This window comes from Polistes dominula, unplaced genomic scaffold (genome assembly GCF_049000335.1).
Source record: "Polistes dominula isolate Pdom_NZ unplaced genomic scaffold, Pdom_raw_medaka contig_28, whole genome shotgun sequence".
NCBI classification, from domain to species: domain Eukaryota; kingdom Metazoa; phylum Arthropoda; class Insecta; order Hymenoptera; family Vespidae; genus Polistes; species Polistes dominula.
Window position 1 is genome coordinate 1,385,047 of NW_028300879.1, and position 243,582 is coordinate 1,628,628.

At 28.8% G+C, this 243,582-nt stretch overlaps 26 protein-coding genes, 3 long non-coding RNA genes and 2 other non-coding genes across 57 annotated transcripts; 16 read left to right on the plus strand and 15 right to left on the minus strand.

Annotated features, from left to right (window-relative positions):
* Nucleotides 1-3,633: 3,633 nt before the first annotated feature.
* LOC107065104 (uncharacterized) lies at nt 3,634-15,317 on the plus strand. 2 transcript variants are annotated; one of them, XM_089173053.1, is made up of 4 exons: nt 3,634-5,215; nt 6,787-6,894; nt 7,859-8,055; nt 8,551-15,317. In XM_089173053.1, the coding sequence occupies exons 1-4, from the start codon at nt 5,008-5,010 to the stop codon at nt 8,902-8,904; spliced, it is 867 nt and encodes a 288-aa protein (XP_089029179.1). In that variant the 5' UTR covers nt 3,634-5,007; the 3' UTR covers nt 8,905-15,317. The 2 variants fall into 2 exon arrangements, with proteins under 2 accessions (XP_089029179.1, XP_089029183.1); XM_089173057.1 differs by lacking the exon at nt 6,787-6,894 and having other exon boundaries at nt 3,635-5,215.
* An 896-nt stretch (nt 15,318-16,213) lies between these two features.
* Nucleotides 16,214-51,802, minus strand: SERCA (ATPase sarcoplasmic/endoplasmic reticulum Ca2+ transporting SERCA). Of its 4 annotated transcripts, none has more exons than XM_015318460.2 (14): nt 51,479-51,802; nt 46,525-46,715; nt 32,034-32,051; nt 29,420-29,502; nt 28,343-28,729; nt 27,760-28,247; nt 26,657-27,662; nt 26,351-26,571; nt 26,137-26,272; nt 25,894-26,046; nt 25,682-25,815; nt 25,363-25,480; nt 25,162-25,279; nt 16,214-17,786 (listed from the first exon to the last, which is right to left on the minus strand). In XM_015318460.2, exons 2-14 carry the CDS (start codon nt 46,640-46,642, stop codon nt 17,758-17,760), a joined length of 3,009 nt encoding a protein of 1,002 aa, XP_015173946.1. In that variant the 5' UTR covers nt 46,643-46,715; nt 51,479-51,802; the 3' UTR covers nt 16,214-17,757. The 4 variants fall into 4 exon arrangements, with proteins under 4 accessions (XP_015173946.1, XP_089029141.1, XP_015173944.2 ...); XM_089173015.1 differs by lacking the exon at nt 16,214-17,786 and adding an exon at nt 23,080-24,058; XM_015318458.2 differs by lacking the exons at nt 16,214-17,786; nt 51,479-51,802 and adding exons at nt 23,080-24,058; nt 49,335-49,493.
* Nucleotides 51,803-57,132: 5,330 nt separating this feature from the next.
* Nucleotides 57,133-57,393, plus strand: LOC149033613 (uncharacterized). Its single transcript, XR_016176736.1, has 2 exons — nt 57,133-57,270; nt 57,352-57,393. It is a non-coding gene; the product is annotated as an uncharacterized LOC149033613 (long non-coding RNA).
* A 6,292-nt stretch (nt 57,394-63,685) lies between these two features.
* LOC107065165 (pre-piRNA 3'-exonuclease trimmer) lies at nt 63,686-67,941 on the minus strand. Of its 4 annotated transcripts, XM_015318608.2 has the most exons (13): nt 67,079-67,941; nt 66,499-66,733; nt 66,140-66,421; nt 65,849-66,053; nt 65,662-65,754; nt 65,475-65,573; nt 65,280-65,370; nt 65,084-65,180; nt 64,883-64,969; nt 64,703-64,791; nt 64,473-64,571; nt 64,238-64,306; nt 63,686-63,985 (listed from the first exon to the last, which is right to left on the minus strand). In XM_015318608.2, exons 1-13 carry the CDS (start codon nt 67,207-67,209, stop codon nt 63,961-63,963), a joined length of 1,602 nt encoding a protein of 533 aa, XP_015174094.2. In that variant the 5' UTR covers nt 67,210-67,941; the 3' UTR covers nt 63,686-63,960. The 4 variants fall into 4 exon arrangements, 3 of the variants coding, with proteins under 3 accessions (XP_015174094.2, XP_089029194.1, XP_089029192.1); XR_016176738.1 differs by lacking the exon at nt 63,686-63,985 and having other exon boundaries at nt 64,167-64,306; nt 64,888-64,969; XM_089173068.1 differs by lacking the exons at nt 64,238-64,306; nt 64,473-64,571 and having other exon boundaries at nt 64,888-64,969.
* A 145-nt stretch (nt 67,942-68,086) lies between these two features.
* Nucleotides 68,087-71,131, minus strand: Tmem18 (transmembrane protein 18). 2 transcript variants are annotated; one of them, XM_015318605.2, is made up of 6 exons: nt 71,016-71,131; nt 70,514-70,761; nt 69,556-69,673; nt 69,202-69,256; nt 69,035-69,128; nt 68,087-68,953 (listed from the first exon to the last, which is right to left on the minus strand). In XM_015318605.2, the coding sequence occupies exons 2-6, from the start codon at nt 70,568-70,570 to the stop codon at nt 68,813-68,815; spliced, it is 465 nt and encodes a 154-aa protein (XP_015174091.1). In that variant the 5' UTR covers nt 70,571-70,761; nt 71,016-71,131; the 3' UTR covers nt 68,087-68,812. The 2 variants fall into 2 exon arrangements, with proteins under 2 accessions (XP_015174091.1, XP_089029201.1); XM_089173075.1 differs by lacking the exon at nt 71,016-71,131 and having other exon boundaries at nt 70,514-71,009.
* A 1,197-nt stretch (nt 71,132-72,328) lies between these two features.
* LOC107065085 (clavesin-2) lies at nt 72,329-75,781 on the plus strand. Its single transcript, XM_015318405.2, has 5 exons — nt 72,329-72,912; nt 74,018-74,358; nt 74,462-74,590; nt 74,742-74,976; nt 75,532-75,781. Exons 1-5 carry the CDS (start codon nt 72,789-72,791, stop codon nt 75,564-75,566), a joined length of 864 nt encoding a protein of 287 aa, XP_015173891.1. The 5' UTR covers nt 72,329-72,788; the 3' UTR covers nt 75,567-75,781.
* Nucleotides 75,782-77,583: 1,802 nt separating this feature from the next.
* LOC107065147 (alpha-tocopherol transfer protein) lies at nt 77,584-82,368 on the plus strand. Of its 2 annotated transcripts, XM_015318573.2 has the most exons (7): nt 77,592-79,269; nt 79,530-79,871; nt 80,674-80,765; nt 80,881-81,126; nt 81,211-81,405; nt 81,506-81,674; nt 81,952-82,368. In XM_015318573.2, exons 2-7 carry the CDS (start codon nt 79,565-79,567, stop codon nt 81,993-81,995), a joined length of 1,053 nt encoding a protein of 350 aa, XP_015174059.1. In that variant the 5' UTR covers nt 77,592-79,269; nt 79,530-79,564; the 3' UTR covers nt 81,996-82,368. The 2 variants fall into 2 exon arrangements, with proteins under 2 accessions (XP_015174056.1, XP_015174059.1); XM_015318570.2 differs by having other exon boundaries at nt 77,584-79,269; nt 81,506-82,368.
* A 293-nt stretch (nt 82,369-82,661) lies between these two features.
* LOC107065148 (alpha-tocopherol transfer protein-like) lies at nt 82,662-103,908 on the minus strand. Of its 4 annotated transcripts, none has more exons than XM_015318575.2 (6): nt 90,210-90,366; nt 89,414-89,537; nt 85,373-85,549; nt 84,487-85,040; nt 83,385-83,535; nt 82,662-82,729 (listed from the first exon to the last, which is right to left on the minus strand). In XM_015318575.2, exons 3-6 carry the CDS (start codon nt 85,542-85,544, stop codon nt 82,701-82,703), a joined length of 906 nt encoding a protein of 301 aa, XP_015174061.2. In that variant the 5' UTR covers nt 85,545-85,549; nt 89,414-89,537; nt 90,210-90,366; the 3' UTR covers nt 82,662-82,700. The 4 variants fall into 4 exon arrangements, with proteins under 4 accessions (XP_015174061.2, XP_089030341.1, XP_089030346.1 ...); XM_089174215.1 differs by having other exon boundaries at nt 89,282-89,537; XM_089174220.1 differs by lacking the exons at nt 89,414-89,537; nt 90,210-90,366 and adding an exon at nt 103,767-103,908.
* LOC107065180 (alpha-tocopherol transfer protein) lies at nt 95,282-101,859 on the plus strand. Of its 3 annotated transcripts, none has more exons than XM_089174206.1 (5): nt 95,282-95,469; nt 98,565-98,886; nt 99,651-99,745; nt 100,982-101,296; nt 101,365-101,859. In XM_089174206.1, exons 2-5 carry the CDS (start codon nt 98,724-98,726, stop codon nt 101,704-101,706), a joined length of 915 nt encoding a protein of 304 aa, XP_089030332.1. In that variant the 5' UTR covers nt 95,282-95,469; nt 98,565-98,723; the 3' UTR covers nt 101,707-101,859. The 3 variants fall into 3 exon arrangements, with proteins under 3 accessions (XP_089030332.1, XP_089030329.1, XP_015174112.2); XM_089174203.1 differs by lacking the exon at nt 95,282-95,469 and adding an exon at nt 97,923-97,949; XM_015318626.2 differs by lacking the exon at nt 95,282-95,469 and having other exon boundaries at nt 98,138-98,886.
* Nucleotides 103,089-111,838, plus strand: Ac3 (adenylate cyclase 3). Its single transcript, XM_015318601.2, has 9 exons — nt 103,089-104,279; nt 105,656-106,035; nt 106,470-106,754; nt 107,270-107,553; nt 107,624-107,952; nt 108,028-108,357; nt 108,748-109,053; nt 109,123-109,458; nt 109,542-111,838. The coding sequence occupies exons 1-9, from the start codon at nt 103,728-103,730 to the stop codon at nt 109,722-109,724; spliced, it is 2,985 nt and encodes a 994-aa protein (XP_015174087.1). The 5' UTR covers nt 103,089-103,727; the 3' UTR covers nt 109,725-111,838.
* On the minus strand, nt 110,689-123,940 carry LOC107065177 (uncharacterized). 3 transcript variants are annotated; one of them, XM_089174239.1, is made up of 5 exons: nt 123,381-123,940; nt 119,117-119,335; nt 117,763-118,055; nt 116,010-116,229; nt 110,689-115,066 (listed from the first exon to the last, which is right to left on the minus strand). In XM_089174239.1, exons 1-5 carry the CDS (start codon nt 123,384-123,386, stop codon nt 115,034-115,036), a joined length of 771 nt encoding a protein of 256 aa, XP_089030365.1. In that variant the 5' UTR covers nt 123,387-123,940; the 3' UTR covers nt 110,689-115,033. The 3 variants fall into 3 exon arrangements, with proteins under 3 accessions (XP_089030365.1, XP_015174107.1, XP_015174108.1); XM_015318621.2 differs by having other exon boundaries at nt 110,689-116,229; nt 123,381-123,936; XM_015318622.2 differs by having other exon boundaries at nt 110,689-116,229; nt 119,117-119,332; nt 123,381-123,935.
* A 4,784-nt stretch (nt 123,941-128,724) lies between these two features.
* On the plus strand, nt 128,725-133,516 carry serp (chitin deacetylase-like protein serp). The gene is made up of 5 exons (XM_015318615.2): nt 128,725-129,207; nt 129,965-130,363; nt 130,455-130,776; nt 130,879-131,178; nt 131,261-133,516. Exons 1-5 carry the CDS (start codon nt 129,156-129,158, stop codon nt 131,790-131,792), a joined length of 1,605 nt encoding a protein of 534 aa, XP_015174101.1. The 5' UTR covers nt 128,725-129,155; the 3' UTR covers nt 131,793-133,516.
* Nucleotides 133,517-135,290: 1,774 nt separating this feature from the next.
* On the minus strand, nt 135,291-135,385 carry TRNAY-GUA (transfer RNA tyrosine (anticodon GUA)). The gene is made up of 2 exons: nt 135,349-135,385; nt 135,291-135,326 (listed from the first exon to the last, which is right to left on the minus strand). It is a non-coding gene; the product is annotated as a tRNA-Tyr (tRNA).
* Nucleotides 135,386-135,501: 116 nt separating this feature from the next.
* On the minus strand, nt 135,502-135,597 carry TRNAY-GUA (transfer RNA tyrosine (anticodon GUA)). Its single transcript has 2 exons — nt 135,561-135,597; nt 135,502-135,537 (listed from the first exon to the last, which is right to left on the minus strand). It is a non-coding gene; the product is annotated as a tRNA-Tyr (tRNA).
* Nucleotides 135,598-145,493: 9,896 nt separating this feature from the next.
* On the plus strand, nt 145,494-153,634 carry verm (LDLa and CE4_CDA_like_1 domain-containing protein vermiform). Of its 2 annotated transcripts, none has more exons than XM_015318478.2 (6): nt 145,494-145,636; nt 146,737-146,869; nt 148,124-148,254; nt 151,668-151,817; nt 151,901-152,823; nt 152,929-153,634. In XM_015318478.2, exons 1-6 carry the CDS (start codon nt 145,588-145,590, stop codon nt 153,160-153,162), a joined length of 1,620 nt encoding a protein of 539 aa, XP_015173964.2. In that variant the 5' UTR covers nt 145,494-145,587; the 3' UTR covers nt 153,163-153,634. The 2 variants fall into 2 exon arrangements, with proteins under 2 accessions (XP_015173964.2, XP_015173965.2); XM_015318479.2 differs by lacking the exon at nt 148,124-148,254 and adding an exon at nt 148,319-148,431.
* On the minus strand, nt 148,299-156,595 carry LOC149033616 (uncharacterized). Its single transcript, XR_016176370.1, has 3 exons — nt 156,457-156,595; nt 148,652-148,763; nt 148,299-148,393 (listed from the first exon to the last, which is right to left on the minus strand). It is a non-coding gene; the product is annotated as an uncharacterized LOC149033616 (long non-coding RNA).
* On the plus strand, nt 156,115-158,012 carry LOC107065113 (U5 small nuclear ribonucleoprotein 40 kDa protein). Its single transcript, XM_015318481.2, has 6 exons — nt 156,115-156,374; nt 156,476-156,605; nt 156,814-157,127; nt 157,227-157,499; nt 157,576-157,741; nt 157,825-158,012. Exons 1-6 carry the CDS (start codon nt 156,261-156,263, stop codon nt 157,875-157,877), a joined length of 1,050 nt encoding a protein of 349 aa, XP_015173967.1. The 5' UTR covers nt 156,115-156,260; the 3' UTR covers nt 157,878-158,012.
* A 765-nt stretch (nt 158,013-158,777) lies between these two features.
* On the plus strand, nt 158,778-161,662 carry LOC107065112 (uncharacterized). The gene is made up of 3 exons (XM_015318480.2): nt 158,778-159,323; nt 159,791-160,048; nt 160,169-161,662. The coding sequence occupies exons 1-3, from the start codon at nt 159,270-159,272 to the stop codon at nt 161,057-161,059; spliced, it is 1,203 nt and encodes a 400-aa protein (XP_015173966.2). The 5' UTR covers nt 158,778-159,269; the 3' UTR covers nt 161,060-161,662.
* A 2,201-nt stretch (nt 161,663-163,863) lies between these two features.
* Mtpalpha (monolysocardiolipin acyltransferase Mtpalpha) lies at nt 163,864-167,697 on the minus strand. The gene is made up of 11 exons (XM_015318477.2): nt 167,409-167,697; nt 167,111-167,220; nt 166,693-166,965; nt 166,347-166,597; nt 165,860-166,243; nt 165,615-165,785; nt 165,329-165,551; nt 165,026-165,235; nt 164,751-164,946; nt 164,477-164,679; nt 163,864-164,400 (listed from the first exon to the last, which is right to left on the minus strand). Exons 1-11 carry the CDS (start codon nt 167,476-167,478, stop codon nt 164,200-164,202), a joined length of 2,292 nt encoding a protein of 763 aa, XP_015173963.1. The 5' UTR covers nt 167,479-167,697; the 3' UTR covers nt 163,864-164,199.
* A 297-nt stretch (nt 167,698-167,994) lies between these two features.
* PGAP5 (Per1-like protein PGAP5) lies at nt 167,995-170,695 on the plus strand. Its single transcript, XM_015318473.2, has 9 exons — nt 167,995-168,252; nt 168,338-168,483; nt 168,631-168,701; nt 169,190-169,330; nt 169,447-169,614; nt 169,706-169,794; nt 169,893-170,015; nt 170,083-170,223; nt 170,303-170,695. Exons 1-9 carry the CDS (start codon nt 168,139-168,141, stop codon nt 170,468-170,470), a joined length of 1,161 nt encoding a protein of 386 aa, XP_015173959.2. The 5' UTR covers nt 167,995-168,138; the 3' UTR covers nt 170,471-170,695.
* On the minus strand, nt 170,025-174,731 carry TM9SF4 (transmembrane 9 superfamily protein member 4). Of its 2 annotated transcripts, XR_016176371.1 has the most exons (11): nt 174,570-174,731; nt 173,890-174,140; nt 173,661-173,807; nt 173,420-173,575; nt 173,041-173,315; nt 172,739-172,957; nt 172,487-172,644; nt 172,121-172,380; nt 171,847-172,030; nt 171,451-171,759; nt 170,025-170,271 (listed from the first exon to the last, which is right to left on the minus strand). XR_016176371.1 is itself a non-coding variant. In XM_089171903.1 (10 exons), the coding sequence occupies exons 1-10, from the start codon at nt 174,570-174,572 to the stop codon at nt 171,526-171,528; spliced, it is 1,887 nt and encodes a 628-aa protein (XP_089028029.1). In that variant the 5' UTR covers nt 174,573-174,731; the 3' UTR covers nt 171,104-171,525. The 2 variants fall into 2 exon arrangements, 1 of the variants encoding a protein (XP_089028029.1); XM_089171903.1 differs by lacking the exon at nt 170,025-170,271 and having other exon boundaries at nt 171,104-171,759.
* Nucleotides 174,732-175,375: 644 nt separating this feature from the next.
* LOC107065109 (neuroguidin-A) lies at nt 175,376-182,669 on the plus strand. 3 transcript variants are annotated; one of them, XM_089174625.1, is made up of 5 exons: nt 175,376-175,533; nt 176,295-176,832; nt 176,923-177,273; nt 177,357-177,436; nt 182,557-182,669. In XM_089174625.1, exons 1-4 carry the CDS (start codon nt 175,525-175,527, stop codon nt 177,380-177,382), a joined length of 924 nt encoding a protein of 307 aa, XP_089030751.1. In that variant the 5' UTR covers nt 175,376-175,524; the 3' UTR covers nt 177,383-177,436; nt 182,557-182,669. The 3 variants fall into 3 exon arrangements, with proteins under 3 accessions (XP_089030751.1, XP_089030748.1, XP_015173962.1); XM_089174622.1 differs by lacking the exon at nt 182,557-182,669 and adding an exon at nt 180,842-181,075; XM_015318476.2 differs by lacking the exons at nt 175,376-175,533; nt 182,557-182,669 and adding exons at nt 175,564-175,972; nt 180,842-181,075.
* Nucleotides 182,557-199,247, plus strand: mxt (Eukaryotic translation initiation factor mextil). Of its 4 annotated transcripts, XR_016177304.1 has the most exons (12): nt 182,557-182,675; nt 182,992-183,132; nt 183,292-183,461; nt 183,538-183,730; nt 184,077-184,148; nt 185,416-185,476; nt 185,572-185,863; nt 185,948-186,191; nt 186,272-186,393; nt 188,204-188,304; nt 197,884-198,007; nt 198,085-199,247. XR_016177304.1 is itself a non-coding variant. In XM_089174606.1 (11 exons), exons 1-11 carry the CDS (start codon nt 182,567-182,569, stop codon nt 198,107-198,109), a joined length of 1,530 nt encoding a protein of 509 aa, XP_089030732.1. In that variant the 5' UTR covers nt 182,557-182,566; the 3' UTR covers nt 198,110-199,247. The 4 variants fall into 4 exon arrangements, 3 of the variants coding, with proteins under 3 accessions (XP_089030732.1, XP_015173957.1, XP_015173956.1); XM_089174606.1 differs by lacking the exon at nt 197,884-198,007; XM_015318471.2 differs by lacking the exons at nt 197,884-198,007; nt 198,085-199,247 and adding an exon at nt 189,371-189,802.
* On the minus strand, nt 190,568-198,241 carry Top1 (DNA topoisomerase 1). The gene is made up of 12 exons (XM_015318464.2): nt 198,107-198,241; nt 197,751-197,793; nt 196,387-196,780; nt 195,957-196,270; nt 195,727-195,866; nt 195,431-195,631; nt 195,163-195,321; nt 194,976-195,070; nt 193,627-194,600; nt 193,087-193,537; nt 192,833-192,982; nt 190,568-192,744 (listed from the first exon to the last, which is right to left on the minus strand). The coding sequence occupies exons 1-12, from the start codon at nt 198,146-198,148 to the stop codon at nt 192,642-192,644; spliced, it is 3,066 nt and encodes a 1,021-aa protein (XP_015173950.1). The 5' UTR covers nt 198,149-198,241; the 3' UTR covers nt 190,568-192,641.
* Nucleotides 198,752-201,236, minus strand: Rnmt (RNA guanine-7 methyltransferase). Its single transcript, XM_015318462.2, has 7 exons — nt 200,935-201,236; nt 200,658-200,856; nt 200,308-200,564; nt 199,974-200,155; nt 199,642-199,854; nt 199,355-199,560; nt 198,752-199,247 (listed from the first exon to the last, which is right to left on the minus strand). The coding sequence occupies exons 1-7, from the start codon at nt 201,013-201,015 to the stop codon at nt 199,204-199,206; spliced, it is 1,182 nt and encodes a 393-aa protein (XP_015173948.1). The 5' UTR covers nt 201,016-201,236; the 3' UTR covers nt 198,752-199,203.
* A 307-nt stretch (nt 201,237-201,543) lies between these two features.
* Nucleotides 201,544-208,175, plus strand: LOC107065081 (uncharacterized). Its single transcript, XM_089173638.1, is given in 6 exon segments — nt 201,544-201,874; nt 201,877-201,906; nt 202,273-202,456; nt 202,676-202,869; nt 205,019-205,228; nt 205,329-208,175. Coding segments are annotated over 6 exon segments (3,498 nt in total). The 5' UTR covers nt 201,544-201,726; the 3' UTR covers nt 208,061-208,175.
* On the minus strand, nt 202,913-204,498 carry LOC149033617 (carbohydrate sulfotransferase 11). The gene is made up of 4 exons (XM_089173683.1): nt 204,265-204,498; nt 203,810-204,126; nt 203,534-203,720; nt 202,913-203,459 (listed from the first exon to the last, which is right to left on the minus strand). Exons 1-4 carry the CDS (start codon nt 204,352-204,354, stop codon nt 202,941-202,943), a joined length of 1,113 nt encoding a protein of 370 aa, XP_089029809.1. The 5' UTR covers nt 204,355-204,498; the 3' UTR covers nt 202,913-202,940.
* Nucleotides 208,176-208,226: 51 nt separating the features above from the next.
* On the minus strand, nt 208,227-211,676 carry LOC107065116 (solute carrier family 2, facilitated glucose transporter member 10). 4 transcript variants are annotated; one of them, XM_089173670.1, is made up of 6 exons: nt 211,536-211,676; nt 210,699-211,059; nt 210,065-210,619; nt 209,645-209,985; nt 209,293-209,521; nt 208,227-209,203 (listed from the first exon to the last, which is right to left on the minus strand). In XM_089173670.1, the coding sequence occupies exons 2-6, from the start codon at nt 211,051-211,053 to the stop codon at nt 208,956-208,958; spliced, it is 1,728 nt and encodes a 575-aa protein (XP_089029796.1). In that variant the 5' UTR covers nt 211,054-211,059; nt 211,536-211,676; the 3' UTR covers nt 208,227-208,955. The 4 variants fall into 4 exon arrangements, with proteins under 4 accessions (XP_089029796.1, XP_015173976.2, XP_089029783.1 ...); XM_015318490.2 differs by lacking the exon at nt 211,536-211,676 and adding an exon at nt 211,235-211,520; XM_089173657.1 differs by lacking the exon at nt 211,536-211,676 and adding an exon at nt 211,231-211,520.
* On the plus strand, nt 211,594-242,822 carry LOC107065114 (Chondrocyte-derived ezrin-like domain containing protein). Its single transcript, XM_015318484.2, is given in 22 exon segments — nt 211,594-212,057; nt 212,854-213,129; nt 214,092-214,196; nt 214,279-214,501; nt 214,585-214,708; nt 214,815-214,902; nt 214,974-215,129; nt 215,248-215,408; nt 215,542-215,616; nt 217,321-217,367; nt 217,370-217,462; nt 218,323-218,547; nt 238,444-238,649; nt 238,879-238,968; nt 239,055-239,430; nt 239,582-239,691; nt 239,789-239,929; nt 240,016-240,170; nt 240,367-240,488; nt 240,583-240,740; nt 240,837-241,096; nt 241,177-242,822. Coding segments are annotated over 21 exon segments (3,141 nt in total). The 5' UTR covers nt 211,594-212,057; nt 212,854-212,943; the 3' UTR covers nt 241,217-242,822.
* Nucleotides 217,472-218,377, minus strand: LOC107065117 (uncharacterized). Its single transcript, XR_016176959.1, has 3 exons — nt 218,238-218,377; nt 217,881-218,005; nt 217,472-217,642 (listed from the first exon to the last, which is right to left on the minus strand). It is a non-coding gene; the product is annotated as an uncharacterized LOC107065117 (long non-coding RNA).
* On the plus strand, nt 218,553-236,741 carry LOC149033618 (uncharacterized; the record flags this gene model as incomplete). The annotated part of the gene is made up of 1 exon (XM_089173529.1): nt 218,553-236,741. A coding segment is annotated over one exon (8,439 nt), but the record flags the coding sequence as incomplete, so codon positions are not given.
* Nucleotides 242,823-243,582: the final 760 nt, after the last annotated feature.

Genomic DNA, 243,582 nt, shown 5'->3' on the forward strand with positions numbered 1-243,582 from the left:
AATAATTGTGACAGTTTTCAATAAATTGACATATTTTCGTATTTTTTTTTTATTTTTTTTTTTTTACATTCTTTCAATGTAAAATAATATTACAAAAATATGTTTCTCAATAATTATATTCAAACTCAAACTATTCGTGAACTTTTTTAAAAGCTTTTATCGAATTATCTACGGTCGCTTGCAAATGACTATAAAACTTTAAAACCCATTTTCCCTCCCGAAACATTTTTCCAACTGGTTAGACATATATTAATAAATTCGTTTCATTTATTTAAAATGTTTCAAGCAATTAATAATATTCTCTTTTCATTTTGGTTTTTTTTTTTCTTTCCAATATTATCTTTACAAACGTTATACATATAGTTGTTACGTTTGAAAAAAAAAAAAAAGAAAAAAAGAAAAAAAATATGAACGAACCATTTTTCGAAAAAAAAAAAAACCTTTTAGTAGTATTTAAAAATAATCTTTTTAAAAAAAAAGAAAAAGAAAAATACCTTTTTTATATTTACTATATTTATAATATTATTTATTATAAGTATTAATTGATAGTTTAGTATATATTTATAGTATTTAATTTAAAAATATATATGTGTGTATTGAAAAACTAACAGAGATAATCATGACTCTTTGTTAATAAACAAATTATTCGTGATTAATAAAATAATATTGCGATTATAAATTGAGATGTAAACTATTCTATCTTTCAAGTTGGATGAAATTGCACAAAGTGTGCAAAATTTTATTAAAATCTATATAAATCTATAATCTATCTAATAAAATATATATAAATTAAGATTATATATAATATATTTTATATTATTTATATATATATATATATATATATATATATATATATATATATATATATTATATTATTTATTATATTTATATTATTTAATATAGTAATATATTATATATATTATATTATATAATAATATTTAAATTTTAATTTTATTTATTTATTTTTTAAATATTTCTAGTATTTTATATTATATTTTGTATATATATTTAAATTTAGTATTTTTAGTATTTCAACATTTACATAATATATATATAATATATTAAATAATATGTATATTAAATAGTGTATATAGTATATATATATATATATATATATATTAGTAAATGTTAAAATACAATTTGTGTTTAAGTGTAAAAACAAAGTGTATCAAAGTTGTATAATAATTTAAAGTATTTCATAAAGGAAACGATACGAAAACTATCCTTACATGAATATCTACATAAATAGCTTTCATGAAATAAGATAGAAACACTCTTCACATAGTTCGTTCTCGAGTTTTAGTTGAAGATGGCTTTTCTACTCGACAAGGAGACTTGCTTCTTCCGGTACAAAGTTATATTCCAGAAGCAGCAAGTAATTTGGGTTATCGCACAGTCGATAAACGATGAGGACAGTCTCGAAAGTTGGCGTAGCTGCTTAGCGCTATTACGTACTGTCGTGTATCCCCCTTGAAAGCTAACAGTTGAAGATGAAACGATTTAAAGCTCGTCCGAAATCCAACCTTTAGATTTCTAGATTTTATGCTTATAGCTAGAAACTGACTGACTGTCGTCTGGGATACAAATTTCTACGATTTCTAGTTTTATACATCTTCCTCATATGCAATTACATTTCTCTTACCTACTAACCTTTTACATAATACTACAATCTAAGAAATTAATACAAATATGATTATAATTACAGCAAATATAAGTTGTGTTATTTAATGAATTTTAATTTATACAGATTTTATAAAGAAAAATTTAATCATTTATAATTTGATGATAAGATGTGTTTGTTTGTTGTGTTTGGTATTAATTTGTAACTTTGTAATTAGAATAAGATTGGTCAAATTACTGCTTAGGAAAATTATTTTGGATAACTTTATACACACTGTCATTTTTCTAAGATTTTTATTTTAATAGTATAATATGTACCAATATTACAATATTTTATTATTCACCTAATATATATTTGCAAAAATCCATATATACACTATACATTCAAACTTTTGTTTAAGGTAACTATTTTGCGTGCTATACACACTATCATTTTTTCCAAATTTTTATTTTAATAGTACAATATGTACCAGTATTACAATATTTGATTATTCACCTAATATATATTTGCAAAAATCCATATATACACTAACTATACATCCCAACTTTTATTTAAGATAACTCTACTTTTACATTCACTTATTACATATCTTTACATAACTATTTATTTAAAACTTTTATTTCAATAATTTATAATAATACACAATGTAGATCAATATTACAATACTTAAACATGATATTTCCCAAGAATTATACAGGTGTCAGAAGTTGTTATCAAATTACTTAGCTCAACTGTATACATCATTAACGTACTTAATACGAAAACTATTTAAACTATTCAAACTAGTTCTGTAGTAATTAGAAAGCAATAGGAATCTCCCAACAGAGAAACAACACGTTCATGTGAATACCATAAGCAATTACACGATATAATCAAATGAAAACATCAATTAGAAACTAAACATCAATCACGACACACTTGTAGTAGATATTCGAAATTGAATTTCCCTGGAGTCGATTAAACGTTTCCCCATAGTTTTCGTAGAATTCGGAAACGATATTCCCTGATACGTATAGCTGGACAATTCGCATTATGCAAATGGAGTAACGATCGGCAGTTGGCACGACGCATTGTCTGAAAATCGCTGATTTTCATCGGATCGATGGAATAGTAGAAGGAAGAGCACCGATATCGAGGAAGAAGAAAAGGAAGAAGAAGAAGAAGACGAAAAAAAAAACATGAAGAAAAGTATATATATATATATATAGTTTGAAGTTAGTTACGTTATGAATATTCTGAATTTTGTCAAAGTTGAGATAGGAGTTTGACAGTTTAGGAAACACGATTGCTAATCGCAATGGCAAAGTTAAATAGGTCGCTAGTGATGTCGATTATCAATGACGTTAGAGAGGTAAACCACGTGACTGAGGAGATACGTTCGTGTTGTCTAAAAGATTCCATCGAACATCATTCATGGAAATTTCCAACGAAACTCGCAAAAAATGTACATTTTATGGAAATTTTAGAAAAACACGAAGGCACCGCTAGGGAATTGTACATTCTTCTCTTGGAACTGGCTTACGACAGGTCCGCTTGTATTTTTTGACTTTTACAAATTCTATCGCCCTTCTTATTCTTCGACTATCATCATCTGACGTCTTCCATTTTCACAAGTTTATGTCAAAAACAGATACGCTTCGTTCGACCCCCGTTAGATCCTTTCTTTGGCACTTTTACGACTCTTGTATTATGCACGTATCAACGCATATATCTATAACATATATTTATTAATATATAATTAATATATTATATTATACAATATAATATTATTATATTAATGTAAATATTATATATATTATATTAATATAATAACTTTTATTATAATTATAATAATTTATATATAATATAATTTAATTAATAATATAATATTATTATAATAAATAATTAATATAATTTAATTAATAATATAATATTACATTAATGTATAATATTATTATATATATATATAAATATTTTTAAAAATTTTTTATTATATAATTTTTTTCTTTTATTTAAATTTTAAATATTTAAAATCTATTTATTTGAGTATTTTTAAAAGCTCATAACGATAGGAAATTCTCATCATATAATATACAATATATAAATCAAGATAAATATTTCAAATTATACAATCTTTCTCTTTCTCTCCTATCTCTTCAATTAAATTTTAATTTTATTTTAAAAGACAAACAAATTATTTTTCAAAATGTGTGTGTATGTGTGTGTGTGTCAAATGTTTCATTTAAAATCCTAAATTAATAATATTATTTCAAACGATAAATTCCAATCGTTCGTTTCATTATTCAGATAATTAATTTTAAATGATTACGGAAATACGTGCATTGCAAATATTTTCTTATAAAAGCTTTTCCTCTTCTTTGTTCGCTAACTGCAACAGGATAGAACGCTTGCCGATATTCGATAACCGATACTCAATATATATTCTGCGATGTGTTTATATGTGCATGTGTGTATGTATACACTCACGTATACATATATGTGTAACCTAAACCGTACTACTTTACTCTACTTATCGTATACTAGACTACACCAAACCGTATATATTAAAAAGTTAGGGGTCCAGACTGTTTGCTATTGACGGAATAACTTTACCAACAGCAAATGGTAAAACGATATTAAATTGTAGTATTTAAATAAAAAAGGTATTTTCTTGTAATATATTAACTTAGAGAAATGTCATTATGTTTACAATGAAAAATATAAAAACATCATGTTATTGAAAGTTTCACAAGATCGATGTATAAAAAAAAAAAAAGCATACGCACGTTCTAAGTTCTCTTTTATTTCACAGCAGGATCCACTTCGTTCTACGTCTTATCTTGGATTTCATAGATGAGTATCCTCTTATAGAAGAAAAAGAAGAAGAAAAAGAAGAGATCTCGGAAGAATCGACGAACGTGAAAAGACCGAATTACGTGTCACTAGCACGCATCGTGCATCTTCTATGGAATCGTTTGAAAATCATACCGGAATATTTTTCAAAAAGGGACTTGGTAAAAAAAAAAAACAAAAAACAAACCTCGACCATACTTGGTCCATTCTAAGGTTAAACTAAGTTAAGATATATAATCGTTAGAAATGATTGTAGGATCAACAAAATAGGACAGAGGTCATCGTGGGTTGGCACGAAAAGGAGTTCGTTTCGAAAGGGGTTCAAGCAAGTTGTGAGCTTAATCATTGCGAAAGTTGTAGTATTGCGAGTGAGATTATTTTACGAATGATAAATGCGATCATGAGTGCCTTCCATGAGAATAAATTAATTTCTGCCGTGGCTAAAGAAAGGTATTACTTCCGGCAAGTAGTTAGAACGGATGCGTCGTTGACGATCCTTTTCACACAGGGACCTCTTAAAAGAAGATATTTACGAGAAGACTCAATGGGCCGTGATGAGGAGACTCGCGGCAGCCATTGAGATGGACATTAAGACGACTTTCGAGATGATGCAGGTGAATGATATGAAAAGGGAAACGATAAAGAGGAATTACGAGGAAGAGAAGAAGTTGAACTACCTTCAAGCCGAATTGTCACGTAAAGGAACGGACTTGGATCTTTTGCGAGCTGAACATTTTCAACTCGAAGAGAGGATCCAAAATAGTACGGTTCTCTCTTCTTCTTCTTCTTATTTACCTAGTTACTTACTTCGTCTCGTTACTCCCTTCTTCTTCATTCTTCTTCTTCTTCTTCTTCTTTCGAAGTAGTCAGGCTATTCATTCTTTACAAACTTTTTCCCTGGATAATATATATATATATAAATAGCCTGAGAGAAAGTAGGAAAAGCAGAACCGAAGAACCGAGTTATCGAATTATTGAGTAGTCGAGCTACTCGATCGATCGATCATAGTTGAACAAGCGAGTGACCGTGATCGTTGATCGCCTTCAGTCTCAACAGACCTTATTTTTTGGAAACTTGTCGATGTAGAAGAAAAAGATAAAGAAGAAGAAGAAGAAGAAGAAAAATACAAGGACGAAGTAAAAGTAGAAGTAGTAGCGAAGGGAAACAAGAAAATTTTATTACTTGCTACGCGTCTGCCCGGGGTCTTGTAAGCGAAAAGAAAACTCGTTCCTACGCGATGAATAAAACATTCTTTCTACTTATATTTCGTCTTCGCACGTGCACCACCACTCTAGTCGTAAGAAAAATAATTTAACTGAACTTTAACGGAACTTGTGTCCTCTAACCGTATAGATAATATATTTACTGATATATTTCAAATATATTACAAACGATACTACAAATTATTACTATCATTTCTTATACGTTGTAATAAGGTCTGTTGAAAGCAAAGAATTGTCAAACCAATCGGTATACATATATACAGAATGTCTGAATATTTATTCGTACAAATGTTGTGTCAGCTTATTTCACTCTCGAAAAAAAAAAAAAAATAATGTTATATAAAAAGTTAAATCGAAAAATTACAAAACTATCTTAATCTTTGCTGCACACCCTTTCTGGAGTAACACGCTTACCACACCCGGGTCCTTTAGACCCGGACGAAAAACATTGTTATAAAAAAGAAACTATTGCGTAGATTTACTTCAACATTTTTTTCGAGACTTCTTTAATATTTACTTCAAAAGACTATATAGGTTTTATAGCTTTAAATTAAATTTAAATATGTTTAAAAAATGATCGAAGTTGAACAATTGAGAAAAATCGATGTGAAATTCGTCACATGACAGAAACATGCCATATGCTACAGTAGTGTCAAACTGTATTGTATTTGTATAGGTGACCAACATTTTCAACGAAGTTTATAAATAAAATTTTATGTGACCTATATTTATGTAACATTTTTGTTTTGTTTATTTTTGAGCGTAGAATATACTCGTAACGTTTGTACGAAAAAAAAAAAGAAAGGAAACAACAACAACAACAACAACAGACAACCTACCTGTATAATTGTTATCGGTATATATTGTGAGATCGAATACTTCTATTCTAAATAAAATAGGCATTCGTGTGGAAGTTTACCGAATGGTGGTTCTGGATAGTTCAATGGTTAGAGCATTCGTTTGGAAATCGGAAAATTTCGATTCTAAGTCCTTGATCCTGTCAGTCCAATGATCACATTATTTTTTTTTCTTTTTCATTAATACTTGCAACGTACGAACAATTATCAAATGATTTGATTATATCATTCTTGATACATTGTGTTGAATAGTTACACGGGATTTTGATCAATTGAAAGAAAAGTATATTCAAATGGAAGAGATGAAAGAAAAACTAATCGACGAATTGGCAAATACTCGCATGAAAATGGAACGTACAGGTAATCAAATCAATTTCATTCACAATTGTTACAATATTATATTATAATCTTTAATGATCTATTCACGTTTCATTTGTAAACAATTTGATCACGAGCATGGTCAAACATTTGGGAATAGGGAACCACTAGAAAATATTCAAATACTCGAGTGCAACTCGAATAGTTCAAAAGTGGTTTTGTCATTTTCAGGCCTTACTCGAAATAATTCGAGTTTGTCAATTTTCGTTAAAAGTTTAATCCAACGTTTACGAATCATTGCGATAGTCACGTGTTGACAACGTTGTTTCTATCGAAAGTTGTATTTTCAAATTTATCACTAATATTTCATTGTTTTTTTGGTTGACTATTTTTTTTTTTTTTTTAAATAATGTTACTTTTTAAACAATTTTTCAATAAAATATGTCAATTCTAAACGCAAAGCTGTCAAAAGAGGTACCATTTCAATCGTAATAGAAATAAGTGTTAATAACATAAAGCATCGAAAAAAACAAAAAAATCAAAATTCAATCAAATCGACAGAGATCGGTAATATTGACGTAATTACTGAAAATATGATCGTGACGTGTTTCACTTTCTTGATGAAAAAGGTAATACGAGTAAGTGGGGAGGGGGCTGATTGTGAGAGAGCGAACGTTTCGGAAGATAAATTGAAATCTTACGAATGAGAAGGAGGAGGAGGAGGAGTGAGTGAGGCAAGCTAGACAAGGAAGAAAAATCGATAAAGAGAGAAAGAAAAAGAAAAAAAAAGGAAAATAAAAGAATGAGAAAAAGGACGGGGGGGGGAAAAAAAAGTGAAAAAGTGAAAAAGTGAGAAGCTGTTCGATGAAATTTCTCTTCTTGAATACGACGATGATCGCGATCCCTTCAATAAGCAAATTCTCTTTTATTTTTTATTTTATTTTTATTTTTTTTTTTTTTTTTACTTCTATATCTCATCACTACTCAGGGGTTTTTCTTATCGCAGAGGAGTCATGGGACATTTTGCAAAGTCAGACCTTGAGCCTGGCTGAGAATAAATTGGAACTGGAAAACAGCGTGAGAAGACTAGTCGAAGAGAAGAAGAAGAAGAAAAAGAAGATGGTCGGTAATCGCGATGCGTGTCCCGAGACAGAAAGAGCTCTTAGGATCCTGCTGACCGAATTGGAGAGAGAAAATCATTCGGTAAGTCAATTGTATGGCTGAGTGGTGGAAAGAGAGGAGTATTGAAGGGAGAAGGGAAGAGAAAAAGGGTTGAACAAGGTTCCTATGAGAACAGTGCTCCCTGACGGGAGATCATCTCTATTGCTCGTGACATTTTGACATGAGAACGTGGTCGAAATTCGTAATATCGATTCAACATATATATATATATATATATAATATATGTGTGTGTATATGTGTTATATGTGTACTTATATATGTATATAACAAGTACTGCACGTAGAAATATATATACGTTTTCTGTAAAAATACAATTTAATATGTATATATATATTTAATATATAATATATTACATTATATATATAGTAATATAATAATATGAATAAATATAATTATATAAATTAAAATAAATAAATAAATAAATGAATATATAATAATATAAATTAAATTATAATTTGAAAAATATATCATTGAAATTTTGTAAATACGTTTATCGATAAACGTTCTACTTTTTAGATAAAAATGGAGTATCGTGTTAAAGTGGAAGAATTGGAAAGGAAGTTGGAAGAAATGAAAAATCGTGAAATCGTAAAGATATACGATACGGAAAGAAATGAAGGAGAATTATACGAGGAAACGATATTAATGCCAGGAGATGATCCTGAATTAGATATGACGCGACAACTTATCTCAAATCGTCAAAAAATCGAACTCCTTCAACGACAAAATGAACGCCTGTCGAAGACGTTGAATCGTTTGAAAGAGTATCGTTTAACGACAATAACGACTACCACCACCACCACCACAAATACAACTACGATGACGATGATGAAGATGAAGACAACCAACGCGAAAAGTCTTTTCAAATGATCTCCTAGAGTTTTCTTTTTTTTTTTCATACGTTCACGGATTTGCATCGTTCCCTTTTTAAAAGATCCTGATAAATCGTTCGAGATATCAAAGGCACGCGAGATAATGTTGCAATGAGGCGCAAGTAATTCGTTCCAAAAGCTTTCTTCGATAACTATCTTCCCTATTCTAGTTCCATTCTTCTTTATTTTTCCTTATGTTCAAACGGGTTACAATAATTCATCCTCAAAAATGCCAGATGAAAAATTAAAAAAAAAAAACATGTGTGCATATCACACAAGTTAGAAGTGAAACCTTCAAATAAACAAGTTTCGAGGATAATTTATTATATAATATTATTATAATATTATTTGTACTTTTAATTTGTAATTATTCATTTAATTATTAATTTAATAATATAAAAATGCGCGCCTGTGCGTATGCAACCCTTCAGACACACTTTGAAAATGTTGCTTGCAAGTGCCATCTATTGGGACGGAATTTTTTTTTCCAGTCAAAACTGTTTATACACGTATGTATGACCAGGTTGCCTATCTTTCGGGCAGAAAAAATTCCGTCCCGACAGATGACGCTCGCAAGCAACACTTACAAAGTGTGTCTGAGGGGTTGCATTCATACAGGCGCACATTTTTTTAAATAATTACAAAGAAAGTAAATGATAAAACACTTTAAAAAAAATGTTAGCAAATGAAATATTTTTTTCTAAATAATGATATAAATTGAACTCTAATATTGTAATTAAAAAATCATGTGTGTACAGATCACATAGGTTAAAAGTGAAACCTTAAAAAAAAAAAACTAAGTTTCGAGAGAATGAGACGAATGCAGAGAGTATCAAGAGTAAGATAATGATCCGTTTGATTTTTTTTACAAATCACACCCATTCTAAAGAAGTTTTCACTTGAAAAATAAAAATGAAAGGAAGAAAGAAAAAAAGAATATTGTCAAAGAATGGGAAAAAGCGAGTAGAACGAGTAGTAGACCCCGAAACGAATCTCGATGTACCAAAAAGTTTTAATCATCTCGGGTAATTACGAACTATCAAGGTAGTCCTAACTTTTATGCTTGTTCCTCTCTCTCTCTCTCTGTCTCTCTCTTTCTCTCTTTGTCGATGATGGTACTAATAAATTATACCGTCAGACTTTGCTCGTAATCCAAAGTTCTTCGAAGCACGTTCGACTTCCGGCATCTGGTTCGTCCCTTAGTTGCCATAGTCCGATCGAGATCAAACTGGAACATTGATTTCACGGCTCGAGAATACTCCAAGAAACTTCGTTTCTCTCGAGTTTAGATTTTCAACGCTTTTCTCGCATCTTTTCGTATACGTATATACTTACCTACCTATGTAATAATGTACATATATATATGTATGTATGTACCAACTCGTTTCGATTGAGTTCAAGAAATTCGGCTGTATAAACCTCATTCAAGCACGGATGGTATAAAACTACTTGTTGATTTGGCACCGTTCATAAGTTTCCCTTGAATAGCTATGTATATATGTATGTATGTATGTACACGTAAGTACTCAATCTTACCTACAAATGTATACCCCAACAAAAAATTTCCTCGAATTGAAGATAAATGGAAAAAAGAGGAAATTGACTTTTACAGAAAGGAAAAAGAAAAGTTAATGCGTTTGTTCCCAAACCTTTTTATTATTCGTACGTTGTTCTCACTCGTACATAATAAATAAAAGGAAGGTTTCTCGGTGTTTTAGAAGAAAATAATTAAATTTGTTCTTAACAATATGTATGTATGTATGTATGTATATATGTATGTATATATGTATGTATGTATGTATGTATGTATGTAGGTATGCATGTATTTATGTATGTATGTATATACTCCAAAACGTAAACGTATCGAGCGAGAACGATTGGAGAGTAAATTCTTGAACGTGCGAGCGCGTGCCTATTATATACATGTTATATAATATATTAATAATAAATATATATATATATAATTAAATATATATTCTTCTTATTATTTTTTTCTTTCTTTCTATATATATATATATATATATATTTATAAATGTATACGCACACACGCGCACACGTATAATATATGTAACTTCATATTGAAATATATTCATTTTTAAGTACGAATAATTACACTCCACGACATAGCAAGTATTGTAAATATATTACAAATGTGACCCTTTTATTTTTCTTGCTTTTTTTTATTTTTTATTTGTTTTTCATTTTTGTAATGTTTTTTTTTCTTCTTCTTTCTTTGCGTTCTTTTTTACTTCTCATGATTTTTATAATTACAATATATGAAGAGCGATTGACGACCCATCGTGATCTCTCGAATCATAATGAAACAGGTGGAGAAAAAAAAAATAAAGAAAAAAAAGAAAAAGTTAAACGATCGAACGCGAAATTGATATACAATATAAATAAACCCTTTCGTTACTACGGGCCATTATAGTGGTCCTCAATACGATGCCACTGAGATATTATTACGGGCCTTCTATAAAATACCGTATATTTTACATACGAACGAACATATGCAATTCACATCAAATATCTATCTCACTTTGAGAACGTATAATTTGAACGTTTTTAATATTTTCTTATTTCAATATAATAGTTAAAATCATAGTTAATAATAAAATAGTTCAAAATAATAGTTAATATCAAGAACAACAAAATTATTCAAAAAATAAAGTGCAGTATCGATGTTGCATATATATTAGCAGCTTATCATACAAGTCCGCGAAAAAGAAACACGCCCGTAGCGAAAAGGGTTTTAAATAAACGCGAAAATATTTGATAATAGGACGAAGGAGCAGCTGAAGAGTCCGGCTCTTAATTTTCGTCCTTAACACGTTCAGGACAAACGGGAAAATCTTACGAAGAATATTCTTACGGAAATCCTCGTCACAGGCCACGTGCGACAAAACGAAAGTTGAATCTCTCTCTCTCTCTCTCTCTCGACGATTCAAAATCTTTCTCATTGGAAAACTGTTTTGTTTATATTTTTTTGTTTTTTGTTTTTTGTTTTTTTTTTCGAATTATCCATCGAAAACCTTATCACTGTAATTAACATTATTATCATTAATTTATATTATCAATATATAATAATAATAATAACAATAATAATAATAATAATAATAATAATAATAATAATAATAATAATAATAATAATAATATAAATAAGGATCACCAAGATGCAATAATGTTGCATCAACTAAGATGCATTTTGAGTAACCATAAAATAAAACGCCATTTCTATACTCGTTAGCTTTCTTTCTTTGTAATATTATATCTAATAATAATAATTATTATTATAATAATAATGATAGTATTAATTGTCAAAATAATAATAATAATAATAATAATTAGCTTCGTTTGATTTCCCATTGGGAGCATACGAAGAAACCATGTACCATGTACCATGTACCATGTATTTACATCGATTTTCTATCGAGTTTAGTCGACGAAACTTTTTCCCTATGGAATAATAGTCTCGACGTAACATTTCTCGTTATTGTTTAAACGAAGAAAAGGAAATTAAATAAAAGAAGACAAAAAGAAATATAATAGAAATAAAAGAAAAAGAAAAAGAAAAAGAAAAAGAAAACAAAATGAAAATGAAAAGAAATTAATAAACGAAAGTGAACTTACTGCACTTTCTCTCGATTGAAATGAAAATTTGAAAAAAAAGAAATAAAAAATAAAAAAGAAGTTACAAATATAATTAATATTTATATAATAATTATATTAATAAAAAAAAATAAAAAACAAAACAAAGGCGTTGTAATCGTAGAACCGACTCTATTTCTTTCTTTCTTATTTTCTATCTCTATTTTATTTATCTTTCATCGAGAGACGAAAGAAAAATCAAAAAGAAGATAAAAAACGACGTATAAAAAAAGTTCTGTCCATAATCCTTTATTATGTTGGAAAAATAAAAGAGATAACGAAATAAGTAAGGGGATGATAAAAAGGGCAGAAAAATAAAAACGGGGGGAGGGGAAAAAAGAATGAGAGATAATAAAATACAAGAAAAAAAAAAAAAAAAAGAAAAAAAGATACAAAAGAAATAAAAGAAGAATAAAAACAAATAGTTCAATTAATATTCCTATTTAATATCCCTTGAGTACTGAATTTTATCTCTGAAAATGTTTATATTCAATTTCTTACTATATGAATTAATATAAATAAAAATTAATACATTTTTTTATTTGAAATATATTTATATTGATGACATATAAATATATATATATATATATATATATATAATTTGCAAAAAACAACATTTCAATTAAAAGATATCAATTAACACTAGATTTTCCGAATTGAGCCAATTTGACTCATTGAACATATTTGATTATTATATATTTATAACATTTAAATACTATTTTTTAAAAACTTATATTATTATTGGTTTTTAGTTTACGTAATGAAATATACGTAAATATTAGTTGTTCCATTCCTTTACTTCCTTCCTACTCTTCCATTCAAACAATCATTTTTTTAAATCATTCCAAAAAATTATGAACAAAAAACATCCGTAAATCTAGTGTTAAATATATATAAATATATATATAAAAAAAAAAAAACAAACAAAAACAAAAACAAAATAGAAATATTTATATATTTATTATATAGATGACGAGTCAAACTCGTCTACAGTAACTTTGCCCAAGGTAAGCAGATGACGAGTCTCACTCGTCAAATGTACCCAAAGGGTTAAAGAGGATTTCCTTTCTCGAAACAACAAGGAACAACACAACCTTAGCAAAAAATTCAAATACGATTGGAGGATGACAAAGGACACCTTCATCCTCATCCTCATCCTCATCCTCATCCCTCTACATCTTTATCTTCGTTTTTGTCTCTTCGTATTTCTTCATCGTCATCGTCATCGTCATCATCATCATCATCATCATCATCGTCTTTTCTTTCCAACCTTTATGCCTCGCTTCGTTTCCTCCGAAGAACCGGAAACAACTATCACGTGATTCTAACATAAGTTATAAATTGTAGCTTGAAGGATTTAGAATGCAGGAAAATGGAAGAAGAAGAAGAAGAAGTTGAAGAGGAAGGGGGGAGGTGGTAGGGGGAGATGGGAGGGGAAGGGGTAGGGGAGGGGGAGAGAAAAGATGTTGACAAAGACCAGCTTCGTTAACGATGCTTCTGCTTCTGCTGCTGCTGCTACTGCTGCCAGGACGACCGAGAGAAAGAGAGAGAGAGAGAGAGAGAGAGCTTTGTATACAAAAGGAAATAAAGAGAAAGCGAGAAAAAGAGAATGAGAAAGAGAAAAAGAAAAAGAATGAGAAAAATAGATTGTAAAGAATGTAAAGAGAGAAAGAGAAAGAGAAAGAGAGAGAGAGAGAGAGAGAGGAGAGACGAACAAACGAGTGTAAACGAAGTACGTTAGAATACGAGAAGAAAAAGTAATAGAATCGATATTATCGACTCGGAAGTGGATACTCTATCTATCTCACTCACACTCCCATTGTATTCTCGAAAAAAAAAGACATGCTCTCTCTTTCTTTCTCTCTTTCTCTCTTCTCTCTCTCTCTCTTTCTATCTATATATCTATCTTTTTTTTTTGATTCCCTTACTTTTACGGAACATCAAACCGAAAGAGATTCTCTCTCCCGAAGGATGAAAACTCCTTTGGGGTGAATGTCGATTATGCGACAACGTCCTTGTTGAATCGATTTTAAGGGGGGTGGGGGTGGAGGGTCGAACTAGGGATGATGGTAGTGGTGGTAGTGCTGGTGGTTCTCTGAATAAACCAGAAAGGGTTGTAAAATGAAGAATTGAGGTATGGGAGTGGGGGGTGGTATAAGGAGTAAACGAGTAGCATGATCACCGAGTTCTGACTCCTCCCCCCAACTGGGGAGAGAGATTTCAAGATCCGAACAACGTGCATTTTACTTTATAAGAATCCTTTTTTTTTTCTTCTTTTCTTTTCTTTTCTATTTTTTTTTCTCTTCTCTTCTCTTCTCGTTCGATTAAGGACAGACGTAATATTTTTCTTTGCCTCTTTCTTTTTTTTTGGTTTTTTTGTTCTCTATCGTCCTCACGTGTTGGAAATAAAGATAAAAGAAAATAGGATCGAACAATTTTCTAGATTATTTTTGTTGTTTTCTTTTTTTTTCTTTTTATTTCTATCTTTTGTTTCTTTTTTTATCGCAATCTTGATAACAAAAGCAAAAGAAGAAGAAGAGAAAAAAAATGATCATCGATCGATCGATCGTCGTGTTGCTTCGCAATGTCTTTACACGTGTAATCAATCATTCATCGGAATTCAGCGGAAATTTGCTAATCAGACACGTTTTAATTGGGCCCCTCCCTCCTCCTCAGCCGTACTTTAATCGCAAAATTGCTATTAAAAGCGCATTCATTTTTAACCTTTCAAAATAAAAAGACCAACAAAAGAAAGACAAAACACAACAAAACAAACGAAACATCTACGTCCTATTCTTTTTCCATCTTTCTTTATTTTTCTTCCTTTTCTTCTTTTTAGCTTGTTCTCTCTCCCTCTCTCTCTCTCTCTCTTTTTAACTTCTTTTTACTTGTTTTCTAAACTTCTCTTCTTGTTTCTCTACCATCGGCAACCCCTCCTACTCCTCTCTTTGCTTTGCTACCCCCCCCACCATCATATCTTATCTTTGTTATTCCTATGTTTTTCTTTTTCTTTTTTCTTTTTAAACGGGTAACGAACAAAAGGTGTGTGTGTTGTCTTCAGAAACGATTTGCAAAATTTGTTTAAAAAAAAAAAAAAGGCTATGATCTCTGTCTCTCTATCTCTCTCTCTCTTTCTCCCTCTTCCTCTGTCTCTTTTTCTCATTGTTAATTTCCTTTCTTCTTTTGTGATTAACTTTTTCTCTTACATTCGTTTTAATTGCCAAACCCCAAAATGAGTTTCACCTAATTTCCTTAGGAATAAGCTCGAACTTATGCGCTCTAACGCGTATTATAAACTTTTTAATGCTTTAACTATTATTATTATCATTATCATTATTATAATTATAATTATTATTTTTATTAATATTATTATTGCTACTATTTATTATTACTGTTATTATTATTATTATTATTATTATTAATAATTTTATATTATTATTATTATTATTAATTTTATATTATTATTATTATATATATATGTATATATTTATATATATATACATATCACTATTTTATTAGGAGCACCGTGTTCTTGTTAGAAGCGCGACTACTCTGCAAGCTCAAAAGCTCTGCTCTTTTAAGAAGCCCCGGGCTGCGGTTGTCTTTTATGTTTTCTTTCGGCTTTAGCGCGAAGGCGGAAGTTTGTGTCGCTTGTTGGCTCTTTTCTTTTCTTTTCTTTTCTTATCTGTTTTTTTTTTCTCAGTTACTTTCCTTTCTTCCTTTGTTTCTCTACTACAAGTATTTTTATTTCTTTTCTTTATCTCTTTATTTTATATATATATATATATATATATGTATATATATATATATATATTGTTCATTCCTCCGTTCGTTTATTCCGTCGTTCTCTGTCTCTCTCTGTAGGGTGTACCTTTCAACTATTTCCTCTCTACAATATTACTTTAATTATTTTTATTTAATTTCGATTATTAAATGTTCATGGTAAAAGATCAATCAATAGCCGTCAAAGATCAGACTAAGATTGGAGCCTTAGGCCCACTTATTGACGATCAATTCACCTACTGTAACATAATATTAAACAGGTTCGTAATTAATGATGAAAAAGAAGCAATCCCTAAAAAATATCCCTAAAATCTTCGGATGATGATTACGAAAGAGAGAGAGAGATGGAAATAAGCATCAATTTGTCACGAGAACAAATGATACGTCAATGCATTCCTTTATGTATATATATATAAATATACGAACACGCTCGTATGTGTATATATATATATATATATGTAATATGTGAGTGTGTGTGTCGGTATTCCAAGGTAAAGGATCCGATCATAAAAAGAAACACGTATCTTCCTTTCGTCGTACGGCTTATATTCATACACACACAACACACATACATACATACATAACACAAACGCATACATACGTACACATACACAGCAGCACATGTGTTGACTCTTTCAGATCAACGAACAGAATAAAAAGGATACTAAAGGAAAGACAATTTCGTTTTGTTTGGTTCTATATAACGAAGAGATCTCGCGTATCTACGTTAAGAATAACGTAACACACAGGACAGACAGACAGACAGACAGACAGACAGCAGACACACACACACACACACATACACGTGTTCGATGTCCTTGGTTGCTTCCTGATGATCATAACTTTGACGGTATACTCATCATTGTCCTGTTTATACGTGAACTATGATGTCTCTTTTTGCTGCGTGTAATACACACTTATCATCCCTATTATTTCTTCTTTCTAGTTTCTCTTCAATATATTGACGGGACATATGTTCTCTTTTTAGTGTATATGTATATGGATGTACAATGGTATATGTATATCTTCTTATATGTTCCTCTCTTTCATTTTTCAGATTTTCTCATTCTCATTTTCAAACGGCTTACCCAACCACCTCATTTTCCTTCGATTTTATATTCCTTATTTTCATATATATATATATGTGTGTGTGTTATGTGCATATATATATATATATATTTTTTTTTAATATAGAGATGACGTAGTATGTATGTACGTATGTATGTATGTATATATATGTGTAAAATGTGTATGTTTGAATTGCCGTCTTTCGAAGATTTCTCTCGCTTTGTCCGCTTATTCGAGGATATACCGCTTGCCATTTGTTTTTTATTATTTTTCTTTTTATTTTTTTTGGTATGATTGTTCTTTTTTATTTTTTTACTCGTTCGCGTATCTCCCCAATGCATCATCTCGTGCTTTATTTCCGCGGCGTCACTGTAGGTGCCACTGCAAACATACGACGAATAAAAGAATTATTATTAACGAGAAAACTAAACTTTGATGAAAACAAAATTCTGATTAGTTTTGCTTTATTTGATTTTATTTTATTTTATTTTATTTTTTCGCAAGCGTGCAATATATCGAGCAAAAATTAGATATGTATATGTATGTATGTATGTGTATATGTAATTAAGAAATAGAGAAATAAAGAGAGAAAAAGAGAGAGAGAGAGAGAGATAGATAAAAAGTAAGCATAGACGAGGGTTGTTACTGGTGGTGTTGGCGGTTTAAAGTTGCCGATATTAGAGCCAGAAAAGCGTGTTAGAGAAAATTTCTTTGAAGAGAGAAAAAGAAAAAGAGAGAGAGAGAGAGAGAGAGAGAGAAAGAGAGAGAGTGTGATAGTGACAGGAAAAGAGAGAACGAGCCTTGATTAAAACTCCTGCTGGTTTACTCTTGCAACGCAATGCGAAAGTATGCCGACGTTGCTTAACGTGAAAAATATTGGCACTCGCGTTAGTCGAGAAAGCTTCTTGAAAACGAATGAAAAAGAAGACCAAAAAAAAAGAAAAAGAAAAATAAACCATGAGGAAAAAGCTGCTGGTTAAGGATATGAGCTTATTTTTTTGTTTTTTGAAGAAAAAGTAAAGCTTTTTGACAAACCATCATCGGGCTACGATAGCACACCCTTTTTCTCTCTCTCGAATCGTCTAATTGAAAGAGAGAATAAGTGGAAATGTGTTTGCTTAGAAGCCAGAGTAGTGCAACTTGATGAATGAAATGAATTCTTTTTGTTTATTTTTTATTTTTTTTTTGTTATCTCCATTTTCCTATTTCCTTTCTCTTTATGCATCGATGAACTTAGGCAAATTCGCGTATTATCATCGTGCACACGCACTCAGCTAGCAAGTTAGCTGTTTATTGCGTGTAAATATGTATATATATATATATGTAAACATATAATAAATATAAATAATTAAAATTCGCTTACCTTAGATGATGTCACTGATAAATCCTCATACTTTGATTGGATTCGCTAGGTAAACCAAGTCCAAGAAGACCTAGCGGTTTGATCTTTTCACACACCAGCAGGCAGGGATTAGCAAAAAGGTGTCGGTGGTCGTGGTGGATTATTTTGCTCGTCGAGGGAATAAATTTCCTTGGTTAGAGCATTCCAGGTTGACAAGACCGATACGGTAATTACCTATGCACTGGGATTACCGTATCGGTTTTCCAAGAGAAGTCATGCACAAAAAATCAAACAACAAATCCGGGGGGAACCAGGGTGGTGTTAACAGGCAGCGCGTGTATCATAATCCATGGAATACACCGTGGATATTGTTACACATCAATGAACAACGATGATGACGAAAACGACGATGAGAAGACGACGACGACGATGAAGTAGACGACGATGATGATGATGACGACGACGACGACGTTGATGATGTTAACGATGAAAGTAATGATGACAATGATGATGATACTTATCCATCGTTGATATTCCTGCATTCCAACTGGTAGTCTTTATTCTTGATTCATGATCTCTTACAGTATGTATATATGAGATCAGGATAAAAGGTGAAATGACAGAAATGAGAGAGGATCCAACGAGAATAGTCAAGCTACTCTCAAATCGTAAAACGGGAAATAAGCGAGCTAGCGATAAGTGATGATTATTTCAAGTTATCTCTTTGTTTTATTAGTAGGCCGATCATTGACTTGTTAACACACACGCATCATTAGTAACACATGACGTTTATTATAACAAGCAAAGATTATTATTATTCTCGATCGATCATGATAATTCGGTCAGGTTCACTTGTTATAATATCATCCTTCATTTTCAATCTTAAATACTTAACCAATCGCACAAAGCTACAATCAATTATTATTGTATGCTGTACAACCGTCCATTTTGTTTTTCACATTACGCGGGGAGACTAGTATTATTCATTTACTTGAAAGATAAAAATGAACATAACAATACGGTAAATTAATTCAACCGATTTGGAAAAAAAGACCGATTCTCGATACTTTGTGAATAAGTTCCTAATACTGTATTGTTTTTAATTAATTTTGTTTCCTTTAATATTAATCTTTTTATTATTATTATTATTATTATTATTATTATTATTATTATTGAATCGAACCTTTATTCATTTTAATTCATTGTATGGGGATTTCCCGCTACTCAGATTTTTGTAAAAATTATAAACGCAGACAATAAATTATTACTGATTCATCAAATCTATTATTATTATTATTTTATTATTATTATTTTATTATTATTATTATTACTATTATTATTATTAATATTAATTTTATTGTTAATATTATTGTTGTTGTTGTTGTCATCGATGCACGCGATAGAGATAAATAATATCATAAATAAAGAATATTTACTTAGAGACAAGATTCGCGTCGTATTTACGATTGATTTTATTCATTTTGATTATTTCATTAATAATCGGGCACGCGAAACTCTCTTTTTAAGAATGAGAAGGAGAAATGTGTGATTACAATTTGTCGTATGAGTTTTTTGTTTTTTTTTCTATTACCGCCATTGAACAACGCGATATTCGATAATTATCGGTTTATTCAAAATCTTATGTCGTAAGAACGATCCTTATCTTTTTTATTCTTTTTATTTATTTATTTATTATTATTATCATTATCATTATTATTATTATTATTGTTAAAAATAGCTACCTCCTGTTTCTCGTATCAGGGAAGAAAGCAATCGGCTGAAAATCGAATTTGATTATTCGATTCACATCGGTCCGTTCAAACTTGCATTGCATTGCATTAAACAAAATCAATGAATAAAAAAACGAGATCTTTTTTTTTTTTTTTTAATTTAAACTTTCATTTACTTGTTCAACACGTTGAACATTACGCAAATTCTTATGGAAATCTTCGTCAAGCCACATGTGGCAAAATGAAAGGTTGAACGTCAGACACCGATGCTTGACATGGCTTGAACGGAAAGTTTGGTGTCAGTCATTTATGACTGACGTGACACTCAACAAGTTCAATCCTAATGTTGTAAATTCTGCTGTTCTTCCCTCATCGATGGCACTCTAATATTTTATTTAACTAAACTCATTTTTTTTTTTTTTTTTTTATTTTAAAACACGACCGCAAAGAGTTCCTTTTCAATGTAACCAAAAAAATAAAAATAAAAATAAAAATAAAAAAATAAAATAGAAATAATTATCTTGACAACTATTTTGAAGGATATTTAAACATTCTTTGGAACCTTTACATTTTGTATCAAAATCTAATAATAAATGTATATATTATTTATTTATTTATGTATGTATGTATGTGTGTGTATCTAATTTATCGTTTTATATAAGACTGAATGGACACTTGAAATGTATATAAAACATGATATTAATTACTACTAAATTTTACAATGATTAATCAGTTCGATATGACATCTGATTATAATAAAAATAACGAAAAAGAAAAAATGGTTTTTGTTTTAAATAGTTAAAAATTGCATAGACAATTTAATGAAAAAAAAAATAGAAAAAAAAAATAAGAATAATAAATTAATAATAGCGAAAGGAAGAATGTATAAAACAATAATAATTGGCCGAATAAATTAATTTGATGAAATAAACCATCGTCGGTCGTTAATTATTTTGTGTTGTTTTTTTTTTTTTTTTTTTTTTAAACACACACAAATTTTTCTATTTTTCATTTTCTTCTATTCTATTTCTTTTTTCTTTCTTTCTTTTTTCTTTTTTTTTTTGTTACTTTTAATCAAACGAATCTAAAAAAAAAAAAAAAACACAAATAATATTTTTCAATAAATCGCAAAAGAGAAAACAATAAAACAAAACAAAACAAAAGAACATATTTAAAAAATATGGAATAGTAATTCTGTAAAATTGTTTTCTAGTAATATTAAATTAGATGAATAATTATATTCGAATAGCACGATTTTTGATTGGTTATAGAAAATCGAGCCTACGCATACCAAGAGAAAGAGAGAAAGGGGAACAAACAAACAAACAAAAAATCAATACACAAAATCCACGTAAAATGAAATGCAAAAAAGGAACAGGACGAAAAAGAAATAATGATCGGTGGCAGTTTAAAAAGATCTTAAAAAGATGTCCGATGTTCGTTTGAATAAAACGACACCGTTGATTTATCGGCCATGCTAATTAACTTGGCTGTTCGATCGCATCTCCGTAATTACATAATTATCCTACGTGTATGTGTAAAATGTAGATGAGTGTAGAGGTGATGCTGGGGTGATTCTTTTTTTTTGATGTTTTTTTGTTTCTCTTCGTCTTTCATTATCTTTTTCGTCCTCGTGTGTTCGTACGCTCGCATTTTAAACTCGCCTCCTCTTTCTCTCTTTCTCTCTTTCTCCAACCACACCTAATTAAGTTAAATTATGCCCATACCAAAGTATTACGCCTTAACCATTAACATAATTAATTAATATATATATATATATTACACTATATAAGTTGTCCACCGCGATTGATGATGGGCTTTAATTGATTCAAATCCGGGAACCATATCTAACGCAACTTTTAATGTTTTGTATATATATTATTATTATTATTATTATTATTATTATTATCGCGTTGAACGATTTAATTCCACGTTATTTTTATTTTGTCTATTTCTTTTTCATTGAATTATCTATTTTTGTGAATATTTTGTATTATTTGTACGGGCCGCACAAACGAACCACCCACTCTTTTCTCATAAAACCACATCGTCAGTCTTGTTGCGTTTGCAAATGTATATATATGGAAAAAGTGGATTCGTAGAGCATTTATTCGTGCACTTTTTTATCAGCTCTACTAATCAGCTGTGTATGATGTATTTGATGTATTTATTCATATATGTATATATATATATAAAAAAAAAACCCCGAGATTTTGTTGAGATGACTAAAGAACAGTCAGAGGCGCATTGAAAGCCCACACGAATTATTAGAAAACGGTTATCAATCAATCGTTCTCAATTTTTCATCGCGCATTTATATTGTGTATGAATATGTGGGTGTGTATATGTTTTTGTGAATTATCGTATGTGTGGTGCATGTAAAATCTGGACCGGTGTAAGCTTTAACTTCCCTCTTTTAAATGACTCTATCGATTTAAATGTTTCTAATTGAATAACTCTAGTTTTTTTTTTTTGTACATAGTAAACGTTATTATTAGGAACGATTCAAGCTAACGATCGAGTCATTTTGGATTATAAAAAAGCTCACAACCGGTCCAGCAGATTTGAGAACGATGATGAGAGAGACATGGACCACTCAAGCTGACCTCGAACAAATTAACAATGTTTATTTAATCGCTAATTTATTATGTATACACAGAGAGAGACATACGCACGTACGATGACGACGACGACGATGACGACGACGACGACGACGACGATAGACAACGACGATAATCAATGACACAACTTGATGGGGTCCACATCGCACACATAGATGATATACACACAGTTACAGCGTAACGTGTTTTCTTTTTTCTTTTCTTTTCTTTTCTTTTTTTCTTTGTTTTGTTTGTTTTTGTATTTAAAGAATTAATATATAGAAATTATGAACATAAAATAAAAAAAAGTACGTACACGTTTGTAGATATAATCGAGTTATTTAAATTAATAATTAAGTGCAAGGTGTTACGAACTATGTCCTGCTGTGCCTTGTCGCATCTTTTCGTTTTATAAAAGGGATGTTATTAATACCGTACTACACAAACATTTACTTCGTATACTTCAAAAGGTATCTACATATAATACGTATGAATCACTAGAATGGGATGCATCGATACAAACTAATATATATATATATATCTTCATTTTTGACGATCTCTTAAATCTACAGATCTATTCGAATTGGCAAGGCAATAAATTTATAAAAACGCGATTTATGGAAATAAACTAAAAACAAATGCTATATATTGTTTACATTATTACTTTGCAGATCTTATGAAATAAGGTTGCAAAATAATTAAGGTTTGATCTTGTTCTAAAACTGATAGACACAGCAGGATTATTAATATTGTTAATTTTTGATTACCAGGGATTTGTGAGATACTAATAGGATATTTTCTCTGTAAGGGTTGCATGCACTATATCCCAATAAGAAGGAAGACACGTGGCAATGTATGGGAAATATTAATAAAGGTTTTTCCATTAATCCAAACTCCATGCAAAATTACTCTCTTGACATTTCAGCAATTTATCAGACAGCTCCCGTTTTGACCTCTTCATTGAAGCAGATACTCTTGATGCTAAAGAATTCATTAAACACAGAATTTGATAATAAGCAGACAATCAAAAAAGAAAGCAGAGAATAATAATAATAATAAATAATTAGCGTGCTCGTTTAAAGTTTAAAATCAAAGGAACGTACGTGTGTGTGTGTGTGTATGTGCAAAAATTTACCATGTGCGTGCAAGTAAGGTCAACAATTTACTTGAAATTATTATTTCGCTTAATAAAATTCTTTTTTCTTTTTTCTTTTTTTTTTTTCAATCAATTTTATAGTTCCATTGATGTTCTTTAATTCGTTAGATTTAATAAGATATATATATATATATATTACTTTATTGAGAAAAGTTCATTGATGTATGAACATCGATGGAATTTCTTAGAATAAATCAGTACAAGTGCAATTAATAATGTGCCACAAATTTAAAAAGTTGAGGAGTTACCGGACGAAAAATGATACTGGAATGTGTACATATCACTAATTAAAATGCATGCGTGCAAAAAAAACAATGGGAAGGTTTCGGCTAGACCTGATAAGAAATAACACCTACGTGTATTTTCTCTCGGACAAAAACAAGTTAACATTTAAAGGCACTCGTAAAAAATAATTTAATAATAATAATAATTAATTCTTTGATTACGGCAAAGATGTGAGTCTCTTAATCACTCGAGCGGCCACTTAAAAGCCCACGTGATCATGGGACATATTCAAAAGGTACGGTCTGTGTATGTGTATATATATGTGATGCGGACTGGTGAGCCTTGGGCGACGTATCTTTTTCTGTTATTTTTTTTTTTGTTTTTTTTTGTTTCTTTTTTTTTGTTTTTTTTTTGTTTAATGGTTGTACTAACACCATGCACAACAGTCAAACTCGTTAAAATCTCACTTAAACGCACTTTGTTAATAACTTATCTTGACCTTCCCGCACCTTGGAGGGAAGAACTTTAGTTAAATGCATTTGCAAGTCCAAGAACTCAGTTATAAATGCTTTCCATAGGAAAAACATTGTTCGCTACACTAATCTTTGTTCACGGATGTTCTATATGGGACAAATATGCAATAGTCCAAAGAACACAGCCCACATTAGAACGATCCAATGCACGGTGTAAAATGGATTCTCACCATCTGTGATCTTTCTGGCAATAAACTTCAGGGTTTCGTCTAGAAGTACCACTGGAATGGAAAACTTCATAACGGTAACCCATTCTTCACCCGTTAAGGGAGTCACTTGGAATACGGACTGAAATAAGTGTAACACGTAATTAGCACGATAGATAAGTGATCGATAAATCGTTAATTATTTATATCATAAATTATTATTACCGAAAGGACGTCGACGTAAAGAATGACAAAGTGGAGTGTGAAGGAAAGAGCCATGGAGGCGATGAGCCACATGTTGGACCAAGGCGGCATCGAGATGAGTGATTGATTCTCCGATAAGCTAAGAGAGATTATCAACAAATTCGTATATCACGTAATTACTTGAAATTGATTAACACGTTAAGCGCCAGCTAACAGTAAACTGTCTATTCGGTTATCAGTAATTAACGTGACGTGAACGAAATGTTAAACAAAAGGCTAGGCGCTTAAAGTGTTAAACAAACAACAACAAAATATTATTCTAACAGAATCTCAAATTTACCTATTCATAGCGTTCAACATTTCAATAGTTACAAGTACTGAAAGAGCCATGGTCATTGGATGAGGATCAGAAAAGATTTTGCAATTAACGCCTTTGAACTCGTCTCCACCACCAATGCAAGCCAAGTGATGAGTCTAAATTTGATTGGAACAATTTTTTTTGTTAAACAACACAGATTAGAAATGTTATTTAATTTATTGATAGTTATTTACCAATTGATAATAATTCATTTGTGGTCCATTCGGACTATACAAGAACCACCACGCAGCAGATCCTACAGTAGCAGCACCTACATATCCACCAATGGCCAAGTATCGGAAAAATAGCCAACCGGAAATAAGAGATTCATCGGCTTTGCGAGGAGGCTATACGTAAACAAAATGATAATTAATTAAATGTTATACTACAGTTGTTAATATCTATGCAACTTTGTATTTCATCGTTTCTATTTTTACCTTGTCCATGATATCCAAGTCAGGTGGATTAAAACCAAGGGCAGTGGCTGGAAGACCGTCAGTGACCAAGTTAACCCAGAGAAGTTGTACTGGAATTAAAGCTTCGGGAAGACCAAGAGCGGCCGTCAAGAATATACTAGAAAATAAATATTTTCATGTTTAATGAAAAATAAGATTTTACTTTATAAAAAAAGTTCTTTTGTAATTAATTTACCTTACGACTTCACCAATATTAGATGAGATAAGATAACGAATGAATTGTTTCATGTTATTATAAATAGCACGACCTTCTTCAACAGCAGCGACAATAGAAGAGAAATTATCATCTGCCAATACCATCTCTGAGGCCGATTTTGCTACAGCCGTTCCAGAACCCATAGCAATACCAATTTCAGCTTTCTTTAAGGCAGGGGCATCATTCACACCATCACCGGTCTAGAAACGAGAATACAGAATACAATTAAAATACATATTATTATTTAGAAGACTATTTATTATATGAATCTAAATTTGATATTACCATAGCTGAGATCTCGTTCATACTTTGTAAGTACTCAACGATCTTCGATTTGTGAGCTGGTTCTACACGAGAGAACAGCCTAGCTCTCGCACAAGCTGATTTCTGTTCAGCTGGTGAGAGATCATCGAATTCACGTCCTGAGTAAGATTTTCCAGTCGTATCTTCCTCTTCAGTGAAAACACCAATTCGTCGGCAAATAGCTTCAGCGGTGGCTTTGTTATCACCAGTAATAACAATAACACGAATACCAGCAGCACGACACCTGACAATAGAATCGAAGACTTCTTTTCGTGGTGGATCCAACATACCAACGACACCAACGAACGTGAGATCTTTTTCGTAAGTATAGAATTTAGTGGAGTCACCCAAATCCATGTCATCGGGTTTCATCGGATGATCAGCGGTTGCTAAAGCAAGACAACGCAAAGTGTCTCGTCCAGTACCGTATTGTCTCGTCAAATCCAAGATACGATTTTTCAAAGTCGATGTAAGAGGAACCTTCTGGCTACCAACACGCGCATGCGTGCACCTGTCCAATACGCCTTCGGGTGCACCCTTAACGAAAAGTTTCGGTCCAGTTCCTAATTTGCTAGGTTTCAGAGGTACACAATATGAAGACATGGATTTACGATCTCGAGAGAACTCCAATGTGAATTCCTTCTTCCATTTCGTTTCAATATCTTGCCTAACAACGATAGCTGAAGTACGACGATCTAGTCCACTCTTCGTCACACCATAAGGATTCACCTTTTCAGCCAAAACGATCAGAGCCGTTTCCGTGGCTTCGCCAACCTTCTCGAAAGCTTGTTTGAACTCGTTAAAGTCAATAGCCGAATCGTTACACATAATACAGATCGTACCAATCTCGTGAAGAGTCTCATAATCCTGTCCTTTGATCTTTTGTCCTCTCAAGAAGATTTCACCGATCGGTTCGTAAGTTGATCCAGTAATTTCAAACTCGTGGAATGAGCTATCGTTACCTTCGATTTTATCAAAAATAAACATTCTGGAAAAAAAAAAAAAGAAAAAACATTGTGCCCATTAATTAATCAACCTAAATACAATGAATATTATTTAAAAACATTATGAAAAGCAAATTATACCGGCTAACAGACATCTGATTCGTAGTCAACGTTCCAGTCTTGTCAGAGCAAATAACAGAAGTACAACCAAGAGTTTCGACAGATGGCAAGGATCGTACAATAGCATTCTTCTTAGCCATACGTCTAGTACCCAAAGCTAAACAAGTCGTGATAACAGCTGGTAAACCTTCGGGAATGGCAGCGACGGCAAGAGCGACAGCAATCTTGAAGTAGTAGATAGCACCCTTGATCCAGGATCCACCGTGAGCGGGATCGTTAAAGTGACCGATGTTGATGGCCCATACAGCAACACAGATGACGGAGATAACCTTGGATAATTGTTCACCAAATTCGTCGAGTTTTTGTTGAAGGGGTGTCTTGATCTCTTCAGTCTCGGACATTTCGGTACGGATTTTACCAATAGCGGTATTTAAACCAGTTCCAATAACAACGCCACGTGCCTTACCAGCTGCTACATTGGTACCAGAGAACAAGATATTTTTCTTATCCTATACAAAAAAAAAAAAAGGGAAGGTAATAAGAAAATAGGTGAAAATAATTGTTAATCTTGCGATAGATTATATTTAAATGAAATTGTACGAACCTGATTGACGGCACGTGGATCGGGAACAGGATCCGTGTGTTTAATAACCGAAACAGATTCACCGGTAAGGATAGATTGATCGATCCTGAGAGTAGTAGAGAAGATTTTACAAAGACGAATATCGGCTGGAATCTTATCACCGACAGACACCTCAACAATATCACCGGGAACGATTTCTTTCGCTCGAATCCTTTGTACACCAGCCTTGTCACCTCGTACAACTTTACCCATTTCGGGTTCATATTCTTTCAACGCTTCGATCGCCGATTCGGCGTTACGTTCTTGCCAAACACCTACCACGGCATTGGCGATAAGGATGAGCAAAATGACGAAAGGTTCGACGAAGGCCGTGAACGCATCCTCATGCTCCTCAAATAAAGCTAATACCTGATTGAAAAGATAACGATTAACTATATACAATATAAAGGCTCCATGCTCTCGCATGAAAATAACAAAGTTTCATGGCTACGTAAAATCGATCATGTATATTTTTAATAGCACCGATATTAGATATATTTATAGCAATCTATACTACAGAGTTATACCATAGACGGGTATACTAAACGACAGTTGACTACGTTCATACATACATACATACATACATACATACATACGATGATCATCATCGTAATGCATGATTCAAATTCTATATCTTCTTCTTTCAGTTTCATATATATATACTTTAACACGTTAATCGAAGTATAAAAATAAAACATTAATAAATATTATATAACATTAACCCTTTACGAACGCGTGTCCACTTTCAGTCACCACACAATAAACCATGCTAATCTTATATATATTTTATATGTATCTTTACACATATAATATATATTTTACATAATAAATATATTATATATATATATGTAATAAAAATTATATATATATATATATAAAATAATTCCAACCACTATGATACCCATGTCCAAATTGAATACGTCCGAAAAAGGGTTAATTATAAGTAACGTTTACACCGATAATAACTACGACAAACAATTCCTTGCTATTTTTTTCCAGTAACTTTTCTAAATAACTAACTATGACTATTTCAAAACATATTATTATTATTATACGTACAAAAGAGATAATAGCGGCTAATAATAGAATCTTAACTAGGAGGTCGTCGAATTGTTCCAATACAAGTTGCCAGATGGATTTACCTGAAAATTTGAAGAAGAAAAATAATAATAATAATAATAATAATAATTAACGTGACGATTATAATTGAAGGAAGAAAAAAACGATAGTTTCGGCATTAAAAATTGACAAAATTAAGTGATTATTAAAACTCGAATCAAGTAACAGTTTTGTGCACTGTGCGTCGTAATGTCAATGTAATTATATGTGTGTGGATTTGAGTGAAATATGCCGTGTGCACTCGCATAATGTTAAACAGAGTACCTGTGCATGACGATGATATATATATATACATATCACATATATCTATAACAACAACGTGCATGCTTGCAATATGTGTGAACGTATATACATCTTCGTATGTAACAGATAAACAGACAGAGTGTGAGAGTGAAGGAGTGAGAGTGAGAGAGAGAGAGAGAAGGGAAAACACATATGGATGAACACATTCATTAGGTCGAGCATACGCATACGTCGTCAGCTCGTAATGCATTCGAAGCTTATGAACGTGCAGGAGGAGGAGGAGGAGGAGGAGGAGGAGAACCGTATATGGTTAAAGGCTGTTCCAGTTCGATAACGATGTGCTCCATCACTCACATGTTTCTCTAAATACACCCCCAACAACCCTCACCCCCCCACCTTTTTGACAAACGTTTCAAACCACGTGCTGCAATATTACGAGACGCATCAACCGTAGTAAAAAGAAAACTCCTTGATCTTTGCGAATTTGTTGACCTTGACATTTTAAAAGAACCTTGTTACCAATGTCAGATGAATTCAACTGGGTTTCATTGCATTTTTTTTTTATTTCTGTTGATAATTATAATATATATATATAATTAAATACATATATTTAATTATATTAAATTATATATATAATTAACTATATAATTATACTATATGTATTATAATTATGTATTATATAATATATAATTATATATATTAATAATTATATATAACTATACTATATAACTATATATTAACTATATTTAATAAATATAATATATATAATATATATTATAAAAAAAAAAATGTAATAATAATTTTTAAAATAGAAAAATAATAAATTAAAACTAAAACTGTTTTATTTTTTTTTTACCCGACGAGTATATTTGTAGAAGTAACAAGAATTGTTATTTCTACCAAACGAATATATTTCTTATATATATATATATAGTTTACGGATCAATAAATAACATTAGACACACAAAGTTACTAATAAAGTTTCTATGAAATTTTCCTTCTTTATTTCGAGATGTTTAGAAAAAAAGAAAAAAAAGAAAAAAAAAAGAAAGAAATCGGAAATACATACGGAATCGTTGAAGCCTCAAGAATTTCGCGCATACCGCGTAATATTGAAGAGAACCTATGACTGCCCGGATCCGGCATTACGAGTTTCCTCTTCGTGTATACTACTTACTTACTATGTGCGTCATAATTGGCCAACAGCAAAATAGGAACTTCGACGACGTCAGTAAATTGCGTCAACAAAGAAAAGGATCGACAGAGTTTCTTTTTATTTCTTTTTATTTCTATTTCTTTTCTCTCTACTCGTGCAAAATATACGCGAACGGTGATATGTATTCTACAATGACTTCTTTCTTTAAAAGAGAAACACAATCGCTCGTATCAGTTTTGCAGCGTTAGCTTTTAATAACTAGCTTGTCGTCTCCATGAGTTTTAATACTTTGATGTTTTCTCAATTGATTTTTCATTCGTAATATTATTTTATTTAAAAAAAAATTATAAATATATAATAATATATATATAAAATAATAATTATATTATAATATAATATTTTAAATATTTTAAAATTTATAAATTTATATATTTTATAATAAATAATAAACATAATAATATATAATTAATTATTAATTTTAATACATATATATATATATATATATATATATATATATATATAAAATATAAATAAATAAATAATATATATTATTAATCAATTAATATATTAAATTATTAAATGTAATTAATTATAAAATATTTTATAATTTATAAATTATAATTTATATATAATGTAAATAACATATATTATTATAATATAATATAAAATATATATAATATTAATATATTATATAAATTATAATATAATATTTTATAATAAATAATAATAAAAATAATAATATATATATATAATTAATTATTAATTTTAATATATATATACGTAAAATATAAGTAAATAAATAATATATATTATTAATTAATTTATATAATAAATTATTAAATATAATTAATTAATATATCTATATATATATATGTACTTATAAACTTAAAGGGGATGAAAAATTGAATCACATCCCACATCTTTCTTAATTCGTTCATTTGATTAACTCCTAAGTAAACATATTACTTTTTATATAACAAATGTATTAATTATAAAAAAAAAAAACAAACGAATGCATTCATTTCTAATGAATTTGTTTTTCCATGAATATTTGATTAAACCAAAAGAAATATGTAAATTTTCAAGATGCCGATTCGATATCGTTTAATTCTTACACTACCTTTCACAAATATTTGAATTTTATTGGTGACTTACCCTCCTCGGCTGGCAATTCTGAAACAGAAATATTTTTTGTTTATTAATAATAATCATTTGATTAAAAACGTAAAAAGATTTGAAGTTAAATTTGGCGAGTAACATCAGTGTTTCTATTTATGCAATCACAAACCACTAATCTTTCATTTCCACCCATTACCAGCAGCAAACAACCAACAACCCAGAGAACAGACAGTGAATCTAAAACTTCCCCTTTAAGATGGCCCACTTGCCACAGGAGATTGCCCGGGAGCCAAAGCAAAAATTCCAAATGGTGTAATCCCTGCTACTGCTGCTGCTGCTGCTGCTGTTGCAGTTGCAGTACCAACAGCAGCACGGAAATATATACGAAGAAAAGGATTGAAAAAACGTTTCGCGTATTCAACGATGTCGAGAATTCGCGAAACGAACAAGGAAAAAAAGAAAAATGAAAAGGAAGACAACAAAAAGAAACATTACTCTTTGGGTTTTTTCTTTTTTTTTTTTTTTACACTTTTTTGCACTTTTTTACAGTCTAATACAACCAACCATACCATGAATCAGGAACTAGAAAGTAGTCTGCCTTTCTTTGCAATTTGTCTTCAATGTTTATGCTTTTCTCTCCATATTGTTTTTTTTTTTTTTTTTTTTAATCAAGAATTTAAGAAACAAAAAGACAAAACAGTTTTTATTCATCAATAACGAAAGAATGAATATTATTGAGAAATTTAGTTGTATGTTCAAACACATCAAGGACAAATCGTTTATCGTTACATACCACTTCGCAGTATGATTTATTATTTTTCAAGAATATTCAAGAGTTATATTTTGCGAGATGAATTATTTTGTAAGAAACAAATTTTTCTTTTTTTTTTTTTTTATCATACAATTCATATCTTGTTGATCAAACGTTAGAATATATTTTTCAAATAAATTCTACGTATATATATATATATAGGTGTATACATGGAGTATCATTGAAGAGAAAGAGAGAGAAAAAATATAAGAAAATTTCAAATTGAACTCGAGGATCAATTTTGTAAGAAACAAATTTTTCTGTTTTTTTTTTTTTTTTTTTATCATACATACAATTCATATCTTGTTGATCAAACGTTAGAATATATTTTTCAAATAAATTCTACGTATCTATGTAGATGTATACATAAAGTATCTACGAAGAGAAATAAAAAAAAAAAAAAATAAAAGGGAAAAAAAGTAGAAAAAAATTTGCAAATTCAACTGGAGACTAAAAATATGTTAAAAATACATCTAATATTAGAAAAATTCAATCCCAAATTTTATTTGCTTAAACCTTTATAAAAGAAATAATATTTTAATTATAATAGAAACGAATTTATATATATATATATAAATAAAAATAAAAATAAAAATAAACCACAAAGAATGAAACATAATAAAAAAAAAAAATAAATTCAATAAACGTAGAGACATTTAATAAAATGCATTACGTAAGTAAAATATATGTCTAATAATAATGTATAATAGTGTGTATAAGTGTGATTAAAATCTTTTATAAATACATACTCATATATATATATACAGTAGAGATTATGTACAAAGAAAAATGTATATATAAAAAATTTCAAATTCAACTTTAAAATAAAATACGTTAAAAATACATCTAACATTAACAAAATTCAATCCCAAATTTGATTTATCTAATTTCTAGAAGAAAAATAATATTTAATTATAAAATAAACGAACTTATAAAAAGAATGAAACCATGAAAGTGCGAGAAAGAAAGAAAAAAGAAAAAAGAAAAAAAAGCACAAAGAAAGAAAGAAAGAAACATAATAATAAAAAAAAAAAAAATAAATAAATTCGATATACGTAAAGAGACATTTAATAAAATGCAGTAATCATCAATACGTAAGTAAAATATATGTTTAATAATGTATAATAGTGTGTGTGTGTGTGTGTAGAGAGAAGTGGTTAAAATCAATTATAATATACATACTTATATGTACATAGTAGAGACACATATACACAAAGAGACAAATAGAAACGTGTAGAAAGGACATAGGTTTTCCTTGAATGGTTGAAGAGTGACGTGCATGATAGACTATACCGTGTTTATAACGTGCTTATTGTTACTTTAGAAAGACTCTACCTTAAAGGAAAATATGTTGCACGCTTTTCCTTCAGCTTATTAAGCTCGAAGGATAACGAGATTATTGGAACGCGTCGGAAAAGAAAGAACAGAATCGTTTTATCGATATTTCTCTTTTTTATATATATATATATACATAATATACATAAGAAAATTATAAATGTTATTAATAAATATATTTAGTGATAATGTAAAAACATATATTTCTAACAATAAAGAACAATTCAACTTTGTTCTTACGTTCTGAAAGATAAAATAAAGTACTCATACATAAAATATATATATATACACACATAAATATATGTATATACATACGAAAATTATAATTATATTATATATTATATTATTATAATTATATTATAATTATAATTATATTATAATTATAATTATATAATGACACAATAATTAAATCACACATTTGATATTAAAATTATAATAAATAATCACACATTTAAAATTAAAATTATAGTAAATAATTACACGTAAAACAGTATATATATATAAACTTTAATATGCTAGAAGAAATTAAAAAAAAAAAAAAAATTAAAAAGAAAAGTTTTCCATTTAGAAACTAAAATTAAAATTTCAAATTGTCTACGTAATGGAGTAAAAAGTAACGAAGGTTATTAAATTATATCCCATGAATAAAACCACACTAAAAATTATAAGAAATAATAATAATAATAATAATAATAATAATAATAATAATAATAAAAATTCTATTAGAAAAAGTATAGGTAATTGAAAATTGTAACAGTACTAACACAATTTCATATAAATTAGAAAATTAGATACTTCATTTAATAGATATAGTTCAGTGATAACGCGAAAAAATTCATTTTTGTTCTTACGTTCGGAAAGATAAAATAAAATACTCACACATAGAAAAAAAAAAAAAAAAAAGGCAAAGCGATCATCCATTCGAGATACGAAGGTAATAATGACAGTATTAACCGTAGATATTTTTATCGGCTACCCTACCTACCAACCAACAGTTTCTTTACTTCTATAAAGCTTCTACTACGTGGGCAGATTATAAAAACTTCATAGCCATCGTTTACATATATATATTATGTATATATATATATGTGTATAAAACTCGAGTATGTACACATAGTATATGATATAAGTATGTGTATTTGTGTGTATATATACGTCCTTGCACGTTTAGTTACGAAAAATATTTATCATTTTTTTTAATAAAATTATATATATATATATATATATATATTAAATATAATATAAATATTATTATAATATATAATTATAATATTTTTATATTATATATAATATAAATATTATTTATATAATTTAACTAATTAATTTATGTAATTTAATTAATTTATTTATATAATATTTAATTATATTATTTATTTAATTTATATTTAATAAATATTTAATTTATATATATATATATATTTTATATTATAAAATATTAAAAAATTAAATTATAAAATTGTTATAGACTTTACCATGCTGTAAGAAATATAAAAAAAAAAATTAAAAAAAAAAAAAGAAAAAAATAGTACAAAGAAAAGTTTTCCATTTAGAAACTACAATTAAAATTTAAAATAGTCTACGTAATGGTATAAAAGTAACGAAGGTTATTAAATTATATTTCATGAATAAAATCACGCTAAAAATTATTAAAAAAAAAAAAATAATAATAATAATAAAAAAATGTAGTAGTTGAAACTTGTAAGTAAAGAGTACTAACACAACACACAATTTCATGTATAAAGTAAATTGGTTTGAACAAAAGATTAAACTAATAATTAAATTGAATTAATCTTTTTTTCTTTTCTTTCTTTCTTAATTAAGTTTGTTTTTAATTTACACAATATTCCAAGAAATTGATCATACGTGTAAATATAAAGATAGAGGTATACATATGCATATGTAAATAAGTAGAAGAATAAGAATTAATCAGGATTGTGGATTGATTCGTAATGGAAAAAATCGATCGGTTGTCGCACATACTGTGACGATACATAAAACGTTATGCTACCTATAAGAAAACAATAAATGTTTGTATATTTGTGTGGTGTGGTGTGTGTGTAATGCGTGGGTTAAAAAAAAAAGAAAAAATAAATAAATGCGAGCTTTGTCACAAATAAAATTCATGCAAGAATTTTCCCTAGTACTTCTATACATTCAGTCAGTCATCGTATGATACGATTGGTAAAAAGTTTGTTTGTTTGTTCGTGTGTTATTTTAACAACCTTCGAAGGAAAGCTCTTTTACCCTACTTCCTTTTCCATTTACATTTTACAAGAAACTTATGATGACAACTTTCTATACGTTCGATAGTACGCATCATCTTTAGGTACGTAGGTATAACTTATGTACTTTTATATATATATATAATTCTTTCAACAATTTCCGCGTTAACTCAAGCAACATCAAAAAGCTTCTTAGTACTATTCTTTTAAAGTATTAAAAAGCTTGATATTCGATCGTAAGTAAGTGTACGACGACGTGGAGAACGTTGACTTTTCTTTTTCTTTTTATAATTTTTTTTTGTAAAAAGGTTTACTTTTATGGAAGAATTATTTGTAGGAAATTTAAAGGAGATTTAATTTGGTAAAATAAAAATAAAATAAAATAAATAAAATAAATATAATATATTATAATACATAATATATAATCTATATCTAATAAAATTATTAATATATGTAATATAATTGATATCTAATTTTATTATCAAAAATATTATTAATATAATATTATATAATTAATATTTTATTAATTTTATTAATTATATAATATTATTGTGTAATTTAATATATAATATTATTTAATATATAAAATTATTTAATATTAATTAATTAATAAATTAACTATATTATATTATATATAATATTAATATAATTTAAACTATGATATTGTGGATCTGTAATAAAAATAAAAATAAAATAAATTAAATATAATCTAATCTATATCTAATAAAATTATTATTATATGCAATATAGTTGATATCTAATTTTATTATTAAAAATATTATTAATATAATATTATATAATTAATATTTTATTGATTATATAATATTATTATGTAATTTATATATATAAAATTATTTAATATATAATATAATAATATTAAAAATAATTAATAAATTAATTATATTATATATAATATTAATATAATTTAAATTACGAGATTGTGAATCCGTAATAAAAATAAAAATAAAATAAATTAAATATATATATAATCTAATCTATATCTAATAACATTATTAATATATGTAATATAATTGATATCGAATTATATTATTAAAAATATTATATTAATTTATTATATATTAACAAAAAAAATGATTAAACAAACAGCATTGCACCTTGCAATCTTAGAGTGACCTTAAATCGAGTTAACCTCGTTCAGCGCGTTAACTCTTAACGCAATTCCAGCATCAACGCGTTGCTAGGATTGATTAGTACGTAAATACATACATACATACATACACACGCAATATATATATATATATATATATATATATATATATATATACTTTTGTCATTTACTTTTACATTAGTATGTAACATGAATGTGAATTAATATAACGGAACTCATACGACTATGTATTAATAATTAGCTCATTTTGAAACACCGTTACTTTAACAAAAATAAAAATTCAGATATATTTGCGCAATATATATATATATATATATATATATATATATATATATATATTAGATGATATAAAAAAATAATAATATTATAACAAGTTATTTATTTATTGATCGTAAATCATAAAAAAAATAAAAAAAAATTGTCAATCAAACATTTTCAACGAGGATGAGAATTAAAATGATAATTTTCATTTAAATTTTCTAAAAAATAAAATGTTAATGAATTATGGAAACAGAGAATATTCATATATGGAAAATTGGTAAATTTAACACTGAATTTAATACTAAAGTCAAATTGAACTTTAAATTTACATACTATTTTCTACAAACATTGTTATCACGTTACTTTCAAAAATTTCAAAGTCATAGCATGTAAGAGAATGAGTGGTATTTTTTTCTATTTTTTTTTTTTTTTTTAAATTCTTATAATCGGTTAAAGAAAAAGATTATTTTAAATGTCGGGATGACCGACTGAAAATGGAATGAACAATTTTATTACATTGAAAGGAGACTTTGTTTTTCATTGCAAAAAAATGTAAGCAGATCATCAAATTTAGTGTCACGGTTGATTTATTCGTTGATTAAGCATTCCTTCGAAGTTCGTAAGATTCATAAATTGACCTACATTTTAAATATTTTTTATTTCTAAATAATTACATTGCAAGTAATCCAATTATATATAATATAATATATATATTATACATTCTATATATAAAATAATATTTTTTCTAATAAATATATATAATTTATATAATAAATTTTTATATTATTTTATAATATTATATAATAATTATAATATATACATATATATATATATATATATATATATATATATATATATATATATATATATATTATAATTTATATTATATTAACGTATATATATTATATTATTATATATAACGTATATATAATATATATTATAATATTATAATATTATAATAATTATATATATTTGAATTACTATTTATATATTATTATTATTATAATTATTATATTATAAATTATTATATATTATTATTATAAATATTATATTATATATTATTATATATTATTATTATAATTATATATATTACAATATTATAATAATTATATATATTATATATACGTTATATATAATATATATTATTATTATAATTATATATATTATAATATTATTATAATTATATATATTATAATATTATAATAATTATATATATTATATATACGTTATATATAATATATAATAATATAATATATATACGTTAATATAATATAAATTGTAATATATATATATATATATATATATATATATATATATAATATATATATATATATATATATATAAATTATATTATATTAATATTAATGTAAAGTAAGTAACTTATAATATTTATATTAATTAATGAAATTATATATTTAGAAAGAAAAACTTTAATTAATAAATATAATTTATTATTAAAATTTGATGAATAATAAATTATTTCGTTTCTATAAAATATTTTAGTTAAAAGTATTCAACACTCCAAAGGTTAATACACTGAAAATATATATATATATATATGTTAATAACAAATTGAAAATATTTCTATTAAAATATCGATGCATTATACAAAATGCAGTATGTAACAATGCGCATAAGTTTGTTTTAATTGTTAATATTAACAATAATTAATAATTACAATGTAATGGTTGATTTTGTTCAAGCAAAATTAAATGACCTGAATAATGACTAGTCAGGTAAAAAAAGGACTTGACACGTTACGTGTTTTAATAATTCACATAAGTTTAATGTCAACTCATTTTCGATAGATTACATTTACGAATTATAGTCATTTTCTCTATCATAAAGTTGAACAATATAAAAGACTTAAAACACGTCAAAGTATATTTCTACTTGAGTTCTTATCGATACTTATTATATATATATATATATATATATATATATATATATATATATATATCGATTGACGATTTTCAAATAAGAATCTTAAGAATCTTGAATATATTCTCAAGAGTTTTCTCAAAGAAATATCAAAGGTAAAGAGTTACTTAATTAACTTTCTCGTTTCGTTCACAACTTGTGCTACTTTAATAAGTTCGATCAATATATCGCAAATTTTAGATGATTACATTGAAACGTTCAATTTCTTTGAAAAAAAAAAAAAAAAAAAAATATTTGCTTCTTGAATGAAAAAAAAAAAAGAAAAAAAAAAACCAGATGTGTGCAGATCACACACAGGTAGAAGAAGTAAAACCTTCAAAGAAAACCAAGTTTCGCTACGAGAATATATCGAAAGTATTGAATTGTAATACAGGGCCATCTATTGAAAGAACTTTACAGAACCTAGATAATCTCTAAAAAATTGTACTATGTGCTAAGTTGGAAAAAATCACGTGAAATATAATTAAGTTCATTAAGATCAGTTGAGTAGTTTCGAAATTATTAGTGGACAAACATATTGTGACACACTGTGAATTTTTATCTTATAGAATTTTATTAATTAATTAATTATTCTTCTTCCATTTCACGATTTTCAAATCACCCTGATACTAAAGAAATTTTCACTTCAAAAACAAAACAAAAAATAATAATAATGGAAAAATGAAAGTATAGTTTTTATTGGAATATAAACGAAATCAATGTTCTCGTACAATATTTCTTTGCTATTTACTTTTGCAATGTATTTGTAAGAAGAAAAAGTACGAAAGAGAGTAGGTAGTTTTGTATCAAAGAAATATAAATTATTACATAAACTTCTTATTTTTTCTTTTTTCTTTTTTTTCTTTTTTGTTGTTGTTCTTGCTATTCATATTTGAAATGTTTTCCTTTGCTAAATGAAATGAAATACGAAAATAAAAACATTGTGTATTTAACAGCGCACAACGCTTACGTACTTAACATCGAAAGGTGTTGTTCTCTAACGTGTTTCAGGGTCAAATTTCTACATCGTTAGATCTATCGAACGTAAATAGAACTAGTAATCGCTAAAACTTTGCTCGGGTCCTATAAAACAGTTTTGATAAGAAACGATCTAAGCTTTCAAAATGAACGAACGAACAAACAGCGAACTTTTTATTTCGAATGAGAAAAGAAAAAAAATATTCCCTTTCAAAATAATAAATCATCATGAGCTAATCTTAGACGTGTGATTGAAAACGTCGAATCTTTTTTATTATTCTTCTTCTTTTTTTTTTATTTTCATTTCGTTTAAACAATAGATTCATAGCTTGTAGACATTTCATTTTGGAATAATTGTAAACTTGGCACTGTTTCAATCGAATATCATAGATCTGTAATGATTGAAGATGAATAAACTTTCTTTGTATCTCAATATTATATATATATAATATAATATAATAAAAAAAATTTAATTAGTGTATATAACATAATATAATATAGTATAGTTATAATAATGCAATATAGTATAGTTATTATTTATATTATAAATATAATATATAAATATATAATAATAATAATAATAATAATAATAATAATAATAATAAATAATTCGGAAATAATAAAAATATAAAATAATATATATATATATATATATATATATATATATTTTAATTTTAATATATTAATTTATTTTAATATAAAATTTAATTTACTATTATATATATATAATAGTATATTAATAGTATATAATTATAATATTAATTTTGATATTAAATTAATATTATTAATATTATATATAATATTATAAATTTAGAAATAATATTAAGATGTTTATACTATTTATTTCATTAATAAAAAAAAAATGACCCAAATGGAAAATAAACAATAACACAAATAAACTAATATTATAATTGTATTGTTCTTCTCGTGAAAAACACGAGACGCGAAAATTCAATCATCTCGTCACCTTCGATCATGACCATGATGATCCATCATCAACATTACTATCGCAAAGATCTAATGTGACCGGACTATTCTGAATGCGTCAATCATCGACCGCCGTTAATTACGTTCCTAACCGCGACCGCAATCATGCGATGCGGACCATCTATATTTACCTTTTCGCAAACGGATTTCATCTGACCGTAGTGCCGAACATTCGTATAAGCTTCCTATCATACATTTCATAATCCACAACAATTAATGATAAACTATCTAATATTGTGTCATTAAAGTGATTGCAACGATGAAGAAAAAAAGAATGATAGAAAAAAAAAACAAAATGGAGTAAGAAGAGTATTAACACTTTAATGGCCGCATGTACGTGTTGTATGCAGTCAAAAGTCGTCAGGGACTTGGTAATATTTTTCTAGAATTAATGTTTATACCAAATTTTATTGTCATTTATGAAAGAATTAACATAAAACAAAAAACAGTATAAATTACATTTTATATAAAATTTTAAATCTGAAAGAAATAGAATTTGAAGACCGCGAATGGAAGGATTGCGTTCAGGGACGAGAACAATGGCGGAATTTGATATTTGCGGAATGTGAACTTTCGAGTTCCTTATGCCAACTAATAATAAAATAATAAAATAATAAGAATAATAATAATATAATTTTAAATATCTATATAAAGTTATAAATAAAATAACGGCCAATATTCCAATTACCACACACGTGTTGCGTGAACGGTCATTAAAGTGTTAATTTATTATTGAAACAAACGGAAAAAAACAAAAGGTATAAATAATCATGATTATTCGTTTTGGAATGACAATATATAAACACTCGAAAGGATACCAAAAAAAAAAATAAAATAAAATAAAATAAATATAAAACAACAGGAAGAATTTCGTCAATTTATTGATAACTTATTATGATAAGTATCAAACTTCTTATGATAAAGTTTAATTAATTAATCGCTACACGCGATATATACGAATATAATGTATAGATTAATCGAGTGTATGGTTATCATGATTGATTGAAAATGATAAACAATGTGAATATGTTTTTGATAATATAATATAATAAAATAAAATAAAATAAAATAAAATAAAATAAAATAAAATAAAATAAAATAAAATAAAGTAGAGACAAGAAAAATACTAAAATTAGTCGTAGATACATATATTTACGACGATTTTGTAAATAATCGTGTAAATTAAAGTTGCAAACTAATCGCAAATAATTTATGCCTTAATTAGTCGAGAGTTAATTAATATATTTATTTTATACTACTATGTTGGAAATAATTTGTTCAAAAAAGCAAGTGTTAAAAAAAAAAAAAAAAAAAAAAATGATAAAAGAATGAAATATTATAAATGTGTTTTTTTTTCTTTGGTTTTTTCTTTTTCTTTTTTTCAAAAATAATTCCGTCCATTGCTTTATTCATTTCTTTTTTTTTTTTGATTCAAATAAGATACATATATAAATATATATATATATATATCTTATTTAAAATTGAAGTATCGTTGAAATTTATACGCATACTATGTTCTGAATTACATGCATAGAATTTAAGTAATACGATTCGATCGAATATTCATGCATGAAAAATAAGAAGGTTCGAAATTTATGAGTGGAAGCTTACCATCGCACAGATTACGCCACTTCAAATTTCAACGTATATATATTTTTATAAATATATATATATATTTTTTTTTTTTCATATCGAAGATAAAAAATCTCAAGAAAAGAAAAAAAGAAAAACATTTTTCAGATATTTTTATAAACATCCGTTAAACAAAAAGAAAAGAATTGTACGTAAGGTCTGTCTTTCATTTTGAACGAAACGATCGATTCAGTCAGAAAGAATCTTTCATCGTACGATTTAAATCTCAAATACAAGAGATACGACAGAGAGAGAGAGAGAGAGAGAGAGAGAGAGAGAGAGAAAGAGAAAGAAAGAGAAAGAAGACGAAGAAATAGAAATAGAGATCTAGAGAGAGAGAGAGAGAGAGAGAGAGAAAACCAAGAATATTCGAATTCGTATTTTCTTTTAAAACCACCACTGTATTTTTCTTTTTTAAATACCAAAGTCAAAATCGTCTATCCGAAGACAGTGAAGAATATCACTCGTTAAAACAAAACAAAACAAAAAAAAAATAGAAAAAAAGAGAGAGAAAAGAGAGAGAGAGAGAGATAGATAGAGAGAAAAAAAAAAAGATGATTTTCTCCACTCATCGAGAAAACGATTTTAAAATCAGAGTTTGTGCTTCTTCTTCTTCTTCTTCTTCTTCTTCATCTTCTTCCACCACCATGCGTCGCGACCATAAATCCTACTGATTATTTATCATAGCTTCCTGAACTAAGATCGAGAAGAACGTGCGATATTCGAAGTTGACTAAGCAGCAGTGGTTAAATGGTATTATGCAAAAATAAACCGTATGGAGAGCCACGTGCGGAAGTAGAAACCATCATCTTGAATGAATTTCGTTCCAAGTTGCGAATCTTCCTAGAACTATGTTTAAAAAAAAAAAAAAAAATATATATATATATGTAAGACCGAGAAAATATATTGGCACAGAATAGATTTTTCGTGTTGTTTTTTTTTTTGTAAATCTATAAAAAGTACGAGTAGTCTTCGTTTGAATCTTTTTGTAAAGTATTCCACTGAAGTTTCAATTTTACATGTTGTACATTTCAAACTATAGAGATTAAAAATGCAAAAGAAAAAAAAAGATAAAATAAAATAAAATAAAATATAAAAAAAAGATAATGAAAAGCGCATAAAAGTTCGTTGCACATTGAAAATGTGTATTACAATTTTTAAATGTAATTATTTGAAAAACTCAAATTATTTTAATGTATTATTTAAAGAAAAAAAAAAAAAAGAAGAGAAAAATTTTAATGTAACTATATTTAAAAAAAAAAAAAAAAAAAATTGTCAGTGTAATTTATTTTAAAACTTTTAAAATATATGTAATATATTACATGTATATAAAATAACTATATATATATATATATATATTTATACGTGTATTAAAATATTTAAAGTATATTTAAAACTTTTTAAATATATTGTGATACATGTATAATTTCGTCAAAAATTAAATTAAAAAAAAAAAAAAAAAAAAAAAAAGTCATAACTAATAGAATATTTACATAAAACAACACGTATGTAATATATAATATATAAGACTTTCATCATATTTCAATATATAACACAATACTTTTGAAAATATCGATATCAACAATCCTGCTGTGGGCTTATTTTGGTCAAAGAATCTTTCCCCTAACAATTTCTTCACCCCTCTCTTCATTTCTATCTCAATCTCTATTTCTATTTCTATCTCTCTCTCTCTCTCTCTCTATCATATTAAAACCATCGAATAAGAACTTTATACGTGAAACAGCCACGTCACTATATAGACCATTTTCAACAGACGTCTGGGAAAGCTCAGTCAGTGACATCACAAAGAAGTAAATAGTAGGGATAAACGTAAGTGCGTGATGTAAATGCTGACGTTATTTCATCGTCACATTAATGTTTCGATAAAGTAACATTTTACCGCGCTCTTCGACCCCTTTCAACCAAATACATTCGCGATATTCGATTGAGTCATAAGATTATTGCATATAAAGAGAGAAAAAGAAGTAAAAGAACGAAAGAGAAGGGAGGGAGGTGGGTGAGTGGGTGGTTTGGAGAGAATGGCATGACGACATCCGATTGAAAATTTATAAACGCATATTATCGTCGTATGAAAATATTACGACTGTAATATATGTATATATGACGAAAAATTACGACGATTATATTTTCTTTTCTTTTTTTCGCGACATTTGTTATTAAAATTGATATTCAAATGATGATTTTCTTAGAAGTTTGTGCAGTATATTGAAAAGGTTTTTAAAGTCTATAATAATATAAGTGGAAGTTTAATATAATTATAATATAATTATATTTAATTTAAATTAATTTATAATTAATATATTTAATAATAAGCGCATTAAATTTGTAAATTAATATATTTAATAATAGACACTAAAATAATATATATAAATTATAAGTATTTTAAAAGGCTATATATATATAAGTGGAATTTTAATATATTTATATAATTAAATTAATATATATAAATTATAAGTGTTTTAAAAGATTATATATATAAAAGTGGAATTGACGAGATAAAATTTATTGAAATTCGTTTAATTTACTGATGTCAATATGTCAATATATTATAAGAGTTAAAATATTTACATAAGAAACATTTTATTTCTAAAAAAAAAAATTGAGGATATTTATCTATATTTTATTTTTAATTTTTTAAACAAAATGTTGACAAATAAAAATCTTTTCGGAATATATTGTAAAAACTTTCGTTAAAATATTCGAACCGTATTTTAATGTCCACGAAACTACTACTGGATTTGACAGATTTTGAAAATGAAAACGCGATACGCCTGATTTAATCTGTCAATCATTTGGAAAAAAAAAAGGAAAATCAATTATTACGTGGGGGATTATATTTTCCTGTGAAATATATTGCACACGCCATTCGAGATTTATATCAATGTTTGACGCCTATAGAAATCCGTATTTCAAAAGAATAATATATAATCTAATTTAGGAAATAGCCATTATTAATGGTTAAAAAGAGACCAGAGATTTTACATTAAATATCAATCTAGAGAAATGAATCTAATTAATGAAGATAATTATTTCGGATTTTAATATGATTTAAAATTGAAATGAATTATATTTTGAAAAGGTTGATATTTATTTACTTGAATAAATGATTAATTTATTTTTCAAAACAAATGTTTCACTTTTCAATTGCATATAGAAAAAACTGGATGTTACTCTCTAGCATACATTTCATATAACGATATAATTCAAATTGATATCATTAAAATAACTTACCGTTGAGACCATACTTCTCCTGATTCCTCTTTACTTGGTCTAGAGACAATCCTTTTTCTGCGTCCACATTGAAATAATTTAATACCTCCTCAACGGTCTTCGCATGGCCGTCCTCCATGATTGCTTCTTTATTTTAACACTGCTTATAGTATCCTCACAATGTTTATACCGTTCATTCAAGCAAACAAATTCTGAAATTGACAAGAAAAAACAAAATATATGTAACATTAAGCGATTCATCGTTTAACTTTGTTACACAGTATAAACTTATTATTATTATTATTATTATTATTAAAACAATAATGCATTCAGCAAGTATCTATAAAAAGCGAGTAAAAAGAACAAGAGTAATTATCAATGACAAGAGATAATGTTAGAAGTTAGAAATTTAAACAAAGATTTAATTTTATAAAAATTAAAAAAAGTAAAACAAATATTAATTCAAATGCATATATATATATATATATATATATATATATATATATATATATATATATATATATATATAGTGTGTTGTTATTAAATTAGTAAGGACTTTGTAACTAATTTACATATTGCAATAACTTATAAAAGTAAAAGTGAAAAAGGATAAAAAGAGAAAGACAAGCAAGGAAGAGGGGTAAAACTTACCGAGCTATAATACATAGTGATAATGCAAAATGAGAAAGAAAAAAAAGTAACTGAAGAAAATGATAAGGTATATAAACGCGAGCACACACCTTACAAACTGTGCCTAGACGCCTTCAGTCCAGGTTAGAAAGACCTCGGGAGAAGGAAGTCTTCGATTACGAAGCAGTTTAAATGGCTTAATTTTCTCTCTTTTATTTTCTTCCCCGTTTCGAGTGGATTTTCGGTATACGAGGGAACAACAAAAAAATGATAATCACAAATTAGTTCAGGTATTCGTTGACGACGTGTCACGACGACAAAATCACGTTACGGTTTCACGAGTATTTAGGTTAGTAAAGAACAGGAGGAAAAAAAGACAGAACTTGATTACGAGAAGAAAGATAGAGAAAGAAAGGGACAGATAGAGAGAGAGAGAGAGAGAGAGAGAAAGAGGAAAAGAGGGAGCGACACAAACGATTCACAGTTCACTCGAAGGCACGAGAGAAAAATATGAAAGAATATGTTTATCTCGTTGAAAATCAAATAATACCACGAATTATGAAACTTAGTTCTTTGATTAAACCAGTCTCGTATCACGAGGCACAGCCACTAAAATCCGAAGTGCACGTCATTTTCTTCTTGACAAGTACGGACACGAATTGCTAACCAAACCTCCGCTTCCGTCTGACTAAAAGCGACGAGAACGGCGAATCATCGCGCGCGCTAATAGCGCCATCTGCCGGAATGCGTCGATTATAAATCGACGCGCGCATCTAATGTAAGGCGGATTTTACGGATGAGAGTTTCTTTATTTCAATTAAATCTTATCGATATCTTTGTCGATATCTTAAAATTTATCGAAATTCATTAAAATAAGATACAAGTGGTTTGTTAAAACCTTTGGAATACGAATTTTGTTCTGAATTAAATTAATAGGTACTCGTAATCGTGATATCGCGACGCAGGAAAACAGATACGAAATGAAAAGTAAAGAGCATGTGGAGCGACGCCATTGGCTAAAACGGCGTGATGGAGTATGACGCATTCGGCTATTTTCAGGCTTCTGCTAGGCTATTTCCTTGGCGCGTATTTTAAGACGCTCACAGGACATTGCTGTATTGTAGTTATGTAATCATTATACAGCGAGAACTTCAAATTTCTCCTTTCTTTATCAGATTGTCGTTAACATAAATTAATATAGAATATATTACAAATATTTGTTCATATTTTGGGTTAATATTTTATTATTTTTTAAAGACAAGAAAGGCACGCGTACGGTTAGTTACGATATGTAAAATAGCAAAGCATAAATATGACGCCTGCGATTATGTAACATATGATCGAGTTAAATCATTTTGCCGTTTAACCTACATCTTTAAATTATCAAGACTTTTTTCTCATGTAAATTCAAATAATTGCTAAAGTAATTAAGAATAGTTATTAATTTTATCTTTTCTTAAGTCGTAGGTATATACCTATATCAGAACTGATAAGATTTATCGAAATAGTTAGTGTGATCTAAATCTTACAATCAGTTATCACGTGAAGTAATATATTTAGTTGAAAATAATCATTTACAATTTATTGAATTTATTATTAAAACACAGAGGCCACATTCATAATCATATTTCTTTTCCTGAAGAATCTTATTGTAGAAAAAATATCGAGTTTTTTTATCGATGTTAACGAAGGTCCTAGTGTCATTAAATCGTCGCAAGTTCAAGGACGATACAGATCGAATTTAAAATTCGAATCAAGTTCAGAGGTCTCGTCTAGCGAGCCAAGGTTAGCTCTAAACTTAAGCATCAATAGGAAAGCAATGCAATGAGGTTAATCAGGGTTACGGTCATTGAATCAGTGACACAAATCTATTCGTCGTATATCTAAGCACTGCCTAATCAATCTGGAATCTCTCATTTCTCAGTTTTCATCATATCATCATTCAACATATCGAAAGTTTTTTTCAACTTTTCGTTACCATCAATTCCCGACTCTAATCAACTGTATAATTAATCAAAAATTGATACGAGATTGATTTGATGTGCTTATAATAGATTCAAATTACAATAGTTACAAATTAATGTCAAGAGAATTAAAATTCAAAATATCATTCGACAGTTTCTCAAGAAAAATGAAAAAAAGAAACAAATTAGAATATATAACAGTGAGACAAAAGAAAAAAATAAGTTCCGTGGACTGACCCTTGCAACACTATTGTTCTGGGCTATCCTGTTTAACGAGAAAAATGACGCGCAGTAGTACATATCAGGATATAAACCGGCCCAATGAACTTGCCTTCCTGAGAACTCCTATGTAAAATGCACGCTAAGGATGATCGCGAAGAGACCGTTTGCGCAAAACTGGGAGATACTTTGGAAACAGTCTGAAAAGGACCGTTTAGACAAGTGGCTCTCCCTCGTACGCCCGGGAAGCGACTAGTCGGCCAAATCGCGCGTGCCCGAGCGAACGCTTTTAGCACTCGTCTCCGACGACTTCCTAATTATTTTGGCAGAGATGCTCGTCAGTTTCTCTCTCTTACTCTTTGATACATACGCACGCACACGCACACGCACATATACGCATATTTATGATCTCTCTTCCTTTTCCTCACACACATACACCTACATTTTCTCTCACTCTCTTCTCTCTCTCTCTCTCTCTCTCTCATGAACTCATCCTCTCTTTGTTTTATCTTACAGCTGTTCAGTGATTATTAAACGCATCACAATTTCAAGATTGTTCGTCTTTGTTTTACAGGTTCCAGTCTCTTTGTGTATATATGTCTGTCTCTCTCTTTCTAAGCTTATATCATACCTCGTGATAGAACGATAGAATTAACCTAGATTAATATTAGCTTATTTTCAAAGTTCTTTGAAAATTTCACTAAACGTCTAACAGATGTGATATAATTTTGTTAGTATATAGTTATTAAAATAATGTAATATTATAATCTATTTATATATACGTAAATAGATATATATATATATGTATATACATATATTTATAAAATTATGTAGAAATATCGTTTCGATCTTTTCGAATAACCCAATAGTAATGGTTCTATTTGAAGACGAGATGCAACATGGTCGACGAGCTATAAAGATAGGAAGAACGGCGGTGTTTGTTGGCAAACAAGCAGAGGTCGTGTTTATATGTAACATGCACATAACACGCAGACGCTTCTAATGAGGTAATTCAAAGTGATCAAATCACTGATATATCGTATGGATTCTCAGAGAGAGGAAAAATCTTTCGTTTGAAGAAACAGCTATAATAATAAGAAAGGAAAAGAAAGAGAGTATGTAAAAGACAAGAGTAAAAAACCCAAATAGAAAGGCGAATGAGCAAAATCTTTCAATCTCTTAGCCCCGATTCAAGTTCCAAATATATTTAGAACCTACATATTTTATATAAAGTCCTGGTTCGAAAACTTCGAACTTAATGATGCGTGTCCGATATTTTCACTTTTCTTAATCCCGCGGATGTCCTGATAAATTTGTCGGAATTCTTGGCTCCCGTACGCTTTGCCACAGGTTATTCAACGACTCTTTCGAAAATCACTCGAATGCATTCGACCACGCAACAGAACAGGATATATCAATCATTTTTCATTATCTACAAATAAATGTCTTCTACCTAGCAAGTAAATATTATTCAATTTCGTATTTTCTTCGAATTTTTAACCGAAATGATTCCTACTGAAGCGACTAATGTCTCACACATTTTTTCGTAGCCTTGTTAAGGGAGAAACTGTTACATAATTAAAGCAGAGATAAAAAGGATAGTTGAAATTTAGACACGTGAGAATTGATTCACGAATTATTATATATATATAAAGATCGAAATCATTCAACTTTTTTTAAATACAGATCCTGTTTAAAAAGGATCAACTTTGTAATCACATCACTGCTAATCTTTTCTTGGTAAGATTGAAAGAGAATATGAAATAAACAAAGTAGCATAACTAATGAGAAAATGAATTAGTTCAAATCATTGACGATGATTCGTCGTTTATATTGGGTTTGTTGTTAATTGACATTTAGGATTCTCACGCTCTTATTTTGTAAATCCACAAAAAGCACGGTCCACGGTTGAGGCCAGTCCTGGTTTAGCTTTGTCTCTTTCATCGTCACAGCACTACTTTTCATCGATATTTTCCGACTTTTTTTTTTGTTTTTTTTTTTTTTTGTTAAATCTTTCCTTTCGTACATCTCATTCTCTCTCTCTCTCTCTCTCTCTCTCTCTCTCTCTCTCTCTTTCTCTCTCTTTCTACCTCTCTTTTGTCACTTCGCGAATAATCACAAAAGCACTGTTATACGTATGTCGTGTCACCAAATTGACTTACCAATGTTTTTTCTTTCGTTCGATCCGTTATCTTTACGACTTAATCACCAGCACAGAGCGGACTCCAGTTAATTACACACTTGTGCCCAACACCGATAATAATCTTCTTGATATTCTTCCTTCTATGTAATTTTCCAAATAAAAATCGATGAAAATGAAATAACGTTTCACGACAATCGCAAAAATATTTCAGGTACAACGTAATGACAGGAATTACTCCTCCCTGTGCATGGTTGTTTACGCGGCTTTCACTCGAAATTTTTACATTTAAGGACAACGAAGAAACATTCAAAAGGCTACGCCTGCGTTGCTAAACGAAACGAAGCGCCGAGAGTCTACGAAAATCGTTTAAATAGTCCGTCAACGTCGCTACCTGGCGGCCAGACGTGGAACAAGGAAAAGTCTGGCCGGAAGCCAGTGGTCCCGGATGTCGCAAAAGGGAGGTAGGTTCTTTCCCTCTTCCTCTCTCTCTCTCTCTCTCTTTCTTTCTACCACTACTTTGCACTTTTTCTATTTAACCTTGCAACTCGGCAAACCACCAAACTAAGTAAACATTCTTTTTCAAGACATTTCTTTACCCCTTTTAAGTTTGGTTAGCTTGAACAGACAATTAAAAAAAAAAGCCATTTTCGTCGCCATTTTTGTTCCTTCATTTCAGGTACCGGAAGTATACCTCTATCAAAGCTCTCGTATGAAATTTACAAAGTCTATCAATGATAAAACATTGCAATATAAAAATGTTACTTTTTTTTATTGCAAAAGTCTAATACAATTAGAAATAATTAAAAATTGAAAATACAATTCGGAGATTTAAAGAAAGGATAGAAAAATGTCGATTATAGTATAATGTACCTTATACATTAATACGCTTTTCTTGTACCAATGATAATACAGCGAACAATGCAAAATACCATTTAAAAAAATGTATTTTATTATAAATATTATATATATATATATATTTTTTTTTGGTCGTGTACTTTTATCGATAAAGTATTCAAATGAATGTTTACGATGTGACAGGTATCTACACATTTAACCTAGTCACGATGTATACAATTTAAGCTGACATACGCGCACATGCGAGTAAGCAGAAAGTTACGCTCGCCTACGCTCGAGGCGCCTGCTGTTCCAAGTATAAGCGTGGCAAGGTAGAGCAAAAGAAGAGACGGGAAGAGAAGGGAAGACGTAAAACGCACGCCGGTCAACGGCCTGTTCTTTGCGGGAATTCTAAATACATTTAACGTACAAGCCAATGCGTTACCGTTACGGTTGCACTGTCATTAGAAAAGTTCACTGGTCCTTTCTTTTTCTCTACTTATCTTTGATAAACTTAAATGTGCTCAACCGAATTTACATTTTTTATTTTCGGTGGTTGTTTTAAACTGTACAATTCTATTTTCTTCATAATTAAATTACGTTACAATATATGAATGATTATTAATATTTTCATAATAGCATGTATTAATGAAACTCTTGTTACGCTTTTATACATTAAAAACTGACAGCAAGGTGGTCCATTATATATCATAAAGAAATATTCTTCATTGATTGTTATATAATGTTTAATGAATAACTCTTTTCATGGTAATTTATCAAACACACAACACGCTTTTAAAAACCTTCAAACTCTTTGCAAACGTGAACTTCAGGAGTAGAAGGGAGTTAAAAATAAAATTTAGAAGCATTATAGCTTTTGCCGTGTGCTGATGTTGGCGGAAGAATATCCCATGTATTTATGGACGCGTTTTATGTTTTTATAAATGAACTGTTAAACAGCTTTGATGAGACTAACTGTCAAGCGGATTATCTTCGCCATCTTTTTTTTATAATAGATTTCTAATTCATCACTAACTGTTGTTCGTAAAAATAAATAATATTAGAATAGAAATGTGCAAACATAAAATGTATAACAAAAGTAATAATACAATTTAACTAATATTTGTATTTGAAAATAATAGAAATGTTTAATTTCATATTCTCTTTCTAAAAGAAAAATATGTAGAAGCTTCTTGTCAGTGTTGATGGACATATGACATCGATGATGGTGTCACGAATGTGGTTCGACCCAGCCACAACCCTCGAACTCACCAGAATCGAGAACATAAAATCGTTCGTATAGATCTATGTATATTTTCACCGTATATTGCACATATTTTTAGGTAAGCAGCTAAATAATACGAAATTAGAACGCTCGCGGCCTTTGTACGAGCCGACGTCGTCATTAGTCGTTTGAAGGCTCACGATGTACGGTTACGTTACGTATGTTTCAATCTACCATCGTTCTATCCCTGGGAGGCATTATTATCGCCAGTATCCAGAATAGCAATTTAAGTGTGTGTGGCCTCTTCGACTAATCTCAGCTTGCTTTCATCGGTTATTAAAATTCGAATGTTCAATGGTAACCAGATGCATTTAGTAATTAATCTAACCGATATTCGTAACGCAATTTACTTATCCTCTTATTCTTATCTTATGCTTGATATAAATATATAAGTAAATGCAGTAGAAAAAGATATTTAACAATTGTTACAAACAAATTTGTTAAGACATGTATTATTCGTAAAAACCAAATAGAAAATATTATCGAATCAAAACAGTAAGTTTACTTTTCTCTCGAAAATCCTTGGAAAGTCCTCTAAATTATTTATCAGCGAAGAGAACGTGCCGAAATATGTATCTCTCTTTCTCTCTTTCTCTCTCTCTTTCTATTCATAATATATTTTATACATTTAGAAACTGAAGGGAAAGCCGAAAGGTATTTATATTCTTCTCGTGAGACTTTGAACCGTGTGCGAAACGGGAGGAACGAAAAAATGAGGCAACGTCATAGTCATGAATAAGTGACTGTTGTGACAGAACGGAATAGGAACTTGAAATCGTCGTTCAAAGTCTTATGTTAGCTAACAAGAGATGGAGTGCACAAGTCTTGTCCTAAGCTCGTACAAACTCTTGAAGGAGTCGAACACATATGACAGCGAGTTTAGTCGTACGTTGACAGCTGTTGTATGTGCTCTTTGTGCCATCGCCAGCCGGTTGATCTCAAACGGGTTGCTGTCTCGAGACAAGGATAATATTAGATATGCGGCATGTAATTCATGTTATTCCTGTTAGAGATTTGAATTTACGATTATGATTTTTCTTTCCATCGATATTTTGTCGTTCATCGATTATCATTCGATGAACCATATCATTTACAAAGAGTCTCGTAAATGTTAGCACATACTCTACCAACGATAAACAAATTATTCATACCACTAGACTTAGATCTTTGCTTTTACGGTTTATGCCATGGTATATCGTCGTTGAACAGGAGAAGGCCACCGATGCACCTGGCTCAGTTTAAAGATCGAAATCGATTGCAATCCGGCTAAAGTGGTCTGATTTTGAATGCTTCAAAAGCCCCTACTTTACTCCTACTTTTCTTCAAAGTTAATACGAATCGGTATCTATTACTTATGTAAACTATGTATCTTACGTAGAGAATTAACACACACATACACATTTATATATATCTATATAAACATCAAGCTAATTATAAATCCAGCGAGTGGGGTTCGTACGTAGATACGTACGTTCATTACCTACGCATAAGCAGTCAAGTAATTTGCGATGCAGTTGGTCTTAGAAGACCTATGCTACGACGACCTACCTAAAAATATACTTAGGGGGTCCGATCAACGGCCAACTGGGCCAGTGAAGTAACCTTAGCTCAACGTCCCAAATATAGTCCGACATCTCTACATAGCGACTACCGATAGTTGGCATCACGCGTTTATATCCCGATCTACAGATGTAACTGTAAGAAGTATAATAACGTCTGTCAGCACAATTCTCTTTAATGATATGCCCGTTTCACGGTGAAATTTGTTCAGGCATGCCTCGATACCTGCTATTATCTTATATTCGATAGGATATACCTAACGTATGAACTATCTATTTGAAAATTTATTAACATCATTCAAATAAACTATTTGCGATGATATTTGGAACAAATGTTCATTCAAACTTAGATCTCAAGTGAATACTTCTACTGTATTTCAAAAAAAAAAAAAAACACTCTCTTCGTACCTATAATTATAACTCGAGTATAATTCTCGTAGCCCCGACAAAAAAAAAAAAAGAAAGATTTTTTTGTTGAAACATACAAAGAAGAAAGATAGAAGCTTGGTACAAATTTCTTTGGCAAAGTTTAGCAAACCACAATCCGGATAAGCCAAAGCTTGCCATCAGTTCCCACTCGGGATGATGTTCTTCGGCAAGAGAACGGCACACGACAGGTATTGTCCGCGGTCTTAAATTATTCAACGTTCTCTAACACTGGCGAGAATCTTTGGCAGGTTTCGAGCGAGTGCGACGTCGAGGAAACGCAGAAAACTCTCATCTATCATGTCGAAACGCGTTACGCGAAAATAGTCGCAAGGATATCGCGAGGTCGGGCTTGGTTTTGGCTCTCTGTGGAAGAGTAGAGAGAGAGAGAGAGAGAGAGAGAGAAAGAAAGAGAGAAATAGAGAGAAATAGAGAAAGAGAGAGAGAGAGAGCAGACTTTAAGTTTCTTGCGTACTATTCCTCACAACTTTCCAATCATTTCACGTCATCGAATCTTGTAACGTTACGAACAAATGAACACAAATTTTTCTAGAAAATATAGAAGAACAAATTGCAACCTTTTTTTGTTCATTGTTTAAACGTTCGATTATTAACGTTATTTCTTTTGTAAGTTTTTTTTTCTTTTCTTATAAAAAGTACGATTCTAAGTTAGTTATAATCAAACTCCAGAATTCGAAATAACCAAGTTCATCGAGAAGCGTTCTGTTTCCATTAGACTATAATTCACCGTGTCACACGTGTTAAAGCACGTGAGTTATGACGTAATGGCACAATGACGCGGTCATCGTAAATTCACTCGCCGAACACTCCTCGCACTCTGTACTTTATTGCTCTTGCTCTTTATAACACACTTTTTTTTTTTCGTTGAAATGTTCTCGTTTAAAGTGTAGAAAGAAGAAGAAGAAAAAAAGAAAAAAGAAAAAAGAAAAGAAAAAAGAATTTAAGTAAAAGTCGATTTACTGGTTGAATTAAAAAAAAAGATAATAATAAATTTGAATATTTATAATATTATAAAAATAATGTGTTCTTAGTAATTATCATGAATTATTATATTATTTTATTATTATCATTATTATTTTATATAATATTTAACGATACGTGTGTGTGTGTGTGTGTGTATGTGATCTAAGCAATGCCATTAGTTTCTGTTCAGCTTGGAAAAGGGTGTCCTATGAGTATGAGAGACTTACAAAGCGACTCTCACGAGTAATCTAGCGGCTACCTAACGAGATAATTTGATATTACTCGATGTTCTCTCTCGCGAATATACGAGCTGAGTGATGAGTGTTCAAGATGAAGGACCTTCTATAGGTTATTGATACTTTTAAATGGCACGTAATGATTTCAAGGCAAAATATTATCGAAGGAATATCATTGGGTCAACATAACGTTTCTAGGGATGTGATTATAATTGAATGTTGAACGATAATATAAAGAATGATGATATAACTCTTCGTTCCTCTTTATTTTCGGACTCAATTAGAAACTAGTATTTCCTTTCTTCTGGCTTTAACAGATCACCCCGGTGTCACGAGGGATCCTTGAAACAGGAGCTATTATGGCCGGTCAAGCCTACGCTCTCTAGGCCAGGGACTAGGCTAGGCTATTTCCGCTGTTTAGCTTATGGACAAAAATAGTTGTTGAGAAGCGAGTAAATTCTAAGTCAAATTTTACTGGGACTATTAAGTAAGATGACTATTTTCTCATTGATTTTTATCATTTATTGAATATCAATATTACTCTCAGTATTATTTTGTATGTTTAAAGATAATGTTTAAATAGATTTGGAGAAGAATATTATCCTTCGAACGGAATGAATTGAAGGGAATTATTTAAAACACCTAGATACCATGTTTTTATTAAAAATACCCTCAACGAGAAAGATTTTTTTACTTTTTAAACTATTCCGTTTATTTGACTAACAGTGCCTTGACCAGTCTTCGAACGTGTCTTATATATATATATACGTTGTCTATATGAACGTGACTGTAAGTAAGTTTGTTTGTATTTGTTACTGGAGCAACACAGGGAGAGTATTTTTTTGGCCAATGAATCGCGGAAGTGGCTCGTTAGATAATTTATTTGTTCGCTTCTCCATGTGGGATCGTTGTACGTGCTTGTAAATAACGTCGAATGATATTATCTCTTTTTTTCTCTATTTTTCTTCTCTTTTTATCGAGAGAGAGGGAAAGACACTAAAAAGTCACAGATTCTTAATAAAAAGTACAAAAACAAAAAAAATAATCTCACTTTAACAAAAGTACAGTTTAAAAGTAATATTTGTTTTTCAACTTGGAACGGAGGAACACATTTGGATCTTAAGACAAAATCTGGGACATTATCGTGTCACGACCTGAGATTGCCATTATTTTGATAATTGGTACAAGTAATTAATCTATTTTCACCCACGCATTCACGTTATTCTCTGTCAACCGAGTTGGTTGCAATGTACCAACACGATAGTTTGTAGAAACGCAGTTATTTCCACTGTCGCCAACGTGCGACAGGTGCTCTAACTGGTTTTACTACTGATTTCCCGCCAGAATTAATTTTCTTATTCTTTTGTTCTTTTTTTTATTTGTAATATTCATTAATTCGATTCCTAACACTACACACCATAATCTTCTTTTTTTTTTTTTTTTTACATTTACAACACATTTGTATATTTAATTGATTATCTGATAATTTTGTTTAATTGAAATGCATTATTTGTTCATGTGCGTGAACTGAAAATGAAGAAGAAGAAGAAGAAAAAAAAAGGTAAAGACAATGGTATAGAAAATCATAAAATTTGGCAAGACATCGTTAACGCAAAATTTTGCAAAGAGAATTTCGAAACAATCCGAAGCCCGAGATATTTTGAATCGTCCACTTGTTGGCAATAGTTACGTTGCCACATTGAAACCGTTCGTCTTGAGCTATCCGATGGATAGATAGATTTGCGGTATAATTTTGGCAAGCTCCTAACGGCACTTATAGCTGATTGTCCACTCAACAGAGTGACGAGTTTTTGCAATGCTAAAACGGAAAAAAGAAAGAACAAGAAAAACGTGAATAAATGTCGAGAGAATAAATGATCAAACTAATTAATTTATATAATATTATTATATCATTTTAAACGATTTTAGATAATATTAATAAAAATTAGAATATTTAGAAAATTAGAAAATTTATTTAAAAGAAGAAGAAAAAAAGTGTAATATGATATACATATGTATTTTAATAAAAGGAAGACAAAAACAAACAAAAATAAGATTTAAATACATTTGTTCGATCTTACAAATCTACGATCTATGGGAAAACATGTTCTTTGACGTTGGAAAAAAAGTGAAAGACAAAAATGAAAAAGAAGAAGAAGAAGAAGAAGAAGAAGAAGAAACAAGGAGGAGATACACCTCAAAAGCTACACTACCTGCCATCGGACACTAGTGTGACCAGGCTGACCGTCCGACAAGACGCCCACACAAATTGCTCTACCACGTTATTTCGAGTGCTTTGGCCTTGGGTGGCGGCCAGAGAAAACTTTTGAAATATCAGGGAACGCGTTGAGGTTCTTTCTCAGCTATCGGGACTCCTAGGTATCTCTTCTATCGAGTGAGAGCTTGCTAAAGTAATGCAACAATTAATAATTATTATCTAGTAATAAAAGTCTAGTGAGTAAACTATTGATCTTTCTTTCTTCCTCTTTCATTTCAAATCAATTCTAATTCTCGTGAATAATGATAATCAGTATAAACAGAATGTATATGTATATATATATATATGTGTGTGCTTCAACACATTTGACCCACATTTTTGTGCAGAGACCAATAATAGTAAATTATGTGAATAATTTATAGGTCGAAGAAACTGAACGTTCTTATATTAAAAGACGTTTATTACTTTGCACTTTTGGCATTAATCTGTTTGTTCCTAGTCGTCTATAAGTAAAACTAGCAATAAGTAGACTTTGGGTTTTCTATTTAGAGTTGAAAAATGTAGTTAATAAGATATCATCACTTGGATGTGTGTTTAACACATTACCTATCTGTCTTTTTATTTTATTATTAATTAACAGAAAAAATCGATCTATTTTGTATTCATACTATCGAATAATATAAGTATTCTTTAACGTGCCAAAATATTCAACAAAGTTATGATATATATCATTACGTGTCGACTGAATGTTAAGAATCAACACTGTTAGGGAAAAACATATTGGAAGATTATGCGCAACAGGAGGATTAGTTTGAGATGTCATCAAATAATATTTCTTGTTTTTTCTTCTTTTTTTTTTCTTTTCTTGCTTTAAGATTCACGAATAAATGTAGAACGATAAAGAGATTAATTAAAATAAAGAAAAAAATAAAGAAACCCTGAAAATGTTTCATTTTCAATGTTATTCTACGAGAGTTGATGTTAATAGTTAGAAATCTTGAGGAAAATTTCCAAAGGAATTTTCGTCTTCGACCGTGACGTCACGAACGTATTATTATTTGGCACGGTTAAAACGTGACGTCGCAGTTTGACGAAAGGCCGAATGTCTTTAGGGGGAAAAAAAAAAAAAAAAGAAAAAAGAGAAGAAAGATAGAAAAAGAAAAAAAGTATGTGATAGATGGACGTGCGTGGCGATCGACTCGTGTCAGAGTAGAAGGGATAATTGGATTTTTCAAATGAACGTCTCCTTGGCAAGCCGAGACCACTTCCTCAGCTCGGGACGAGCTTTGGCCGAGTTTGAGGAGCGTCGAGCTCGAGAACGAGTCATAATAATAACGTCTCATGCAAGGATTCTGCTGCTCGTGATCTCTATCTTAAATTTAAATAGAATAGTGCGAATATTGGAGGTAGTTCTGCTGCTGCTGCTGCTGGTTGTGTGTTGGTGGTAGTAGTAGTGGTGGTAGTAGTAGTCGTAATACATTTATTAGTAAAAGTTCTAGTAATACTACTTGCAGTAGTATTAGCAGAAATTACAGTAGACTACTAGTAGAAGTAATAGTTGTTGTTGTTATTCTACTAGAATAACTAATAATAGTAGCATTTTTAATAGTACTATTAGTAGTAATGGTAGTGGTGAGTCACCGAGCGAAAGGTTAATCGCAAAATAAGATTACAAACTTACGACTGGAGTTAAGCCGAGCATAGATACCAACATAAGTGCTCAATATCTAATTTATTTTTCTTTTTTTTTTTTTTCTTTTCTTCTTATCTTCTTTTATTACTTCAACAAAGTCCTATCTTGCTCTTAACATTTTTTTTTTTTTTTACAAAGTTCAAATATTATTACTCGACCAAATTTGTACTTTGTTAAATAATAATCCTCGATAATATTAACTTCGTAACAATTGGCAAGTTAACCAAAACACACTTTTAGACACCACCAACTAAGGAATCATTAATTTATTTGATGTTATAGAAATAGTTTATGAGATACGATCCAACTAACCACGATTCGAATTAGATTTGTTACATTTACAGATAATTTTAAGAAGTATTGTATTTAAAATGATATTATTGTATAATAAATAATTATAATAATATATAGTACTCGATATTTTTGTTTAAATTGAGTTTCTTTCCTCTCTCTCTCTCTCTCTCTCTTTCTCTCTCTCTTTTTTTTTTGTATTATTTTAATTACAAATTCAAAAAACAACGTGTATTTTAAAATAAACATCGGAAAAATGTTCTTTACGATTTCCTCGAACAAATACATATATCTATGTACTATTATATATATATACATACTTTCATTTATAACCAATTCAACATACACTCCGTTTTTTTAGATAATTCGAGATGACTTTGCAAAAGTTACAGAGATGGGAACGATACAGTGCTTGGAGTATTGCCAATAACAACGAAAATCTGACGCTTCTAACGTAGGATTTTTTTTGTTACGACGCTCGTGGCGAATGCTCGACCAATGTATGATGTTGAAATATTTAAAAAAGAATGCATTATATTCTTAAAAATAGATTAATTTTTTTTTTTCTTTTTTTTTTTACAAAAGAATAAATAATGATTGAATAATTTTCAATCTGTTATATAATGCTGTTTAAACATTTTCATAGAAAGTATTTCTCTCACTTTTTTTATTTCTTGTGTTTTACTCCGGTTAGTACAAGATTACAAAATTAATATACAATGTAATTTCTTATCTTAATGGATTTACCGAATTAACAAGAATAGAATATCGATATTGATCATTGAAGATCACTGAATCAATAAAGATCTAAACTGATCTAAAGATGTTGTGATTAGGTACATCTAGTTTGGATTTGTAAAGTATTCAAACGATATTCCGACACTATATATATATATACTAGGGGTGCCCCGGCACGCGTGGCTGTGGCTCACAATCAGTCTGATACACACGTCTTTAAGTCAACGAATTACCTTTTTCCGCCATCTGTTAGAATCTTATCGAACTAACTAACGAGATAATCATGACTCTTTGTTAATAAACAAATAATTCGCAATAAAATAATATTGCGATTATAAATTGAGATATTAACTATCCTATCTTTCAAGTTGGATGAAACTGTACACAGTGTGCAAAATTTGATTCAAATCGGTTCAGTAGTTTAAAAATCCATTGCGGACAAACAACGTGTGACACGTAATTTATATATATTATATATAATATTATATTATATTTATATATTATATTTATTACTATTATACTAATAGTATATTAATTATACTATTATATTTATATATATTATATAAATATTTTATTATATATTTATGTATAAATATTTATATAATAAAATAATAATAATAAATATAATATATATAAATACTAATATAATATATACAAATTACATTTAACTTTTTATGAGTTCCATGGCATAGGAAAAACTGTTTTAAATAATATTTGAAATATAATTTTGTTTAATAAAAATCTTAACAAAATAGATAAAAGCAAATTCTGACATTTTCTTTTTTTTTTACAGAAATAAGCACTGGGTACATTCAATCATTGTAACAGTTAAATGTACAGATAAGACTGATTTATTTATAATTAATTAATAGAAGATAATATTAAACAAATGAATATTGAAAGAATTTTGAAATGTGTGCATGTGCACATGCGTACGAACACGCATGTGTGATGATGACAAATATACAGTCAAATACACATATAAATACAGCCGAACACATTATACTTTTCTACCTTTTGCCGATGCCACTTTTACAGCTGTTTCTTTTAACTTTCTTTTATATTTATTACCGATCAAACGATAATCGTTTAATCGTAAACGAGTTTGGGGGTGTCATAAATTTCTTTTTAAATTCCAGGTCACTGTAGTTAAAATGTACAAAGAAGAAATCACGTGTTACAAAGTTAACAATTTGTAAATGCAACGACGAGTAGACATGAGTGTCCTTGGAGAGAACCCAAAATACGTCTGACACCTTGCGCTTCAGAACAGTTTCATACTAAAATATCAATTGCGTATTTAATACCTAATTATGTTTCTATTCGATCTATAAGACAGGATAAAATTCATTCGTACGTAATACGTACTACGTGATCAAATTGAAACATTTTTATGTATATATATATATATTATGTATATACACAAAAAATTTAATTATTAAAAATACATTTATAAATTTTCTTATCATTTTAATTAATCGATGATATAAATCTAATTTTTACCGAAATATTTAAACTACAATTTGAATATTTACCTAATCAATGACATAAATTTATATTTAAAATTTAAAAGATATAAAAATTATTAAAATTGTGTAGATTAAAATAAAATGTACTCCTAAAATTTGTCAAAATAATTATAATTTTAATTTTGAAGTATTAGAAATAATTTCATATTTTCAGGTTTTTTATAAACCCGCGTAATTTATTATCGATGCGTCGCCATCTAGCGGTTTAGTTTCAATACTAACTTTGTTTAAAGATCTTATACTGATGTATGATATGAAGAAATGTGAATAACATAATATAAACTTCTATTACCATTTATGGATAATTTTATTATACAAAATTATCTACATAACGTTAATTTTTTATGATTTGCCTGTGTCCTTATTTAATTTATTAATAAATTTATTATTAAATTAATTAATTGTATAATTTCATAATCAATAATAAACGATATTTTGTTCACGTTTCAATATTCATTTTAATTATGTCTATAATTTGAATAATTTTATTTAATACACACATATAATAATTTATATTTATAGCGTGTACTACGTCCATTTTGAAAACTGCAGCATACCTACAATTTCAAGACGTAAGCAAAAAACACTGCTGAATTGATCAACAAAAAATTGTCCTCCGATGTAAATCTAATTAATTGGAACGGTCAACGTGTAATCCATATTCTCTCTTGTTTAAAATAACTTTTTACATCACATTATGTATTTTCATTATTGGCAGGAAAGATTACGATCACTAAATAACAAAAAAAAAAAAAGACAAAGTAACGTATCAAAACAAAGTAGGACAAAGTAATAAAACATTGACATAACCGTAGAAATATTTTCACAAATTACGGTTGTTGACGATCGTAATATATAAATGTGTCTAATTATAAACTTAAAAATCATACGTTTGTGTCATGATTCATATTAAATATTAAATAATGAAAATAAAATTAAAAAAAAAACAAAATAAAATAAAATAAAATAAAATAGTTTATATTACGAAAGTTTTGGTGATATAGAACGACGAATTATCCAAGCCAATATTCCACTAGATACGATTACACTACCTCTGTAACAAATATTTATATATAAATATATTATACATATTACATTTTATAATATATAGAAAAAATAGATATAAATTTGTATATCTTTATAAAAAAAAAAAAAAACTATGTATATTTGAAATATTTCTCTTTATAATTAATGGCTGATATGAAAAAAAAAATACTTACAAAAGAAGATACTTCACAGATGGGGCATGTTTTATTGGATTATAACGAACGATACTTAATTCTTTGTTGTTATGAAAATGATTTAAAATATCATACGCGCTATAAAGAAAATTTTGGAAAAGAAAAAAAAAAAAGAATAATAAATAAAATTATAATATTATATTATATTATATTATATTTCATTTGATATAATAAAAGTTGAACACGTTAAATTTAATGTTACCACAAACCTCGCATGATTCGCCACAGCTACCAAAGCACGTCCACGATTGTAAGGTTTTATATCGAAAGTTCCAAATTGCGATAATTCTTTGGAAATCTACAAAATTAATATTACAAATAATTTAATAAAATTATCTTACGATAGACAATATCATCGATTATTTCATCGACAAAATAACTTGATGTACCTTACTTATATCTAAATAAGTTGATTCTCGTGTTTTTACAAACAACCATGGTGGTCTTCCCGATTTTGGATCTTTACCATCAAGTTTCTAAAAAATTTATAATATTCAATATAAATAATAATATTATTAAATATAATTTCAACAAATAAATATAATATTTTTGTTCAATTTCAATCCAAAAAAAAAAATTTGTATTCTTACCAAATAAAGTGCACTAGCATTTGATAAATTTATACAATTTGCATACTCTTCTATTAAACTCATTAATTCTTCTTGGCTTACGATGTAATTTGAAGACCTAAGAATTGTAACAAAAAAAAAAAAGTTATTAATTATAAATTACAAAATATATCAAAATCATTATATATATATATAAAAAAAAAAAAAAAACACTTACAATGGATATTTATCATTAGCAAACATATATGCCATTTTTAAAAATATGTATCCAGTACAATACGAATCCCATCCTGCATTATGAAAATTCTCTGTATGTGAAATAAATAATTAGAATGATAAATAATACATTTGGAAATAAATAAAATAGATGATGAAATATTGATTGAAACAATCTTATAACTTTATAAATTACTTGATGTGTTGTTTGTGTCATCTGCTATATGTGGAAAACTTTTTGCCAAGTTATTAAAATAACAATAAATAGAACCAAGTGAACTTAAAACCTGTATTTCTGAAAAATAACAAACATTATTATTATTATTATTATTATTATTATTATTAAAGCTAATAATTGTGTAATATAAATTTCAAATTATTACCGTATTTTTCTTTCACTTGGTGAAATATATATTTAGTATCGTAAATAATAGGAAACAAATGATTTACTTCAGTCTTGAAGTCACAATATCTTTCTAGAATATAAAATATCACACACAAAGTACTATTATATTATAAACTATAAATTTGTGAAATTATTGAAATAAAAATAAATATATATATATTTACTTGGTAAAGGTTTGTAAAATAATTTATACATAAACATTAAATCAAGTAAAATATTATGTCCAATGATAGGTTTCTTTAATTCTACCAAGAGTTTAAATACGTTTGAAAATCCTACATACGAATTTAACAAAGCATGTTCTAAACTTTGTTCTTTTTCATTTTCTAACATTTTTCTAACATCCGATGATATTTTAATTACTTGTACCTACGATGAAAAGATAAACAACAAATATGAATAATTAATACAATCATATTTATATGGAATAATAAATTACAATTGTTTAAATATACCGTTTGCTTATTACATATGGTCCAAATATTTTGAAAACGTTCTCTCAAAGTTTTCTGTAAAAAGTATTGAAATTTATGAGAAAATGCGGGAATAGTGTAAATTTCTTTTTCATTCAAATCTTTTAACCATTCAGCTATTAAAGAACAGTAAAGATTAACATCATCTTTTTCTTGATATGACATACTATCTTCAACATTTTTGTAAAACGTATCATTTTTCCACTGTTCATTTAGCATAGCTTCTTCAATTTGATTTAGGTATGAGATACCATGATTAACTACCTATTATTATTAAAAATATCATTAATAATTAATTAATAGAATATAATATGTGAGATAAGAAATCTTATATTACAAACCTTATTAAAATTAAAAGAGTGATAAGATAAAAATTCTATTACTGAAATTTGCCATGAGATTATTTTATTCTTCGTAAATACAGATGTAGGTAGAAGATAAAATTCGTAAGATTTTGAAATATATTCATTTTTATCTTGGATTCTTTTTAAAACAGTAATACCAAATTGTATAATTATAAATGGTTTAAGGGTATTTCGTAAATATTTGTATCGTTCTTCTGTAGTATCAAACAGACTGTAAAAGATAATAACAATGTATCATGTAAAATGATTTTTTTATATCAATATAATTATTGATTTAAATAGATATTAAAAAGAAAAAAACAACTAAAATAATGACAATTATTAACAATAAAATATTTCATAATAATACATAATAAATAAATGTAATAAAAATGATATGATGTAAAATGACTGTAAAGATAACCATTGACTTACAATTTGATATGAATTCATAAAATATGCAATAATAATAATAATAACAAATGTCATTAAATTCAATATATAATTAATAAATGTGCATTATTTGAATAATTATTTGAATACAATTGAATAATTTCACATGCCTGATGGGGCTAACCTTATTTTTGAAATTTCATCACAATCCAAGCCAGTAAATTCTGTATCAATGGCAATCACATCTGCATTTTCTAAATCATCTTTTAATTGTGGATATATTTCTGCGAAATTTTCTTTCGTAACTTCAATCATAATAATGATTTATTTACAATAATTATATGATCATTATATATTAAAATTAAGTTTATAAAACTAGAGTTTTTTCAAAAATGTTGTCTTTTAACACTTTGACTACGAAAGACGTCCAGAAGCGCCCTCTACATTTTTCTTTCGGTAATATCTTGACTGTATAGTAATCATTGTTGTAACCTTATAGTCTATTATTACCATCCGCGAGTAAAAAAAGATTATCATTTAATTACCAATTTTATTTGAGTAAAAAAGAAACTAGACGAGTGTCTGCCATTTATCGCGGGAATTTTAAAATGCAAGTTTATACTTTGCTGCAGTGATGTACTTTTGTTTAACGTTAGTATTGTATAAATTATTTAAGAAACAGAGAAAGACTCTAATAATCATTTCAATATATTTTCTATTAATATTACGATGAAAATAATCCTATCGATTATGGGAAATCTTAAAAATGCCACAACCCTGTTTACGAGATACACACAAAGTAAATCAAAAGAAACCGGACACCTAAATATCTGTGTGAGATTTAAAGATACAAAGTATCTAACAGAATTAGAATGGCTTCACAAATTACTTACACAATGATTATAATATTATATTTTTTGTGTTTTCAAGGTCACAAACATCTTTTTAAATGGAATTGCATATTTCTTTTCTATACATAATTACAGTCAACATTTAACAAGTTCAATAATATCAAATATTGATTTGCTTTATTTTTGTTATGCTAAATGTTCAGAATATAATTCTAATATAGAGTTTACAGTTTAGAAAATTAATATAATTTGTTAAATAAAGAAAATTATCAGTTCCATGCAACGATCATTAAATTTTCATTTGCCATTTTATATTTTACATTGAAATAAATGTTTGGACCTTTTAATTTAATAAGCATTTATTCACGCATTCATAGAACATACATACATTTTAACATGACTTTCCATACATTGATACACATAACGCACACATGCTTGATTACATGATTTATATTCATCTAATTATGCCTTTACTTCTAGACCATAGTCTTGCATTAAAAGCGATATCTATTGCAATAATAAGTACATGATTTTGCATTAAGAACACTTTTGTCTTATTATCAGTATTTTACAAGAAATTAATGAGTAAGAAAAAGGATAAAGCTGTAGGAATGTATCTTGATATAAAATAATGTTATTATTTTGGGCCAATCTATAAAAACAGACTTCAAACATTATCTAAGTTTGATGAAACATCTTGAATTTTGCTTTTAATACTTGATTTAGCTTATTTTTTACCTTTACAGTATGTTTTTTCTTAATGCAATCCAATTACATTTATACAATACTGAAAGTTTAAAAATACGTGTCATCATTATATTGACTAGGCAGTACCAATATAAGTTACAGTCCCAATTAATTAGCAATAGCTAAAAATGAATGATATTTTCGGGACACTTATTTTTTCTTTCACATTCAAGGGATTACATGGCAATGCAGACTTCCGCCTATTTTTTTTTTTTTTATAACTATCACTTATCTCTATTATTTAATCTTATAATAATGCTTAATGCGTATCCTTAAATTCATTTTTTTCCCCATGGTCTGACTAGATTTTACTAATTTTCTCATTCTTGTTTCTGTCGATTTGTAGTATTACCATTTATATTTGACAAATCACCATTCGATTGACGATTTTTTGCTTGCTGTCTCAATTGTGCTCTTTTTAGATTTGTCATCAATTGACTGGATTGATATAACCAACTGGCCTAAAACATTGAAAACAATTGATAAGAATCAACATATAAAATTGTTTTATTTAACAATTAATACAAATTAGTTATACTTACCACCATGATCATGCAATTCATCAAGATAGGTGCAGAAAAAACTATCGATATAAATAATCCTTGAGAATCGAAGTACTGTTGTCTCGAGAAAACCCTATAAGAAGAAATAGCATAAGAAATAAATAATGAAACATAGATTGAATAAACTTATGAATTCGAATGCTTACATCCAATTTGTTGCAGCAACTTCATTGATGGTTTCCGTGAAGTAAACAAGAAGTACTGAAAATACAATCAATAGTATTAACATTGATAATGATATATGAATCACTTATTTGCCAAATCAATTAACTCCATAAATCAAAAAGTAAAAGTCAAATAGATAGAAGTATAGAAGAATAGATGATAAAGTAATATACATTGTTGTAAATAATTTATTATTGCATGATTATAAAATATCAAACATTATTATGACAATAAAATTGAGTGAGTGAAATTTTTGAAAAGGAGTTAATCGTTCTGTTCATTTCATTATTATTACGTAGTATAATATTAATACTAAGATTTTACTATTTACTCACGAAGTACAAGGAATAAAATTATTTGAAAATTAGCATGATTTCGTGTCATTAGTGCTGTCATTGTAACAGCAACATGAAAAGTTAATAATAAAGCTAGCCATGGATCTCTCCAATCAATCTGTAAAAAGGAAAATTATCAATAACAAGAGAAATTGATAGGGTTAATCATTATTTATAAAGTGCATTTTGTTATTCGATAGATTTAATCAAATGAAACCCACAAAAAAAAAAAAAAAAACAAGAAACATAGAATAAGACAAAAGTTAAAGAGATCATTATTAAAAATATAATAATGAAAACATTAAAATATTATAAAATCATTGTCATATAATTGTATCATCATATTTTTCATCAATATTTCAATCTTTAATATTATCTACAAATCAAAAAGTTAATATAAATGACAAGAAACATATCAAATGAAAGTATATACTTGAAATGAAAAAATATGAAGTAACAGAGCCTGATTTTTTTTTTTTTGTAATGAATCGAGGTCTTATTATCGTCGAGACATATCTTAATGACAGTGGCATAATGATAAATCATGATGACGAGCAAATTACGACGTATCAATAATAATCAATGCATGTGCATAATGAAATTATCGTTAAGTATTATTTGAACTGCTTATGGTGATGGTACAATAACGATTAGAAAATAAAAATGTTAAATAATAATCATAATGATAAAAAACTATGATGATGATGATGATGATGATGATGATGATGAAAATAATTAAAATAATTAAATGTAAGAGTTTAAGAGATTAGAAAATAGTGAAGTAACTTTAGCACTATCACCTTTCGCTTTCGAGAATGACGAACGTGATAAAGAAAGACATAGAGAGAGAGAGAGAGAGAGAGAGAGAGAAAAAGAGAAAGAGAGGGAGAGAGTGAGAGAGAGAGAGAGAGAGGTAGAAAGAGAAATAACAAGTGAAAGTGGATACAAATAAACTTACACTCTTTAAAAATGGCCAGATGCCGTCGATCATGTCCGTGGCTATGGGATCCGACATCGTTTTTCGCGAATTATTTGGACCGCGAAGAAGAGAAAGGCGCACATTCGCAAAATTGCACGTTTATCCTCCTCTACCTCCTTCTCCTTCGCCACCACTACCACCTCCTCCTCTTCCTCTTCCTCTTCTACTGCTTCTTATATTCTCCTACTTATTTTTCTTGTTTACTCTTTAGCCTCTAAACGAATACACTACGCACGAAAAATACAAAAAATACCTGTATATGTACATATATATATATATAAAAACTAATGTATTATCTCTTAAACAAATCACAGAGATGCAGTAGATAATAAGCACGAATGATCTAAGGCAAATAAATAATAATGCATAAATATATTTTTTTAATGAACGATGGAAATAAGAACGTTTATTTCTTTTTTACATATATCGGTATAACCGGTATGAATTGCAAAGAATGAGGGTAAAATGACGTTTACATTACCGACGTTGACTATATTGACACCAGTCTATGCCGATGTTACACGATGAAAGGATTCTCCTCTTTTAACAATATGTCGGAACACTTCGGTTATCTTCGAGAAATTTCGTTGATCTTTCATGATATTCATTGAATCTCGCGCCACGATACTATTGCTCTCTTGTGGTTATTATGTGAATTTGATTTTACATTAGTCGGTATTACAGTCATCGTTGTTATCAATTGCGATTAATTACCATCAATATGTTGACGAGTAGACATGGAGTTCTAGCGCGTATCTCATTTTTCGGTGGAAAAATCAAATGAGAAAGATTTAAAAAGAATATATTTGGAAAGATATGATTTATCTTATATAAATAATGATATTTCTAATACAAGTTTTTTATTCGTATTAACACATTTCTTCGTATTTGTTCATAAATGAAATAAATAATTATAAATTAGTTTCTTTAAATGCAACAAATAAAAGTATTAATTTTTTACGAAACTACAATTTAAATGTAATTAAAAAGAAATATTACGATTTTATTTTTGAATATTAAAACTTGACTTTAACCTTTATACAATTATCTGTCATCATAAAACGATAAGAATTTATTGTTACAATTTGTTGTACTTTGTATTCATTAGTCCGTTACTTTTTGTTATCATATTACTCATTTCATTCGCATTTGATGAAACATTAATAAACAAAAATATAAAATGAATTGTAAAAAAAAGAGAAAAAGTGATCGTTAAAAACAATGTATGTAATTTATTTATGTTATAGAAATTTAAAAAAAGGCAAATATATCTAAAGAAATTCACGGCCATATTTGAAATATACTATTATTTAACTAATGCGTCTGGGTTTGTTTCAACTCGTTTCTTTATTAGTTAATTTTATGAAATAACATATGCATTCATATTTAAAAATAAATTCAACGATGGCTAAACAAACATTGCTTAGCAGTCGACATGTTATGTAGTCTCTTTCAAATATTATTTTCATTCATTCGATTACTGTATATAATAAGTTAATATAAAACATTGCTTGTGTTCTTTCATTAAAAATCCATTTATATAAAAGAAAAGTGTATTTTAATCAATTGGTTAATGAAAGCGTTTGATTATTCTTTTTACATGGAAGAATATCGACAGTTTTTAATTTTTTTTTTTTTTTTTTTTTTTACATCATATCTTCAATGTCTTACAAGAAGAAGGCTGATCGAAAAAAAAAAAAAGGAAAACAAAAAAGCGATAAAGAGAGAAGAGAATGAAACATCAAAAGAAACATGTCTACTAAGAAAGAAGCATAAAGTTCAAATCGATGAGTATTAAATATTTGTTTATCAAAAGTGTAATTACAAAGACAATACTAATAATAATAATAATAATCATAATTATAATATCATTATTTACAAGTGTTAAAAAAAGATTAAAAGAACATAATTGTTTGATTGTTGTCCAAAGAACATTTACCATAATCGCTAGAAGCAATGTTGTCATATCGAAATATTGTAACTTTGTCGTTTGGACTTTGATTGGTCAAAGATTATATTATAATGGCGGAAGCAAGAAGAAGCTTTCTCGGTTTTACAGAACGATTTGTCAACTCAGATACAGTTCGATCTTTCTTCTGTAAGGGTGTATACTTCTCATTGCTTCTTCGATTTATCATAAAGTATTAACCATAGTGAAAGTTTTAGTTGGAGAAAAGAACAAATATAAGTTTAATTGTTAATTTTTTTTTATTAAAAAAAAAAAAATATATTATTATTATTATTATTTTGAAAAATGTCTTTCGAATTGGATGAATCCCCCATCGATGAGGAGACTAAGGCTATTGCCGTCAAAGAACTCAGGGAAACTGAGGAAAATGTACAAAAGGGTATCGAGACACTGAGAAAGTACATTGAAGGTAAATAAAATATTTATTTTATAAAACAATTAAAATTAATTAATAATAATTGAATAATCAATTATTCAAATGTCAGATAATTTGATTGAAAAAGATAAAGAAGACCTGTGTTATACTTTCGAATGTTGTATGAAATTCGTTGAGATACATACAAATGTTCACTTTAACTATAATTTTAATAATCATATCATTGATTTAATTTAAAATTTTAGTAAATATCTTTTTTTTTTTTTTTATACGGTTTATATCTCAAAGATTAACACATCAACACTCAATATTTTCGGAATTTAGGGGTCACGAATATCTCAGATAAGAACGTTATTATCAAGTTTTCTTCTTTTCTCTGTAAATAACACTTGTACACTTGTAAAATTTTGTCTTTATAATAAAGAAATTATTCAATTTTTATTTTTTGTTTTAAATAAATAAATAAAATTTAGTTATTTTTATCACAAAATGAATAAAAAAAAAAAAAAAAAAATAATGACGATTGTATGTCTGTAAAAAAACATATTCTAACAACCAATACTTTGTAACATTAACAAAGTATTAATGTATTATCTTGCATTGTGATAAGACATTTGCAATTAATCTATAATTGAAGATGATCATTAAAAAAATTGATAAAGTTTAATTAGTTAACTTTGTATTAATAAACAATATAAAAGCATTCCATATATTCGATACTTAAAAGATAAAATTATTATTATCAGATAATTAAATGTAATTTATTGAAAAAGTTAGATTTAAGTTTTATTTCATTTAAATTTAAGTATTATGTAATTGAACTTCATTTTCTTCTTTTGGTTGTTTTTTTTTCTTCTTCTTCTTTTTTGTATTCATATTGCATACGAAAGAACGTATAAATATTTTTTTATTTTTTTTTTGTAAATTTCCCCTAATTTTCCTAATTAAGGATAATTTTCGAAGAAGAGTCCAGGAAACATTTTCAAACACGCAATGATTATTTTACATCCGCTTAAAATCCGAATATCATTTCTGTCGTTGTTTATTTCATTTCAATTTCATTCATTTCAATTTCATTCATTTCAATTTCAGATTAATTCAATATTTCTATTTTTATTTCTTTTCTTTTTTTTTTCAGATGATGAAACGTTACATTTCAAAACGGACGATGAATTTCTTATAATATTTCTACGAGTATGTAAATATTATCCTAAGAGTACATACGAATTGATAAAGAGAATCGCTGATTTTAAATTAAAAAATGCTTCTCTTATAAACAATTTAATGCCGGCCGATGAAAAAGTAACATTACTTGAGCACAATGTCGTAAATGTACTTAAAGGTAGAGATGATAAAAGACGAAGAGTTTTAATACTTAATGTTGGAAAATCATGGGATCCATCGAAAGTCAGTGCCGATCAAATATTTCGAGTACTTTATCTCATTCATATAGCTGCCATTTATGAACCTGAAACTCAAGTATGATTATGATCATTTATATTCTTTTTTACTATTGTTTTTTTTTTTCTTTCTTTCTTTCTTTAATTAATTTCAACTGTAAACTTTGTATTTTGTTTATTAGGTACGTGGTTCAGTTGTAATAATGGATTTTGATGGTCTCTCGATGAAACAAGTGATGGGATTGACACCGTCATTTAGCATGAGACTTTTAACTTTTATTCAAGATGCTGTACCAATGCGATTAAAAGAGGTTAGATGCATAATTCAATTGAATATATATATATATATATATATATATATATATATATATATAACAATATTATTTAATTTACTGTAAATTATGAACAAAGTTTAATAATAATAATAATAATAGTAATACATATATTATTGATGTGTCTTAGGTTCATATTGTAAAACAACCATTCATCTTCAAAATGGTCTGGAAAATGTTTAGTCCATTCGTTCGTGAAAAACTGAACAAGCGTTTGTATTTCCACGGTACGAATATGTCTGAATTGCATAAATGCATAAGTCCTAGTCATCTACCAAAAAATTATGGTGGCCTATTACCAGAAATTGATTACAAAAGCGCTGATTGGTATCCAACTATTATTAAATACGAAGATAGAATAAGAGGTAATTGTTTTCAATCAAATTCATTTCAATATATTAATAATTTATTAATATTATTTATAATAATAATAATAATAATAATATTAATATTAATATCATTATATTATTATATATAATTATTTTCTTAATATAATACAATATACTTAATATATATTATAAATAATATTATTCTATATATATAATATTAAAATAATAGTTTCAAATAAATTCATTTCAATATTAATAATTTATTAATATTATTTATAATAATAATAATAATATTAATATCATTATATTATTATATATAATTATTTTCTCAATATAATACAATATACTTAATATATATTCTAAATAATATTATTCTATATATTAATAATATTAAAATAATAGTTTCAAATAAATTAATTTCAATATTAATAATTGATTAATATTAATCATTTATTTGACTTAAATTTATAATTATATATTAATATTAATACAAATAATTTTAATACAATAATTTATTAATACAAGCTAATATTATTATCTCTTGAATTTTGTATTTTCTTTAATAATATATTTTGTGTTTTATTTTTACAGAGTGGAACACGTTTGGATATCGCAAAACTGTATAATTTCAGTCTCGTAGAATATTTTTCTTTTTTTTTTTTTCTTTTTTCGAACACATACACATACACATTCAAGACTGGAATGTTTTCTTTTTAATTGTAGTTAAATTAGAAAATTAAACGATTAAGATTATAGATCTTGTTCAAAGTTTTACTCGAATTTTATATTATGTATTATAATTCATGATATATTGTTGTTGTTTTTTTTTTTTTTTTTTTTTTTTAATAAAATTTGTCTATCATAAAAATAGTTTTGTTAAATGTCATTCACACATTCGTAAATGCAAATCTATATATCGTAGAAATATTTAATTAAATAAATAAATATAGAATTGAGAGTAATGAAACATAATTTTGTAATTGTGGTAAATTTATATGCTGAATAACATATAATGTATAATACATTATGATTAATGCAAAATACGTGTTTTTATTTGTTTAGACAATTAACAATTTTATGAGAACAAGACTGCGAATATTTATACACGATAAATTTGCAAAAGAACATATATAATATTTATATACAATAAAAATAATCAAAAGTGCATAATAATTATACACACGTATATGAGTATGTAATATTAAACATTAATAAATGATTTATAATTATTGTATTATTGTTATTAGAATTACACGATATTACAATTATTTTGTTCAAAATTGAGTAGCGTTAATTGATAACATTAATTGGTAAAAATTAATTTGTAAATCGAATATAATTACATCATATGATATTATGTTATCAGTGCATATGTGAATTTATATAAGCAATGTTTTTACAAATGAAAATTATGAGATATATATATATATATATATATTTATATAAAATTGATATTATTCAATAATATATAAGAGAACTAAAACATTATTAAATATTTAGTAAAAATTAAAAAATTATAAGTATTTTTAATTTACTAATATTCATTATTTACAATTTATTAAAAGTTACAGACTACTTTTCACTTATACTGAATATGTTTTTTTTTTCAAAATTTTATTACAATATTAACCTTTTGCACTGTCCAATGATAATCTATAACTTCATTGTCATCGTTGTAATCAAATCTTAAAAGTAACTCTTTATATTTTTATACGTTTCAAAATGAATCTATTAAAATATCAGAAAGTGATGATGAACTAGAAGTTATGTTATACGGTAATAATTTGACTGAAATTAATGATTGACAGTAACGACAACGATATAATAGTTTATCAAAGTGATGCAGATTGAATTTAACACCAGTTAGTTGACACCATAAAACTCTTCTATGAAAAAACAAAACAAAAATGATCTTCTATAAATGTACGCTAGTTAACGTAAAATTAGTATTTAGTAGATTATATTAAAAATTATTCGTAGTACGAAGGATTAATAATTATTAAAATATATATTAATATTTTATTCTTCAACGTAGCAATGAATATCAAATGAAATTTTCAGAAATGTTTTCACATTATGATTACAATTCACATTGTACAATTTTTTTTTCTTTCCTTTCTTTTCATACTTATTATTTCATTTTTATATCAATATTTTTCAATATAAATACATTAGACACACAACTGATGACGCTTATCGGCGGCTTATCGATGCTCATTTTTGAGATTGTGGGACCAAAGTATCACTGCTGCAGCACATTTATATTCTTGACAAGTTATATATCTTTTATTACTTTTATAGTTAAATAAAAAGTAGATACTACGACTACTTTTTTTATATTATAATAAAATATTGAATATATTGAAAATAACAAATATTAACTTTTAACTGGTAGTAAAAATTATTATTATTATTATTATTAGTTTGTTACATCAATTCGTGACGAATAATTGTTAAGTAACATTTAGACTATGACTTGACAGTAACGACTAAGAATTAATTAATTTACGTACATGTATGCGTAGTCTGAAAACAAAATTTAAATGGTGATTGAATTTCAAATGTTTATATTCAACTGATATATATATATATATATATATTATCTATATCTATATATGTTTCAATAATTCATCAAATCTAATGAATGTACTTTGATATACAAATATATACAGAATAATAAGACAAAAGATTCGTAATTAACAGGTCTTATATTACTCAATACAAAGATTAATAATAGCTTATTAAAATAAATTTTACAACTAATTATTACTAATTGAAATTAATTATAAAAAAAATTTTACTAATGTTTCAATTAATCACAATTTCACTTGAAATAACCTGTATACCACTCAAATCGCTGATACTATCACAAAATATCTTAGTAATCTTATCTCATCATCTAATCCATATTTACACATATACAGGGTGGGACAATATCTATGTCCAGTTTATTATTTAATTATATTTAATTACTTTAATTACTTAATTATAGAGTTAATAATTATTAGCTTTGCTAATAGTATACTTAACTTTCCAAATCGTTGACAACGGGTTCTACACAACTACTAATGATTATCCTTAAAGGACAGTAACAGGTGGAAACATGTAACATCTTTTGTATCGGTTGTGAATAAATAGTTGGCACTATTTAAGTTTAAACCTACGTATAAGGAGAATGTAACAAAATGTATTGTTCCAATATCAATTCAAATCAATTACAAAAATATAATGAAAAATGTATAAAAAAAAAGCGCAATAAAATGTGCGCATCTAATTGTTTAGAATAAAATGGAGAAACATTTCGATGACCTTCATTTAATATTAATAGTGTAAAAAAAAAAATATATATAAGGTTTCATTGAAAAAAATGCAGGTAACCTTGAAATCTTCTCAATGCCTCCATCCACGGAAAAAACGTTCAAGCCAAAAAATGCCCCTCCTCATTGTGACGTGTAACTTGCGTATATAACATTTTTCATATTGTTATAAACAACGACAATATTCTAATTGGACAGAGATATTGTGGCCCACATCATGTATATATTAAATATAAGTATACAATTTATACGATGCATTATTAAATACTAAAAGTTAATTTAACAAAGAAACGGTTCATTTTTCATTGTATGTTAATACAAGATACTTTTTGCTTTGTTCAATGAATACTAAATAAACAATTTAATTTATAAACTCTTTTTTATATATAACTCTATATGTAAGATTTAACTTACATTACATTGTACCTTTTGTTGACTCATCTAACTCATCTTAAATGTATTTTTTGCTGATATATATATATATATATATATCATCATATATATATATATTTATCGGTTATTAGAGAGCATGGCTTACATAAAGCATTAAACGTGCGCAGTATATACGACGTTTGCGAGTCGTTTTATTTTTCTATTAATAATTAGATGAATTAATTATCATACATTAAAAATTTGACATTTTGACCACAATTTAAATAATATTGCTCAATGTATCATTAAAATACGACAAAGACGCATTCTTATAAAGGAAAAGTTTTTAGTAGAACAAAAGTGGGGAATGTCTTCCAATATAAATATACCACGAGTTTGAATATTAATGATTTTAATAAACGAGTTTCCAAATAGTCTTACTTTAGTGTTGAACTCGAAGAGTTGACTTTTCCTTTCTAAAGAGCAAAGTGATTAGAAAGTCTCTGAAATATTTGTTCAATAGGAAAGCAGTTAGTCGTTTGATTTTTCTCATTTATTATTGATAAGTGTCATGTTAACTTAATTGATTTAATTATAACGTTTTTTTGAGTTAATTTACAGATTTAAAAAAGATCATCTTGTAAGTAGATATATTGAATTTACGATACGATACGATACGATACGATAAATTAATGTAATAATTGAAATCTTTAATTAAAAACGAATTGTCGAATAATAAAAGACAAAAGTTGGATAAAATATTGATTATATATATATATATATATAGAATTTTCGCGGAAATTTTCATTTGTCTATAAATCAGATATAAATTAGTATCATTTAAATGTAACAGATGTGTAAAATATAAATAAATATATGTTTATATTATTGTATCGTTAGGAAATTCGTATAGAAAAGAATAATAGAAATATAAAATGTCGTGTTCAATGGAAAAAGAAAATGATCAAAGTAAAGAGTTACGAGATGAATATCATTCGCAAACTAAAAGTGACGACGACTCGAAAGATGATTTGTCCAATAATTTAGTGAAAAATACGAAATTAGAATTAAATGCACTGATAAAAAAAGCGGAAACCTTACCAAAATTAATAGCCTATGGGGAGGAAACGCAACTGATACTTAGTTGCAATGACGAATATAAAAAAAAAGCCGAGACTGAACTTCGCGAGACACCAGAAGTAGTGGCTGAAAGTTTGAAAATTATTCGAGAATTGGTAAAAGGTAATATAACGTTTTGATGATTTATTTCTTTAGAAAGAAAGACAAACATTTTCTCTACAAAATATTATTTATAATCATTTTAAAGTGAATTAACAATAAGTCGACAAGAACAAAAACAACAAATGAACAAATTTATTTTATGAATTATCGTAACTGAGGAGTGATTAGATTGATTATCGTGAAAAAATGAACGATAATTAAAAATAAAGATTATCTTCGATTAATCGAAGATAACGAAGACACAGTAAACAATTGAATGTTAAATAAAAAAAAGATAAAAAAAATAAAAAAAGAAGATCATTGAATAATCAGTGTAAAAGTGCTTTTATACAATTTTTTATCTTCCATTAATTAAATCACATTTTTAACTGTACCATTTTATTATTATCATGTGCCATTTTCGATCTCTCTTTATTATCTTCGTTTATTACATACATAAAGTGCTTAAAATGGTAATGTATTTTTATATTTATAAAGATCTTATTTTTCGTAATACAACAAGTATAAAGTTTTTATATATATATATATTAGGGGTAGCAAAAAGTAATCAAAATTTTGTCGATGAGTACACTCACATTTAGTTTGTGTCAATGAAATAATCGAAGAACTTTGTAAAAAGGAAATAGAAAAAGCAAAAAGTGTTTCTTCATGATTAGCATGGTTAATTTGTTTTAATAAATAAATGTTTGTTCGTCAAGAAAGAAAAATTTTCATTACATTTTGATTAATCAAAATAATGAATTCAATTTAATAGAAGAAATAGTCTCATAGAAATATTTCTAATAAAATTTGATTTATCTAGGTGAGAGCGATTTGTTTGTACCAGATTTGGATGAATTTTTCGCAAGATTTTTACGACCATGCAAATGGTATCCGAAAAGTGCGTTTCGTTTGGTAAGTTAACTTTCTTTCTATAATATGTTGATCACTTTTTCTGACAATTTAAATTTCTAAATTTTTATTCCTCATTCATTTTCTTTTTTTTTTTTTTTTTTATCATTCAATATAGATGCAAAGATATTATCGGTTCCGTATAAATTATCCATACATAATGGAAAATATGGCGATAACGAGTTTAAAGAAAACTTTTGACTCGGAATTATTTATGCCTTGTCCAATACGTAGCGTCAAAGGTTGCAGAATTTTTATTATACACGCTGGATCAAAATGGAAACCAAAAGAACATTATATCTACGATATTTTTAAATGTCTTATAATACTTTTAGAAGGAGCTATTACAGAACCTCACACACAGGTAAATGGCTAATTCTAAAAGATTACAGACAGATGTTGTATAAAACATCTATCTGTAAGTTTTGAATTGCCTATTTTTCTACAGATTGCTGGAATAGAAATAATATTTGACATGAATGGATTACCATTCAGTCATGTGCCTCATATAACACCAAGATTTGCTGCTATGTTAGCGGAGTTTACTCAAAGATGTTTACCCATTCGTTTGAAGAACGTTCATATCGTCAATCAACCTTTCATATTCAATATGGTTTATGCTGTGTTTAAACCATTCCTTTCGGTAATGAAACAACAATAATATACGTGTTGAGAAAAATTCGAATATTTTCTACAATTTTCATTATTTCACGTTCGTCGATATTTTGTCTTTTTGTATTTAGGAAAAATTACGTAACAGGATTCACTTTCACGGTACCAATATGACAAAATTAATAAGTATGGTAGGTGAGAAAGCGTTACCTAAAGAATATGGTGGTTCAGATTTAGTTTTTACTCCTATAGGAGAAACTCTCTGGCAGTATTTCTATTCTTGGAATGATGAATATGAAGGTAACTTATTTGTTTTGATTATTTTTATTATAAATGATAACGATTAAATGTGTCATTTTCTTTTTAAATCGCTTGAATTATATCATATTTCAAGGTTTATTTTTGATTACATTGAAAAATAATTATGCTATTAAAATAACATATATATATATATATATATATTTTCATTCGCAATTAAATCATATGTCTGTTTCTTAAACTAGAGGTTAAGTACTAATTAGGATATTTATTATTTTCATAAAAATGACTTACTATGATTTTTTTTCTTATTTTTTAGAATTATTTCAATACGGATATCGTAAGAAAAATGAGAATAAATAATAATCGATGCAAAACTTGCTAAGGTTATATCGTTCGAATTAATTAACATTTCGATTATTTGATCATCATTATTGTTCAATATTAAACAGTTTTTTGATGATTAACGTTGATAAAAATGATTCAACATGCAATTTATTGGATTTAAAATAATACAAAAAATTGTGTTTATTATTAAAAACAAGTTTCAAATTGTTTAGGAATGATGATAAATTTGTCAGTTAAAGATAAATTAAATCTGTTATTTTAATTCTATTTTGTAATGTTCAAATTTTGTTTAGTTATCTACAATTTATCTAGATAATGCACTACGACACTACACGATACACTATTATGCTGTATATGAGATAAATATTGATACAAGTATTGAAACACAGTATATGAAACAAAATATTCCTATAAATACAAATTATCCTAGTGAGTGATCTAATAGAAATGAATAAAACGGTAATAGAGAGAATACAAAAAAATCATTAAAATTACAAATAATACATGGATTCCTTACTTTTTTTTTTTTCGCATTTTCATTTTCAGCTCCTGGCTTCAGGTGAAAATCATGATACTTCCTTTGTTTTTTGTTTTTTTTGTTGTTTTTTTTTTTTTTTTATAATTGCCATTGTTGGTGGCAAGGTATCTTTAACAACGATTTTTTTTTAAATTTAATACATATTTTTTTTTTGTTTTTTCTTTGAAATTTTATTAATAACGCTACTTCTTATATCCATATGAATTTATAGCTGCAAACATACAAAAATAGAAACATTCATTATTATTATTATTAATTTATTTTAATTTATTAATTTAATTGGTATAATTTTGTAGAATTAATAGACATACATTAGATAATTAAAAAAAAAATAATAATAAAATAAAGAAAACAGAAAAGAGAAACAACATGAAATTAGGGGTTTACGTAATAAAATTGAAATTAGATTGAAATTATATTTGTCTTGTGTAATATTCATCTTTGTTAAATTCTCCTCTTCTTTTTTTTCTTCTTTTTTAACGAATAAAATTACGTCACATTAGTTTGAACAATAGTTTTCTATTTATAAACTCATCTTGTAATAACGTAAAGTAAGTATTAGATTGTCAAGCATGAAATTTGTAATGAGTCATATTGTCAACTTTGTTTTTCTATAAATTTTCTATCTAATGACGTAATATATTTGTGATTATCGGTTTCATGAGAAACCTTTGATATTTATATATCAATTCATATGAAGCAACAATACCAAATTAATCAATTATCATCATTATTATTGAATTATTTAGTCAAATAATATTTCGTCAAACTTCAATACGAATGATTTATCTTGTTATTTAACGAAACACATTAAATTACTATTAATTTGTAATTGTAAAATAATGAAAAATCATAATTGTACTCACCTTCGAACTCTTTGTCACACATCAATAAAAGTTGTAACCATTCACTTCCCTTAACTACAGGAATCTGTAGAGTGCCACCATAACATTCAGGTAAACATTTTGGTGTTACATATTGATGTAGAGATTTACGATCACTGCCATGAAAGATTATCTAAAATACAAAAAAAAAAATAAAAAAATAAAAAATTACAAAAATAAGAACAATTTTATTAGCAATAAATTTCATTTTGACCATTGGCAAATAAATAATTGAAATAATAATAAAATATTAATGATTCAACGTAAGTTGAATAATAAAGGAAAGTGAATATTTTCAAATAATCGTTACGCCATTAATACGGTAATGAAGTTGAATATAGTATATATTACGAGTTATAATATATTTTTTGAAGTAAGTATCAAATAAATTTTATATATACGTGAATTCTTATCATTTGTCAGAGACTTCACGATTATTTTCTTTTTTTTTTTCACGTAACGTGAAATTCCTCGAACAACGTGTTAAATAATAAAATAATAATAAAATGCAAGAATTTAAGAATTCAATTTACTTTGATGGGTCATTAAATTGTTGTCTTAATTGCTATCGATTTCTTCTTTAGCAGAATTGTTTTTTTTTTTTTTTTTTTTTTTTTTCAATTTTTACGACTGTGTTATCAAGAATAATTTGTAGAAGAAAAAATTTTCTCAATATTTACAAATATTGCACATATCCTTACGATTTTTTTTATTTATTTGTAAATTATTTAGCAGAAATTACAAAAACAAAAAAAAAAAACAATAAAGACACATATTATAGGAAAAAAATCGTTGTCAGTAGATTAACACTTTAATGGCCGTTCACACAACATGTGTGTGATAGCTGGAACAACCGTTATTTACATATAACTTTTGATATATTTAAAATTAAATTTGTTGTTGTTGGTTTCTTTTGATCTATGTCAGTTTATTCGTGAATTGAATGAAGTTTTTGAAAAAAAATAAACAGATTTTTCAAAAATATTACCGGTCCTCTAGCAGCTACGTTTGACCGGGTACACGTGCGGCCATTAAAATGTTAATAACACTCCATTTTGTAACAATATATAAATATATTACTTACTCTGCTTTTTAATTTTTCTCTGAGGAAAGGCTTAAAGAGTGCAAATACCATATTGAAAATATATGGTTGATTAATAATATGCAAATTTTTAATTCTCAATGGTACAGCGTCTTGGAGTAAATCGACTAATCTTTTTGCAAATGGTGGAGTAAATTGCCACGTCTGTGGAAGTGAAAGACCGTCCATATCGAAAATAACAATTGCACCGGCAACTTGTGTTGTTGGTTCTAACATGGCCGCTTCTAAATATAGTACACAACCCTTATAGATCTCGTCGAGACTGCACTGATTGTGTTTCCATTTCTTTCCAAGTTGGATGATTAATATTCGTCTGTTGTGTTGATCTCGAGTTGGTAATACTGTCAATATGTTTTGTTGAAAAATATTCGTTTCTTTGCTGGGTTTTAAATCATCGTATATAGAACTGTGTTTTATTTTAAATTTGTAATAATTTTTCACCAGTTCAGCAGCAGATTCAGGATAATATTTACAAGGCCTAAGGAATCTAATTAACCAGGCGTCATTTTCCAAAGGACACTTTAAATCAGTTTCAGCTGGAAAAAAACAAGAAAAGATCGTAAATATATAAATTTATATTTTTATTATTTTTTATTAAGAAAACGAATGTTAAAGAACACCACTGGTATGTATGACCATCTGATAGAAAAGGTCATTTTTGCGAAGTTTTTTGTAAAGAAAACTACTTCATGAAATGTGTTAATTATTTAAACCAATTAACTGTAGAACTTCGTTTTAAAAGTGTGCATCCTTGTGCGTCGTTCAAATCGACCAATGACGATTATGTTCGTTAAACAAAGACTAAATATCGCTGGGGTGTCTTATACAAGAAAATACTTCAAACAATCATTCAAATCGATTTATATACCTTTCAATAATTCTCTTAATCGTTCCATGGATTCCTTCTGAAGTTCTGGTGTCTCTCTAAGTTCCTTTTTAGCGACTTCTTGCATTTCGGGACTTAGTGGTCCTAATTCAAATTCTAAAGTAAAATCTCCCAGTTTAATGAACGGGAGTTCCTTCACAGTTGTAAGCATCATGTCGTCTAAAAAAAAAAAAAAGAAAAAAAAAGAAATAATTCAAAATCTTAAAGAAACTTTAGTCAAGAATTATTGTACTTAAGATAAGTAACATATATTATATATATATATATTAATTTTTTTTTATTTTATAATCGGATAAACTACTTAAAAACTTAACTAACAGTATTAAGGATGCAAAAATTACAATACGAATAAATTTCATTATATTATCAAGAAATTATCCTCTGATTCATGACTCCGAGGGAAATGAAATAACAATGATAACAGGGATACTCAGAAAATGCAAAACATTTCTTTGATTATTTATATATTTATATTCTAAATATAAACATAATTCTATCTCAGGTTAAATGTCGTTACATTACCACAAATAATAAATCAAGAAAATGGAAAATTTCGTCAGATAATATAAGTGTAAATAAGTGTAAAGTTGTTGATGAATAAAAAAAAAAACAACTCTTAAAAGCAATTAAATGGAAAATATAATCGAAGTAGATGTTAAGAAAAAAAACACACAGACACACACACACACACACTATATAAGATTAACATAATAACAAATGAAATATTAGTATTGAAGAATCAAGGTTGCTAACTTTATACGACTAATAGTTACAGTAATCAAACTTTTTTTGCTTAGTCACTGTTATTTAAGACAAAAAAAAAAAAAAGAAAAAAAAAAAGTCTGGCGGAAAACGTAATATGTTAATCATTATTTTATTTCTATTGAACGAAGAAATACAATGTCAAAAGATAAGACCATTTTAATTTTAGCAAATTCTAAAAGCCTTATATAATTGAAGGCCAAAGACTAGTACTTTTTTAAAGATGTAAAATATGACAAAGTAAAGAAAGAAGAAAGACAAATTGTAGGCTTAAAAGTTGAACAAATATATATATATATTATATATACGTCATTAAATTGCAAATAAATATTTAATGAATTTAAATATAGTTGATGAATATAGTTCTTCTTCCATATATATATTATACAATTAATAATATATTATGTATTATACAATTATATATTGTTATATATTGTAATATTGTTATATTATGTATTATACAATTAATAATATATTATGTATTATACAATTAATAATATATATGTATTATACAATTAATAATATATTATATATTATAATATTATAAAATAGTATATATATTATTATATAATTAATAATATATTATATATAATATTATAAAATAGTATATATATTATTATATAATTAATAATATATTATATATTATATATTATATATTATATATTAAATATAATTTATATTTAAATTATATGTATTAACTTTACTATTAACTATTATATAATATATTAATTATATATATATATATATATAAAGAAAACCATATTTCTTATATAGTGTTTTTTTTTCAATTTAGTATTTATATATAACACTAGATTTCACAGTTAATGACATCGATAGAACAATAGGAAATAGGAAAAATGAAAAGTTTAATAACGAAATATAGGTTTATCTGAGAGAAATGAAGAAAAAATTCTAAAAAATGACTATAAATGTTGTTTCTTGTTTTGTTACAGATGAATGAATCATTAATAAAAGATCTCATTTTGTTCTATAGAAACTGTAAGTTAAATTGAGTTAAATTAAGAACAGTTTTGTCTTTATTTCGAAAGTTAACTCATTAAAGGTTCAAGAATTATTATTATTATTATTATTATTAGTTGGCGTTAGGAAATAGAAAGTTCATTGCCGCAAATACCAAATCCCGTCATTGTTTTCGTCCCAAAGCGCTATTCAAGGTTATTACGAAACTAAAAAATATTTAAATATATAGATATATACGTCAGAACGTTAATTAATCAAAGAAGATACTAAAATTTTGTATTTATTAGTTCATTAAAAAGAAAAAAAAGAAAAAAAAGAAAGCCATTACGAAAGTTAACTTTGTCATAATCAGATGAATAAGATACCGAATACATTTGAATAAATTACATCTCTTTTTTTCTTTTTTTTTCTACGCTGTATTCAAGGTTAACTTCTTTTAAGCACATTTTTGGACAAGTCTTTGCTTTCTACAGTAATGTTAAGCAAGGCCTATGAAAGTAAGCAAAACTGTGCGTGAATTGCATGAAAATATACATTTAAGTAGTGAAAGGGAAATGTCGGTCAAGAAGACATTATCATTGTTTTCTTTTGTTAACCCCTTTGACCTACGTGATATCTAAGAATTTCGTGTGCCATAAGAAAGAAGAAAATCGGTTAGGCGCCCTGTGTCATTCAAGTGTTTCTATCTGCTTGTTTAAAACACCATATCCTTTACTACGAGTCTGACTCGTGGTGTTCGCTTATTGCACAAATTTTTTACCACGAGTCAGACACGTGGTAATAGATCAAGGAGTTAACGGATATGAACGATAAAAATAAAAAAATTATGCCTGTAAAATTAATACAAAAAAAAAGAAACTTTTGGAATTACCTAATATTTATTTATATATATATAATTTAATTATATATAATTTATATATATATATATATATATATATATATATATATATATATATAATTATAATTATAATTTAAATTATATAAATTAAAAATATATATATATATAATATATTATTATAAAATATATGTATATAATATTATATATATTTTTTTTATTTAGATTTATATAATATTTTTATATTATTTAATAGATTATTATATTCAATAGATTTATATATATATTATTTATATTTATATTTATATATAAATATAAATAATTATATTTTTAATAAATAATATATATTTATATTTATATATATATTATTTTTGTTGATTTTTTCAAATTTGAATAACATTAAAAATAAATTTACTTTGAACGAAAGACTTTTATAATTGATCAATCGATTTCATAATAATAATTTATAAAATGATGTGTTGAAATTATTAAAAAAATATTACATTCAAATTTGAAATATAGAAATAAAAGAAAGAAAAAAGAGTTTAATGTAATTTTTACTTACACAAATAGTTTACATTCTGATATTAAAGAGATCAAGAGAAAATTGACTGATACCATGCTCGTGCAATTCTCACGTGGCATATAACGGTTATTGTATATGTATTGGTGTGCACAAACATTGACAGGAAAGGAAAAAGAGGAGGAGTTAAAACAACGATAATAATACTACCAAGTAAGCGTTATAACCAACCAGTTTATGTTTGTTAGTGCTCGATTATTTTAGTAGTTTCATTATATTCAATAATTCTATTCAATTGAATCTACGAAATCATGATTATTAATGTTAATGTTGCATTAAATTGACAAAAATTAATTTAAATAATATAAATATTTCAGAACACACACACACACACACACACACACACACACACAAAGGTAATATTAAATGAAAAATTTTAAAATGAAATTTTATAATATATTTCGAAATAAAAAACTATATGGAAAATAAATATGAACAAAATTTAATTGCAATATTTTTTTTTTTATCATTGTAATAAAAGTTATAATAATGTATATGTATATATTAATATTATTATATCTGAAATAAAAATTAGTTGCTTATTTGACTAAATATTATATATGTACAACAACTAACTCTTTAATTATATTATAACTTTTATTATATACATTATATATTTAATTAAAATATATATATATATATATATTAATATTATTTTATCTAAAAAATAAAAATTAGAATATAATTAAAATTAGTTGTTTATTTGACTAAATATTATATGTTTACTTACTTCCTTCTATTACAGCCATATTGTTGAATAAAACACTTGAATAATTTATAATATGAAATTCTGAATTTTTTTTTTTTTATATATATATATATAAATATTATATACAAAATTAAAATGAAACACTTAGTTTACCGACGAAGAGTTAACGTCCTTATTCTTTCAAAAAGTTAACAGAAATGAAGAGGATACTGGTTAGCAGTTCCACTCTTATATGTACGAAGATTGCCGAACATGTCCGATTCTTTTCCGACCGAACCTGTATAAGCGGACATTCCAGGAAAGTTTTCTTTTAATCATTATGATTTTGCAGACAACCAATGTGTGTATATATATATATATATATATATATATATATATATATATATATATGTGTGTGTGTCTGTGTGTGTATATATATAATAATTAAGTAAAACAAAATGTCATGATTATAAATATAACCTTTTTGACATTTGTAATTTTTTTCACCAACTAATGAACTAATAATAAAAAAGGTAACTTGAAATAGATAGAAAAAGAAAAAAAAAGAAAATAAAAAAAAACAAAGAGAAAGACAAAGTTTGAAATTAAAACATTATATTCTAAATAAACGAACAAATTTTATATTATAATGTCCTATTATAGAATAATTATACATTAAGGTATAGTTCATTAATGTAACGTAACGTTTTAATCGATCGAATGATTATATTCTGACGATTTTTGAAAGTTTTACGTAAAAGAATATCTTTATTTAGAAATATATTCTCCCTACCGTTAAATATTAACGTAATAGTACGTATACACTGTTTAAACAATTGATAAGTATAATTATCCCAGTAATATCAATTTTTTCCGAAATATTAAAACATAATTTGATGGAAACAATATTCAAATGACACTTCATTTTGATATAATTATTATTTTTTTTAAGTAATACTTTCACACTCACCGGTTGCTCAATCTTGTTCTGTTTATAATATGATAAATCAGCTAAATGTTAATTCGATGATAAACAAATTATTCAATCGAATAACATAATATCGACGATTTATGAACAATATTAAATATCACGTACTAATAAATGATTAAGAAACATTTCAATCGGTTCTTTTATATAAACTGAGATCAGTCATCGTTTTATGCTTGGACTCTGAGCTCCCAACTTTTTTTCATTCGATATAATCGTACAATAAATAATTTTTTGTTTATTTCTACCTACATATGTGAATAAGTTAATAATGTCAAGTGCATTGATAATTATATAGCTTTCATTAAAAAGAAAACAAATATATATATATATATATATATATATATTATAAAATAATAATATAAATATAATATATTATAAAATAATAATAAAAATATAATATATTATAAAATAATAATAAAAATATAATATATTATTTATTATATATATTAATATATAATATATTATTATATTAATATATTATACTTTATAATTATATATAATAATAATATATTAATATATTATAGTATATATTATAATATTATATATTATAATAATATAATAATTATATATATTATATATACGTTATATATAATATATTATATATTATAATATATATTAATATATAATATTATATATTAATATATTATAGTATATATTATAATATTATATATTATAATAATATAATAATTATATATATTATATATACGTTATATATAATATATTATATATTATAATATATATTAATATATAATATTATATATTATAATAATATAATAATATTATAATATTATAATATATATATATAATTAATATTATATTATATATTATATATTAAATATATATATATATATATTAGTATTATTATATGTATAATTATAGGTTGATTTTTTTAATTTATTTATTTTATAAACAATTAAATATATATATTATCTTTTCATTTAATTTCATTTCTTTTTTATGTTGGATTTTTTTCTCTTGTTTATTCAATTATGCAAACAAAAGTATAAATATCAAGGATATTTTAACAGATAACAAGAATTTATTTTAATATACTAGTTGACATTCTTCGAATGAATTTATTTGCTTCGAATAATCTGATGTATCGTAATAAGTTCTCAGGAAAAACCGCTTGATCGTGTCACAATCGTACAGGTAAAAATAAAAGATTTAAAAGTGTTGAAAAACGACTATGGTAGCAATCATAGCACAGGAAAAAAAGAAAAAAAACAATCAAATCCATTTGTATGTTTTGTTAGTAGCATTTAAACTAGGTACTTTAAACTTCTTACTAATTTGGCAAACAATATTGTATGAACGTGCGTTTACTTTTGATGTATCCTTAACATCAAAATTTCATATCATTTTGTACGACAATATTTTTGAACAAAAAAAAAAAATAGAAAAGAAAGAGTAGTACACGTATGAAAAAAATAATTAACATATGTTTATATAAAAAGATAATTATATCATTTTATTTTATAGTATATTTAACTAGAGGTATATTCATTTTCTGGTATTGAGAAATCTTTTGTCCTTTTTGCAAAGCTAATCAAAAATGTATTCATAAAGATACACAATATAATATTTAATAAATATAATATAAAATATATATATATATATATATATATATATATATATATATATAAAATAAATATAATATATATATATAGTATATAATAAATATAAAATAAAATATTATATAAAATAAAATATAATATAATATAATAAATATAATATAAAATAAAATATAATATAATATAATATAATATAATATAAAATATAAAATAAATATAATATATATATATAGTATATAATAAATATAAAATAAAATATTATATAAAATAAATATATAATATATGTTATATAATAAATATAATATAAAATAAAATATAATATAATATAAAATATAAAATATTATATATATGTATATAATATATAATAAATATAAAATAAATATATAATATATGTTATATAATAAATATAATATAAAATAAAATATAATATACAATAAAATATAATATAATATAAATAATATAATTTAATATAAAATATATATATATATATATATAGAAAAAATAATTGGGGTTTGAATAATGATTAGGATGAAAAGATTTTTTTTTCTTTAAATTATGTAATAGTAACAACAATTTACATTGAACGCGTTTATAGAATTTATTCACGTTGATAATTATGCTTGAATATCCAATGTATATAATTTATAAGAAGTAAGAATATATAAAAAAAAATATATATATATACGATAAAAGAATGCTTAATATTTTTAGACAAAAATAAAATTTTTTTCTTGACTAGAATATATAATTATTAGTTAGATTATATTCTTCGTTCAAAGTTATTAGATTACATTATAATTTGTACATAAAAAATATCATGATCAATAATTTGTAGTTACATGTATTATGTATACATATTTCAAATAGGATTTATTTTTTGTTGGAAATAAGAAAAAAAAATCCATGAAGAATCAAAACTTATCATTTACAAATGAATGTACATTGTATCATAAATTGACTTTGTTTTTTATTAACATAAAATAAAAAAGATTACTGACGTAAATTCAAATGCAATATTCTTTTATGGAAATAAAAAAAAAGCTTACTATAAAAAATGAACATCATTCTATCCGATAAAATTAATATTCTAATGACGACAATAATCTTCTAATCTTCTATTGGATAATCTCACAAGTTTTTTTTAATTCTTCTTCAATAAGTTTTACAGGGTAAACAATTGTTTTTTTTTTTTATATCATTTTATTGAATATAATAAATATGATTTATTCTATAGAATTATAGAATAGAATGTATAGCATATAATATAGTAAAATAATATTATAAATTATTATATATATATATATATATATATATATATATATATATATATATATATTATAGTATCTATAATTTAACATATTATAAATATAATATAATAATATATAATATACTATATATAATATATTATATAATAAATATAATATATAATATAATAAAATATACTCTATATATTATATATTATTTATAATATAATATAAATATAATATATATTTATATATAATATAATAATATATAATATACTATATATATAATATAATAATATATAATATACTATATATATAATATAATAATATATAATATATTATATATATATACATTATACTAAATATATATATTTTATATATATATATAAACATACTAATTGTAAGTAACATTAGGGACGATCTAATATACGTCAACTTTAAAAGAATACGTGATTAGAATAAACACAGCCTTTTTGATACCAACGATGATGCAAGATTGGACAATTCCATTAACGTTTGTCTTTGGTAAGAAAGTAAAAGTTGTTCTTCCTGTATTGCACTTAGAATTTGTCGTTAGTTCCTTAGTTACATGTACAAACACGAACGCACTTATTTTTTTTTTCTCCCCCTTTTTTTTCCTTTCTTTCTTTCTTCCACTAACGCAACACTTATTTACTCATTTACTTATGTGTGCATGCACGTGTCTTTATATACGGTAATAGTGTCGTGTTTATTTAAAGACCAGTCATACTTCCGAGTTTAGATAAATCGGGGCCAGGGAAGGGAGGGTGGGAGGTAGGGAGGAAGGGAGGGAGGGGATGGGGGAGAGAGTAACTCTAATATTGCTGAAAATTTCTCTTTCTATAACTTGATGATTTGTTATTTGATTTTATTTGATTTAATTTGATTTGATTTTATTTGATTTGATTTGATTTTTGTTTTCGTTTATGGCATAAACGAATTGTTTCGTTTATGGCACATTTAACGAGATTTCACTTAAAAAAAAATGCAATAACATTTTACAAAATTTTCGATTACCTTGAACCATTTATGTTTTATCTTAAGAAGAAAAAAAAAAAAGAAAAAAAAGGAAAAGAAAAAAAAAGAAAACATTTTATTTATTAGCCATGAACAAAGAAAGCAGAAAGAAATCTTCACATATACGAGAAACGAAATACATACGTATAAACGTGATCACCTTGAACTCATCGTTTTTACTATATCCTTTTATTATTCTCGTTTATTTATTTTTTTCTTTTTCGTACAAAATAATGAAAAAACACGTCCACTCAAAGACTTGATTATAATTAATCGTGAAATGATATTTGTTCTAACTGTTTTTGATGGGTTAACTTCGTTTTGACATTTTAATGAGATAATAATAAAAAAAAGTTTTTTTTTAACATGCTTATAATGCAAATGAACAAATTTGTTTTCGGCAAGAGCAATCATAGCATATATATAGTATATATATAAGTTATTATAAGTTATATATTATATATCACGTTATAATAATATATATAATATATTATTATATAATTATATATATATATATATATATATATATATATATATATATATCTTATATATATCTTATATAATTATATATATTATATAATATATATAATTATAATATATATTATAATATTATAATATAAAAATATATAATATAATATATATTAAAATATTATAATAATTATATATATTATATATACGTTATATATAATATATAATAATATAATATATATATATATATACGTTAATATAATATAAATTGTAATATAATATATATATATATATATATATATATATATATATATATATATATATATATATATATATATATATATATAAATTGTAATATATATATATGTATACGCGACGTGTTTAGAAAGTAAACTACTCGTAGAGGAAAGCTCACACATGTTATTGGCAACATAGCAACACCATAAAATTACAATCATTGATAACGAGTGAAGATTTACTTTTAGGTGTCTGGTTAACCGGTATTTATCTCTTTTCCCCTTTTTTTACTTTCTTTAACCTCCCCCCCCCCCCCCGCTCCCGCCCATTTTAATGAATTTTTTCTGTTTCACTTTCTTGATGATGGTAGAAAGCAAATTATTAGACTTAATGTTTGTAATTCTTAAAAGAAAAATATTGTCGAGTTTCCTCCTCCTATTTATGTTAGTGAACTCTCGAACTCGTGTTAGGTGAGGCAATTGTTCTAGACACACCGCATGCGGTCTTACAGCTTTCTCGTGTGCGGAATTACAAACGCGGAAGAAGGTTGAAAGTGCTGGTTACTTTAGGTACAGTGATATCAGGGATTTTATCGACAGTATTTCCAAGAACGTTGACACACGAGCTTCGAAGATTTTCTTTTCATCCAGATGAATATTTCTTGCGACATTTTAAACGGTGAGTGTATTTGTTTCATTGGAATTAAATTATTAAATCGAATAAATGCAAAATAAAATCGTCAAATCAAAACATTTTGACAAATGTAAACACGTGAAATATAATCACGATCAATCGTACTTTAATATAAATATTGAATATTATTATATTAAATAAAATTATGATTAAAATATCAATTGAAATATATCATTATATAAAATGATTTCCAATGTAATTCAATTCTTCCATTTTTTTCTCTCTACAGAGTCAATGTTAAAATAATTGAACAATATTTTATTATAAGTCATAATAAATAAGTTCTCTTTTATATATATACTGACAGAAAATATATCGAATGTTGAAATAACTCATAATTATCGATACCATCTTACTGGTTTCATCTCGAAGAATTCGATTTTGTTTACTACAAATCTTCGTAAACCGGTTGTATAAAAATAACTTCAAGTTGGGTGATAATTTTTTTTTTTTTGGCTGATGTTTCATTTTTGTAAAATCGAAAATATTATAATAGCAAATTTAATCAAAAGTTTCTTTTACTACATAAGTCCCAATATGTTTTTGATAACAACAACAACAACAAAAAAATGCGTTTTTATTTTTGTCAATTTCACCTTTACGTTAATCGTTGATTACATTTCTATATTTATTTATATAATAAATAATATAATAATATTCATTAATTAATATTTTATCAAAAAAAAATCTCTATTTTCTTTTTATCATTTGTTAATCATAATCTTTTGGTTAATTTTTTATTTCTTTTTTTAATTAATCGTTTATTAATTATTGTATCTGTTTCATCATGTAATTATATCAGATATATGCATTATGCATTATTAAAAATATGTTTATCACTAGATTTTTAATTTATATAAATAGTAAATATATTTAATATATTTATATTTAATTATATATTATAGTATATATATATATATATATATAATATAATTTTTTGTATTATATAATATAAAAACTTTTTATTTAACTTAAAAAAAAAAAGTTAAATAATTATTATATATATTTAATTTATCTAATATAATATATTATATTAATATTTTTTATTGTAATAATTTTTAATTAAAATTTTAATAATTATAATAATTAATATATAATTTTAATAATTAAATTTAAATATATATATAATATATAATTTTTTTTGATGATGTTTCATTTTTGTAAAATCGAAAATTATAATAACAAATTTAATCAGAAGTTTCTTTTACATAAGTCCCAATATGTTTTTGATAACAACAAAAATAAAACAATATAAATATATATATATATATATATATATATATATATATATATATATATATATATATATGGCATATGTATATATAATATATGATAAGTATAATATTATATTCTGTATTAATACGAATGCAATGAATCATGACCTTCGGATGACTTTATAATTATAATTATATTCACTGCTACCGAATGACTTTACAAAGAACTAACTTGGTGTTAATTGCCATAATTAAGCATAGACATGAGTTAGAAATAAATGTAATAGCCTATTTTTTATGTCTTTTGCGTAACGAATAGATTTAATATCATAGTTAACATATCAAATGAGATAAGGAAAAAAAGATGATGGTTTTTTTTATATCTACACTTCAATGCTTAAAAGAAGTAAAGGATACATATGAGTCCATAGTGCATTATTACGAATTTGATAAAAAAAACTTTAAAAAAAGAATATATATATATATATATATATACATATGAATCATACGTAAATCAGCATTAATATTTTTTCTTCGTTTATTTCTTTTTCTATCCTTGTCTGTTATTTTTTGTTTCATTAGCATTTACCATTGTCTTTCCTCGGTCTAAAGATCAATTCTTGGTTTAAATAAATCAAATGATGAAACTACTTTTTATTAAACGTCTCTTGCAATCTTATTGCATTGATTATAAATTCATAAACAACCATAAATTAGATACGTATTAATTTATTAATGCCTATTATAAATATAATTTCTTCCATTTTATTTAATGAAAGAAGAAGTAGAAGAAGAATAAGGAATATTTCGATTCTTATAAAAGTATATTTAAAAATATGAAAAAATATTTTCATCATACGTGCCATTTATAATTCTAATTAAATTCAATAAGAAATATAGTATCTTCATTTGATTACAGCGTGATGCAAGAACAGAATAGAAATAAAAAAAAAAAAGAAAAAAGGATAAAAACGTATAACACCGGAAGATGCAATTTTTTTTTTTTTCAAATGACCCACAAACGAATATAATTTCATGACTTCGCGAACAAATCTTGGCATATATCATTAACGATAATAACAGAGAGTAAAAAAGGAAAAAATAGAAGTAAAAGAAACAACAACAAAAGAATTGAGATGTGTTATCTCGAAAGTTATATTGTTCGTGATGTAATTAGAAAATTTCTAGTAACTTAGTTTTAACCGCTTTCGAAAAGAAATGTTGGGGAACGAATGCAGGATGTATTTTAAGGTAATCGAAGAAGCATGTCGGTTATATTCTGCAAGTATTACCGCACATTTTACCCACTATTACAGTTGTCAGTGAAAGCACAAAGCCATAGTAGATTCAACAGGATGACCCTGACCATATTTCGCAAGAGACACGCATAACCCCCCTCTCTTGTCTTGTCTTCTCTTTCTCTTTCTCTTTCTCTGTCTGTTCGTATTTTCCGTCAGTCAACATTACAGATCATCGTGTGTAAAGAAAATACTTATTTTCATCGTAATATTTTGTCGCCGTTGTGTTTGAATTCATATTGTTTAAATAATAAAAACAAATAGGGTGCGGTGTGAAGTTAGCTTAAACATTGCAAATATGTCGACATAGGAATAAAAGAGAAGGAGGTTAGTTGGTATCGTGCGAGAACACGATACACGAAGATAAACGTGAAACGTGAAGTATTATATCGACGGTGAATGTGTCAGCGTCACATAGTGCGGGTGCTTGCATTTAAGAATATAATATCTAACGTTTTAAACAATTATTGAATGCAAACGTTATTTTAAAAAGAAATCAATCAATCAATCAATCAATCAATTAAAAATGATGAACTCCCTTAACGATCAAAATTTCATTCCGGTACAGGATACAACTAAGAAAAATCTTAAAGAAGAAGAAAAAGAAGAAGAAGAAGAAGTTGAAGAAAATGGTGTTTATCATTTATGTAATCAACGTTTGAACGATAGGAAGGACGAAGAAAGATTGGTGTGCATTCATGAGAGAGAAGATTCTAAGGCTGCCAAAATGCCGGAACTCAAGGACGAGCTAATCGAGCTTAACGACGAGATCGTTAACCTCGATCTCGACGAACCACCCCCAGAAGTTATGGAGTATGCTAGAAGAGAAATTGGTGAAACGGATGAAGTCAAATGTCAAACATTGCAAGAATTACGCGACATGATTTATGGTAATTAATTTTCAATTTTAATATCATTTAATAATTTCATTGTTTAATCATTTTATTTGAAAGTGTATTATTTCATCATTTTTAATTCAATAAGTACATATCATTATTTTCCGTTTTCATTCGTAATATTATACATTTGAACAATCTTATGTATGATTCAACTATCATTTGAATAATATTAACAAGCAAGATACGTTTGACCTTCGTCGCACTGATAATTAATTCTCGGACGTTTTGAGATATTCATAAAAAGTGAATAAATAAAATTATTTAATGTGATATCTAAACGTGTATAATAAATGTGTATATTCTAAAACGATATTATTTATCTCTTGGTAACAATTTGACATTTGAAATTTGTATTATGACGTTTCATTCACGAAGATTACATATTTAATATTATAAATTTGAAAAGTGATGTTTAGAAGAGTTATTATAGATAACAGATATTAAATAAATGTGTCGGAAACGAATGAAACGATAATTTTATGAGAAAACTGTTGTTTAATAGCTCTTTAATGGGAATAAAGTTATTCAAATAAAATTTGAAATGAATCGAAATTACAGGCAAATTTTCTTCAAAAATTTTAATCGTTTAGTAAGAATAATAATGACAACTTTCGTTACTTGTTATCACTTTATCGATGACCGAAGATTCAATCAATTTTCATTATTCTCATTTGAATGAAATTCGAAACAGGTAAATTCTAAGATTTATTTTATTGTTTAAATTAATAAATCATTTTTCCTCGATCTTTGATTAGAACAAGGTGAATGCATACCGCTGAGAATGGATGATGAGTATCTGATAAGATTTCTTCGTGCGAGAAATTTCAACGTCAATAGTGCTCATCGACTGGTGAGTCGTTCAATATTTTTTTTTTTTTTTATATTTGTTTGGTATAATATTAATGATTTTTACTTGAATGACGAAAGACCGAATAAAGTAATTACGTCAAATTAATATTTGAATTATTTTATCTATCGATAAATCTAACATTTTATATTTCACTAATTTTCACGAATTTTTAGATAATAGATTTAAAAAAGAAATAAATTTTAATATATAAATATAAATCAATAAATAAATATTATAAATATTATATTTTTAAAATATATATAATATATATTATATAATATATAAATTATATAAAATAAATTAAAATAAATTAAATATAAATAACTGTTTTATCTATCGATAAATCTAACATTTTAATTTAATTAATTTTAATGAACTTTTAGATAATAAATATAAATAAAGAAATAAATATTATAAAAAAAAATTATATTTTTAAAATATATAAAATTATATATATATTATGTAATAAATTATATAATAAATTAAATAAATTAAATATATAATAAAATAAATTAAATATAAATAATTAAATACTAAAATAAATTAACTCTGCCCTTTTTTTTTCCATCTATCTTGTTCTTTCTCTTTCTCTTTCTCTTTCTCTTTCTCTTTCTCTTTCTCTTTCTCTTTCTCTTTCTCTTTCTCTTTCCCTTTTCTACGGAGTTTTCCAGATTAAATGTGGTAAAAGGAAACATTCACCAGTGATCGTAGTTGAGCAACGATGCCAAGGCAAACCTATTGCTAGAAAAGATCGATGGCCTAAAGTTACATGTTTTTTGTCGTTTTAATGCAAGAAAAAAAAAAAAAAAAAACCTAGTAATCTTAACGTTAGCCAAGAACGTTATAAACGAAATTTGCACTAAATCGATATTGCACGTTATTACGTGTTTATAGTTTCACAAAGAATTCTAGTTACATGTCAATCGATAACATCACGGGAAATAGAAAACGTGCATAAAAAATTAGTTAGAAAATGTTAGATTTTTGTATTAAAACAAACACGATCATCATTTTGAATACCTATAGTCTATAATATAATTATTTAGAACATTTCTAAAGATAATAACGTTTAACCTTGTTATTTGTTAATTACTGATTAAAACGTGATAAAATGCAAAATTTTTTTTTCTGTTTTACATAGGCACGAATGTGCGTAAAACTTTTTAAGGTCTTTTTCTTTGTCAATTAACACGATTTGTAATATCAAACAATTATCTCATATAATCTTTTTGATAGATAGTGAATTACTACAACTTTAAGGAAGAACATCCAGAGATACATCAGGATATTTGTCCCACCGAGATGTGCCATATCGGTGACGACGATGTAATAACTGTGCCGGCTTACAGAACTGAATGTGGTAGACGGATGCTGATTTATCGCATGGGTAATTGGGACCCTCGAAAGTACCCTGTCGAGGAGATTTTCAAGGCCACTGTTATTGTACTAGAGCTGGGCATTCTCGAGCCAAGAGCTCAGATTTTAGGTGGCATCGTAGTTTTCGATCTCAAGGGTATCACTATGTCCCACGTTTGGACAGTAACACCGCAGGTCTGACTTTTATTTCATCTCATTCATTATTTGTCGTTCTTTTTTACGTATTAAGTTGATTTTTACAGATTGCAAATATGATCATGGCTTTAATGGTAACGTCTTTTCCAATAAAAACTCATTCCATTCATATACTTCATCAATCTTGGATATTCGACGCAATATATGCAGTTTTCAAGCCACTATTGAATTCTCGCATGAAGGACAGAATTTTTTTTCACGGAGACGACATGCTAAGCTTTCATAAACACATTACACCTAATTATTTGCCCAAGATGTACGGTGGTACTCGTGAAGAATTGGCTTATTACAAATGGATTGAATCTTTGATCAAAGTACCGAAGATTGTTAAAGAGATGGAACAACTGGGATACGTAGTACCCGATGATTTTCAAATACCGAAAAGATGAAAATTTAATATTCAAATATTCTCTAACATTACTGTAGTATCATTATTCTCATTGAATTATTTTCTTTATTATCATATTATAATCATTGTACCATTATTCAATTTACGAATTAATTGTACAATAATATTTGTCATTAAAATAATTTTACATGAATTTTACACTACCATTGTGTATTCTTTTGAATATTTTTTATTTCATAATGAAAAGGTATGTGGGCCAATTCGTTGAATTATAAGTTTTATTCATATATATATATATATATATATATATTATTATGCATATCTTAATTAACGATATATCGATAAGGTTAGAAGAAAATTTGATAAATATTGTCGAACTTGTATATACCTGATTACTCAAACATACGTTCCCATTATCCATTATTTCCTTTTACCAAGGAAGAAAAGGGAATATAAAAACAAAGAATCTAGTGACCCGGTAGAAAAGAACCAAAGAAGAGAATTACACCGACTTGGAGAGAAAAAAAATATTTAGACAAAAGCGAGTATACATATGTAAGAACATAGGTATACACACGATCGAGAGAAAACGATAAGAGGATTTCGCAAGTGGAGGTAAATAGGTCATTTGGCAAGTACGCCAGATAACCGCTAAATTCGAGTTACCGATTAGCATCTAATCGCAATACACGTGTACATATATACGTGTACATATTTTTATTGTATATCAAAATTCATTCGATATATCTTGATATTCATTTATTTCTAATTCTGTTTAATAAAATGTAAATAAATAATCATCCGCTAGTTTATGACGGTTGAGTATCTCAACACTTATATCAATTATGAATCATTTGACAGCTAAGCAAAAATGACATGATTCAAATATTTGGTTTTAAGAATGCAACGAATTCATTTCTACACCTAATAATCAACACAAGTGATTTTCAAATAATCATTAACCTAGGACAATTTATTGATCTCTTTCTCTCTCTCTGTCTTTCTTTCTTTTTCTGTTTCTGATCCATAATCGGAAAAAACAAAAAAATAAAATTACAAATAAGAAAATAATTGTCGTATTATAAGATAAAAAAAAAACTAGATAATATTTTGTATAGATTTTCTGTATAAGATATAATTCAGTTGTCGTTTAAAATGTTGTTGTTTTTTTTTTTTTTTTTTTTTTCTTATAGTTAGGTTTGTAGGTAGAATAGGTAGGGCAGAAAGAGGTGCAGGTAGGACTCGACGTCGACTGCTGGGTTTTGTGGTGGTTGATATCGACCCGAATCGCGAGGGTCGGAGCTGTCAGGGGTTCGCATGGCGCACGCCTAGACTCGGTGCTTGGAAAGAGGTGGTGGTAAGAGAGGGTGCGCAGAATGATAAAGAAAGAGAAAGAGAGAGAGAGAGAGAGAGAGAGTGAGAGTGTTAGTGCGAGGGTGAGAGAAAGTTTGCACCCGTGGAGAGAAGAGAAGAGAAGAGAAGCGCCGAGGAGAAAAGACAGGAACGATAGTAGCAACCTGGACAGTCCCCCGCGCGCGCGGGTGCAGGTGCACGTCGAAAAGGAGGCCGGCCTGGTGCCGTATGTGTGTGTCTGTGGGTGCATGATAATTCAGCGTGTATGTTCCTTGATTTTTTCGTCAATCGGTGCGTGAGTAATTAATCATAAAGGATTCAAGAAAATAACTGTCAAGAAGATAGGGTTTTAAGGATTGTCAAGACAGAAAAGTTAGAAGATTCGAATCGAATGAACGAGTGAGAGAAATAGAAGGAGGAGCCAAAACCAGAAAGAGAGAGAGAGAGAGAGAGAGAGAGTAAGACTTGACCTCGCCCACCCTAAATCCAAGTGAGCTTGCGAAACGAGTTCCCAAGAAATACAGCTCGATGAGAAACAACGAGAAGAAATTTCTAACTTACAATAACAACGTATGACGATTACAGTAGTCGATGAGGTTATTTTGTTTGTGAAATTGTAAAGTAAAAAGGGTGGGAAATAAGAAAAAAAAAGAAAAAAAAAGAGAAAAAAATGCGGTGCGTGTGATAACGTATACGATTCTCGGCGCCATGTCCCAGAGATTGGAGACTACGAACGAGGAGTCTTACCTGAACTCCGGCAGGCCGTCGAATTTGTTAAGAACCAGCTTCAGTAACGTTAAACTTGAACGACTTTATCGTGCCTCTTCCCTTCAACAAAGACGCGGTGGCCTTCAGTGCTTCCTCTTATCAGCTGTCCTTTACGGGACTTATACGGTAGCCTCGCCTGAACCGGAACTACCAGCTCGAGGGCTCACCGCTGTCTTCATAGGTCTGAACCTGGGCTTATTGGCATGGGCGGAACACGGAACACGGGCCAGAGACGGCTTGTGGGCCGCCGTTCCCCACGTGGCATGGTGGCTTTCTACGGGACAGTTGCTCGCTCAGCTGTTTCTCAAATCGAGCGAGGTCACGCCCAGGGATGGACTAGGATGGCTCCTGCTCTTCCTTTATCTCCTATTCGCTACTCTACCCCTTAGATTATCCTTCTGCTTCTTATTAGCGATTGCTACGGCTGCAGCTTATATGGTCACCGTTTTTAGACTCTCCAAAGTGCCGATCCTATCGGCCATCGACGTTCTGGTAGGTCCCTTATTAATTGCACATTCAGAGATACTCAATTATTTTATTATATTTATCAACAATTCAAACGAAGATAGTGACAAAGTAAACAGAGCTATGACGTGCGTGTGTAAAACAACTGTTGCTGCTTTGACTTTGCTAATTTCTCGCCCTCCTAAACTAGATTAACGTCTTATCTTTCGATCGATCTCTTGTCCTCTTTGATAACGCCCCTTGTATGAAAATATTTGGGAAGATCACGTTTATGAGCTAGCTCGAATAAACGCTTGCTTTGTTTACGTGCTACTCTGATCGGTGCTTTTACTCGAACTAATTTATACGTGATTGTACTTCGTTCATCGATCTAATCGCGAGTAGGGAGCTACGCGTAAAGTTCGACGATGGAGAAATAAAAATGTTATTATCTTACAGAGAGTTTATTCTGTGGAAAAAAAAAAAGAAAAAAAAAAGAAAAAAAAAGAAAAAGAAAAGTTTTACAAATTATTTCAAGGACGATAATGAAACTTTAACTCACGTCGAGCAAAAGAGTTCAGTCAAAAGATAGAAAAATGATTGAGACAAAATTAGAGAACGTTCTTTTGAACGTTCTTCCAATCATATTTCATGCAACGAAATCAGATCAAGATGTAATAGCATATGATAGTCATCGCGTTCGTTTACCCTAAAAATTTGTACGTCCGACGGATGGACATAGGTGCATCAAAGAAGGATCGACTCTTAAAGTTACAAACTTGTTGTTCGTGGACACGAAAGCGAAAGCTTCGGCATATACACGTGTGCACATGTGGTGTTGTCGTTAGTGACACTCGAGTAGAGTTCGGTCAATGGTAGTTTAAAATAGAGAGATAGAGCTCGCGCGCGGGACAGAGACGGACATATACGTGACATCGTGCAACGATGCGGCACCGTCGCCTTTCCATGCACGACATCCGATCGTTTTTCAATGAGAACGACTAGTAGTCTTCATTGACGAGATTCTGGACCGTTGGAAAGAATGGAACGCTGATTAAACCAGCCCGTTAAACGTGTCAATGTTTACTAACTCTTACAAATCGTTTTTCGATCCTACACGTGAAAGCTTCTTTCTTTTTTTTTTTTTTTTTTCCCCTATGGAAAATATGTCGACACGATCTTCGATACTCTCTCGTGAGGCTAAAAAAAAAAATAAAAATATCGAGAAAAACACTTGCCTTCTCATTAACGTTATTATACATATTAACCCTTCGGTGCACGACATTTTGCGGTTCGTATCTTTCCGGATGAGAAAGCTCATCGACAAAGCGTGCATCGAAGGGTTACCCTTTTTGCTAATCGGTTAATCCCCGCGTGATTGAAAGCTTGCAATCGTAAGAATTTAGCGTGAAAACATCCTATAGATCCTGACGGTGACACTCTCGGCCGGCGTCGCTATTTTGGGTGCTTCCAGCTACTCCCTGGCGGAGTTCCAGCAACGTCGAGCCTTTCTCGAGACAAGACAAAGTCTGGAAGTGCAGTTGGTAATCGAAGAACAGAGTGCCGAACAGGAAAGGCTACTTCTCAGTGTTTTGCCTGAACATGTGGCCGTCAAAATGCGACAGGATTTGGGTGCATGCATGGACACGCAGTTCAAGAAGATCTACATGTCGAGACACGAAAATGTTTCGATACTTTACGCTGATATCGTTGGTTTCACAGCAATATCATCTACCTACAGCGCTAGCGAACTGGTTAAGATACTCAACGAGCTTTTTGCACGATTCGATCAACTCAGCGAACGGTACTTACTTATTTTTCATGACAATTTAAGTAATCTATCTAAACTAACCTAATAAACTAGAACGATACAATTGACTAATCTTTCATTAGTTTTAAATTCTTCATTAGTATTCAAGTGTATTACCTAAAAAAAAAAAAAAGGTGTTTAACTTGTCTCTCATTTGTTCTACAACGTGAAACTCATTTCCTTTTCCGAAAGGATCGATCAGGAATTCTTAATGAGTATTTTTCAATATCCGAGCAAATTAATGCCTACCTTTTTTTCTCTGTATTTTCTCGAAATATTCTTCGAGGTGACGATAACGAGGTAACGACTACGACTACGACGACGACGACGACGACGAGAACTCGTCAAACGATCGATAAATGTTTCAGGATGTTAATCAATGTTCTCGTTAAATCTTCTTTATGATTTGTCATCGTATTTATTTACAGGTACGAACAGTTACGCATCAAAATTCTTGGCGACTGTTATTATTGCATAAGTGGTGCACCTATCGAGAGACCAGATCATGCAATACTTTGCGTTCACATGGGTCTTTCGATGGTCGAGGCTATAAAATATGTTCAGCAGACAACCAATAGTCCAGTTGACATGAGAGTTGGCATACATACAGGTGCTGTCCTGGCCGGTGTTCTTGGTCAACGACAATGGCAATTCGACGTTTACAGTAAAGACGTTGAATTGGCTAATAAAATGGAAAGCAGCGGAAGAGCCGGGTAAGATTTCATTTTGTTGTTGTTGTCTATTTTGATCGATGATTATGGTAATTACGTTAAACACTTGGAGATAAAGTCTATCCACACTTATACGCGATACTGGTTTGGATCATTAAACGTGACCGGCGCAGTTAGGGTACTTGAATCTCTGCACGTACTACCTAGGGAGCTATTCGTTTGAGCTTGAGTTCCTCTTAACCTAATTTATTTAGAGGCCCTTAAGTGAGGATAAACAGACAAGAGACGCGACGAAAAAAAGGATGAAAATCGTACACGTACCTATGCCCTTACTTTTTCTTCAAATCGTCCCTTTGATTCCTAACGCTAGACAAACAACCAAAATAGTCAGATCAATTTGGGTTTTTTTTTTTTCGTGTGTGTGCGTAATTACGGAGGTCGTTGATTATTTTTCTCAGAACGGGGTCAATTATAAATAGAAACACAAGGGGGATATGTGATTGAACGTAACGAATTTGTTATAATTAGAAAGACAATATGGGTGCGTTTATTTTAAGGAGAGTACACGTTTCCAACGTAACTTTGAGCTTTCTCAATGATGAATTTGAAATTGAGCCGGCGTTTGGTGAGAAAAGAGAGGAGGCACTTAAAAAGGCTGGAATCGTCACCTATTTTATAGTAAGAGCATTAAAACCTTTCAAACCGGCGATAACGAAAAGTCTTGCATCGTTGAACGACGAAACTTCTCGAAGGACAATGGACAATAATCAAGAGAGGAGAAGTAATAAAGAAGACTCAGAAGAGTTCAGGCAAAGATTGAGAAAGGAAATGGATAGCAAAGGTAAGTTTATATTGATTAATTAAACTAATTGATGAGTTTTCGATAATCGAATGACATCATTTGAACGTAGGTGGGGGTGCCGACCTGAAGGGTCACGTATCGTGGCTAACGTTGCGTTTTAAAGATCCAATTGTGGAAAAGGCCTTTCACAGTGCCAAAGAGGCCTTCTCACCTTTGTCTTTGCTCGGTGGCCCTTTAGTGATGATGTGTGCATCACCGGTATGGAGATTGCATCCATGGGGACCTTTCACTTGGGGTGGTGCAGGCGTGCTTGTACTCTTTGGAGTGGTGCTAGCCGGTGCCACGTGTCTTGGGAGTGCAGTAAGAGCGACGTGGTTGAGAAGAACATTAGCTTTGTTGATGACCTTCTCTCTAACCGATTTCCTACTTCTCGACATGGTATTGCAATATTCTTTTCAATTTAACTTTGATAGTAAAGCAAGTTAAAAACGCTGTTGTTTTTTTTTTTGTTAGTGTAACTGTGCTATCATCGACGAAATTGAACCAAAAGGAAACATGTCGTACTGGATGCGTTGTCCTTATCCTTCTTATTATTCTTATATCGGTGTGCTTGCCCTCGTAGCAATTTCTATGCCAACTTACATCTGCTATCTTGGAAAGGCATTGCTGATGTACATTCTAGCCGGTGCACAGTGTACTATTAATATAGTATTTCTCGGAACTTCTTTGGAATTGGAAGAAATGGCTACTTTACCACCTGATCCGATCACATATTCATTAAAATATACCTTGTCGGCTTCGTTGATCACCATCGCCACTGCCTTGGTCATCGTAGCTAGATACGTAAGTAATTACCTATCTAGATTGAAATCGAACGAACTACCATCTCTCTCGGATAATCGAAAGCGTTGATTACTTAGCTCCGTTCTGTCCTCTGAGTGGCACGGGAACTTCAATCGATTTTCCAATTGCTAGAACTTCAGTGATAAATTGGATCGTAGCTAATACGACGATTGGTGAAAGCTTTTTATTCGGGATTTTAATTGACACGAAATTGTCACGTGAAATCTCTCTCTTCCTTTTTTTATTTTTTTTTTATTTTTTTTTTATTTTTCTCGTTCGACAAAAGAAAAAAAAGACAATTATCGAATAGAAATTGAATAATTGAATAAAATATTGTAATTGGAATGAGTGTGAAATAAATAAATTGAATAAATGTTTTTTTGTCATTAGGCCGAAAAAGCAAGAAGAATGCTTTATTTACGTGGCAGAGAGGTAGCAGCTCAAAGAGAAAGAGCTGCCGATATGAAACGAAGAAATGGCGCATTAATATACAATATATTACCACCACACGTAGCAATTTATTTTCTTTCAAGAGCAAGGCATCACGATGATCTTTACAGTCAAAGTTATGCCGAAGTTGGTGTATTATTTGCAAGTATGCCCAACTTTGCCGATTTTTACAGCGAGGAAAGTATTAATAATCAAGGACTCGAATGTTTAAGGTTCCTCAACGAAGTTATCTCCGATTTTGATGCTGTAAGTCAATAATATAAATCTCTTAACGATTTAACGATCATATTTTACATGTATTTTCATTTTCATTAGATATTGGATCAAAACAAGTTCAAAGACATCATTAAGATCAAAACAATAGGCTCAACTTACATGGCTGCCTCGGGTATAACTGAATCCCAAGAGTCTGAGGATAATCCAAGGTGGACTCACCTATCGACTCTCGTAGAATTTGCTTTAGAATTAAAAAAAGCTCTATCGGGAATCAACGAACAGAGTTTTAATCATTTTGTCCTAAAAATGGGTATCAATCATGGTCCAGTAACTGCTGGGGTGATTGGTGCTCGAAAACCTCATTACGATATTTGGGGTAACACCGTAAACGTTGCTTCGCGAATGGAAAGCACCGGAAAAGTTGGATGTATTCAGGTAAACATAAACATTACATATTTAATTTATTGTAAAAGAAAAAACGATTATAGGAAATGAAGTATCAATTAATGAAATTTTAGGTTACCGACGAGACTCGAATAATTTTGGAACCTTTTGGATTTGGTTTTGAACAACGTGGCCTCGTCTTTGTCAAAGGAAAGGGTCAACTACTCACGCACTATTTAGTATCTAAAGATGGAGTGTCCCTTGAACTTGACAGTGATCTTCCTGTTGAGCCGACTCATCCAATTATTTATCAGTAACAAAATTGGAGGCACTAATATCATCAGAAATTGATCATTTGTCGATCTTTCATCGATTGTTCTGAGAAGAATGAAGCTACAGAAATGATTTCACACTTGTTCCTTTCTCTTTTTCTCTTTTCTGTATTTTCCTTCTCTCTCTCTCTCTCTCTCTCTCACACACTCTCTCTCTCTTATTCTTTCTCACTCTTTTACTGTTTCTCTTTATCTTTTTAATTCATTCTAGTCTATCATTAGAATTTATTATTCGTGTTCGTGTCATATAAACAATTACTGATTAAAGTAAATATAATTAAAATAATAAACCGCGCGCGCAAAGAAAAAAAGAAAAAAAAGAAAAAGAAAAAGAAAAAAATTCAGAAATTAAATAATCTGATTATTTTTTAAAGAGAGATCGTAAACTCGAGCTTCCTCTAGCCGATGTAATTTATTTTTTTACACTTCTGAATAATCGAGTTTATCATAGCACAAAATGACACGAGTACGTGTAACGCATAGGGTATATTATATTAAGAAGAAAAAAAATGGAAACAACAAAGAGAGAGAGAGAGAGAAAAAAGAAAAAGAAAGAAAGAAAGTTAGAGAGAGAAATAAGAGAGAGAGAGAGAGAGAGAGAGAGAATAAATAGGAGGGGTTAAAGAGTGAGTAGAGAAAAAGAGTGCGCATGTAGAGGTGGGTGATTAAAAGAATAAAACCAGGTAATAAAAAGTTTTTAGAAAAAGAGGAACGATAAAGTACGGCCTAAGCGCGAATGAAGCGAATAATTACAAAAAAAAAATAAAAATAAAAATAAAAATAAAAATATAATAATAAAAAAGAAGAAGAAAAAATATAGGATGATAAAAAGGGAAAGAAAAGCATTTAAAAAAAAAAAAAAAAAAACCAAATAAAAAAAAAAATAAAAAAGATGTCGGTATCTACGGTATAGAAATATAACTCAAATTCTTCATTTGTATGAATCTACTTTGTTTTTTTGTTTTTTTTTTTCTTTTTATCTTTTCAGAATAATCGTGACTCTTTTATTGCTACTTAGATACGCTGACGATGAAAAATGATCTCTAAATAAATTATATTGTTTAAATGATTGAAACAAAAACAACAACAACAACAACAACAACAAAAACACCTGGGAAAGGAAGAAAAAAATGAAAAAAAGGAAAAAAGAAAAAATTCATGGAATTGGTCCTATTTGGAAAAAAAAAATTGATTAATTTTGACTTGAATAATTAAATGCATATATTACACTTACACATACTACTTCCACGTCCTTTCACTGATCGCTCTCTTGTAAACAGTCGATGATGACATATTTACATGCATACATACATATGTGCAAGATGATGCGCTTATATCGCGCATATACGCGTCTGTACGAAAAAGAAAAAGAAAAAGAAAAAACAAAGGAAAAAAATAAGAAAAAAAGATAATTTAAAAAAAAAAATACAAAGAAAGAAGCAAGTAAATATTACACACTACACATAACACACGACGAGTATTATACATATACGTACATACATACACACAACACACACAACATGAAAAACATATTACATATACGCGCGTGAAAGACGCTTTATGCGGGATTTCTGTAAAGTAGCAATAAATGGAATATCGTGTAAATAATCGATTTATCGATATAATAGGTACGACGATTGGAGATCGTTTATGGTCGGAATATAAAGTATAATAAAAGTAATAGATGATTTCTTTCAATTTTGAAAGGAATAGTGTAATGAGAAACTAAAAAAAAAAAACTATGAGCGAGACAAATTGTATGTATTATCGTGTACGATGATGATGATGATGATGATAATGATGATGATGATGAATAAATCACTGTAGATATCTTAGCACCTTTAGATGTGAAGGAAAGATCGATATTATTACGAAATGATTATAATTTAATATTCTAAACAATTGTCGAGATGAAAGGAGAATCTAAAAATGAGCACACATACTAAACACACATCATAAACCAACGACACAAAGATATATGTACACAGAAAATTGATTATGAAGATCAATGGCGTGAAACAACCCCGTCTCTAAATCTAATTGAAATAAAAAAGTTGTCTTAATGGCATACAATAAAAAAACAAACACTATCGATACAACCTACGAGCACGCTAATCACCTCTTTTTCTTTTTTTCTTTATTTTATTTTATTATTATTATTATTTTTTTTCTTCTTTTTTTTTTCAAAGCAATATTCTTTGATGTTCCAATTATTTCTGTTCATCTTTTAATACAATTCTTTATTCTATAATATAATATAAAAATGATATCGTTGATATATTTCAAAACATATATAAATAATATATAAATATAATATATATTATATATAATAATATTTATATTTTATTTATTATATAATTATATATATATATATATATATATATTATACGTAATATGGAATTAATAGAAAATTATCAACGCTTTTAAAAAACAATTAATCTTTGATATTTTTTGTGATGATACTTCGATTGAAAAAAGTAAAATCATCATAAAACTTACCTTACGTATAAGTTGAATCACCTGGCTCATAAAAATTTGTTCAAATCATTTGAAGTATCCAATAGAAAAGACAATTATTATTTGACAAGCCTAAAAATCATCGCAAAAAAAAAAAAAAAAAGAACAAAATTTCAAGACCTAGACTTTTTATTACATAAAGAAATAAAAATATGTTTTTTCGTTTCTCTAAAATATATGGATGGTTAGGGATAACAATTTTTGAAACAAAGTCTACTCGAGATTTGTTCATGACGTATTATTATTTTTTTATGACGTATATATATATATTGAGTCAACGTCATTGCAACAACGACGTAATTGATTATAAACCAGACAGGATATTAATGCAATGAAATTGAATTTCAATGTTTTTCAAGTTAACCTCATTCATAAGATTTTCAAATTTGAATTCATTCTTTCATTCTTTTTTCTTTTTTTTTTTTTTTTTACCAAAGAGCTTTTGCAAATAGAATTTGATAAGTTTCAAGCGAATTTTGCAAAGACGTGATAACGTATGCACCTTCCATTGAATTATTGCTTATTAAAAATATAAATCCTGTTAAAAAAAAAAAAAAAGGTACACGAAGAAAGTGAATTTTTAAATAAATACTTCACATTGTATTGAATAATACGTTAGAAATGAAAATTAACATTAAAATCATGTTTAAAAAAAAAAAAAGAGAATATTTCTATTATTATATTATATTTATCACACACGATGATAACAATGATAATAACCGACAAGATTAATCCTTTGCACTCCTTTGCAATTTTCAATATGACGTTTCGAACAACTCCAAGATCATTTTGACCATCACCACTTTTAACTTTCGTTTTTACGCGTTTTAAACTACAAACAAAATAATATGATCGAAAGAAATGCAACAAGTTATGTCACAAGATTAATTACACACACTATAAGTGTGTGCCGAAACATTTTCCTACCCGTTAAAGATACAACCCTAGTAGCACAAAATATTGAAAAACATTGAATACCATGTTTCTATTTATTTAATTTTTTATTTAACCTCTTAGGCACTACGCGCTACTATAGTGACTTTCGCAGATGCCATCTTCCAGTAGGACACGTCACTATAATGGCTTTCGCGGATGACATTTTTTAAAATATATCATACCTAATTGTATGATTAATTATTAAAGTCAATTGTTCAAGTTAAAGTATATGAAATATATTTTAAAGAAATATTATAATTTAATTATTAAATATTTGATTTTAATGTACTCGCATAGAGAACGACATTGTCTGTTGAACCCTGCCATACAGAGAAACAGCTCCGAGCAAAATTCAACCGTGCCTAAAAGGTTCATTTTAATTTAATATAAAAAAGAATTATAATGTCTTTTTAATATTAAATACACACACGCATTGAATATTTTTCAATATTTTTCTACTATTAGGTAATATTGCTTTTAGATATCGGCGTACCGTGTCGTCGCAATGCCGACAATATGGAGTGCAAAGGATTATAACAAGAAAGTGCGACGCTATCGAGAGAGAGAGAGAGAAAGAGAAGAGAGATTTTACTGACAATTTTCATTGAATTTGAAAGTTTCGTTGCTTTGTACAAAGCATTGATTGTGTGAGTATGTGTCAAGTTAAATATTTATTAATTATGACACATCTTTGTATAATAATGATATCATACTTATATGTACAAGATATAACATATGTATCGATTCTATAAGAATTGTACTCGAAATTGCAATTTCTTTTCTGATAATACCGTAATCTTTCTTCTTCGTGATTATTTGTTTTTTTGTTTTGTTTTCTTTTTGTCAAAATACATTCCAATAATCTACGATCAAATTTATTTCGAGATTTAAATACAATGCTAATTTATCACAAGCGAGAGATAAATATATATATAAGACAGAATATTATTCTTCAGAGTACATTTATCTCTTTTATTATTATTATTATTCTCTCATTTTATGAGAGTTCAATTAATGTTTTTACTTATAATCGATTGTAGAATTTCTTGTTTTTTTTTTTTTTTACACTTGTAACATGTGTAAATAATGATATATCAATGATTGATCAGATCGCTTGTTAAAACTTATCGTTACATTTTTGTCCATTGTTTTATTGTTTTTTTTTTTAAATTTTGTTTCCTCTTAAAAATACCTACATACTTTCGTATCACCCTGTACGTTCATGATAGTATATTATCATTATATGTACATATAGCATATCATCATATACCATGTCGTATCTCAATAATAAATTTGCTGCGCCGATTAAGTTTGATATTTTATAAAAGAAATTAATAATCACTTTTATATGATACATATATATATATATATTAGATTAATTTTATGATATTAATTATTATCAATGATTATCGTTGATCAATTGAATTTTTCTTCATTTCATATTACGATAATATATTTGTCATCGTTGAAAATGATTTTATAGAAAGTAAAAAGAAAATTGTATTTTATTGAAAAACGTGCAAGATCATAATCGGCCTTTTGACATTTTATCGTAAATCGACGTATAATATTTTTTTTTTTTGTTTTAGAATTTCCATGACGAAAAACGTATTTTTTTTTTTTTTTAACGCATTTCGTGCGATTGTCATCGAGAAGTAATCGTATAAACTATAAAGCACTTGAAGAATTTTTATTTTTTTTTTTTTACATTTTTTTCTTTTCTCTTCTTCTTCTTCTCCTTCTTTTTGTTATTTTGTTTCTTGTTTCTTGTTATTTTATTTCCTTTTGGAATTATATCTCATTGTGATAATAATATTAATGCTTGTTACGCGTGCATATTCTTAATCTCGATGCGAACATGCACGAACAAGGCACTGCAAATAAGCAACGAAGATTATTTAATTGTCATTTGATCGTTTTTATGTTTAAATAATCATTTTATCATTATCATCATAATCATCATAAATTCCAAATGTTAATGTTACTCAATTTGTTATATATATATATATATACAAAAAGTTCACTAACCAAGAAAGGGAAGGACTTGTAATTACCAGAACCTGGTATCGAATCGATGATAAAATCGAAAGAAAAAAAAAAAAAGAAAAGAGAAAAAAAAAACTAGAGCATACGCATCGTCCTTGACTAAGGACACGAATCATTTTCATTCAAGGATCCTGTGAAATCTTTCTTGATTATTATTTGTCATACACATTCGACACAATTCCAAGAGAATATACCCTTGAATTTTGTTCACGAATGATATTAATCCTCTAATCTTATCTATAATCGACTAGAATTTGTTATTTTGTTTTGCACGAAAGATTGATAAATCGGTCATACCGATCAATTTGATTTCCTAAAAAGGCCTTCTGGATACGATTAAATGCCTGAATTTATTATGTCAAAAGTTCGCCAATTTTGTTCTACCTCGAATCTTTATGACAAAGTAAGTTAAATTTTGTTAAAAAAAAAAAAAAACAACTCCTAGTAGAACAAAATATTGTATTTAATATTAAAAAGACATTAACAAGGACATTGAATATCTCTTTTTAAATATTAAATACACATGTATTCTCAATATCTTGTTCTACTAGGGAATATTAGTGAAACAAACGACAATTTTTGGCAGACTTTTGACATAGAAATTGATCAGGCATTACCGTCGTAAGGCTCGTTGGCACCCGGCCGATTAAAATCCTGAGTGGAACCAGGATGTCGATCGGGTACCAATAGCCATCCTCACGTTCTGGCAAATTTGTAGACAACACCGAACACCAACACGCTGACCAGCATTAGTACAAGTGCAGTAACAACCTTAGCGAAGACGTTTAGTCCACTTTCTGCATGTTGTTGAGGTCTTCTCGTGGGTACGCTTTGTTTCGAAGCTAAACCACGTGCCAAGTTAGGAAAAGCAAGACTTTGTGTGAACGTCAATTTATGAAGGGATTCTGAAAGGGAGTAGGGTCCTACTGAACCCCTAGCAGCAGCTCTCAAAAGAGCATACTCCAAATCCACAGCATCGAACATGCTATATCTGTAAATAGAAAATCAAAAGATTATTTATGAAAAATTGTTATCTAGATATACCGTAATATAAATCAAGTAAACGAGGAAGAAATGAAGAATGATGATGGTCGTGATTAGAAACATGATAAGGAAAGGTCAAATATCAAATCGATATACGTTGTTGAATTTGTAGAGAAAAGACAATATTTCGTATCTTGGAGTTTATAAAAGCAATGAATGTAATTAACGTCGAAGGCTTCATTAGTAAGCTTGGTACTATCAACATGAAGAATAAAAAAAAGAAAACTGGGTCTTTGCCAAAACACTTGGAGGCGACAACTTTGGTTAAGAACTTCTATCTAACAACCGCTACTATCACTCTTATACAATTGTCAAGTACTTTCGTTAAAAACTTCAACAGTTTTATATATTTCAGTGTATCATAATCACCAACAAATACAAGTTTTAATCTACGATACTCAGTCAGTCAATTTGTTTTATATATATATATATATATATATCTTTCTGTCTCTTTCGTCTATTGTTCAAAAAATGGCCTGAGGTATCTCATTGGGAAGTTCTATAATAAAAATCGGAAATATTTCAGGAAAGAGAGAAGATCTTTGTTGTCATAATTAAAGATGACAAAGAAATTTATCATATATATACATATATGTATGTATTTCTTGTAATGTTCTTATTCAAAGAAAAAAAATAGTATTTTTAGAATGAACGCGATACTGGACAAGAGATTACATACGTCATAATGAGAATTTTCATTGCGCGAAGCTTGCAATATACGAAGATTGATATATATATATATAGGTATATTTACATTGTGCCAGGGTCGCCCCTTGACACGGTCGTCAAGATCGAAAACGTACCACTCGTCGTCGAGATATCATTCGAAGGATTATTTCTGAGACTATGGAATATCTCAAAACTTATAATATTAGATTCCTAAGAGAGAATCAAGGTAGTATGTCGCGGGACGTTATCATCGTACTCATGCGAGATTCTTATCACATACTCGTTCCCTGTCAACGATACGAATATATATATATATATACTATAATGCCCGATTAAAAAAATTTGAATCCATATCGAACGAGTAAATCGATGCGAAATTAGAACGTGACTTTCACTTGGTAATCTAAATTACTGATAAACTTTAATTACTAACACCTTGTACTCCTTTTCTTATTTTCTTATCGAAAAATGGGGAAAAAAAAAAGAAAAAAACAAGAAAAACTGTTCCAGTTTGACCGCATGTTTTTGAATTTTTCAAATAACGTCAATTGGAAGTGGTGGTTATTTAATAACGTAATTGTTTTGGAAGATTGCATTTTCTCGAGTGTTAACATGCAAGATCTTGGTATGAGAAAGACAGAGTGAGAAAGGCAAAGAGAGGGTAGAGAGAGAGGTAGAGTGAGAGAGAGAGAGATAGAGAGAGCTAGTGCTAGCTAAGACCTGTTGATTCTCAAGAGACCTTATCACGTGAAAATGCAAGGGAGATAAGAATAATTGGTCTGATCACGTATAATTCTTGATGCAGATTTACCTGCTACTACGCCGTCTGTCTTGAGAATGCATCGATGCGATCGCTGAACTCGGCATCGATCGGAGACTACTCGTCGTCGTACTGGAAGGGCTCGGTGGTACCGAGGGTGGGTCTTCGTCGATCGAAGTTCTCTCTTGAGTCGGAGGACTCTTTGATCCTAAGTTATGGTGATTATGATGTAAATGTTGCAGGTGCAACCTCGCGTGATCTGGATGCAAGAGACTAGCACGACGAGATTGTTGTGGTGTCGTTGCTGGACTGTTGCAAGCTGCTTTACACGGTGACGGAGATGCCTTCATAAATGAATACGTTACGTTACATTAGAAAATTACATTGTTTACTTTATCAAAATATATGTGCTGATAATGATGATATTAGATTAATAAGAAATTCTTATCAACTCTCCCACTACGATTTTTATGAAACTTTATAAATTTGTAGGATTGCATATTGCACCCTAGAAGTCAATGACCCAACGCTTTCAAGAAAACTTTTACTAACATTCTTCTATATGCCATTTCGTTACAACAGTTGTTACGAATCGTCGAAAGTATAACGCGTAACGGCTCAGACTCGTTATCGTCAAATCAAATTTCTCTCGGTCGAATTTGTTTGCTTTTTGAACTGAATTGATTTGCAAACATTTTTTAAAGTGTTTTATCATTTACTTTTTTTGTAATTATTATAAAAATGTGCGCCTGTATTAATGCAACCCTCCAGACACATTTTGAAAATGTTGCTTGCGAGCGCCATCTGTCGGATCGAAATTTTTTTCTGCCCGAAAGATAGGCAACCCGTCATACATACTTGTATAAACAGTTTTGACTGCAAAAAAATTCCGTCCCAGTAGATGACGCACGCAAGCAACATTTTCAAAGTGTGTCTGGAGGGTTGCATACGAACAGGCGCGAATTTTTACAATTAAATTAATAATTAAATAAATAACTACAAATTAAAAGTCGAAATAATATTATAATAATATTATATAATAAATGATATCTTCAAAAATTATTTATTTGAAGGTTTCACTTCTAACTTGTGTAATATGTACACATGTTTTTTTTTTTTTTTTTTTATACGTACTATCTTTCTACAATATGTTATATCACTTTTATGGAAAATATAATATAATTCAAAATAAAATGCATTTGTATTATAGAACGTGTCAAGTTTCTCTTATTTACAAACGTTCTTATTTGATTGAAAAAATTTAAAATTATTCATCACGAAATTAATACAAATAATAAATTAAATTAAATACGTTAAAAACAAAAATTAATTTTACCAGCATATAAAAATAAAATGTAATAATAAAGGATTAGTTAAAAATATGTTATATTTAGTATGAATATACCTGGATGGATTCGATTCCACTATCGTTAACGTTTTCTTGAGCATCTGGGAAAACAAATGCTTGTTCCTGGCTATCCGCCTCGTATCTCGGTGAATCGCTTGGCCATACTTGTAATAGTGGAAGTCCACCTCGTGTCTCGGTGCATACTTCAGCTGTCACAACGTTACTTTGTTGTTCTGTACCAAGGCACAATCGGCCGAGTTCTCTCAGTGGCTTCTGCTAAACGATAGCAAAATAATATAAGATGTGTGATTAGAATATTTTATATTATATTATCGTATTTTTAAATTGTATTCAAATGTAATTTCATTTGTTAGTTATAAAAAGACGCTTTAAAGTGGATGCCATTATTTCCCCTTTCTGTGTAAATGTAAATGAAAATTTATAACATTTTCAATTGTCCTACTCTATTTTAAACATTATATACATTGCCCGGGCAGTAATGAGTTGACCGTAACATATACGCACGAAATAAGTGTGCACAGGTGACTATTCGGCTTAATTACATTTTTTGAAAGGAAATTTGTGTATTGTGAGTATGGTTTTCTGTTTATTCAGAGATTACGGCCGCGTGTGAGCCTCTTTGACATGTTGGTTTCCCACTTAGGCAACCATTTACTTAGCATAGCCCTAAGGTATGCCCATGATCCAAGTACAGTTCCCTTGAGGAAGGTCCAGGCGTCCTAGCTTCAATCTGTAACCAGGACTTCGAGTAGCCCTGTTCACGTTTATCTATGTGTTTTTTAGAGAGAACTCTCAAGGGTGCGAAAAGGTACTTCACGGTGTACATATTTTCGTATCTTTTTCCTCTCGTTTGTTCTATCCTCGAGTCACGGTTTAATTATACAGTTTTCTTCTGTTAAATAAAGCAATACGTTTGTCCCAACTTTTCTCATTATTTCGTGAAAGTTTTTTACGCCGATGCAAGTTGCCTTTTGTTCCGCGAGAATTAACATCAATCTTTATTTATTTATCTTATTTTTGCAATATTATTATTACAATTATTTGTTTAATCATCTAACTAGCTTTTGTTCAGTACCTGTTAGACTATCGAGATAGTAAACACTTGCACTAGTGCACTTAATAGACAGGATCAACGTAAATTAAACTGTACTCTATCCATTTTCACTTGGGCACTCCATTTCATTTTTAAAGGGCCACATTTTGAAAGCCAGAACAATGAGTAAAGTAACTTTCTACGTTTTTATTCCTAGCCTGTTAAATGTCGACCTTACAATACAGCAATACAGCTATTTTAATTAAAGTTATTATTTAAATGATATATTCACGCGTCGTCATATTATGAAATATGAAAAAGAATGAAAATATTATTTATATTTGAAATATATACAAATGAAATGCAAAAGTGTTTTATTATTATATAATATTGTGTATTATATAAATAATATTATTTGGACATGCAGTAATTTAAAAAAATGTTTTTTTTTGTTAAAAAATCAAGTATTACAAAATAATAATAATAATAATAATAATAATAATAATATATTCAAAGGTAAGAAAATATTTATGTAGATATTAATAGACATTCAATTGATAATTAATTCATCTCTCATCAATAAGAGGATTCATCAACTCCTGATCGGCTTATCTCTCATCAGCAAGAAATTTCATCATGACCTTCAATATGTACAGGTATTCTAAATTCTAATCTCCCTCTTCTATTATCTTCTTCGAACGTAAACGTACGAATAAAAGTAAAAAAAAAAGAGATTCGATAAAAATGGTAATTAAAATCTGAACATCATATAATAAATATAGAAACCATATCTATAATAATATAAAAGTTCATTCAATTCGATCAAAGAAATGTTAACTTTTCCTTCGAATTGTCAACTGATAAAAAATAACAAATGAAATAAAATTTCAAGCAAAAATTCAGTTTCCAGACTTTAATGGATATACTAATTCTGATAAGCAAAAAATTGCAATAATAATAATAAAACCAAAGAATGAACAAGTACGTACGTTATTAAGGTACAGACATTTCCTGTACATAATTTTCATATATTTTTTTAAATTCATTTATTATTAATAAAGCTTTCAAGTTAAATTCATGAAATATGTATGGTATATACTAATGTATTTATTCCAATATCGTAAATAGATAATATCAATAGTTTCCAAGCAAAAATCTAGTAAACATAAAAATGTATGATTATAAGAGAAACACACACACACACACACACACACTATATATATATATAAATGAATAAATCATTTGATTATTTTCCATATTATAATACGAGTTTCACGCGTAAAAAGTCAACGCATATATTTTATTTTGTTATATTTTGTTCTAAACTTGATTCACAAAGATAATTTGACGAACAAGCAAATAATAATAATAATAATAATAATAATATACACTATATAACCAAATAGATTAAAACTTGTGAGTATTTAATCTAAAATGATATCGTACAAAAATGATATTATCTTATTGAGTAGGTATCTCTCGAAATCTCGTTGTTAACCTTTTCTCACACGAACGTCACGATTAGACGTCACGCTTGCATTATTAATTTCATACGAGGATAATAATACATGCTAATAATAATAATAATAATAATAATAATAATAATAATAACGCACAGTATTCGATACAAGGAAAAATTAATTGCGATTTCACGGTGAAACGCGATGATAAGCAACGACGACGAGCCAACACTGAAACTTTTAATGGTTCACTGCTTTTAATGCAACGAACACGGAAAGGTCGACTCTGATCTTATACAAAAAAAAAAAAAAAAAAAAAAAAGAGGGAAGCAAAACGGATGAAATAAGAAATGGATATACCTGAAATCAATATCCACGTAGGTATTTAGTAAAGTGTGAACATAATTGTTGTTGTTGTTGTTGTTCTTGTTCGCAATAGAAAATTCCGACACTAAAGAAGACAACCTAAATTCCAAAACAATTAATAATAAATCTACTAATATATCTTAAACAAATACATATTAATGTATAATTCTCTCTTATGTCGCTAATAATCTCCGATGATTGATGTGACATTTAAATAAAGTTATATATAATAATAAAAGAAAACAAAAATTCCAAATATAAAATAATATGATAATGATAATGAAACTCGAATATTGATCAATTTTTTTTCTTCCCCCATTTTTATTTTGAATTATAACGTGAATATTTAGCAAATGTAAATTTGGATGATTATTATCCACGAAAAAAAAAAAAAAAAAATTAAAATGTGTACAATCGACATTAGCGTAACAGTAGGTCGTAGAGTTAGCAGGGTGTTCGTGACCGTGACAGAAGAATCTCACCTTCTTGCTTGGCCTTGGCACAGGCCGGTCGATGAGGGGAAGAAAAAGACGCGAATCGGTTCTCTGGCACAGTGCCTTTTTACCGTACAAATACAAATATATATATATATATATATATATATATATATATATATATATATATATATATATATATATATATATATATATATATATTATTAACAAAATGTTCCTTCTTTATTTTACTTAATTGACAAATTTGTATTCGATAAAGTTCATTTGAAAAAAAATAAAACTACTACTATCTATTCATCGTGTTATAAAATACTTAGATAACAAAATCTTATTTTACACACGTGTGTATGTGTGTGTGTGTGTGTGTTTACTTCTTACAAAGTTTATATCTAGTTTCTATAATACCATGTAATACACTATAAAAAGAACAAAAGTTTATATTTTCAAAATTGTTATTCAATAGAATGTGCACATGGATTTCTATAAATATCTTATTTCAATATTTGATGATGATGATCATCATGATCACATGTAAACAAAGTATTACTGAAATATATCATCTGTCCTTGGAACTTGGGAGAGGAATGTAAGAAAAGAAAGAACAATGCATTGCTACTTTGCCTATTGTGTTAACGGAATAAACAAACAACTTTCAAATCCGATGAGAGATCCTTCTGTTTACAAATCGAGATGACCATTATATCGGCAGAATCAATCTACATGTAAGAACTCGCAAGAATATCAATAAAGTAATGAAAGTACAATTGCGTCATTAAAATGTACAAGTTTTCATTGATGAGGAAAGATCATTGTCATTGTATTTAAATGATTGGATGAATACAAATGTACACGAAAATATCCTGAAGTGGTTTTTTTGCAAATCGATGAGAAAAAGATTACCTTTAACTCGAGCGGTAAACAAACGAGTGAATCCAGCACTTCGATGAAGATAAGAATAAGTTGGAGGAAGCAAGAAGATGACCCACCTGCATGCTTCCGCCAGTCGCATGGTAGCAGACGACATTGGCACGTTCCAGCAAGGATGCCTTTGGACGGAACCCAAACAGCAATAGTCAAATGTCAAAACTAGAGTATGTCCAGGTAAGTTAGAGCAGATATCGGCCCTGCTCACGGCTCGAAGAGCGACTGCAACCAAATCCGGTCGGTCTCGACTTGGTCGGTGGTGCTGGTAATATTAGTAGTAGTAGTAGTAGTAGTAGTAGTAGTAGTAGTAGTAGAGTAGTGGTGGTGGTAGAAGAGGATGAGTATGCAAAAAAGGAGAAGGAGGAGGAGGAAAACGCGTAGACGACGACGTGTGCGCGCGTTCGAGGCACCGGCGTGTGTCGAGGTCGAACCTGTTTTCACCCGTTTTAGTCAAAACGCCGGGGGGTGAAGAGGGAAAACTGGAGAATCCGAAAGCGGAAGGGAAGAAGGTGTGACAACGAAGCTCGAGAATAGATGAAGAAAATCGTTTTAGAGTAGAATGGCAAATCTAGTCGATGAGATTTATGAAGTTGACTATTCAAATGCTTGAGAAATACAAAACAAAAAAAAAAGAAGAAAAAGAAGAAAGAAGAGAAGAAAAAGGGAAAGAGGGGAGGAGCCGAGAGGGCGTGACGCCGGCGCGAGAGGAACTCCCTAGGTCAAGGTCGAATAGTAGAGGCAGGAGAGAAAGGGTGTAGCAGCCTGCCGATACGGCCCTGAGCCCCATTTGGCCATCAGAGCCTCGTGCAGGACGATCTTCGTTCCACCTCTCTTCCTCTTCCCTCCATTTCTCTCACTCTCGCTCTATACACACCCCAACCCCTTACTCTAATCGATATACCTCTACCCCAGACACGTTTTCCTCTCTTCCTTTCCTTGACAACTGATGGCTCGTTTAATTGTTTAATTAATAAGATACTTATAAATATAATTTTCTCAATAATTCATTTGATCCTTACCCTTAAATACTTGTCTTTAAATTATCTTTGATATATTCAATATTTTTATCTACTATTACAGCAGCCCCTAGTAGCACGAAATATTGAAAAATATCGAATACATGTGTATTTAATATTTAAAAAACATTAAATCTCTTTTTAATATTAAATACACATGTATTCAATATTTTGTACTACTAGGGATACTTTATACTATTTTATTATGAATAACATTAATGTTTTTGAATTTCATTTATTTTTCTTCTTTTTTTTTATCGTCATGCAATTTCGTTTACCGGTAAAACATCCATTTTTATTTTAACAGCCTATCCTATCTCGCTGTTGTTAATAAATAATATATCTGCGCCTTACTGCAGGCTTCACTTTTGACGTATCAACATCGTGTCAGTAGTAATAAACGTATATAGTCAGCCGAGCAACCCGGCTGGACATTATTGAAATGTATCCTTGTTCGATCTCAGCTTTACGTCAATCTGAAAATTATCCTATTCTAACCCTTCACGTCATCATATTTTTGTTACCCTCTTTCTCAATTTCCCCATTACACATTTACATTTTTAAAAGGAACACTTTTACGAAGGGTCTAACAACTAATTGAATTTTCTTCCAACTTTGTAATTGTTTTATCAAACTAACCCTTTAAGTGTCATCCATATTATTATTCATATTTATAGAAATCCAATTCACCAGGATTAGAAATAATTGCTTAGATAATCAGGAAGAATGAAAAAAAAAAAAAGAAAAAAAATGAATAAAAATTCTTTTCAGAAATTTTCAAATATTTAAAACATACAGATATTGACATGCCTTCCATCATACTACGAACCATTCATACCTACGATTAATTTTATCTTACACTGCCTTTGTTGAACATTAATAATTAAACGTACTAATAATAACGACGTACGATGATAATACGAGAAGTCTGAGTTTAGAATAGCTAATGTGATATTACTTGATTAAAATGTCGTCAATTTTTTCGAGGCCAATTTGTACTATATGTTATAAATTGAATTTCAAGGAAGGATGCGTAGATGATCCTTGAGAACAAAAATGACGAGACCAACACTACCCTTGGACACAATTTAAGAAAAATATATATATATATATATATTAAATATATTATGCAAATATATGATACATTATATTATAAACTGTTATTTTCTAATATATATTTATATATAATCTATTTATAAATGTAGTATATATATGTGTATATATATTATATTATAAATTTTATTATTTATTGTATTATAATTATATTATATAATTTTTATATTTTATATATAATATAAAATTATATATACATATAATATTTTAATATATTTTATTATTATAAATTTTAATATTATATATATATATAAAGGCATATAGAGGTATATGTAATATTGGTTGATAAAAGTTTAGTATTAGAAATAAATAATACTGGAGCTTTTATCGGTCTTTAGGACTTTAGGAAAGGGGAAAAGTAAAAATCGTGTAGATACATTTAAATTAATTGATTTGAGAATAGAGAAAGATCGTTAATGGAACGTAGATTTTCGATAAACGTTCGAAGCAATAGTCGCTATTATCATCGAGTCTGTTTTATCGTGATTTTATCAAAACTCGAGATATTTCTTCAGGCTTGTTCAATTGTATCGTAGCATTACATCGTACTTTCAACCGTTATTGGATTTTACACTTTTATCTGATAGTTACTGTTACGTTCGAGAAATAAACGTAAATTGTTACGATCGTTTAATAATTTCGTACTGGAAGATATTTGCTCATTTGAAATGGAATCGCGTACATATAAACACACATATATATATCTATATATAGATCTATGTATTGCATCGTCTTCAAGAGATATTTAATATATCTTAAAAGATTAAAAAGATTAAAAAAAAAAATAAAAAAAGAATCTATGAAGGATAATCGATGTTTTTGATATGCCTTGGATTTATAAAACATCAAATATGATGTAAGTTAAAATATCGATTTCAGACCGCGAACTTATCAAGGACAACGTGCTTGCGTCTCCGCAGATGCAACAGATGCATACTCGGAAGAAGAGCTTTCATGATGGCGTGCAACACGTGTTTAAGAATTTCCTTTTTATATCTAGCTGTTTTTAGAAGAAAATAATAATATTCACGGTCATATCAACAAACGATTAACACGGTTCTCTCGTAACTCATACCGATCCAAAAAAATCCTGCTAAGCTTTTATAATCCTCTTTGTTAGAGACAAAAAAATATCGATGGAGAATAAAAGAAATAAACTGGAGATTAATCGACGCGAGAGAAAATTAAAAAAAAAACAAACAAACAAACAAAAAGAAAAAACCTGAAAAAGAAAGCAGGATGGTGCGAAATTCGTTGATAGAGGGCAGCAGTTATGAGTAAAATAAAGGTTTGTATCGACCTAACAGGATAAAATAGTTCACAAACAAATTATTCAAAATTTCCCGCGGGAAAGATTTTATCGACGGTTATTATAACCGTCAAATTTAATTGCCCGTGAGGCATGTGAAAATGTAAGTTCATTTGTTCCGTACTAATTAATCAAAACTTAAAGCAGAACGAATTAATTTTATACGTTGGATATTTTCGATTTAAAAGAAAAAAAAAAAAAAGGAAAGAAACGATTTACACATATTTCGATCAATAATAAATTTAAATAAAAATATTTACAAATGGCGTAGCTCGTTGGAACAAAAGTTCGATTGTTTAATGATAGGATCGTGATAATTAACGTTTAATGACCACAGTGATCACTAAATCGGCAACAGATGGAGCCTAGTGTACACGATTGGTCGCGATCGATAAATTTTATTTTCTCGTGAGAGTTGTTGTTGGCCGCGGGCAGGGAAAGCTTCTCTTCTGTGAGACTTCGCACGCGCACGGCGCCATTGCCATTCCTCTTTCGTTGATATTACCGCTACTACTGCCTCTTCTTCTTTTCCTTTCACTGGCCAGGCATATGTCACTGCAGGGCCGCACAATTTCTACCAAAGATTATTATTCATTCTTATTCCTTGCTAAATATTCTCTAAAATGTTCATTTTGTTTCCTTTAATCTAATTAGAAAACAAAATTATATTTTGAATCAATTTTATTCCCTATAAATTTTGATCAATTTCTTTCAAAAACACAATAACTGCATCATTTCAATAAAAAAAAAAAAAAATAAAAAATATCGATTGCGTTATAAGGAAGTAACCCAACTCCACTGTGAAGATTCAAATTTATTACCTGTCCAACATAACAAATAAATCTTTGATCTTGATAAAAGAGAGCGACCCAATGGAATACAACTGTTGATCGTCAATGCAAAAATAACGTTTCCCTGGGTGTTCAACGGGCGTTCAATACGATTTACTAGTAGAATACATGAACTATGTATTCGGAATACACGACTAATATGTCAGACATAGTCACGAGTCATAGTCGTTGCCGATAGCTGGCAAAGGGTAAATTCCAACGGACGAGTTTCTCAATGGATTCTAGTCAAATCATCTAATCAATTTTTGAAATAAATTAAAAAACACAATCAGGGTTTGGTATTCTTTCATACAAACATGATTACAAAACTTTCGAATGATCTGAAATAATATGAAACACGAGTATTTAATAAATCTGTAATGATAGACAAAATACTTAAATAAGGTTACACCAATCCTGAGTTAATGTTGTTCTGGCAAAGTAGCTGGAAGATTCACAAGAGTCTGGCGTTCACTTCTCTTTTTCTTTTTCTCTCTTCTCTGACAAGACTCAGCGGGACATACAAGATGGTGCAATAATCGTGTTTTGCGTATGCTAACGTCGTTTACTTCGTCCGAAACTGCCAGATGGGAATAACACCTCTTCCTCTTTAACTTTGACATTTAAAAAAAAGAGAAGCTCAGCATCGAAATAAGCCTAGGTATCCTCATTACGTCAAGAAGATGTAACTCGATCAACGAACGTGCCACATCAAAATTACATAATTTATAAACGTCGTTAATCTCTTTCTCTCCCCCAGTCACATGGACTCTTTCTTGCTTGTTTCGCGGCCAGGATACTCAACGTGATCGATGAACGAGCACGCGTCAGGTGACTCGAAACCTCGAACCTTGAAGTTCAAGAGTTAACAGGCAATTCAAATAACGAGTTGATAATTCGATGCTTGATCATGCAATGTTTTAGAAATAACTTTATGGCGAAAATTCGGATAATTGATAGATTTATAATGAAAATGCAAATATTTAAGCGATAGATAGTTGTAATAACTCTTGGCCATCGTGAAGGCAGAAGGATCAACCAAGCTATTCGTACGTACCTGGATAAGAGTCGACAGGCAAGCAGAAAACGTGTGCGACGCTAGAGAAAGAGGGGACCAGAAAGGATTGTAGTGGTGGTAGCAATATAAGGCCCAACGAGTGGCGGGCCTCAGCCAGTCCGTGAACGGTACCTACACCTTCAAGGTCCGCGTCCTTGAAGGCAATCGACTCTAACCCTCGGAAATACGATCATCTTCAGCTGGTATCGTCGACCTTAGATCCTTTCGAGCGCTTGCGAGCGCCTCTAACGACAATCCTAAATATATTCCTTAAATACCCTTCCAAAATAATCGACAGAAGTGGCCATCTTCATTTCAATCGAACGAAATATTTATTTCATTTGTTGCAATCCCAATTGCTTCACTTCTGAAGTGATCGTGTCAGACAAAAAACGACAAGTAAGATTAGAAATACGGTAGAAATAAAGAATCACGTGATAAAAGCTTGTGAAACGAAAGGACAAGATTTTCCCAGGACAAAAGAAAAATTAACTGTGCTTTAAATATCGAGGATGAGGTCCTCGTTGATTCTGTTCTTCGCGGTGGGAGTCATCACTTATACCGGTGAGTTTAAATCATCGATCAATGTGATTTGTGATACCAAATAAGATAAATTTTTGAAAATAGATCAATACATTTAGAATGATGAACATCTGTTTGCTCGGTCAACGATGAAATTTGCTTTTTTAATCAACGATTAATAGTAAAGTTATGATAAATCGTAAACCCGTTTACAATTCTCATGATTACTTTGAAATACTTTCATTTTCTATGAGGTATCTCGAGAAAACATGCATGCGTTACTTATCGCGTGGATTCAAAATGGCGGAAATGGATATAAAAGTCGGTACCCTCTTTGAATTTTCCTGTTCTTTGATGGAGAGAGAGAGAGAGAGACGCGTTCAATCACTTTCCTGGCTCGGACTTCCCGGCTCCAATCGAGAACTCGAAAGCGGGAGAAAATATCTCTTTACGCGGATTCTGTTAAGTGAGAGACGATAAATTGCATAAGAGATTAGAGCGTGAAAGCCTCGGTCGGTCCCGGATGGGTGACGTCACTGCCGTGCCCTGCCGTCTGAAAAAGTAGCAGTGGGGGGCACAACTTTCCCCGTTTGTCGCTTTACCATACAAACCATACTATCGAGAGCTCGTGGAACCAAAAACGCGTAAAATACGATACCGTTCACCGTGGAAGGTCGCTTCGCTTTCGGTTACGATCTAAACATATTAACAAGAATTTTCTTCATTATGTAAATGAATTACCCTTGAAATACTTTCGAATCTTAACGATCAAACATTATCAATACCTCTATATATTTAGAGGGCTTTACCAGAGTTAAGAGACAAGAAGACAAGAAGGAAGAAAGTTTCGAGAACGAAATCTGTAAGGAGAAAGAGGCAGGAGAATGGTTCAGGTTGGTAGCCGGTGAGGGCGACAACTGTCGTGACGTTATTCAGTGCACGAGTTCCGGTCTCCAAGCTATAAGATGCCCGGCTGGACTCTACTTCGATATTGAGAAACAAACATGCGATTGGAAGGACTCGGTTAATAATTGCAAGCTTAAAAATAAGGAGAGGAAATCGAAGCCCCTTCTCTATACCGAGGAACCTCTCTGCCAAGATGGATACTTGGCTTGTGCTGATCAATCTTGTATAGAGAGAGGTCTGTTCTGTAATGGTGAAAAGGATTGTACCGATGGATCTGATGAAAATATTTGTGGTAAGTTTGAGAAGTGTATTCTTTAAACAAGTTTACTTTCTAATGGATCTAAAGATGATCCTATGTTATTAACTTTCCATTCTTATTACAGATATGGACAATGACCCAAACAGCGCCCCTCCTTGTGACCCTGCTGTTTGCGTACTTCCGGATTGCTTCTGTTCCGAAGATGGAACGAGTATACCCGGAGATCTCCCATCCAAGGACGTGCCGCAGATGATTACGATAACCTTCGACGATGCCATCAACAACAACAATATCGGCCTCTACAAAGAGATCTTCAACGGAAAACGCAAGAATCCTAATGGTTGCGACATCAAGGCCACCTTCTTCGTCTCTCATAAATACACTAATTACTCGGCCGTACAAGAGATGCACAGGAAAGGCCATGAGATTGCAGTACACTCGATCTCGTAAGCAAAAACATTTTTTTACTAGCCAACGATGATGCATATTATTGTATTACATGTAATTCAATGAGCCGATGGTTGTGAATAATTATTTGTATTTTATAGACATAATGATAACGAGCGTTTCTGGTCTAACGCCACGGTTGACGAATGGGCTAAAGAAATGGCTGGTATGAGAGTTATAGTTGAGAAGTTTGCAAACATCACTGATAACACTGTTGTTGGCGTCAGAGCACCTTACCTTCGAGTAGGTGGTAACAATCAATTCACGATGATGGAAGAACAATCCTTCTTATATGATTCAACGATTACTGCGGCATTGAACAACCCACCACTTTGGCCTTACACTATGTACTTCAGGATGCCTCATCGTTGCCATGGAAATCTTCAGCATTGTCCAACGAGGTAAGTTTTATGTTAAAAACAAAGGAATTTAAACAAATGAAAAAATAATCAAAAATATAATGAATATTACATTTGTATTCAGATCGCATGCTGTCTGGGAAATGGTGATGAACGAATTGGATCGTCGTGAAGATCCCCAGAACGATGAATATCTACCTGGTTGTGCTATGGTCGACTCTTGCAGCAACATCTTGACCGGAGATCAATTCTTGGACTTCCTTAACCACAATTTCAACCGTCACTATCAACAAAATCGCGCACCACTTGGTCTCTATTTCCATGCTGCCTGGTTAAAGAACAATCCTGAGTTCCTCGACGCTTTCCTCTATTGGATCGATGACATATTGGAAAACCAAAAAGACGTTTACTTTGTAACAATGACCCAAGTAATCCAATGGATCCAGAATCCCCGTACTATATCAGAATCGAAAAATTTCGAGTCCTGGAAAGAGAAGTGCGTCGTTGATGGACCACCAGCTTGTTGGGTTCCTCACACTTGTAAATTGACCGCAAAAGACATTCCCGGAGAAACCATAAACCTTCAAACTTGCGTACGTTGCCCTAACAACTATCCATGGATCGATGATCCTACAGGCGACGGTTTCTACTTGTAAACGAGTATTATCTCCTCGTTCCTTCTTCTCGTCTAAGTCAATTCTTCTACCCCATTTTCTTACGTTCGTCCCTACATATCCGCCGCGTCCTATAATTAGCTCGTTCCTAGTCGAACGTGTCTTGCCTTTTCCAAACTTCGTAATGGAACGTGTGACGCCCGGACGATCGCCGCCGACTGACCTGCGTTTTCTATTCCAAAATCAACGATCACGACGAAATCATATCATAATCGAGTAACGATTGTAACAGGGAATTGTTGTTTTTTTTCTTTCTTCAAAATCCCCAAAGAGAAAGAAAATGATAGTTAAAGATAGAAAGATTGATCATCTTTCGATCGGGCTACATTTTAAACGCGCGCCAGCGCCAGCGATCTGTGATAAATCCTCGAACTCGTATCCTTGAGATTTTTGGAAAGACAAAGACCAGGATAAAAAAAAAAAAAAAAAAGACGGCGACGAAGACGATGACGAGAGTATTTGCGGAATTCCAGCCACGTCGGCGACGCTAACATAATTTCTTTCCTTCCACCTATATTCTTGTTCTTTTTTTCTATCCAATACCCCAATCCCGGCGTCTTTCATAGTCTTGAAGAGAAACTGTAAACTCATTAAGACAAGCTTTACGGCAACACTCGATGTATAATAATAATAAGACGCATATCCCAACTGCCTTTTCTTAAACCACCCTTCTTACATTTCTTTTCTCGCTTCTCCCATCTTACATCTTTTGGAGAGAAGACTTACGCTCCTCTCCATTTTCTTTTTTCAATGGAACATCCTTACATTTTTCTAAGGGTCGACCAGACTATATATATATATATATATACATAAATATATATATAAATATTAAATATTATTGCGTATGTATATTTTTAAAGAAATAAGTGATAGTACCAACATCGTTTACAAAAGAATAAACCTTTAATAAAAGATCCCGATAAATTTGAACGAGTCTACTTACCACCGTCTTAAACCTTTTCCTTTAATTCTTGGACAACACGTGGGTAGTGGGTGTGGTCGTCAATCAACCTCGACCTTAATAATTTCATCCTTCTCTTTAAATAATAAATTATATTAAGATCAAGGCCGTTCACTAACTAGGGTGACTTATAAGAAATGGAAAAAAATCAAGTGCGATAACGGCTAATAAATAAAAAAAACAAATAATAAAAAGAAAAACAAATCTTTATAAACATACATCTTTTCACCATTGAAGAATAATTACGAAACGACAATTCTTTCTTTTGAATTCACCCACGATGAAATCGAATGAATAGAATCCAACATGTCGTTTCTTTGATTTAGAAATTAGATGTTTTGATCATTCAGACAAATCTTCTTTCTTTACGTAGATAACTACCTACGATATATCTTATTATATTCTAAAATAATGAAATAGCTAATTTTAATGATAATTTTGTGTTTGTTTGTTCAAATGAATAAATCGTGTTATGAAACCAAAGTCAAAGTACAACGTTCGCATGAACTCGCTTAAGATCCGGGGTACCATGAATGCTCCTTCTTGCATTATGCATTCCATAGAGATAAGCATTGGTAAGTTCCTAGCATGAAAACACTTGTCATTATAGTTTGCAAAGTACTACGATACTTGGTTTATTTTAGTCTTGAAAGTTGTCAAGTTATGGCTAATAAATGAACATCTTGGTAATCAATCAAAAAATATTAACGACATCGTCTAGTTGTCGCTGTTCAATTTCTTTATGTAGCTATTTACAGAAAGGATAATCACAGCTTCATCTCTATGGAATTCCATTACTTTTTTTTTTTTTTTATACGGAGAAAAGATGTAAAAGAGAAAGAGAGAGAGAGAGAGAGAGAGTGAGTGAGAGGGAGAGAGATGGCAGTACGGATGAAGGTGGGATGAGAAAAAAATATCAGTAACCTCGTGAAATACCAAACAGCCGACACTGCTGAAGTCTCACCAACGACGATTGCATTCCAATGCAGCCTTTCCTCTTTCAATCCTTTAAGCGCCATTTCCACATACAGAACACAAATAAGGTGTCTTTTAACGTCCAACATTTTTTTCAACTCGTCGCAAACGATCAACCTTATTTTGTATGATTCTATACGTACCTTCGTAATTCTTTTGATCACTAGAAGGGGAAAGAGAGAAAGAGAGAGAGAGAGAGAGAAAGCGAGAGAATTACCTATCTAATACCTTTCGAATATACTATATGTACAATAAACGACAAGAGATATGTAATAAACCTATATGATCATCTTCTCGATGATGATTACCATCCATACGACACTCTCGTAATAGAAAGTTTCTCTTTACGAAGGAGCGTTCTTCCGCTCGCACGCACTTACGTGACCATCGCATTTCGATCATCTTTTTACACATCCCATGCAAATGCGACATCATACCCACGATGAAATTCCTTTTCATCAACCGACATATAGATTTTGCAACTCGGTTTATCAACGGTTTGCATCTTCGTCGAGTATAACCAGTAGTCATCTTTCTTTTTCTTCGGATACTTTAAATATGGGTATATCTAATTCATTCAAAATTACAGGATGTTGTACAAGAATAATTATATTATTATAATTATATTCTTGAAATAATTTTCTTCTTGAATAAATAAAAAAAAAAAAACAAATGTATAACTCGTACACGTTACTTAGTTGTCATTCAAGTCAACTACGAGAATGAAAAATAGCGAGCTAACGAAGCACTCGTATGAAGCCAGAGCAATGGCAACGGTTGGACCTGAAAATCTCGCGCAAGCGAAAGTAGAGAAAGCTGACTATCCCTGTATAACGGCAAGGCCGTTCTCGGTTATACCTCGAAAGGCGCGCTCGAAGGCACTCAAGATGCCAAAGAGATCACGTGCGATGATCTGCTCCCATGCACCATCGTTTATTGATTCTTTTATTCTTTTATTTTATTATTATTCCTCATTCCTAACAAATTCTTTACAGTACTATTTTTAATTTTCTAAATTTGTCCAAACAATTTACGAATTTAAATAACCTAGATGATTATATATCGAGATATCGAGACAAATTATGGACAATGATTATGTATGCATCTAAGATACTATATCGATGTTCGTTGTTTTTCACTCAAAATGTATGCCGGTGAAATTGATATTCTACTAGGTCAGTGGGTGACTGAATTTAGACTTGTATAATAGCCGTTTTATATTTTTATTTTTTTTTCCTTTCTATAATTATTTTTTATCAAATTTTATTTAGTAGAAAATATTTATTTGTTAATATTTAATATTTATATTATTTGAATATTTTTCTTTAAAACATATCAAGTTATTATTAATTGTATGTTTTTATTATAATTAAGATTTATAAAGTTGAAATTATTCATCAAAATTGTAATCTTTTTACATAATTGGACTATTCATGAATATTTTTTTATATTGAAAAAGATTAAAAAATGTATATTTTTATTGTAATGAAAAAAAAATTCCCTACTAAAAAAAAAATAAAATAAGAAAGAAAAAAAAATTACCTTCCTTCGAGCCGGATTTGAACCAGCGACCTATGGATGTCCGATATCGAATTTAACCAACTACAGTCCACCGCTCTACCAACTGAGCTATCGAAGGTACATGTTTTGGCAACATAATTGATCATATATTTACTACATTAACTATGTTACAAAGAAAAAAATTTAAGATGGCATCCCTCCACTCGTATACGAGTCGAAGTAGAGAAAAAAATTTCCTTCGAGCCGGATTTGAACCAGCGACCTATGGATATCTGTTTTCCAATGTAACCCAACTACAGTCCACCGCTCTACCAACTGAGCTATCGAAGGAATTGAAAGAAGTTGGACAAAATGTATTATTTTACTTAAATATTACTGCCAATGAACATTTTTATTTTATTTATATATATTTATAATTTATTTAAATTAACATTTCTCTAAAATAAAATAAAATTAATTATATATATTTTTAATATTGAAATAAGAAAAAAAAAAGTATCCCTTCCTCTTTGGAAGTTTATACATCGTATTATTGATTTCCAACTAAACTCTACCAACGGAACAAGGTAAGGATTGAGCTGTATAAATTTATCTCAATCCTGAGTCATTATTCATTTAAAAAAATTCTTTTAATCCGGATTTGAATCAGCGTGATCTAAATTTGTCAAATTTTTCTATTCATCGAATTATTATAATTATTTAATTTAGTTCAACTCTTTACCAATTCAGCTATTAAGAGAAAATGTTTAATAACCAGGTATAAAATTAATTGCTATTTTTATTATATTTAATTTCATACTAATTTGTTTTAATTATCATTTATCTAATTATCATTAGGTTATATATCATTGTAAAGGTTAACATTGGCACTACTTGAATTTTTGTTTTTTATTATTTAGTATAGTCGAATTTAGGATCTTCAATTAATCATGAAAGAAATGTTAATTTGTATGATTTGATTGTAAAAGTTTAAATTAGGTGGTAAAGTAATAGAAACTCTACAAAATATATGCTTTGGATCGGATATACTGATCAATATTGATTTCAACAATTCCGTGATGGAAATTAAAATCTTGAACATCTTCCTCATCAGGAAGATCGCAGACATTTTTAACTATTGATAATAATGATTAAAAGGATTATTTATTATCTAATCAAAACCACTTGAATCAATTCAAGAAACTACATTCGAAACTATTGAATATTATATATATATATATATATATGTTTTAAATGTAATACTTAAAAACCGTAATTATATTTTGAAAGTGTTTAATTAACTGTAATTATTTTGAATGATCAATTAATGCACAATTTGAATATTCAACGTCTTACGTATAAAATGTATTAAATAATGATTTATTTAATGACACTAGCACGAGTAATATCTTCCCCCATTTTTTTACTTTATAAGATGTAAGATCGACAGAGTCATAATAACAATAATTCTTATCCAGCTACCGGCATTACACGATCGTTCCATCTGGCCGAACATAAGTAGAGTTCTCTTTTCACTGCACCTACTGCAGTCATAGTATTGTCGAGTCTAACTCGAGTGAAGTAATCACAAGAATAACCACCGTATCCGCTATTCGATTTAATGGTGAAATAAATTATATGAGAAAATTACAATTAGTGAAACCTATCGATAGGAAGGAAAGTTTTCAAAGTAGCGATCAATTTTAATTAATAGATATCAAATAAACATTACAATTTATTACACCAAACGTCATAGAATGTGAATTCGTTCAGGTTGGTTTGTTTAAAAAAAAATTATTCAAGGAATCTGATTCATTTCGAACCATTCATTCTTTTTTCTTTTTTTTCTTTTTTTTTTTTTTTTTGGTTTCTTGCATTCACCATAGCCTTGAAACAATTTGAGAGGCCATCGAGTCCGTCCTTCATTCTGAAAAACAAGAATCAAATTGACTCGTCGTCTACCCGTTCAAGCGTAACTACGAGTCGATTAACCTTCGATAAAAAATGAATCCTTGATGATCGAGTAACCCAATTAAGTCAAATCAAAACTTATCAGAGAGTGTACCATTTGCAGGGTCTATTACTTGTCCACATCAAAAATTGTCTACTCAAATAATTCGTTGCATTATACTTGAGGCATGCACCACACCTCTTCTTACACCCACGCACATACCACCGCCTTTCCCTTCGAGGAAGTCATCCAAAGCGAATTCTCATAACTAAAAGAGAACTCGTCCTATTATTATTATTATTATTATTGATTAAACATCGATTTTTACGAAAAAAAAAAGAAAAAGAAAAAAAAAATTAGCTATAATAATCTGAGAAGACAAATTTCTATTTCTTATTAGCGAAAGTTTCCTATTTCATCAACCGATCGCTCATCATTTTTTTTTTTAATAAACACAATATATTTCTCATATAACGGGATATTTCAGCAATATTAAGACACCATCGTATTATCTTTTAAGACGAGGTCATTCTCATGCTCACGCACCAGATATATCTTAGCATGATCGCAAATGAGAGTTCCCCTTCTCAGTAGAAAAAAAAAAAAAGAAATGATTCTGCATCCTCACTCGTAGCTGGTTTATGACATACGTTATTTGACAGTGAAAGTTATCCGTGTTAAGTCGTCGACAAAATATCATGTATGATCCATACATGTAAATGTTATATATTTACGAATTTAATCATTTATATGAGACGAATGATGAAATCATTATTCTTCGAATAAAATGCTTATTACTTTAATCATTTAGATGTTTCATTCTTTGATATGAATTATCAAATTCATTAGTTTACTATGATAGTTAGATCAAACTCAGTTTGGACAAAATAAAGATACCAGATAAGCTGAATCTATGCAAAACATGAAGATAAGTATCCAAGCGGATCCCAAGCAACCAACAGCCGACCCTGTAGACGAAGAACCGGTGAAAGTGACAACAGGCAAGGTCATCAAAAGCGAGTCGTTACAAAATCAGGAATTCCTCGAAAACAAGCGATTCTCTCGTATGATCTTCAATCGTTCGAATCCTCTCTATCCTATCTTTATATCACTGAGCATACATTGCGTAAATGTCACAAATCAAAAATTGCTCAACGATGACCATCTGTAATACTTCAAAAATGATAACTTATCTCTCTATCACTGTCTCTTTCTAAGAAAAAAAAAATCATCTTAGAATTGCAAGACGTGTATCTAACTTCAAATTGAATAATGAATTTAATGAGATAACAAAATGATAAGATTTATTTATTTGTTTATTCATTTATGGGAAGAAGAGAGCTCTTTGACAGATAAATTTGATAAATTATTGATATTAGATAAAGGGAATGAAAAATTACAAAAAAATAATTATAACAAACGTTAGAAACGGTGTTGCAGAGATTAATTTTAAAAAATATTATAGAATATGATAATATTTTGAAATAAAAATTATATATAAATTTATTATATAATATTAATTAATAATAATTAGGATAAGGAATATGTGACACTGTATGTAGCCAAGGAGGCTATGTTGAAACCCGCGAGGGTAGACATGGAATAAAGTGTATCAATAGTAGTAGTAGTAATTAATAATAATTATTATTTATATAATAAAATATTATTTTATTTAAATAATTAATTTTAAAATTATTAATTTTATTATATACAATATTATTTTATTGGTTGTCTAATATGTTTGGCAAGAAGCTTTTTTTAAAATTTGTATTAAAATATTAGGAGTATTATTTTATAATAAAGAATTTGTATTGTGTTAATTTTTGTAAAGAGATTACTCTATAAATAAATCCTAATAAACTAATCGTAAGACTACGAGAAATAATCAAATCTAAAAGAAAGATCAAAGGAAAACGTAATACTAAGTAAAAAAAAAAAAAATAACAATTTATACAATAAGTATTTTCTTTTATGTATAAAATCAAAAATATGACACACAATATGACATTTCGATAAATTAACAGATGATTTATTAATCACATATACTTCATGCAATCCATTAAGATCAATTAAATACCAATTTAAAAAAAAAAAAAAAAAAAAGATCCTTAGAAATTCTAGTAAGAACGATTCTTTAGAGAAACGAAAAGAGAAGAAGTCTCACAAGAAGATTGCCGGAAGGAACGAAAGAAAGTCCTTTCAACGACCCGAATTTTACAATCACCTTTCTAAACTGGCCTTCGAATTTTGTTTCTTGCGTTGAAAGATCAAAAACTTGCGAAATCGTCAAGTTTCCAATTTTTCATTGAAAATATTATCATGTATTATTATTGTATCCCCTTTTATCAATATTTCTAACAATAAGAATTCTTTAAAAAGGTGGCAAATTTTATCAAGAAAATGGTTTTAGATACTTCAAGGTAACCAAAAGATAAGTCATCAGTCATTTCGATGAAAAGCTTTTGTATACACGTGCTTCATTTTACTAGTACATCAATTTGAATCGATTTATAGGTATGACCGTGATGCCATTGATTACGAGGAATAACGGAAGGCTATTTCTACAAGGTGAACCACCTTTCTTCTCACTTCTAAGTACATGTCACCAAACGATGTAGCTTATTATTAAAAAAAGATATTTCTCTTATCGATACTTCTAAGAACAAGTTAATAATAATATTGTTTGAACTATATTGTACGAATGATCTTGGACTTTGTCAAAATGACTACATAAACGACTAATCGTCTATATCTAATTCAGCATCGCAGTTCTCGCTTATTGAACACATTGTCACTGTTGTGTTGCATTCTAATTCCATTTCTAATCACGTCCATAAAACGCAAACTTGGACTTCGATTGAAAACGAATGCCACGGATAAATAACGGGAAAATTAACAACGGTAAATTGTTCTTTTATAAGGAATTAACAACATCTTTATTCTTTTCTTTTTTTTTGTTTCCGTTATACTCGATAAATAAATAGTTTTTTTTTTTTTATTAAGAAATCATTTCTTTCGAAACGAGAATAATTAATAGAATTTGATATAACTTTCGTCAAATTTGTTGCAATGAATTTTATTAGATTGATGAAAGATTATACAAGATAAGCAACTCGTTTCACATTGGTTAAGAATTTCTCTTTAAATAAACGTCAAACTTTTAGCTATTAATATATACATTACATAAGTCAACTAAACAATATATAAAGGGTCTTCCAATATTATATTTATCTTTGTATTATACAAGATTGTTTTTTCAAATCGTCAAGATTGATCGTTTTTCCTCAAATTATTCTCGTACAAGTAAATTTATACAGTTTATTTAATATTAAACCTTATAATGATGAGATTATTATTGTTTTTGCTAGATTAAAAATAAACGATTATATTATAATTTTCATTAATATAAATATCGTTTATAAAAAAAAATATAAACGTATTTTCAATAAAAATAATTAATCAACAATTTTGAACGAATATTGAAGAAATTAATTTGTCAATGACATATTCTGACTTCTTATTTCTTAAATATGTTTCTTTTTGAATTTTCTTGTTTTTATTTTATTCAAACCTTACACAAAAGTACGTCTAATTGATAGGAATTTTTTTTAAATTGGTATAACATTTTGAATGGGCAATAAAAAAAAAATAATGGGGAAAAAAAAAGTATTTTTCCTTGTTGCTTTAACATCGAAACAACGGAAGGCTGATTCTGCAAGGTAAACCACCTTTCTTCTCAGCAATGATGGCATGCCGTAACACGACGGTTAACTCAACTACGGTAATTCGATACAAGACTAATCGCGAACTAGGTAAGTACAAGATAGGAGGCATTTAATTCCATCGACACGCTTTACTACTCGACGGATCTCCATACTCATCATAATTGAGTTTCTCTTTCAATTATCAGAAAATCTGCAGAGTCGAAGTAGCAACTCGCACTCTCTCAAAATGCAAAAGACTACTTTCAGACTTTTTCCAAGCTTGGAAGTCCATGCGAATCGAACAAATGCTCGAGAAAGTGGCCACAAGTAAGAATAATCGAATACTCATCGTTTCATATACAGTCTGTTGAAAATATGACAAAATATACAACTTATCAACATTTAGCAATATTTTTAAATCAATTTAAACGCAAACCCCTTTTAAATATATCAAAATAAGAATAAATGAACTTTTGCCAAGAAAAATAATTAATTATGCATACTTTTAAAAATATAAAATACAAATATATGTTCACACAATCACCTCGGAGTGATACCATAAACGCATTTTTACCTTAAACACGAATTTACGAAATTTCACAGATAAAAAAAAGATACTTAAAAAATTACACCGATTGCATTAAAACTTGTATGCATTAATTTAATACTCAAATTATAGCAATCAATGCATAATATAATTACAATAATTATATCGATACATAATTATATATTATAAATTGATTTTTTATCAGTTAAAAGTATAATAATAAAACAATAGCAACATTCCAAACTATGATTCACTGATTTCCAGTGAAAACAAATTCACGAGAGTACATTTATTTTAACGTTGTTTCGCTAAAATGAATTCTTCCGAAATCGTATACGTATCAAACTGTAAAAAAAAAAAAAAAAAGAAAAGTAAAGAAAAGAAAAGAAAAGAAAGATACAATGTTACCAAAGTTGATCGATGTTTATGTGCAGATAAAACAATGAAAATGTACGTAAGCAGCCCACGATTTTTTTCGTTACACTCTATATACAAACGTTGTGTCGGCGAGAAAGAGGTAAGTTTCGAAATACGAGATGTGCATAATTATACTCGCCTACTTACACATTAGTATTATATTATACATGCATCAAGAATGTAACGAAGTTTTATTTATTTCTGTGGCACGCCCTAAAACTACCTGCTTATTTTGTGGTCACCACTTTTCATAACTGCTTTTTCAGGTTTGGACAAATATATAGAAGATATGCCTCTAGTCTTCTTCTTTTCTATTTATTCCTTTTCTTTTTCACCGTCTTTGTTTCTCGAAATATCATTCGCGTCATCGAAGAAGCCTCGGCATTTCGATTCGTTCTCGTACGATCGAGAAAATCTCAAGAAAGGCCAGGTGGTAAACGGGTCAGATCGTTGTTAGAGTGATGAAATGAATCAATTTTATTCGAGTCACGCGACAAAAGAAGAGAACTCATTCGTTATGACCGACGTGCAATGTCATCAACATGATTTTCACCTTGACCGTGTACAGGTCATTGTCTATACTAACTTTTTGTGTTTATTCAAAATTCGAGCTAGAAACTTTTACACCAAGGCACGTTCGAAAAGACTACCCGAAATCGAGAATTATTTGAACACAGCATCGATTGTCAATTAATAAATCTGAAATATAACTTTCTCTATATTCTAAAGATTATCTGATAGATATTGTAAGAAAATCAATGAAAATAATTGAGCAAACAAAACAAAAGAAAACAAAAATGTCTAACAAATATGTTTAAAAAAAGTTTCATCTTAATAATATGGAATAAAAGGAACTTATAGTATTGAACCATGATGGCGCTTGCAAAGATGAAGTAGACACCATTTTAAAATGCCAACTGCCAATTGACATTTATCCTATACACGTAAGAGACTATCTTACACCGTCGCCGTTGTCCTAGACGAGATACCAACATATCCTCGTGATCCACAGGATTTAATCCGTATTTCGTAATGGCTCATCGGCCGTGCTCTTTAACCAAAGCTCATGAGCTCGCATCTCGTGACTTTTAAAAAAGGGAAGTACCCATAGTTACGAATACCACAAGGACCTCTCCTTTTTTGATAAAACATACAATGAAATAAAATACTATATCGATGTTCGATTGATTTTTTTAGAATACAAATATATTTTAAACATGTTCAAATGAAACTCTCTTTCTCTCTCTCTCTCTCGTGTGATACCGGTTTTATAAATATTGTGTAATATATTTGTAATAATACACTCTTTTAATTTTCGAAATTAACTTTAAAAGATTGAACAACAACAAATTCAACAGCAGATACGCAATAGTATAATAAAAAAAAAAGAAGATAAAAGAAAAAGTTGAATTCTAAGGAAATCTTCAAAGACTCTACTCTATAGGAGAGACAGAAAATAAAAATTGGTTAATAAGAATTCACTGAACGTTTTGATCAAGGTTTCACTATACTTTCTCGACTAGCGTGATTTTCGACGGTGTTTGTCCCCTTATGTCTATCTCTTTCAACATAGGTCAAAAGAAAGAGAAATGGAGACGAATCTTGGATAATGAAATGAAGATATAATAAAAGAAAAAGAAGAGCCAAATAAAAAATGATAGAAGAAAGATGCTGGCTGAGAGAAAACGAGAGAAAGACTACACACAAATCACTGACTATACTACTCGTACTCTGCGAAAACTGGTTTTCTATTTCTCTCTTGGTGTTTATTGTATGGTACACCGGTGAACGTGTGCCCCCATTGGCATCTCGACGCGTGCATCGCTCCAAGGACTCCACGACACGCGTTTAGAAATGCCTCAAAGTTGGATCCTTATGGAACCGTGTGTGCCCATTGGTACCTCCTACACTTATCCTTTTCATTTAAGTCACGTTTAACATTTATTGTGCCGATCAAATGAATTATTTAAAACGATACTATGATTTCTGACAATTCACTAGATTCATATGAATTTCCTTTCATGAATCTTCCGCGTTCTTACATTGTTTTTCTTTTAAATACTCTTGTAGAATATATTGAAAGAGAAATAAAGACAAACATGGTGTTTCTAGTCTAACAATGAACATATCGAGTTAATGAACATACGAGTATATCGTGTTACAGTACATTACCAGATGATAATTATCAGGAAATAAGTCACCGTAAACTCAACTCGATCACTATGTATACATTTTTTTCTAACACACAACTCAATTTTATAAAAATTGTCATTGCTGTTAACGTAACTCCCTGTAAACTTTATAAATAACTATTTAATTGAACAATATTCAATGACAAATTGAACATGTTTAAATGTCTTAATCACAAATTTCAATGTTGTCCAACAGAAATATGCAAAGATCATGAATTCTTTATTCGAAAATTCGATGTAAGAGAAAACAGCTGTCTCGATTAACAAACGTTGAAAATACGTTGCCTTTCGAGACATACCATTGCCGACAACGATGACCTTTATCGTGTAAACTGTAAATTTATAGACTGCTTGATCGTATGTACCTCAATAATGCGTTATATGAACGTCATTTCCTTTAACCAAGACTTCCGGAAATTTTTCATTTGGTGATATTGAATCTACGCTTTTTGATTAATCTCATAAACTTCAAAAAAGTGAACTTTTAATAAAAAAAAAGTACTTCGTTTACTTTGTTTCTTAATTTAAATTGTTTGGACTTTTTTTGTATAATTGAATAAATTTAGTGAAATTTGTCTGACGTACAATATAAAACGTTCATCCATATGGCAGCCAAAAGACACGGCCTTTGTCAATTGGATATGACCTCGATAATGAAACCGATTCCAACACATACGCTTATATTGTGGTTTCTTTTGCGAGTGGACTCTGCTGTGTATCGATAAGATCTTTCAAGTGTGAAGAAGAAACGATTATCTACCTTTCGATGAACTAAATATTGCAAATTCGATTCGATATATTTGATATTAACGATTACAATTCAATGTATCCAAAAATTCAGTAAAATAAAATCACAAATATGTTATTTTCTATTCGTACGTTTTGCTATGTTTTTACAGAACATTACAGCTAGATCGGACATTTGTAATTACATTTGTATCAAACCATTTTCTAAACCTCAAAATGAAAGGTAAATTCTTTAATATACGAAACTATTTTAAAATACATTAAAATATAGTTTATAATATTGTCGAACTATCTAGAAAATAAGTTGATGTTTAATATTAATAAGCAGAAGCCAATGATGATGACCTTGTTTTAATTTTAGACAGAAGACTCAGAATCTTTCCGAATTTTTTTGCATTCGTCGATGAACCATCATCAACACTGGACAATGTACTTTCAGATATTTTTAAATGTAAACTTCTAAAAATTATTTTCTTTATAAAATAATTATCAAAAATGTTGATTGTATGTAGGATCGGTTCATGACTTGGACATAAAATTCTTCCAAGGAAGAGTACCATACATAAAACGTAAGTCAAGTATCCTATATTTCTCGAATGCTAGAACGAAGGTGGCAGCACGATCCGGAAGGTGAAAGTTCTTACAAAGAAGAAGGAAGGAGTGGTGGTGCATATATAGAAGGGCGAGAGGGCGCGGCTTGTTCAGACACTTTCCATCCTGACGACGACTAGGACGACGACGACACGACGACTAGGACGACCACGACGACAACGACAATCAACAATGTCGCCGAGGTTGATATTCCTGTTAGGAACCCTCTGTTTATTCGCCGGTGAGTACCCCATAACGATTGTCATTATACTCTATCGATATTTTCATCCACTTCGTGTCATTCCATTGTATTTAAAAACTTCAACTTCTTTGAAAAAAAGAAAAAGAAAAAATAAAAAGAAAATAATGATTGTGAACATTTAAACCAATTTTTGAACTTTCACTATTTTGAACTTGTCATTTTCATACATTAAAAGAATTGAAATATCATCTCGAATGTATGATCGAAGAAATATGCGAGTTCTTCAGCGGAGACTTTAACGAGTGGTAAAGACACTTCGATAAATTCCTTCTTTCTTTTTAATGATCTCTTATTCATTTATTTATCGAGTCGTTATGTAATTTAATATGAAATTGTTAAAAGGGTTTAATTTGTCTTATTGCGTTTGTATTTATTTGTTATACATTTTATTTCGATTTATTATAAACTCTTGTCAAATACCATTGTTCTATCGAAAATAAAAAAAAAAAAAAGAAATAAATAAAATATACGGATAAATAAATAGAGAAAGAGAAAGGGAGGTAATAAAGGAGAAGGAGAAAAGAACATACTTCGAATAACCACCATCACTTTCCCCGTACTTGCCCTGACATTTTCAAGACTTTCTACTTTGAGAGTTCGTCGACCTATTCCATACCGTCTCCAATTTAAGAATCGCACGACACGATCGCGACATTTTCCACAACTCTCGATCGTGATGTCTTTTACATACAAATATCATGATACCGACAAATAAATCAATATTCGTAACACGTAATATGCGTATATACACGTTGGAAATAATAATAAGAATCTAAAAAAAAAAAAAAAAAAAAGACAAAAAAACAAAGGAAACATTAAATACAACTTAAATGTTAATTGTAATAAAATTACTTCTCCTGTAAATATTAAAATTATAAATGAAAATCTTATTATTACAGTTCAATCAAATTTACCTTTAATTTATAATAAAACTCGTATAATTATTATTGATTTATTTCAATCAATTTTAAAAGACCGTAATTTCGTTTTTGTGTTATTTATAAAGAAGAAAAAAAACATTACTAATTTATTTATAAAATAATAAATAATTTGTTAAAAGAGGATTTATTTACTTACAGGAGAACAAGTAAGTGCACAAGATGATGAAGGAGCCGATGAACTCGATGCAAATGCCGAAGAACTTTGCCATGATAGACCGGGTGACGAATATTTCCGGTTAAACGTTGGAGGAGATTGTCGCGATGTCGTCAGGTAGGTTGATAATTATTTTTTTTTTTTTCAATTATTTCATCTTTATGTATTAATCATTAATTTGACGAGTAATTAATTTATTTTTGTGCGTTAAACGTTTAATATTTTGTAAACATTTGAAAAATCAGATTAATTAAAATCGGATCGAGTTAAAGAAAGTTTTACGACTGACTATAACTTTCGAGAAAGTAAACACGTTTGAATATTTTCAAGTAACACATAAATCTTGGTTAAATTAATGATTCAATTATGTAACATTAACGAGTTATTTCTAATAGAAAGTATTTTAACTAAGATAATATTTTATACGTGATTATTTTACTCTTGCTAATAATATTAACTTCTGTTAAACGTGTGTGATTTATCGATCGGCATCTAAAATCGGAAGCTACAGACCAGTAGCAAACTTACGTAATACCACGACTCGTCAAAGAAACTAAAATAACAGTTTTATTCACTTTCATTTTCACTTACGTTAAACGTTTAGTATCCGGTTTAGATATTCTATTGAAAATAAAAACGTTTGACTAATTATTAGAAAATTCATATCATCTACGCAACAGTTTAATATGAAAAATGTTTTCGAGTAATTAAGAAGACAGAGAGACCGTCAGATGCTGTTTAAAATTTGCAATTATACTGCATGCAATCTCTTTGAATGAGCTTTCTAAAAATGATGTTGCATGCACCCCGGATTGCTCCATCGTATAACGAATTCTAATTATAAGAATTCACCGTAATACGGAATAAACAAAGTTTCTAAGAACGTTGTATAATTAAATGATTACATTATATAAATTATCACAATGACATAAGTCAACTAATCAAAATAATTCATTTTATAATATAAAAAACAATTGTAATATATATATATATATATATAAAATAAATCATAAAATATACATTTTATTTGTATTTTTGACTGATTGTATAATTGTATTATCATAATTACTAATATAATATATAATATACATATATAGATACATAATATAAAATAAAACATCTCTCTCGAGTTTCTAATACCGAGTGGTTTTCTTTGAGTCATTCGATCTTTAAGAGACAAGGGAGTTACATTCTCAAGGACTCTAGATCCCATTAAATGTAGAAAGGCAAGAAATAAAATATCTAATTTGAAATTGTCGAAGGAAGAAAAGTATTTTTATCAGGTTTAGATCACTGCAATTGATGATTTACATGTTACTTAAATAAAGAAGAATTAATATTAAAATAAGATATGGGTAAAAATAATCGCAGGTGCGACAAAGCCAGTGAAATCGGCGTTACCAGGTTGGCAACAGTACGATGTCCGACCGGTCTCGCTTTCGACATTGAACGACAAACCTGCGACTGGAAGACAAATGTCAAGAACTGCGAACAGCTGGAGAGTAAGCGAAATTTCATTTATTTCCCCTCTTAGACTGAAACGATTCCCTTTTCTGCGTTTACCAGGTGTACAAGGTCCGGGCTGAAGCAAATCACGTGTCCCAGTGGGTTGGCCTTTGACTTGGACAAACAGACCTGTGACTGGAAGGGCAAAGTCACCAACTGTGACAAGCTCGAGAGTAAGTCGTAGAATCGGGTGGTGAGAATCGGAGCGATTTCATTTTGTTTTATGGTTCTTCATCAACGATGCATCGTGTTCAAATGTCTTTATCTTTTATTTGACTCAAAGTAAAAAAAAAACATTAGGTTTTATTCGAAAAATTCGAAAATCTATTTAAATATTTCATGAAATAACTATTTCTAAGAAGGATAGAATTAAAATATTGTTGCAATACATACCCATGATGGAATCGTTAACCTCTCTTGCGTAAGTCAATGAAAGGAACGCAAGAGAGAATCAGAAGAACCTAGAAAGCTCCGGTCTCTTCGTAGACTCATGACGTAGCACGCACTGAAAGATTACTAGCACTAACGCACTATATAATGCTCGAATCTTTCGAGAATGATCAACGATCTTTCCATAGCTCTAAACAAATTTTCTATAATAAATCCTTTAATTTACTTACAACAAGGATAATAATAATAATAATAATAATAAATATTAATACAAAACATTCTCGTCATAATGATAAAATAGAATAATTAGAGCAAATAAAAGATCGCAGGAGATTCTCAAAAAAAAAAAATAATGAAACACAAGCAAAAAGTAAATAAATATTACATCATAAATAACATATACTCTAAATATCATAATACTATTTTTCTATATCTTTCATATCAATCTTATATACTTTTAATCATGCTTGATACGACTAATCAGTACGACAGCATATGATCATCACAAAATCATTTGTACCATAACTAACATATTAGCTTGTCGTCATAGAAAAAAAAATTAGATTTACAACAACAAAAAAAAAGAAATTACTCAACAACAACGCAATTGCGTGGCACTACTACTACTTCTACTACTACTACTACTACTACTACTACTAAAGACGGAACGAAAAGTCAAACGACGAGAATCTTTCGTCGATTATTCTCTTTGGACTTTAATCTGTACAATTTCGTCGTGATTTCACGGCGAATGATCTAAATTAGCAGAGTGGCACGCAATGATTTTCTAACGTCGAACGGCGCACACAAACGCTCCTTTCTCCTCATGATCGCTCCAGGTACGAGGTAGCACGCACTTGTTCAACGTTCTATCCAACTCTCTCACTCACTCTCTCTTTCTCTCTCTCTTTCTCTCTCTTTCTTTCTATATATTCTCTTTTTCTCACTCTCCAACACTATTTCCTGACATCCAGATCGGTTTCGCTCCGACGATTTGGCCTCCTTATAAGAGATCTCGTACTCAGACGCCTTGAATTAGCTTTTACTTCATCGAAACTCCTCTTTCGAATACATCTAATCTAATCGATCATTTTATCAACAAATAATTCTACATTTGTTTTTTAGCATTTATCTATTTCTTTGTCTTTTTTCTTCTCTTTTTTTTTTTTTTCACTCTCGCACACACGTTATTGCTTCAAATTAATTTGTCCTAATGTAACTCGAAATACAGTTATTCTTCGTTATTCGTGAATTTTATTTTTTTGTTGTTGTTTATATATATATATATATGTATATATATCCACAGTTTCAAATTTGATACGAAAATTTATCGAAAATAATTAATTGAAAATGTTCGTATTAGCGATACAATTAATTAGATCGAATTATTCTCTTATGAAAAAAAAAAAAAAAAAAAAAAACAAAACAAAAGTTGAAATTTATTAAATCTTTTATGAATAATTCGAAAAATTAGATAGAGATAAAAATACAAACAATTCTATAATACAATTTTATCATTAATTGTTCTTTCATACTATTTATCTACAGTTGTAATGATAATTATACTATTGCATTTCTTATTCAATTTGTAATATTAAAGTTTATTCATCTGTGACACGAATAAAATGTAATTATTCAATTATCGTTAATATTTACATATTTATTTATATTTATTTATATTATATATTTCATATTTTCATATCTTATATTTCCAAATAAACAAAATTTTCATCTTCTAAACCTTTTTTAACCATCCAGTCTCTTTATTTGCAATTTCATTATTCGTGCAACGTTTTAAGAATCTCAACTCAACAAATAACGAGAAATGACTGTTTTGAGTTACGTACATTTCGTCAGATTAAACATACGCAATATTATTTTTTTTTTAAATCTTTAAACAAAAGAGAAGTACTGAAAAGATAAAAAAAAAAAAAAATAAGAAGAAAGTAACGTGTATGGTTAACGAAGACTGCATATCAAACATTGCATACGAAAGCTTCTTCTTTCATTCATAAGTTGAATGCGTGAGAATACGTGATTAACACATCGTTCTCTCTCTCTCTCTCTCTCTCTCTCTCTCACACACACTATCTATCTACCTTTATTTTCTTATCCATTTACTTTATATCTTCTTTCGTTTCTTTTTCATTTTTTTTTTTTTCCACGACCTCTTTCATGGGCATGCAAAATTCAAATAATAGTCAAGAAGCTTGCGTGCGTCGTCGTGAGCCGACACAGCACTCGAGTCACGACCACCTTCCTCTCGAGTGAAAAATAAATACTTAAGACTTTTGAAAAAAAAAAAAAAAAAAAAAAAAAATACAGACTATATGACGAGAATACAAAACGAGACTGAAAGTCAAGGCTCTCCTCCTCTGTCTTTATATATATATAATTAGGATTTTATTTGAAGGACTAATGAGACTAATGAGTAAAAATAATAGAAACATGTGAAATTTGTTCAAATGAATCTCCCAAATAAGAAAAAATACCAAATCCTATGTAAATATATATAAATATATATACAAACAAGTAAAGTTAGTATTACTACTGCTGCTGCTGCTAATACTGCCATCACAACCTGCAACGTTCCCTTTAATTATAAATATAAATATATATATGTATATCGGATAATTATATATTTTGATAAAATAAATGAAAAGTGTGTTGTAGAAAGTTGTTATCGGTTATAAAAATGAAAAGCTTTGGAAATGGGTTAGAATTAATTTTAGCACGATATATTTAAGCTTCGTAAGAATGCAGATAAGAAAAAAAAATTAAAAAAAAAAAAATAAATATTTTAAGAAAAAAAGTATCCTATCGCCTATCGCCGCCGGTCAACATCGAAGCGTTGATGCGTGTAAATATAAAATTGGGAGTACGAGTAGTATTGGGCCTTGATTACACACTTCTTACAACGATTATATACACTGGTGACCTAATTCGAAAGCCTACCGCCGTAGATTGGACTATTGAGTTCCTTTTTGAAGGCATCATTAATCGAGAGTTACATTTGCAGAACCACGTAAGGTCTTACCCATCTTAAAAACCGACGAACCAGTTTGCCCCGATGGAAAGTTGTCATGCGGAAATAAAGAATGTATCGACAAGGAGCTTTTCTGTAATGGCAAGCCTGATTGTAAAGACGAATCTGATGAAAATGCATGTAGTAAGTAAAAATAATTTTACAAAATATTAATTATGAAACAAATTGTAAAAAGAAATTGATCATATTGTAATTATTCATTTCAGCCGTCGAAACAGATCCAAACCGTGCGCCAGACTGTGATCCAACACAATGCGTTTTACCAGACTGTTACTGTTCAGCTGATGGTACTCGTATTCCTGGTAACATCGAGCCTCAACAAGTTCCACAAATGATAACAATTACATTCAATGGAGCAGTAAACGTCGATAATATCGATCTTTACGAAGAAGTTTTCAATGGTCAACGACAAAATCCTAATGGTTGCCAAATACGTGGTACCTTCTTTGTTTCTCACAAGTATACAAACTACTCTGCCGTTCAAGATCTCCATCGACGTGGTCATGAGATCGCAGTTTTCTCTCTAACTCATAAAGACGATCCCCAATATTGGACCCAAGGTACCTACGACGACTGGTTGGCCGAGATGGCCGGAGCCAGACTTATCATCGAACGTTTTGCTAACATTACTGATGGGTCGATCATTGGTATGAGGGCTCCATACCTCAGAGTAGGTGGCAACACGCAATTTGACATGATGGCTGATCAATTTTTCGTTTACGATGCCTCCATCACAGCATCCCTAGGACGTGTTCCAATCTGGCCATATACTCTTTATTTCCGTATGCCTCACAAATGTAACGGAAACGGTGGAAACTGTCCGTCGAGGTCACATCCGGTCTGGGAAATGGTCATGAACGAACTCGATCGTAGAGACGATCCAACTTTCGATGAATCTCTACCTGGTTGTCATATGGTTGATTCCTGTTCCAATATTCAAACTGGTGAACAATTCGGCAGATTACTCAGGCACAACTTTAACAGACACTTTAACACCAACAGAGCACCACTCGGTTTACATTTCCATGCCTCGTGGTTAAAGAGTAAGAAGGAATACAAAGAAGAATTGATCAAATTCATCGAAGAAATGCTTGCTAGAAGTGACGTTTACTTTGTTACCATGGTTCAGGTAAGATATGAACTTCATTTACAGAAGCAAATGTATAAAATATAATGTCTTTTTAATTTATTGTTAACGAATTGTTTTTTTTTTTTTTTTTTTTTTTATATTAAGGTCATCAAATGGATGCAAACACCGACCGAACTCTCAGCATTGAGAGATTTCCAAGATTGGAAGGAGACTTGTGACGAGAAGGGTCAACCCTACTGTTCCTTGCCAAATGCTTGTCCACTAACAACCAGAGAACTTCCAGGCGAGACTCTGCGTCTTTTCACCTGCATGGAATGTCCTAACAATTATCCATGGTTACTCGATCCAACCGGTGACGGTTTTGCCGTAAAGAAATGAACATAGGACTGAAATTTGCTCGATTTTACATCGAGACGCGCGATTTTCCAACGATTGAACGCGAACATTAAATACAAGCAGGGAAAAAATGTCACCGGAAAAATCCTCGTGCATATTTGAAAGCAATTCTCCGGTTGACTCGAAATTCCCCTATAGCTAAGAAAGTTTTAAAAGAAAAACACACACACACATAAACTAAAAAGCTCTCGTATAGTATATAGTATGGGACTATACAAAAAGTTTTAACACATAACATCTAGTTAAAACCATTCCGATCTCATCGAAGTCGTGTGTTAATCTCGCTTTTAGCTTGATAACCGCCCTAGCTTCGTATTTTCGTACTTTTCTTCTTATTTACGAAATATCGTGCACAAGTGGTATCAATAAGTTAGCGAAGTGGAAAATTATTTGTTGAAAGTAATGTGTATTTATAATTGTACGTCACATCGTGAATAAAGCGTAAAATCCATTATCTGTTATTTTATAAGCAATGACTTGACGTTTTCCTTTTGTTTCATTCTCTTGCCGAAATTAACCGTATGAGTGAATTTAATGCATGTCAAATACATATATAAAGTATTATATAAGTATTTAATAATTCTATCGATGAGTTGAGAGAAACCTAAGAAATTTAACCTTTTTAATATTCGTTATTGCGCAACATAAAACTTACAAACTATAGTCAATAATAAAATATTTTATATATTCAATAAACGTACATATTTCTATGAACTACCTTCTTATGTAATCTCTATCAAAAAGAGATATTATTAATCATTAATTCTAAATTTCGAATTTATAATAATAATAATAAACCAACAGAAAATTCATTCCAAACAACTCATAAAACAAAATAATAAAGGACTTATTATAATTGGAAATATTCTCACTTATCATAAATTTTATCCATTAAAATATTTGCTAATTGATTTCTAAAGAAAATAAGATTCTACAAGAGTTTAATGTAAATTATAAAAAATAAAATTAATTTTTTAATTAAAAAATGTTAAATCTTGGATTTACAAATTTCTACTTTTGTCATTTTTTATTCAAATGAATTCTTATTTTTATTTTATTGTATAAAATATAAATATATTTACGATTACGGTGCCTATGCTAAGCACGAAAAAGTCAATTACGGTTATTAGCAATTCTCCTTGTCTGACAAGGATATATCAGGTAAGTAGTTTAACAATTAGATAACAAACAAATGTTCTACTTTGGAAATGGATGTATCAACATTTGGAAACCGATAAGATTAATGAAAATGAAAGGAAATACTTTTTTATATTCAAGCTTGAAATTGTGTAAGCATTTGCTAGATTGTTTCAAACCGACAGTATTTGTCCAATGCTTATTCCATCAGTTACAAAGTTTAAGAAATTTCTTTTGTATATAATATAAAACATTTCTAATCTTTTAAATAATTTTGTCGACTTATCGTACATTAAATCATTATTGTACAAATGCCACATTTATCACATTTGTATAAATCGGTTATTTATTTGTTATTTACGTTGAGTATTATCTAAGTATCTAAGAGTATTAACTAATCTAATTTCATACATTTACAATAATAATTATAACTTTAGTGTTATATAACAAGCATACTTTATTCTATCTCTTTGGGTTTTGAATTATTTTCGTAATATAATTGACTAAATTTATCTGAAAGAACATACTCGATTAAATTTTATTGAACTTTTGTATAAAAACGTTTGAATACACTTAATACAATCTCGATAGTGTTTTGTGATTGAAGGAATTTGTTGTTTCATTGTGCAAATGTGAATATAGTGAATAGTGTGAACTATTATTTTAACTAATTAAAATCAACTTGATCCCAATTTAGAATCAATGACCATTGGGGGAGTGTTTCTGTGCTTTTGTAATTTCCAACAATGCAGTTAGTGAAGTCAGTGCTTGTACAAATAATAAATAAATTCAAATTAATTATGAAATAAAATCATTGACACAATAATCGCGATAATTCCTGTTTTCTTTCTAAAAAGAAAATATCAACGAGCTTTCTTGCAAAACTACTACGGCTGCAATAAAGTAGGTGTGTTTTGGAGCCATCGCAGAACATCTCTAATGTAAGTAATAAATAAATTGTGTAAATCCCTTTGATCGTTCGATCATGCCGAAAACAAAAACAAAATAATTGGTTTTAATTAATATGTTAAAGAGTATTAAGCAGTAACCCGTGATTCATCTTTAAAGATTTATTTTGTATGTGTTTCCATACCAACGATATTCATCATGATACGAAATAATAATGTGATATATTTATCAACAATACAATTACCATTTAAACTATTAAATTGTGTGTATGATAAGATATTCTTTATAGGAATTGCGTCCTGTTGTATTAATATTTTCTACACTTACCATATATAACAGAAAATTTTCTGTGCTAAAGAAATGCGCCACGAGAGAAAAAGTCTTTGATAAAATTGCATTTTATTCAACTCTTCTTACTGCAACTACTTTCTACTATACAATTCCTGCTCAACTGATACTAAACTTTCTTTACATTACACTTACCTAAGGATCAAAGAATATATAATATAGTAAAATATTAGAAGTGCACTTTTCGTGTCACCAATTCATCTTAGTTACTACCGAGACCACCAGTGGGCGGGTATTGTACACAATGACAGGATCCCTACAGTATTCTACTTACTAACGCCCTCTGGTGGTTTCGGTTCTAACTAAGATGAATTGTTTACATGAAAAATGCACTTCTAAAGATCTACTATTATATTCTTTGGATTGATTGAACGAATTTGGAATATGGTAAATTACATGCAGTATGTTAACCACTGGTTCTAAAACTATATGGGTTCATGATAGACAAAAAAGTGTTAATTTCTAACAGTAGATAGCGCGACGATTGCCTATCCTAATGCCACCTATCGACATTACTATGCAAAATAATCGACTCACGATTATTGGCAGTGTTTTAGAGTTATTAACCTTAACAACACAAAAAAAAGTTAAGAAAGTATTAATTAAAGACGCTAATTGATGCTGTAACAGTGCTTTAATAAAACTAACGTAACTATTTATCAAAAGAACGCATATAAAAAATCAAAATGCCTATTTTGGATAAACGAAAAGGAGACGATATCTTAGCGTTGGTTCCTGCTTCAAAAAGAACAAAAAATGAAGTTGTCTTCAGTAGTAGAGAAAAAGCAGTTGTACAAAGTGTAAGTTTACCTTTAGTATCTATTATTCTAATGTTTTCTTAATTGATTTACTAAAACATTTATTTAATATTTGATTATATACCTTGTTATACAATTTTAAGGGTCCACCACGAACATCATCATTAATGGCTCCTATCATGCTCCTGGAAGGACATCAAGGTGATATATTTTCCCTTGAATTTCATCCAGAGGGCCAGTATCTTGCATCGACTGGATTTGATCGACAAATCTGTAAATATACCACAAATTATATTACATTAATATCAATTATAACTTTATTGTAATTTTAAGATCATATAATAACAAAAACAAATTTAAATGACACCTTTATTTCAATAAGTTTCGTATATGCACTCTATATTTCTTTTTTGTTGTTGTTGTTGTTATGTATAAATATTAGGATGTATTTATTATTACTATATTTTTCTTCATGTTACAGTTATTTGGAATGTTTATGGAGAATGTGAAAACATTTCTACAATGACTGGTCATAGTGGAGCTGTAATGGAATTGCATTTTAGTCCTGATGGAAGCAATTTGTATACAGCTAGTACCGATATGACTTTAGGTTTATGGGATATAGTGGTAGGCACAAGAATAAAAAAATTAAAGGGACACACTTCTTTTGTCAATTCTGTTGCTGGAGCTAGAAGAGGACCTACACAATTGTGCTCAGGTAGCGATGATAGCACAATACGTGTTTGGGATCCAAGAAAAAGAGGACAATGTTATACGTTAAACAATACATATCAGGTATTGTTTATTAGAACCTATTCAGTATTATTTAACACATTTAATGCCACATCAATCATCATTGACTGATACTGATTTGTAAAACTTATTTTACATTAGGTAACTTCAGTCACATTTAATGATACAGCAGAACAAGTAATAAGCGGTGGTATTGACAATGATATCAAAGTATGGGATTTGAGAAAAAATGCAATTCTTTATAAATTAAAAGGTCATTCCGAGACTATTACTGGCTTAAGTCTTAGCCCTGATGGTTCATATATTTTATCAAATGCTATGGATAATACATTAAGAATATGGGATGTAAGACCTTTTGCTCCATATGAACGTTGCGTGAAAATTCTTTCTGGTCATCAACATAATTTTGAAAAGGTATAACATTAAAAGTATAAATAGAGTGTAGTTAATAGAATAATAAAATGTGCTTAATTACAATATTGAATTACAGAATCTTCAGAGATGTGCATGGTCTCCAGATGGTAGTAAAGTATCAGCTGGTTCATCAGACAGATTTCAATACATTTGGGATACGACTAGCCGTAGAATATTATATAAATTACCTGGACATAATGGTTCTGTTAATGATGTTGATTTTCATCCAAAGGAGCCAATAGGTAATATACTGTTTGACCATAACTCTTAAATACAAGTTTAATGATAAATAGGATTATGTTAAATAAACTATTATACATTTCAGTGTGCTCTGGATCAAGTGACAAACAGATATACATAGGAGAAATCGAAACATAATCAATATAAAATAATCAATAAATTTTACCCCTGTATATACAAACAAATATTTCAAATAATCTTTTGTTGAAGAAAATAAACATAACAAAAATGATTGTTGTATATAAATATATTATAGGTTCGTCAGTCGATAAACTAGTTTTCTTATTTATCATCGACGCATAAATTTGGATCGTTCGAATGGGATTTGACGTTGCATTGGTAAATATAGTTCTTTACCATATGCTTTAAAACTGATAAAGTATTTACTCCAGTTATATCTTTATAACTCACTAATAAAATAAAAATAGTAATATTTCTAAAAATAGCTTATACGTGTTTATTATAATCTATAACTTGTATTGTCATCTATTTAGAATATATTAGTCGGGGAAAAAAACATTTCTCTGAAAAATCATTCTATGTTAATATTTATGACAAAGATAAAAGTAAATTTTAAAAATATTAATCATATATTTTCAAGAATTTATTACTTTACAGATATTATCAGATTAGACTGAAATCTCGTACAAATAAAATCATATTTGCGTGAGAGTAAAGAAACATTTGCGATATGAACGGTTCTCCTCTTATCAGAAATTGAGATCGAAACAACTACAACAATTCTATTTAACACTCTCTTATTGCACAATAAGATAAATAAAAAAGCATTCAATATATAGAATAAGATAATAAGTAAACTTATTGTTAGTTTTCAAAGCCTGAATAAAAGTATAGCTACATGTATATAAAATAAATAAATAGGATGTGAGGTAAGAATCGGTGCCATTGACAATTTGGAGGCTCGCCGTAGATCTCGTTTGCTACACAACAAGATGATCGTAAGAGAAGAAATGTAAATATAAGAAAATCGAAGCAAAAAAATGAGAGAGAGAGAGAGAGAGGGAACATGTGGGTGTGTGCAAGTGCGTGAGTGAATTTGCATGAATAAATAAGAGGGAGGAGTAGGAAGAGGGTCGAAGTTACAGGACGCTTGAAGTGTTGGACATTCGGGGCGCGTTGTGACGACATGACGTATCGAACGTGCTCGCACGCAGTGTGACGTCATGATCACGGCCTCAGTCAGGTCGCGAACACGTGAACAACACGCCTGTGATCACGCGTTGAACGGCTGATCTTGTCCTACAGGATTGGTTGAGTACGGCGAGCCCCTCCACATTATTGGCTAACAAACTACACGGCCACATGATCAGACGCAACTAACTGGGCGCACGTCGAGACTGCCGACCTGAGAAAGCTTCATTACGCTACCAGACGTCCGTTAGATCGAGTTTCTACTTCGATTTGCACGACGTAATCCCATTGCGTTTCCGTAAAAGAGAAAACATTGGTGCGTTCAAGAAGAAGCTTAACGTAAATTTTGAACTTTATTATAATTGAAACTACGAAAAAATGGACACAAATCCAACTTTATTATCTCCACCAGCTTCGCCCCAATTCAAGCACGTAAGTCTAAGCAAAATTAAATATACCGCGTATAATCTGTCGACCGACACCCGCGAAATATGAACGTGTCGTTTCTGTGATACATTTTTGGTGCTGCGTAATAATAGAAATTTTCATCACTACGATGTCGAATTGTACTAAAACTAATTTCATTTATTTATATTTATTCCTTCTCCATGATATTTTTATTAACTCCCATGTATTTCGATTGAATTTTATATTTTTATTCTACGTTTGATTATCTCTCTTTCAAACTTGAATTGTTTTGCTAATAACAATGTCGTACATGAAAAAAATATTTAAGATATCTGAATATTTCTTTCTTTTTACTATACAGAAAAAAACTGGAGTACAAAATACAAATACAAATTTTGTTTATCATTTTTCTCTTCGTCGATAAATAGAAGAATATTTTCTCGAAATAACTCATGAAAAATGATAACTGATATTCTTATTTACTCTTACAGATCGAGCCACTACAGTCATCATTCAGTGTCGCAGCTTTGTTAGGAGACAAGCTATTGCAAAAGACGACGATGACCGCAAAGGCGGAGGTGGCGAAGGCGGCAGAGCAGGCGACGACTATGGCAACCGAAGCAAATGCGACAAAGCTCAACCATGAAAACCAGCAACCAAATTTGCCGCTTACTCCCCAACCTTCCGATTCGGAGGAAGACGAGCCTCCACGGAAACGACGTTACGTTGAACAATGTGAATTGGCAAAGGTAAATAAATATAAATAAATACAACAATGTTATCTGTTGACTTTCAAGAGTTCATTTGAACTTTGAATATATACAAAGAAATGATTTTCTTTAAGATAAGCTTGTTATTCTTACTTTTAGTTACTCCTTTATGGAACACCACCGCCCAGTCCCGAGGCAACTCGAGTATCAGTCATAATGCGCGCCAATCGTGACGGAACTTGTAGTCCAGCCAGTATACCTACAAAACTGACTGATTCGTGTCCGTCCGAGTGGGTGCCGAATACAACAAGACAGCGTACTGTTGAAAGCAACAGTAAGAGCTCGGACGTGCGTTCGAGCGGTAGCTTGGAAGAGAACGTCTTGAAAAGTCTCAAATTCAAAATGAGTTTAAAAAAAGAAGAGATTATTGTGAATAGTAAAAATACAGATCGTGAAATAAGTCAAGCTAAGTTGCAACCGCTTGCACCTAAACCAGCACCGATTGTGGTAACAAGAATTTTAGGATCATCACTGGTCCTACCACAGACTCCATTATTATTGGTCACAGCGAGTACACCAGGCCGAATGAATAATGTTGGAACAAAAGGAAACGTTCAATGCAATGAGTCAGCCGCACGAAGACGTGTCTACGAATGTGAACATCCCGGATGCGGAAAAAATTATTTTAAGTCTTCTCATTTAAAAGCTCACACGCGTACGCATACCGGAGAACGACCCTTTCCCTGTCCATACGAGGACTGCAACAGACGTTTTTCGCGCAGCGATGAACTTTCCAGGCACAAAAGAACTCATACAGGAGAAAAGAAATTTGCTTGCACGATTTGTCAAAGAAGATTTATGAGGAGCGATCATTTGGCCAAACACGTGAAACGTCATACCAGAGAAAGGACTTCCTCCTCATCTTCAAATAGCAATGGTAGTAATCAAATGCAAACGGCATCTGGTGTCAGGCTTAGTATCTTGCCTGTTATCGCGCCAAGGATAACACCACCGATTCATCAAATTCTACCACCACAACTTGCAGCTTGATCGCAAGCAAGATTGATATTTTATTGAAATACTTTTTTCAAGTAAAACAATCAAGAGGGGAAAAAAGGAACACCGGAAATTCGTTTCCTTCTTGTACCCCCGGATAGAAGCTGTTTACAGGTAACGGTAACCTTTTGGATATCTTTTTAATTCTGGACGGATTAATCTTCCTGTGATGCTTCTACTAAGAATCTTTCATTTATGAAAGAATTATAATATGAGAAGATGTACTTAATGATAAAAGTCGGAAAAAGATAAAGAGAGAACGGAGGGGTGGGAAGGATTGAACCAAGTACCTAAGTGTGTCTGTGATCTGTGATCGTTCGTCTTTGACTGATCGTGAAATAAAGAGTATTTATTTAAAGGAGACAAACGATTTAAACAATTCATGTTAAGGAGCTATTCTAATATTACAACTTTGTTAACGATCCTCGAATGAGATCGTCCGTAGACATTACAGTTATACATAGATTATATATTATTGTTCAAAGAGAAGGTGAAAATATGATTTCCCTTGCAACAACATAAGACTTCTTTAATGTACAGATAAAGAATTTTTATACACAAATGTAAATGAATTAAATAACTTCTATACTTTCATAATTAATGTTGTTGACATCTTTCTTTTCACACCTCTTTATCCTATTTTTTTCCCATTCAACAGATTATTGTCTTCTTTCTTATTTTTTGTTTTGATAAATATATTATAACGATATATTTTATTTGATTAAAAATTGTTTTAAATTTTTCAGACAATCCAATATTTTTACAATTCCAGTAGCATAAAAACAACAAAAGAAAAACCCATAAAAGAGATCCCCTCACCGTACATTTACATTGCATATAATAAATATCTAATATATATTAGATGTATGTATCTTGAATAGAAAGTATGCTAAGTATATTTATGCCATTCTCTCAGTGATAATTCTTGAAAAAAATTCACTGTATAAAGATGATTTTCTTTTATTTTGTATTGATCACGAAAAGTTTCCATCACGCATTATGTGAACGATCGAAGATTTTAATGCGTGGGAATGGTTAGGTATTTTTCAAGATATCAGGTCACCCTCGATTTAATATCCATATGGTTTTAATCTAAAATGTATTCCAAAAAATGACCAAATTAAACTAGTACGAAATTATACAATCGTTCTCTTTTACAACTCGATACCTTTAAAAATGTAAATATATTACATGCACGTGAAACAAGTTTCAAATTAATTTAATATTTCAAATAGAAACTTTCTCTTTATATATATATATATATATATATATATATATACACACACACATATGTTTATACACATGTATTTATTTGTGTGTTATTATTTTATTTTATTATTAAAAATAAACTCATTATAAATATGAACAAATATAAAAGTATCTTCGTTATCATACTGTAAGCTCACGATAAGATGTTGCGTATATATTTGTGCATATTAATAAATAACGCTGATAAAATCGTTCGATAATATTACATAATACGTAATATTAGTCAAATTCAATTATGAATATTTGGAATAACAGTATAATATTATTAATAGCATTTAATCGCAAATATAAACATACGGTAGTACGAAAGTCAACATTTTTTCATTGATACGCGATCATCACAGCTATTCCCACTATAGTTCCTTAATCATTTATGACTCCAGACTTTAAACAATGTCAATAGAATGTTATCATTCGATGGTGTGATAACAAATATGAATACGTGCTAAATCTATTGATCATATCATATTTTCATAAACTTCATGTCAGATTTTTTGTACAAATTTTCTTTAATTATTTTCTTCATTTCGATGCTTTCGATACTTAGGAATATTTTCAAACGATAAATAATCATAGTACTTATATTAATGTTATTGCCTTTCAAAGTTAATTAATTGTATATACCTGTAAATTATATACTTTGTCATTGATAATTACAGATCTCTTATCTTTTTGTAAAAGCTTGGAGAGCAACATTACGATAAAAGAGAACCGATAAATTTTAGACTTCGGAATCTTTGATAGTCGTTAAATCTATATTTTATTCTTGATTTTCTTTAATTTATTAATATAGGGTGGTAATTTACCGGTCAAACGAGAGAAATCTTATCAAAGGTAGATCATGAAATCTCGTGCTTTCTTGCATCAGCCAAGGACTTGGTCTCTTTTAACGTCATATATATTATAAACAGGCACAGGAAACTTGTAGATGATGCAAAATATCTTACCGATTACCTGTACATATATTTTCTTTTTTTTTTTTTTTTTTTTTTTTAATGTTAGGATATTTCTTTTTTCTTTTTATAATTGTTAATTGTAATGAAAAATAATCTATATGTAAGTAGTAAACAACTGCTGTTCGTGGAATTAACAGATTTTTTTATATGCTGGGGGAAGCACATGCATAAGTTAACGTAATCACTTGACGAAGGTATTGAAATTGAATATCGCATTATATTCTGTAATACATATACAAATTAGCATCTAAAATTATAACATTTATTCAAGGAATGAATAACTTAAAAAAAAGAAAACAATTGGCTCTTCTATAATATAAATAAACTATCATTTTTTTTCTTTAACAATACGTACTTAATTATGCAAACAAAACATAAGTGCAATACTCTTCAGATGTTGCATCAAATTATATTTCCGTCTTTACCTATGTATATTCATATTAAACATGTAAAAAATATACACAAAACAGGTTTATTGATATTGCTATTCAGGTGATTAATAATTGAATCGCATTTGCACAAGCATAGAATATTTATAGGATACTGGTAGTGAATGCATTTAATATAATCACATTCTTAAATGGTAATAACATCTTTCATAATGTATTTATTTTCAACGTACACATATGTATATATTTTATCAAATTTCTGCAAAAATAAGCTTATTATACATTATGGTATATATATATATTTATACATATATAGATATAACACTCATAATATATAAAAATTAGAAAAGATCTTATAAACTATATAACAGTATAAATTGCATTGTTTTAAAATCAGACAGAAACTATGTTAAAAAAAATATTGAAAATCTCATAGTTTACCATAGGATAATGCTTATTTATAAAATAAATGCACATATACTTTCTTTTAAATAAATCTTTAAAGTACTGGACATTTCTGTTATTTATAAAACTTTTTCGTTGAATCAGATGCCATATCGTATAACAATTGGCACGGTTTAAAAGCAACGCCATAGTGACTTTGAAATTCTTCCATAACTTTTACCAATCTGTGCGCCCCATATGAATCTACCCATCTGAATGGTCCACCAGTAAACGGTGGAAAACCTAATCCAAATACAGCTCCAACATCACCTTCCAACTAAAAATGATTCAAATTATGTGTTACTGTATACTGTGTACTGTGTACACTCTCATACATGATTAAAATTACTTACAGGATTTGCTAAGATATTTTCTTCTAAGCAAAGTACCGCTTCGTTGACAAATCTAGACACCATTCTCATTTGACGATCCTCAGAGGAAGTACTTCCTTTAGGTTCAATTGCATATTTTTTCAAAATATTTAATGCTTCCAAATTAACGTCTTTATTCTTTGTATTCTTTTCATATATGAATATTCCTTTGCCCGATTTGCGACCTAATTATCAAAGGAATTGATAAGTTGATACATTAACAATAAGGTATCAATAAACAAATATAAATAATTACCAAGAAAACCAGCCTTGACCATATCTGACATAATATTCACGTTTCCTCCTGAAAAACGTTCACCCAAAGCTTTTCCTAAATCTACACTGATATGTGCTCCAACGTCGATACCAACTTCATCAGATAAAGTTGCTGCTCCTACAGGAAATCCAAATGATTTGGTTAATTTGTCCAAAACTGCAGGATCAACACCTTCCTATATCCAAATATTATTAATAATTAATATACATTTTAATATATTTTTAATATAATTATTAAAATAATATTTTTTTTACCTGCATTAATCTAATCGCTTCTGATATCATGGCAGAGAGTATTCTTGTTGTATAAAAACCAGGTCCATCTCCAACCGTGATAACAGTTTTGCCTTGTTTTAAACCAACTTCTACAGCTGTTTTTATAGTTTCATCTGCTGTACCCTTATGAGTAATTATTTCCAATAACTGCATCTTGTCTACTGGTGAGAAGTAATGCATACCGATCACCTACACATCATAAATGTACTAAAAAATTGTACTTAAATATTGAATAAATATAAGCATTTAAATATTTAATAATAATAATAATAATAAGTATACTTTTTCTGGACGACTACTTCCAGCAGCAATCTTTGCTATAGGAATCGCAGATGTATTTGTTGCAATAATACAATATTCTGGAGCATGGGCCTCAATTTCTTTGATGACTTTATGTTTAATAGCAATATCTTCAAATACTGCTTCAATGACTAGATCTGTATTTTTTAATAAATCATACTGTAACGTGGGCTCAAGATTAGCTAAATATTTATCTCTTTGTATTCTGAAATATATAAGTTATATTTTGAAATTCTTATTATGAAATATTATTTATGTTCATACATACTTGGAAAAACGATGTCTTTTTACAGCATTATCTAAACCTTTTTGAATTTGACCCACTCCACGGTATAATCCAGCTTCATTAGTATCTTTCAAAACAACATGATATCCTTTGTCAATACTTACTTGTGCAATACCTGCACCCATTAAACCAGCACCAATAACGGATATCTTTCTGTATATATAATAAACATTATTTTCAGAAATATAAAAAATTCATAGAGATTAATTTATAAAATAAAAACGTACTTGACAGCATTCTTTGGTACTCCAAAACGATTTCTTTTGCAAGCTGTCTGCCCAAAAAAGAGACTTGTAAGACCTTTACACTGTGGGGTAATAGCTAATTGACCAAAAGCCTTAGCTTCTGCCTCAAAACCAGCAACTGGTCCCTTATCTAAACCAGTACGAACTACTTCTAAAATTTTTAAAGGAGCAGGATAAAGTCCTCCTGTCATTTTCATAACTTGTGCTCTTGCCCTACTAAATATTTGATTTTTGACGAATTCAAAAGTTAGAGCATAATTTAGAACTTTATCTTGTATTGACTTTGCATTACGATCAACTTTCAAATTTCCATTTACTATATCTTTAGCAGTTCTTATAGCAATTTCTTCCAAATAGTGTAAAGTACTGTATTAAAAAACAAATATAGTCATTCATATTATTTTATATCATGTGTATTAAAAAATGTGTTCATATATCTTTTATGACTTTCAGGTCATTTTCGACATACTTTTCTTCTGGTGATGCTACACCTGGACCAAGACTGTTAACCAGCATGTCAACTAATCCAAGTGATTTAGCTTTCTTCGCTTTAAGAGTTTTACCAGTGAGAACCATATCAAGCACATTTGGAACTGAAATAAGTTTAGGTAACCGTTGTGTACCTCCTGCACCAGGAAGAAGGCCAACCATTACTTCTGGTAAGCCTAGACCAGTTTTAGTATCATTAACAGCAATTCGATAATGACATGCCAATGCAACCTATATATAAATAACAAATAAATTAATACAATAACAATTCAAAACAAATTAATACTTTCTTCTATTTATTAAAAAGAAAATAACTTAAAATATACCTCTAAACCACCACCAAGACAACCTCCTTGAATAGCTGCTACAACAGGCTTTTTACTTTCTGCTATAGTATTTAAAATTTGTTGGCCAGTTTTTGCAATATCATAACCATCTTTTTCACTTTGGCACTTTTGTAACATAGTCAAATCTGCACCTGCGATAAAATTACCTGGTTTTCCGCTTATTAAGACAGCAGATCTGACAGCAGCGTTATTTTCTATATCTTTCAAAACACCAACTATTTCTTCCATTACTTCTGAATTTAATGTGTTCACCTATGAAAGATTATTAAATTATTATTAAAACATTTAAAATGAAGAAATTATAATATTAATATTATTATAAAATTGATTTTTTTTAATTATACCTTTCATATTTTATATAGATATTTAAAAAATTATAAAGTATATTGTTATATACCTTAGCTCCTGGAGAATCTAAAGTAATAACCGCTACATCATCAACAACTTTACATTTGAAATGCTTTTTGCCTGACATACTTGCAAGTGTCCTCAAAGGTTGCAATATTGCTAGAAAAATATTAAAGAATATATTTAATTTATTTAAATACAGATACATATATAGAGATAAGTGGAAATGAATATAAATGAATATAAATGAATATATGTAACAATAATAATACAATTATTATTAATTTATTCATTTGTTAAGTCCAAAGTAAAAACAAAAAAAAAGAGATTACAATTTTCATAATTACCTGATTTTGTTAAATAAATGTTTTTATGTGAAAAACGCATAAGTGCTCCCATTATTCTACAATTTGCCATTTTTTGTCGAATTTTAAATACAAGGTTGAATAACTTAACTATTAATATTCACATTCATAGAAAAAAGGAAGGCACTAGCAAATAACAGTCCTGAGTACAAAGTACGAAACAATTCAAGTCTATAGAAAACTAAAAAATCTACACGTAATCTTTAAAAATGCTACACAACCGATAAAGAAATATTTGCTTTACTAAATCTGTAAAGATAACCCACCGAGAAGTAATAACATATGCTATGGGCTTTAAGATATTTCCAAATTGGCCGATAATTAAAATACCATTCTTATCTTTAGGGTCACTCGTAGCAAATAAGTTTCTTAATTTCTCCCATATAGCGCTTATATATCACATTATTTTTGTGAACAACTATTATGAGAATTTTATATAATACATGCTTTAATAATAATCAAATTTGAAAACATTCGAAAAGTAGAATTTAATCGATTTAAATAAATAAATATATATATATATATATATATATATATACAACATTAATCAACAACAAACTTTAATTTGATTAGCTACTATCTATTATCCCCTCCCTCCTTCCCCCCACCCCTTACTATCGCTCACATGTAGATTTATGAAGATTAGAATACACACAAAAAGTTAAATTATTTCTATTGAGATAAAAACTTCTTATGCATAATTTAATAAAACATGTATTTATTAAGAAAAAATTTTTATTATAATTATTTATTCATATTTGCATTAATTTCTATTTCTGTGTTGTTTTTTTGTGAATATCTCATATATTACATAGTGCTTTCACAGGTTAGTAAAACCATTTGACATGACATAGACTTTGTAATTGTTATTGCAATGAAATTAATTATTTTTTTTTTTTTTTATAAATTAGTGTAATTGGCCATCTTTAGACCCACGTAAGGCTGATTTATCTGTTGATTCATCAAAATTTAATGAAAATCCTGTACGAGCTATGTTCATTTCTGATACTCATTTACTTGGTCCTAAAAGAGGTCATTGGTTTGATAAGTTAAGAAGGTATATATAAATAAATATATATAATTTAATAAATTGTTAAGCAAAATATAAATTACTTTTTTTAATTGTCATACTAATTATTATTATTATTATTATCAAATATTAATAATTGTTATTTGATTCAATGAAAGTAAATAATATTTTCAGAGAATGGCAAATGTATAGAGCATTTCAAACAGCTGTAACTATTTATAAACCAAATATCATTTTTATTTTAGGTATGTAAAATAATGTACTAGTATCAATAATTAAGTTCTATATGAGTCGTTTACAAGCCAAAGCGATTAACTCCACTTTTATCATCTTTTTAAATTTTAGTCTCAAAGTACTTAATTAATGTTTAACTATTTATGTTTAAAAATAATTTCTTTAATAATGGAGTAATAGACCTAGTCTTATTAAATAAACTAATTTCCATGTTATCATTGTAATTAAACAATGATGGACACGATTAGTACTTGATTGGGTGAACGCTTCAGAACATTGTATGCTGTTGACTTCAGAAGGACTTCAGCAGAAAAATGGATAATACAACAATTTTTCTAATAACATCATTAAATAACCAAATTTTGTAAGACTGTTGAACGATAAAGGATGTAACAATGTACGTAATTGTATTAATTTTCTTTATTTTATTGTTGTAAGGAGTTAATCAATTTGGCAAATGTTGAATTGGACCACATGTAATTATTATTAAATATTATAGGTGATATATTTGATGAAGGTGATTGGTCTAATGATAAGGAATTTGATAATTATGTATCAAGATTTCACTCATTGTTTTCCGTACCAGATGATGTTCGTCTTTACACAATGGCTGGAAATCACGACATAGGATTTCACTATGGTATTTTTAATAATCACATTTTCAATTATCGATTTCGATTATCGATTATTTAAAATAATGATTTCTTAGATATATATTAATAGTATTTTGGCTCAAATAAACACAAATTTATTTAGCCATAACACCTTATACAAATCAAAGATTTGTAAATAAAATGAAAGCACCCAGTGTTAGAAGAATCAGTAGTAATGGAAATCATTTCATCTTGATCAATAGTATGGCATTAGAAGGAGATGGTTGTTTTCTATGCAAGTCTACAGAAATTGCGATAAATAAAATTGCTGGTAAATTGTTATTAAATATTATATATATATATATATATATATAAAATTTTGAATTATTAGTCAATTTATAAAAGATATCATTCTTTTTCAGAACAATTACAATGTGCGAAAGGAAAACATAATAATTGTACTAAAAGTAAAGATAAATTATCTATATACAGTCGTCCTATTCTTCTTCAGGTTTATATTATTTATATATGTTTGTCAACATATAAGTCGAAAATTGTAAAAAAATCTCTATATATATATATATATATATTTTATTCTGTTTATTACAGCATTATCCATTGTATCGTGTATCTGATGAAATCTGTAATGAACCTGATGAAGCACCACGTGAAATAAAAAGCTTACAATTTCGTGAACGTTGGGAGTGTTTGTCAAAGGAAGCATCTAAACAAGTAAATAAATTGTTCTAAATGTTATTAGTTTTATTTTGAAGTATATAAAATAGATAAATATTTAAAGCTTTTAGATATTTTAAATCCAAGACTGGTTATTGATGGTCACACTCACTATGGTTGCAGAAGAATACATAAAGATGATATCTTGGAATTTACAATCCCTTCTTTTAGCTGGAGAAATATCAATAACCCATCTTTCTTATTGGTAAGCTTTTTAATTTCTATTTTTTTTTTTTTTAAATGTATGATTTCTCTGCAAGAGTTTATATAAAGTTTTATTTTAGGGTATATTTACTCCAAATAATTTTTCTTTATCAAAGTGTTACATGCCGGTAGAATCTACTGTGATTTTAATATATAGCACAAATATAGCAGGTATTTTCGTATATTTAATTATAAAATATATTCCCAAAATAATATTAATTATATTTTGTAAGATAAAATCACGGTAATAATTTGATCTCATATATGATGTTTTACATACGTATAATATCATTGTTTGCAATATTTTAATGTCAAGATAATTTTATATATACATTGTTTAATAAGTTCTGAATATTATTAATAGTATTAAAAAGATATTATACACATGAACAAAAATGTCATGAGCAGATATGTTATTTACATTATTTATATCATAATACAAAATATTATTTTAGTAATAATATACTAGTATGTTTTTTTTTTTTTTTTTTTTTTTTACATATTGTTAATATCTAATATACATTATCAAATGTATTAAGTCACAATTATAAAATGTAACTATATATTATATTGTAAATAAAAATGTATATAATTGTAATAAAGAAGATCATTATAAATTACATTAATGTAAAATAATAATAATTGAAAATTGTTTGCTATGTTAATATTAAAAATATACACGAAGTTTATAAAATCACTATTAAACAAATCATATTTAACTAAATTTCTATTATAATAAATAATAAACAATTCATTTTTTGTAAATCTTCATAAGTTAAGATGGACAAATTAATAAATAATCTATCTGCTTACATTTCAAGTACTTTTATCATATTAAAAAAACAAGGACTAAAAGGTATAATAATTATCAACAATTTAGATTCAATGGAAATATAATAATTCTATAATCATTTTGTGATGCATGAAAAAATTTGTTCATTTCTACATTGAAAATAATATTATAAATTCATATACATACAATGCATGTTATTTAAACTATATTTATATTTTTGTATAATTTATTACTAATATTTTTGTATTATGTATGCAAATATATTGTGTTATATGTATGATTATGTTTGTATACATACATACATACATACATACATAATATGTATTTGTAGATTTTATTAAAACTCTTATTTTGTTTAATAATTTAACAAGTACACAACACCACACACACTGCTTTCATCTTAATCTCACAATTAAAAAATAATCTAACACTCACCGTAAACTAATAGATAAGGTTACATTCGCACATCATTCACTGACAATGAGTTCATTTATGACAATTGCGACTAGTCTATTTAACTGCTGCATATATTTTGCGAATGAAAGCATATGCAGCAAAGAAACCAATTGTACCAGTTAACAACCAAAATGTAAGCACCATTAATGCTGTATATGCAAAATACATCAGCGTTGGAACCAATTCTGTTATTTCTAATTTGGTCATAAAGTAAAAAATTGAATATGCTAACATATATACAGCTGATCCACCACTAACTATAAAACTTCTCCACCACCATCTATAATCCTGTAATTAAATAAATATTATAATTTATTATTGATTAATAAATAATAAAATATATAAATAGTAATATAAATATGTTATAATACATACTTCTGCACAAAGTTGCAAATATACCATGACTACAGATATTTGAGAGCAAGAAATGACAAGAATACAAAATACTAAAAATAAAAATCCAAAAAGATAATAAAATTGATTTTCCCATAATGCTGTCAAAATAAAAAACAATTCTATGAAGACAACACCAAATGGTAATATGCCAGCCATCAACGTACTGAAAAATTCCGAAAAATGTATGAAAATCTTTTATTATAAATCAACATTAAACATATAATTTTAATATAAAATATTTTTAAATACTTACCAAAATATTGGATTCATATACCATAATTGATCTGGAATTTGTCTGGGAATTTGATTTGTTCTAACAGGATGTGTAAACGGATGTTTACGATAACCAAAGAAATATCCGAGATATACTAAGGGAAGTGAAATGCCAAACCATAGGCAAAGTAATGCTAACATAGTTGTAAATGGAACTGCTCCTGAACTGTGTTTTCCCCATATGAAGAAGTTTAGAAAAAAACATGTAGTAAATACTATACCAGGATAAAGTGTTGCTGTCTACAAATTTCATATAGTAATTTGTCAATAAAATAAATGATATCATATTATTACTGATTATTTTAAAACTATGTTATCAAGTTTTTCAAATGCATTGTTAACTTACCAATAACGCAGCTCTTCTCCATTCTCGTCCTCGCATTGTTTTATACAGACGTGCAGAAAAATATCCAGCAATTGATCCAGAAAATACAAATAAAAATATAGCACAAGTTCCTAATGCTCCTCTACTTGCTGGTGAAAGCATTCCAAGCATGGCAAAAACTGTTAATAAATAACAATTATTAAGTTTATACATAAATTCTGTTATAAGAATATTCAAAGAGAATATCTAAAGTAAATATAACATAAATCTTACATATTGTAATAAGTGCCATAAAAAATATTTGAATGCCATTGCCTATAACAGCAGCAAACAAACGTGAATTAGGAGGTGGTCTAAAAACATCACCATGTACTAATTTCCAACCAGTTTCTTCAATACTTTCGTCTAAGCCAGCTAGACTATCATTATCACCTGCATTGTAACGAGCTATATCTCTTTTAAGAGTTCTTACCATGATCGTGATAAGAATACCTGTTGAACGAATATACCATGTTTCAAATTATAAATGATTAAATTATCAAATAAAACAATTCAACGAAATTCATTTCATTTACCATATAAGAAAAACACTACAATGAGTGAATTTATAATAGAAAACCAATGAATTTTAACATCATTCATTCCTAGATATGTGTCCCATCTGCTTGCCCAACTCACATCTGATTTTTTCCACTTCACGGAATATAAGAATAACAATCTAGTACCTTTAGGATTAATAAATTGAGGGCTTGTTTCAGCTGGTAATATACACTTGTTTCCATCATAATTCAATTTACTTATATCTACTGATCGAGCTTCCACTTCAAATTCTACTACTCTAAATTGATTTCTAAACAAAATGGATATAAAATTGATTTACAAAAATGAATGGATATAGGAGATAATAATTAAAAAAAAAAAAAAAAAAAATGAAACAATATAAAAAATACATACTCTCCATGTTCGTGATATCCTAATTTTAATGTCAAATGATTATTAATATAAACTTGATCACCTATAACACCTCCTAATCTATATCCATGATAAACTACTTCTCCATTAGTTCCTTTAACAAATTTTTTGGTAGCAGCTGGTAAATTATCTATTAATCTAAATGTTAAATGTGTGAAATATGAAACAATAGATTAGAAATGTTTAAATAAACACAATACAAACAACATTAAGTTTATCTTACAGATGTACTGAATAATCGTGTTGTATACGTTCTATTGCACATTGGGATTCTTCGTCGTTCCATGTCATTGGATTGTTTGATCCATGACATAAAAGTCTACAACTTATATCTTGTTTCATCATGACTTCATATGGTGTGTTTACAATTCTAAAATTACAAACAAAAGTCATTGTAAAATGAAAATAACATTTTGAACAAGGAAAAAAAAAATCTAATTGTTAAATCTTACCTGTCACCACGTAACACTTCTCCCAAATTTTCTGATTTATAAATAAATGTTCCATTCTTTGGTCTACAAAACTTCAGCGAATAATATTCATATGGTAATTGTGTATGAGTACTTGTCATTTTAACTGCTTTAACATCAATTTTTTGTCCTTTCTTAAATTCAACTGGTGCAACACCCGGTACATAAAAGCCATTTGTTTCGATTAAAAAAGATATTATCACAAGAATAGAAATATTTCTTTGTATGCCTCCCTGTTAAAATATAAAAAGATTGATTTATAATATCTTATTTAAATGAAAACGAAAAATTAACGAACATTTATGAATACAATTTATGTATATATGTATATATATATATATATATATATAGATAAGAAACATACAATGTCATGTAGAAAATATAATTTTTCACATGTATATATATAATTAATTTTAAATAAACATTAGTTTTTATTTTGTTTATAAATCTAATCAAATCTATATAACAATGTTTTATTGATATATAATAAACATAGAATTGGTTAAGTTCCAAATATTAAACTAAACTCGTAAATTGAAAATATTATCTTATAAGGATATATTACGTTATTCAATATAAATATTTGACAAAATGAAGATAATATAATTAGTATGATTTGATTATTTAATTTAAAGAAACAATGTACACAAAACCATTCCTACCATTCCTATAACTTTATAATTATTATCGAAGGTGCGTCACGCCGTTCAACAAACTTGGAACTTGCAGTTAACCACACTCACCCTATTCACTTTCACATCTAAAATGATATTTACTTGTACTTGAAGTTCTTCACGAAACATCTGATAAGTAAGGTAACGATGAGAAATGTTTTTATTAAAAAATCCCTAGAATTTGTTACTCTCCTAACCTTTAGTATATTACAGTGTTGCCAAGTATCAGCAAAAGTGCATTGTACCTATATACTAATATTAAAAAAAATTTATTATTTATATTAACGTAGATAAGTATTTCAGAGATCATTCCAAAATTTATTGTCAAAGTTAAACATTAACATAAAAAAAAAAATATATATATATATAACTATGAAGATAATCAAGATCAAAAAACATAATCATTTTTTATCATAGACCTTATTAAGTATTTCTATTTCTGTCAGTATTTACTTCAAAATAGCGTATTTCATTTTCCTATTCATGTTACATTTACCTCTGTTAGAATCTTCTATGTTCTTTAAAATTAAAACTGTATAAATCATATTTCAATCTATGCTTTAAGGAAGTTTGTAATAGTTATACGAAAAAAAATGATCTTAATGTATCAATTGAAATTCCCGCATTTTTTTAATACTCTCAAATAAAGGAAGTAGATTCAGAATGAAGATACTTTATTATTTAAGTAGATGATATATTTTGTTAATTTATATCTCATAAATTAATATTTCATAATAGCATTACTATGTTCAATAATTATTAATATTTGAGAAAAGAAATATTTATACAATTAAATAGACAACAGTTGGTGTTTTGACCAGGCTTTTGTAAGAGAAAAAATATACCCAGGAAAAGTAAAATAACGTCCCACGTGGGGACTCGTTTAATTACAAGTTACGTTGTTTAGATATGCATTTATTCGTTTAATTTTTATTGCAGAACAATGGTACAAGTAAGTGCAAACTTTTGAACAAATTACATTAATGAATTTTTATTTCTTATTCCTAAATGAGTGCATTTTTCTGTCAGTTCTATTGGGAATTCTTTATTATTTTTTTTTTTTCACTGTCATCCATTAGTAAATAGGAAAGATGGCAGCAGATTATTGCGCTTTTTTCTCATATATTCGGAAGGCAGACATTTTTATAAAAACCAAGTGTTTACTATAATAATTCATACCGATAGTCTTGAAACATAGTACACATCATGGTTTTCTGAATGAAATTTTGCGCGGTTTTTATTTTTTAAGTGAAATATAGTGAATATTTAAATAAACATTCAGTGAAATTAAATTTTTCAATGTTGATTAATTTCGTAACATAAAACGTGGTGTCTTATAAATGCGAAAAAGTATTTATTAAAGTGTAAACAAACATATGTGAGATATGAATGTACGTTTCTTATCATAACAAAATATGTGTGTACGAATATACATATATATATATATATATATAAATATGTATATATATATATTTATGTATGTATATATATATATATATATATCTATACATATATGTATATATACATGTATATATAATATTTTGCAGTATAAAATTCTTTTTATTACTGATATTAGAAATATTATGTAAAAAGGATTATTTTAAATTATGTTTTTTTAATGTATTCATTTATGATACTATATATTAAATATTATAATATTAATTAAATGCTAATTTATATGTAATTATTAAATCAAATTAATTGTATTTGTAGGCAATTGATGAAATGGAACAAAGGGATCTCCCACAGGCTATTCGCTTGTTGGGGGAAATGAATGCTAATGTTCTGCAAGTAAACCAACTTGTAGATAATATGTTGGTGCGTGTAAAAAATGGAGAAATCTCAACGGACAAGGGTTTTAGTTTCTTAGAGATGAAGTATCACATGTTACTTTCCTATCTTATTAATTTAACTTACGTAGTCTTAAGAAAATGTTCAGGTGAACGTATCGAAGGTGACCCCTCTATTGATCGCCTTATTGAAATCAGGACAGTCCTAGAAAAAATCCGACCAATAGATAACAAGCTTAAATATCAAATAGATAAACTTGTTAAGACTGCAGTAACTGGTACCACTAATAGTAATGATCCCACTAATTTTAAAGCAGATCCTGATGCAATAATTGCTAAGATTGATAGTTTTGATGAAGAGTCGGATAGTGATCAAGAAGGTGATGAAGATGGTTTTAAATCATCTCAAACCAGAAAATCAAATATTTATGTGCCACCAAAACTTGCTGCCGTTCACTATGGTTTGTATTAAAATCTTTTAATAATGTATCATATGTTTGCCATCACTTCTATTATACCAAATCAATCTCTTATGTATCACTGTTTTATAGATGGAGATGAAACAGCAGCAGAAAAGATGCGTAAGGCTGGTGAAAGAGCCCGCAGACGTGCAGTCTCTGGTGCAGTATTAAGGGAATTAAAAGAAGAATACCTAGATGCACCGATAGAAGATGCACAAGGGTTAATTGAAAAACAAGCCAGTCTGGGGCGTGAAAATAAGCGAAAAATTGAATATGAAGAAAATTACATGACACGTTTACCTGTTACCAAACAAGAAAAACATAGACGCCGTCAGATGACAACTCTTGGTACTCTTGGTGATGAAATTACTAGTTTCGGAGAGACTTCATCTGTACCATCTAAAACAAGAAAAACTCAGAAAAAAGGAAAAGCTAAAAAAAGTAAAACTCTCTACCTTTTTTTTTTAATTATTTTAAATATAAGTATCTTTTAACATTGAAATGATATTATTGTTTATTTATAGGTTTTAAAAAGAAACGGCACCACTAAATCAGCTTTATAGTAACTTATAGAGCAGAATTTCATACAACATTAATTATTAAGGTAACGTGCAACAAAATTTACTTAACTTCTTCTTGACAACAGCAGATGCCACTAATACTCGTTTATTAAATAATGCTATAACTCATAACATCTAGTAATGAAAGACTACCATCGATGGTGAAGTGAAATAGCACGATGGTAATTTATTACTGTATAAGACATACTAATGGTCGTGTAATTAATACTTATAGTTAATACTGATTTTAACCTTTAACTGTTGTCTCTGAAATCAATTTTTATCTATGGAGTTGAAATATTCCATCAAAAAGAAGAAATAGTATATTGGTATGAAAGGAACAATTCTCCAATAATATATGTGGGGTATATACGAGCTTAATTTAATAAAACAAAGATTCTCATCATGTATATGGTTAAGAAACTAATGGATTTCGGCTCCAAGATTTAAAATTGTAAGTTAAGCATAAAAGTTGAAAGTAGGCAATGGGTCTGCTTTATTTTGAGATATTCTCCAGCTATAAATAATGGAATCAATAACATAGCAGGAAGAATGATATTGAATTAATTGTTAAATAAGCGTAAAAATCACAAGACATTCCGTGCAAAGTTACGAAATTCGTGTTTAACATGAAAAAAAAAAAAAAAAAAAAAAAATACTGTTTAGGAAATGCAAAAATTTTGCAACTTCTACGAATAATGATTCATTGTATGATATCGCATGTCTTAGGATTTTCTCGCTGTCTAGTGTAGTAAAGTAGTTACTAGTTTAACTATTAAATGTATGTTTCGTTTGTTTTTCCCCTGGTGAACTGTTGAGGCTATTACATCTTGATGTGAATCATATTTTATGTTAAGTTTTTTTTTGTTGCAATGTATTTATACATTGTAATTGTTATTTTAACTAAGAATTGATTTCATTAAGTGGTTAAACTTATATTAAAATATAATATAAGGATAACGTAATCGTGTCAAAATTCAAAATTGATATAGTAAATTTTTGTAGTACTGTTTAAGTTTGCAGTGTTTAATTTTTAAGGAGGGGGAACATGTTACGTCGAAGTACAAACTAATAAAGGAAGACTTAGAGCGAAAATCACTTCTGCAATAGTGAATAAGACCTGTACAATCAAATCGCGGGATATATTTAGCTCTTGCGCTTGAATAGGTTCCATTTTTTAAATATTACTAAATGAGATTACAGGGTGACTTTTTCATGTTAAAGGAGTATTATCTCCTGTAAAATAAAAGAAATGCAATATTGTGTAGATTTCTAACACAGTTCACGCTTGGGTATGAGTGTTCGTTGCTCATTCCTGCAGAAGTGGTCCGCATTACCTTTGAGAGTGTTAATTCGCCATATGCTAACCAAGAGCTCAACCATCCATAGATGTTATATTTTTTACAGAAGTGTTCATAGATTGAGCTATCTTGGTAAGGCATGATGTTACATGTGCCTCCTCTTTTCTAATCTGTGAAAATGATTAAAATGTGATAAATTATTCAAGAAATAATATGTAAAAAAAAAAAAACTAACAAAATAACACAATTGTTGGGCATTATTTACAAGTGCTAGCAAGCCTAATGTCAGCAGCCTTGTCGTATTTGGTAATGAAGTTGAAATACCGAATAGCGGAAAAATTTTGAGATAATTTGTGTTATAACACTTGCGTGTGAGCATGAATGATTGCAAGTGTATGTATAATGTTGCTCTACATTTTAAGGAAACAAAAGTATAAACGCAATTAGTTTCAAGATTTGTCCGTGATTTGGATTTTTCATACTCCATGCATAGACGATAATTTTCTAAGCACCCTTACAACTAAGAGATCTATGAGCCCAGAACAAATTTATAGTTACACAAGTCTGTTTCAATCAATCAACTATTTTCATATCACCACGGATTATATATATATATATATATATATATATATAATATATATATATATATATATTTACGCCGAAAGAAATATTATTTACAATAAAAATATGAACTGGGAGATTTGTAGTATATAGTATATAAACTCAATAAATTTTTGTTAAATAATAACAATATGATCGTCAATGTTTTGGGCTTGTAGTAAGAGAGTATGGGTGTAAAAAAGATATTCATATGAGACACATATCCGCACATAACATATAGCAGCAAGATAATAGGATTATATTGAATACACTACCTCAAATCAATAGAAATATGGAGTTACAGTAATGAAACTGTAACAGTTTCGTTTGCATAACTATGTCATTTTGTATTGTTTAAATATTTACTGTACTGAGATTTTTTTTTACTAGAATTCTTTAGATTGTTGTATTATATTTACTAAAAATATATAAAGTTTATTCTATTTGAAATAGAATCGTTTTCATATGCTTTTATATCTACATAGTAGATAGATATAATATGATTGATCAATGTACAGAAAGGCATAAGGAATGTAAACGTTACTGTAAACAGTGATTTTAAAGTAGTTCTTCAAATCCAACAATGCTGCCGAATACAAAAGAAACAAGATATCTTTGCAGCAGAGTCAAGATAGGAATAATTTATTGACTACATTCATAGTCTGAGAAAATATAATATGTTTCATTTATTGGTAAATTTTCTATTATTTATGTATTATGAAAATTCAACATGTAAGAGAGTTTACCTGTATATTACAAATGGTTATTATGAATGAATTATTATTATGGATTATAATACTACCATTACTACTATTACTGCAACTACTATTACTACTATTACTACTTCTACTACTAATAATAATAATATTACTATTATTATCAAACGATAATAATAGTAATTTATCATCCTCATCAACCTCATCATCATCATCATTATCATCATTATCATCATCATTTTCACCGTCACCACCACCATTACCACCACCATCATCATCATCATCGTCGTCGTCGTCGTCGTCGTCGTCATCATCATCATCATCATCATCATCATCATTGTTATCGTCATCGTCATCGTCATCGTCGTCGTCGTCATTGTCATCATTGTCATCATCACCGCCACTACAACCACCACAACTATCATCATCATCATTATCATTACTACAAGCACCCGCCATCACCATCATCGTCATCATCATCATCATCATCATCATCATCATTATCATCATTATCATCATCATCATCATCATCATCGTCGTTATCATTATCATCCCGTTTTCGCCTTTGTCGCGATAAAATCAAATCAAGTCATAAATCATCGCCATCATCAGTGGCATCAATATCATGATTATAATTATTATTACATTTTGAACAATATCAATATCATCATTACCATCGTTTTCATTATTATTATTATTATTATTATTATTTTTCTTTTTTTTTTTATTATTACTGTTCGTATTATTACGATCATCATGTAGAATGCTTCTTACAGACTGAATAAAATGTTTTCAATGTCATTTTATATGTTATTTTTTTTGTTTTTTATAGAAACACCTTCTATTGGAAAAAAAAATATATCCCAATTCTTATTCATGTATACATTCGAAAAATATTAAAAGTATCTACAATTTAATATGACGAATAAAAACAACAACTCGCAGAAAAAAAAATTAATGTAAAATATACTAAAATATTACAAGAGATTAACATATTTATTGACATGTTAATATCAATATATTATAAAATATATAAGTTATGTATACTATAATATTAACGCTATTTATATATATATAAATCATTTTTGTTATATTTTAATTTTTTATACATTTCTTTAATGTATCGAAATTCTATGTGAAATATAAGAAATTATGAAAATAATATTTTATTCCTGTATGTATGTATGATGTATATATATATGTATTAATTCATCCGGTAAGTTTTTAGTATAATATTGGTATGCCTTCGACAGTTGGCACTAACTTTTCGGTGGATGTCGACGACACGTCTTACCGATTTCTACGAACATACGATTTGCCCGTCGTTGATCCGTGGCACGAGAGAAAAGGTGGTAGGTGATCTACGATTAAAAAGTGTGAAACGTGTGAAGTTTAACAATGCTCGTTGTATATTTAAAAAACAATTTATTCCTCGTCAAATGTTAAATGTTATTCCACTCTTTCCATTTGACACATAGATGAAATTCCATCTTCCAACTTAACTCATTTTCTTCATGAAACTTGAATTTATGCTAAAAAGATTATAATCATTTTGAATAATTCAAGTAGATCTATATAGTAGTTACATTCATATAATTATAAAATAAGGGTTAAAGCTTTCTTTTTTCCTATCTCCCCTCTCTCCCTCTTCCCTCATTTGTCCCTTTCTCTTTCTGCCTTATCTCCTTTGTCGACTCTCTACCCCTCCCCACTCTTAATCCTAATGACCCGCCCCCACGATTTCTATGTTCTTTCCCTCTCTTTCTTTCTTACTCTCTCCCTCCCTCTCTCTCTCTCTCTCTCTCTCTCTCTCTCTCTATCGCGCGCGCGTTTGCATCGTTCTCTTTCTTTACTTCTGTATGCATGGCCTCACACATATGGTTGTAGCATAAATTATTTTTATCGTTACGTATACGTCTCTACGACTTACCCTATCTTCGAAAAGAGATAACATTTTATCGATGTTATATCATAATTATCGAAAAGCATGTAAACAATAATCGATGTTAACACATTTCACGATGTTTCTATTATTTTTTGTTTTGTTTTGTTTTTTTTTTGTTTTTTTTTTTTCTTTTAACATGTGTAATCGATAATTCCTAAAACTAAAAGCATTCTTCTCGCGTTCTTCTTTTTCACGGTTATTTTTAAATCGCGCGCGACGCAGAAGTGCGTCGTCTAGAGTCAACTACCGAGACTAGATCTCGAATGCCGCCTTCGCATAAACACAATTCATTTTTACATCTTATATGTCTCCTTTTCTCTTGTAAATATCAATATAATTTATTATATCTCATATAGTATTTTTTTCTTTTTTTTTTTCATCATTATTAGGTAATAAGTCAAATTATTTCTTTTTATCACAAATTTATACAAAATATTGTCAAGTTTTCATGAGTGTTAATCAGATTTATTTGTAAAGAAAAAAAAAAAAGAAGAAAAGACATTCGTTCTGATTTTGTTGTTGATTATTAATTTATTTATTTATAATTCTAATATAACGTGAATATGTCATTTAATTTAAATTAATTATTATTTTGTTTAAAGGTAATAAACAATGGCCACGACACAACTAAATAGGACACGAACAGTAAAAAAAATCGAAAAACCTCGGCCACTTAAACTTATTCATCGACATACGACCGTCGATGGACGGATCACGACAGGTATATATATATATATATATATATTTACTTCATATATAATTACTCAATATATTTTATATAATATATAATATAATTAGTCATTTTTTGTTTTTTATTAAAATGCAAAAGTTCTTAATTAATATTTGATATATAACTTTAATCTAATATTATTGTAATTTATATATTATAAGTACTATTTAAACAATAGTTTTATAAACTATAGTTCTATATCTATATAAAGAAAAAAATATTCATATAACAAAATCATAAGTATTCTATATATAGACATTTTATCACTTTGTTATTCATTGTAACTAATTATGTATTTGTTTAATAGTGGAGGACATAGTGTCCTTAATCGACAATGTTACGATGCAACTAACTAATGGCTTCCATGACCAAACGCTGCAAATGAATGTGGTTACAATGTGTAATCATTTGAAACTTTATGCACATCAACTAGAAGCTATTTACAAAGGTATATTATTTATGTTCTATTGAATTCCTAGTAATATTACATATTTAATATTATTATTTTCAAATATTATTAATTTGTATGAAATATTTGTTATGCTGAAAGTTTAACTACATATTTAAGTTGTTACTATTTCTTTGAATAATATGTTTGCATAATCAGATCAGCTGGACAGAGCTTTTGTCGCAATAAGGAATGGAAGTCAAGACGAGAGACTAGATCTGACGACTAGGGTTCACTTGTTGGAACTCATAGAACTGCGAGCTAAACAATGGCGTCACACAGACTCTATGGATGTATATTATACTCATAAATTATCACACCTTGATAATGTACTTGAATTTTTCTTTTTATTTTGAATAATATACCATATTTTTGTATTTATTAATTGAAATTATATATTTACAGACAGAAGGAACTCTAGAAACACTTGCAAATCCATTGGCTTCACCTTTGATGGTTGCTTCACCAACTGCTACTTCTATACTCGGTCCTGGTGATGTCATTAAAAATAGTGGGAAATTTGCTAAACCTACTCGGATTCCTGGTAAAAATTATTGCAAAGATGAAGTTGTTATACGCAACAGTGATTCTGGTAAAGGTAAATATAATTAATGATATTTTCATATTTTATAATTGACTATATAAATACTACACTATAGTATAGCTCATATACTTATGAGCATAATATAATACTACCCCTATTGAAAACAATGATTTTTTCTGGAGATATGCTTTTTCATATTTTTAATTTAATGAAAAACATTATATATTTATTTAGTTTAAATATCACAAGCTACCATATTTATTTTGTGCTTATTTTATTATAATTTTATATTAAATTTTTAATAAAGTAGTTGTGCAATTTAAATCATTTCGAGCGGTTTATATATATATACATATATGTTTGTTCCATCGATTTTAAAACTATGTACGTAAAAATACAGTGATGGGAATAAAAGGGCGTCGTGTTCACATGATCGAAGAACTGAGCCAGACGATCATCTCCTTCCAGCGAGGTAAAACAATGATCTGCGATTTGCTTATCAGCATTTTGCTCGTGCATCATCAAAATAATACTTGACGATTCAAATGATACCTAATTCCTTATCATATCCTAATATTCTAACATTTGTGAGTTTAATCACATGTTTTTTAGATTGCAATTATAAATAATTCAATTCTAATGTTTTACAACAAACAATTTGACAATTACTAATTTATTTTTAATTGCAAGCATACTACATGCATCATATACTAAGAATCATCGCAATTTTACAAATGATTATACGAAACAGACGTGACATATTTCTGATAATATTAGGAAATCCATGTAGCTGTATAATATTTTTGTTTTAATTTAGAGATTGTAAGGTTTTAATAGCTCTTATTTATATATCATTTATATAATATAAATTTTGTTTTAGATTTATTAAAAAGGTTATATAAAGTGATAATTTTAAGTATATAAATACATATATACATTATTTTATTGTAATATTAATTATTAATTTCAAGAGAACGTTATCAAGTGAGTTGCTAGTCAGGATTTGGCTACGAAGATGTTCAAATCGTTAATATACTGATTTGAAAGTAAAAAACTTCAGGTTATCTGAAAGTCATAAATATAAGATATATAAAAAGTTGAAACACATTCTGCAGAAGCTTAATTTGTTATTATTTCTTTATCCTTTAAAAAATCATCATGGCATGTGCCACTGTATGTTCAATGATGCAATATATAACTGTTATGCATTATGCCTGCAGCTTTTTAAATTATAATCATTGTAAGGTAAATATATTATTAATAAAAACTGAAAATAATAATCTAAAGAATAAAGTTACATACATAATGATATAATTACCACCACAAAAATGATTTCAAAATGTTGGATTATTATTTGAAATATTATCAAATTTTTACTACAATGCAATTATACATATAATATCTATAGATCCTAGTCAAACACACTACGTCATTTTTATTTCAGAAAATTAAATGATAAATTTCATGAAATTTTATTATACATTTGAGAAAAATTATTAAAACAATATTTAACATCAATAATTTGAATTGTGCTGTTGATTGAAGTTATATAATATGTTGTAATTATTACCATCTTGTAATTAACAATCTTATATAAATATATGTGTGATATACGTTTTTAATGAATAATATTAAACTGATCTCTCTCTCTCTCTCTCTCTCTCTTTTTCTAAGTATAATAACTATAATGTGTATGATGATATTGTATTAAATTATTTGTTTTGTTTTTCTTTTTGTAGTAAACCCTGGGGCTAAAGAACGACTTGTCCAAATAACTGGCACTTCCGAGGACAAGATACAGTAAATTGATATATTTTACTGTTATAACAAACTTTCTTTAAGTATTTATTTTTTATTGAATATCTTTTTGTTAAATAATATTAATTTACTTTTAGTTATGCGAAGGATTTAATAAAGGATACGATTCAACGAAATGCATCCCCGATACGATTGGAGCAAGGTGGAGGAGAAAAAGGAGGTATAGGAGGTTCAAGTTCTTCTTTAAATAGTAGTGCATCTGAAGAAAGTAATCGATTGCAGCAACATCAACAACAGAATTCTCGTTTGAGAAGTTCACTCCTTCATAGCTTCTCCACCAACGACGCCAGTATTGGCGAATATAAATATACAGTTACAGTCGACAATCAATCCCTTAAGATTACAGGAACAAATTTGGATCTTGTTAGGGTAAGAATTTGTACTATATAATATTTGTATTTTTTTTACAATTTTTCTATCTACATTTAAAATGATACTTCTTGTTTTATTCAGACTGCAAAATTAGTGTTGGATGAATACTTCTTAGGAGATTCTGAACAATTTGGAAGTGGAATAGAATATTTTACTTTTGATGATAAACCTATTTCTACTGATAATAATTTAGCACAAACGCCATTAACTCCAAGTAATGCCGTTTCATTAGGACGAGAATTAAGTATGGATAGTACAGCTACTTCGGAAAGTGAAGAAACATATAAATCACATCTTGTTACAGATATTCAATCATCTGATCAAGGTATTTAATTTTAATTATTTAATTATTTCTTCGAGAATTGTTATTAAGTTATAGTTCAATGATTTGAAATAAAATTTCAGATTCAAAAGTCAGAGAACTTACTTATGAGTTCTTGCTGCTATGCTCTACAGGTCCTTATGCAAAACGACCTCCTGCAGATTGGGCTCGTATACAAAAGGAATGCCCGAATATTGTTCGTAAGGTAGACGTCTGTGATAGTAATGCTAATCATCTAATGTGCTCCTTTTTTAATGCTAATAATCTATCTTGCAAGATGACTAATATTTAATATCTCAATACTCCTCTTCATGAATAGGGTGTTTTTTTCTTATAGATAAAAACAAAAGTCTAATTAACTATAAGATGAAAAATTAATCTTTTAGTTGTTTTGATCCAAATTTCCTATGTAGAATAATATGTAATATATATATATAATATATTATATATTATATTATCTACTATGATATGTTAGATACACATAAATTGATTAACATCATGAAAATGAATGCCAAAGTATAAAATTTAAGTTAACTTTCATAATCGTTGAATACAATTAGATCTCGTTATAAGACTTCTTTTTATTTTGTTAAAAGAATGTATGAATGCTCTTCCTCTATTATATACCTAGATTCTTTTAAAATTTGTTTATGAAGTTTCGGTATAAGACTAGCAATAATCTTCAAAAAATACTATGTCGCTATATAATATACATGTGTATGTCTTCTAGTCGTATAATATGAAAAAACTGAATATAATATTCAAATAAGTTATAGTAATGGAAGAGAAGTATTGTACGATGATAGTCTTATTACGTTTAACTGAAAATACAATACTCAAATATGTGATAACAGTTAGAGAATTTGAATTGTTCAAATGTTTTCTTCTTTAAGAAACTCTTCCTTATTTAATCTCTAAGCAGTCTTATAACGAGGTTAAATTTTAATTAAGGATATTATTTTTATTAACTTTGTTTAATTTTATTTGATTGTTATTGAGCTTATTGCTTTAACTACATTATAATGGAGTTTAACATTTTAACATTAATATATTTTAATTATGTTATTAATGTTCCAATTTATACTTCAGTTATATTTTGTTGAATTTCTGATTAATGCTTAGTTGTGTAATGTTAAAATAGTAAGTCATTACAAGACTGCTAAAAGTATTATTCGATTTAGTAAATAATTTTTAAGCTAGATTATTTGGCTTGGAGTTATGATAGACTTACGTGGCTAAATTACGACTGATTATAAAACAGTAAATATTTAACGTTTATGTTTTCTATGTTGTATTCAATGACGAATATTATTTCCTGAGATTATAAAATGTTATATTGTTTTTTTTTTCTTTCTATTGTATTTATTATTTAAATGCTATTTAAATAATAAAATTAAATACTTATATTAATTATAAATGATATTAAAAATGAAATGAATAATGTTGTGTGTAACTATATAAAACCTTAAATTTCCATAATAATAATAATTAAACTTAACAATGTGTAATAATTTTATATATAACAGTATTAAAATATATATTATATACTTGTAATCAAGTTATTATCATTGTTTCATGAATGAAAATGAAATGAACAATTAACACGTTGCCGCACATGTTTTTTTTTTTAATTTGACGATCGTGCTCAGAAATACATTTTGTTATTTTTTTTTTTTTCAATTGCTTATTAGACTGGCATATGAAATTGAGCATTTATCGTTTTTTCAATGAAAACTCTCGACAGCTGTAACCGTCATTTGTACATATCGCTACAAATCGGACGACTATAGCCGTCATTTACGGCAATGTGTTAAAAATACAGCTATACGAAAAGATCTTTTGGATAAATTCTCAAAATAGCATGATTACATTTGCGTTGGCAGCATAACATTTAGTAGATTTAAAGCATGCTGCTTTTAGCATCATTTACAGGTAAGAACATATTTGTTTTTTTATTCTATAATAATGTTTAAATATAATACCAATTTTCTTATTAATTTATGAAACGTTTACAGGCACCGATTCGCTGGTTCGAACCGGAGACATACAAAGCAAAAGTAGCGGCAGCTGGTATCATTGCAATATTACCTGCTGGTGAAGGAGAAACAGACCCTGAGTGAGATTATATTTTCAAATCATGCTTATATACATTGCACTTTAGAGAAAGAAAATCTTCCAATTAATTTATCTCGTGCCTTCTTACGAATGCATTGTGATAAAATTTATATGAATGATAATGGTAACAAAGAACAATTCTAAGTTACTTATTATACTTTTACAGTTGTACTAAAATATGTATTGTGATTTAATGGAAATTTGATCGTAAAAATTTTCATTAATCAATATTTCATTACAACGAAATCACGTAGATGTAGTTATACTAATAATAGTATGATGTTCTTATATACAAATGCAATTTTCAATCTTACAAAGCATTTATGCTTGGTACAGGATGTAGCCAGAAAACAAAATGCAAAGTTATATAAATAAACAAAAATTCACGATTTGTTGGTCATAATTAATATGACACGATTTAGGTAAATAATAAATATCCAATCTGATTTGAGTTGTCACCTATCTTATAATTAGTGATATTATTAAAAAAACAAACAAACAAAACAAAAACAAAAACTATTAATATGGACTGGCTGGGACCATGTCAAATTAAATACAATTGAAAATGAAATATAAAAGATATTACAAATAATTTCCAATGAAAAATATATCACGTGATTGTTTTTATATTCTTTGTTGTTTAATTTTTGCATTACTAAAGCTTGTTAACACGAATATTGCTATGATTATTATTTAATATAAGAAAAATATATATTGACAAAAGAAATATTCAATATGTAAATCCAAACATTATTTAACAAAATGTGTATAATAATGAGAAATGGCAATATTTCGTGTATTTATGTTATTTCTTTTCTTACTATTTATATATATATATATATATATATATATATATATATATATATATATATCTTGTTTATTGATAATATAATGGCAGTTTGTTAATTACAATGATGACATTACATGATTTACACATCGATTTTTTTTTTTTTTATTGTTGAATGAAATCGTGTTTGTAAGTGTTCTTCTTCTTCGTCTTCTTCTTCTGTTAACAAAATTCATATAAAAATGATATCGTGTAAATCATTGTTTTTTTTTTTTTTTAGGTAATCAAATGAAAAGTTACACGTTGCAATTTGTCTGTGAATAGAAAGTAGAGAAGATATCTTTGTTTCTGTGAATACATGTTTTCTTGCTATGTAAAGAAAGGATGACCATACAGAATAGTGATTTATCATAGTCTAGTCTATTTATCAAGTATAATGAAAAGTACGCGCGCGCAGAAACAGAGTTTATTGATAGAATAATTATTCTGCTCTGACACATCAACCAAAATGTTATAGTCATATAGATCTTATATTTTATAAACTAAAATGCTAATCCTAATTGCAGTACTGATTACGTCTCTCAACGTACTAAAATATTTTATTATGTCTGAAGTATTGCTGAAAAATTAGTATTAATACTATGATATTATGATATCAGAATGAAAATTATCTTTTTTTTTTTTTTTTCTTTTTTTCATTTTTTCTAATAAATATAGTAAATACATAAATATATATAGTGAGATAAATGAGAGAGAGTACCATTTTTATAGTACGCAATGTAATTGTTGTGCTGCATAGTAATTATAATGCTTTGTTTATAAGTTTTTACACTATTTAATATTTATTATAAATTTGATGCACTTATTTTAAATAAATTATTGTAAAAGAACATGATAAGAAACACATGTTAATTTAATTTAATTTAATTTAATTTTGACTAATTTTAACCATAATCATTATGATATTCTTCAATTATATTTTGAAATTGAATAATGAAATGATGAAATTTAAGTGAAAATGAATAATACATGTTTTTTACTGATTTTTTTTTTTTTTGTTTCTGTTACAAATAGAATTTCTATTACAGTGAGGAGAAATATTGAAAATATTCTATATTATTTGCAAATATAAAAACACAATACACATATGTATTTATTTTCCTTGATATATATTATGTATTCTTTTTGTTTTATTATTATACTGAATGAATTTAATTAATACAACCTATGCTTCTTTCAATACTGTAGTTTTTTTTTATTAGTTCAGTATTGTACAGAAATGATTGATAATGTTCAAAGGTTTACATTCAAGTCTTACACTTTCAATTTGTGCAGTACTCGACTGTATTTTGAATATCAATTGTATTCTTATGTTTTGTAAAAGTTAAAAATTTTATATTATATATTATAGTGTACATAGAATCGGAAATCTATACATTGATTGCATTTTATCATTTGTCCTGACAGTGTGTTCTCCTATATTGCAATTAGTTTTTTTTTTTTTTTTCCAACATCTATGATTAAGTATTGTAACATTATCTATATTCATATACAAATTAATCTAAAGAAATCTTTTAGTAGTCTGAAGTGTACATAAGCAGTCCCTCTCTCTATTTTCGTTTATTAATACTAAGTTAAAAAATATCCTTATACCAGATGATATTAAATATGAATTAACGCATAAATAATTATCATCTAAATATGCAATAAATGACAATACAAGAAATAACTATAGAAGAATGTACACACGATGTATTTTGAGAAACTGTTATGCATGACTTAACAGACTAATTAATACATAATTAATAACAAATAAATTGGCAGTTCTGTAAAGTCAGAATTGCTAATAGATAGTTACTTAAATTGTGAAAATATTTCCTATATATTTTAAGATATATATATTGACATATATTGCCATACTTCTTAAAATAGGAATTTTCAAAATTCATTGTTCCATTTATACCGCACATAATAATACAATTTTTCTATTGTAATCTGCTGCTTAGATAAATTATAAGTAACTAACGTTCCATTATTTTGTTCAAAGTGAAATCATATTTTGAAATAACTAATCTATATCAATTTAATAAATAAGAAGTTCTTTTTATAAAAAAAAAAAAAAAAAAGAAGAAGAAGAAGAAATTAAAGAATAGTCTTTTACAATGATAATTACTTGAGTCCCATATTATCTGTTATTTAGATATCAACATCTACAAAGTTTAAATTATAGAATTCTCATAATAATACAAATAAGTATGAAAACATGATGTTTTACAATATAATCTTTTAAAATATCAGTGACACACGCATGCTACATTTATGTATATGTAAATGCACAAAGTGTCACATAACTATATATTATGTCACGTGAAAATAATAACACTCTTCCAACGTTAAATACTAAAACTTAATTTTATCAATGGGCTGTGAATTATAAATAATTTTTTCATGCATTGCAGTCAATGTATTTTCTAGAATCATTGTCACCATTGTGCATAATGTTATCACGTATACAAATGATGTCAAAAATTAATTATACAGGCATACAGTATGTTCACATTTATAATAATCTACATGGTATTTGTTTTTATTTTTTTTTTGTTGTTTGCTCTTTTTTTTATAAAACATAGATCGCAAAAGCGATAATTTTATTTAAATATATCGCCATATCAATAGTTCTTTAAGAGATTATTATGCAAATTGAGTTTGTGTAGAGTAATAATATTGCATTTAAAATGATATAATTTATATACCAAAAAAAACGTTTAGCTTGTTTTTACTAAGATCTATTTTTTTTCTTGTTTTTTTTTTTTTTTTTTAATTTATGATGAAAAAAATGTAAATGATTTGAAATGACAATATATGTACAAAAATATTAAATGAGAAAAAAAAAAAAAAAAAAAAAAAGAAAGAAATAAAAATTGTCTATTTGATAGCTGTGAATTTTTACATAAATTTGAGATGCTCTTAATTAATTTGCGGCTGTCAACATTTTCGATAATATTCTATTTACAGTGGTACAGCCCATACATAAAATATTTATCTAAACTTAGAGGTTTACAAAAAAAAAGAAAAAACCATTATTTTATAAAAGCGTCCGAAATATCCTCTAAATTTAGACTTTGCACAAATTTGATATTTGTCCTAACTCACACACGTATAAGAAATTGCCTAATATATCTTACTTTTTTTTTTTTTATTATTAATTATCAAACTATTCACTTTTTTTTTCCTTGATTATTTACGATTCTAATTGAACGCTATTATTACGCAGATATACAATGATCGCTAAAATTTTTATGCATGATTGCCAGGCGATCGATTCGATCCCATTAATAATTATTAATTATATATAATATATATACTGAATATATCAAGTCTCCTTACTACAAATTTTAATATTCTATATAAAACGTATCCAGCTGTTCTTATATTTATTCATGTAAATACAAAAAATTATATCGTTCTTGTATTTCCCTAATAAGACAGAAATTCACTATATACTCTTAACGAAAAATATGTTATTACGTAAAAGCAGTTTTTTTATGGGGTTAAAAGATATAGTCTGGTCCAGCCATATCTATCGCCCATCTAAACTTATCCCTTTGAGTTTTATTATAGATTTTTTCAATTGGGACATTATGCTTCTTGCACCTAAATAAAAAAAATAATCATCTTATAATAATATTTTCTTTTTTTAATATCCCATTTGCATATATCACTGTATAGTTCTAATACTTACCATGCGACAGAAATTCTTGGATCTAAATAATTAAGTTTGGAGGTTCCTAATGCAATCTCTTTATTTTCTTCTCTATCGGTTGCTTGAACCTCTAATTTTGTCAATTGTTCCTTCAAACGGTCTAGTGCTTTCTTCTTCTTTTCGTAGACACTATAGAAAAAAAATATAACATTTAATAAATAATATTTACCATTGATGCGTTTACAAAATATATATATTTAAAAGAAAATATTATAATCTAAATGTTTACGTACACTTTTTCTTTAATTGAGCCGTGTTTCGCATCACGTTTTGCATCTTTTACTTGTAATTCTGCTTCAGTTATTGCTTCTTTTTTAGCCTCTATTTTAGCTTTTAAATTTTCCATAGATTTTGCATGAGTTTTTGGCACAGAACGTTGATGGTTACATAATATAGCTACTGCTCTATTAGCTCTATTATATGCCAAGATTTTTTCAGCCTCCGTGTCATCAGGATTAGTCAGCTTATCTAACTGCTGTTGCAATGTCCACGATGCATTGTATGTCCTAAATACCTTAGCTGTCAGACCTTCCATTAATTCATTCAAATGTTTATTCATAACTGTAGTGTTAAGTCGATCAAATAAATCATCATTGGGAGATTTATTTTCCATGAATAGTTGCAAATTTTTAAAGACACGTTTCTCTACTGGCACTTCGTTATAATATCTTATAGAATCTTTACCTAAAATTAAATGGAATAAAGATGTACAGAATTATTACATATTAATAATACTTTGAAAAAAATATCATTATTAGAAAAATGTGTCTTACCTAAGAAATCAAATACAACTACATATTCTTTTCCATCTTTCTGTTCATGCAATGTGATATGTTCAACACGCAAAGAACAACAACCTACAGTGTCTGCTTGATCTTCATCTTTCTCATTACCAGCTCTAAGTGCTAACTTATCAATAAAATATAACGCTACAGCTCTTTGTCTAATGCGCATTTCTTTACTTTTCCAGTCTTCTCTATACTCATTACGGATTTTATCAATTGATGCAGCTAATTTTCTAGCAGTTTCATATTTTTGCCAATCTTTTTCTCCCTTTAACTTACTCGAAGGATTAAGCATAACGTATTTAACTTGTCCTTGAATATTTTCTGTCCAAGAAGCTAACCAAGTTACATTTGGATCGTGTCTAATTTCCTTCCACTTATGCCCACTGGGTGGTTTTGGAATATTAGAATCTTTTGAACAATTAATGAGAACATCCTCAGGCAAAACCCTCTTTTTCAATTTTCCCATTTTTGGATGTTCTCCTCGACCTCTAAAAAGTCCTGGAGGTTCTATTTTAAAATTACCTATTTTTTCTTTATGACCATCAATAACACAAAATCCATATTCTTTTTGAATCTCTTCGTTTTGCTCCTTTATCTTTTTCTTTTCTTCTTTTGACATTGCTTTCCTTTCTTCACTCTTTTGAACAAAATATGCATGCATTTCTTTAAAATTACACTTGCTCAAGTCAACTATTTTATTTCTTTCTGATTCTGTCATTACTTCTCGCCAATCATGAAAGAAATTAGTATTAAATGCTTCTTTAGTCGTGTAATCATGATCTAACATTCGTGCATAAAAGGTTGCTACTTCTTCTGCACCTTCGCTCAATTTCATCTCTTTACCGTTATAATAAAATTTAATATTAGGAGGAAGTGGTTCATACGGTGGTGCAAAAACTGGTCCTTTATGTTCTAAGAAAGTCCACTTGGTTCCATCGTTCTTCTTTTCTTCTTCCCACCTGAAATAATGATTTATTATTATTATTATTTCATTTTATAAGTGAAGTCATAAACAGACATTTATGTTTGAGTAGGTTTAATTTACTTTAAAGTAACATAACCTTAAAAGAGATCGAAAATGAAAATATCGAGAGTTTATATAATGGCGATTATAATTAAATGAAACTTCTACAGAAAACAGCACCATTATGTTAATAAGACGTTTCATTTTTAATTAAACTAGTTTGATCATCATTTCTTCGTTAACTAAAACTGATTTTCACAAATTCGACGCACGTTAGAAATATAACAAAAAGAGGTTAGGTGATCACATGACCATAGGCCAAGAACTGAACCAATCAAATTCAAGAAGATGGATGTATCATATATCTTACCATTTCCAAACATCTTGCTCTTCCTCTTGCTTTTTCTTTCTGGGACTAGTTGTTTCACTTTTTATACTTTTGTTATTACTTTTCTTCTTTGGCTTCTATAACATAAAAATAAAAACATATACATAAAATAAGTACACAATATTTATAAGTAGATACTATTGAAAAAAGAATTTCCAAAATAATTTACCTCGTCTACTTCAGATTCTTCTTCATCATGTTTCCGTTTCTTTTTCTTTATTTTGGAACCAGTTTTCTTGGCCTTTTTACGAGCAGAAAGTGGAAGTTCTTCTTCATCATCCGATTCAATTTTTCTTTTAACATTTGGTGTTGACGTAAATCTTGCGCACTATATACAAATAATAAATAATGATACTTATATGTTTACAATATAATAGAAAATAAAATGTTGATAAATAGTTTATATTTTTATAATATTTTTATAAAAATATATTTACCAATGGCAAATCCTCCTCCGATTCTTCTTCAGTTTTAAGAGTTGTATTATGAAGATCTGAAAGTCTTGTGTCAGTGGTTGAATCCATGCTAGCTTCATCTTTAACAGGCTCTTCTTCATCTTCTTCTTCTTTAATGAAAAGATGTGGTTCTTCACCACTATCATCATCATCTTCATCTTGCTCTATTTGCGATATTGGTTCCTGTACATGTTAATATATGCAATATGTTAATAAAATGTAAAAAGGAATATATAAAACAAAAAACAAAAAATAAATAAAAACAAATCCCATTATACCTCTTTTATGTCTGGTTTGATATCGTGGTTGTATCGAAAACTTTCACTTGTAAGATGATTGACTTTTATTTCTACATCTTTCGTCGTTTTTACTTCATCCTTTTCTTTTTCCTTTTTATCTTTTTCTTCTCGATGTTTAGCTGTAAATTTTTGTAAATATTATAAACGAATAGAAAACATTAATCAATGAATTATCTTTTTTTTTCTAGGATAATAATATAACAACTTACATTTTTCTTTATCATGCCTATGACGATCCTTATCTTTTTCATGACGATGTTTATCCTTACTAGATGAACTATGTTTATCTTTTTCTCTATCGGAGGAACGATGTTTCTCTTTGTCTCCAGAATGAGAAGTGGAATGTCTATCCTTATCTTTTTCTGATGATGAATGTTTTTTATCCTTTGAAGAATCTTTCTCTTTGTCCTTATCACGAGAATTTGAACTCACTGAATTATGCCTATGCTTATCCTTTTCTTTACTCCTTGAACTTTCTTTATCCTTATTGGAACTTTCCTTATCCTTGGAACCACTGTGATATCTAAAAAAAAAATAGAGTAATGAGAGAAATTAGAAATGATTTGTTTTCTTTTTTTTTTACAGATTGTTAAGTTTGAAAATATATGAAGAATTTGTCTTTATTTTGTTTCTCAATACCTGTCTTTTTCCTTTGAACTGGAACTAGATTTATGATGATGCTCTTTATCTTTACTTCTGTCTTTTTCTTTATCCTTACTAGATGATGATCCACTATGCTTATGATCTTTGTCTTTACTCGTTGACGACGAACTACTCTTCTTTTCTCTATCTTTATCCTTGCTGCTGCTGCTACTCTCATGTTTATCCTTGTCTTTGGAGGAACTAGAACTATGTTTGTGTCTGTCTTTATCCTTGTCTCTGTGTTCGCTTTTGTGACTCTTTTCTTTTTCCTTACTTCGGTCTTTATCTCTATGTTCAGACTTATGAGATCGCTCCTTTTCTTTATCTTTATGTTCGGATTTATGTTCCTTTTTTCTATCAAATCCATTAGACATGCCATTCAAATGAGCATCTAAACAAAAAATATCCATTTTGTTATACATTATACTATTCAGGTTGTATTTATATAATTGTAACACACATAACCAAAATTATAAACATAACAAATCATATTTATATGAATAATAATTTAATTCTTTGTGTGTGTGTGTGTTTTTTTAAATATAAATTCTATAATCAATAACTATTTTAAATAATATTCAAATGTAATCAATGAGAGAAACGAATTTCGTACTTATATTATTTAATTACTTTTTAGATTTGATATTTTCTTCTTTTTGTATAATATAAATTTAGGTTTACTGATCGTCATAGTAAATCTAATACAACTTATGTGTGTTTATGTATTGTCATCAAAAAGAAAAGAAATAACTAAACAAATATCATTAATATAATATACAATTAAATTTTGTAATACAGATTAAATTGGAATATAGTTTTTTCTCATAACTTTAATTTTTGTATTAATCCTTTGTAATGAAATAGAACATAAGTAATTTTCTATAGATTACACATATTATATAGTGTAGCAACTAGATATTGCCAATTATGTGTGATCATATGCGTACACTACTATACACGGTGTACATAAATACGCAATCGAGACTTTCATTTTTGATCATATTCAATTTCTTTCATAGAATGCAAGACTTGTTCAACTCGTTAAGTTTAAAAGACTACTCTCAATAATTAATAAAATGTAATATAGGAAAAAAAAATAATAAGAATAAAACAGTAAACTGATAAAAGAAAGAAACAAAAAAAAAATGAAGTTCATATTTATGGTATAAAAATGATAAGTTTTGGAATGCTTTCTCAGAATGAAAACACGTGTCCGAGCGCTTAGGTCATTGGCAGAATAAGTTGTACTATTCTCTTCTCATAGCATTGGAACTAGTTTGTTTGCATTCTTAATCGACTGGATTTCATGATTTTTCGTATTTAAGATTACACGTATCACATCTGAAAATAAATTAACTCACCATTATGATTACCCACAACGCTGTTTTCCTTCGACCGTTTTTCCTGAAAGAAAAGAACAAAAAATCTTATTTTTCCATTATCAAAGTAAAATTATACACGAAGATCATTAAAACAAAAATATATTTATCGTAGGAAAAATGCATATAAATGGTCATTGATATTAACGTCTGGACGGATTGCTCGTTCATGATAAAGTTGGACTTAGTCGCAGACGCCATTTTGGGACTTAGAAAATTTTCGCGTCCATCCTCGATAGGTATTACCAAGAGAAAAGTACCGTTAAACGAAGACTAATTGAGAAACTATACACATACATTTGATCATTTGTTTTAGAATATACAAAATTACTACTTACTAAATTGGAATTAGCTTCCGATATCGGTTGCTCGAGCTCCATGTCTGCCCGTATCGAAACACACGGCTGATAGACTCTGGCAGCAAGAGAGCTTACAAGAATGAGAAGAGCACCGGGAACACACTCACACAGAGTACTGACTCAGCTATAACTATACTCTTCGTGCGTAACTGTCTACTACAGAGTCCCCACTAGATAGAGAAGCGAGACACTGCAACGGCAAAGTATCTGAAATGCGTTACTGCGCATGCCCCTACCTGACTCCGCCCCTTCGATCCTCGGTGTGACCGTTCATCAGATGATTTTTTCTATTTACTACTTTTCTTTCTAACACGCGTAAATATATATATATATATATATATGTGTATGTATATGTGTAGGTGTATATATATGTATATTTATATGCTACCTTTGCTCTTTCTTCCGTTATGTTTTCTATTTATTTAATAAGTTAGGTTAGAATTATTCTATATGCTTATAATTTACATTTAATTATCGCTGATATCAAGGTTTAATCATATTTTCAATATTTTTCTTTGTGTTATTTTCTTTCATCGAATGCAAGAAAATTTAATGTCAGTAAATAGATAAAGGATTTTAAGTATGACTACGTGAAAGGATTGTGAAAATATTTCGAAGATATAATTTTCATATTTTTTCAAAGACGCATTTAATATTGAAGTCATTACTCATTTCTAGCTACAAAAATTTATAGTGAGATATACAATGGAATTTTTACCTATTACATTTTTATCAATATAACAAGAAATTTGTAAATATTTAAACAATTATTATACGAATAACGAAATTAAACTATTATTACTATGTATCATGTTATATATTTTTGTCTTAACTTTATTAAAGGAAATATTATTGAAAATCTCTTTAATTAAAGATTAAATCTCTGATTAGATATACATTTTTCTATGATAACAAAATAATTTATATTACATTGAATCATTAGTAATTCATATTATTGTTAGCTGTAATAATGTCATTTTAATTATTTTCATTGGGAAATAAAAAATTTGTTTTGTAGCTTTATTTATTCTGCTTTATAATGACTTCGTGATTGTTTTCATCTTCTTATCCCCATTCTAGTCTATTTCTTTTTTTTGAAATGCAAATACTGCATAAAGTGCTGTAAACAAAATTTATCCAGTTTATTGAAAGTTCGCAAGTATAAAGAAATACATAAAAAAAATATATATATATTTTATTAATAAAGCATACATTTCTTTAACTTACATATGACTTCCCATTCTGGTTGAGACAATGTACCAATTTTACGATGGCCTGGTTGATTTTGCATATGACTTATAGCATGTTGATAATCCTGAGAAGGTTTACCTAATAATGGACTTTCATAATACGGAGGATAAGTTTCCATAGCTTGCATTTTATACAGCAAAGATTTACCTTCGTTCTTCATACGTTCATAATAAGTTTCAAATCTGTATTATACATAAGAATATATATTTATATTAAACAAATAATTTTATGATTAGTTTGATGTTTGTAATAATTGTATTTACCTTTCAAACATTACTAATTCGAGACCAAATTTAGAAGCTAATTTGCACAGCGTAGGAAGATGAACCAAAAATTCTGGGCAATTAACTACGCCTTCAAGATGAAAATTATATTTAGTACCAAAAAGAGGTGGATTTGTCTTATCTTTACATATAAATTCTACGCTATAAATATCATTTCCAAACTTGTTACCATCACACTTTTGCCATCTAGAACTAATAATCAAATTTTACAAATTAATTTATTGAATATACTATTTTAACCCTTAGCCTACGAACAAAATATATTTATTTATTAAGACTTAGGTATTAAACAATACTAAATATGTACATACGCTAAGTCATAAGCATCTGGTATAGTTCCAATAAAATAACCACCTGGTCTTAAACATTCACTTGCATTTCGTAGCATACATTCTGCTTGCGTTAGTGATTCAAAACTATAATGAAATGCAAATTGACAGCTCACAAGATCGAATTGTATAGTAACATCCTTGTATTTTTCTCTTAGGCGTACCTAAAACTCGCTTTTATAACCAATCCCATTGACAAAATTACAATGTAGAACATCAAATGTTGGAAACATTAACACTTTTTTTATATTATAAATACTTTTTTTTTTTTGTAAACGAAGTACAAGCAGTTTCCAAAATTGTAATAACTAAATACCTTTGTACAGTCGGCGGCAATAAATTCAGCAGTAAAAATAGGTGTAAATCCCCTTACTTTGGAACTTTTGTTTACAATATCATTATATCGATTTTTACATTGTTCAATAGATACTTCAGCTATATCGGCACATACTAAGTGTCTAATCTCTTTCTTTTTCCATTTTAGAAGATCTCCACCTTTACCACAACACATATCAAGTACCTTTAAGGGGCTGTTACGATTTTTGTTCTGTTTTATTTTATTTACATATTCATCTGTAAAAAATAAAAATAAATATATACATTAATAGAACAAAAATTACATTTAAATTATAATCATATTAAAAAATTCAAAAAACAAATACTTGCCTATAAGCATACTTTTGATCCAATTATTAAAGTTTCTCATGTAAACAATGCGACTTTGATCCCTTTGAGAAAGACACTTTTCTTCCATTGTATTGTAATGTTCAGCAACTAAAATAGTATTGTCTGTTTTCTCATTATTAGAAATGTTATGGTGATTTCTGCTGCTTCCAATAGATAAGTCTGATGGATTGCTTGAATACTATATATGTAATATGTAATATTGAGGTTAATAGAAAGTTTATTAATCAACTGTTATTTATGTTTAAAGGAAACTTACATATGATGCATCTTGTCCTGTATCAGTTTTTAATTTATTTTTTTCTAGCAAATTATTCTCCGTTTCCTCCATTCTGGACATTTGAGAACAAAGTAAAGTAATATATATATATATATATATTTATATATTTATATATATATATATATTATTGAAATATATTTGTATGTATAAAAAACGTTTATAGTTTTACAATAATATTATAATTATACTCGAAATGATATTAAACAGATCATGATTACATTCCAGAATAAAACGATAACAAATCTTTCGTTAATAATTACACAGATGCCAATACTTATAGTCGAAGTTCATTACTATTAAATAGATGGGAAAGTATAATGTTAATTTGAATACAATTATTGCGCATGCGCTATAATGATTTTCGCTGATTGGTCAATATTTACGCAACAGTATTAAAATTTATATATTTAAATTAATAATAAACAATATATATTTATTTCAAATAAACTATGACAAATAAGTTTGAATTGATAATATGTAAATTATTTAGATGAAATATTTTCAGTTATTAGATTTTTTTTGCATGTATCTGTAAATAAAACAAAACTCTTAAAATTGTTTTATTTTTGAGACTGTACTGTAAAAAAAGATAACATTTTTTTTATAGCTTTTTTTATGAACGTTATAAGAGATTTAAGCATAATAAAACAAAATATAAATTAAAATATAAATCAAATCAGTGATTTATATATCAGATTTTTTTAATTATTTAGATATTTCAAATTGATCAATTATTATTCAAGTTTTCGTTGATAGAAACATGAATTGTGAATGGCCGCGAAAATGGCAGCGGCAGAGTTAAATCAGAAACATGTTTCATTTGCTGAAATTTCAAAAAGTAATATATCACAAACAATTTCGCATAGAGAAATCGAATGCTATCAGTTTAAGATAAAAGATCTGTTATATTATATATGTTCTATTTTTTTCTTTTTACGGATACTCTAACAGGTGAATAACGAAAGCATTACAATGATGTTCCTTATATTTGATTAATTATTTGTATTTATCTCTATTTATTTATTATATTATATTAAACAAATGTTTTAATCACAAAATTATATATATATATATAGATAAATTTTATGGAAATAATATTTTGATAGTAAAAGTTTTAATTTAATGTTTAATTTGATTAACAAAGGAAAAACTTTTAAATTTAGATAATTTATTCCATCAATGATATTATATATTATAATAAACAAATATTTAATAATAATAATAATTAAATCACATTGTCTTAAAATAAATATATCTTTTAAGTAATTGTAATATTCAATATAAGCTTATAATTTGATAATATTATATTATATGCAGATAGCTTTGCATTTGTGCAATATCTTTTACAAGGATATACGTTATGGGGATGTTTATCAATTAGTTTTACAATTATACCAGCTGGTATTATTCAATTATTCAGTTTAAGATGGCAACAAAGTGATGGTTCTGTCAAATTAATTCATTGGATATCACATATTTTTTTCTTGGGAGTATTCCACAGGTAAATATATATATATATATATATATATATAGTTTATACTTATATTATGTGAATTATATTATAATTTAAATTGTATATCTTTTATTTTTCAAGTTTATTCAATTTCAGTTAGTATTTTATTTTATTTGATAATAGTATTGAATTCTGTATTATTCAAAGTATTTTTAATTAACATGCATTCTTCTATTTATATGAATAATTACTTTATTGTTTCTATAGGTATTTGATTCTATTATATACAGCTGTGTATTCATTGAAAAATAAACAGTTTGTAAAAGATAAGAAGTCAGTATATAGGAAAGAAAGTGATATTTGTATGTTACAATTATTTGAATCTTTTATGGGAGCAGCACCACAACTTGTATTGCAGTTATACATTATTATTGTATTACATGATGCACCTATTTGGACAAGTAAGTTTTTTCAGTAGAATTTATTTTTAATAAATATTAACATATATATATATATATATATATATATACTTTTAAAATAAATCTATAGAATAAGAGAATAATTGAAAATCTTTTTCATAAATTTTATATATTTTTCGAAGGAGTAATTTTGGTATATTTGTTAAATATTTTTTTAATAAGCTACTAGTTGTACGACCATATGGATTAATATTTTTGAAATCACTGTTTTCGTATAAATAATATTTTAATCCAGTATCTTGCATGAAAAAACGATGATCTTCTTGAAATGTTTCAAATTTGAGGATATAATCATAATTTATCATGCATGGTTTACAAGTATCATAATATGGGGCCCAATGTTCATCAAAATACTTTTCATTTACAATAAATTCTAAAAATTCTTCAAATGTAGGCTCTAATTTTGTTCTAGTTGAATTTTTGTGTCTACGGTATTTATGTGTAATCCGTCGTCCAAATCGTTTATAATAATATTCTCTTCCATTTATATGTTCTAACTTATCTCTATATGCAGACAAGAGTCGTTCAAAAGGATGTCGCACAATTAAGAATTTTTTAGTGCCATGCAATTTCTGTAATATCAAAGTTTCTCAACTGTATAATTCAGTAAAATATTATTATCATATTATTTAACAAAATCTATTACCTTAAGTGTTTTATTTATATTTAAATCAGATGGAAATGCTTGTTTAACAATATTATTCATTTGAATTGCATTCTGATTAATTAAATTCATGGTTGTATCTGTTAAGATACCTGCAAGTATTGCAAAATTCTTCATCCAAATTGAACTTCCCACTTTATATATAGGACACCATGATATACCATGTTTTCTGATGATCATATGTAAAATATTGAATATTAAGTTTATTCATATGAAACATTAAAATATATTAATTACATGTTATGTATTAATACTTACGTATCAATAATCATATTAGGAAAGTTTTTATTTAACTGTAAATCTTCATCATTGGTATAATTTTTACACGTCTTTTGTATTTTTTCTTTCCTTGTATTCAATTCTATTCTCTTAATAATCATTTCTGTAGATGATAAAACTATATCTGAATTATTAACAATAATTTTGTCAACTTTTTGATCATATTGTTTTGTATATTGCTTTATATCTTTAACAATTCCGCATGCCTCTAATGTATTATTTTCTTCATTGTAATTATGCCATGTTTCTTTCCAAGTTATTAATAAAGTAAATAATATGATAACAATTATAATTAACTGCAATATAATAATTTTTCTATAAAAGGTGAAATATATATACGACTATTCACGTTAATTATGAAATTACATCAATAATACAACATTAGTTTTCCATAGTTTATTTCTTTAAAAACTAATAACTATAAATAATATTACCTGCAATAATATTATTTTATTTTTCATGTATAAACATAGAAACTTGATAAATCCTGACCATAAGTTTCTATTATCTGTGTAATTGACCATATTAAGTCCTTGTATAACGAAACCTTTATATTAAATATTTATTATGAAGTTAGTATATTTTCACAGTTAAAATGTAACACGGATTCAACACACACATTTATTTTATGCTACCTTGTATAAATAATTTTATAATTACAAAATATATATATATATATATATATATAATATATAAAATAAATAATCGATATGATATTAGATTGGTATAATATTTAAAGAACTATGAAGGAGTATGAAGTATGGATATGTTAAGTCAAGCTTGAAAAGTAATAGCTAAACTGAACGAATATCTTTGGGTCTTCCTTCCTTATTTCCTTTGTCCCGCCCCCAAAGATAACATACTTGAATGAAGAATATATCTCTGAAAATTTGCTATATATTCTGTTATAATATTCTCAGTCTTTATTCATATAAAATCTATGCATAGAACGCATACTTTTCAATTTTAAAAATACTTTAGACTCCTACCACTGTGATCATATAAATAGGCTAAAAATAAAATACTATAGAAGCTATAACAGAACAAAATATGTAAAGCATTATATGTATGTATGTATCCTTCGATTAACCATGCATTTTTTTTTAATTATTTCTTAAAATTTCATTATGTATTATTACTTTTATATTACAATTGCATTTATAATGAGTTTAAATATTATTTATATAGGTATGTCAACTATGGCTTCTCTTTGTTCTTTAATTTGGGCTATAGGAACATATATAAAAGCCATGCACAAAATTAATCCTAATCACAATAATGAATCTTGGATATCACTGATGCTTCAATATCTTTGGAGGGGTGGAATGTTAACATCAAGGCTAACTGTGTTAGTATTAATAGCAATTTGTTTAAAAAAATGGTTTTCCTTATTTCTTGGTGAGTTTTCAATCAAAAATCAATTAAAAATTTATCATTAAATTCATATTATTAGATTTATATATATATATTCAAGAAATAATTAATATCTTTCTTCTAGGCTTGCATTGGTTTTTTATGACTGTTTGGGTAATACTTCAAAACACAGATTTTTGTTCTACTATTTGGGAAGAACGTATTTATAATTGTATCATAGGACTTATTTATTGTTTTGACTTTTTTAATTTATGCGAAGGAAAATCTCGTTACAAGGTTTTTGCATTTTATTTTATTATAGTGATCGAAAATTTATCTTCTTTAGTGATTTATATGTTAAATTTTAAACAAACAATAACAATTGATATATTTATATTAATGATATTTTTTATTGTTGGAGGTATGTTAATTGGTCTTATAAGTATGTTATTATACTACACTAAATTTCATCCAACAAGAAACTTAAGTTTACATAAAGTTAGTAATGAAAATTCAAATGTTATTGCTACTAATAATATAGATACTTCTCGATCTTTTAAACAATATTATTGTGGTTCACTACCACAATCTTCAAATGTATCCACAAGAACAACTTCTGAGGAAGTAACAGCTGACAAGCAATTTTTGTTAACAAATATTGTTCAGAATACCGATTGCTTAGAGGAAGGTATTGTTAATGAAGCTTATAAAATAGAAAATGAAATAAATAATACTGAGCACGTGGTTTCTAAATGTGACAAATCACCTGAATCTTCATTAAAAGATAGGGAAACCTTATCGCTTCACGATAAAGATATATTGACTATTAATTCGTGTCCTAAATGCAATAGAATAGCTCGTAATAATTGTAAAGATACATTTAATGCTGTCTGTAAATGCATTGAGAATATTACTCTTTTAGAAAATAATCTTTCTACAATTCATCATAGAAAACGTAGAGGTATTTGTTTACCCATTACGGAAGATTTAGATAAGGATAAAGATTTTGACGTGATAAATTCTGATGTACATATTTCTTCACAAAAACGTAGAAATGTATTTTCTTCAACTCAAGATACACTTGCAATTCATACAGATACAGAAAGATTGAAATCTGATTTCAAGCATTGTGAAATTCCTGTTGTAAACTCTAACATAGAGTTAAAATCTAACACATTTTTAGATAATAAAAGGTTTTCTTCCTTGAAAGAAAAACTTAGAGATATTAGTGATGTTTTGAATACTATAAGAAATGAAGAAGAATTACACATTGCAGCAATTTCTTCTCATAGCGATAAAGATTCGGATACAACTAAATTATCTAAAGATTTGCAACAGAAAGATGAGACAATGAGTTGTGTTACGTCGATTCATGATTATGAAAATGTATGTCCTTTAGGAGTTGCAAGACCACCGTGGTGTATACGTAGTTGGAAAGGTTATACTGATATAGAAACTTATCTCCATGATGATAGTGTTGTCAGAGACAGACGTAGAGATACTTTAACAAGTACAACTACAGGAACAACATATAGTTCAGATTTTTCGGATGGAACATGTACAAGTTCTTTAATAAGGAGAATTTTAAAGCAAAATGATTATTTAGATAGTTTAACTTATGATTTAGTCGATTCAAATGAACTTAAAGTCAAATGTAATAATGATTTATACACATCATCCAATACAGAGGAACAAAATGCAACATTATATGCCGCAAAACCAATAGTTATAGATGATACAGGTGGAATGTTTTCATTGGATACTATAGTTGAAGAACACGATGATGATGATGATGATGATGACGATGATATTTTTTCTGTAACTACAAAATCTATAAAACCAGCTTGTACATCAGTGAGTTCTCTTGTTAGTACCATAGATCAAATTAGGACATCTGCAGCAGAAAATTCACCTAGGCATATTTATCACAGAACGGAATCACACTGGGGTGATATGACACAAAAAGATTTATCATGTACAAATATGTTGTTTTCCGATAAATTACATGATAATATTATAGATGATGCAAGTTCGACAAAATCATTAGAAAAATCTCCAGATAAAATTGCAAACAAATGTGAATTAAATACGATTAGAGAATTGGTAAAGTCGTGTACGATAGAGTCAATTAAAAAAACTCCTTTAATTGATGCTATATTGTCTGACTCACCAATTTTAGGAAATAAAGACAAAATTCAAAAACACATTAATGGAACAACTAGTTCTCATGTATTTCATTCAAATGAGCATGATTTGTATATTGAAATGAACTCATTAGTGCCCGTAGCTAACACAAAAGATACACGTATTGACATAATAGATGATAAACCATCTGATTTAAAAGCTATTGTTAAAAATAGAAATTTTAACGTATCAACGGCTATACCAGACAAATCTGTAAAAGAATCATCAACATCTGTGTGCTCTAATAACGATATTATCAGTCATAAACATTGTAACAAACATAAAAAAACGATTAATTATACGAAAAAAAAATTATCATTATTGAAAGAAAAATTTGAACCTAAATCACAGCAGCTCGTATATATGGTAACACCAAACAATGGAATAAAAGTAGAACATATGAACTTCTCAAAAAATTCAGAAACATTAACTACAAATGTTTCAATTGTTTTAAAAAAAACAACAGGTTTATCTTTTACTCATGATAAAGAAAATTTAGCTCCAATTGCAACAGTAAAAGATAATAATACTAATAAATATAATAATGTATACATAGAAGAAAGCAATAACATTTATGAAAATAAAGAAACTTTATATAATGTACAACTTAATATGAAAGATAAGAGACATGTATTTTTAGAAGAAGTTTTGAAAAGAAAAAAATCTTTTATACAGAATTTAAAAAACTTGTAAAAATGATTTCATATTATCTTTTATTTTAATTCATAAAAATTATTTGTGTGGTCCATTTCAATTTACTATGAAGATACTACAAATTTTATTTAAAAAAAATATATAAAATTTCCATTTTAATAATATATTGGCATATTAATGGTTGTTAATAACATTAAAATTGCTATTATAATTTAAATATTTTATTTGTTATTTCTTCCATGTATAAACATGGACGATTAAATTCATAACGTATATTTTGAATAACATATGTATAGAATAATATTCTATTTTTATATTCTATTTAATTTTTATACTATTGTACACACATACACACACTCACACACATGTCACAGTAAATATAATTATTATACGATTATATATATTACATATATGTATATATAATACTCTAATATTATTTTTGTTTTATACAAAATGCATTGTGTATATAATAAAAGTTTTTTTATATGTTCAATTATAATGATTACTGTTAACAATATTATTTGAATGAATAAAATAGAACGAAATATTTTCTAAATATATTAAGATTATTTATTTATTTTCTTTCATAATAGTTCTAAGCATTTTGTTAGTAAGAATGATTACTGACAAAATGAGTAACATATACTTAATGAATACTGCAACAGTATTTCATATGAAATATGAGATTCTTGAACAATATATAATGTTAAGCTATATATATATATATATATATATAATAAATACATACTATTCTTTACGTTTTAATAAAATTTACTAATCAATAAAATAGTACAAATTTAAGAAATGTGAATCTATATACATATTCATAATATTGTGTATATAACAAAATTTAATTATCTGATACGTTTAACTGACTAGATTATACATAAAAGTTTAAAAACATTTTAAATTGCCATACGTTTTTAAACAGTTTTTAAATTAAAATACTCTGTTTTTTACTTGTAGTATTTTCATACCTTTTGATCCATTTGATGTGACGAATAAGTGGTAAACTATACACATTTTTACATAGTCGCGTAATTATGGAAATTTTATTGAGTTCTTGAGCTATTTGATGTAACGACTTTCCTGTTGTTTCAGGAATAAACAGAAATATATAAAATATTGTAATTAAGCACATAAAGCTATAAAACAAATAAGAACCAGCCAAAGTCATTGATTCTGTAAAGTAAAATAATAGTAATATGTTTTGTTTGTGTCAGTAATTGATAACATTATTTAAAGTGTATATAAAAACATGCATGGCTTACTTGTAATTTTATTTACAGTTTCAATAGTTAAGATGTGAGTTGTCCACATAACAGTTGTTGCAAGACTGGCACATCTACCACGTATTGATACAGGAAAAAGTTCACTTAGATTCAATAAAGGAACTGGGCCCAGCCCTAAAGTATATGCTGCTTCATATACAAGTAAAGTTGTCACTGCTAAGATACGTAAACCATTTGTGAGACCTTCTGGGAAAACAGCACCTTGATTCTGTAATTTATACAGTCTAATTATTATAATATAGAATAACAGTATGTTTTTATTGTATAATATTTCTTTTTTGTCTTTAATGTGTTATAAATTATACATTATAAGCAATAATTATTTAATTACTTCACAAGATGCTTTTAGTTGTGTCCAAGTTTCAGGAGTTGATTCAATTACAGCTAAAGGTGTAGGCAATAAAGGAAATGGTGTTGGAGATCCATTTGGTAAAATGTTCTGTATTTTTTCTTCAGCAACAAGTTTGCAATATGAATCTTCGGTATCTAAGTTGTTACTACCTCTATCTATTGTTGCAAGTAAAGATAATAATGATACAGTTGTCATACATATTGTAGCTGATGTTATTAGAGCTGTGCGACGTCCACATTTTTCTACTATTACTAATGAACAAATCGTACTGAAAATTTTGACAATTCCCAAACATATTAAAGCAGTAACTTCTGCCGCATCTAAAATTTTGCAAAATGATGTATAAATGAATAAATTTAACAGAAATATAAGAAATAAATATCTTTATCTAAGACTCACTTGAACGGATTCCTAAAAGAACAAACAATCTTGGTGCATAATATAAAACTTGTTCTCTACCAGTTCCTTGTTGTAAAATCATCATAAAAATCATGATTGACAACATTTCAAAAATTGTATGTTTTGTATTTTTAGACGTTGTTTTAGAAATAACATTCTTTGTTTTTTTTAACAACAAAAATGGTGGAGATTTCTGAAGAAATAGGACAGTAGTAGTGCAAGCTATTAACGCAGAGACAATAGTTATGCTTAGAGAAAATCGCCATTGATGATCCAAAGTTATGAAAATAGTAGCAATAATAGTTATTAAAAATCCTACAGCTGCACCTAATTGATACAATATAATGTTAAATCCTCGTTTATTTGTCTCTGATACTTCTGCCATATATATGCAATGGGATACTGTAGATACTGTACTAGAGTAGCCACAAATGATACGAGCAATTAATAGCAAAACATAATGATTGACTAGTGCGGTTAAAAGGGTACCAAATATTAAAAACATCAGCATTATTATCATTGTCCAACGTCTGCCAAAAGAATCTATTGCCATGCCTATAAATAAATAATAAATAAAACTAATAATAAAATATATATAATATAATTGACTATATAATGCAAATATTATATTTACCACCAGTTAATCCTCCAAATAAAACACCTATAAACCAAATACCAATAAGAAGATTTATTTCAAAGCAATTTAATTCAAATTCACTTTTGATAAAAGGTGCCATTGGTTTTATTATAGACATATCGCAACCAAATGCTATACCAGCTAAGAGTGCAACCATTGAAATTAGAATATTTTTATTCTTTGGCATTATACTTTGCAATGGTGTTAAATTATCATTTTGTTTAGGAATTTGTTTTTTGATATTTCTTTCAAGAATACATTGATAATCTTCGTTTACTGGCTTATTTACTATTGATTCAATATTGTTATTTCCATGATTCAATAGTATAGTAGTATCCTCTTCATCTGACATTTTTGGCTAAAATAATGAATATAATGAATACGTTGAATAATAAACTAATATAAGTTACTTATAACAAGAATTTTAATAATAATATTTTGTATTATTATTACATGACATATGTTTTAAGAAATTTTATTATTGATCTGTTGTAGAAAACAACTAACTGTCAAGTTAGTTGATATTTACTTGCATTTTAAAATAGATACACATTCTAGATATACTACAATCATGTAGATAAGAGTTTGTAGCTGTCTGCGCCATCTGGTGGTCAAACTACATAAACATTTTGAAAAATATTAAAATATAAATATATATTTATGATATATCGAATATCTATTTATGTATTTAATAATTAAGTGTCATTCAATAATAAGTTATTCAGTGTTATTCCAATTTCTAAGATTCGTGTGAACAAATATGAATTCGTTAGAAGTTGCTGCATCCTCTCGTTGATGTCACTAGTATCTACTTCCGTTGCGTAATCGTCTTACCCCTCGTTACAGTGATACCGCCACCGCCCTGCGCTGCCCTTTGTGACGCATAGTCGCGCCCGGTGGACGCGCCCTCGGTAATCGCTAGAAATGCGTTTTGCTCAAGAACGTTATTGTGTGTATACCCACGGTAATGACGATGAGCCGTTAATGAAAAATTTAAGCGGTGCTCGAATTGAGAGCCACTGCTTTTCTTCATACACAACTGGTATACACTTAAACAAAAAAGATAGAAGTGCAAGGCGTAGATGTGTGATATGTGGTTAAATTCAAAGATTTTCTCGGCTTACAGTCGAGCGCGCTCGAATAATAATATTCATTGCGCAGAAAAACCCGACTATCATAGTACGATTATTTATACATTAGTGAACCTTTGTCAAACGTCGTCGCCATATCCATCCCGAGGACGATCTCAGCGCAAGAGTGCCGGTGGGCACTTGGTAGTCAGTGATCAATGAACTCTACTTGCACTGTATTTTGGCTAATACAGTCAGTGTACATATCTGAAGGATCGACGACAACGTATGTACTAACAAGCACATATTAATGCAATATAATCTATATTACAAATGGAACCTCTTAAAGATTCTAGTTGATTGCCGCCCCGCCTTCCTAAAAGCGGTATTTCCTTCTTATGAAATTTTTTCCGACGCGCATATTCACGCCGATAACCTTTCTTCATTGGATTTCTTTTTTCTTTTTCTTTTTTTTTTTTTTTACTAACTGTACAACCAATAGCGTTACTTTCTATCCTGACTATACGCACATATTCTCTATATAATATGGATTCGTATTTACATGACCCTACCCTTCGCATTACATCGTTAGTTAAACGAATGCCTTTCTATCCTTGTTGATCTTCGTCAATTTATTTTATCTTTTTATTAAGAATAATTAACTACTCGTATGTCCTAAATAACGATAATCGTCGTTCGTATATATATATATATTTAAAGGGGACAAAAATATTTAAAAGGAGGATATATATATATACATATATATACATATTTTCTTATAATCCGTTACTTCGTTATTATGTAAATATTTAATTCGATAATCGAAATCTCATATATATCTTGAAAAATACTTAAATATTGTTCTTCATTATTATTTTTTTTTTTAATAAATTTGCAAATATATAAGCTTGCAAACTATCAAATAAATAATTATTTATCTAACTATTTAGTTTATAATGTCATGTAATTTTTATTCTTAAGGAATTAAAAATCATGAAGAATATTTATTGACATCTGCTACATTGTGACATATGATAATTAATCATTTTTATTTTCCATTAAATGAAATTATTTATTTACAGATGACTACTTAATTCTAAATAGTTGTGTAAGGCTTTTTGAAAGAAGCAAATGTTAAGTATTGCTATAAATAATAGCATAAATGAGCGAAAATGAATGATATAGACAGCATGAGTATGAAGGGCAGTGGAGGTTCCAAAATGCCTCATAGTCATTCAACTCCAGCCGGTGTTGATGGAGGTAGTCGAACACCACCAATAACACCCAGGAAAGCAGGGAAAATGCTTGCAGTTCGTGTACAAATGTTGGATGATACTATTACAATGTTTCAAGTACAGGTAATAATTGAAAATATTTGTTTGCTTGCTTTTTATAAAGAAATGTGTATAAAATGAGATGATAATAAAAACACAATAAGTTAATATTTTCATTGAATGCTATAGAAAAACATCAATTTAATTTCTTATATATATACAAATTTCAATTTAACATTACACTTTGTAAGCATTCCTGCTAAAGTATAATATCCTTCGAACGAATCAGAGTATCATTTTAATTCCTTGATAGAAGATAATTGAAGTGCTCTTTCAATAGGAAGTTTAATAAACATAAACGGTTGTGTAATAGAAGGTGTAATTGGATATAAAGGTAATAAAAATTTGATTGGTGTGAAAATTATATTACAATTATAATAGTTAAACTATAAAATTAAAAGATTTATATTTTATTCTAAAGAGAGAATACTATTTTTTTTACTATTACTCTTATTACTTTTTAATATAAGAAGAACAATCATTTTTTCAATGTTATTATGTATGTACATGTTTTATATATTTCTTGGATAAAAGATAAATAATTAAAAAAAAAAAAAATATATTCTTCATTTTGAAAAATACCATTATTTTATTATCAATATTATAAAATTATTTTTTATAAATTCACTTGTTATTAGTATAATAAATCACTTTGTTAAACTTTAGTAATAGTATTTTTATATTTTTTCTTCATATTGTATATTAGTGACATCGTGTACTGTATGCATACATAATATTTCCACAAGAATGAACTATTGGAGCACATAAAATGTATCGGTAAATACATATATATATATCAAGCACACATACAAGCTCATGGATAAAAGGAATATGTATCAATTTATTGATTCTTTATATAACTTACAATGTATAATATGTTAAGATAATTTTATTTTTATTTAAATATCCATTAATATCTAATAATTTTGTATTTATATTTGTAACAATGTGTTGTTATATTTATACATGTATTTGATTTATTTCAGGCAAAAGCATTAGGTAGAGTATTGTTTGATCAAGTTTGCAAACAATTACATCTTTTAGAAGCTGATTATTTTGGTCTTGAATATCAAGAACCTAATGGGACAAAAGTTAGTTATACATTTGATAAATTAATATAGTTTATTTCATACAATTAACTTGAATTATTTATGTATAATTTGTTGTTTACAGTATTGGTTAGATTTAGAAAAACCAGTCTGTAGACAAGTGGGATTATCATTGGTTGATCCTCTTCTCAGATTTTGCGTTAAATTTTATACACCAGATCCTGCACAACTTGAAGAGGAGTTTACAAGATATTTATTCTGTTTACAAATCAAACGAGATTTGGCTCAAGGTTTATTACAATGCAATGATAATACAGCAGCTTTGATGGCTAGCTATATTGTACAAGGTAAGTAATGCTAAAATATATCATAATAATATCACTGTAGATTATTTTTTTTAAATAATTATAAAATATTTCTTTAATTTCAGCTGAGTGTGGTGATTATGTTATAGAGGATTATCCAGATCACACTTATTTATCAACATACAAGTTTGTGCCTCATCAAGATCAAGAATTAGAGCGACGTATCATGGAGAATCATAAAAAACATGCGTAAGTGATATGAATATTTGTTTGAATTTATTAATTCTAACATATGTCTATATAAATAAGTAAAAATGTAATTAATTCATAAAAAAAAATAAATTGATCTTTACAGTGGACAATCTCCTGCAGAGGCTGACCTTAATCTTTTAGAAACAGCACGACGATGTGAACTTTATGGAATGAAAATGCATCCAGCTAAAGTGAGAACATTGAACGTTTTTACTATAGTTTATTTGCGATGATAATAAGTACTGTATGATATTTTCATTAGGATCACGAAAGAGTATCATTGAATTTGGCAGTAGCTCACATGGGAATAGTCGTTTTTCAAAATTATACCAAGATAAATACATTTAGTTGGGCTAAGATCAGAAAAATTAGTTTTAAACGAAAACGATTTTTGATTAAACTACATCCTGAAGGATACGTAAGTATATCTTTTTTTCTTTGACGCTTTATTCTTAAATTAATTATTTTTCTATCAAAATAATTGAATAAGGTATTCCTAGTATATTGTTAAATAATATTATTTTTTATCATTTTAGGGATATTATAAGGATACGGTCGAATTCTTTTTCGAGGGTCGTAATGAATGCAAGAACTTTTGGAAAAAATGTGTTGAAAATCATGGCTTTTTCCGTTGTTCTGTAGTCAAACATGTAGTACGACAAAAAACAAGAGTTCTTAGTCGAGGTTCATCCTTCAGGTACAGTTAAATGTGTTGAATCATATAATATTTAATTTAATTGAAAAAAGTAAAACAATATATGAATTATTATATAGCATATTATTTGAAATTGAATATTAAATATTTTATATGAATATCCTTATGTTATCAGATATAGTGGAAAGACACAAAAGCAAATAGTTGAATTTGTCCGTGACAATTATGTGAAGAGACAGACATTCCAAAGGTAAGTTTATTGATGCTTTATATAGTAAGTTAGCTAATTTAAAAGAAAACATTGACAAAAATCCAAGTAATTCGTAGATAGTGCTGCATGCCGTTGTATATTGTTTTCCTAATGTTAGTTTGTAACCTTAAGATTTTTATTAACCAACGCACCAATCTTGTGAATAAGATAGGAGGTGGCACGGTCTTGCTTTTACCGGGATATTAATTGGTATATATACCTAATTATTCCACTTTCTGTAGAATAAATGATCTACTGTGTTCCTTTTTTACATTTACGTTTGTCAGTGTTGCCTGCTTGGCAGGGTGGCGGGGAGTCAGGCTCACCATCAGGCACGATTGAACCCGAATGATCAGTGTACCCTTTCTCAATAGTGTGATTACTAATTTATCATTGTAACCTCAAAATATATACTGCAGAGTATTACATTTCACTGTCCTGGCGGTTTTAACCAGCATTATACTCGTCCATAGCAGTAGTCTATTCTACAACAAAAAATAGTCTGCTATTTTATTGACACTTTATCCTTGTATATACAACCGGCGAGTGTTAACATACCGTGCGATATCGATGCACGGTTAAGAAACGCCGCTAGTATTAGCAGAAGAAATTGTAAATTAATAATTAGTTTAATATCATAATAATCATCTTATATCAATATCAAATTAAACAGAAATTAATCTTCTTATTTAATATATAATGAATATATCTATTATTCATATAATAAGGTATAATACTTGTTAGTAGTAAAGTTATACTGAATGAGCTATAAACTGAATGAGTTAAAAGTTCAATAATTCTTATGTAATATTTTAACGTTTCAATAGTTCTTTTTTTTAAACAGTGTATAGAGAGATTGTCAATTGATATAGCTTAATATTCATTTAACATTTAAAATTAAGTATTATACTTCAAGATATAAAGATATAGTATAGAAGGGTTTGCATTGCGTTGAAAGATCATATTTATATGAATTTAAACTGTGATGGTATGAGCACTTACGTCTGAACATTTAGACTCTCTGTCAGAAAAAGCAAAAGATTTATTCCAAAACAAATAGCATGTATTTATGCATCTTATGTATTACTTATTTCTTTTATATTGTTAGTTTTTTTATAACGAAAATATATAGGAAATTAAATCTGCCGACTTTAGAGAATTATACTATTGAGGTATATATACAAATATCTATCCATATTCGATTCTTTTATGTGTTACATTACTTAATTATACATGTAAGAAACTACTCCACAATGAAACGCTTTACTGACATATTATAATTAAATATAATAGCATAAAACATTTTATTAAAAAAGGGTCAGTTTTTTCTAAATTATTATTATTATTATTATTATTATAGTAACTTATTCAGTTCTATTATTTCATTCAACTGTAACCTTTATCTATTTTATATGATTTATTAATCACATACGAAATAGAAATTATAATGGCGACATTGACCGTGTATCATATCAAACACGCGTTGGAGCAGTAATTCTTTTTCAATTAATGATTAGATTATTTATATTTCAGCACTGACATTTAGAGCAGATTTATATTAAAATATATTTTTTCTCTCTTGAAGAAAGACAATGTTATATATTAGCCTATTGCATTAATAAGAGAAAAGAACAGATAAATTGAGCAGGCTTGGCATTTCGTAGCCTAAGTCTGATGCTGAACTTGACTCTCTCTTGCTCGCAGGTCCAATTCGTTCCGGCAGACTAGCGGTGGTAGGGCATTGCAGGGCTCGGAGGGGGAGGCTATCGTGGGGCCACTCCGAGCAGCTCACTTATGGGCAGCTCCAGCATCTCTGCCCACCCCCTCCTGCCCCTCGGCGATCCTGGTATGTACCATGACCGATACCAACCTCCAGAACAGCTTTCTTTCTATTTCTGTGCCTTTTTTTAGTCTTCTTCTTTATCTCCTTCCTCAAATTTTCTTTATATTTATTTCGCAGTATTGTATTCGAAGTATTGTAACGGTAGAGTAGATTAGCGTATTATATATAGGAAGCTTTTCGAAACTATACACAAAAATGAAAGAAATTGTATTAGAATTATTTTCATTATTTATTATGATGCATTATTCATTTTCGAAATGATATATGAAATTATGAAACATAGTTTCGGTTTTGTTATACACGATTTACACTATAATCATATATATGTGTGATATATATATCATATATATATATGGCCTTATTTTGTGAAATTTGTTAATTCATGAAATGACTAGCTAAACTTTAAAATAACTACACTGACCTGTTTTAATATGTTGAACGCCAAGCGAATTTTTAAAGAAATCCCCGTCAGGCTATGGGCGTTTGTATTTGTATTGAAAGAACAGTTGAACTGTGACTTGTGTTGTCACTGGTGACTGACACGGCCTAGAATTCGCGTGGTGTTCATATGTAAATGTGTTAAATATGAAAGAAAACAGAATTACATATATAATCTCATTATTTTCTAAAATTACTAGTTTTAGTGTATAATAAAATTCTTTTTATATGCTTTTCTAAAAACTTCTAATTATTTCAAATAAAGCCTAGGGTTTCCACGATTGAACTGAATTATACAATTTAACGCTAATAAATATATGTATATATTGAAAGGATTTACATTATCATAATGCACTCTGGTTTATGAGAGATTAATGTTGTATGTATGTTATATATATATATGTATATTACTAATGAATGTTTAGCCCTGGCAACCCCAGCTCTGTCTCTGTCATGCGGCTCGATGACACTGGATTCTCCGACGACTGTGACGAGTGTCTCGATGGGAGGGACGATTCACCGTCGCGACGACACAGCTACATCGTTTCGGACGCTCACCTCTATCGACGTCCATTCGCCAGCCACCCCCAGCCAGGCTCCAGCACAGCGGCAGACGCTTGCTACCAATCAGCAACGGATTTCATCAGCAGGTCGTATCAGCCCCTCTAACAGCAGTCCTCCCGAATTCCCAGCACCGCGACCTATACCTAGGCATCCTTGGCAACGATCTGCCAGTTGTCGCGAATTGTATGCATCTAGCTTCGAAGATTCTGGCAAGGCGCGTCCAAAGGATCAAACAAATAGTGGTGAACCTGTTTTAGAGCCCTTCCAATTACCCTCTCAGGGCGAATTAGATAATCCTGTAACGCGTTACGACGATACTAATCGTTCGTATAGTGCCGCTAGTTCGAAATTACCTTCCTTAGATCACGATTCCGTACCCGAACGTGTTTATAGTAGCTCCTATCCAGGAACATCGTCGTTATCTACCGAATCAGGTCACGAAGAATCTGGCCCAGCTGGAGATCTTTCACATGATGATCTTTCGCATGATTCTTATGAGCTTTTGGAACGTGAGCACGAATTTGAATATCCTGAGTCTTATTCCAGTGCTCACGAGGATAACGAACCTCTGTCCGACAATAGTGATGAAGGAATCGAACACGAAATGTTCCAAATAGATTCGGAAACCGATTCTTTTGTCAAACATAGATCAGTTAAGCCTTCGGATAAACAGCTATTTAAATCCGTGCTCGCGGATCTTAAAAATACCAAAACAAAATCCATCGATCGGTACTCAGCTGTAACCAAGGCGGACGGTGATTACGTTATTACCGAGTCTAGGATACAACGGTCGAATACACAAATAGAACGTAAATTTGAAACTAGACACGCTGCTTCCATAGAACAACCTAGTAAAACTCCCATTCCTCATCAAGATTCCAGTCGAAAGGATCCTGTCGTTTTACAAGTTCAAAAGCAAAAGGCTACAGTTCTTAACGAGTTGAAGAATTTAAAGCCGAAATATAAGATCACTCACGTTGATTCGGAAATTTTACGGGACGAGGGTATTATGCGTCCAAAATCAAGAATCGATGATGACTTGAGTCCCGTCGATACCGGTAAAGTTGATTATAGCACAAAAGCGAGAACAGTAAGGGCGCGAAGTATCGCCAGTTTGGAGGATCACGTACCACGTTCGTACGATGAGACGAGTAGTTTAGGACGTGGTTATAAATCTAGAGATAAAAAGACTAAAGATATCGAGGAAAAGTCTGAAAAAGTAATCTCAAAGATTCAAGAAAAGGAACGTAAAAGTATTGAAAGGGAGGAGAAAAAACGGGCCGAGAGGGAATATTCGAGAGAATGTAAAAGAATTGAAAAGATCGATTCTAAGGAAAGGAGATCGATAGATCGTCTTGATTCACGTGAACGAAGACTCGATAGACGTAGCGTAGATCGTAATGATACTAAAGAGTTACGTAGAAGTATCGAACGGTTGGATAGGGATCGAAGTTTTGAACGTTTAGATTTGAAAGAGAAAGGTTCTGTAGTTTATGCTGACTTTTATGAAACTAGGGGTAAGAGTGCCGAACGTTTAGATTCTCACGGGTTACGCAGTAGTGTGGAACATCTGACAAGAAGTCCTAAAGAACGAAACGTTTATCGTTACGCGGAGTCGAGAGAACGTAGGAAAAGTGTTGATCGTATCGAATTGCGTGAAACTAGAAAGAGTTCGAGCGGTAGAACTTCTTCCTTTGATTATAATCAAAGACATACGTTAGAACGTTTTGATTCTGGTAATAAAAGTCCGTTCGAACGGCTTTCATCAAAAGAGCAACGCGGTAAGAGTGTCGAGAGGCTTAATTCTCAGGATAAACCAACATTCGATTTTGATCCGAGAACGATTGAACGTTTGAGATCGTTAGAACGAAGTTTTACTGATCGTTCGGAAGTAAGATATAGTAGAAGTCATGATAGAAAAGGTGAGTTGAAGAATTTGGAACGTAAAAGTTTAGAAAAATTAGACGCTGGCGAACGTAAGTATTTAAATAAATTAGATTCGCGTGAGGGTAAGAGTCTTGAGTGTTTGGATTATGAAAGCTTGGATTGGAAAAGAAGTTTAGATAAGATTGATTCGAAATCTGGGAGAAAGAGTAAAGGTAAATTAGATAAATATAAATCTGAGGAAAAACCTCGTGAACGAGATGATTGGAAGAGTTTAGAAAAAGCACGGAAGGACAATGAACGTCGTGAACGAGAACGTCAAGCAAAATTATCGTTAGAGTCTCGAACAGATACCGTTATTGGTGTACCTCACGAAATGGACAATTTCAAGTCTAAGACTGTCTTCACCGAATATGAACCTAAGGTTATCGGTGGTGTTGTACTAGGATTCGATGAAACCATACCTGGTCATACTCCCGTAGAACGTACAAAGAGTGATCCTAATCCGGCACGTCAAAGATTAGGTTCAAATAGTAAACGTCACATGTTAATGCATCAAAAATCTATAGATTTAACACCTGCCGATTCTGGAGATGAAGATCCATTTTCGGATGGAGTAATTATTCAAAAGTCTAATATCGATATTCCTTACACATTACACAAACGTCATGTTATGAATGGAACTGCTTCTGACGAAAAATCTGAGTCTGATAGTAGTAAAACTTCGAAGAACTCCAAGAGTATTATCAAAGATTTACCAAAATTACCTTTAAAAATGGTAACCGATACTTCCTGCTTCGATCTATCGAAACTTACGTCCATAGATAAACCGGGTCATAAGTTATCGCCAGATAAAATCAAAAATTCTATTAGTCCTACTAGACCAAAGTCGATATTAAGTCCTTCAGACAAACCGAAAAGTATTTTAAGTCCAACTTCAAAACTTTCACCGACCGACTCAAAGAGTATCGTTTGTAGTTTATCACCTAATAGAAGCCCTTCGAAAGTAAGTTCAAGATCGCCAGATAAATCTCCGAAGAAAGCAATGTCATTAGATAAAGGAAGAACAGAAATGGGTCTTGACGAGCGGATATGTATTAAATCATCCAGTTTGGATAAGAAGCCATCGAAACTATCTCCAGTTGAGCCAAATATTACTATCATTTCAAGTATAGAAAAGCGATCACCTAAGATATCACCTACGGATCCTAATGTAACAATAATTTCAGTAATACAGAAAAAGAGATCATCGGATGCACATTCAAAAAGTCCTACCAAGGCTCCAAAGCCTACTAATCTAGAAATAAAATCTAAATTAGAACATAAAGTCGAAGTTTCGAAGGAGGTGAAATCCCCAAAGGATAGTCTTAAAACACCGGACGATAGTTTGGAAAAACAGGATAGTATAGAAAAGATACCTTTACCTGATATTCCTAATCCAGTTACAATTACAACAGAAGACAAACAAATAACTATTAAACAAGAGGAAGTATTGGTAGAGGAAATGGCGAAGACGATCGAGGAAGGTTCAGTAATGGTTGACGATAAGGAAAATAAAATAGAATCTGCTGGCAGTAAGGATATTTGTAAGAAAAGTGAAAGTTCACCCATTAGAAAAGCTGAAGTGATTGATGAAAAACCTAAAGTTCCAGCTAAGCCAAAATCATTAGAGAAACCAAGTATTCCTGAAAAAACAAAACGTATATTAGAACGTATAGAATCGAAGTTTTCTGAAGCCAATAAAAATTCTACTACTAAGGTACCAAGGCCTAAGATCATTGATACCGGATTTGATGATTTTGTCGAACCAGTAGCAGACTTACCTTTAGACGAAGTACCCGTTAAACCTGCATTGGAATTAGATAGTTTGAAGGTACCAGAATTCGTCCCGTTTATGCTTCGACCTCATGCTGAACCATTAAGATCTAAATCGTTGTCATTGGCTGAAGAAAAGGCACCAATAGATACTTTACTGTCACCTGAAGTAGAAAACAAGCATATAATTCAAGATATATCGCCGAAACGAGCTAAGAAAGCTAAATCAGAGATAAAAAAAGATTTTAAGAAGCAATCGAAATCCTTGGAAGGAGATAAACCGCCATTGAAGAAAACTGCATCCAAAGAAGTAAAAACACCGACGACCAGTTCTAGAATCGATAAATCTAAATTGAAGCTCGGAGAGATGCCTCAGGAAATAATAATAATCGATTCAACGGACGTAGTGCCGGAGGTTAGTATCGTGCAAAAGGGTAGATCAAAGTCCGTTACGAGACTATCCGACAAACCATTTTCAAGTTCGAAAGAAGAAAAAGATGATACGAAAAGCACACGTGGAAAATCAGCTTCGGTAGATGACGAATTGATCAAAGGTCCTCCAATTAAAAGTGACAAAGTAAGACCCAAATCTTTGGGTATATCTAAGAGTTTAGGAAGTACAGAAAAGAAAGATTCCGTTGAAAAAGTATCTCCAAAGAAGGCAAAGAGTACTGTTAAAGTAGATATCAAAAGTGATAGTAAAGCTATTGTCACGAAAGATGTCAGTATTAAATATGAATTAAAAACTACGCAACCGAAGGGAGAAGCTAAAACTGATTTAGAAGGTGAAATAACAAGTGAAGGTAAACAAGAGATTGAACAGAAAGATAAAGAGCATGACACCGAAGTTGATCAGACCTTAGAATCGAAACGAGATGCGGCTAAAGAGGTTAAGAAATCTCCATTCATGCAAGATTTAACAGAATCTCCTATAGTACTACGTAAACGGGGACAAAGTCCTATACTTTTCGCACGTGCACGTCTTGGCTTGTCTGAGGGTAGTGGTATTGGTGCGTTGCAACGTCAAAGTGCAACACAATCACCAACTGCGCAAAGACGTGCCAAATCTTTAGATGCTCCTGTCATTTCCGTTCATAGACTTCCACCGGCTAACGCATTTTCTAGTAAAGACGATACGGTTGATATGTCTGAAGGCATTGAAAATCAAGATAATGTAGCCGAGGAAAGCGTTGGTACCAACATAATATCCAAACCACAATCGATCCAGATAGAAACTTCCCCGAATTATAGATCTGACAGTACCGATCACACGACTGTTCCTGAAATTTGTACGGATTCTTTGTCCGTGACAGAAACTTCCGCGCAATATTTAGAATCACCGTTAACAGAATGCAATGAAATAGCTACATGTGCCGATTTAATTCCATACGAACAAGAAGGAACGCAATTACCGTTCTTAGAACAAGGAACTGGTAAAGAAACAGCGAGTATGGTCGAAATCGTCAAAATTGACGAAAATACGAAATTCATCGATCAAAGTTCCGTCGAATCTGCTAATGAACAAGACTTAGTAGGTTACGCTAAGGGTGATCTAGTGGAGCAGACTGACGTTATTAATATTTCAAAGTTAATTATTAAACCTATAACTCCTGAATTATCTGAAAGTACTTCGAAACAGAGCGTTGAACCTCAAATAGAAAAACTGAGCGAAGAAATAAAAGATTTCGATAGAAAGATCACTGAGCCAAAGGCGAGTCCTCAACATCAAACTGAAACATCGCAAGATATCGATGAAGTCGGTCAAAAAGATTCACCCGAAGATGAATTTTCCAATGTAACTGTTAAAGTAATTCACGACTACGGAGATGCTTACTCATCACTTAATGACTATGACGAAGGATTAAACATGGTTAAATCACCAATACAAATTTCGATTGAGGAGTGTTCGGATGAAGAGCTTCTTGAGAGCGACGAACAAGATGAAGAAATGGAAGATCGGGAGTCTGTTAGAGGTGATGGGGATGATATGCGACCATTAGATTCTGCTGATACGAGTGAGGATACGCTCGATGCACTAGACACCCAAGTACAAATGCGAGGTGCTGATAGCGAGCTTAGTTCACCGGATTATGGTGTCGATAAAATGGATGAAAAAACATTGGTCGAAGTTGAGTTAACTCCGGAATATTTAGAAATGAGAAAAGATGATGAGGAAGATACCGAAGAATTGCCAGAAGATGAATCAACTAAGGAAATGCTCGAGGAAGAAAGCCCAGTTGTCGAGCGTTTTGTAGCCGATAAAAAATTCAGACTCAGCACCGAGCGTTCCAAAAGCGAGGACACAAATACATGGACTCCCGATAGAGAGGATGCTGACTCAAGTTCCTGCTCGATCGCTCGTCCTTTGGGAATAGGCCAAATTCAATCGATAGTCGATCGCCGAGAGATTGAACAAGTGAAGGAAATACGTAAGGAGGAGTCTTTAGAAGAAGACAGTAGTAGTTCTCTACCAGCACCAAAATTAGAAATGAGCTCAACATGGAAACCGTTTCCATTAGAAAGCTCCGGTAGTTCGAGTTTAGAGGATGGTTGGGTTCCTCAAGATGACAACAACGCTCAACAGTCGCATTCTGAGGATAGTAATGGACAGAATGAGGAGAGTTTTCAAGAAGATCTGGTCGATGTTCCAGGTGGTTTCATTTATCCTATTGGGCCAGAGATTCTTGCAAGTTACGGTGCCTTTTCTTTATCAAGAACACTTTCACGAATTTCGGAGCGATCAACTACTTCCGAGCAAGATAAGAGTGACCTGGAGGATTCATTCAAACCTAGTTCGAGATCTCCAAGTCTTGATGACGAATCTTTAATTTCAAGCGATCATCAACCTTCGTTATCGTCAGACCCTCCCTCGGGTACAGCCTTGCCTTCCATGTCGGACGATCGTAGAACGTCCGCCGAGCTTCCAGATATTCCTATAGATGTAATGGGTACACAAGAGGAAGATTCCAAGTCACCAAAGACGAGAAAATCGAAATTGCAATTACAGAGTTCGGAAGATTGGCCCTCGCCACCTAGTTCACCACTCTTTGATACTCCGGTGGTGAGTCATGTAGAAACTTTTTATATGGAAATCAAGCCGGAGGAAGCTGTCAAGGTAACAGTAACGGACAGTACTACAGAAACTCCAGGTTACATTGGACATGACAGCGACTCGAGCGATGAAAATAGGACTCTTCATGAAGATTTACATTCTACTCTTCTAGAAGATGGGCAAAGTTCAACGTCGGCGACGACGGTCGATGGAACTGTGAAAATAGCTGTTAAACCGAAATCGAATTCCTACATAACAGGCTCCTCTCATAGTGAAGACACATCTATGGGTTTATCGATGTCCGAATGGTCTAGTTCTAACAACACTGTACAGCAGTTCTGTCAATATTCTGGTACGAAATCCGATGATAATTCTTTAGCAGAACTTGGAGCTTCTATCTCTGACTGGTCAGGTAGTACGACTGTCATACCACAGCAGTATTACACTACGACGACGACGGTAGAAAAGAGTCAAAGTGACACAACGACATCAGACAAGAGCATAACTAGTATGCGACCAAATTCAAAATGTCAGTCAGCTGAAAGTCCTCCCCTGCCACCTCCATCTCCACCACCCCCTTTACCTCCACCTCCTCCACCGCCTCCACCTCCACCGCCAGCGGAAGACACAAACGAATCAAATCGTAGAGAGGATACGGCTGATGATAATGTCAGTGACATCGATGAATCCTTCATTTCTATTCTTTCATCTGCTGTTATTCCTACCACGTCTGTACGGGGCGATGATGAGGGCGAGCCTATTCGAATGAGTAGGGACGACTTTGATGAAGCCAGGAAATTTATCGAATCTCAGTTCGACCAACAACGTCGTCTTTGTCGTTATGATGATAACCAACAGCGTCGTGGTCGTTCAGGTTTTACTGATATCTCGCCACCTCGTATCACCTTTCAAAATGAATATGACGAGACTTTGGATGAGGAAGACTTCCGTTTGGATCCTGAGGTGGTCGACATGGGTATCACCGACGTTCCTCTTCCTATTCCAGAGGAGGATGAAGATCAATTATATGACAATGTACCGGCTATGAAATATTCTAGTGGCGATCAAATCAGAATGGACGTTGCTCGTGGAGATAGTTCCGAAGACATGCATGAAAAATATGCTGATTTAGCTTTAAGAACGAGATTAGACAAGAACGAATGGTCAATGGATGAGCATCGTGATGTTGTTACATGTGATGAAAGATCAATTAGAAAAAAGATCGAGCGAGGTTACTCGGAGCCCTGCTCGAGGGAGGAAAATAAAAGATATCACGGTACAAGATCCACCGAAAGACCAGTTCTCGTACCTATAAGAGCTAAATCAACGCCATATTATTCGACAACAAGTCTTAGCGGGGAGTCAACCACTTCCAGTCCACCAATGCAGGCTAGAATGCAAATCCGAACTAAAACTATGCCTTATTCCTCAAGTAGAAGTCCACAAAGTGAAGGTGACACTTCTTCCAGTATGGACAGTCCTGCTCATACGCCTGACAGAGGCCAGCGCGCTTTTCGTCGTAAAAGACAGCAGAATACGAAAAGGAGACATCGTGTAGCTGTTGATTTTAAAATCAAGGATGGTCAAATTGTTTCAAGTACTGATTCCAGCTTCGATGTAACAACAATTCCACCACCACTTTTCACTGAGTCTCATAGTATTGACGTATACGAAGACGAGGATGAAGATGACGAGTACTCGGAAAGTAAGGACGATAAAGAACAGGAACAAAGTTGTCAGCAACATCGTGAATTGTCCAAGGAAGATGACGAACTCTGAAATACGCCAATGGAACAATGGCTCGACTTTAAAATGTATTTGCCTTTAAGCGATTACATAGATTACGAAACTTATTCATCGACGTAACGGAAAATTCGAATTTAAATATTTCTGATTATTGGGAATTGACGCACTCGACGAATTGATAGTGATCTTTTCTTACACGTACCGTTCTATTGGTGGAATCTAAGTGATTAGAAAAAATCGAAAGGATCATTTCGTATGAAAAGAAAAGAGCAAGAAATAAAAAAAAGAAATCTACTTCTAAACCGGAAAAAAAGTTTAATAATATCGTTAGCTATACATATTATATATGTATATAGGATGTCCAAAAAGATTGAGACCAAACTTATATTAGATATTACTGAAGTCAAATAAATGAAAAAAGTTCATGTAAACTTATGTCCGAAAATGTTTTATTGAAAAGACATGAACATTCATAGATTTATGGTCAAAATTCGTTTTACGATTAGTAGTAAAGAATTTTACAACAACTAATGCAGTCGGAATATTTGAAAGAGTTTGCCAATTACTAATTCGATGAATGGAAGCCTACATTACACATTAAAATATAAATATCTTTTAAAGTCTTTTAAAATCTTTTCAATGTAACATTTTCGGACACAAACTTATATGAACTTTATTCATCTGTTTGATGTTAGTAATACGTAGTATAAGTTCGGTCCCAACTTTTCGGACAATCTGTATATATATATATATATATATTCATATATATGTATATGAAATGATCGTTACACATTTTTAGAGATCCGATTTACTTTGATATTTATTATCATACTTAGAGTTGCCGATTTGTAGGTGATTTCGTAGTATGCATTTAATATCCATAAGAAACGTGATAACTCGTGATCGCGGGGTGGATATGTGATATATTTAAAGGAACGATACTCGCGCAATGCTATTCTAGTCATGTATTGTATAACGTTGAAGAAAAAAAAAATGAGATTAGTAGAGATGCAAAATAAAAAAGAAAAATGAAAACAGGACTTAGGGCTTTAAGGGTATATATATATACATATATATATATATTTAATTATAATATGAAACGGATACACAAGAGGTTGGTTGGTGATGGTTAATCTTTTCTTCAGACGCTCGTCCCTGGTTGTCAGAGAATGACAATTTAACTCTCTATCGTTTTAAGTTTTAGAGGTCGACAATCATCGCAGGGAGTGTCTCTGGTTAAAATATTTCAACAACCGAGTATAGATATATCGGATCTTGTTTTCTACTTCGGTTATGAGAAAACAATGTATAAATAATGTATACTTTTATTACTATTTCCTTAATATTCGTATTAGGATAATTAAAAGGTCTTGTGGAATTTGTCTCTTGTAATTTAAAGCGTATTATTGGTGACAAACACTGGAAATGGTTTCATAGAAGAATCGATATGCTCAAATAGTTGGTCTGTATATGAGAAACATATGGGTAAAGTTTTGGATTGATGATTGAACCGAGTCTTTTAAATAAAACGTGTCAAAAGAAAGAAAGAAAGAAAGAAAGAAAGAAATGAATGAAAGGAAGAATTAAAGGTATTTTCGACAAACTTGAATAAAACACGTTTAAAAATTTGTTTCATCTTTCATCGTGCCTAGTTTTTATACTATATTCGTCACGTTTTCACTTTTAATATGACATGAAAAGTTTTCATGAACAGTACTTCACACGTAGTTCTCCTCTGACAATTTCATATTGTTTCTTGTTTAAAAAAAGAAAAACAAACAACAACAACAACAACACACACACACAGTAAATAGAAAATTTGGTACAGAAGTGTCGAATAGGAATGAATTCATTGAACAACGTGGCCCGTCGTGCAAGATCAAATAAATATATATTAAAAAAAAAAAAAAATAAAATAAAGAATACAATTAATAAATAAATAAAAAAAAAGAGACAAAAAAAAAACATGAATTAAAAGCAATAATGTAGCTCGTACGATAGACTTGGTTTCTGAACGTGCACGGATAATGCGATCAAAAGGCATCCAAGGCTGTAATTGATTTATTTTTATACGCGCGATTGATTTCATTTGTTTAAGCTTAATAGGGTGGGACTCGTTTTATTTAAATATTATTTATTTATTTATTTATATTATTTTTTTAACGCCTGAGGTAAAAGTACCATCTGTTTCGCGATAATCTAATAATAATAATAATAATAATACTCATTCCGAATCTCCCTGTAACCATAAAACCGAGTCAATCGGTAAAGGGAGTATAAATAATTATATTAATTACGATATAACACGATGACGATCGATCACGCATCATCGTTCTCGAAGAAAATTTTCAAATAAATAAAAATAAAAATGTTAATCGTTTCAACGAAGTAACAACATTCAGCAAGTTTTAAAAACACTTTTAGATATCGAGCCAGAATACGAACAATCTAGTTCCTTACAATATACAATTTTATTATCATAATGTTTACTCGTTTTTTGCGATTCGCGCTACCGTTAAATAATCCTTATCATATGTACTATTTATAGGTATGAACGATCATTGATAATCACGTTACCGTTAATAATCATTAATTATTATCGCGATCACTATTGCCGTCATTAATCATTATTACTCTATTAAGGCTATACACAATTATTGTTACTATTAATGGTAGAACACAGTGAAAGTTATTAATACGTATCCGCATACACGTTATTATGTATGTATAAAATAGTACGGGGCGCGCGACTGCTGAGTGCCGATATAATACGATGGAGAAACTTCATTATTTTTTTCGACTAATTAACGATATCGGTTAATATGACAAGGTAAGAAGGACAAAAAAAGAAAACAATCCTTTGTCATCTTCTTTAAGGGACAAAATAAATACTGCTGACGTATCATCGATTTATAGATTTTTCCAACGTCTCGTCTGAAGGATGTAGATAAATATATATATATGTATATATATTTATATATGTCAATTCATCAAACTATTATTTATTATTTTATAAAACTTTCTTTTTGTTTTCATTTAAATATATCAAAAATCTTGCTAATAAGAAATGTTAAATAATTGATTTGTAATTTTGTTAACGTTATTGTCGAAAAAAATAATGTTCTGTTCATATTCGAATAGAGAGAAGATAGATTGTGATGCAGATTATTTATACGCACAAGATCGAAACGAGAATTTTTTCGGATAAAATTGGTTATCGTCGAAACGAACGATTGTAAAACATCGTTCAATATACAAATCATCGACGATTAATCTTATTTCCCCAATTGAAAAGCAGATATGTCTTTCCTGATTTATTGGTTTATTTATTTGCATGCATACTTCAGATTATCCTTTGACTTTATTATAATCATCGTGAGCTTTTAATTAAACGCCTTCTCTAAACCCCCATAACTTCTTCCTCCTCCTCCTCCTCCTCTTCCTCTTTCTACTCCTCCATAATTATCAATCAATTAAAGAATAAAATGATAAACTTCGTTTTCACATTGCGAGAAATGAAATTCTGTGCACTGTCCTCGCACATGTTCAATTTGTTTCTTTATCCAAATCTTTCCTAAAGTTTTTCAAAATACCATATATCGTATCCTCGGCTCTATATCGATTATTTTTTTTTGTTTTTTGTTTGACTTGTCATCGTTTTTTCGTTTCAGAAACGAGCATGTATTGTAAATTGTCTTATGAATTGATCCAACATTATCCTGTGTTAATTAATTGATTTTTCAATCTTTTTTTTTTCATTTTTTTTTTTTTATTTTTTTTTTAGTAGATGAATTTAAAATACTTGCTCGTATTCTGTTGTTACTTTGGTTCTTGCATTTGTGCATCGTCAATTTGTCATCCCATCGTTATCAACACACGCACGCGTTTTTTCACGCACTCTTTTTACAATCTATCATTTTTATTATTCATTTCTATTCTATTATTTTGTTCCCTTTTCTTTTTTTTTTTTTTTACAATTCATTCGTATCTTACTTTTGTTCATTAATTAATCCTTTTTTTTTTATTTATTCACTCTCTTCTCCATTTTCATTCGCTCATCATATTATACGTTTGATTTTCATTCTTATTGATTTTTCTCCAAATTTTCTATAATTATAATTGTACAAACATATTTGCACGATCTTTTGACGAACATTAACTTTATTTCAAAAATTTTTAATAAATTGAAAAAGAAAGAAAGAAAAAACAAACAAACAAACAAACGAAATTGATCAGTCTATAATACATTATGATTGTTTCGTTGCGTGACGATAAATAATAATAATAAAAAAAAAATAAAAAATAAAGCTGTCTTATTAGATTCAATTTCATATCACCAACTGTGTTATCTTATTTTTATTATTAAAAAATAAAAAAAAAAAAACAAAACAAAAAAAGAAAAAGAACAATATCAAAAGACACTTGCAAATGCATTTGTAAAAATAATTTGATGATAAGACACAAAATAATTCGTGTCGTAAATTATTCGGTTATATCAGTATTATTATCTGTTTTTATTCTTACACGTGCGCGTGCGAGTGTGTGGTGCGTATTTTTCCGTGTTACTCACGCACACCGTACTTAAAAAGATTAATTGTTATTCATTATAAAAAAAAAAACAAAAAAAGAAGAAGAAGAAAAAAAAAGAAAAAAGAAAAAAATACAAAGAATAATTAATAGGAAAAAAAAAAAAAATATATTTGATGTAGCCGCGAAAGCGTCGAGAGCGTGATATGCGACGAGAAAAGTTGATCGGCAATATCGACAATTTAGCGACTGACTGAAAACACTGTATTCACTACTAACGACTAACTATATTACACGAGTACACACATATACATATAAAACATGATCTAGTCTAGTCATAAGGAATTAGTATGAAATGGTCGTGATACCTGGCAATAGGGATCAAGGTATTAAACGATAAAAACGTAACATTGTGGGTGACTCGTACGGTTATTCAAATATTCACCCGTAGTCCGAGAGTTAAATCACTCTGTCCAATTTTCGTGACTCTTTCTTTTTTCGTATCCTTTGATCCCTTGCTCTTCACAGATAGATATTCATATAACGCGTTTTTGATCAAAAATTACTCTTGAAAAAAAAAAAGAAAAAAAAATATAATTAAAAGTCAGTTTCATAAGCGTGCGACACGACGTTAAACAAATTGGACAAACTGTGTCCGACTAATTGCACATTTTCAAAATCAATTTCAAATCTGATTTGAAATCGTCGGTCAAACCAAATGGATATATATATATATATATATATATATATGTATTCACGATAAACAATGATCTAAAAGATCTTTCTTCGTTAAAATGTGTGTCAGCACATATGAAATGTTTTTACAAAAAAAGAAAAAAAAGAAAGAAAAAAAAAGGTTCACATGAAAAACGCCACATAGTAGTTTAACGATCGTTAAAGAATCTACATCGTGTACAAATAAGAGACTCGAAATAATTTTTCAATTATCTCGCGTAAGAATATTCTTATTATTATTGTATTATCATTATCGTTATTTTGATTATTATTGTTATTGTTTTATAGTTGTGTAGATGATGATGATGATGATGATGACCGTTTATATATCCATTTGCATATTTTTTTTAGGACATTTGTCATATTATTTATTTATTTTGATATAAGACAAGAACAAAAAACAAAAAAAAAACAAAAAAAATGTGTGATGAAAAATAAAATAAGAAAGTGAGATTTGGGACGATGATCAGAGAAACGTCGAATGTGTTTCGATAGTAAAAATTAGAAATCCTAACACCATCCACACCAACACTCTACGTATGCTTCTCGACAGGTGGTGATATTAATCGGTGGAGCTACACAAACGGATTCGTGAATTCTCCGGCATGGCATGTGCCGTTTCGTGTGAACCCAGTACGCAATGTATTGGCTCATGCGACACCTCGCTCCCTGACCAATCGATTCCTTCCGGTTTACCCACGTTGAGAATCGAGAAACGGGGCCAATCTTGCCAAATGCGAAAGTGATGTACCACGCTGCAGGTCGGATTCGACTAATAATCACAAAATAAATAATCAGATCTTTATCAATTGAAATTTATGCGTTGACAAGAAATGTTTATCTAATTGACCCTAGTAGCATAATAAAATATTGAAAAATATTGAATTACATATGTATTTAATATTAACAAGAGATTCCATGTTGTCTTTTTAATATTAAATACAAATGTATTCAATATTTTTTTGCTACTAGGGGAAGTAGCAAAGTAGGAAGAAGCTAGTAGGAAAACTAGCTTCGGCTCTTTTTTTTTTTTTTTTTTTAATTCTTATTATTTGAACTAAACATTTAGAATTCTTTTGAAAAATAAAACAACAAACAATTTGTAATCGTATGCAATTCAATTAAAGAACTAGTAGACATATTGTAGGTGGTATCAAAGAAGATCGGATTGAACGGAATCCGCTAAATAAGATTTGTTGACTCAAACGATTATTTGAACACTTGTCAAAGATGAAAATAAAAGAAATTATTATTAATATTATAATTGGTTGATTCAACAAATCAACTCGCGGTTAAGAATCCATTTTTATCACGCTATTGCGCTGCTGCTGCTGCTGCTCTTACATTAGCTATTTTACTTTTTCTATTCTTTTTTTTTTTTCTTTCTTTTTCTTTTTCTTTTTCTTAGCTGCTACATGCCTTATTACTTGTTTATTCTTTCATAGAAAAAAAAGAAAAAAGGAAAAAAGAAAAAACACTTACCATTAGTAAGAAATATCATTATTAGCCATTAATGGCTATAATAGCTCGATCATAATTTTCATATTCACAATGTAGAATGAAAAAAAAGCGATAGAGATGAAATAATATGGATGAAAAAAAAGCAAAAACAAAAACAAAAAAAAAATTGTTAAACATAAATATAAAAGAACGCTGGAAGAAAAGAATGAAAAGAAAAAAAAAGCTTAAAACGAATATTAAACATGCAAAATTTCTATGATGTTGCTATCTTATTAATTGTTACATTCGCACTGCACACTGTAGGTGTTTAGAAATTAGAAAATAGCGGTATGTTAGTTTGCAAGATTAATCAATTTTTCTTTTTCTAGAATATAAAATAATCGCGTAGAGAATACTTTTAATAGAAAAAAAAAAAACCAAAAAAAAGAGAAATATTTCAAAGATTTTTCATCATTTTCTTATATTATAATAAAATTCGTACTAGAGAATCGAAATTGATTTGTTCGTCAAATTTAGTAGGTTATTTCTTTGAAGAAAGAAAAAAAGTATTAAACTTTGTATGCTTGTTCAGTTAACAAACAACAAACCTGTCTTCTTTAGCACTTCGACATTAAATCACAACAAGAGCACCCTTTTTACGCACTTTGTTTACCTTTTGTATTCCGTTATGTTATCTCATGAATTATTTGATTGTAACTCACATATAGTTAAATTTTTGTAGTGGATGAAACTAATTTGAACAATTATTTAGCCATCACATTTGAATCATGTGTCACAAAAGACTTCGTTATGCCTCATCATAGTGTACCGTTCAATCCTGTCTCCCGATGTGTTGCGTAGAGATGTGAATTTTGCAAAATCATTCCTACAGATGAACTTTAAGTCAGTCAAAAGAATTTCACTATTTTCACTTAAAATGAATATCGTTCTACGTGTATCAAATGTGATCATGATGAATAACGTAAAAGTTCAAATAAACAATGTGAACTCTAAATCTAATAAACACGTAGGTTAAACGATTCACCAAATATAATAATAACATTTATCTAGGAACAATAAAATATAAATACGCGAGAGATTAAAAATCAATAATTGAGCTACGATAATTTTAATGAAACAAACATTGAAATAATGATAGTGATATAAAATATCTATTTTGTTGATAAACTGATTAAACTCACATCTCTAATTGCAGTGTGGTACTAATCTTTCCTGCATCATACACACTCGTATTATACACATGTCAATTATCAATTATCTGCCGTTTTACTCTTAGGTGGTACCTTATGATCATTGCGTAGCGATTACTTACACCCTTTTCACGATATTTCGTAAATCTATTTATTATTACCACCGGTCATGATATCCTACCACCTCTTTTTCTTTTTATGTCTCTACACCATGTTTATATATAAATACACACAGAAATTCGTGTGTCATCTGACTCTATGTTCCTCTCATTTCCTATTTCTTCATCCTCACTTTCTGTCTCTCTCTCTCTCTCTCTCTTTCTCTTTCACCCTTTAATCGTGTGTTTCATACGGGTAATATCATAGTATTTTTGCAGCATATGTGTAATAACACATATTATACACAAAACACCACATATCCTACTAAAATCAGCCATTTCTTATTATTAATCTTCTTTGATCTTCTATTTAATGTGGCCTTCTTCCAGGTGTTCAACCTCGTTGTCGTTAAATATGTAAATCAATGTGAATCACGGATGATGATAATAATAATAATGACTTTGTTATTATTAATGATTACTAAGCGAGACGATTATTATATTGTCTCATTATTGCGACATAAAAAAAAAAAAAAAAAAAAAAATTAAAAAAAAAACCAACTTTGATTCTTTATCATTTTTAGCGTAAACAAGGAAAAGAATAATTTTTTTTAAAAATAACTAAGCAAGACGTTTAGTCTTTAGTGATATATAAATAACATATACCTGTATAATAATTGATTAATAGGTGTTATGTTTATCATTTTGTCTTTCGTACATTCCCAATTATTATTATAAATATGTGCCAAATTTTTGATAACAACCAATCTTTCGTTTAATTTTCGATACTCGAATCGAATATATGATGAAGAAGTATCATAATTAAAGGCCGACTGAATTCTTTTTATAAAGCTTATAAAAAGTCAATTTGTTCGTTAGATGTTCTTCCAATATTAATTATCTTATTCAATGGAAAAAGAACAAAAAAAAAATAAGAAAACGTACGCAAACAGATTCGACGGGGATGAATATCGTTCCCACTAAGGATTAATTATATATCGTCGTGATATATATTTCTTTTGCAAATGTCCTTTCAAAAAAAAAAAAAAGTAACGCGAACGAACGTAAAATGAAAAGCCAAGAAATTCGAATGATTAAAAGCGTTGTGTTCGTTGATGATGATATCCATGATTGTCGTAATACATTTCAATTAAGAAGAACACAAAAAACAAAAGAAATCGAAATTAAATCGTTTTTGTCTCGTTAAAAGAAGGGATATTGGTTGTTTTTTTTTTCTTTACTTCTCGTTTTATAAACGATTTAAAATTGAAGATATTTATATAGGAGAGAAAAAAAGTTTATCGTGGGACGAGTGTGTTCGTCGTCGTGTCGATTCCAATACTCCCTTGTGTCTGTTCTTTATGTAATTTTTTCAAAACGTTTATTATCGATATACCGTACTTGTTAACTCTACACGCACGCGCGCGCACACACATACACATACGTACATACATTACATACATACATACATACATACATACATACAATTACACTTACATAAAACCTGCTATCCGCAGTGGTTCCCCTTGGTAAGGATATTTATGGACTTAGGCTACGATGGCTGTCCACATTATTCTGCTAATATTTCTTCGAAAAAGGAAAAAGAAATAAATCAAATAAAAAAAAATAAAAATAAAAAAAAGAACAAGAATAATAATAAGGGGAATCATGGCGTTAGAACGGAGGAAAAGCGATATTCCAGGCGTAGGAAGTCTATTGTACATTGATTATTGATACTTAATTATGATAACAATAAATTATATACAAAGTCACTTGAAAAGTCTCTGTAATTTCGTCACAAATTAATTACTTTTATATTATTTTCTATTTTACGGTAGATTTTTTATCATTCTAGTCTAACGAAAATGTTCTTCTTGTTTTTGTTATTATTTTAACTATTATTATTACTATTATTGTTCTCGTTGTTATCATCGTGGACCTTCCTTCTTCCGACTACTTATTCTATTCTATTCTATTCTATTTTATTTTATTCTATTCTATTCTTTAAACCCAGGTTTTTTTTTTTTTGTTAGCGACTAGTAGTGTATATCCTTCCTTAAGGGTACGTGAGTTCTTTTTTCCTCCCTTCTATTATTTTTGTTTATATCCGTATCTTTTTATCGCACTCTCGGATTCGTTGGTCGACCGGATGACAATACTATGTGTGAGTAAATCCCTAAAATGCCTATCTTAACTGTCAAGATTGTTGATTCTTTTTGATATCTTCATTTTGATTCAATATACAATTATATACGCTTGCTAATATGCACTTCCGTCTGATTGTATTCTTTTTTTCTTTTGTACTCTCCACGAGTTTAAATCTCATAAGTGGTGTACATATTTGCACATATCATCATCATCATAGGATGAGTGGAAAAAGAAAAAAGAAAAAAAAAGAAAAGAAAATAAAATGACAAGATAAAAAGAAGAGAATACTTAGGAATTTGTTATATGCACCACCACAAGTGTAAATTCGTGGACGATTATTATTTGTTGAGAATTTCAATAGAATGGCTTTTGTTTGCATAGGACCATTTATCCGTCGTACATATTTGTTCATTTTGTTGCCTTAGAAAACCGACCACCACGTATATGCTTTATAGGAAAAAAAAAAGGAAAAAAAAAAAAGATCTTTCTCATTGATTTATTTAAAGCACGCGTCTCTCCTATGACAACAGGAATTAAGAAGAAGAAGAAAAAGCATGCAGTATTTAAAAAAAAATAATAATAATAATAATTGCACGAAGTATAAAGGATATTTTGTTATTCTCAATTTGTATGTCAAAGCACACACACACACACACATTGTAGTTTATGTTGAATGTACAACGATCATACTTTCGACACTTTCAAATTAAATTCTCTTCTCTTTTATAAACATATATATATATATATATATGTGTGTATACGTATACGAGTTATACATGCGTACGCTGAATATATAATTACTTTACTATTTATAGTAAAGACCATTATTATTTAATAAATAAAATATGTAGTTGTTGCACGTACTGATATTTGTTATTTTTTTGTGTACGTGATAAATTGTTTAGAAATAGTAAAACGTTTTTCATAAATCTTTCCCCTATCAAATGTTACACGTAGTATAAAATTCCACGTGTTTTTATTAATTATTTATTTTTTTCTTTTTTTCTTTTTTTTTCTTTTCTTTTTTACTTTTTATAACAAACCCCCCTATACTTCTCCTTGAGCACAATAACAAAAAAAAAAGGGTGATGCGTTAATAATAATTACGGGGGGGGGGAAATGATAAGATCGAATGGGTGGTGCATCGTAGCATGCAATATTTAATAAATATTCATCACTTTTTAACTTACGCGTTTATTCCTGATAAACTCAATATACTCTTTCTTTTTCTTCTTTATTTATTGTTCTACCTTTTTTTTTTTTTTTTTTTTTTTTTTTATAAATAAACCTTACGTACTTTCTTTGCTTACCGTTCATTATTTACAGATGTCGAAGGGGAAACGCAAGATGAGTCAACTAAACAACGACAGGAGAATAATAATTCGGTTTTTACTACCGAAATATCACAAGAGAAACGTACTAATGGTGTAGCTGAAATGAACAATGTCAGTGTGGTTAATTCACCTGATCTCAGTCCTGTTAAAAATTTACGAAACGGAGAGATCGAGGATACAGAAGTTCGAAAAACGAAAGTACGTTGTTTCATAAAATATAATAATCCATTTATTATAATATATAATAAATTAAATAATATAATAATAGTAAAACAAAAAATACTCATCAAAATAAAGAAAAACATTAATACAATACTTATACTATTTAATATATATATATATATATATATATATTATATTCATATTATGATGTTACATTATTAATTTATCTAATATTAATGGATTATCCTTTTTTTTTTTTTTACAGAGATGGCCAACCGATAAAGTTTATTATATCGCCAAAGAGCTTCTTATGACAGAACGAACGTACAAAAAAGATTTGGACGTTATCAATGTGGTAAATATTTATAATAAAACAACGATACAAATTAATCCCTTATAGAATTATTTAATATTTTTCTTCTTCTTCTTCTTCTTTTTTAGTGGTTTAGAGAAGAAGTATCCAGGGAAGCAGAGTTAGAAGGAGACGTAGTTGTCTCATTGATAGAGTTATTAGCAGATGCCCATGGTCCGTGTCTTCAAGAAATGGAAGCACGTTTAGCACGATGGGAGAGTAACGCCCGCCATAATATTGGAGATTTTTTATACAATACGCTTCTCAACGTCCTACCTCTTTACGATCAATATCTTGAAAATTTAATCTCCGTTCTCGAGAAAATGGAGTATTCAATGCGAACATCAAGACGCTTTGATCAACTCTGCAGGGATTTCGAGTCGCAGAAACATTGTTATTTACCGTTAACGTCGTTTCTTTTGAAACCGTTGCAACGGTTATTACATTACAACAATATTATTGATAGTAATGTATTATTTATTTGTTTTTTTCTTTTCTTTTCTTCTTTTTTTTCTTTTTTTTTTTTTTCTTCTTCTTCTATGAATTATTTATTATGACTTTTCTAAATATACATTGATATTTATGATATATATATATATATTGTTTTTTTTAACAGTATTATTAGATCATTATCCAAAAGATCATACTGATTTTGAAGATTGTTTAGCAGCTAGAGATAGACTCAGTGAGACATTACTCGAAGGTCTTACAGTTATAAATCAAGCAGTAAGAATAATTTCATATTTGATTGTTTATTAATAATTAATATATATGTATGTATTTTTTTTTTTTTTACTACATTATTATTGTTTACAAATTATAGGAAAATTTAGTTCAATTATGCGAAATGCAAAGAGATATTAGTGGATTTGATAATTTATTTCAAGAAGGTAGAAGATTTATTAGACAAGGCTGTTTACAAAAGTACAGTCGAAAAGGTTTTCAACAAAGAATGTTTTTCTTGGTAAATATATATATACGAATACATTGATATTCAAATTGTATAATATACACAGCTTTATATAAAAGGATTTATTTTTTATTGTATAGTTCTCGGACGTATTACTGTATACATTCCGCACTCAACAACCAACGCAATGTTTTCGTGTGCACGGTCAAATTCCAGTAAAAGGAATGAAGATTCAAGAAGGAGATAATAAGACTGGTATCGATCATGTGTTTACTATTACTGGATATGATAACCAGTAAGTTTTTATTAATAAAATTATCTACACATTATAATCAGAAGATAAATCAATAAATTCTTTCATCTGAAGCAAGACTTTTGTTGCAACTATTTTTTTTTTCAATTTGAGGTTGAGATTATTCGGGTGATTAATAATATAACATTTTACTTATTTAATTTCAAATATATACCTTATAAATAATCTATTATAATAGATCCTTAACAGTAGCAGCATATAACGAAGGAGATAAAGAACGATGGATAGAAGATTTAAATATAACTATTGCCGATGCTGATGCACAAGATGCGAAGCTACCGTATTTGAGTTTAAAATCATGTAAGTTATTAAGAAATCATGACGACAATTATGTTTAATGGATTAATTTGATTAATACTGAAATGAAATCCTCTGATCGTTCAATTATTATTAGCAGGTTCTACTGACGAAGTGGGAGACAATATGGGATTAGAAGCAGAGAGAGGAAGTTGCGGAGGTGCGAAGGCTTCTCAACGCAGTAACACGACCGTTCACGTGTGTTGGCATCGAAGTACTAGTATTAGTTACGTTGACCAATTACGTGCATTTCAGGTAAACTTAAATTCACCTATACAGATATATGAATCTTTTTAAAATACAATAAATTCAACTTGAGTTTCAAATAATTGATGAATCTTATTATTGTAGAACCAACTTAGTGGATTTCTATTACGGAAATTCAAGAACAGTAATGGTTGGCAAAAGTTATGGGTAGTGTTTACTAGTTTCTGCTTATTTTTCTATAAATCACATCAAGATGATTTCCCATTAGCAAGCTTACCTTTATTGGGATATACAGTATCGACACCGTCGGAAATAGACGGTATAAATAAAGATTTTGTATTTAAGCTTCAATTTAAAAGTCACGTATATTTCTTTAGAGCTGAGAGTGATTATACATTTGGACGGTAAGTTATTTCATCGTCTTTTTTTTTTTATTAAAAAACTTTATTTAATTAACATCTTATGTCATTGATTTTTATTATAGATGGATGGTTGTAATTAGAAGTGCAACTGAACAGAGCTAAATATACAGTCGAAACGAGAAAAAAAAGAAAAATGTTAAATATTATTTTTCATTTATGACATATCTTTGTTGATGATACCGTTGACGGATACAAGAACAGCATTTAATTTTGTTTTTAGTGTATAATGAAGAAAGAAAGAAAGAAAGATCGGAATATTCATTTGAAATACATTACATTCTCTTTATTTACATTTGGGAAGGATAAAAAAAAGACGATTTGTAACTCTGCAAATTTCTATTTAGTTTTTATTTTCGTTGCTTTATTGTTGAAGTATATTGCAAGATAGTAAAAATGATTAACGACGTATAATTAAATAAACTTCTAGTAAAATAATTTATAAAATTAGTAATTCCTTATATTATAGATTTAAAAAAAAAATCAAATATTACTGCCTTACTCAAACATTTCAATCGCAATAATATTCAAAAAAGTATTGGAATTAAGCAGGTAAATAAATAGTACAATAATAAAAAAAAAATCAATAAATATATTATGTAATATCTTAACGAGATAACAAAAAATAAGATGTATCGATATTAGATAATTCAAAATTATCTCATTTATATTTAATTTCGTATTATTATTATTATTATATTAATGCATCCTTAGAGGATTGCCTTTATTAATTACATGCAAATAAATTCATAATATAATATTACAAATAGTTATAATACGTGAGCATTTTTATTATGTTAAAAATGTTCCCTTCGTAAGTGTGATAATTACAATTTATGTGGAGTATTAAATAGCAGCTAAATATAATTGTTATAAAATCAGTTACTACAAAAGAATGATAGTTTTGTATGATATGAGTAAATATGTGCACATACAGGATGAGCTAAACTTTATTATACAAAAAAATAAATCAGATTGATTTTCAATTTCAATTTACTCGAAAATTGTCTCTCGTACTATTTCAATATTCTTAGTTTTTGTTTTATTTAGAGTCCATGGAATTTTTTGGTTCATCCTGTAGAAATAATATATGCCAAAATTGAATAACATACTCTTACGGAAAAAAAAAAAAAAAGAGAAAGAGAAAGAGAAATGCATTTTTATGAAGATTTTTTCGAAAATTCGTTAAAATATTATCGCAATGAAGTTCTGATATTAGCATTGACAAATTAAATATTAAAAATTATATTGGACTCTTTTTTTATAGGCTAGTCTACTAATATATATATATATATAATCTAAGTTATTGATATCTTTGAAAAGACAATAATTTTGCTACGTATTAAGATGTTTACTATTTTTTAAATAATGCAATTATTAGCGTGATTGAAAGCTACAATGAAAAGCGAATTATTTAATATTAAAGAAAGATTTGACAATCTTGGCATTTTTTTTTTCTATATTTAATTATATTCCATGAAACATGCGTGTAATTTATTTTTACGATTTCATATGTTGATGATGATGATGATGTTATATTCGTATATTTATGATTCAATGGATAAAATGATTTTTTTGTTTTTTTTTTTTAATATCTAAATCAAACAATATATCATTTACGAATAAACAAATAACATAGATATTCGTGCGACCAATACTGATATATGTACTATTGTAGCCATATAATATAATAAATCTTATAGACCAATTATATATTTGTTGTGTCGATAATCACCTATTTTGATAAAATGATGTATTTAAAAAAAAAAAAAAAGATACAACATTAAGAAGTATTAAATGAAGTCCGAACGGAAACGGTTTCCCATTGTTCCTGATATAAAACATTTTAATTACCATTGCTCGTTTTATAGTCTATTTACTTGAAGTGCATATAAATCTTTACAGTGACAATCGTGAGAAAGATTCAATTCCTGTGTATCGTGTTGTTTATTTATGTATCCTAAGATGTTTTTAGAAATTAAAACCACAATGTTAATGAGTTTCTCGAATGTAGTCATTTGAAATCTATATAAATGTAATTTTATTTTTATCTTCGAACGTTTACGTATTTTATTGTTGTTGTTGTTGTTGTTGTTATTGTTATTATTATTGCACACATATTACATAAAATTAAATAGATACATATAGATTACATAGAGAGAAATACTGACATAAATATTCAATAACGTGATAATTATCATCTACTCAGAAAGTATTAAATACTAAACATGATAGTACATATGTTCCGCTTTAGATTCAACATAAAATGGAAAAACCCGTGCAGTTGTAAATTTCACTAATAATAAAAAAAAAAAAACCACAAAATTATTGTCTATCTCGATTCAGGTAATGGATAATTGTTTCTGCGATATCAGTCAATACGATCACTTACTTATGTTTGACGATCTATGATAAATGAAGATATACGATCGCATAATTAAAATAACGTGCGAATACAGTGAATTATTTAT

What these genes read in the sequence shown, in the direction of transcription:
- LOC107065112 (XM_015318480.2), top strand. Translation starts at nt 159,270, where the DNA reads ATGGACACAAATCCAACTTTATTATCTCCACCAGCTTCGCCCCAATTC. An exon ending in CTTCGCCCCAATTCAAGCAC is followed by an intron (nt 159,324 to 159,790) that starts GTAAGTCTAAGC and finishes TTACTCTTACAG; the next exon opens with ATCGAGCCACTACAGTCATC. An exon ending in AACAATGTGAATTGGCAAAG is followed by an intron (nt 160,049 to 160,168) that starts GTAAATAAATAT and finishes TCTTACTTTTAG; the next exon opens with TTACTCCTTTATGGAACACC.
- LOC107065085 (XM_015318405.2), top strand. Translation starts at nt 72,789, where the DNA reads ATGTCTTTCGAATTGGATGAATCCCCCATCGATGAGGAGACTAAGGCT. An exon ending in ACTGAGAAAGTACATTGAAG is followed by an intron (nt 72,913 to 74,017) that starts GTAAATAAAATA and finishes TTTTTTTTTCAG; the next exon opens with ATGATGAAACGTTACATTTC. An exon ending in TACCAATGCGATTAAAAGAG is followed by an intron (nt 74,591 to 74,741) that starts GTTAGATGCATA and finishes GATGTGTCTTAG; the next exon opens with GTTCATATTGTAAAACAACC.
- Tmem18 (XM_015318605.2), bottom strand. Translation starts at nt 70,570, where the DNA reads ATGTCGGATCCCATAGCCACGGACATGATCGACGGCATCTGGCCATTT. An exon ending in TCTGGCCATTTTTAAAGAGT is followed by an intron (nt 69,674 to 70,513) that starts GTAAGTTTATTT and finishes TCCTTTTTACAG; the next exon opens with ATTGATTGGAGAGATCCATG. An exon ending in TGAATTGCATGATCATGGTG is followed by an intron (nt 68,954 to 69,034) that starts GTAAGTATAACT and finishes TCAATGTTTTAG; the next exon opens with GCCAGTTGGTTATATCAATC.
- LOC107065113 (XM_015318481.2), top strand. Translation starts at nt 156,261, where the DNA reads ATGCCTATTTTGGATAAACGAAAAGGAGACGATATCTTAGCGTTGGTT. An exon ending in CGTTAAACAATACATATCAG is followed by an intron (nt 157,128 to 157,226) that starts GTATTGTTTATT and finishes ATTTTACATTAG; the next exon opens with GTAACTTCAGTCACATTTAA. An exon ending in TCATCCAAAGGAGCCAATAG is followed by an intron (nt 157,742 to 157,824) that starts GTAATATACTGT and finishes TATACATTTCAG; the next exon opens with TGTGCTCTGGATCAAGTGAC.
- LOC149033617 (XM_089173683.1), bottom strand. Translation starts at nt 204,354, where the DNA reads ATGGTCAATTACACAGATAATAGAAACTTATGGTCAGGATTTATCAAG. An exon ending in ATAAAATAATATTATTGCAG is followed by an intron (nt 204,127 to 204,264) that starts GTAATATTATTT and finishes ATTATATTGCAG; the next exon opens with TTAATTATAATTGTTATCAT. An exon ending in ATATAAATAAAACACTTAAG is followed by an intron (nt 203,460 to 203,533) that starts GTAATAGATTTT and finishes TTGATATTACAG; the next exon opens with AAATTGCATGGCACTAAAAA.
- Top1 (XM_015318464.2), bottom strand. Translation starts at nt 198,148, where the DNA reads ATGGAGCTCGAGCAACCGATATCGGAAGCTAATTCCAATTTA. An exon ending in CGGAAGCTAATTCCAATTTA is followed by an intron (nt 197,794 to 198,106) that starts GTAAGTAGTAAT and finishes CTTTTCTTTCAG; the next exon opens with GAAAAACGGTCGAAGGAAAA. An exon ending in TAGGCATGATAAAGAAAAAT is followed by an intron (nt 195,867 to 195,956) that starts GTAAGTTGTTAT and finishes AAAAATTTACAG; the next exon opens with CTAAACATCGAGAAGAAAAA.
- LOC107065147 (XM_015318570.2), top strand. Translation starts at nt 79,565, where the DNA reads ATGTCGTGTTCAATGGAAAAAGAAAATGATCAAAGTAAAGAGTTACGA. An exon ending in TATTCGAGAATTGGTAAAAG is followed by an intron (nt 79,872 to 80,673) that starts GTAATATAACGT and finishes TGATTTATCTAG; the next exon opens with GTGAGAGCGATTTGTTTGTA. An exon ending in CGAAAAGTGCGTTTCGTTTG is followed by an intron (nt 80,766 to 80,880) that starts GTAAGTTAACTT and finishes CATTCAATATAG; the next exon opens with ATGCAAAGATATTATCGGTT.
- verm (XM_015318478.2), top strand. Translation starts at nt 145,588, where the DNA reads ATGTCGCCGAGGTTGATATTCCTGTTAGGAACCCTCTGTTTATTCGCC. An exon ending in GATTGTCGCGATGTCGTCAG is followed by an intron (nt 146,870 to 148,123) that starts GTAGGTTGATAA and finishes AAATAATCGCAG; the next exon opens with GTGCGACAAAGCCAGTGAAA. An exon ending in ATCTGATGAAAATGCATGTA is followed by an intron (nt 151,818 to 151,900) that starts GTAAGTAAAAAT and finishes TATTCATTTCAG; the next exon opens with CCGTCGAAACAGATCCAAAC.
- LOC107065165 (XM_015318608.2), bottom strand. Translation starts at nt 67,209, where the DNA reads ATGATTGAAGTTACGAAAGAAAATTTCGCAGAAATATATCCACAATTA. An exon ending in TGACACAAACAACACATCAA is followed by an intron (nt 65,371 to 65,474) that starts GTAATTTATAAA and finishes TTTCACATACAG; the next exon opens with AGAATTTTCATAATGCAGGA. An exon ending in ATGCTAGTGCACTTTATTTG is followed by an intron (nt 64,970 to 65,083) that starts GTAAGAATACAA and finishes TAAATTTTTTAG; the next exon opens with AAACTTGATGGTAAAGATCC.
- LOC107065109 (XM_089174625.1), top strand. An exon ending in ACTTGCTGCCGTTCACTATG is followed by an intron (nt 176,833 to 176,922) that starts GTTTGTATTAAA and finishes ACTGTTTTATAG; the next exon opens with ATGGAGATGAAACAGCAGCA. An exon ending in AAAAGGAAAAGCTAAAAAAA is followed by an intron (nt 177,274 to 177,356) that starts GTAAAACTCTCT and finishes GTTTATTTATAG; the next exon opens with GTTTTAAAAAGAAACGGCAC.
- Mtpalpha (XM_015318477.2), bottom strand. Translation starts at nt 167,478, where the DNA reads ATGGCAAATTGTAGAATAATGGGAGCACTTATGCGTTTTTCACATAAA. An exon ending in AAAAGACATCGTTTTTCCAA is followed by an intron (nt 165,552 to 165,614) that starts GTATGTATGAAC and finishes TATATATTTCAG; the next exon opens with AATACAAAGAGATAAATATT. An exon ending in GGTCAAGGCTGGTTTTCTTG is followed by an intron (nt 164,680 to 164,750) that starts GTAATTATTTAT and finishes TTTGATAATTAG; the next exon opens with GTCGCAAATCGGGCAAAGGA.
- Ac3 (XM_015318601.2), top strand. Translation starts at nt 103,728, where the DNA reads ATGTCCCAGAGATTGGAGACTACGAACGAGGAGTCTTACCTGAACTCC. An exon ending in ATTTCCTACTTCTCGACATG is followed by an intron (nt 107,953 to 108,027) that starts GTATTGCAATAT and finishes TTTTTTTGTTAG; the next exon opens with TGTAACTGTGCTATCATCGA. An exon ending in TTATCTCCGATTTTGATGCT is followed by an intron (nt 109,054 to 109,122) that starts GTAAGTCAATAA and finishes CATTTTCATTAG; the next exon opens with ATATTGGATCAAAACAAGTT.
- PGAP5 (XM_015318473.2), top strand. Translation starts at nt 168,139, where the DNA reads ATGTATTTATTAAGAAAAAATTTTTATTATAATTATTTATTCATATTT. An exon ending in CGACATAGGATTTCACTATG is followed by an intron (nt 169,331 to 169,446) that starts GTATTTTTAATA and finishes AAATTTATTTAG; the next exon opens with CCATAACACCTTATACAAAT. An exon ending in CAAAGGAAGCATCTAAACAA is followed by an intron (nt 170,016 to 170,082) that starts GTAAATAAATTG and finishes AAATATTTAAAG; the next exon opens with CTTTTAGATATTTTAAATCC.
- mxt (XM_089174606.1), top strand. Translation starts at nt 182,567, where the DNA reads ATGGCCACGACACAACTAAATAGGACACGAACAGTAAAAAAAATCGAA. An exon ending in AATTATCACACCTTGATAAT is followed by an intron (nt 183,462 to 183,537) that starts GTACTTGAATTT and finishes ATATATTTACAG; the next exon opens with ACAGAAGGAACTCTAGAAAC. An exon ending in TATTCAATCATCTGATCAAG is followed by an intron (nt 186,192 to 186,271) that starts GTATTTAATTTT and finishes ATAAAATTTCAG; the next exon opens with ATTCAAAAGTCAGAGAACTT.
- LOC107065180 (XM_015318626.2), top strand. Translation starts at nt 98,523, where the DNA reads ATGATGAACTCCCTTAACGATCAAAATTTCATTCCGGTACAGGATACA. An exon ending in TCAATAGTGCTCATCGACTG is followed by an intron (nt 99,746 to 100,981) that starts GTGAGTCGTTCA and finishes TCTTTTTGATAG; the next exon opens with ATAGTGAATTACTACAACTT. An exon ending in TTTGGACAGTAACACCGCAG is followed by an intron (nt 101,297 to 101,364) that starts GTCTGACTTTTA and finishes TGATTTTTACAG; the next exon opens with ATTGCAAATATGATCATGGC.
- SERCA (XM_089173015.1), bottom strand. Translation starts at nt 46,642, where the DNA reads ATGGAGGACGGCCATGCGAAGACCGTTGAGGAGGTATTAAATTATTTC. An exon ending in AATCAGATGTCTGTTAGCCG is followed by an intron (nt 27,663 to 27,759) that starts GTATAATTTGCT and finishes TTTTTTTTCCAG; the next exon opens with AATGTTTATTTTTGATAAAA. An exon ending in AATATTGGTGAAGTCGTAAG is followed by an intron (nt 26,273 to 26,350) that starts GTAAATTAATTA and finishes TTTATTTTCTAG; the next exon opens with TATATTCTTGACGGCCGCTC.
- LOC107065116 (XM_089173657.1), bottom strand. Translation starts at nt 211,305, where the DNA reads ATGGCGCAGACAGCTACAAACTCTTATCTACATGATTGTAGTATATCT. An exon ending in GTATCTATTTTAAAATGCAA is followed by an intron (nt 211,060 to 211,230) that starts GTAAATATCAAC and finishes TCATTATTTTAG; the next exon opens with CCAAAAATGTCAGATGAAGA. An exon ending in AACTAAAAGCATCTTGTGAA is followed by an intron (nt 209,522 to 209,644) that starts GTAATTAAATAA and finishes TATAAATTACAG; the next exon opens with AATCAAGGTGCTGTTTTCCC.
- serp (XM_015318615.2), top strand. Translation starts at nt 129,156, where the DNA reads ATGAGGTCCTCGTTGATTCTGTTCTTCGCGGTGGGAGTCATCACTTAT. An exon ending in GGGAGTCATCACTTATACCG is followed by an intron (nt 129,208 to 129,964) that starts GTGAGTTTAAAT and finishes CTATATATTTAG; the next exon opens with AGGGCTTTACCAGAGTTAAG. An exon ending in CTTCAGCATTGTCCAACGAG is followed by an intron (nt 131,179 to 131,260) that starts GTAAGTTTTATG and finishes ATTTGTATTCAG; the next exon opens with ATCGCATGCTGTCTGGGAAA.
- LOC107065177 (XM_015318621.2), bottom strand. An exon ending in GTGGAATCGAATCCATCCAG is followed by an intron (nt 118,056 to 119,116) that starts GTATATTCATAC and finishes TCATTTATGAAG; the next exon opens with GCATCTCCGTCACCGTGTAA. An exon ending in GACAGACGGCGTAGTAGCAG is followed by an intron (nt 116,230 to 117,762) that starts GTAAATCTGCAT and finishes TTCTATTTACAG; the next exon opens with ATATAGCATGTTCGATGCTG.
- TM9SF4 (XM_089171903.1), bottom strand. An exon ending in TATGGCACTTATTACAATAT is followed by an intron (nt 172,645 to 172,738) that starts GTAAGATTTATG and finishes ATTTATTAACAG; the next exon opens with TTTTTGCCATGCTTGGAATG. An exon ending in ATTTGCAACTTTGTGCAGAA is followed by an intron (nt 171,760 to 171,846) that starts GTATGTATTATA and finishes ATTTAATTACAG; the next exon opens with GATTATAGATGGTGGTGGAG.
- LOC107065104 (XM_089173053.1), top strand. Translation starts at nt 5,008, where the DNA reads ATGAGGAGACTCGCGGCAGCCATTGAGATGGACATTAAGACGACTTTC. An exon ending in CATGAAAATGGAACGTACAG is followed by an intron (nt 6,895 to 7,858) that starts GTAATCAAATCA and finishes TTCTTATCGCAG; the next exon opens with AGGAGTCATGGGACATTTTG. An exon ending in TGGAGAGAGAAAATCATTCG is followed by an intron (nt 8,056 to 8,550) that starts GTAAGTCAATTG and finishes TCTACTTTTTAG; the next exon opens with ATAAAAATGGAGTATCGTGT.
- Rnmt (XM_015318462.2), bottom strand. Translation starts at nt 201,015, where the DNA reads ATGTCCAGAATGGAGGAAACGGAGAATAATTTGCTAGAAAAAAATAAA. An exon ending in CCAGATGCTTATGACTTAGC is followed by an intron (nt 199,855 to 199,973) that starts GTATGTACATAT and finishes TTTGATTATTAG; the next exon opens with TTCTAGATGGCAAAAGTGTG. An exon ending in ACCAGAATGGGAAGTCATAT is followed by an intron (nt 199,248 to 199,354) that starts GTAAGTTAAAGA and finishes TTTTGTTTACAG; the next exon opens with CACTTTATGCAGTATTTGCA.
- LOC107065148 (XM_089174215.1), bottom strand. An exon ending in ATTAAGAGAATTATTGAAAG is followed by an intron (nt 85,041 to 85,372) that starts GTATATAAATCG and finishes GTTTTTTTCCAG; the next exon opens with CTGAAACTGATTTAAAGTGT. An exon ending in GAGAAAAATTAAAAAGCAGA is followed by an intron (nt 83,536 to 84,486) that starts GTAAGTAATATA and finishes TTTGTATTTTAG; the next exon opens with ATAATCTTTCATGGCAGTGA.